Genomic DNA, 288,358 nt, shown 5'->3' with positions numbered 1-288,358 from the left:
GCCCCATTGTATAAACTCTCTGTTTTACTTAGTTTTTCCCTATTTAGTATACATATTTACGATATAAATGATTTACGACTTTTCAAAAAGTATATAACGATCTTCTGAACTTTTAAAATGCAAATAAATGAACAACATCTGACTTATCACAAAAACAAAATTCAATCAATGTGTTTCTTGACGATCCCTGCCTAGTGTTTGAAATTTATTTTAAAAATACCGATCACGCAAACTAAGCATTTGAAAATCACGTTGCACGTAAAATTAAATTAGCAGAACACGTTGAACGAGGCACTTGTCTTGCACGACTGAATGTCAAATAAAAAATTAAAAACACGTTGAACGTGAAATAAAAAACGGCTAGCACGTTGCAAAAAAATAAACCTTTACCTTATACGTTCGGAAGGTCAAGGTCACAGTTGGAATTTATTTGATATCATTGCTAACACTCCTACATGTAACTCGTTATAGTTTGACATATTTTGAATTAGCTTGTCATATACTTAAGCCTTCAAATAATTCAAGGCCGTTACTACCAACGAGGCAAGTGAGGCAATTCACTTAAATTTCGACACTGATTTTTTTTTGTAATCATACCTTTTTCATTATTCTCCCCGAATATAAATCAGCATCTCAACGGGTGATGTTTCTCCATTACATTAACCTAGTAACAGTAAGCATCATGTCTCTGGTTAAAAACAGGTTTTTGCAAAAAAAAAAGGAAAAGCGATACTGAAGGTGAGGAAGGGATATTTCACAATTTGAAAGATTAATCTTTCTTCTTTCCTTTGGTACCTCATTTATAAAATATAAAGAAGGATGAAATGAATTACATCAGTTTAAAGTTGACTTATTGGGAGTGAAAAAATCTTTGTATTGTGCTACCTTAATTTGAAAGAGGGCATGATCGGTTACTCTAATGCGATACATTTTCCTATTTTTCATGTGATGATTGTGAACAAAACGTTTCGGCCATTGAGGCAGCTCTGCCTCAGTTGGTTGATTTTTTCCCGTAACTTGTACAATAAGTTATGGTATGCATGTTGCATTTTTCTGAACGAAATTACTCAGTTTCTGTTTTTGATATAGAGATATTTTAAATCTAGGACATTTGAAGAATCAATTTTTAATGATTAAGTTTTTTTATTTAATTTTTGAAAATACTCCAGCCAGTGACACTTTATTATCAATTTGGTTTTTATTTTTGTTTCTTCTGAAAGCAATATTCATACTTTACAAGTATTAAAAAAAAACATTGATGTACAACATTTTTTTTTGTATTTAATGACCTCATGATAAAACTTACTTATAAATACAAAAATACCCAGATCAGTAGAGACAGGACATTAAACTGAAACACTCATGCCAGTTATGGTTATTCTGATAATAAAAATTGACTCAAGTGACAATTCTGATAGTATAATAGAAATTGGACCTAGTGAAAATTTGGATGACACCAAGTGAAACACCAATCACTTATCTTATGTGAAATTATAGAATATGGAAAATTTGGCTACAACATTGGAGAAGCTGTAGGATTTTAAAAAGGGTATTTGTCGAAAATTAAAACTGACGACACATCTGTATTTGCATCAATGGTTTCTGAGCTTCAATTTTCGCCATGGGAAGCAGTTAAAAAGCTTTGAAAAATATGGTGGTCAGGGTTCTCTTTCATGTAAATGAAAGGAGAGGGAGTAGCACTTATAATATAAATGCTAAAAGAAAAAGATGTTAGTAGATATAGGAAGATGTGGTGTGAGTGCCAATGAGACAACTCTCCATCCAAATAACAATTTAAAAAGTAAACCATTATAGGTTAAAGTACGGCCTTCAACCCAGAGCATTGGCTCACACCGAACAACAAGCTATAAAGGGCCCCAAAATTACTAGTGTAAAACCATTCAAACGGGAAAACCAACGGTCTAATCTATATAAACAAAACGAGAAACGAGAAACACGTATATATTATATTATAACAGAAAATTGAATGAATAAACGTGTACGGTATCTTGGTTAGCTAACTGTTGTTTTCCCTTAGCCTCTCGACACACGAACTACATGTGTGAGAGCTGGTGTTGGGATCGTTACATGATGTGGGGGAAACTAGCTGTGACAATGCCAATGATGGTACATGACATTGCTGCTGATATAGAGGCAGGCCGGGATAGACTGACACCTAGAGTATCAAGAAACTCGCTATTAATTTCATAGTGGCTTGATAAGTGTATATACTAAGTTCTGAATGTCCTAGCAACCTTTAACTGACTGTAACAAACAAAAGAATGTATGATTTATGAGTTATCGACAAAATGTATAATACACAAATAAAGTTGCTGACGTCGCTTGACCGTTGTCCGAACTTTTAAGATGCTCTTTATAACTTTACTAGACATATATATAATTTGGTAACTGCTGCAGTCTCATTGTCCAGACAAGTTCAATAGTTTATAAAAGTGCTTATTTGACATATTTGAAGTATCCAACGCTTGAAAAATGTATAGAACATTTAAACAATAATTTTATGTAAAATAGTTTACAAAGTAGAACCCGCATACATTAACTAATAAACCATATGAAATAAAATAAACTACATTTTTCTATTACAATAATTACATAAACAAACGACAACTACTGTACATCAGATTCCTGACTTAGGACAGGTGCAAACATTTGCAGCGGGATTAAACGTTTTAATGGATCCAAACCTTCTCCCTTTTTCTGAAACAATAGCATATTATAACATCACAACATAGAAACACATACGATAAAATATCAATTGAACTGAACTCAATCAAAAAACGTATGATTACACAATGAACGAATAAATTTGATCTGTATGATTCCCAAAGCCATAATTCAAACCCACACCACTTATAATTAGTAATGTAAAACAATTCAAAGGAGAAAACTAACTGTCTAATTTATCCACAAAATATCCTGACTTGGAAATAGGCACATACAGAATGTGACTGCGTCAATTTAAGTATGCTAGTTGGTGTCCAATCCTCCCCTTGTCAGGGACAGTGGTGTACAACATAAACAGTACGACATAAAGATTATTATGTGGTCATTGAATAAAAAAATCTATAGGGTGTACCAATGCTTTTTTATACATTGTAAGAAGATGTGGTAAGCTTGCAAATGAGACAATTATCCATTCAAATCACAATTTTCAATTATCTTCAATTTCTACGGAAGATTGGCTGTCAAAATGCTAACATTCAAATTTTCAATAACATGCAGTTAACAGCAAATAGATTCTCACAATAACAGATAACAAAATAGAAAATAGTCCTATAACAGCTAACAAAGAATTAGACAATAACAGCTAACAGTAAATATATTTTCAGAATAACAGATAACAAAGAATTAAAATGCCCCATAACAGCATAACAGTTAAACCCCTTGCCCCCCCCCCCCCCCCTCATTCATTACTGTCCTGATCGGATTATATTGTTCCGGAAGCTTGTAAAAATAGATTGCCAATACTGTAATCGTATAAGCGCAGTTTACACAGGACAGCAACATCGGAATGAGAAAAAAGGCCTGTTATTTGAAGAAGTCAACACTTAATGCGCACCCTTTTGGAGAAAATAAAATTAGATTATTCAGACCCCGTTACATATCTTTTCTTTCAATTCCGTATTTCAAAAAATATTTCTTATAATTGACAATCACACGATTCATTAAATAAAGTGGCCAATAATAAATGAATAATCGGAATTTGGATGAAGGTAAACCCAGAGAAGCGCTCCAAACGCAAAAACAATTTGAAGAGATATGTTTGCATGTTTGCCTATATTTATTGAAATGAAGAAACACACTGAAAACACTTATACGTTTTAATATCATTTTGGAATACTTTAATATGCCCTTGGGTGTACAGGAATGGGTGTGTTTTATTGTTGAGTTGGACATGATGTACAGTTGAGATTTCCCAACTATATTCCACTATGAGCTACTTATTCAAAAACAAATGTCATCAAATGCTTTGTAAAATAGAACACAATCATAAATGCTTATTGTACATTTTGGTCCCTCGACAAAATGCAGCGAGCGTACTGTTTTACCCGTATCCATTTGGCCTCCCGTTCTTCACGTCATCAGTGTATAGGATGTAGCAGGCTTAGGGTTTATACAACTTATTTCGAAGTGCTACATTTTCTTTATGTCAACTTTAATAAAAAATATATATACATTTGTACCAAATGCGCGCATATTCAATCAAAACTTTTTTAAATGAAAGTTTGCTAAATTTGGTATTTCGAAAATATATAAAGGCACACAGAGCATATAGTCCGATTTCCTCCTTCTACAGTGTACAATTTCAAGATGGACATTTTATAATGTACCGAGTGTTTTACTTATAGAGGATGTTTGTATGTTCTCAGATTTTTTTTATTGTATTATTTTACACGAATGACAGAATGTTGAACTTATATTAAATACAGTTTGCAAGGTTTGCCTGCAACTATGTAACTATGCACACTACCCAAACGTTTACATCATACAGAGAATATACTATTATATTAAAAACATGTATTATTTATCTTTCACTTTTACAACTGACGGAATGTTTTTATTAGTAACCTTTTTGATGGTTGCATTAGAAGTGCGTCTTTTAGACACAACAATTTCAAGATGTATTGTATACTGTCCTGAAAATGCTTGAAATATTTGCCACCGGACATTTGTAACCTCAAATCAATGAATTCAAATTGTATATACCCAACACTATAGGTTTAGGGTATAACATATATTAAAGGAAATAAAATGTCGTTTAAGTTCGTAACAGATTCCTACCGGTCGGTGAACCATTTTCACGAAATATGAAAATACATGTAAGTAACTAAAATAATAAAACAACGTCTATATAATGCGTAGTTTAGGTCCGATGAGGTCCGACAATTATCTGAGGTAGGTCTCCTTTAGCTCCTTTTATGACCCAGACAGAATGTCAACTTTACTCTCAATTGATTGAAGCTCTATTACACATACCAACGATATCAAGTTTTGTCTTGTAGATTACAAGGTGCGTGTTCATTGATTTTACACATGTACGAATAATAGATTAACTGATTACAGAAGTAAAATGCCGCTTATTAAACTAGAGGCTCTAAAGAGCCTGTGTCGCTCACCTTGGTCTATGTGCATATTAAACAAAGGACACAAATGGATTCATGACAAAATTGTATTTTGGTGATGGTGATGTGTTTGAAGTTCTTACTTTACTGAATGTTCTTGCTTCTTACAATTATATCTATAATGAACCTTGCCCATTAGTAACAGAGAAAAATATTTGGTAAAAATTTACATAAATTTACCGAAATTAATGAAAATTGTTAAAAATTGACTATAAAGGGCAATAACTCCTTAAGGGGTCAATTGACCATTTAGGTCTTGTTGACTTATTTGTAGATCTTACTTTGCTGAACATTATTGCTGTTTACAGTTTATCTCTATCTATAATAGTATTCAAGATAATAACCAAAAACGGCAAAATTTCTTTAAAAATTACCAATTGGAGGGCAGCAAGCCAACAACCGATTGTCCAATTCATCTGAAAATTTCAGGGCAGATAGATATTGACCTGATAAACATTTTTATCCAATGTCAAATTTCCTCAAAATGCTTTGGTTTTTGAGTTATAAGCCAAAAACTGCATTTTACCCCTATGTTCTATTTTTAGCCGTGGCGGCCATCTTGGTTGGTTGACCCGGTCACGCCACACATTTTTTAAACTAGATACCCCAAAGATGATTGTGGCCAAGTTAGGATTAATTTGGCTCAGTAGTTTCAGAGGAGAAGATTTTTGTAAAAGATTACTTAGATTTATGAAAAATGGTTAAAAATTGACTATAAAGGTCAATAACTCCTAAAGGGGTCAACTGACCATTTCGGTCATGTTGACTTATTTGTAAATCTAACTTTGCAGAACATTATTACTGTTTACAGTTTATCTCTATCTATAATAATATTCAAGATAATAACAAAAAACAGCAAAATTTCCTCAAAATTACCAATTCAGGGGCAGCAACCCAACAACAGGTTAACCGATTCATCTGAAAATTTCAGGGCAGATAGATGTTGACCTGATAAACATTTTTACCCCTTGTCAGATTTCCTCTAAATGCTTTGGTTTTTGAGTTATAAGCCAAAAACTGCATTTTACCCCTATGTTCTATTTTTAGCCGTGGCGGCCATCTTGGTTGGATGACCGGGTCACGCCACACATTTTTTAAACTAGATACCCCAATGATGATTGTGGCCAAGTTTGGTTTGATTTGGCCCAGTAGTTTCAGAGGAGAAGATTTTTGTAAAAGTTAACGACGACGGACGACGACGACGACGGACGACGGACGACGACGACGGACGCCGGACGCCAAGTGATGAGAAAAGCTCACTTGGCCCTTCGGGCCAGGTGAGCTAAAAATGAAACATGAAATTAGATAACCTTAATCTTCTAAACTTGACATAAAACCATTCACAATAAAACAATGACAAAATGTGTAGGTGAAATATAAGAAAAACACTGATTTTACGAAATTATGTTATAAATTTCCGAAAAGTCTCAAATTCCAATTTTGTCAATTTGTTCACTGTGACAAAAAAATAGCACTGTTTAGGGATATTTTGTATTTTATCGAATTAAACAACAATAATATTTTCTAGAAATAATTATTTGAAATAGAATGTGTTGCGTAGGATTCAAATGCTAAAATTCATCATTTTATTTCCGTTATTGTATTTGTCAGTTTTCCGTTCATTGAAGTATCACCTATTGAATTTGCGGAAATTATTGAAACAAACGACATTATATTTTACATTGAATATATGTATATTGAGGTAAGATAATAACCAACAAAAAAAAAACGCAAATACTTTCTATTTTTTTTTTGAAACGACCTGATGCATGTAAATAGATATTTTAAAGCGTTATTGTGAAATACTATTATGTTGAACTACAACTTATTATGTCTAAATACAATGATGCATTACTGTGACTATATTTCAGTATAATCATGTCTTGGGTTTTCACGATGTTGATGCCTTTAATTTCGTATCATATTGCTTGTAAGTATATTTTACTTATTTCGAATTTCATCTGATTCATAATCGGTATCTTTGTAATATATTCATAAGATTACAAATGATTTTTAAGATAAACACACTATCCCCAAGAAATCGCATTAAAATTATTTATTAATAAACACTTTAGAAAGTTAAAAACATATGTTCAGAAACTTGTCAACTGCATGTCATACTGTGTCAAACTATGATCATCATTGCATGTAGGTACATGTAGGTACCCTTTGACCTGGTTCTCTTGTTTATTGTCTGAGAAATTCTTCAATGATGTACATAATCTATATCAACACACACCGAAGGTAATTTTCTACCCATGTATGACGTAGCTACATGAATACGCTGGTATTTGTTCAGTTATGATATTTTCCTTAGAAAATAACAAGAGAACCAGACAAATGTACATTTATTCGGTGGTGATGATACTGTTTCCGACTAATTGATCCCTGTAGTTAAAACTAGTCAGAAACGTTTCATACAGTTTGCAATCTGTTGAATGTAAATTAACACAAACTATGAACAATGAACGGATGTTTGTGATAAGGAGTGATAAGAATATCAACCATTGGGAAAAAGATGTCCAATAATAGCGTCCAAATAGCAATAACATGAACAGTGCCAATTTACTGCACCAGATGTGCATTTTTACAATCAATGTATCTGCAGTGATGCTTGAGATATGCCAGTGGTAGTATCACTTGAGATATGCCAGTGGTAGTATCAGCATAAACCGTACCAAAATATTCTGCACACGATGTGCATTTCGACAATCAACGTCTCTTCAGTGATGCTCGAGGCCAAAGTATTTGAAAATGCAATGCAAATGAAAAACATTAAGAGTTACATGTATAAAATGTGCATTTCATTAATAAATATTAACCAAATATGACAAATGAGTACAGCCGAAACTGGACAAGGAATCAGAGCATAACATGAGGGAGAAATATTCCTTAATTTTAAATAATAATTTAAAAAAAAAAATACTTGGCCGGTGGTAAATTGCATGATAGTGGAATAGCACAGTATCAGTTGTTATGTCGTAAAACTCTAGCTTCTGTGCAAAGGGAGGTAAATCAAACTGATTATCTGTTGTAACATATGTTCTAGTATATACATAAATCTGCGTGCGAGTGATCTAGATCTTATTGGAATCGCCGGCATTAATGATCCCCCATTAATCGTTTTAAGCAACTCGTATACATCAATTTTGTAAGTTTTTCCTTTGCTGGTTATCATAGCATGCCACATTAATACAGATATGCATGACATATTTTTTTAAGAAATGTCAAAATGAGCTATAATGTAAACTTACATATAAAATGTTTATATTTACCAGTAAAAGTTCTAAATCAGAATTTTGGCAATTACATCAGAAAAAGACAATATAGCTACAGTGTTTCATATTGCCATACAAAAGCAGCAATAAATTAAGGTATCAATTTCATTTTGATAACAGAAAAATAAATGGAAGTAAGATTCCATTCCAAATCCATGATACATGTACATGATTCGTGAAAGTGTTACTGCATCTGGAAAATTTGAGATATTCCTTTTATATTTCTATTTCCTTTTCTATTATAACTAATTGCTATTTTAAGGTAAAAAAAAATGATACTTTGTTAATAGTACTTCTAAGTAAATCATATGTAAGCTTTTCATATCTTTTGAGCTAACGGTTACGCCTCTTACAAAATAGAAAATTAAAATAAAATCTAATACATTTATATATTGAACACGCGACCGAGACTAGCCACAGACGTTAAAATTTATACATAGGATGCATTTGTATGTGAAGATGGCAGATTTTAATTTTAGTTGAGAACGTTCATGGTAAACGAAAAATATCTATAATGGAAATATGCCATTGTTGCAAATTATATTCAATTACGATACTCACGCTAGGTATGGATTTTGCATATTAAATTATAATTTCCTCTAGAGCGTAAGATGATATGATTTCATATCAACATGCATGTTTAAGAATTTGAGTTGTAATTTAGTAACAGCGTTATTTTTAATGTTTATTAGTGACTGTATAACAATACACAAGCTAGTACAAAGGTTCTAGACCGATAAAGCATAGTATTAAAACAATGCCTTTGACGAATAACGGATGAATACACATTGTTTCTTAACAACTATTGTAACTTGTTAAGATACTATTTGTTTAACTGATTTTTAACTGTATACATAGAAATATGCATGCAACTAAACCATGTGTTTTCTGATAATTATTTATCGAGATAGTTGCATTGAAAGATCGAGACACGGAAATTAAATCAAAGTACTGAAGTACTGACTATCGGATGACCGCAAGTTCTTTCGGATGGTTACAAGCACTTGTCTCAGGGAATAAAATCACATCTCTATACCTGTAATTGAGGTTCATGTACAGATATAAAAAAAAATCAAATCTGAGACAAGTTTGTGCGTGGATGATAAATAAATGACAGGGATTTTTATCTCACCGTAAAAATATAATATTGTAGCGATACAAATCAGTATACGTATACTCTGGTTTATATCATATTAATATTTGTATATTTTCACTTGTTGTCGAGTATCGAGTTGCGAGTTGCATGTATCGAGTTGCGAGTTCACAAAAGTCGAGTTGCGTAATTGCGTAAAAATGTGAAAACGAAACTTTTTTAATTTTTTGGTGTAATTGTTTAACAATTTGGAACGATGATTGCTTATAGAATTGTATACAGTATAGTTGATTTTTTTTATTGTTTAGACTTAATATGAGTTTCTTGTAAAAATAAAATGGATTGCTTACATAATCACTACGTATAGTATTTTCTGAAGAAGCAGATAGCCTTTTGAGATACAGCGGATGGCTTGCAAATTAATCATTATTAAATTTTATAGCTAGCACCGTCATATTAAACGTAAAGGTATAGATACAATGTAGCAACCAAACTATAGACCATATATATATAAGAGACCCCTTCTGCAGATTTCGTTTAATGTGTGCTTTTGGGGGCAGTTGCAGAGCCTGGTATATTCGTTAGGGCCCGCAAAATTTATTCTTAGGTAGTGACACTCAAAATTGTGGTCGTTAAAACTATATATTTCTACATTGGCTAGAGATGAAGGATATAATGGTCGTACATACAATCAGTTTAAACCCGCCGAATAGTTTGTGTCTGACCTACATTGTTGTAAGTCAGGAACCTTTAGCCGTTGTTGCTCTTGTATATCTACAATCTAATTGAAATGTTGATCTCTGATTACGTTATACTGCATATCTAATTGAACATCTTTATATTTAGGAGCATAGAATGGCGTCCATATTCTTGATCTAATGAACATTGTGTTTCGGGGCCTGCTCGGGGCTACTTCTAGGTGTGTGATTTCTCGCTGTGTTGAAGATATTGTATATTTTGGTTGGGTTGCTGTCTCTTTGACTCATTCCCCGTTTTTGTGTCTCTTGACGGAGTCAAAAAGTTAGAGATAATTATGCTGTTTCCAGCATCCGAGCGGCGACGGCAGCGGCTGCGCCAACAATTAATGTATTAGTTTGTAATAAGGTCTAGTTTATGGAAACTACTAGTGGTAAGTCAATGATATTTGGTATGCAGTTGTATTAATATTGGCACATCTCATTCCCAAAGAGATTGTTTAGCATTGTTCCTACATGTATATTCATGGTTCATTGACTTTGGATATTTGCAAAACTAACATTTCAACTTTTTCATTATTGAAATTACAAAAAAGCGAGACATATCTCTGTGATAGAAGATTATTATTCTTAGTCTAAAAGTCTAGCTGTGCAACTATTGTAAAAAATACTTTTGCGCCATTTTACGGGTACGATTTCATTTGAAAGTTTAAGATATTTATTGCCATACGTGAATAAGATTTTTTTAAAGTGTTCCTCCTGGGTATTGGGTAACTAATAAAACTTACTGAGTCACTTAGGTTTAAAATTGTATAGTGCTCACATGTTTGAGATTGTCAATTATGAGCTAGTAAAACGGTTTCCGTTAGTTTTCTAAGAATTCAATTTGGATTGTTTTACATTTTATGTTTGAGCCGTTTATAGCAGACTATACCAAGAATTGATTTTGAAGGCCATACGGTTGTCTGTGGTGGCTTTAATGCACTTCATTTGACCTTGATAGTGCCTAATGGTCAATCTTAAAAAGTCCACTTCCAGATGTGGTTCTAAAAAGATCGATTTTTTTTTCAGGTGAATGTTATATTTAGATATGATTTGATTTAATTGCTGGTGTTTAAACGCCACGTTTAAGCACCGCATTCCGGCTTTTTCGTGCCAGTCAGTTTTTATTGGTGGAGGACGCCGGAGTGCCCGGAGAAAACAACCGACCTTCGATAGAAAAACTGGCAATCCTAGTCAATTAATATTGGAGTCGAGTGGACCATCCCGAGCGGGGTTCGAACTCACAACTTCAGTGTTGACTGGCTAGTGATTACAGTAGTAACTACTTAGACCACTCGTCCACCGAGACCACCTATTTTTAAATATGAAAATAAATCTGCGCATATTCAGCGTGTTTTAAAACGATGGATTGAATAAGAAAAGTAAAAATTCCGCTACGTTAATCGATAAGTTCTATTCCTTTGCTGCAAATCCTTATCTTCAAACGCAGCCGCATTGACCGTTCTTTATTTAGCGATAGTCTACATACAAGTCTGTGTGATGAATGAACCAAAAATATGATTAATAAATCAATACTAATTTCCAATGAGCAAACTATTGTCTCCATGATTTTGCCGTGTGTTACAGTCCGCGCGAGATGCAGAATTTACTTTACTATATTCTATTTTTAGAATTAATTGTTTACGAAATATAAGGTTGACAAGGTTACAATGTAATTTATGGTCAGATCGGGTTTTTCATATTGTATTGTAAACGCACTGGATTAAATAAGATCAATCTCATCTTTTAGGGATACATTATTTTGTTTTCTTTCAAATACTTCCAGAATTTAACTTATACTACACTCTTATAAATAAGTATCACACATAACTCTTTCAAATCCCGCAATTGCGGGAATAAATAAGTTCGGGTGCATGCATGCTTTGTTTATCAAATGTGAATCAAACCTGGAAATTCGGGGTCAAAAATATTTTTGTAACTTGCAACTCGACATTCTCAACTCGCAACTCGACTTTCTTAACTCGCAACTCGACTTTCTTAACTCGCAACTCGACTTTTATAACTGGCAACTCTACTTTTGTAACTCGTAACTCGACTTTCTTAACTCGCTACTTGCAACTCGACGATATGAAACCCTCGTAATGAGAGTATATTACAGTTATAAGCTAGGTTCACACTACCGATCAGATCAACTCGATCAAGCCCGATCAAGACAAATTACGTGATCGGGAGACTGGTCTGACTCAATCGACAAGGATGTTCGAGATAGTCTACCTTAAAATAGGTTCACACTGCTGATCAGATCAACTCGATCAAGCCCGATCAAGACAAATTACGTGATCGGGAGACTGGTCTGATTCAATCGACAAGGTTGTTTTCGGGATAGTCTACCTTTCTCGTCATCGATCTGACTTTCTACCCGAGAGTTTTTGACATGTCAAAAACAATCGAGTAAAGACTGACAAGCAAGCCACTCGAGAAGAGATCGAGAAGTCGTCGAGTAGCGGTCGAATTGGTCGAGAAAGGATCGTGTAGAGATCGTGTTCAGTCGGAATATAAAAAAAATACCGATCAGTACTCAAATCATATCGACCTTTGCTCGACTAAAGTCCGATCATTTCCAGATTAACTCGACCAATGTCCGATCTCTTCCAGATCACTACGACTTCTATTCTTATTTCATCCAAGACCAACTCGACCAATACTCGAGCAAAGGTCGAAATGATCGAGTACTGATTACTGATGAGTATTCATTGAAGAAATGAATTTAGCGATAAGGAATGTTATTTTGCACTCGATGGTGTCAGTGTATATATTTATCATGTTTATAGATTGGTTAAAAAAACCCAACACGAAAGTTACGTAATGGAAATATAGGCGACAGCAATACACTGGAATGCCATCTTGGTCATCCGCTCTAAAAATGATAAATAATCTTTGCTGCATATATAGAAAAAAATGTGATATATATATTGAACACAGTCATGACAAGGGTTACATCTCTTTGTTCTTACTGTGCTTAAATCTGGATAATGCACAGCTAAGGTCTGCATTAACTACAGTAACTTCAGATACATGTATACGACACAGTTTTTTTAAAATATCGTTAAAACAATTTTTGACGATGTTATGCAAAAACAAGATATGTTTTCCAATCAAAGGGTGAGCCATACAATATTCTATAAAATTTTGTGTACAATGTTAATCTGAAATCAGTGTTTCACAGTCAAACCAGATAAAATATTTATTTTTTTTGTAATTCTGCCAACAAAGATTTTTTAATGTGTTTTAGAAGACTTGCAAAAAAAATTATAATTTAATATTGAATGTAACGCGTCTTCTGATTGGCTGACGTTATTTTGTTATCAGCCCATGAACATAATTTAGTCATGTGACCGTGACCTCATCAACGTTTTTCATGGTTTTCTACAGTTTAAAATGGAATTTAGAATTAAATTATAAGCAATGGCTGTAAAAAAAAGTCTGTCTATTCGAAGTAACATAAAAAATGTGTTGTACACTGTTAAATAACTCGCTACGCGCGTTATTCAGTGTGCACCAAATTGTTTATGTTATTTCTTCATAGACAGAAAAATGTTACAGTCATTCCTTAAATAAAATCAGATTTTGATTAGCTTCATGCCCAATGGAATTTATAACGACTATTTAGATATCTGTATGCCTTTTAAGTGACTATTTTATAATCGAACTTAATGACACCAATATTTTAGTTAGACTAAGTACCAAAGCAGCGATGGGGGATAAGCTGTGGATCAATCAGATTTTGTTTAGATGAGACATGTCTTCAAAAATTAATACAGCAGAAAAAGGGGGGTGGGGTGGGGGTGGGGAGTTAAACATTTGTTCATGTTTACTTAATGTGTTTAATTTATACGGAAGCGTATTAGGGACATAGCAAAAAATAAAATTGGCAGTGAACTTTATTTTCAAAGTCGAAATTTTGACATTTCAAATCTCGAAATTTTGACTACAACTTGAAATTTTGACTTTTCAAATCCCAAAATTTTGACTTCAACTGAAATTTTGACTTTCTAAAATCTTGAAATTTCGACCTTTTTTAAAGTCGAAATTTTTACTTTTTTAAAACTCGAAATTTTGACTTCATAAAAAGTCAAAATTTCAACTTTAAACCCAAAATTTCGACTTTTTCTAAACTCGAAATTCCATCTTTAAAATCTCGAAATTTTTATTTCAAAGTTAACATTTTGACTTTTGAAATCTCGAAATTTTGACTTTTTCTAATTACTTTGAAAACTTTGATGTTAGTATTCAAACACAGTCATTATAATTTTAGAAGGAGTAGACATGGACGCAAATTATTAAAGCGTCATCCACACATGTTTGCAATTTATATTCAGAAATTGGTTTTGTTCTTAAATTAAGATCAGTTAGTATTTAATATTGAAGAGTTTCTTTCGGAAAGAACCTGCATTTTGAAAGAACAATTTTTTTCTCCATATTCCAGGCATGTTTTAGTTTCCACGTCACTGTCATAGGATCGACAATCTGATGATATTTAGCATCACAGTTTCAAAGGCCTGTTTAGATTCCCAATAGCAAGTCACTGACTTTGCCTTGTTTAAACAATGGTAAATCAAGTAGCAAAAAATGCCATGCATATTCAGAACAACCAATGAGCTGCTCAGTTTTCTAGTTTGGAAATTTTTAATTGTTGGTTCTTTTTTCTGGAACATTGATTAAACCGTACCAGTTGGCATTCTTATGACACAACTATTAACCCTAGTCTTTATATATTAGACTGTTGAATAAAAGTATGTCGTAATAAAGGTGTGTCGGAATAACGAGGTTGTCTTGATACACATATATCATGTATATGAAGTCCAGACTTGAAATATGTATTTGAACGAGAAACATATTTTATTTATTCTTCGGCAAAAAAAAGATTTTCTATCTAAAATAACCTCTTTAAAATGGATTAGTTTATTAAAATATGCTTATCAAATTTATGATGTATATGGCTCTCCGCTTGTTGATATAAATGACTGTGAATGTGATAGACGCAAACGTTTAAATACTGAGGAAAATCGAAATTTTGAGTTTTAAAAAAGTCGAAATCTCGACTTTAAAATAAGTCGAAATTTCGAGTTTAAAATAAGTCGAAATTTTGAGTTTAAAATACGTTGAAATTTCGAGTTAAAAATAAGTCGAAATTTCGAGTTTAAAACAAGTCGAAATTTTGAGTTTAAAATACCTTGAAATTTCGAGTTTGAAATAAGTCGAAATTTCGAGTTTAAAAAAGTCGAAATTTTGAGTTTAAAGTTGAAATTTTGACCTTTTATAAAGTCAAAATTTCAAGTTCAAGTCAAAATTTCGGGATTTGAAAAGGTCAAAATTTCAAGTTGTAGTCAAAATTTCGAGATTTGAAATGTCAAAATTTCGGCTTAGAAAAAAAAGTTCACTGCCAATTTTATTTTTTCTATGTCCCTAATACGCTTCCGTAAATTTACTATAAATAGGTACATTTCCATATGGGAAGGTTGACTTTTCATATTTATAACATATGGAAAGTCGACCGGTAAGAAATAAGTGCCTTTGTACATCTCTCATCGGTCTATCTTCCTTTAAGCATATTATGGAGAGAAAGAAAGACGATTAATCTATTATACACAATAACCATTTTAGTTATGATAGTTCATACTTTGATTTAAAAGTACACCAAGCAGAACTAAAACTGAAGGAGATGTAGGTTATACGCCAAAAAGACAGCAACCAAAACGACAAGGACAAAGTAAGGACATCTAGAAGGCAAACTATAGAATAGTTTTCAACAATAAAAAGGTGTCTACACAATATGTCAAGTTCTTGTTTGTCACTAATTTATATAAAAAATGTAGATTGATTTAACAGAAACGATAAAAAAATCTATCGTTAAATCAAATTTCTCCAAATAATGTATCATGAAAAAAACATGTATACAACCTATATTCTTTTAGTAAGCCTCGCCGTCGTTATTCGGTAAAGTTCGACACCGGACATGGCTCAAATGAAAGGTAATAAATTAGGAAAGGCCACACTGACATTAATTTTTGGGAGTTAGGCCCATTCGGAAATTGTTGGGGCTCAAAGATATTGTTAAGGGAAAAAATATGTTTAAACCCTGTACGGTAAAGTTTGACACCGGACATAGCTCAAATGAAAGGTTATAACTTAGGGAAGTAGTTGGGGTTCAAAGTTGCTGTTAAGAAAGAAAAAAAAACCATGTATACAACCTATATTCTTTCGGTAGGCCTCGCCATCGTGTTACGGTAAAGATCGACACCGGGCATGGCTCAAATGAAAGGTAATTATAACTTGGGGAAGGCCACTCTTCAATGATTTTTTTTGGAGTTAGTCCCATTCGGAAATTGTTTGGTTTCAAAGTTGCTGTTAAGGAAAAAAAACATGTATACAACCTATATTTGTTCGGTAAGCCTCGCCGGCGCTATACGGTAAAGATCGACACCGTATATACATGACTCAAATGAAAGGTAATAACTTGGGGAAGGCCACACTGAAATGGTTTTTTGGGGAGTTTGGCCCATTCGGAAATTGTTGGGGTTCAAAGTTAGTAGGTTTTTACTATACATTTTTTGGGAGCGGTGGGGGCTTCCCATAAATATTTCTATTGATATTTTTTTAATGTTTTTAGCGTTTAGGTTATATATCTATTGTTTAAAGAAATATTTTATATAAAATACATCTTTAATGGTGTTTTATTAATTAAAACTATATTTTACATAAAGACAATTATGCAACTTGCATAAGGGATTATATTCGAGGACAACGAGAATTTACGGCAGCTTGAAGGGGTCATAAAACGATTTCCTACGTATTTTTTCATTCCTCTGAACTCTCAACTTTTTAAAATTTGACTATTGAACCGATTGCCCACAGCTAGTTGGATGTAGAATATCGAACCGGAGGCTAAATGCACAGTATACTAGAAACTAGATATTTCTTTACACATTGACACCAATATGCCGGATTAAGAAATCAAGCTAGTGAATGCTTTCAGTTACTGACGTCATTTGTGTTGGTTTGTTTAACTTTCACTTCTAAGGCTGAACATTTGTGGTCATTTAGACGTTAAAAAATAATACATATCGTATTGGTAGCTATAGAATTGTACGGAAGCGTATTAGCGCCACACATTATATTTTTTATTTTTCTTCCTATGTTTGCGTTTAACGCAAACCTTTGCGAAATAACGCAAACCTTTGCGTTATAACGCAAACCTTTGCGTTATAACGCAAATAACTTGATTTCAATTATTCATAAAGTTTTGTATATATGTCCGTCTGTCATTCATTTCGGATGTGAATTACTAGTAGATAAAAAAAGAAACAGACATACAAGGCCAAATCATTATAATAAATATGCATAGGAATAATGGAATAATTGAAGTGCAATTATACATAAATTAAGACTGATTTGCAGGGGCGGATCCAGGATTTTCAGTTAGGGGGGGCGCAAAGTTTTGTGTTCGCCGAGCGGAGCGAGGCGAAAAATTTTTGGAGGTTTTTTTAGGTAAAACTATTGAAATAGTTTTCTAAAGGGGTGAAATGTAGATATTTCGAACTACAAACTATTGTGTGGTAAAATTAGCGAGAAATTAAAGTTTCAAGCTGAAACCGCATTAATCCACACCTGACAACAATCTACAGATAGACGGGCGGACAGACGGACGCAAAGTGAGACGAGACAGATCACAATTGCTCACCTGACCAATATATTTTCAAACGAAAATTTGTACTTTTACCAGCGATTTTTAATTGTCCTTTCATACTATCTGTTTTTTACTTTTTGATATTCGGAGGTCGTGCGACTGCCAGACTTCACTGTGTTCGCCACAAACAACTAAAATCAGAATGAGATGCATTTACGCAGTTATATTTATTTTCTTGGGATCCCAAGCATACAGTAATACAGTACAGAATTCGGCTAAATATTTAGGTTGCAAGTGAGATATAAATAATATAGAAACAGAGAAAAAAATTAATAAACTAACCTTTCGCTTGAAACAGTATTTCTATCTTTCATTACGGATAATATAAAAGAATCTCACTGTTTTCTTGACCGTGTCATGATGAAATTGTGAAAGTGAGTAAGGGATGTTTTGAAACTTCGATTATCAAACAAATTGATTATAAAAACCGCAAATACAATGTAACATTTGTTTTTACTTTAACTGCTCATAACCTATTATATTTGTCATCAAACGCAGCTCCGTGTTTGACACCTTCCTTTCAAGTTATGTATAGAACTTTAATAAAGCGTAGGTCAGTTGATTAGTAATCACGTTGATTCTGTTAAACTGACTGTTTTATATACTTTGAATGTTAAAAAAAAGATTGAATGGACTCTTCTGATACTTAAATATGTTGAAGTCAACCCATGCTTTGCAAATTTTAGGGGGGGCGCACGCCCGCCACGCCCCCGCCTAAATCCGCCCCTGATTTGTGCATCAGTAAAGTATATAATTTAACAAGAAAATAGATATAGTTTAGTATATAGTCATTATAAAATTGAAAGATCAACAATAATGTCATACAATTGTGAAACCTCCGAGTCAAATAGACAAAATGATCTTTCTGCTTTAAAATGAATTATCAATAAGGAAACATTTTTTTTAAATCTCAGAACATGATCAAGATTCTTTGATATAAAGTCATTGAATTTTTATTTCAATATAATGAAGTATTTTATTGTTGCTTGGGTAGCAATCTGAATAGAGAGACCATAATTTTATTAATAAAACATCTTCATTCTATACATTTATTGCCAAAGGGTAGCTTGTTTGAATCTAACCTACTTTACACAGTTCTCAAAGGAGAGCTTACTTTGGAAGTATATTTATATTCGGTTATAGCTATATTAGCAGGGTTGATTTTTTTCTTAGCTAATTTACTCAATTTTCTTTGTAATATATATACTAGTAGTAACATGGACATCGTTTTTGGGGACCCTTATAGTTTGTTGTTCAGTGTGAGCCAATGCTCCGTGTTGAAGACCGTAATTCGGCCAATGATGGTTTACTTTTACGAATAGTGACTTAGATACCTTTGATGTTTTAACCCTGTATGCGTAAATTGCCTTTTTAAAATTGTTTGTATGCACATTGAACGACAAATTCATGTGACGTACATAATTTTTCTGACGTCAGACACTCAAATCAATCCATGTGTTCGTAGATGGGTCATTTTCAAAAAATGTCGAACTTTGAAATTGAAAAAAATATTAAAAGTTACTTATTCAAACAACCATCTACATAAGCAAATCAAAACAAACATTACTTTAAGAACAACATATTAAAAGATGCAATCTTAATGATGTCATACAAGAATATGTTGAAACATTTTTTGATCGGTGGTATATTATTTTGTCTATCCTGTTACCATTTTCAAAAGAAATTTTGGGTTATTAAGAAAAGGTTTAGATAAAATGTTAAGCTAAAATTTGAGGCCAAAATCGGTCCTTACCGGACCTACTCCTTTTAAAATTGTTTGTATGCACATTGAACGACAAATTCATGTGACGTACATAATTTTTCTGACGTCAGACACTCAAATCAATCCATGTGTTCGTAGATAGTAGATGTTTTTGTGTCCTGTTAAGGTGGTACCTAATACTACAGGGAGATAACTCTGTAAAGTCAGCTAAACGTTTCAATTACGTTGAGTTGTAAAAGGAATATTAAGCTTCTCAATGATCAAAATTGGTGTTTGTCAAACTGCTATATAACCAGTGTAATTTTTCTGACAAAACGGTTGGTTCAAAATTTTAGAAATGTTTATGTTTTTGTTAAAGGGTCAAAGTAAATACTTAGACAAAATTTTATGAAAATTAATCGAGCCAAATTAATTTTAGTGAAAGTGTTGGATACCACCTTAAATTGTTCCTTTTAAAATTGTTATACGATGATGACTGATGTACCCATATTTTGACTATTTTATTAATTGTGACTGTTTATTTAACGCATCATGTAAATGTAGCGGAATTTGATGAGACTGTTATTAAAGTGAGAGGGTTAGCGCTATAGAACCAGGTTTAATTCACCATTTTCTACATTTGAAATGCCTGTACCAAGTCAGGAATATGACAGTTCTTGTCCATTCGTTTTTGATGCGTTTTGTTTTTTGATTTTGCCATGTGATTATGGACTTTCCAAATTGATTTTCCTCTGAGTTCAGTATATTTTTGTGATTTTACTTTTTAGATGGAGAGTTTTCTTATTGGCACTCATACCACATCTTCTTATATTATTCTGCTCATTATTAGTCATTGATATGATCTGATTATTCAAGCAGTTTACTTTGCAAGTACTACAAAGGTGGTAAATTTTAATATATACAGCCTCCTCCATTAATAACTACTGTTTCCTTTGAATCTTAAATAAGAAATAAGATAAAACAAAAGTTTGCGTTATATCGCAAAGGTTTGCGTTGTAACGCAAAGATTTGCGTTGTAACGCAATCATAAGAAGAAAAATTAAAAAAAATGTGTGGCGCTAATACGCTTCCGTAGAATTGTGGCTGCCAGCTTGAGTTTAGTTGTGACCACTCAATAACCCCATTAACCAGGACGGTTTAACATAAGAACACATTATAAAAACAAGTTAAAAAAAGGTTAACTCATCAGATATAAATACAAATAGAAAAAACATCTAACAAAAACACAAAGTGGCCGTAGACAGGTACTCTGAAACAAAAAGACACCATACGTACAGGCCTGAGAGTACTTCAAGTTACATGGATTTCAAAGCCGATAAACAACTACATGTAATGCAAAACAAACATGACTCTAAGACTAAAATAATATGCTATCAGTACACATCTTACAATAAATAAATTTAGTGTAAAAAAGTCATGAACAGTCAGAGAAAAAACAAGTCCTTGTGCATTCAATATATAAGTATCAACAGATTGTATAAGGTATAACAATGAAAGTACATCATTGTAATAATTATACAAATAAAACAATAGTCAATATAGTTATATTTGTTTGCCGTTAATTTTTTGAAAATAAATTAGGCCGTTAGAATTTCTCGTTTGAATTGTTATACATTGTCATCTCGGGGCCTTTTATAGCTCACTATAAAATGTGTGGGTTTTGCTCATTGTTGCAAGTCGTATGGTGACCTATAATTGTTAATATCTGTGTCATTTTGTCTCTTGTGGAGAGTAGTTTCATTAGCAATCATACCACATCTTCTTTCTTATAAATGTCCATGTAGAATACATTTCAAGTTTGAAAGAATATAGTTTATTTAAACCTTGATGCAGTGATCAAAAACAAAATTTGAACCAAAGTCACTTTTCTTTTTGGAAAAGTTGCGTCTAGCGATGCATAAAATAAAGATATATATATATTACAATTGCTAATGAGTTAACTAGTCACCAGAGAACAACAGAAACGGATGTTAACAGCTAAGGACTCTTAAATTGAGAAAATCTAACTTAGTCTACTTAGCATTCAATATAAAAAAGGGTCATTTGAAAACAAACTTTATTCTAATTAAAAAACTTACTAGCCATGATTAGTTGTGTGTGTTTTATGAAAATTGGTTCATTTATATGCATGATATGTGTCAGAGTTCAGTGTGGCGTCTATGCGCTGAACTAGAATGCCTTCTTTTAAAGGGGTTAACTGAAGACCGCCTCCAATTCGGGATTTTCTCGCTGCGTTGAATACCCATTGGTGGCTTTGTGGCAGTTTCCGGCTTATTTCTCGAGTTGTGGTCTCTTTGGAACGTTCACGGGTACTATCGCATTGACCTCATTTAACATTGAATGGCGATTTGGTCCAATGATAACCTAATTGGTTGAAACAGATACATACGCATTTATTGAGCAGTGTATAACCATACAGAATTAAAATAATATGAAAACATAAGAAATAGTTAGAAACTTAATGCTTAAGCTAGGTTCACACTGCCGATCAAATCAACTCGATATTCCCGATTGTTAAAATTTCCACGACCAAGCGTAACCAAATTCGTGATTGGGCCTGTTACGACTTCTACTCGACCGCTATCCGACTAAACACAACTTTAACTCAACCATTCCCCACTCCTTGATGACTCCATCACGACTTTAACCCGACCACTAATTGAATACTCAATCTTTAAGCTAGGTTCACACTGCCGATCAGATCAACTCGATAATCCCGATTGTCCAAATTTCCACGACCAAGCGAATCCAAATTCTTGATCGGGCATGTTTACGACTTCTACCCGTCTGATACCCGACTGCTATCCGACTGTACACGAACTTAACTCGACCATTCACGACTCCTTGAAGACTCCATCACGACTCCAACCCGACCACTAATTGAATACAAATTCGGCGAATCCGACCAATTCAATATATCTACACGATTTTTACTCGACTAGCTAGACCAAATCAACTATACTCTATCTCATCCTGATCTCGGCCAGACCAGATCGACTTGATCGTATAGGGGTCGTAGGGAAAGTCAGGCAATTTCAGTATAAAACGTGCGATTTTTTTTTTTATATAACCCGCTTCAGCGGAGGGGGCATTATGTGTTACCCGTGTCCGTCCGTAAGGACGTATACGAACGGTACAACAATTAGTTTCCGTTCACTAATTTAATTTTGCCTTAATCAAATTCTATGAAACGTTGAACGCTTGAACAATGCCTAATACCATAAAACACACCTCAAGGGCGAAATTGGGTGGCGTCGCTTGTATTCTTTTTGGGTAATGACTCTTTATAGCGTTATATGCAAGCTGGGGTATTACTTTCGTCCCTTATGGACACATTCTCCGTTAATTTGGTTAGATCAGCAGTTCACAGAATGTCTGAGAAAAATTATACATTTAAAGTATCTACATGAAAATAAAGCAGTTGGATTATTTGGTAAGGTGGTTAGAGCTCAGAAAGACAGGTTGATAGATGTGACTGAGTTTGAAGAGAGCATAGAGAACGAACAAAAAGGGGTAGACAGTAAAGGGTGCCGACTAATCTAGATGATACAGTGGCTAACACGGCGACAACTGTGTGGACAGTATAAACTAAAATCACATAAATACTGAACTTCGAGGAAACAGAAAAGTTCCTAATCAAATGTCAAAATCAAAAGTATGAGAGATTTGCAGAAGCTCAACAATAACGATCCCAATAGTTATAAAAACTTCCTGGAAGTAAAGTAGGACGCTGATTTGTTATGGGAGTTTTACTGCTCGTTTCTTGAGATTTGTCATTCGATAAGTACTGATGTTAGTTAGCAATATACATTGATTTTACCATCCCCTTTTGTTGCTTTCTTACAAATTAAGCCTACTGTTTGTGTTTGTATGTATGTAATCAGTAATTTCCATAGATCTGATACTAAGTACCCTGTATTTAAATGGTTCAATATATTTCTTTTTGGTGTATCCATGGCAAAAACCTGCTTGATTTTACTGATAATATTGCAAAAAGGGGGAAAAGATGACACATGTTTTCCCAAAATTTGGCCAAAAATAGAATTTCAATGTCCTGGAGTATACTTTTTCTGAAACTGTTCATATATCTTTCACGAATCCAAATACAAATCGTTTGTTTTTCGTCTCATTTTTTTTTTAAATTGCGTCAAAAAGCGTATGAAAAAAGTGTTTGTAAACATTCGACTCTACGTTGACATTTAGCGGTAAATTTCTCAGCGTCATTTTGGTCTCTTGTGGAGAGTGGTCTCATTTGCAATTATACCACATCTTCTAATTTTTATACTACAAACATGTATGGACATACATGTACGGAAATATGGACAGTCAAACAAAAATAACCTTTTAAACAGGTAAAATATAATATAGATCTTAAAAACTAAGTTTGAAAGCTAACTTGGTCATCAGCTGTCTAATAGTGAGTTTTAATGCACAATTACTTTCATATTTGAAAAATTCTCTAGGGCCAAAAATGCAGAATCTACTTTCATTCCTAAACTCATGAGATCATCCCAGGTTTTATTGGTTTTCCTGTTGCTAAGTTTTTAGTTTTCTATGTTGTGTATGTAGACTGCTGTTTGTTTTCTCGTCGGCTTTCGTTTTTCGGTTTGGCTGTGTCTGTTTGATTTCGACCTTTTAGTTTGATTGTTCCTTTAGTATCTCTCGTCTCTCTTTTATAATTTTACACCTCCTTGCAAAAGTACAGACGTGTACTGTACATGGAGTAATTTGTGTATAGTTAAAAAATGAATAGAGACAATATAGTTTTGCAGAAGACAAGTTACATTACTTAATCAAAGCTGCACACATATTTAGAGAATCGTGTATTGCCAAGTAGAGACAAAAGAGTGGTCGAATATGGTCGCGTAGAGATCGGGTATTGGTCAAGTTGGTCTGGGATGAAAATAATATAGAAGTCGCAGTAATTATGAAGCGATCGGACATTGGTCGAATTAATCTGGACCACATATCGAACAGGTTGGCGTTGATCGTGAAATGATCGGAAATAAGTCGAGCAAAGATGGAAATGATCGAGTACTGATCTGTAAACTATTTGTATTCCGACCAAACTCGATCTCTACACGATCCTTTACCGATCAATTAGACCACTTCTCGACAAATTATCGATCTCTTCTTGAGTGGATGGCTTCTTTATTCTTACTAGAATGTTTTTGACATTTCAAAAATTATCGGATAGAAAGTCAGATCGATGACGACCAAGGAGGACCAACCCGAACATTCTTGTAGATTGAGTCAGACCACTATCCCAATCGCTTGATAAGCTAGGTTCACACTGCCGATCAGATCAATTCGATGATCCCGATTGTCCAAATTTCCACAACCAAGCGTGACCAAATTCTTGATCGGTCCTGTTTACGAGTTCTACCGGACTGCTATCCGACTGTACATGTACACGAGCTTAGCCTGGCCATTCACGACTCCTTAACGACTTCATCACGACTGAAACTCGACCGCTAATGGAATGCATATTCGATAATTCCGACAAATTCACAATCTCTACACGATTGTTACTCGACTAGCTAGCCCAACTCAACTATACTCGATCTCAGCCTGATCTTTTGTTATCACCCGCTTTAGCGGAGGAGGTATTAAGTGTTACCATTGTACGTCCGTGAGTACGTATACATACGTACGTCTCAACAATTAGTTTCCGTTCTCTAATTTAAATTTTGCCTCATGCAAATTTTATGAAACGCAATACCATAAAACACAGACCAAGTGCGAATTTTGGGGGTGTAACTTTTACTTTTCTTAAGTAATGAGTCTTTATGACGGTATATGCAAAAAGTAAAATCACAAAAATACTGAACTTAGAGGAAGTTGGTAAATTATCGGTGTCCAGTGGACACGTTTCCCATATATTTGGTTTTATTCAGTAGGTCACAGAAGGTCTGAGTAAAATTTTATATTTAAAATATCTACATGGAAATAAATCATTTGGATTGTTTGGCAAGGGGGTTAGGGCTCAGATAGACAGGTTAATAACTGTGACGGATCTTGAAGAGAGCGTAGAAAACAATCTAAAAGGTATAGACAGCAAAGGGTGTCGAACAATCTAGATGATGCAGTGGCTGACAAGGCGACCACTGTGTGGGCAGTATAAACAGTAATCACAAAAAAAAGGAGAATTTAAAACGGAAAGTCCTTAAACAAATGGCAAAACCAACGTATGAGAGATTTGCAAGGGCTGAACAAAGAGGACCCTAAATGGTTATAAACACTAAGTCTTCCTGAAATTAGAATAGGACTCTGATATGTTATAGGAGTTTTACTGCTCTTTTCTTCTAAATGAGATTTGTCACTGGATAAGTACTGAAGTTAGATAGCAATATACATAAATATTACCATCACTTCTTTCTTGCTTTCTTGCAAAATAAGCGTACTGTTTGTTTCATATTTGTGCAGAAGTTGAATGGTTCACGATATTTCTTTTCGGTGTATACATGGCAACCATCTGCATTTTTAAATTATACTAGTATTGCAAAAAGGGAGCAAAGATGTCACATATTCTCCCCAAATTCGGCCAAATATAGAATTTCAATCCCCTTGCGGATACCTTTTCTGAAACTGTTTACATACATCTATCACGAATTCAAATAAAAGTCATATCTCTTTGAAATTCGCCTCATTTCTTTTTTGTTTAAATTGCGTCAAAAACCGTATGAAACCAGCATTTGTTAACATTCGACCGTACGGTGACATATAGTTCTTAATTACTGTGTAAGTTGGTCTCCTGTGAAGAATTGTCTCATTGGCAATTATACCACATCTTTTCATTTTTTAAATTACAAAAATTTCGGGACATACGGAAAATACGGACAGTCAAACAAAAATAAGTAAAAATGTAAAATATAATATTTATGTTCTAAAAAACTAACTGTGAAGGCTAAATTAGTCATCAGCTGTATAATAATGAATGTTAATGGTCAATAGCTTTCATATTTGAAAAATCCTTTGGGACCAAAATGCAGAATCTACTTCTCATCCGGAACACCTGAGATCATCCCAGGTTTTATTGGGTTTCGTGTTGCTAAGTTTTTAGTTTTTTATGTTGTGTTTAGTACACTGTTGTTTGTCTTCTCTTCAACTTTCAATGTTCGCTTTGGCTGGATCGGTTTGCTTTCTAACTTTGAGTTTGATGTTCTTTTCATACAATGCATCTGTTGTCTCTCTGTTAAAATTTTACAAATCCTTGCAAAAGAACAGACGCTTACTTGTACATGGAGGAATTTTCGTATAGTCTAAAAAAAATAGTGATAGTACAGTTTTTAAGAAGCAAAGTTATGAGACTTATAATTAGAGATGCTCACATATTTAGAAAACCGTATATGGCCGAATAGAGATCGAAGAGTGGTCGAATGTGGTCGCGTAGAGATCTGGTATAGGTAGAGTTGGTCTGGGATGAAAATAATATAGAAGTCGCAGTGATTATGAAGCGATCCGGCATTGGTCGAGTTAATTTGGACCACATATCGAACAGGTTGGCGTTGATCTGGAAATGATCGAATATAAGTCGAGCAAAGATCGTAATGATCGAGTACTGATCGATAAACTATTTGTATTCCGACCAAACTCGATCTCTACACGATCCTTTCTCGATCAATTCGACCGCTACTCGACAAATTCTCGATTTTTGCTCGAGTGACTGGATTCTCGATCCTTACTCGAATATTTTTGACATGTCAAAACTGTCCGGTAGAAAGACAGACCGATGACGACCAAGGTAGAGCACCCCGAACATTCTTGTCAATAGAGTCAGACTAGTCTCCCGATCGCTTAATTTGTCTTGATCGGGATTGATCGAGTTGGTCTGATCGGCAGTGTGAACCTAGCTTATTGGATTATGTTGACCATTTAACGATATCAATAGATGATCTTTATTCAACTAGCTAGACCATATCAACTATAATCAATCTCAGTTTGATCTTGGCCAGACCAGATCACCCTGATCGTATAACTAAAGGGTCGTAGGGATATTCGATAATTGGTCGCGTATGTACAATGTTCAGTATAAGATACTGAATTTGTTATGAACTGCCGAATCGGAGAGGGCATTACTTGTCCGTCCATATTATGACAGATACCTGTATATACAGGCAGGTTGCAGTCTGGTCTTGAAAAAAGTATTTAATATATCAGTTCGGTGAAACAGACATTCTGGTCAGACATGCTAACCCCCGCTCCATCATGTTCATTTAAAGCTAAATAATTCTGTTGGACATTTTCGTTTCTAATAGCAAGAAAGTGGACAAGATTATTGTTTTTGATCCAGCTACGGCCAGCATTTTTGATTAAGGCAAAAATCAGAGTCAGATTTTTTTTCTCTCAAATACCTCATACTGACTCCTTAAATCAAATGGTTCGTACCTTATACTTTATATGTAAATATTTCTAAAGCTTATACTGACTGGGGATCATTATTCAGCTATCATGTTCTTTTTTAAAATAGGCTGGGTGTTTGGGGTCAAACTAGTTTAGGAAGGTAAACACTATTGCTGTGGAACTTTTTTTCCATGAGAGTGTAATAGAGTATTACTTTATTTTTGGTGGAATTGTGAAATAGAAATCAATACGTTCTTGCTCAATCCTGTGTCGCTTTGAAGGTGGCTTGTGTACAACTTGGAGTTTAGTATGGCGTTAATTATCACTGAACTAGTATATATACATGTATTTGTATAGGAGTCACCTAAAGGACGCCTCCGGGTGTGGGAATTTCTCGCTGCATCGAAGACCTGTTGGTGACCTTTTGCTGTTGTCTTCTCTATGGTCGGGTTGTTGTCTCTTTGACACATTCTCCATTTCCATTCTCAATTTTAACTGAGATCAAAAGTATGACTATTTTAAAAATGCTTAAAAAAAAATCAATTATGAAAAAAGTTTTAATATTCTAGGTAATAAACTCCAACATTGATTTAGAGGTCTCAAATTAAATTAAATGGTCTCCAGTCAGCTATTAAAAATAATAAATGTAATAACTCATTTTTAAAACAACATGTTTGATAGCATGTACTTATCTTGACTTAATTATTGCACCTGGAAAAAAAACGACAGCGAGTAGTAACCATATTGATACATTAAAGAATTAAAATAATATAAAAAGAAAATATTAATAATAATAATAATAAAAAAAAAAATTTAAGCATTGATGTTTTGAGTGTTTGAATTTCATATATCTTTTAATGTACGTTTTCAATTATCTTTTCGTCCGTTCAGTATTTCAAGCATTTGCATAGTTATATATAATGTCATAATCAATGTTGAAAGTGTCGGACTAACGGGGTGTCGGACAAGTTGGGTGTCGGACTAATGGGGTGTCTGACTATTGGGGTGTCGGACCAATGGGGTTTCGAACTAACGGGGTGTCGGAATATCGGGGCGACCTCTTAAACAAAATTATCTTCTTTTTGTAAATAATGAACACTGTACTGAATGCAATGAAGCTAAATATTAAAGTTATTTACCTGCACATGATCTTGATGTAACTTAAATTATTTTATAATCATGTCAAATGAGACCCGAATGGACTGCAGGGTAGCGATTCCGGCGGTCTTCAGAAGAAGATTCCAAACATCGAGTTTTCAAAGTCCTTTAGCGTACTAATTGGTAACAACACTTGCACAGAACCCTATAGTGAACACCTATAACAAGTTTGATTCAATTCCGATAAGTGGTATTTACATTAAATAAGAAATGTTGTTTCCCATAGTGTTTAAACTTTGACCTCTGCAATGCTAAGGATGTCGTTATTACGACGCGAGGATGTCGCTATTACGACATAAGGATGGCGTTATTATGACATAGCGATGTCGTTATTTCGACATACTATGTCGTAATTACGACATACATTTTGGAGTAAGTTCGATAAGGGCCATATTTGGCCCCAATTATAAAGTTTATAGTTACAAGATAATAAATGTTTTAATTTGCCTTAAAGACATGTGTGAAAGTTAATTAGAACTTTTTTTTGTCAAAGTTTAATTCTAACACATTAATTTTCACATCTCAAAAAGGTCAAGATAAGGGATATGGGTGAAATTTGACAAAATCATCTGATTTTCAAACAAAGTAAGGACCCTGAAACATAGACCGCAGGCGTCGACAAACTTAATATTTAAATGAGACGTGAAATGTCTTCACAAACATTATTTTTAAAATTTTTTGTTGTCGACGTATGCGCTCTATGTTTCCTGTCCAATAATCTATGGAAACTTACCCATTTTCATTGATTTGTTGGTGATACAATATATGAGTACAACTTGTGACGTCATAATGAAACGCAGAAATGTAAAATTTTCAAAATAATGGCTTATTTCTTAACTAGTCACCGTATCAGCTATAATTAATTGTACGGAAGCGTATTAGGGACATAGAAAAAATAAAATTGGTAGTGAACTTTTTTTTCAAAGTCGAAATTTTGACATTTCAAATCTCAAAATTTCGACTTTAACTCGAAATTTTAACTTTTCTTATCTTAAAATTTTAACTTTCTAAAATCTTGAAATTTCAACCCTTTTTAAACTCAAAATTTCGATTTTTTTTAAACTCGAAATTTCGACTTTTTCTAAACTCGAAATTTCGACTTTTTCTAAACTCGAAATTTCGACTTTTTCTAAGCTCGAAATTTCGACTTCTTATAAACTCAAAATTTCGACTTTTTTAAAACTCGAAATTTCGACTTCTTCTAAACTCGAAATTTCGACTTCTTTTAAACTCAAAATTTCGACTTCTTTTGAACTCAAAATTTCGACTTTTTTTAAACTTAAAATTTCGACATTTCCTCAGTATTTATACGTTTGCGATTACCACATTCACAGTCATTTATATCAACGAGGCGGAGAGCCATTTACATCATAAACTTCATTATATAAAAAAGAAGATGTGGTATGATTGCCAATAAGACAACTATTGTAATACCTGTTTGAATACTAACATCAAAGTTTTAAAAGTAATTAGAAAAAGTAAAAATTTCGACATCTCAGCAGTCGAAATTTTAAGATCAAAGTCGCTATTTTGAATTAAACAAAAGTCGAAATTTTGAGTTTAAAATATGTCGAAATTTCTAGTTTTCAAAAAGTCCATATTTTGAGTTTAAAATAAGTTGAAATTTCGAGTTTAAAATAAGTCGAAATTTCGAGTTTTAAAAAAGTAGAAATTTTGAGTTGAAATTAAGTTGAAATTTCAAGTTTAAAATAAGTCGAAATTTCGAGTTTTAAAAAAGTAGAAATTTTGAGTTTAAAATAAGTTGAAATTTTGAGTTTAGAACAAGTCGAAATTTCAAGTTTTAAAAATGTCGAAATTTTAAGTTTAAAATAAGTTGAAATTTCGAGTTTTATATAAGTCGAAATTTCGAGTTTCAAAAAAGTCAAAATTTCGACTGTTTGAAAAGTCGAAATTTCAAGATTTTAGAAAGTCAAAATTTCAAATTTTAGTCAAAGTTTCGGGATTTGAAAAGTCAAAATTTCAAGTTAAAGTCAAAATTTCGAGGTTTGAAAAGTCAAAATTTCGACTTTGAAAAAAAATGTTCACTGCCAATTTTATTTTTTCTATGTCCCTAATACGCTTCCGTATAATTGTGATATTGGTCAATAAATCCGAATTTGAAATTTACGATAAAAGAAGGAGGCCATTTTAGGACCTTTTCGAACATACTCCTTTAGTTTTCGAATGACCATTGTCGACTGTTGTACATTGCTCTTGAATTTTACAGCCATTGAAATCGATTGAGCTTCTGGTAAAAAGTCAACTATCCTTACAATACCGAGTACTACACTTTTTATATGATTCTCAACGTTTAAACTGATGAATAACACAAAGTTGATCCTGTTCAGCTGTCCCAGGGTTTGTAACAAAAGTTTCACGTTTAAGCTTATTACCTAAAAAAAAACTGTAGCGTCGTTCAACATACAATCAATGTTCATACATGTAGCTCGGTTGTTTATGTGTATGCTTTAAATTTTAACTTGCGTTAAAAAAATAAAGAAGTGAGGCATGATTGCAAATGAGACAACTATCCAATAAAGTTTATATAAAACGAATGTAAGCCTTCATAGTTTTTAACAATGAGAAAACACCATACAGTTAAGTCGGCTACACAACCCGACATGAAAATATGAAACAATTCAATCGAGAAAAACTAACGGCCTATTGTATAACAATTACTTTACGAAGAACAAATATGGCAGACAGGAACCAACGGCATTCACTGAACTACAGGCTCCTGACTTGGGACAAGCAAACAAACATGTGGCGTGAAACGCTCAACACTTCCCCTAACATGGGACATCTGTGTAACAGCACACACTAAATATACCGGACGTCTGACGCGTCCAGACGCGTTCAAAATTTGTACACAGAATGTTCAATATCTTAACGTCATATGTTCATGTTTAGAGACGTGTTCAAAGATTTAAAGTTTGTGTTTAAAATATTAACATGTGTTTTCAGACACAGTAGACGCCGATGTTCAAATTCTGATCTAAAATAGAAGAAAATAGTTTGTCCGGTTTTTCCCCCTTCTAATTGGCAAATTTACAAAGAAATTCATTAAGAAATATGAATGTATATGCAGGATGATGATCTTGTTAATTTTTGACTAATATTTTAGTAATTATGGAATATTAAACTTCCAAGCTGGCATATATGTATACATTTGTAGTTTATGAACTTATTTTATTATTACTAGTTGTCGAGCCTGCAACTTTTGTTGCAGAAAGCTCGACATAGGGATAGTGATCTGGCGGCGACGGCTACGGCGGCCGCGTTCGCTAGCTTCTTAAAAGCTTCATATGTTAGAAGGTAGAAGACCTGGATGCTTCATACTTTGTATATAGATGCCTCATGTTACGAACTTTCCGTCAGTTACATGTCTAATGTCCTTGATCTCATTTTCATGGTTCAGTGACTACTTAAAAAAAAATTAAGATTTTTTGTAATGTTAAATTCTCTCTTATTATGTTAGATCTGTACATAAAGCAATTTTTTTGTTTTTCCCTCGCCGGGATTTGAACCCACGCTTTCTGAGACATCTCCATGCCTTATATATCATGTACTGTAGTACGCCGCTAGATTAAAACTGACGAGGAGAGGTAACACACGGCCACTGAAAGCTTTATTATTGTTGAGCCGAGGTGGTCGTGTGGTCTAGCGGGACGGCTGCAGTGTAGGCAATTTGGTGTCACGATATCACAGTAGCATGGGTTCGAATCCCGGCGAGGAAAGAACAAAATATTTGCGAAATCAAATTTACAGATCTAACAACACCAATAACATAAAAAGGAACTATAAATGTAATTATTTATAAATATTTCGGATAACAGATATCCTTCGTCAGTCAGATTCTGATGTTAAATGAATCATCTTTAAGTTTTCTTAGATTAATTGTTTACTAAATCTTGAAATTTATACAATAAAAAAGGGGAGATAAATCGAACATGTTTACGTAGATCCGTTTAATTTTGGCTGATCTACGTAAACACGTTTGATTTATCTCCCCTTATCATTATTGTAGCGTAATACACGTTAACTTACCAACGGCAGTGTCGTCAAGGACATTGTTGAAACGTCGCCTGAAGATTGTCAGAAGGCATGGAAGCGCTAATGACAATATTTTAACGAACTGTTATTATTGGATGTGAAATGTAGTTTGCAAATTTGCAAATTTTATTATATACATTCTGTACACCGTGTTTATTTACTTATGCTATATGTAGAACTCAAATCTATGGCGGGTTCCAAATCTATGGCAGATTCCTAATCTATGGCAAATGTGACGTTACAACTACCAAACAACTCAAATCTATGGCAGATTTTTGTTTTCTCCACATCTATGGCAGATATTTTTCATAACGTCACATTTGAATAACGCCATATAACATCGTCGTCGCCGCTAACGTTGGCGGAACCCTTTGATTTGAACACACAATTTCAAATGAAGGTATTACTTTCGACAACAATTTATTGATGGTTTCCAAAAAAACCATGGTGTCATCTTTTATCCGAAAGAGAGGCAAAATATGCTGTACCTGCCGAAGCTAGCGATGAATAATGACACTGTGGCAGTTTTCAGTACCGGATATTTTAGAAAAAGGAGTTATAATTAATAGTTTACGGCTGGAAAAATTTAAACAGTGAAAGATCAAATTACCAGATACTTTTTTGATTTAAATTGTCATGAAAAGATAAATAAAAAATAGTATTAACGATGAAATAACATTATGTGGAAATTTGAACTGTTCAATTTTCTTTTTCTTTTTTTATATATTTATAAAAACCTGCCTTCGTATTTTTTTCAAGGACTTACTAGTTGGTTTAATGAATGGGCTAAACTAAGTGGCCGGGGGGGGGGGGGGGGGCTCGGGGATTGGAACTACCTTTTTTTGGACGATCAATGCATTTGAATGGGGACATGTGGCTGAAACCCCTTCTTTGTCCTGGGTTGGGACCCCCCTTTTTTTAAATGACTGGATCCGCCCCTGTAAACAGGTACCATGCACAGATTTTTTATTTTTTTTTCTTTTTACGTGGCGCATCATTTCAATCTTTCAGGTTTGAATTCATCATTTTCGAAATTGTTTTGTTGACCATTATGGAAATCAATGTTTATTTCACAAATGTTGAAAGACATGATCCCGTTGTCGTATAGTTCCACTTTTTTAAGCAAGTAATTTGTCGTATATGTACTGCAGTGCTTTCCATTTGCACAACATTTGTAAAAGATTTGGAAACAACAGAAATCCGCCATAGATTAGGAAATAACAAAACTTGACATAAATAAGGAGATATCAAAACTTGCAATAGATTAGGGATGGCATGACGTCATATTTACCATCGATTAGGAATCTGCCATAAATTTGGAACCCACCATATATTTGAGTCCTACATATATAATATATATGTGTGTGCACAAATCAGACGTGACAGGGTATTTGTGGATCCTCATATCTAACAAAAATATAATGATGTGAAGTACATATCTGAGAGTACTCGAAGACACTGACAGCGAGTACAAATTTTAGCCAATAACAACGTATTTGAAGAACAGCGTATATAAGATTAAAACGTCAATCAGTACAAAGTCAACACCAAAAGGATTTAGTGTCATAAACAGTCGTTCAAAAACGTGACCTTGTCCATTATGAATAATTTTGAGAACAAGACAGTTTGCTGTGCTATTGAATTCATAGAAATATAAGCACTGGGACATTATAACCGTTCAAAAGACAATTTCACTTTTTTCTATTTTTAATTTTAGATTTTAGATCACAAACTATTACAAATAGTACAATTTATGTTTCAAAAGGAATGTCTACAATATTGAAATGTAAGGTTGATTTGAGTAGCAAATATACCTGGGATAGACCTGGTGGGACATCTGGAATATATGCTGACGGACTTGAAATTAATCCTATTCTGTTTAATAAAAAGAAGCTTGAAATTGTTGGAAACATAACAAACGGAGAATATAACTTGGCAATACACAATGTATCTGAAAACGAGGAAGGAATTTATAAATGTTACCAGATAAACAACCAGAGAATGACTGCTAAGGAGACTTATGTCACACTGACAATAATAGGTAAGTTAAAGTTATTGCCATTATTGCGCATGCGACTAAGTATACTAGTTTTATCCGTTTCGAATGAATGTATTGTGTATTATATTTATCTCATACACACTATTGAGGTATCATGTCCCTTGTAACATTAATTTGTAAGACTGCACTGAGAAAATAATTTGGATGACAAAACAACGTTGCGATCCAGATTAGTTTCTCAGTGCAGTTATAAATTGTTAATTTAGGTATCATTGTCATTTTGCTTAGTTTCTGCTTATACCTATTCTATCATTGGACTCGATTCTGTTTTAAAACGACTTTTAATTTACGTATTGCTGTGTGTTTTTTTTTTCTTCTTCTAAATTGACTAGCAATATAAAGGGGGATGAGATTTAAAAAAAACAAGTTTAACCCTGTCGCACTTTGTGACTGTCTTGAGTGAGGAACCTATGGCATTTAATTATATTGTACCAATGGCGACTGTTTTTTCTATCTTTAGTTGAGTTGTTTTCTCCTAACCTATTCCCCGTTTCCATTCTAAATTGCGTTAAATCTTTTAAATCGATTAAAATAGTTATGTGTTGTTGTATCATCTGCCAGTGTTATACAGTAGGGTAAAACATATAAATATATTTATAAATATGACGAAGGTTTTTGATTTACAGTGAAACCAAACAACGTAACAATCGATGGAATGATCAACGGTCAAGTATGTGGACAAGAACATGTTCTTTTACGGTTGAAATGCGATGTAATAAGCGGAAATCCCAAAGAAACAATTTCATGGTATAATATGTCTTCAAAAGTTGAAACAGGAGGACCAGAAAGTTTGATTGCAGCAATCACACCAACTAGATACGATCACATGAAGCAATATACATGCAGAGTTAACAGCACAGCATTGCAAGAACCGTTAGAGAAGACGGTTACGCTAGACATAAAATGTAAGAAAAACTAGATCGTAGCGACTTATATAAAGATAAGATTGAAGGAATTCGATCATAATCCGACACGTTGAATGCAATTTGAATATTGTGCAAATTATTATAATGGATGTGTCAGATGCATGGTGTCAAAAGATGACTGATATAGTGAACAACAAAATAAACCAAAAATATAGAAATATCCTAAATTACTAAATCAATCAGCTATTCCATATTGTTACAGATGCCGAGTACATTATTTGATATCTTTTACTCCTTTTGGTTTGCCACAAATCTCGTTTTAATAGAAAATCAAGATTGTGTGAATTTTTTTTTTAAAAGTAAACTGTAAACCGAGTTTAGAAAATCAAAAGTGAGGTCCTATCACCTTTTACATTACTATAATAAGTACGACGAAACACTACGAATCGTTATTAAACCGATCACCGTAGCATATTTAACAAAATCCTTACAAAAACGATAATTAGACGGGTAATTGAAATGTTAGAATCAATATATTTCGTAGGTAAGAACTGCCAATCCTTATACAGAAACGATTAAATCTAAATCGGTACAATTTTGCTGTAAAATTTGTTGTTTTTTTGTTTATATCTATGTCTGTGCTGTTCTCTTCTACTGTTCATGCTGATTGACTAATAGACAGAAATGCCATGTCTAAGGTCACGAAGAATCTTTCTATTGGAAGATCATTGATTCCAACAACAAATACACAGAAGATGATACAAAAAAATAAACAATGGTATTAGAAGAATTAAACTCAATTATGAGTGCAATCGATTGTCAGCCTAATTTTCGTTTTTTTCTTTATACAGATGCACCAATAATGGTCTTTATTAATAATAATCCAACGAGAACAAACGAAGGCGGAAATTTTACGACTGCATGCACATATGACAGTAATCCTGCAGCTAGTGTTGTTATACAAAAGGAAAACAATGTTATTAGAACATCATGTGAAAAATCCAAATGCTTACATACATTTTCAAATGTCAGTCGAAATGACAGTGGATTATATAAATGCATTGGAAATAATACACAAGGTAGCGACGAAGCCAATATCAGTGTTATTGTTCAGTGTGAGTACATGACATTTTTTGTATATATCAATATCTGGAAGTTGTGGGAAAATCAACAAATACCCCGAAAAACAAATAAATAACTTAACTAGAGTTAAACTGATTATGTCCAAAATGTTAAAAATGTATCATATGCACTGGTCTATGGAGTGTTCAAGAATCGAGAAAGCTATCAGCATAGTAAACAGCTTCAAAGCTACCAGAATAGTAAATAGTGTTAATTTCGTCCATGAAAATGTCACTATTTTCAATGCTCATGTTTTTTTCTTCTAGGAGAATGTCGTTATTTTTTTGCTAACGTTTCATGTTAGTTTGAAAAAAAGTTAAATACTGTCTCACATCGTTTAAAGAATAATCAGTTACATAAACGTTGTAACAATAGGACATCACATCACGTTACAACAATGGGGCTATATAGAAGGATAGACTGATAACTTGATAACAATAACATGAATAAATTCATATAAATTTAACATGCTTTGTATGTATTTTGTATTACAGACCCACCCGATATACACATTTCACAAAATGGTAATGAAAAAAATCTCACTTGTAAACCTAATGGTATTCCATCAAACTATACGTATAAGAAATGGCAACATCTTTCGGAGTATGGTAAATGGATTCGTTGGCTCCCTGCAAAACCAACAGTTGAAATGGAATCACAAGAGGAACATATTGATAACTATCAGATGAACGGGATATATATATGCAGTGCAGAAAATGGCATTCCAAATGCACATGGATCAGTAGTTCAGTCTGGACAATATTCCGTTTTGTTGAAAGGTAATTGCATTTAAAAGGCAAAGATGGCTTTTTCTAACTTCTTATTGGACATCGCTTGTTAAAAACTGAAAATGCTTATAGTGTGCATTTTCACATATATATCGTTTGCCTTTTAACATATATGTCACCAAGCTCATCTGTTCCATTTGTTTATCTGTACGAAAACGTTTGAAATTTATAATGTTGATGATACCTAACCATTATTTAATTTAAAAGAAAAAACTGTTTCTTTATGTTTCTGCGCAAAAATGAAAGCAACGATATTACCCCCCCCCCCCCCCCCCCAAAAAAAAAAAAAAAACCAACAACAAAAAACAAAGACAAAACTGAACTCTTTGACAAAGCAAGTTAAATTTGGCGTAGTCTATATACAAGCTGACAAAATCAAGCCCTATCAATCAACGAAGCAAATGCAAAATAAATGCTGTATTCCTGACTTTGTACAAGCAGTTTTTGAAAAAAGAGGTGAATTAAAGTTTGTTTTTAATAGCCATATAAACCTCCCACTTGAATGACGATTTGTATGGTAATGTTTGATAATGGGTAATGTGAGATATTTGATATTAATGTATAATACGTTCAATATTCAAATAATAGTTTAAAAATAGCAAGTGTTTAATATTGTACAATTTCCAAAACTAGTTACATGATATTTGTTTCGCCATGGAGTTAATGTGGATTTTAGATTAATCCGATTTTTCTTAACTAGTATTATAAAACTGAATTACTCGTCATACGTACATGCACTATCACAATGTGTGTTTATATCATGCATATGTGTCATTAGAACATATGTTAAAAACCTATATTTAAGTGTTATGTATGTATTTAATAACACTGCATGCCACAAGAAAATCTGAGTCATGAGACTCTGTTTAACCCTTACTCCTCAAACACAGTACTGTTGTTTTTTATTCTTATGTATTTTAATCTAATGGAATCACTAGAAAATTATCTTACCGTGTTCAAGTTAATTTCGCTTCATTAACAAAAAATTTACAACATTTTGTTTTCGATTCGCAGTCGATAAAACATGTTACTGAGAAATACATAATTACAAAAAAAATATTTGTTTACCATTAAGTAATATTATATATTATCAATAAATAGATGAATCAGTTTATACAAATTCTGAAAAAAACCCAACCCAGATCGAAACTTCCCTTATCGTATTACTTTATCATGTGTAGCTCAAGGAAACTCGTTCAGTGGTATATGTTTATTTTGTTAAAGACGGCATGCCGTATTTGAATGTTTTTGAAGAATGTTTGTATGTGTTGTTGCAATTATGGGGATATAGTTTTCCTTTTATTATGTGTATATTTTCCTAACATTTTTTATATACTTGGTAAATACTATTTATATTAAGTCCATAAACTACAGGCACATGAATGTCAAGAGACTGCATTTCCTACATATAGCATTATTTTTTCTATGATAATAAACTCAACATATAAACAAGAGTTAAATTTTGTACCACTTGTCACACGTTTCATCTACAACAGACGGATCATTAACTAACAAAAGTAAAAAAAAGCCTAGTAAAGTACCAAGCTGAAGGGTATTGTGAAACATTCATCCCTATAAAATTTACAGCCTTGGTATCTATTCCTCGAGAAGAAAATCCGTAGTTTTTCGAAAATACAGTCTTGTAAACAGTTATTTTGTAGTTATGACCATATAATTTACTATTCATGTCAACACAAACGTGCTGACTTCTAGTGTTACTATTTACAAGGAAGCTAGATGACTATGAAATTCAACCTACATTAAAAGATTTACGAACACGGTGACCATTACTATTTTGATGACCGCTTAGGAATATATGTTTAATGGGTGACCATGTATTTGTTTCATTTGTAACCACACAACTACTCTACATCAAATGATTAGACTTTTTACCGGTTCCACTATGTGTACGAGTGAGCTCACATTAGGAACATATGAGATCAACCTCAGTTTTTAGGACGGCCCGTGTACTAGGCGTTAAGTTTTATTGTGATAATTTGTGGAATTAGAATATACAAAAAAAAAAAAACTCAAAAAACATATAAAACATATCTTATTGAGAAAATACCGGTTTCAAGGATAAGTTTTTTTTTTTTATCATATATCGATTTCTGGGAACATAGGAAAGTAGACACAAGTGAACTGTACAGACTATTCTTGTTCACCTTGTTACGAAATTGTAACCTTAGTGTAATTAAACCCTTTTTAAATATTTTTAACTGGAATTAACGAACAATACGTTTTTATCAAATCAAGTTAATTTCGTAGAAGAACCGGATATTGGCACACTGTTACCTTCGAGAGCTGCAATTCAGGCATGAGCAGTTACAATTACTCCTATTTATATAAAAAAAAGTTAATATCGCTCATCATTAACAGTACATGTATTTCCTCACTAATTATTAACTGCGTTTAAATCGATACTTGTTTTTACGTAATGACGAGTTCTTCAAAACACTAGCTCTGAAATAACGAACATTCAATTATCACGCAAGCATATATCATATAATTTTGGAAAGAGACGTCTTATTTAAGAATGTGTTAATATGCTCAATAGTGTAACCTTTTTACATATAGATTAATATTTTCAAATTCCATGACTTCCAAAAAATCTTTCATTCTTTCATAAGACATATAGATGCGCAATATGAATTGAACTACATATGAATGGTAAGTTCACAATTGGTAAGACGAAAAAAATTCTTATGTGTTAAAGGCTTGTTCTCAACCTACTTGTACCTTGACAAACACACTTAATGTCATCAATCGCGCTCGTTATTGTAAGTGTTATGGAAGTTATGTTAATGTATACCGATTTGTTGTTTCATTCATTGTAAGGAGCGCTCAAATGATGTTTATATACAGAAAGAGACAAGTCAGATAGTTGGTTCCGAAAGGAAGGCGGATTGGCTTTAAGAAACTTGTACTTCAAATTTAGTATTACATATCAATTATACTCTGCTTGACGGGGAAAACTGTTCTGCCCCTTGTCTATCCTTCTGTGCAGTTATCATTTGTAATGGACCTACCAATAAATTCCTTGATATGACGACAAATTTCTCTTTTTTTTCAAGAGGTCTTTTTTTTACCGTCAGGTCATGTTGTGATATTATTTTCTCATATATTTAGCATGAGATGACAGGGTATTGTTTTATCTCAACAACCCGTGAGAGGATACAAAAACACACTGGTGCATAAGTTTAAACATATATGTTACGTTAAATTTGAAAGCATTCTCAAAGTTTTGTATATGGTTGAGAAGAGATTTAAAATCAGTGTCTGATTCAGGTTAAAATCATCACCTTTAAATAATCGTTTATATGTGCAAGTGTTTATTTTATTCCAAATGTGCGCGTACAAAAATATTATTTAAGAATTGAATGCTTCTGTTTGTAAATTTATTGGGGTGTAAAAGCGTTGACCGAAGTACATTTTATATGAAGCGCGGAAGCGCTTCATTCTAAAAATGTACGCACGGTCAACGCTTTAACAACCCTATACAATTACAAAAAGAAGCATTCAATACTTATAATTACATTTTTTTAGCTAGGATCATGAAAACACGATTTTTATCAAGTTTCATTTAATTTACCTGTGCACTTTATTGTGGGACCTCGTGTCGCCATGAATGATAAATGTTATTGTCTCATGCAATTGCTTACGGAATAACACGTGATGTGCAGTTAGCCAATAAGAATATCGTATTATAATGAAACATACATCTAATGTAATTATAATCAATTAATGCAATATTGATTTTTTACGAACATTTTAATTGTATTTTTCCAGACAAACCGAAATTTGTTTATACTACAGAGCATATACAGTATGGACGATTTGGTTTCCCGATCAATATCAGTGTCAGTGTGTACTGTTATCCAGAATCCATTAGTTGGAATATTTCAAGTGAAGACTATTGTTGCTATAATGACACAAATTTTGGACAAATTACAAACAGCAATGTTACCGTAAGAATATTTGACGAGGCAATTCAAAAGAAAGGGTTTAAGATGTCACTTACAAAATTAATGATAAAGGAAGAACACTTTGCAACATACACTTTTTGGATAAAAAATGAAATTGGTTATTCTAGTTTTAAAGTAAAGCTCATTTCAAGTGGTAAGTCTTTCAAAAACATTTCATATTAGTTTATAAAAAGAGTTAACAAATTCTATGTAACTGAAGTAGACATACTTCATGTATTTCAGGAACCAAACAAACTGAGAAAACCCCCAGAGATTTCATTTTTTTCTAGTTTTTTCGAATGTACACTTTTTGATGAAATCTTATAAAACATACATACTATATGAATATTACTGATATTGATCTGTTCCATCTACATTTTTAGATTAATCTAAGCAATAAGGAATCTGTGTTGCAATGTATTTTTATGAATACTTAACATTTCAAGGAGCCCTTTTCCCTTACATAAAGTATAATGGTGTTATATTTGAATGAAATTTCCATTAACCTCATTGAATATGTATTTTTATCAGTATAGATTAATACGACCTCATTTTGTATCAAAATATGAAACAGTATATGTTATTCGAAACAATTATTAATATCTGCATTTATTTATGTTTTTCTTTGTTTCACCTTTACGCTACTTAGTTTATTTATGTGTACAGTGCCGTTTCTTACAACAACATGAACAACACGACATCTCTGTACGAGCGATTGTTGACTATAACACCCAAAATATTTAATTATAAACAAGCATTACATGACCTTGATTTAGAACAATACCTAAAAAAACCTCTGACATGTGATTGTTCCAACTCGCCTTACAATTACAGCCCCTCTGGCCATGTTATTACTGGGGATCTAAACATAATTCAACATGAAAATCTCCGAAAGGTGATTTCTCGTGGTCCTAAGTTTAGAGAACCCCAACACATCAATTGGAACCATAACTTCAAAATAATTATGGATTCCATTGAGAACTACGCCAGAGCATGGGCTAAGCGAGAAGAAGTTCAACTGGACACTTTGTCAGAATGGGTAAAAACAATCAGGTCTCTGATAAAACGTCGCATTCATAAGTTGAAAAACTGTGTGAATGATCGACCTAAGTCCATTTTCAGTGACAAAGAGGCTGTGAAATGTCTATCATATCTTCAAGATAAGTATGTTGTTGTTCCTGCGGACAAAGCTTCAAATAATATTGTCTTTGTATGTAAATCGTATTACTACGAGTGTCTTATAATAGAATTAGGAATAAATGAACACTCAGGTAATCCCACATACAAAAACATATCATTTGACAAGGATGAGATTTTGGCGAATCATAAGTCCTTCATGGCTTCTATGAACATTGCATTGAACAACAAATCGGAGGACTTACCTTGTTTGTATTGGATACCTAAACTTCACAAAATTCCGTACAAACAACGGTACATTGCCGGCTCATCTGCTTGTTCTACTAAAGAATTGTCCATTAGACTGACTAAAATTCTGTCCGCAGTTAAAGAGGGTCTTCAGATATACTGTGAAACTGTTTACTCACGTAGTGGTATTAACCATATGTGGATTCTGAAAAACTCTAAAGAACTTCTTGATAATTTTAAATCTCGGTCTTTTTCTGAAATTAGTTCTATTAAAACTTTTGATTTTTCAACCTTGTATACAACCATTCCCCATGTGAAATTGAAAAACCGTCTAAAAGAAATAATCCACAATGCTTTTCATCATAAAAATGGTAGCATACGCTATAAATTTATCACTTTGGGATACCATAAGGCATATTTTGTTAATAAGGAACAACAGAGTAAAACATACTACACAGAGGAACAAGTGATCAGTATGCTGGAATTTCTTATTGACAACATATTTGTTGAATTTGGAGGTAGACTTTTTCAACAAATTGTCGGCATTCCTATGGGAACGAACTGTGCGCCTCTCCTTGCTGACCTCTTCTTATTTTCATATGAATCGGAGTTCCTTCAGACACTTGTCAAAAACAAGAAGATCAAAGAAGCCAGGTTGTTTAATTTCACTTTCAGATATATTGATGATGTTCTTTCCATTAATAATCCGAACTTTTCTGATTGGATTCCATTAATATACCCACCAGAACTAGAAATTAAAGAGACCACAGACACGGCTTCCTCCGCCTCATTTTTAGACTTATACCTCGAATTTGACATACACAGTCATCTCAGTACCAGAATCTATGACAAACGAGACGATTTTAATTTTGAAATTATCAATTTCCCCCACCTTAGTAGTAATATACCAACTTCACCTGCATATGGAATATACATTTCCCAACTTATTAGGTATTCAAGAGCTTGCAGCTCCTATTCAGACTTTGTAAAACGTCACCAGTGTCTGAGCAGAAAGTTGATGAACCAGGGGTATGTCAAAGAACGTCTTGTCCTTTTTCTAAAAAAGTTCATCGGAAGATACCCAGAACTTGTTGATAAATATTCCGTATCAACTTCACAAATAATACAAGATGGTCTTGAAGGGTAGATTTTGCGTACTGACGTTTGTTATCATCTTAATTACGTATTATAGAATTCTTTTATAAGTCTTTTTTAGATAATCATTTGAAGTGACTCAGTGGTTATGTAAAACCACATACTTTGAACGGCAAAATTATTTCATTGATTGATATTACTTTTACTTAAGGATCTTGAATACTATGAATGACAAAACTATTTTATTCAATAATACTACTTTTTCTGTTTAGTCTGTTTTTCATGATATACATTTGACGTGAAACTGTACTTATGTATCCCGTCATACTTTGAACCACACCATTATTTTATTTATTATTACTACCTTTACTGTTAAGTCTGGTTTTTGGTATATCTACTTTACGTGAGTCTGTATTTATGTATGCCGACATACGACAAAATTATTTTTATGTCTACCTGTGCGAATTTCAAACGCGCTATTTTACACCAGTAATGAAAACCTTCTATCATTTATGGGTAGACTTTACATAGATAAAATTCAGCGTATTTGACGTGAAACTGTACTTATGTATCCCGTCATACTTTAAAGCACACCATTATTTTATTTATTATTATTACTTTTACTGTTAAGTCTGTTTTTGTTATATAAACTTTACGTAAGTCTTCATTTATGTATGCCGTCATACGACAAAATTATTTTTATGTCTACCTGTGCGAATTTCAAACGCGCATTTTTAAACCAGTAATGAAACCTTCTATCATTATGGGTAGACTTTACATAGATAAATTCAGCCGTATAAGAAAAGCAAAATGAGAATGTTAAATTAATGTATGCCTTTTTGTGCTTCTTTGTTACATTTGTTGTTTATGTAGAGATATTAAGATGATAACACAATATTGACTGTTGTACCCCTATTTTTGACATTTTTACTCTTTGAGTATGTTTGTTTTGTTCATGCATCGTTGACAATTTAATGGAATTTGATGCGACTGTCATATAAGTGAGAGGTTTAGCTAGCTATAAAACCAGGTTCAATCCACCATTTTCTACATTAGAAAATGCCTGTACCAAGTCAGGAATATGACAGTTGTTACCCATTCGTTTGATGTGTTTGGACTTTTGATTTTGCCTTTTGATTTTTGATTTTCCTTTTTGAATTTTCCTCGGAGTTCGGTATTTTTGTGTTTTTACTTTTTTTGTATCTAAACATTTAAGACATAAATAAATATTATAGAACACACCCGTGATATCGCGAATCTGTGACTGAATTAAAGAATATAACTATGCGTAAGCCTTATTTTAGTATAAGTATTGTCATCTGATAAAGTCATGCCGATTATAAGATGCACAGTTTTCTCTGCTTTCAACATCTTTCTGTTTGATCCCGTCGACCTGGAACTTAACAATTATTGGTATTTTTTTTTGGAAAACAAAAGGGTGTGGAAAGGAGTATTTTTTAATCAACAGCATTGTCCTTTATGAATTATAAATAAAGTTGAATTCTTTGATTCTCTGTTTTATGTCATTCCGGCTAACAAATTGAAAACTGTACATGCTGTACCTATATACTCCTTCTTTTAAGTCGATATTTTTATTATTCGTAGTCATATTAATTACAATACTACAATCGGGAACAATGTGACAATGATTGAATTTAGTAGTGTCAACCCTGTGATTACGACCCGTGTATATAGCAAAATTCTAAATACAGCGTTTGGTGGTGCGCCTGTCAGATGTGGAACGTACAGATAAGGTAATAGGTAACAAGTGAATATACTATTGGTATCGGTATCGGATTTGACTCAAAACTTCTTAATTATTGGCAATATTAATTATGTGGAAAACAAAAGGATCTGGAGCGGTGTAATTTCTAATCAAAAGCATTATACTATATTAGTTATAAAGAAATTTTTATTCTTTGATTCATCGTTTTTATGTGATGACGGCTGACAAATTGGACCTCGTTATTTTAGTGTTATAGATATGTATGTTTTTTTTAGACAGGCCCGAAACACCAAATATAACAGAAATTATTTCAGGGATGAATAGTCTTAAGATAAAATTTGTTAGGAATTACAATGGTGGATTGGAACAACAGTTTTTGTTAGCATACAGAAAACTAACTGATAAAGAATGGAGAACAAGTGGCCCAATAAATGACACCTTTCAGCAGTATTGTGTTCATATGATAACAGATTTGGACGATAAAACGTATTATGAATTACTTCTGTATGCACGCAATGCAATAGGCAAGAGTAATTTCACAAGTGCCTGGATTGTCAGAACATTAGGTATGCACTTTAATTGTTTCTTATCTATTTAACCTATGTCGTTGAAGTGGTTATATTTTACTTTTCCATTATTTGGGTAAATCCCCCCCCCCCCCCCCCCCCCCGAAAAAAATGCATGATTCATAAACTGTATAATTAAACTAATGCATTCGTATGTACTATAATGGATGCCTTTAAGACCAGGTTTAGTAAAACTCCTTTCTTGGCCTGAAGTCTTATACTGAAAAATCAAATATCACACGATTTCGTAAGAGTTTTAACAAAGTCATATATTCAGGCAATCGTTTAAACAGTAATTTTATTTCAGTTATCCTGAAATCAAATGTATAAGTTGCATTTCTTTAAATATTGACAATGCATTTCCCATTTACGGCTAAAACTGTACCACTTATATTATGAAGTTTTGTAAAAAATCATATCCTATGATGGAAAGTTCATATGCACTACTATATGTTTCAAAGGTCAAAATATAGGGCTGTGTGGCATGTTTTCAACGTTTATATGCCCCGAACTTCTAAGGGTTTAAACTAACACTAAATGTCTAAACTACCCCTACCTCGACTGTAGATTTACCACAGATTTCATTATAAACAATATTCACATGTATATTTACTGGAAACATTCCCAAGTTTTGTCTCTATGAGATGCAACCTACAGATCAGAACTGGGAACCAGTATGTAAACAAAATTAATGATCTATGAATATTCTAAATCTCCCCAAAAGAGACGTGGTTTGAGAAACAGCTGCTATATTTACAAAGTGTAACCTATAGTGCGCTGAAGAAACACAATAACTACTAATAGATAATTGTGCGTAAAAAGAAATAATGATTCTAAATGTAGGTTTGTATTATTTTCAACCTGCATATACATTACATATATATTACCGATAATGTATCCGTAATAAAGGACTATATTACACCGTGGAAATCATGCTTATATGTTGCTTATGATACCGACAAAAACATTTTGTGAAGAACGATATAGGTTCAATTGACCATAATTCATTCACGACGATATTAACAAAGTCCTGGATAATTTTATGGATAGAATTTTTAACGACTTTATCTGATTGATACATGTATGACAACAACAATGTTTTGCATCAATATGCATGAATTGTGATTCAGTACATGTATCTGTTTATACATTAGAACCATTATGCATATAAAATCTACTAAAACAACATAATTTATCGGGGAATAAATGTATGTGTATCAAAATTTCATATAAATAATGAATGACAATGTTTCAACTTACCATTTCTTAATTATTGTAGATGCAGAAACCAATTTTAATGTCCTGCTATCTGTAATAGGGGCAGTACTTGGTTGTTGTGTAGTTATAGCTGTCAGTGCATTTTATGTCTTCTGGTGCCATAAGAAAGGTATGTCTTACTAGTATGTGTAAAAGACTAGTGTTATATACTAGTATAAAGTGTTGTTGAAACAGACATATAAGTTTGAATGAATGCAGCTGTCTTTTCCTTTTTACAGACATATCCAGTGTTTTTCTTTTGTCGTTGATAAATTTACCTGTTTAATATTATGTTATAGGATTTCATACCCACACAGAATCATTAAGGTATTTTTGTTATTACAACTCAGCATATAATGCAATATTATTTTTGTTTTGCTTGAATTCTTCTTATAATAAGAACTTAATCTCTTTTTGCATGAAGACAGTATAAAATGTGTCTAAAATACAACGCAACAGAAACGACAGGATAGTGGATCATATTGATGCATTAGACAAGTTTAAAACAAAAATTTGGATGTCTATATATTAATTACTAGATGATATCTGTATGTCGACACATCTCTAATACATTACTAGATGATATCTGTATGTCGGAACATCTCTAATACATTACTAGATGATATCTGTATGTCGACACGTCTCTAATACATCAACATTTCATTTTAATATACTCTTTTTCTATCAATATAAACTATTTTTTCCTTTCGACTTAATAGATATTATATATTTTATTCGTTCCACATTTTTTTATGTACCAATTGGTTTTGTTTTGCGCAGATCGACACTTGCCATATTAAATACTAGACACACTAGTTTAACGCGATATTTGTACACTAGGTACCAGGCCATTGTCATTGGACAAACAAATGCATGCTCATACATCTTGATGATGGTAAGGTGTTATTCATTCTCCATATATTCAAACATGTATACTCATTTCTTTGTGAAACCTTATTGTTCAACCTTGAATTTATTTCAGCTATAAGGGTTCCTAAAGAAGTGTTATAATAAAAGCTTTAAACTAAGCGTCATCTCCTGGTATACTTCTATCTTGATTTCAACATAATAAAATATCTGTTAAATGTATTGTTTATACAATTAGGTATGATATATTAGATAACTACTTTGTAATGTACTTTTATATCTGATATATGCAATAACTGATATGCAATGTATTGATATATAATATGTACAATACGTACAGGTGCATAGATGTGTCTGCATGCATATGGTGTGTAAATGCTATCAATTTCTCGAATTCAACTGATGTGAACTGAACGAAATCATCCTCGATTTTGATGAAATATATTAGTCTTACTATTTAGAAAGCCAGTCATGATTTGTCCATAGAATTAATTTACATATAAAACTGTGTTAAATAAATGTTAAACGTTTATTTTCTAACATGTTTAAATGATGTTTTGTTGCTATTCAAACCGAAAGTTCAGAAAATTGTCTTTAGTCCATTCTTTTCATTTCTCTTACTTAACAATTTTACTTATTTGCTCTCGAATGAGAGTTGTATCTGATATTTTTTATGAAGTTAATGTGTTTCTCGGCTTTTTTTTTTTTACATGTTAATTGAAATAGGACTTATTTATAAAGAGAATACGCACGTTGTGGTTTTCCTATTACAGTATACAATTAATATGGTTTGGTTCGTGGGAACTCAAATGTTTAGATACAATTATAATTTTCTTTTATCGTGTTTATAGAACAATAGTGCAAAGAAAAAACATAATGCCAATACTATAAATTCTATTGTTTAGGTTATCCGATTTGCACAAGCACAACGTTCAAGGTACGTACATTTTCAAATAGACCACAATAATTATAGTAATTGAAATTTTATGTCAGTAAATCAAACGCTTTCCGATTTACCTTACCCAAGCTAACAATTATTATTTATGACACTCAGTGATGATTATGGCCAAAATATGTGTTAACTATTCTGTATGAGAATGCTGTAAAAGTGAATATGTTGAAAACTGACTTCACTTATAAACAAACTTTGTTCTGGAATATTAGCCAAGCAAGAAGGAGTAATCTTCATGAATTTCAAAGGGTATTTTACAAATTGGGAATGAAAGTTAACAATTTATCACGACTTTCACTGTAGCAATTGCTAGTTATTATATTGTAAAGGAAAACATAAGGAATTGCCGGAATAAAGGCCAACGTTTTTTCCTGAAATAACTATTTATCAGGATATCATTTTCACAGAAAACACAATTATTAAGGAAAAAGATTTTGCTCATTTTATATATTATGAATAATAGGTTTAACGACTGGAATCATATAAGTCATTTGTCGGCAAAATGATCTTTAGAATGTCAAGAATCCGAAGAAATTTTCCGTACCAAGTCAGATGACGACAGCTGTTGTAATGTAGTACGTTTCTATGTATTTTGACGATTTTCTTTTGTTGCAGTTCAGAGTTTCCATTGCTTAGTTGCTTTCCTCTGATAGTTGATATGTTTTCTTCGGTTTAGTTGTCTACCTGGATTTAATTTTGCCAAATCAATCGATTGAACAGCGGTATATTACAGTTGTCCTTGTTTATGCTAGTAAACGAAAATAATACCGTTTCATCCAATGCATTCAAAGCAGTTTTCTTTTCTAGATGTGCCAATACACTAAATCAACAAATCAATGATTTATCAATTCCAAACTAATATGGGAGGTGCAAATACATTAACAAAATTGCTAATAAAAGGGATAGCAAATTCATCTTAGATAATTAGTTATCAAAGGTACCAGGATTATAGTTAAGTACGCCAGACGCGCGTTTCGTCTACATAAGACTCATCAGTGACGCTCATATCGAAATATTTATAAAGCCAAACAAGTACAAAGTTGAAGAGCATTGAGGATCCAAAATTACAATAAGTTGTGCCAAATACGGCTACGGTAATCTATGCCTGGGTAAGAAAATCCTTAGTTTTTCGAAACATTCAAAGTTTTGTAAACAGGAAATTTATAAAAATGACCACATTACTGATATTCATGTCAACACCGATTTGTGACTACTTTCAACACTACTGGGCTGGTGATACACTCGGGGTCGAAACGTCCACCAGCAGTGGCATCGACCCAGTGGTGTAAATAGTTATCAAAGGTAGCACGATTATAATTAAGTACGCCAGACGCGCGTTTCGTCTACATAAGACGCATCAGTGACAAAACGTCCACCAGCAGTGGCATCGTGTTAGAATAATAAAAAAAAAAGTAATTGTTTTGAATCATGCCGGTCCGAAGCACTGATTACTAAGCCGATACTATAAATAGCTCTGATATGATTTATTGTGTTCGTTTGTAGCTCTTGTGCGGATATAGTTTCCCTTATCTGGGGCCTTCATCAAAAACCTTGAGTAGCAGTATTAAATAACTACCTGTACACGTTATAATCTAATTGACAAAAAAACACAAACACATGGATTTAAGGGCATAACTAAAGGACTTGGACCCTCATTTAGTTTAAAACTCTTTAATTTATCTACAACAATTTTAATGAAAGAATATTTCACATCACGTCACTACTAAAGCACTGACTTCAAAGCTAATGCAATCCAATGCAAAAACAGCCAACAAGTAGTGTTATCGATACGATTCTTATTGACAATAACAATTGATAGATTATAGTGTCACGAGCATTTGTTTTAAATAGATCTTCACCAGGGAAAATTAGAAAAGCAAAAGATGTGTAAATACTTGCATAAATCACTGACTTTGGTTTGATTACATTATCTAGCATATTAATCTATTGCATTAAAAATTCATAATTTCAAATAAAATTTGTAGATTTAGCTAACTAAGTCCTTATATTTGTATAAAATAACATTCGTTTATAGTGGAACATTGTTTTAACAATGAATTAGCTGCAATAAAAATTTGCATGCTAGTCCCTCTCTGTGATCACAAATAGATTACTCTGGCTCATTTCCCAATCCATCTATCAAAAAAGGGAAGTAATTTGATGCAATTTTTATTCATACTCTATTTCAAAAATGATAAAAAGTTCTTTATATTGGTATGTAAAAATTTTAAACGTTTCAAATTTATGAAATTATATTCGTACATCAATTGTATTGATACATCAATAACAAAAACTGAAATATATTGCGTTGATTCATTTTGTAATTATTCAAAATTATATCAGAAACCTAAACATAATTATAAAAAAAATGAACCTGAAAAGGCGAGACAATTCTGGTATAACTCGAATTGGCACATAATACCACGGAATGTCACTCATCATACAAATGGCACATCCACATAATTAATTAACTGCGCAATCGCGCTCCACCTTCAATGATGATTCTGAATTATAAATATAACCAAAAGTTGTTAATCTATAGATAGTGAAGACTAATGAAAGCTAACCCACTGTAAAAATATTTTTTTGCACTTTTTTAAAACTTCCTCAGGAAAAATTCTCTAGCCACTTAACTTTCATAGCTCAAAATTAACGTTTTTACAGAATATTTGAATAAAGTAGTTACAGATTATTCGCTTCTCAAAGTGTAAGACGCAATAAAAATCGTATGCTTGCACAATCTTACCGAAATACGGATTTAATTAAGTCCTAAACATTTCGACATTTCTTGGTATATTTTTTATCGAAAACCGGTTTAAACAAATCACACGTACGTGTTTAGATCCGACTAAAAACCTATTTCCCGATATGTTCAGGTAAAATTGCTACATTATCGGTGTTTACAGTTTACAAATAGTATTATCCACCCAGTACTCGGCTATGGAATGAATTCATACATTTTGTAAGGATGAGGCACATGTATGGATAAATCTTATAAAGACACATCAGCTCGAAAATATGAAGGTCAATGATGTATGAATATTTTCAAACATTAGTACTTTGACATATAAAGGTTATTTTTTACACATTGGATGCAGAGTTGTCTCCGTAGCACCAATATCACATCGTCATATTTCTAAACTTGATAATAAGCGATCAACAAAGAAAAGTTGAACTCATAGTCGGTAAAGGTTAAATACAAATATCTCTTTCCATATTTGTATCTCCATATCCCGCGCTTTTTTACATAAATATTTTTTTGAAAAATGCATCGAATGTCAATCTCTCAATGCATGTTCACTCTCAAAGTTTAAGTCAGAAAAATTGGATCTGCTTGTTTGGACGAAGTACGGCCATTTTTACATCTTCTTAATTTTATATCTTAACGAGTTAAAACACTAACCATTGTGCAAGGTTGAACATTCAATTACATTATACATTTTTAACATGTTTATTGCTAGATGAAATGGCTGTGGAAAATTATATTTATCAGTCACAAGGAAACTTTCTTTCTAACCAAAGTGATCATCAAAGAGACTTACGTGAACGTTCACTTCTGCTGAATGATATCCGAGATATAAATACAGGTCAATGGAACACACATTCAGTATCTGATGCATTACATACAGGTACATACTAGTATATATAGTATCATTAATTTATCTAACATGCTAAAGGTTTAAGTTGAAAGGCTCAATGTTTAAGACAGGCTGTTTTTGTCATAGCTGTTTCGGAATAAGGGGCCAAAAAGAACCTAACACAATATATTTCACTGACACCAATTTTAGTATAGGCTTAGTTATCTTAATTTAATTTTAGCACAAGGTTCTATACTACACACGGATGTTGAAATTTATTTTTGGATTACTGTCGTAGATTTTAGTAATTAGGAGCCAAAGTTGATTTCTGGGGGTCATGGTATATACCCTTTTAATTATCAAGAATTGAAATGCAGCTGGTAAAAGCTAAGTGCATAACAAAATGAATTAAAAAGTAAAAACACAAAAATACTGAACTCCGAGGAAAATTCAAAAAGGAAAATCCAAAATCAAAAGGCAAAATCAAAAGTCCAAACACATCAAACGAATGGATAACAACTGTCTATTCCTGACTTGGTACAGGCATTTTCTAATGTAGAAAAAGGTGGATTGAACCTGGTTTTATAGCTAGCCAAACCTCTCACTTGTATGACAGTCGCATCAAATTCCATTACATTGTCAACGATGTATGAACAAAACAAACATACTCAAAGAGTAAAAATGTCAAAATAGGGGTACAACAGTCAATATTGTGTTATCATCTTAATATCACTATAAAAACAACAAATGTAACGAAGAATCACAAAAAGGCATACATCAAAATTAACACACTCATTTTGCTTTTCTTGTACCTTTTAATTTATGTATATAAAGTCTACCAGTAAAGGAAAGAAGGTTTTCATTGCTGTTGTAAAAATGCGCGTTTGAAATTCGTACAGGTAGACATAAAAAATAATTTTGTCGCTCAAAGTACGAAGGCATACATAATTGCATCACTATAAAAACAACAAATGTAACGAAGAAGCACAATAAGGCATACATCAAATTTAATATACTCATTTTGCTTTTCTTATACCACTTAATTTATCTATATAAAGTCTTCCCGTAAAGGATAGAAGGTTTTCATTGCTGGTGTAAAATTGCGCGTTTGAAATTCGCACAGGTAGACATAACAAACAACAGACTCAACAGTAAATGTAATAATAAATAAATAAATAATGTGTGGTTCAAAGTATGACGGGATACATACGTACAGCATCACGTCAAATGTATAACATAAAAAACAGACTTAACAGAAAAAGTATTATTACTGAATAAAATAATTTTGTCATTCATAGTATGTCAAGATCGATAAGTAAGAGTAATTTAAGTAAATGAAATAATTTTGTCGTTCAAAGTATGATGTTATTATATAACCACAGAGTCAATTCCAAAGAATATCTCAGAAACTGACTTAACAGTACAAGTAATATTAATAAAGACTAATAAAATAATACTATAACACGTTATTAAGATGATAACCAACGTCAGTACGCAAAATCTATACTTCAAGACCATCTTGTATTATTTGTGAAGTTGATACGGAATATTTATCAACGAGTTCTGGGTATCTTCCGATGAACTTTTTTAGAAAAAGGACGAGACGTTCTTTGACATACCCCTGGTTCATCAACTGTTTGCTCAGACACTGGTGACGTTTTACAAAGTCTGAATAGGAGCTGCAAGCTCTTGAATACATAAGCAGTTGGGAATGTATATTCCATATGCAGGTGAAGTTGGTATATTACTACTAAGGTGGGGGAAATTGATAATTTCAAAATTGAAGTCGTCTCGTTTGTCATAGATTCTGGTACTGAGATGACTGTGTATGTCAAATTCGAGGTATACGTCTAAAAATGAGGCGGAGGAAGCCGTGTCTGTGGTCTCTTTAATTTCTAGTTCTGGTGGGTATATTAATGGAACCCAATCAGAAAAGTTCGGATTGTTAATGGAAAGAACATCATCAATATATCTGAAAGTGAAATTAAATAACCTGGCTTCTTTGATCTTCTTGTTTTTAACAAGTGTCTGAAGGAACTCCGATTCATATGAAAATAAGAAGAGGTCGGCAAGGAGAGGCGCACAGTTCGTTCCCATAGGAATGCCGACAATTTGTTGAAAAAGTCTACCTGCAAACTTAACAAATATATTGTCAATAAGAAACTCTAGCATACTGATCACTTGTTCCTCTGTGTAGTATGTTTTACCCTTTTGTTTCTTTAATAACAAAATATGCCTTATGGTATCCCAACGTGATAAATTTATAGCGTATGCTACTATTTTTATGATGAAAAGCATTGTGGTTTATTTCTTTTAGACGGTTTTTCAATTTCACATGGGGAATGGTTGTTTACAAGGTTGAAAAATCAAAAGTTTTAATAGAACTAATTTCAGAAAAAGATCGAGATTTAAAATTATCCAGAAGTTCTTTAGAGTTTTTAAGAATCCACATATGATTAATACCATATGATTAATAATTGTTTGGTTCCCAAATAATTATTTTAGTGTAAGTGTATAGAATTATGCTCATTTTAAAAGGTTCCATACCACAATGAGAAGGATAAGATTTATTTTGGGGGTCATTGTCGTGACTGTTTAGTAATAAGGAGTGTAGTGGCAATAGGACATATACAGAAATACAGCTGTTCAAGTCTACCATTTAAAAACATATATAAGTTACTTCCGCCCACGCCGACTTCATTGGCGTGTCGACGTAGACAAACAAAAGTACATTAACATATGAACGTAGTTCGCGCTATATTCACGACATTCTCCGGGCGAGCAAAAGAAAATAAATACAATTAAAAAACAATTGTTCCGAGAACAATTGAAGGTCTCTCCACCAAAAATAATGTATTTAATATGAAAGTTGTAAAATTAAGTTTAAAATGTCTTTTCAATCGTCAAAAATAGCTTATTGTACGCTGATTCAAAAAATATAAAGTTTCCATGCAATATTTTTTAAATTAGGAAGATAATTTGTTACTTCCGGTTCGAAAAATGTTACTTCCGATAATATTTGAATATTTAATTGACACTGATTCCAAAAATATCTGGTTCTATATACTTTTATATTAATAAAGTACAAAAATAGCTACTTCCGGTTTACACAAGGTCACTTCTGGTTGTTTTTGTCAGGGTTAAATTGTTTGATACCTTTTGCCAAAAGTCTCATGGCTTAATCATGCATACATATGAGGTAAAAGCAAAGGTCAAAATCTAGAACATCAAATTAAGCAATGACTTTGAGATCAATTTCAAGGTCATAAACCAAGGACCTCTAATCAAAATATCATATGTCTTAATTATATTTGGTTAATGAGTTATATAACCATATGCGTATTTTTAAATACAAGAGGGGAGAAAACTCATATTTACGTTCACCGTACCTATGCAATCAAAATTTACGTGTTACAACATGTCGCAACTAACAATTTAGAAAAAAAATATTTGTCGATATCTTATACGGTTTCTAGAAATGAGTGGAAATGAGCCAAATTCAAGAAAATAGAATATGACATTGCCTTTTGCCTTGACCTAATTTTAATTTTTATGGACCAAGGACCTCAAATCAAAAGATCATATGTATTAATTATATTTGGTTAATGAGTTATATCACCATATGCGTATTTCTAAATACAAGAGGGGAGAAAACTCATATTTACGTTCAACGTACCTATGCAATCAAAATTTACGTGTTACAACATGTCGCAACTAACAATTTAGAAAACAAATATTTGTCGATATCTTCGGTTTCTGGAAATGAGTGGAAATGAGTCAAATTCCAAAAAATAGAATATGACCTTGGCTTTGGCCTTGACCTAATTTTAATTTTTATGGACCAAGGACTTCAAATCAAAAGATCCTAGGTCTCTATCACTTATGGTTTACAAGATAGAAATTAATATCACTTATATCAAATGCATAAAGGGAAATAACTCTCATATGGAGCGTTCATGTCGCTCGGTCTAAATAGGACAAATCATGCAAAGGGTATAACGAGCAATTTTGTAAAATAAATTTGTCGTAAACTTTTACGGTTGCGAAGGAGTTATGAACACAAGGAAAACAGTGTTTCGGGAGATAACTCATACAAAGAAAAGCATTCGGTTAGGCAGGGTAAATTTCAAAAGCGCATAAACTGTTCAATATCATATATCAAATATCTAAGCGACATATTGCGATACAAATATTTATCGCAAGAACAAAAGTAGGCGAAAGGTCTTTCCACAGAAAAGTAAATCGTTTAGTAATTAGCGATTGAAATGGGCTACTACATGCACTATGCAATCATTTTTTTTGTTTCCTGACGATAACTTTAGAAAAAGTCTATTTATTACTGTGCCAAAAGGTGTTATGCCAACATATAGAGGTTGAAAATGATTAAAAGGGTTATAACCGTAACGGTTGAGTACAATGGGACAAAGATATTATTTATGTAACACTTTGTATAAATTGCTAATTTCTTAACATATTTCTTTTGGGTTTAATTCAAAGTTTGACTTCTTGTGTTTGTTTTAATATGCTCTTCTAAATTGGTTTTTATTAGTTAGATTTTGGGTCTGTTTTTGAAGTGTTCTATACAAAGGTTTAAATGGTCCAACATTAGACTTTGTTTCATTTTTGTCGAGCCTTCGACTTTAGTCGAAAAAGCGAGACTAAGCGATCCTACATTCCGTCGTCGTCGTCGTCGGCGGCGTCCACAAATATTCACTCTGTGGTTAAAGTTTTTGAAAATTTAATAACTTTCTTAAAATATACTGGATTTCTACCAAACTTGGACAGAAGCTTGTTTATGATCATAAGATAGTATCCAGAAGTAAATTTTGTAAAAATAAAATTCACTTTTTCCTGTTTTTTATTTATAAATGGACTTAGTTTTTCTGCGGGAAAACATTACATTTACTCTGTGGTTAAAGTTTTTAAAATTTGAATAACTTTCTTAAACTGTACTGGATTTCTACCAAACCTAAACAGAAGCTTGTTTATGATCATAAAATACTATCTAGAAGTAAAGTTTGCAAAACTAAAATTCCATTTTTTTCTGTTTTTTACTTATAGATGGACTTAGTTTTTCTGCGGGGAAACATAACATTCACTCTGTGGTTAAAGTTTTTAAAATTTTAACAACTTTCTCCAACTATCCTGGATTTGTACCAAACTTGGACAGAAGCTTGTTTATGATCATAAGATAGTATCCAGAAGTAAATTTTGTAAAAAAATAAATCCATTTTTTCCGTATTTTACTTTTAAATTGACTTAGGTTTTCTGCCAGGAAACAACACATTCACTCAGTGGTTTTTTTAAAAAATTTGTACCAAACTTGGTCAGAAGCTTGTTCATGATCAAAAGCTAGTATCTAGAAAGGAAATTTTGTTAATATTTGGTACCTGTGTATCTGTATTTTACTTATAAATGGACTTAGTTTTTCTTCCAGTTAACTTTACATAGTCAGTCTGCAGTTAAAGTTTTTAAAATATTTATTCGATTCATAAACTACCCTGAAATTTTTACCAAACTTGGACAGAATCTTCTTACAATCAAAAGATAGTATCAAGAGGAATATTTTATTGATTGTTTTTGTTGTTCCTGGGAGTAACAGCAAAAGAAGGCGAGACACTGGGTTCCGCGGAACCCTTACAAATTTTTTTTTCTCCAAATTTTATTATTGATGTTCTTTGATACGCCCCATCTAACCATGCATTTATATTTTGGTTGTTGTGTCTGTTTAGAAATTGGTTTATATTAAAGTCATAAGTGTTCAAAATTAAACTGTGTGATTGAAAAAAATATGAATGGCTTGATTTCTTGGATATGCTTTATCTAAGCGTGAATTAACAAGTTAATTCGGATACTGTATTCAACATTTCAAGTTAATCTAATTTTAGGTCTAACATTAAAGTTTGATTGATTTCATAAATAAATACTGATTGGTATTATTTGATATACCAAATCTAACATGGTTTATGTTTTGGGTTTTGGGTTTGGTTTTTAAAGTTGATTTTGATCTGAAGCTTTGTTAGATTTTATATAAAAAAAAAAAAATACAAATGTTCTTCACTGTGTGCAATCTTATTTCAAAATGTTAAATTTGACTCTCGGCCAATTTTTCTAACTTAATAAACTGCACATTTTATAATGATATCAGACAAACTGTATTTAACGAGATATTAATGGTGCCTGACTATACGCAACTAGATGACCAGGGAAAATTAACATTTCTAATGGTGAACCATCCAAGGAAAATAGCTAAATACTTAGCAGCGTCACTTTTCAGTAGAAAACAAACAGTTTACTCTAGTTAAGTTGAACATTCTTAAACTTTTTTTCACAAACTTTAAATGAATAATATATGAACTTTTTACAATCGTTAATTCTTAATCTATAATTATCTGTATTTAAATATAAATTGGCAATTAACACGTGATATAAGAACATTTATACTGAATTAAAAGTAAAAGGTGACTTATTGGTCCACTGTGACGGGTGTATCATATATGTAATTATATTTTGTACAAATTTATATATTTATAATTTACACATGTCACTATAATAAACAATTTACTTACTTACTTACTTACTTATTAATCAAGATCAGAAGAATTTCAACTTAAAGTTTGATTTTAAATGTAAGCTGCAAGTAATGTTTGGGATTATGTGATCAGCCTCAATTAAGCATAATACATATGATTAGATTGTTTGCACAGTTTACAAGTAGGTTGTATTAGCGATCAAAAATTAATCTTTGATGGATATCTTCCAGATTTTCACCATCAACGATCAACTGGAATAGATTCAATAGAAGAAACACAGGTAGGTCCTAATTAAAAGCTCTGGGAATATCGTTAGTTACAGACAGTTGTATCATGGTTAATACTGCACAGCTAAAGGATTGATTGATGATTTTTGGTGTTTTAACGCCACTTTTAAGCAACGCTTTCGGGCTATTTCGTGGCGACCAGTTTAAATTGGTGCAGTAAGCCGAAATGCCCGGCAAATACCACCGACCTTCGTTAGGAAAACTGACAATCCTAGTCAATTAAGATTGGTGTCGAGTGAACCCGCATGCAACTACTTAGACGTAACCGAGGCCCCTTGGCAAAATGGAAAATATTTTACTTTACGAATCAGACCTTTTCGAAATACTTAAAGTGCATTTGCAATAAGTGAATAGGCAATGTAACATTGGTTTGTCTAAAACAAAAATTGCATCAAACATAAAGGGCTCTTGTCGAAAATATTACATGGTTAAATAAAACACGAATTTAGATAGTTTTGTACGACACAAATTGAAAACATCGTACCAAATACGAATAAGGTCATATTCGCTTAAGAGTTAAACCAGCTTAAAATTTCGAAAAGTTTAAAATGTTTAAAAGAAAAACAAACGCAAGGTTACGTAAAACATGTTAAAAAAGGAATGACCACTGTATGATGGTCTGACATATCTTTTCTGTAGATATCTGATTAAGTTTTTTCGGTAAAAAGTTTTGAATCACTCACATAAACAGCCTGTTTGGTATCGTGGCAGTGTATTCTGCGCAAATGTAGGAGGTAAATTAATTGTTGGTCCGAACCCCGGCCGTGTCCAATAAACTAATGTAAAATTTGTATTTGATGCTTCCCCATTAAGTATGCGGAACTTTGCACTGTGAGCTCGTTGAAAAAGCACGTTAAGATCTGGCACAGCTTGTCGGTCTATTACAAAACAGGGTAGATATTCAAATTTCATTTAGATGTTCTCATCCTGAATATGCATTCTTATAAGCAGCAACCAAGCGTCATATTCGCTTTCATGTATCTATAACACCATTTGGATGCATAGGATAGTAAGTGAGATTCAAACGAACTTATGTATTGCATTTACCTGTTTGTTGAAAACAGCTATCATTCGTACCGTCTAAGTTAATTTTTTCATGATGCTAAATAACGACTGCACAATCTACTTGTTTTGAGATATTGATATTCTAGACTCATAAAAATTGTTTTCACTGCTTATTTCACACTTCATTCGGACAAACAAAATTACAAACTTAAATATCATGTAATATTTCATGTATTTGTTAGTAATGTTGGTGTTTCACTTATTTTTTATAACATTTGTAAAAGCAGAGTATAGAATGTTATAATATTAATTTATGTTACTATACTACTTGAACGAACTTGTATCTCGTTACTTTACTGATGAAAACATTGTGATATTCACAGGTCATACATGACTTAAACTATGTAGAGATTGCGTTTGGTCCATCAGCTTCAAACAATACATCCTTTATTCATGGAATGAATGACAGGACAATATATTCAGAAATTGATACCAATGCATTTTATGAATCTTCACAAGAAACGCAAGACAATAGCAGTCGGGATAGCAGCGAAGATGATTTTATGTACGTTGAAGGGATAGTTCACTACACAAAACGTTCATAAGACTTTATTTGCAAAATTGCAATTACCAAACGAAACTACAGACGTATAAATATGATCATAACAGTATTATTATTTTTTTTATTATTTCACATGCTTCTTGAATAAACTTATTTGTCTGCGATACTATATATATATTATTTCGCCCAGCATTGGTCAAAACTGCAGATTTACACATTTCAATTTATATTCTTCGGGCAAAGCGTATTTGAGGTGATTTAAACTATTCTTTGGAAGTTTTAGTTGGTTTTTCATCTCATCAAGTATGAATGTGTTTATACCTCCTTGGATTCCAATGTGTATATGGTTTCAGGTGTAAATCCTTCGAAGCGCTAACGTGTTAATTTCTTTTTCATCTTTTGAAAAAGTACAATAAAAAGACGCAACAAGAGCATAAACAATCAAGCTTCGCCAATCAATAACATTCTATTTTAAAACGTCACTCATGCAAACCCTCCCCCACCCCCACCCCCAAAAAAAAGAAATTAACAAATAAATAAAATAATCATACCCTTCGACCACCTATAAAGGTATGTTTATTGTTGAAATAATCATCTGGGGCACTGATAAGGTACAGTCTATGTTTTAAAACTATTAATTACTCGAAACCTCTGCATGGGTATTTGTGGTGTTTAGAAGACCACGATCAAAAGAGGACGGGATAGGTGTTTCGACAACAAGACCATGCCCGTCCTGAGAAAAAAATTAACAATTAAAACCAACTAGCTGGTGATGGCGTCCGCATTTTATTTTTACTTCACCCCTTCAAACTATTGGTTTGATAGCTTCATAACTAGCAGCACTTCCCTTTTAAAAAAATGAAAGCACTGGTATATCGTATTGACTGTGACATATATATTGTATATGTAGGCGATACTTGAAAATTGCTACATAGGAATGAAAAGTTCACAACTGTGAAGTTGAATTATCTATTTTATACTTGATGTTGTGCTCAACCAACATTGACTGTCAATTTCTAGATGAAGGTCCCGATATAAGCCAACTGCATATGTTGTATTCTTTCTTAACTGTACTTCTATTTCAAAGTTCAACAGTTACCAAGCTGTGAATTGTGTAATACAAGGATACCATTTATATCACAGGAGTTCTAGTACGTGAATGGACGGAATTAAAAAAAATCATAGTGTATCGGAAATTCGCGATAATGATTGTTAACATTGTATGTATAGTTGCTGGGTCATGTAATTTCTACTTCGTAAGTAAGTAAACAAAGTAATTTCCATTGCATATAAAACAAAAGTGTTCTGTTCTTAATGGATTTATATAAATGAAGACGATTATTTATTTATTAAGTAGTTAACTGTCTAACAACTCGCAATTATTTAATATATTGTTTCTTGAAATTTTATTAAATGTTTAGACATGTTATAATCTTTGTATATACAAAACATCAATCTTGTAATATTTTTTTACATTCATAGTACGGTTGAGCATGTATTTTAAAACATCGTTTCTTATGTGTAAATCATGTACATATTATCAGTTTTGCCAGAATATTGTATAGTTATCGAACAAAATCACATAGAAAGTGATTTTTAAGAAACAATGTGATCATATTCCAATCATGACAGTTCATTGCAGATTTCGATTGTTTTATTACAATTCTATAAGATAGGATTAAGTTTGTATCAGGTTTTGGATATTTAAATATTTTAACCTCATACATTTTGAGAGATGCATGTTTTAGTTAAATGCCTGCGGAACATTAAGGCTGAGTTCACTTGAAACTCTTCAATTTACTTCAGAGTTGATAGATTATCACGTGAACGCACTAGAGTTGATATTCCGAACAACTCTAAGTATCTCTAGGGTAGACCCCTGACGAAGCATAAACAATGAAATATTCTCATTGGTTTGACGTCATTCAAGCGTTAGAGTTTCTTGAGTTTAGCCCTGGCTCGGTGAGGGTTGGAACCAAGGTTCGAGGAGTTAACTGGAGTGGTCCAAGTACAATCGTTTTGTTGAAACCCGACTGAGTAAAGTTAACTCCGAGAGTTTCAAGTGAACTCGGCCTAAAGTACCACTAGTGTACAAAGATGATTCGGTATAACAGCTACCTAGCATTCAATCGATCCAATGCTCATGAAATCCGTCTGTTTGCTAGTTTCCATAGTCTAATAGATATAGGCATAGATAAAATGCGAAGAAGATTTTCGTAACTTCATTTGTGATTACAATTAAGCCTTTTACAAAATGTTTTACAATAATTATGTCATATTTTAAAATTGAAATATTATTCAACTGCACTAAAGTACAAAATCTATATATAACATTGACACAGAAATCATTCTGTTGCTTGATTTACTACATTTATGAAACCTCGCGTGAGCTGTTGATGATTTGGTAATTAAAAGGAAATTTTGTCGTATTTGACTATTATTATAATAGAAAGAGGTAAACTGTAAACAGCAGAGATTTCGAAAACTACAAGTTATTCAGAAACAAGCTAACGCCCAAATAAATGAATGCAAGACTGACTATTTCTCAAAAGCTGTACAGACTTATTCAAAAACGAGTAAAATATAGAAACATCTAAATGCAGAATCAAAATGCCCAGTAACAAGTGTAACATTTCAAGGATCTGATGTCAATGAACCTACAGGTTTAAATGATGTTGGTCCTAAAATTCTAAAAATAAGTACTCTAATAATTTATGAATCCGTTGCGCATATTTTTAATTTAATCCTTTGTATAGGTATATTTCAATCTATTTTTAAGTGTGCAAGAGTATCACCTATCCATAAAAGTGACAACGTTAAAGATATGAACAACTGTAGGCCAATATCTGTACTCCCAATGTTATGAAAGACTTTTGAAAAAAATATTTACTCTCTAATTTACAAATATTTGATAGAATTTGATTTGATTTATAAGTACCAGTCTGGATTTAGACAAGGACATTCATGTCATTCAGCTCTAATGAAAATTGTTGAAGAATTGTTAATAAATATGGATCAGGAAACTACACTGGAGTTGTATTCTTGGATTTAAAAAAAGCGTTTGATATTGTTAATCACTCAATTTTATCATCAACATTACTTTTTTAAAATGGTTCAAATCATATTTATCAAACAGGTGTCTAAAATTAAAAATAAATATCAATATATCTTCAGGCAGAGACATGTATACTAAAGAGATTAGCGACTTGTGAATCTTGCTGACTTCACGCGTGTAAACTCATACCCAGCATCCTCTAATCATATGATAACGAAATTAGCGGTAGTCTTGACAATCGATAATAATCACTCGGAACACCCTGTTGTTTTTCTTTGTATTAAAGACCAGGACAAAGACTCTCAGAATTAAAATCTTGTATTGTAAACAAATTCCTGTCCATGCATGGTATGTTAATTTTGTAATACTTTCCTAAGAAAAACTTTAAGAATCATCAATTCCGCTAAGATTGAATAATTATTATGAAAACAAAATGGCAAAGTGGCTTGGTACTTAATTTAAATGGCTTCGTGGTGCATATATGTCTCTGCAATTGCAAAAAGATATTTCCTTCTTCAAACAATAAAAAAATATACATTTATAATGAATAACAACATGACAAGATATGTTGGGCTACTTTACAATGTGATAAAAAGTTTCAAGTTTTAACACAAGGGGTTCACACTACCTTGTTTATGATGTTAATAATTAATCTAGAAATACTTCATCAATTTGTTAACAACAGGTGACATTTCTGCATGTCCAAGTGGTTTAATTACATGAGTTACTAACTTATTAAGAGGAAGAATCATACAGCTACTGATAACATAACATGTTTGATCTTTACTTCATGTACCTTACAGGATGTTTACTTATTAATAGGTGTCAAATAATAAACAGTTTTATTACCATGATCAAGATTTTTAATTACCAACATTAAAACCTGAATCAATGGAGCTTAACAACAAGTACATTAGCATGTGTTAAGTAATTTAATTGTCATTGCTATAATTGTCAAGTAAAAGAACATTATGACTCTGATTATGTATATATTTTAAAATTTAAAACAGTATGTGAAAACAACAAATAAGAACAAAAAAAAAACCCATTTTTTCTTTAAATGTGCTACTTTCGGATCAGCATGTAAAAATGTATGCTTATACTGTGATCAACTCAAGATTATATACCATGAATAAAAAAGACTGTTAATAAACATATCTCTCTCGTTTGTCCTCAGAACCAAGCTTAAGCCTCTATATAGCTAAGAGCAAAGAGATTTTAAAACTATTTCTTAAAATATTTAACAGCTACATATGTGTGGATATAAATCCTCACTCAAAATTGTGCTAAATAGTGACCTCGAGAAGCCATTTTGAGACCATTCAAGTAGTTTTGTTATCCAACGATCATTTTATTCAGGATTATCCTAGTCAGTCCAACTATAATAGAAGAAACCGTTTTATAAACCTTATATGTCATTGTTTAAACAAGCACAATCTCGAAATATTGCTTAGTTTTGTTAATTTTTGTTCCAAAAGACGGGAGCCTTATCGAGTACTGAATCTAAAATTTGGGCTTCTTGAAACGGGATATAAATTCGCCTATAATTTTATTAACTATTACCAAAGAAAACTTAAAATAACTAATAAACTATGCCTCTATATAAATTTAAATTATTCTTAACTGAATTGTCTTGATATAGATTGTATTTTATTTTAATTTGGTTGTTTTCCGTACGTTAAAGCTGTTTGTAAATAATCAATATGGCGGAGAGTTTGACGAATTTTCTACTCTCGAGAAATCTCGTGCACACGCGTGAAGTTGACCGCTGGTTAATAGCCGTAACGATAAGTTGCCAATCTCTGTATTTATATGTCTCTAGATCTGCTTCAGGGAAAAACAAGTAACATTTGGTGTACCGTAGGGCAGTATTCTATGCCCTTTATTATTTCTTTTATATATTAATGATCTTCCAATTCAGCTAAATCATACAAAGCATGATTTGTATGCAGATGTCATGACACAACTCTTAAATTCTCTTCAAATTCCGTTGATGTTATATGTGATAAACTTAATGATGAAATAGCAACTTTAAAAATATGATGTGAAAATAATGATATAATTCTAAATATTAAAGATCCAAATCAATGTTAGTTGGTTCACATAGAAAGCTTCAGAGTATATAAGATACGTTAAAGATAGAGTATTCTATATATAGAGAATTCTTTTACAAAATGTAAACAGTGAAAAATTACTTGGCATCATAATCGATGATTGTCTTTCATGGAATCAACAAATAAACAAAGTATGTACTGTGATTAGTACTAAACTAGGTTTACTAAATCGATTGAGGCATTATATTCCACAAAAAGGTTTATGATTATTTTATAATGAATATGTACTTCCTCGTTTTGATTATTGTTGTACACTATGGACTGACACATGTAATCTTAATATAGAAAAAAATGTTAAAATTGCAAAAAAGATTAGCCAGAATCATTCTTAACAAATTATATGACACACCACCAAAAACTTTATTTAAGCAATTAGGATGGTTATTTTTTCAAACAATAATAACATATAACAAAGGAGTATTACTGTATAAGTGCGAAAATAGTCGTGCACCTGATTATCTTTGTGATTTATTTAATAATAACCAAAATGTTAATGCAAGATATTCTTTGCGTTCATCGGACAATAACTGTCTTTTCATACCACGTCTATGAAGAAAACATTTCAATTTTCCGGTACAGTTCTTTGGAACAGTGTTCAAATAAAAAAGATAGAAACGATAGAACAGTTCAAAAATATTTTTTTTTATAATTTCTTGTTTCTAAGCTGAAAATGTAATTATCGAATGAAATTTACCTATTATATAAAAATTGATAAATTTATCTTGTACGTCTGATTTAACAAAACATGTTCATGAACCTATTATGTAAGTTTTTCGCCTTTTGGTTTGCATAAAAGTATGTAATGTAAATGTAAATTATTGTATATTTTGAATTATTCAGAGGGCATCAGGGGAGATTATTATTGTACTAACTGATTTTACCCTCTTTAAATAAAGTATCTATTATTATTTTTATTATTACATGATTAAAATGGTCAGTTGACCACTTAAGGGGGTATGGGTGTCTTTCGCCATCTTGAATTGTAAAAGAACAGAGAATCTAAGGTCAAGATTTCCAGGAATGCAGATAACAAATGTTTTAAATTTTTTTTTGTAAGATTATAGTTTATAAATATTAATATGTGTACAAGTGTTGATTAGTTCTGCTGGAATTTTAATATTTTTAAATTGGCATTTTAAGGGGAGGTTTCTCTGTAATAGTGCATTTTCTGAGGGAATCTACATGGAATTTTGATATTTGGTATTTTAGCCGAAAAAAACGTACGGTGACCCTATCTTTTCTTCATCTAGTTTGAAAAATATGTCCTTTGACCCATCCAATCAACCAATGGGGGTTAATTGTTTATCAGGTCAAAATGTATCTGCCTTGAAATTTTCAGATAAATCGAACAAACCGTTGTTGGGTTGCTGCCCCTGCATTGGTAATTTTAAGAAAATTTTGCAGCTTTTGGTTATTATATTCAATATTAATAAAGATAGAGATAAACAATGAACATCAATAATGTACAGAAAAGTAAGAACTACAAAGAAGTCAACATGACCAAAATATCAATTGCCCTCTTAAGGAGTTAATGCCCTTTGTAGTAAATTTTTAACAATTTTCAAAATTTTTTAACTACTGGGCAAAAAGTTCATTAAAGATAAAGATAATTGAAACAACAAGAATGTTCAGTAAAGTAAGTTCTACAAATACATCACCATCACCAAAACACAATTTTTATACGCCCGTGTTTTAGACGGGACGTACAATGGTATACCGTTGTCCGTCCGTCCGTCCGTCCGTCCGTCGTCCACACTTCGGACAATAACTCAAAAACACTTTCACCTATTACCATGAAACTTAAGTTAATTGTTTATATCTATTGACGTAAGATCCCTTTCGTTTTTTTTAATTTCAGATTTTAAGTTTTGGATTTATGGGGCTTTATTCATAAAAAAGGGGGGATTTTCAACACTTCGGACAATTACTCAAAAAGGCTTTCACCAATGTCCATGAAACTTTGGTGAATTGTTTATATCTATTAATGTAAGCTCCTTTTCATTTTTTATAAATTTCAGATTTTAAGTTTTGGATTTATAGGGCTATATTCATAAAAAAGGGTGATTTTTAACACTTCGGACAATAACTCCAAAAGGCTATCACCAATGTTCATAAAACTTTGGTGAATTATTTATATCAATTGATGTAAGCTCCCTTTCCATGTTTGTAAAATGCAGATTTTACATTTCCGTGTTATGAATTTTGATGCTTAAAAAAGGGTGGATTAACTTAGTTAAATTTGAGGTAGCCTTAATAGTGCCAATTTTTTTGTGCATTTTTATTTATTATTTCTTTTTTGGAGGGGGGGGGGGGGTATTTGACAGGGCTCACACTATTTCTAGTTGATCATATAAATTCATTTAATGCATAAAAGACAAGTTAAAAGAGCAACGGGCATAGCATGCGCTTAAGCGCAACCCTTTATTTCATAATTCCATCGTTTTCACTTATTTTATATGCACATAGACCCAGGTGAGCGACGCATGCTCTTTAGAACCTTTAGTTACAGTATAACACTTGTCAAATGTCGTGTTTTAAAGCATTGAACATGCTTTGAAAAAAGTAGTTCTTTCGGATACTTACTTCACTGATATCAGTCTAACAAGACTGTCACAGCAACTGATATTAACGAGAATGGCAATGTCATCTGTCCCTTAGTTGAGGTGTTTAAATATAAAGATTATTATTGGTCGGGAAAATACAAAGCTAGATAACAACACCGAAGAAACTCTCATTATAAATAGAAGAGCGATAACTGAAGAAAGGTATCGTTTTGTTCTTGCTTTTTTAAAGTATCTTAGAGGAACAAAGGCTTCTAAGCAAATGAGTGATGTCCATTATAATTAAGTTTTCAAAGGGCTTAACTCGTCAAAAATAAAATCTTTGACCAGCATTTATTTTCGAAAATCTCAATTACATTACTGATATAAACATTAGATTCGCAAAATTCTGGCGATAAAAGTACAAATGATATTGCAAATATTTGTAAAATATGTTGTGATTATTGCATAACATGTAACCCGTAGAACTTTATTAAATATTTTCAGTAAAGAAAAGAAGATGTACCATGATTGGTATTAAAAAGAGTATAAATAACGTGAATGATATAGAGAATTTAAGAAATAACGCATTCAATAGTATGGTAATGTATACAATGCTATTACTTTTCAATTGATAATATAAAAAAAATACATATTTATAAGAAATTGCCCTTAAAAATGCAACAATACAATATGTATATAATAGTTAGAGCATAAGGCTTCATGATCATCAGTCCTAGTCAAGCTTGCTGTCCTTTTCCGACTCTGAAAATAAAAAAAGATATTTCAACTTATCAATTTATAATTTTTCAGACATATATGTACTAGTCTTCTGCAAGACTTAGTTTTGCTTTTTCGCAAAAGGATTATAGTTATTTTTTTTTGCTGCCAGTGGTGGACAATTTCGAATTTTCGTGCCTTTTCAGATTTTTTGTCTTGTTTTCTACTTTAGTCGAATAAGCGAGACTTCTACATTCCGTCGGCATCGTCGTCGTCGTCGGCGTCCACAAATATTCAATTTGTGGTTAAAGTTTTTGAAATTTTAATAATTTTCTTACACTATCATGGATTTGTACCTAACTTGGACAGAAGCTTGTGTATGTTTATAAGTTAGTATCCAGAAGTAAATTTTTTCCGTTTATTACTAATACATGGACTTAGTTTTTGTGGCAGGAAACATAACATTCACTCTGTGGTTAAAGATTTTTTTAATGTTTAATAACTTTCTTAAACAATCCTGGATTTGTACTAAACTTGGACAAAAGCTTGTTTTCAATCATAAGCTAGTATCTAGAAGTAAATTTTGTAAAAAATAAAATTCCATTTTTTCCGTTTTTTACTTATAAATGGATTTTGTTTTTCTGCCAGTTAACATTACATTCACTGTGTGTTTAAAGTTTTTAAAATTTAAATAACGTTCTTAAATAATCCTGTATTTTTACCTAAACTTGGACATAAGATAGTATCCAGAATTAAATTTTGCCAAACAAAACTCATTTTTTTTTCCATATTTTACTTCTAAATGGACTTAGTTTTTCTTCCAGTAAACAGTACATACAGTCTGCAGTTAAAGTTTTGAAACATTTATAAGATTAATAAAATATCCTTGATTTTTAGCAAACTTAGATAAAAGCTTCTTACAATCAATAGATAGTATCGGGAGGAATATTTTTGTTTTTCCTCAGTTTTGTTGAGTCAGCGGTTAACAGCAAAAGTAGGCGAGACACTGGTTTCCGCGAAACCCTTACGCATTTTTAATTTATCAAAGCCTTTGATTATAGACATACAGTTCTTAAAATATGGGAAACATATAATATAACAATAACAAGTCATTGATAATTATTTAATGCCACCAAAAATAATGAATTTTGAAGTTAAAGTTCTTGGACCAGGGACATTTTTGTATATTTTACACAAATGGTAACTTAATTGCTGAATCATTTATCGAAAACATTTTGGGAACATGATAATTTTCTTAATGTTGTTTCTTTTGTGAATAATCATGTAACTTTTTTATTCTTCAAACGAATATGTTCCATTGCTATATCCAATTTTAGATATTAAATGTATAAAATTCATACGAGCTACTGTTATGTCAAATACATTTTTTTTCATTTTATCACACCTCAGATCTACTTACTCATTCCGGAGCACCTGCAAACACCCTCATTTTAGGCGGGGTTCATTTTGCTGAGTCTTTTGATTTGTTATGTTGTGTTATGTGTACTATTATTCGTCGCTTTGTTTTTTAGTCATAGCGTTATCAGATTACTTAAGATTTTAGATGTTCATTTGTTCTCTTTTAATATACAATTTAATTATTGAGGCAATCTTTCATCAATGATATGCGAAATTAAATCTTTAATCTCTATTGGAAGTTTTCATGAACTAGACATACTGTAATCACATATACCTGTAAACTTAGTTTTTTCGTTCTGGTCACCTGACTCGTTCATTTTCTCCATTTCATATTTGTATCTTTTAATCCGTTTTTGCTCACACGTGTAATATAGAACTACAAGTAAAAAAAATGAATACAAATCAATATTACATCTATAAAGGAACGAATTCATTAATTGTTTAACAATGTTAATCGAACACTTATTACTTGGTACATATTTTTCTCATTACATTTTAATCCTATTTCATATAGTTTTATATAATTAACACTGAGTAAAAATTGATTACCTGTCAAAGTCAAGTGATTGATTGCAAAAACAATACTAAGATTGCAGTATTTGTACAAGTTACAGTATTGATTATACTAAACAGTACCACATGGTGTAAATGTCTTTCAAAGAAACACCAGACATGGTATGAATACAGAGTGGTCCTCTAAAAAAATGGAGTGTTCATGATTATCAACATGTGTCCTACTTGCAAGGATATGTGGCATCGAATAATTGTTATTATTATACCTTACAAGAAACCTTTTTACAGTTGACCAAATTTGCTAGGGCAAATTATCAAAATTACATTTAACTCCATAATGATGTCCTATTGTTTGGCGTTGTGAATAAAAAAAGATAAACGAAAGTTGTATTCATTTTAAAGTCGGTGACTTTATACACTTGAAATATTAATAAGTAGCACAACTTCAAACGTAAGAAGCCGAACTTTTTAAGTAAACGAAAGTTTATTGTTTAAAGATAGCCCTTTGTTAAACAAAGTGTTGTTTACAAAGAGACCTGTTTCTCGCTTTTTCAAATCATCTAGAAAATCATTTGTACACATGGGTTATTGTAAATACAATAAAATAAAACCACTTCTTACATAAGAAAAGTGTCAGTTAAAAATTGTCTGAACACGGAAACAACAAAAACACTTAAATTTTGTTTTGAAATTTATACACTTGTTAAATGATTTTATAGGATGCATGACGAATGTAACTAACAAAACCTCAATGATTAGAATGAACTATAAGAAGAAGCAGGATCGTGTTTTATTGAAAAGGTAGGTCTGCTAAACATGCATCGCCCGCCATGAAATCCAATGTAAAGATCTGTAATATGTCACCACCATTATTTCTATTTAATTGTATATCAGATAATAATCAATATACACACTTACTGAAATATTATGTTATAAAAAAGTGATAAAACTAGCAAAGGATTGAATACCCAGTCAACCACTTCTGCTGACATATATAGAATAACCATACATTGTCTCGATATATAAATGTTATTTGTACAAGGCTTGGAAAGCGCGGCTGCATTCATTATATACTGCAAGTCTTAAGACGGTTCTAAATTAAATATTAAAACTATAACGACGTGAAATCTCCACGAACCTGTACGTTTGATTGCCGTCATGAATAAAGATCCACGGAAACGCATTGTCATCGTCATACACAAGGCGATAAACGGTCAATGACTGTATATCACATTTGAAAATACGTTCAATGCATTTTGACTGCACAAAAAGCACAGCTGCATTATCAAATGATATGACATCCTGATTTGAATAGGGAATTGCATTTAGTAATCTGTATTGTAAATGATTTCAAATGTCTAATAAGTAAATGTTATATGAATATGTTTAACTGTTAACAAAACTTAAAATTTTTGAAATGCTAAGGCTTTTCTACCTCATGAATAGATTACCTTAGCTGTATTAGGCAAAACTTTCAGGAATATTTGGTCCTCAACGCTCTTCAACTTTGAACTTTGGCCTTTTACACATTTTTTTATTCGAGCGTCACTGGTGAGTCTTTGGTAAACGATACGCGCGTCTGGCGTATATATAAAATTTTAATCCTGGTATCTTTGATGCGTTTATGTACCAAAATATGCTACTAACTGATATCCTGAACGCAAAAGAAACCCTTTTTTTATTTTCGATTACATTAATTTTTCAAGGTTTTCCCCTTCGTGGGAAAAGATCTTACTGCTTTTCTAATGTTTATCAAGTTACCTAGGGAAACACCTTACTGTTTTTTTCTTTTTTTTTCATCCAGCATTTTTTGACATGCCCTCCTTCTGCTCCGGTTTGAGTTATCATTACAAAATTTTAACGTCGATAGACGTCATCATGGAATTTTACTTTTGTATGATTTCATCATCTCCTTTAGAAGTTATCTCCCTTTTATTGTTTTTTTTTCAACATGCCCCCCCTAGTTATTTTTTTTAAAGAAATCATGACATTATATATACCAAAAGGTAGATCTTATCATAATCTATTACCATATTAGGCTGCATAGGATTTCATCATCCCCTTTGAGAGTAATATCCCCTTGAAGCAATTTCTTTTATTGGCATTTTTCTCAAACAGTATTAGAGATAGAATTTAATTGAAAATGACAGCATGTACAAGAAACGATGACACTTTTTATTTACATAAACAATGATTTTGTTACCGACCCTTATAAGGAGTTATTTCCCTTGAAAAATAATAAATAATTTTTGAAAAATTCTATTTCGAGAACGGGAAGTCAAAGAGTCCTGAAACCTTCACCAATAATCTTTAATGCATGTGACCTTCAATAGCACCCAAGGTCAAAGGTCACTGAGTGCGCAAAAACAATTACGCTGCAATTTCCAGCTTACATATTTTAAGAAAACGATAATACTTTGCTCCATACATACAGCGTATAAAATGTTCCTCTCGCTTTTTAATTATTTTGATTTGGGTAAATTACATTTAAATGATGCTAATATCACGTTCAAATCTCCATTCGGCTGACTGCATTTATAAATGCATTCGTCTTATCATTGGTCTGACTGGTTCCATAGTACACGTTTCGCAGTAAAATATCACGATGATAATGATATGCATGTGAAATCCGTGCCACATGAAGGGTATTTAAGAGGTGTGCCATTTTTGTGTTATCATTATCTGAATGATGAAGTACTAATGTCACGACTGAATTCACGACAACAAAGTAATGCAATAGTACGTTTGACTGCTGGACAGCTGCCTCAAATCGTTGCAAATGCATTTAACTGTAATATACGCACAATCCAACGTCTACGCGAACAGTACAGATGACGGTCCACGTACAGGTCGCCTCAGAGTTACAACATTGCGCCAGGATCGCTTCATCTTATGACAACATCTGCAGAATTGGTTCCTCTGTGCAATTTGTGAGAATAATAAGGGATGACACAGTACGGCGTCGATTGAAATCTCGTAACCTCCGTTGTTGTCGTCCTGTCAAAGATCCTATTCTCACACCTCGTCATCGCCGTGAACGAGTACAGTGTGGCATCCATTGAAAAAGTTGGAAACATCAGCAGTAGAGGACGATTATCTTTTGAGATGAAAGACGTTACTGCATTTCAAATGCAGATGGCAGGACATAGAAGACAAGGCGAAAGATATGCAGATAAAGCGATCCATGCGGAGGTCCAATTATTATGGTATTGAGCGGAATCGACTTCAACAATGAATAAGGGTCTATTGTCTTCCAGAATCTTGAAGAAAGTAGAGACAATAACAATCAAAACCAAGTAGTAAACAAAGACTCACAAAACCAGTGGACATTTACATCAACAGTTATAAATAATGAGTAAGAAAAAAACACGAACTCAACTAAAAACCGGGTGTTAAATTAGGTGCTCCGGAAGGGTAAGCATTTCCTGCACCGTATACGGCACCAGTCGTGTTATGTCTTTGTTCAGTCCGGTAATGATGGAAGGTTATTATGACTGAGGAAGAATATCATAATTATGATTTCTGATACACTGTTGTCATAATGGCCAATCAGCTCCTGATGGCGACTGTAAAATATCTTAGTGATGCAACTTTTGAGAAAGCAATATCACTCGTGCACTAAAATAAACGGACTTTGAGCCAGCTCTAATATTAAACCTACCTTCAGTTGTCATTTCGAGAAAAAAGGACTAGATATGAAACATATTTATCTGTGTCGGTAGTATCTTTAATTTCAAGTTCACTTGGATATATCAAATTTAAGTGATCACTGAATCTGTTATTATTAAGAGACAGTACATCATCAATATACCGAAAGGTGAAACGAAAAGACTGGGCTAATTTCTTTTCTCCTTTTTGTACAAGCCCTTGGATACATTCTGCTGCATATGAATATAAAAACAAATCGGCAAGTAGAGGAGCGCAATTGGTACCCATTGAGATTCCAATAGTCTGTTGGAAGACCAAACCTCCAAATTCAACAAATATGTTGTGTATTAAAAAGTCCAGCATGGCAGTGATATCCTCGTCAGTATATTTTCTCCTTTACTCTATATGATGTTTCACCAAGTAAGCTGAATTCCAGTCCAAACTAGATAATTTAAACGTCTAGTGCTCTTTTTGTCTAAGAAACATAAGCTGACGTGTTCTTTCATTCGAGCTTTAAGTTTAGTATATGGAATAGTTGCATAAAGAGTTGTAGAGGAAATTGTGTTAATGCAGCCCTGTTTACCGATCAAGTTCTACGACACATGTTGTGCCACATCATCAAAACAACACTTTCCAGTATGACAATGCACGTGCGCATACTGCAAGAGCGACAGCGACAGCAAAACAATATTACAACTATGCCTTTTCGTCCGGACTTAAACCCTTTAGAGCATCTATGTGACGAGATTCAGAGAAAATGAATGCCGTCCATTCAAGACCGACAACTGTTATGGAACTTTGTGCTTCTTTTCTGTATGTTTGGGTTAGCATTCCTATGTACCTTATACAGTTTAAAGCAATACTATTGTTACAATCCCTACATGTCCTACACTATTTGTTTAAAAAGGTTTGAATCAATTCTTAAACATTTGATATTCAGGAAACACATACTTTGATGATACAACATTATCAACTACATTTTAGGTTTAACTCTAATTAGTTGGGTCATAGACAATATGTATTAGATAAATAATGTTTGAATTAAAATGCCAAAAAAATATAGAAAACTATAATTTTCTATCTTTTTCTGCATGTTTTTTGGTGATGGTTTGTAAGACATTGCGGCTCTTTTCACAACCAATATTATGTGGTCAGTACTTGCAAGTCACAGACATTACATCCCAGATTCGTATAAAAATAACAATTGAAAGATCAATGTATGTGTTATTTGTCAATTAATGTGTTCTTTGTTGTAGTAATAAACTAAATGCGTACAGAGTGTCGTCTGCTGTCTTAGATATAGACTGGTTCTCTATTTCTGAAGACCAGGCTATCTTAGATAGTTCAAATAAAAGAAAGCATATATTGAAGTAAATTTTGTATCAAGTCAATACATTCAGATGCAGGAATACATTATTCTGTTAATGGAATGATAACATACAACTGGAATCGGTTAGCGGATATAAATATATCTAATAATTCATTCAAAATTTTTTTTTCGAATCTATATCAATTTAGATTGAAAATTAAATGTTATTGTTTATATTTCATTGTTTACTAGTAAGTGCAATTTGAAATATGCAATTTACTATATATGTCCTGCACTGAAAATATGATAAAAAGCCAAAAAAGACATCGATTAATCTTATGTATATCCCCTTATCGAGTCCTTATTAAGACAAATTCTTAATTTTTAAATTATAAAAGTATCTTTTGCTCGTGTTTTTCTTCCTCCCATTGATTTATACCATACATGTATACTAGCATGTAGATTTTTTTTTAAGATCTCTACTAAATATAAGGATAAACATTTCATAAATACACCATAAACACGGGTGTAAATCGGTTTATCGAGAGAAATGATCGTGAAAGAATATCGAACGGCGGTCAAGTATTGAGCGACGATCGTGAAAGTTCTGGTAACGGATCGTGAAATACATTTATTGAAATTTCTAGCTCAGAATCTTTAAAAAAAATCGCTTAATTTTCAAAACGCGGAACAAATCCGAACAAAAAAATATCTCTGTCAAAATTGTTTTACTTCCTCAACATAACTGTGAAATAAGAAAGAGAAAATATGCAGTACTTTATGAAAAAACACAAAAGGCGCAATGCATGTCTATGAAATTAATTACAAATAACACGCTTTTTGTTACAATAATGGTCATATTTCAGTCCATCGTGATATATTTGAAATTTAATCTTTGGTGTAACTGATAGTTCAGTAAAATTAAGGTATGTTCTTCTCTTAAAAGCATTAATTTGTATATGAAAACCTTGAATTTGTTGAATATCCATCAAACTTGATCGTGAAAGATCAGGCAACGCATTATTTTGATCGTGAAAGATTTGCGTGACCAGACTTATAACTAGATATCAGAAATCAGTATTTCTTTTACCATTTGATAAACCTGCAACTGGTTAAGCATGTAACTATTTTGATAAGGATGAACATTAAAGCTATTTTTTTATTCAACACTTTACCTCGAAAGTTAAAAACAACAACAACTAAAACATCTCTAAATAAGTTTGAAAAATTCAGCTCTGAGAATCGGTCAAGTGCAATTCAGGCAGACCGACAATATTTAGCCAATAATATGGATATAAAACGTTTAAACCAAAATGATATCAATCAAACAAAAAAATAAGAGCAAAACGGCATCTTTCATGAGTAATTTGAGATTGAACGATAACCAACATTTTGTGCAACAGTACTTTCTTAAAGTTCTGTATATACAACGCAGATGTTGATTAATTTAACTATATACTACAGACTATAGAATACCAGAGCGCAAATGCTGTAATGATCTACTTATAATAGTTAATTGTATGGAACGTCTATAAGATCAAGGGTTTTACTAGTAGTGTCAAATGCGCTTAATGTATTTTTGTCCATCTGATGAGTTAAGCCTTTTCAATTGATTTTTATATTTCGTTCTTATACTGTTAGACCACTGTCTCAGGTTAGGGGAGGGTTGGGATCCGCTAACATGTCTAACCCCGCCACATTATTAAAGGATGTGCCTGTCCAAAGTCAGGAGCCTGTAATTCAGTGGTTGTTGTTGGTTTATATGTTACATATTTGTTTTTCGTTCATTTTTTTTTTATACAAATAAGGCCGTTAGTTTTCTCGTTTGAATTGTTTTACATTGTCATATCGGGGTCTTTTATAGCTGACTATGCGGTATGGGCTTTGCTCATTGTTGAAGGCTGTACGGTGACCTATAAATGTTAATGTTTGTGTCACTTTGGTCTTTTGTGGATAGTTGTCCCTTTGGCAATCATACCACCTCTTTTTTTTTAAATAATGATTGTCAATGGTTCATAAAAAGAGTTCAAGGTCAGATGAACCAAATATCCCGTAGACCAAATAAATGTGTTCAGATCCTTACAGTGCCTTAGAAACTGACAAATATAAAAGTTTTGCTTGGCCAATTAATTCGAAACATAAGGTCAAAAGTATATGAACCTTGACCGACAGCCAGACATAGATATCTTACTATCATTCAATATATCAAATACAATTGACGTCATCATGGTCATATACAAAACCTGCAAACAGACATGTACACCATACACGAAAATACCATGGCGCTATCGCATACAGGTATATATCCAAAGGCTAGAAAACATGGATCGAACATTGCCGAATGATGCATTATAATTATATAATTAGTTCTATGTTATTTGAAACCTTGCAGAAGTCGAAAATATACACCTCACAATCATAACAACAGACAGTTATCCTAAAGCTTAACGAATCCGCGATACGGACTTGACCACAAAAATGAATCTTCATCCAAGAAATAAGGCAAATTCGGGGTCAGGTGAATCCTGTCTGACAGATATGTAGTTTATAGGATCCAATATACAAAATGTGGGTATCCTCTAACTCGTGATAAGTGAGTACTTCACATGACAGTAAAAAGCTTTATCCTACATTTCATTTTCTGAAAATATTAATACTTTGAAAAGCTTAAACCTATTGAGGATGTTGACCTTTATAGCTTTTCTCAATACCAATAACAAATATTAACTATGATATAATTTAAAATAGTTTGGACGTCTTCGTAGCATCAGATCTTTCACGATCCTTTTCACGATCTTCAAAAATGCGGTACTTGATATTTCACGATCCAAAACAATCCATGTTTGTGTAAATAGTTCTTTATTTACCAAGTTTCAGATTATATTTATACTAAATAACTGTAAGAACCATTTGATTAATTCAAAAAGAATGCCCTTATTCGTATTAAAGTACTCGACATTTCTATGACATAAAAAATGTAAACAAACATGATTATTTTTCACAAATTCGACTAGAAAACCTACTTTAATACGAATAAGGTATCCTCTAACTCGTGATAAGTGAGTACTTCACATGACAGTAAAAAGCTTTATCCTACATTTCATTTTCTGAAAATATTAATACTTTGAAAAGCTTAAACCTATTGAGGATGTTGACCTTTATAGCTTTTCTCAATACCAATAACAAATATTAACTATGATATAATTTAAAATAGTTTGGACGTCTTCGTAGCATCAGATCTTTCACGATCCTTTTCACGATCTTCAAAAATGCGGTACTTGATATTTCACGATCCAAAACAATCCATGTTTGTGTAAATAGTTCTTTATTTACCAAGTTTCAGATTATATTTATACTAAATAACTGTAAGAACCATTTGATTAATTCAAAAAGAATGCCCTTATTCGTATTAAAGTAGGTTTTCTAGTCGAATTTGTGAAAAATAATCATGTTTGTTTACATTTTTTATGTCATAGAAATGTCGAGAAGCAATCTGCCTTTTGTTGTTTTGTAATAACTATGTACTTTTAAAACTGGATATTCTCACATACTGATCATAATGTTGAACCAATTTGACAGACAGTTTTATTTTGTCGTAAATTTGTCTGTGTAATTAATTAAATTAGAATATGTATTGACCTTTCAAAGGTCTTCTCGATTAAATGTCTTTCACGATCCGTTACCAGAACTTTCACGATAGTCGCTCAATACTTGACCACCGTTAGATATTCTTTCACGATCATTTCTCTCGATAAACCGAATGGCACCTGTGATAAAGATAATCTAATTAACTCAATTATACTGAAGGTTAAGTATGTTTCATTTTTGTTTCAATTACAATTCTGGTAATATGTTATGACAGATAAAACATTTATTTCATGAAATTCTGTAGAAATTGCTTCTCTTTAATCCTCAAAAGATAAATTTTAGAAAAATGTTGACAATATTAGCCAGTATGTAATGTCCGTAACTATCAACAATTCTTTTTGTCTAAAACTGGAATGGAACTCTACGGATTTTCATTTCATAAGTTTTTTTTTATCATGTCTTTACTTTGTTTGAATATGTTAGATTTGAAAGGATGAACTTGGTCCCATCCATGTCAGCATTTCATATATGTTGTTATACAATGTTATATGTGAAAAACATTTATTTCATTTATTAATTTACAATCACCGGTCATTCTGTTTTAAAAAAAAGTAAACAATGAAAAGAAAGTATTTAAATTTCATACAGCGTATGTTGCTCATAAAATATATTCAAATTGGTTAAACTATAAACATAAAATCAATTCAGTATCCGTAACTAAAAAAATGTACAGAGTATATTTTAGATACCATATTTTATGTAAGGAATACATTTTCTGCTGTGATTAATATTCTCATGAATAGATGGTTAAGTCTTATTGATTTTGATATGATTCCCATATAAAGTCTTTTAAGAGGTGTGCTTTTCCGACAATAATCCGTATTTACCTTTAAAGAAAGGGGGTATAATTGTACATTCCTGTGATGTTTTGGTTTGTACTTTTTTAATAAATTGAGTAAGAATTATTATTAGGTAAAACAAACTTGGGAAAGTTCATTTAAGACATACATGTCTAGCCCTTACTTTTACAAGTATTGCCCGTAACCAGCACTCACCTTACCCATAATGAATAGAAAATAACACACTTCTCATTGTTTTTCCACTAACCAAATGAGTTTACAAATTTCAAGCAATACTTATTCAAGATCACATCTTTTTTTCTATTGGGTTGACCCTTATTTGTTTTTACCTTAATTGCAACGTTACTGTTTCCTTTATTGTGTTTTACCCGTGAACAAATTTTTCTTCTTATTTTCAAGACAATAGAAAAAGGGAAAAATAAAATTGCTATATTTTTTTTAGGGTTCCTTTCGTTTGATTTGATTATATCTAGAATATATTTAAATTTTATGTTATAATAGCCAAATAAAATGTATTGTAAGACTATAATAATTTTAACCTATTTAGATATTTCAACAATAAACCGTTCTAATATCAGCAAAACCACGATATCACACTATTAATATCCAATATTCTCTGCGAAAAACATTTTCCCGGAATAAGTTCACGGTGGAATGAAATTAACAGATATTCATAAAACACTCAACAGGAACGGTCAAAACTGAATATTTTAAAGCCAATGATTTTTTAGAAACGAAACAGTTTAAGAGCTAAATGACCAAAGGTACTTACAGAATCACTATATGTATCTCAGGTTAACTTTGGTTGAGGGAGTTGAAACATCAGTTTCTTTAAAATTTATTAAACAAACGGACAATATAAGAAACTTTAATATAAATCATGTCATTTAAATATTAACTTGATATTGAAAAGTAGATGAGGTATTATTGCCCATGAGACCAAATCATATAGAATCATATTCAAAACAGTGTGGTCATGGCCATTGATTGACGACCTAAATTATCCCATTGACTGAGACAGATTAGGTGAACGTTTGTCGGTAACAATCACTGCTCACTATGTCAATGTATGTACTTGTTAAAGACACTGAATCTGTGGTGTCACCAAAGGTTCTCAACACCTTAATAAAGCAATTCGAAAAACGAATCCGGAATAATACGATGTGTTGATTTATAGTAATAATATAAATCAACACATAAAAGTTATTCCTGAATAATTTTTCGAATTATTTTAGTATTAAAGGCGTTTAGAACCTTTGGTGACCCCGCAGTTTAAATTCTATAATAAGTAAGAAGTGAGCAATGGTCGTTTCGGACAAACGTTCACCTAATCTGCCCCAGTCAATGGGATAATTTAGGTCGTCAATCAATGGCCAGGACCACACTGTTTTGAATATGATTCTATGTATATTTGTTTTGAAACTAAGATATTTCAAAGACGTAGCTAAATTTTGGTCTTAGACGTGAATGTTTTAGTTCAGAACTCGGGAAGCTTAAAGTCACATGTGATCCTGTCTCTGCAATTTTAATTCTCTGAAAAATTCAGTTTTTTAAAAACATAAAATTTACTCATAAATGTTCAAATTAAATTTGTACTGTTTTCTGCTATCTGTTGTAAAAAAATGGTCAGACAATACTAAACATAGCATAACACTGTCATATTGTCTCGCCGGAAAACAATCGTTTTGTTACTGAGACAGCGTAAGACAAACATCAAGCAATCAATCAATTGATCAATCACTTCCGTTTCCGACCGTCAAATACTTGTCGTAAATGTTGTAAGTTGAAATTGCTTTTATGTCATTCTTATAATTTGATGAAGGTATGATTCACTTAACATACTGAATATACAAGACTTGTTATCTTTATTTTATACTTACAATAACCACAAACAGGAACAATAAAAACTGTACAAACAATAGCAATAAAAACAATTGCTTTCATCAAACTAGATGGAAGGTTTTCTGAAAAAATTATTTATTCATTATACATTCTTTGTTAGAGACTGGTTATTTTTATCAAGACATGAGTCAAGTACTTTGACTATAGTTTCAACTGCTAGGAGTTTGGTTTAATAAAGATTGACACACTACTGTGGTTCTTAATCACATATGTTGAGCACGAATAAAATATACTATTAAATAAAAATTTATTAAAAACATTAGGAGGAGAGTAAAATGAATTGAGTAAAGATCAGTATGTTGTCTAGTTGATTAATAGAATATGCACTAAGAAAAATGCTTAACTTGATTAAACGATAATATATTATTTTAAACAGTTACAAACAATCATGTATACATGTTACTTTTTAAATTTGTTAACTGATTCCAAATATCCTATATCTCGATCATCATAAAATGGTACAACATTTGACAACAAAACTATATATATGTAGAAACCAAAAAGACCACCAACAGACCGTCAGAGTTGTTACGGGGAATCTTACCGTGTATATATCGTGAAATTCTCTCCATTAATCATCGCGATTAGGGTCCCAGTTCTTATTGAACTGAAACACCCCGCACAGCCAACAACTTACATAAGCGTTTTAATGCCGATCGGAAGAACACGAAGGCTGACTATTTTCAATACCTCAGCAAATTATGTTGATTTGAAAGTGATAAGCATTAAGACGTTATGGGCTCGTTTACGGTTTTTCCGGCGAAAAGAAAAATGAAATTGGAATATTTGGCCAGTAGATACCTTGAAGTTCATAACCTGAAAGAATCAAAGTATAGAAATGGCAAAGTTTTGAAATATTGTTGCTCCTCCCTTAAAACAATGATACGGCCCTGGCAAAAACGAGCACAGTTGATATATATGGTAATGTCTACTCTTTGTTGATAACATTGTATGCAAACGTCGAAAAATTACAGGGACTCTTTTGAAATCAGTTGTTGTAGTTTTGAATTTTTTGATTGTTTATTTAATAGGAGAGGTCAAAGATAAGCGAATATACAAAACGGGTGTTCGAACTCATTATACAAAAAACAAAGTCATGATGACATGGCACAAAAAAAAACCAAAGACACAAATAACAGCCTACATTCAAAACATAGAAAAATAAACGTAAATCAACACAGATGACAACAAACAAAATAATCGGGAGTTATACTAAAAGCTCAATAAGGAAAAACAGCTCTCGCTTCACATAGAGCACCAGAAGAATTTTTCGTGATATATCAACAATAATGAGGTCCAATTCTGTAGGTCACACATGAGGAAAAAACCAAGGAGTCATGATAGCTACAACTAAACAATAACCGTCGTCACCAGTGAATAAAAATATTTGGATAGCGCTTGGATCATTTAGCATAACATTGTGTTATATTTCACTGTAGAAATATTAATGTGCATAGATACAATGTAAGTTATGATTTCTAAACATGATAAAAAATGTCATGGTAGACTGATAAGCTAAAATGAAGTTTATTATTGCGACTTATACTTAAACTGATTGATTACAAGTACTGTTACTTATCGTTTACTTACAGTTTTGTCATCATGTTATACAGTACGGCTTCATGAAAACACACAATCAAATGCCATTTATTCCATACTGATAAAGCGACGGTTAATATTTTATAATACATATATGTTTAAACAAACAAGAAGCTCTAAAGAGCCTGTGTCGCTCACCTTGGTTCAAATGCATATTATACAAAGGACACATATGGATTCATGACAAAATTGTGTTTAGTGATGTTGGTGTGTTTGTAGATCTTATTTGACTGCAAAATATTGCTGCTTACAATTATCTCTATCTATAATGAACTTGGCCTAGTACATATGTAGCTATAGTTTCAGGGGAGAATATTTTGTTCCCCTGGTTTTATTAACAATTAACAACACAGGGAGGAACCTTAGCGTCATTATTGTAGCGCTAAGGGACATTGTTTACAACCAGGAATGAAATAAATATTTAAAGTTGAAAAAAAAAGGAAAATATTTTGTAGTTATTTAAATTGTTAAAAATTGATTATTAAGGGCATCAATAGTCATGTTGACTTATATTTAGATCTTATTTTGCTGTACATTATTGTTGTTTACAGTTTATCTCTATCCATAATATTATAGAAAATAATAACCAAAAACTGTGAACATTACCAATTCAGGGAAAGCAATCAAAACAACGGATGGCCTGATTTGTCTGAAAATTTCAGGGCAGATATATCTTGACCTTATGAATTTGTTTATCTGCGTCAGATTTGTTCTAAATGCTTTAACATTTGGTTTTAGAGATAAGAGCCTATAAACTGCAGTTGACCCCTATGTACTATGTTTAGCCATGTTAGCCTTCTTGGTAAGCGGACACCCTAAAGATGATTGTTGGTAAGTTTGGTTAAACTTGTCTTAGTAGTTTCAGAAGAAAACAATTGTAGTAAATTATTACAAAAAAAAAGAAAAAAACTGTTAAAAACTTAGTATAAAGGGCAATAATTCCTAACGGAAACAACTGACAATTTTGGTCATGTTGAGTTATTTGTAGGTCTTACTTTGCTGAATATTATTGATTTTCATAGTTCGTCTCTATATATTATAATATTCAGGATAATAACCAAAATCTGAAACTCAGGGGCAGCAACCCCTCAGCGTGTTGTCTGATTAGTCTGATTTTTTTGCCAGATTTGCTTTAAATGTTTTGGTTTCAGAAATATACATGAATTAAGCTAAAAACTGCATTTTGCCCATTTGTTCTTTTTTTTAGCCATGTCGGCAATCTTGGTTGGTCATCGGGGTCATCGGACACATTTTTAAAACTAGATACCCTAGTGATGATTGTGGCCAAGTTTGCTTCTATTTGGATGGTACTTTTAGAGAAGATTTTGGTAAAAGTGAAAAACGTAGAGTGACGGACGACCAGTGATAAGAAAAATTCACTTGGCCCTTTTGACACAGAAATTAACAACTATAGGCAACCGTACGGTCCTCAACAATGAGCAAAAATAAGTTGGTTTCAGTATACTAAATGTGGGAAAAAATGTTGTCACACACTATATATATCTAATAACCTTTCACATTAGAACCAATGGCTTAAGATGAGTTCCATCAACAATATTTGAATTCTGGTTAACCTAAGGATCATTTAATAATATAGGAAAACTTTTGGTTGATAATATTGTGTCGAAGAATATGGTAAAGAGTTGAAAATTCTAAACATTCAAAAGCATTATTTATTTAAAAAACCCAACAGATTTTTTTCTAGCTAAACATAATTTATTCCATTTTTTGGTATATCTTATTACAATATTAATGATACTATCTTTGATAGTAGTCATCTAGTTTTAAAAAAAAATGGCCGAAACAAATACAATTCGCTTTGAAAGTACTTTAACTTGTTTCTTGTTCTAGAAAAAGGTGAATTATTTACTCTTTAATTAATTTCTGAATGATTTATACGATTTGGTTTAGATTAAGAAGCCCGAAGTTCAAAAAAGAAAAATATAAATCTCCTGTAACTCATTTTCTGAGAAAATAAAACTTAATCTAATTTTTAGACCTGTTGGACCTTAATATATACCAATTTGAAAAATATATAAATACACTGTTATATTTGCATGGATATCAAAGAAACCAAATTATTCAATGCTGATGAAATTAAACTCCTTAGATCCAAAATCAATGGATTGAACTTTATAAGTTATGACTCTACTTTCTTTACCTTTGCCCGAACTGTAATCCCTACATGTCACATTACGTTGTATATTCAACATGTTTGTTCCAATCTGGCATTCAAGATTGAACCGAGCAAGACAGGCAGTGGAAACCATTTTATATTTTAATGAAATGGTGACAACATAGAACAATTCTTTCCTTTTTGATGTAATCGTCATAAACTCTGATAAATCTGAACCCTGAAATCATTAAGTTACATATATTTTTTTTGAGTGATTTTGATATTTTAAGTGTAAAATAAATTGAAAATATAATATAGTTTGTTATTTCAGGATGACGATTTTCGTTTCTTACCGCCAGTTGTTTTTCTAGTGCAATATATCACTGAGATACTTGGTAAATGATTTTTTTCTTCAAAACTCCCCTATGTGTAAACGAAATTTTTTCTATGATGGGGTATCTCCCGGAAAGTTGTAAGTATGTTTATCACTACTCCTTCAAATCCGTAGATAAGAGAATAGAGTTAAAATTTCTACCTCGTTGCACATATTTAATCTGTCATTTTTAAAACATTTTGAAATTATTGTAGAAAATTTTGACAGAAATTTCTGACATATTTTTATAATTCTAATTATTTTCAAATCTGTCTATGATATTAACTTTTGATATAAATTTGATAAAATACTGGCAAAAAATGTACAGTTGTGAGCGCTAACAATGCAAATTTCAATGTGATGAATATTTGTAATTGACATACATTGTAATCCTTAAAAAATCGGCACAAATTTTCTGCCGTTAAAATCATAAATTTCATAAAAAAATCTGGCAAAAATTGAACAAAAGAATGATAATAATAATTGTATATTTAATATTTCTAAGACCATTAACTAACAATTATTTAATGAATATTAAATGCTTACAAATGTTAATATGGTTCTAATTAATAAGATGCACATGTCCTTAACAAAAATATTCTCACCTCTATTTTCGCTATACAATTTGGCTTTGGATAAACTTCTTGTAGTTTTATCAGAACAGTCAATATATTTCCTCGTTCAGTTGTTACATTGACTTCATATGGCTCAGATGGATAACCTTTTAAACATACAATGAAATAATCATGAGACATACAATGAAATGATCACCCACAACACCTCATTTTTGTTTCGGAAACAATAACATAATAAACCTACACATGCTATGATTATAAAAAAAAGATTTCATTATTATACGTGGTTAATTAACATTAAAAAATATTATGATTTATTGTATTGGTATTTTCTCTGTTAGAATTATTTTTACCAGGGTAAGAAAAAAGTTTAATCATTAAAAAATAATTGAACTGTGTAGATTTTGTATTGTTGGTCAGCTTTCCTGTTATTCCTTTTTAGAGCGTATGTAATACACTCATCTTTTCAAATCCTTCTATCAAAATTTTAATTGCAGTATTGATAACATAACACATGAGGTGCATTACTTATATGTATTAATAGCAATGTAAAGACCAACGTCATTAAGCCAACAAAGCTTTTCCCCGCATTCTTTACTTATTTATATATCCTTTCTTGCTTGTCGATTCAGATTTTTACAGATTTTTTCTACCTTTTATCACCATTCTGAGCCAGCTGAATGTTTCGGTTATACATGTTTTGACCGTTTTAGAGTAAATAAAAGCAACATGCAATAACTTTTTACTATCGAGGAACATTTATGGATTTTTCGTCAGGAACTCTCTAGCTCAAAAAAAAACCCAAAAAAAAACGATTTGTAGATTTTGATTTATTTGTTATTTTGCTGTAACATATTTCTCTTTTACTTGCAGTTTGTATTTTTAGGCCGAAATAAGCAAAGAAGGCATTCAAGGATTAAAATGTTCACAGTATCGAATTGTTCGGAAACTGAATTCTTTGAAATGCTTTGTGAAACAGTAGGAAATTTTAATAAAAAGCACAAATGATAAGCACATTGGCATTTGTAAATGGCATTCTACAATTCGTGTTACAAGTATTGAGGTTCATAAGTTTATTGGACACGTTGTCGTTTATAGTTTGATGATTTATGTGTCTCGTTTCTTGAAGCTGATCACTGTAAGTTGCAGTTGAAAGTCCTCCTCAAATTTACGTACTATGTTTTAGGGAAAATGACCAAGAGAAAAACATATGGATCTTCAACAACCCGTAATGGATCGTTTGTACCTTGAATGCTTGGGCTGTTGTCTTCAAATCAAAACATTCCTTGAGTTTGGTTGTAATAATGATTAGGCAGAATTGATTTGTAGGTCACTTACTTTGAAAAATGTCTTCATACAAGGCAAGATCTTTTATATAGGTCTTAAATCCATAAGTACATTCATAGGGAATATTCACATCCTTAGGATTCAATGCATGTATCGTCAATTTTGACGAACGAGTTTCCGCATCGAAAACTTCAGTATATTTATCTGGGTTGACAGATACACCATCCATAACTAATAAACGCAAGGCATGTCCACCTAACCACCTCCGAGTGTACCTATCACAACATGACCTTTCCGGAAGTCTGCAATCTAACGTGATAGCCTCACCAAATATTGCTGGATTTGTGTGTAGTTTCCAGTAAATTTCTTCTAAAATGTATATATAAAAAAACACCTTTATAATGTTTATTTCATAATTGATACAGTAAAGTATGGCATACACATTTAATACAATATAATATGTTTCTAAAAATTTAAAGGGTGCATGGAACTTGAACAGCGACAAAACATACATTGGTTGAAGAAGAGAATATACAGAATTTAACCAAATTTGTTTATCTCACAGATATTAAAGAATTTTACTCAAATATAAAGTTAAATGAATATTTCATGAAGACTGATGAAATCCTGGACCTGAAATATGATGATTCAGCATATATTCATATGCATATTTGTTAGTTAATTTTTTTATTTGTTCTTCGTAGTCATTGAAACTCATAGATACTTCCGTACTATCATATGTGGGGTGTTTTTGTCCTGTCGATAACACAAAAACAAGCCGTAACACCTAAATCTGCTTTTTTGACACTGCGCAATAAAAAATACAAACTAGAAATATAAAAATATCTCAACAAAATTTACAATAGTTTTATTCTATCCTGAAGATGTACTAAATATTCCATATTGCTAAAAACAGCAGAACAATTAAGGAAATTTGAGGTCCCAGGGGGAAGACAGAGTAAATTGGCTACCCTGGGTCATAACACAAATAATCTAATTTGTAAATGTTATGGTCTTTATATAGAGACCAATAATTGTGCTTGGAAGTTATGCAAAAATCAGATGTTAAAAGTCATCTCTTTATCATTGTCAGTGAATTTATACATCAGACTGGTATCTGCTTACATACAACTATTGCAAATATGGCTTTGTTTCAAGACTTCTAGTTCATTTATTAGCTTAATTGTGTCAGAGATACGGTTGTGACAAGAATTCTAAATTGACCATTGGAGGCAGAAAATGTGAAATTTTATTGACAAATAGGCATACAGTAAGATGTGGACTTTAGACACGGGGCAGGATTGGATAATTCATTTAATCTTGAATATTGGAATGATTGACTGCTAAACATTACATTTACAGTATTCTAAAATGCTTTCAATATGTTATCAGAACAGTTTGAAACCGGTTCTAATCATTTTATTTCAGAAAACATGCAAATAGAATAAAGACTTGTTTTGAAATTCTCTAAAACAAATAAAACAGGGGAGGGGGTATAAAATGTACAGTAAAAGTAAACTCAGAGTATATTCAGTGATAAAATTAAGGCTATAATTCTGATAAGTGAGTATTTATGTGTGAAAAGGTGTTTTTAAAGAGTTTTATATTTGAATAAATGTTTGTATAGGTTGCACTTTGTAAATACAGCTGTTTGTCAAACCACGCCTCTTTTGGGGGGGATTAAGAATATTCATAGAACATTATTTTGTTTACATACTGGTTTCAAGTTCTGATATGTAGGTTGCATCTCATAGAGACACTTGGGAAAGTTACCAGAACATATACATGTGAACATTGTTTATATTGAAATATATGGTAACCCTACAGTTGAGGCGGGGATAGTTAAGAAAGTTAGAGTTAGTTTAAACTCTTTTAAGTTCGTGTCATATAAACGTTGAAAATATGCCGCACAGCCCTATAGTTTGACCAATGAAAAATATAGTAGGGCATAAGATTTTCCGTTCTAGGATATGATTTTTTTTTAAACTTCATAGTAAAAGTGGTATAGTTTTAGCCGTAAAAGGAGTTCCTAAGGGAAATGCATTGTCAATTTTTACAGAAATGCAACCTACAATGTCAAAATCATACTTATCGAAATTTTCATGATTTCCGAAATATATATTTTAAATATTCATTATGTTGAAGTTATAGATATATTTCATCTTTATTCCAAATAATGCCATAAGAGCCCTACCGCTATCTTTAAGCCATACAACATGTACAATGCTTCACAAGACGAATATTGACACAACCGCAAAGGTCTATTTTTGAACAGTATGGACAAGTATGGGGAAAAAACAAATAAGCTTGGTTCAGATCTGAATTAAAATATTTTGTGATAAATATTTTACACAACATACTTTTTAGGTTTCTGACACAGAATAATGTTTTTAAAATTGACATTGGACATTTACAGATATCTAAAATCTAAATACATCGTCGGAATCAGCATATCATATTGGAACCCAAAGAATTTAGTTTTTTATTTAAATCAAACAAAATCACATTTTGGATCATTGGACCTCTAAAGAAATCAATTTGAATAAGTGGACAGTTTGTTTTATCACATCAAGGACCATCAATATTTCACATTTTGTTTAAATGAAAGTTACCTAATATTTGTTGACGAAATGTAGACTTATTTAAAAAAAAAGGCCAAATATTTAAAATCTAAATACACTTTTAGATTGGGCATATCAAAGAACCATTCAATGTTGATGAAATCCAACTACGTTTAATTGTTTACCTAGATGTAGATCAATTTGATAACATGGGCTCCAGAATCTGCAAATCTAAATACAAGTCCAGATTTAGCATACAAACCTAACCCACTTAAAAATTTAAAAGGAAATAGGGGAATGTTTTTTCGGACTAAACTTTGCCCACCAATAAAACTTATAAAATGTTTGTTATATAGATTTCATTTTTTGTCAAATCAAACTTACTTTAACATGTTTAACTTTAGATTCCCTGGATCTAAAAGGAGACTAATTCGGAATCGGGACCCAAATTCCAAAATCGAAATAAAAACATGTCGAATATTTAAGTACCAAGGGATTGCAGACTTTTATAAAACCCCGTTTAAATTGGTCACGAAGTATGCACTGTATTCAACTAATATCATTTTTTTATCTTCTAATCTTTATATTATAATGGTCAGGGCCATAACCCCAAAATAAAATCCCACATTGTGTATATATATGTGTATGAAACATTGACAAACAATGTCATAAAGATAAAAAAGCTTATACTCATTAGACAATTTATTATCCATTAACAACACATTTAAACTGTTTGCTTCTTGTCCCTTTTAATCAAAAAAATCTTAAACTGTTACATGTGGTAGATCAATAACCCTCTAAAACAAAATCCTTATTTTTGTCGTCAAAAGCATTTTGGTACTATTTCAAATATATCAATACATTTATAATCAAATCACTGTTTGGAAAACAATATCTTTGGACGATGATTACAACAACGCCTTGCAGAAATATACAGCAGCAAATATTTCAAGTCGTATAAAACGTTTTTATTGGTAAAAAAACCTACACTTACATAACCATGATTACTGAAAGGTTTAGATTAATAAACTTGTTTGAATGGAACATACTGATGTCATAGCCTTTATGATATTGTCCCTCTACAAATACGCTCATTTTAAGCTGTAACACACACAAACACGTTTCTTATAACAGTTTCGTTTCTATAGCTTTACAACTTGACTAAGTGTAAATCTAAAGGGATCATGACATATGCAATCATAAACTTAACTTGCCTTACTGAGTGTATTTGTTACTGTATGGTGATATGGTTTATGGCATCAATCGCCAAAATCAAAAATTGGAGGAATAGCTTAAACACAATATGTACAATGGCGTAATTTTTTACATGCATTTGTCTAGGCGGTCTATTTCAGTTTGTTTTTGCCTAGGAAACACTAGAATACATAATGAAAAAAGTCTTACACAGAATACCGATACATGCATCAATTTTCTGTCGATGTCAATACAACTTGTTGTTGCATGATATACTGATAACACGTTTTACCAGAGCGCAGAAAGACTTCAAGAAAAGTTAACACAATACAACGCAATAGTCTGAAAATATAACGATATCTGAATATTAGTAGTTAGTAAAACAAAATATGGGTTTAAGTATAAAGTTTAATAAACGGCTTATATTAAAGATAAACAAATAAGTATCTAAAAATAAGATGGATTTACTCACCTAAGATAAACCTCACTTGAAATTTTATTTAGTTGTTCTACTGTGACGGTTTCTGTATTGCGGGTTAAAATTCAAGTGCAACACGCTTAAGCTTAAAATCGTTCAGTGCAATGTAAAACAAAAACCAAGAACATGTACATACCAATTTATCTACGGTTATAACTATTGATTCACTTAATCATCTTAATTTGGCATATGGATCTGAAAAATGAAGATTTGAAGGAAAACATATTATGGAAAATGACTTGCATTTCCAGTTATGTAAGATAACTGTAAGAGAAAATTTGTATTGTCAACTCTAAAGAAATCCGATCGAAAACATAATACAACAACATATGTTACTGAGCTGGGATAGCTTAATTGCAAAGAGAACATTTAATATATCGACAGACGTATTTTAGTGTGCATACCGTGATATAGTATGGTTAATTTTTTAATTGAAAAAAATAAATAAAAGAGGAGCGAAAGATACAAGAGGGACAGTCAAACTCATAAATCGAAAATAAACTGAGAACGCCGTGGCTTAAAGTGAAAAAGACAAACAGACAAATATTAATACAAATGACACATCATAGAAAACTAAACACTTAGCAACGAACCCAACCAAAAACTGGGGGGATCTCAGGTGCTCCGGAGGGGTAAGCAGATCCTGTTCACCATGTGGCACCCGTCGTACTGCTCATGTTATAACAAACCCGGTAAATAGTCTAATTTGGTAGGTCACATTCATGAAAGGGAAGAGGATTGCAGTTACGACGTAAGGAACATATACGATATCATCTGTGAAACGGTTTTTCCATAACGATCAACCAACCCGTGATGACGTCCGTAAAAATTACGACGGGAAGATTTTAACTTCACCATTTGGAACTCTTGGTTAAATAACTGCCTTGTGAGCAGCATCCATGTTTACGGGAAACTAGAGAATGTTTGGTTTTATAACTGTAGTGTTTATGGGAACGCTCCAGAACAGTAAAACTGGTAACCAGAGAATAAAGTTTGACTTGTTTGACAATATAGAAGAGAAAATTAGAAAGAAAACAGCTTCATGAGTTGTTTTGATATACTGATCTTAATAAGGGAGATAACTCTAACTCTTTTTTAAATTGTAAAAATGTTGGTCTCATCTGTTTATGTTATATCTCCATTCCATTGTATATGAGCAAAGTTGAAAGTGTTGATGATAAGGGAGATAATTCAATATATTTTTCAAGATAACAAACAGGTGTTTCCCCCTTCAATTCAAGTTACTTTTACCAGGCTACACCTCTGTGACTTCAATAAAGAAATAAAAAAATAACGAAGCAATCAATTCATTCTGTGCTTTAAATCACTTTTAGACTACAACATTATTATTAATTTTTTTAACTTTGAGTAAGATAATCTTCAGGCCTATGTTGATACATTTTTTTTTATTGTGTTCTTTTTTTTTTTTTTTATTAATTTTTAAAAACCGTTCATAATTTATGCCAATACTGTGAAACCAATCTGATGTGTTTTGTACATTATCACCAGTGTCATTTTATTGTATGTGTGTTGTGTGTATGTGATTACAATATGTACTTTATTACTGTTTTACAATTAACTTATTTGCTCTCGGGTTTATGTTCTATCTGTTATATATACATAACCTATGGGAATAGATAATAATATTAATATACTATCTATGAATGTAAGGGGTTTATTTTCTAATAAAAAGAAAAGATTGGATGTCTTTGATTGGGCAAAGGGCAAACATGCTTCAATTATATGTTTTCAAGAAACACATAGCAGTAAAGATGTTGAAAAAATATGGGAAGAAGAATGGTGCAATACTTGCATTTTTTGTCACCATAACAATAGAAGCGCTGGAGTTAGTATCATGTTTAAAAAGGGTTTAGATTTTACTATTCATGACACTAAATTTGACCAGAATGGTCGTTATATTGTTATTGATATCACTTTATTTGAACAGAGATTGACTTTAGTATGTTTATATGGATATAATACAGATGAACCACTATTGTTTGATGATATATTATATAAAATAGCATTGTATGCTAATACTAGTATTTTATTATGTGGTGATTGGAATGTTGTCCAGGACTGCAATCTAGATACATATAACATTTTACATAAAAGAAATCCCAAATCTCGTGAAAAGATTGAAGAAATTATTGAAAAATTAGAATTATTAGATCCTTGGCGAACATGTCACCCTACTGACAGAAAATTTACTTGGCGTCAACCGTCTCCTATTAAACAAAGTCGACTAGACTATTTCTTAGTCACTGAGGACATATATTCTCTTATGAAGAACACGAAGATTATACCCGGTTATAAGACAGATCATTCTGCCATTGTCTTTACTTTTTCTGCCAGTCTTGCTAAGCGGGGAAAGGGGTATTGGAAATTTAATTCACAACTTGTAAGAGATGTTGAGTATGTGAAAAAAATTAAGACATGTATAAAAGACACTATTTCTGAGTATTATCTTTCAGGTGACATTCAAAATTGTCTCGATGTTAAACTTACATGTAATGATCAATTATTTTTTGAAATCCTGAAGATGAAGATCAGGACTTTGTCCATTTCTTATAGTATTGGAAAAAATAGAGAGGATAGAGAACATACATCTAAGCTTGAAAAAGAGGTTGAACAATTAGAAAATATTATGTATATGTCACCGAATGTTAATGTTCAAGCTACTTTATATGGGAAGAAACTAGAACTAGAAAATAAAAGGGAACAAAAGATTGAAGGTTTACTCCTCAGATCAAGAGCAAACTGGCACGAAAATGGAGAAAATTGCTCCGAATACTTTTGCAAATTAGAGAAGAGTAATTTCATTAAAAAGACAATGGCTGAATTGATTGATGACCAAGGTAAACATATTTCTGAACAGTCAAGCATTCTTATTGAACAACAGAAATTTTATAAAACTCTGTATTCAAGCAGAAGATCTGACAGGGAAGACAACTCTTTTTATAACCATAATGTTAAACTCACACAGGAACAAAGTGATCTGTGTGAGGGTAACTTGACATTTGATGAATGTGCTTTGGCACTGAAACATATGACAAATGGTAAGAGTCCAGGTTCTGATGGATTTACAGTTGATTTTTATAAATTCTTTTGGAGAGATCTCGGTCCATTTGTATATCGATCTTTATATTTTGGGTATGAGCATAGAAATTTTTCTAGTTTTCAATATCAGAGTGTCATTACTTGCCTTCCAAAAGATGGAAAAGATAGGAGATATATGAGTAATTGGCGACCCATCAGTTTACTGAATACTGACATTAAAATAGCTTCAGCAGCTATAGCTAACAGACTCAAACCAGTATTGCCATTTATTATAAGTGACACTCAGAATGGGTTTATTAAAGATAGGTTCATTGGGGAAAACATTCGCTTATTATATGATCTTATGCACTATCTTGAAGAGCATAATATGACTGGTTTACTGTTACTTGTCGATTTTGAGAAAGCATTTGATTCTGTTGAGTGGGATTTTATAGTAAAAGCTCTAAAAAGCTTTAATTTCGGACCATCTATATGCAAATGGTTTGAGACTCTCTATTCAGAAGCTAAAAGCTGTGTAATAAATAATGGTAATTTGTCAAGTTTCTTCAATCTTGAGCGAGGCTGTAGACAAGGTGACCCCCTATCCCCATATTTATTTATTATAGGTGTTGAATTATTAGCGCTAAAACTAAAATCTACATCTGACATCCATGGTATTCCTATTCACAACAAAGAATTATTGTTGAGCCAGTATGCTGATGACACATTTCTTGTTTTAGATGGAAAAGAAAAATCTTTAGAGGAGACTTTAAAATGTTTTGATTCTTTTCACAGGGTTTCTGGGCTAAAAATGAATGCATCCAAGACCAAAGCTGTTTGGATTGGAACCAAAAAATATTCAGACCATATACTTTGTCCTAATTATAATCTTCAATGGACAAAGTCAAATTTCAAACTTTTAGGAATAGATTTTTCATTAGATTTACAAGCTATGTTAGATATAAATTTCACAAAGAAAATCAAGGAAATGTCATCAATACTTAAGGCTTGGGAACACAGAAAACTTACATTACTTGGTAAAATTACTGTTGTAAAGACTCTGGCATTACCAAAGATAGTTCATTTGCTAACAGCTTTACCAAATCTATCCCAGATTAAAATTAAAGAGTTTAATACTCTCTTTTATAACTTTATTTGGAATGGGAAATTAGAACGTATTAAACGCAATACACTAATTGGGGATTTTATGCAGGGAGGTTTGAACATGGTGCATTTGTCATCTTTTAGTACATATCTAAAAATAAGCTGGGTTAGAAGACTTCTTTTGAATTTAGAGGGGTCATGGCAGACTTTATTATTGTCTGAATTAACCAAATTTGGTGGTGACAGAGTCTTTTCTTTACAAAAAGAAAAACTACTAGAAGTTCATGGCTATGTTAAGAATCCTTTTTGGAAAGATGTTTTATTTTGTTTACATACTGCAAAGCCTGATACTAAGGCTTGTACAAATGATATATTATCGCTAGATATTTTAAATTTTGTGCCACTTTCAGATTACACTATTTATATGCAATGGAAGGACTTTGGTGTACAGTATATAAAAGACCTTGTAAATTGTCAAAACAAAGAATTCTTTACATTTGAAAAGATTAGACATAAGATTCTTACAAATAATTTTCTGAAATATTACAGTCTAATCTCCAATATTCCAAAATTTATTAAAGATCACATAAAAGAATATTGTGGTTCTCAACAGATTGAAAATGTCAAAATCTCTGATGCTTTTTGTACTCAGATTATTAATAATAAGAAACCAAAATTTGTGTATAAGAGTCTTATCGATCATATATTTCAACCTCCCCTTGAAAAATTTCAGAAATGGGAGCAGTTGTTAGACTCAGAAATTGAAAATTGGCAAACATACTTTATGCTACTAAGGAAGTCTTGCAAAGATACCTACTTAAAAAGCTTCCAATACAAAATACTGCACCAAATAATTCCTACAAACTCTTTTTTGTACAAGATAAAGAAGAAAGATTCTAGTTCATGTACTTTTTGTAAACTTGATGACGAAACTATTGTACATTTTTTCTATGATTGTCCAATAACATATCAATTTTGGTCATCATTATTACAACAAATAAGATTGTATAGCAGGGATTTTGCCATCAGTAAAAAGCAGATATTCCTTGGTTTCTATTCAGAAAGCTTATTCATGAATCTTTTATTTATAGTAGCAAAAAATTATATTTATAAATGTAAGTTTAAGGAACTTACTCCTAATATTTTTGGTTTTAAAAATAGAATAAAACAGTATCAGTCATATGAATATTATATTGCCAAAAAATAATGTTGATGTATATGAAAAATTTTGGACCCCATTACAATATATATTTCCACCATAGAGTATGATATTAATCTGTGAGCAAATTTTTTGATTAGATTTTGGTTATTCTTTGATGTAATTGTGAACAATAATTATGTACATAATTAAGTAATGTATGTGTGTATGTAAGTAAGAATTGAATGTGTGTATGAGAGACTGAGAGAAAGTGAAAGTGAATGCAAGTGGTTCTCATTTCTTTTTTCTATTGACCTCTTTACATTGTTATTTCCTGATATTTATTTATATATTCATAAAGGACTAGGGGCTATAAGGGCCATTTTCGTTTTTTTTTTGTGTTTTTTTTTTGCTTTTCTTTTTCTGAATTACTTTCAGTGTGTTTTAAAGCCTATCTTAGCTATTTTTTTTTTTTTTTTTTTTTTCTTGAGAGTTAAAATTTAATAAAATCATTTAAACATTTATTGCTTTTGAAAAGGGAGGGAAGGGAGGAGAAAGAGAAAAAAGAAATGAAACTACTATGGATTTAAAATCTTTGTTTGATTCCTTAAAATCTAAAACTAAATAATATGTGATTTATGAAGAACTGTTTATTTTTTGTTTGTTTTATAAGACATTTATATTGAACCATCTTTATATTTGTTAGCATCTAACTTACATGTATTTATACTGGTACATTATATATATATATTTGGTGAATATTTCTAACAACCACTAACTCCTTTATATATAAATATCATTACTAATGTTAACGAGGCCGGGATAAGGTACCGGTAATCGATGTTTTAAACTAACAAATGTAAAGATTTCAATAAAATATATATACCTTAAAAAAAAAAAAAAAAAAAAAAAAAAAAAAAAAAAAAATGTTACGGACGCCATCACAATTTAGTTGACTGTTATTGAATATTTGTTTCACAGATGACAGCAGAGATTTATTCAAACTATCTTGACTACATTGTACAATCCCGTCCCCTTTTCCCAGAATCTGACTTACCAAATAAGACTTACTACTGGGTTTGTGTTAACAGAAGTAATACGACGAGTGCAACATTTCGATCAGAATACGCTTCCATTCCGGAGCACCTGAAATCACCATTAGTTTAAGTAAGGATCGTGTTGTTCAGTCTTTATATTTCTATGTTATGTTTGTGTTCTATTGTTTTTTTGTGTTTTCTCTTGTTTTGCCATGACGTTGTCAATTTATTTTCGATTTAAGAGTTTACATGTCCCTTTGTTATCTTTAGTCTCTCTTTTAACAATGGTTGATCAGATATCAATTTAATTTATCTGTTTATTCCGAATTATATTTTTTGTATATAAGTTACAAATATGATATAAATAAATGGAATATGTGTCCATCGGAGACATATGATGCCCCAGCTTTCATTAAAAATTATACAGGCAGTTATCGTAATCAAGCCTTAGCCCAACCTCTTGTTGCATAAAGTTATTCCAACGTATCACGCTTTTCTTAAACGATCATAAGTTTGATGATGCTGTATAAAGAAAAAAAAAAATGCCATCCGTTACGACATTGTAAAATGTCGGATATGAGTTTCATTATTATTAGTTTTTAAGATCCAAAAGTCATTGAATGTAGACCGCAATGCATGACCTTAAACTGTACAAGTTACAAAACATCGAAATAAAACTACAATAAATGTCTTTGTTATACAAAAACATGTCTATGTTGCTACATTGTTTTAAACTAGAGGATATAAAGATCCTGAGTCGCTCATCTGTATTTTCCACAATGGCTACTTTTAAAGAAAGAAAAATATTTTAAAAGTGGAATAACCCTATTAAGTATTAAATACAAAATTGACGCCACCAAAGTTCAAACTTGATCTTTGTTTTGTGGTTATAATCATTGTACACAAGTTTGATAATATTTTATCACTAGAAACGAAACAATTATCACCGTTTTCATTTTTAAGGGGCATAACTCCAGAAAAGTAAAAGTGACGCCTCGAAGATCAATCAAGTTTGGTTTAGGCAAACTAAAGGATAATATTCTCTTTAGGCCAAACAATAAAACTCTATCTTAATATTTCCTAATGACCATGATTTGGCTCTTATATGGATCTGTTTCAAACATAACTACAAAATAAAAAAAGGAAAATTCAATTAAAGATTTATTTTGGATACTTTGGACCTTAATGGGTTCCAGTTTATAAAACGGACAAAAAATACACGCTGAGATTCTACATCACCTAAGATTTCATTTTTAATTAAATAAAACAAAAAAGTATTTTGGACCCTTTGGACATAAATGTTCAACAATTTGAAAACAGGCGGCGTCTAAATTCAAAAGTCTAAATACACAATTAGATTCTGTTTATCATGGAACACTAATAGTTTAAAAATCAAGTAATCAAACACAGTTTAATTTTGTATCCTATGGACCTTAATATGGATCATTTCCTAAACAGACCCTTAAATCCAAATTCAAAATAATTGATTATTAGTAGATTCAGCAAATCAAAGAATCACAAGAATGTAAGACTTTTTAATTAAACCCCATTAAAATTAAAATTTATACACAGTATTAGTGTATCCCCTATTAACCAAAGCAATTGGGTCTTAATCCCTTTTATCAATCCTAATTTTTTTATCAATAAATGCAACAGTGGTATACCGGTATTGAAAGGTCATAATTCGATTGAGAGAAAACAAATTCGGGTCAAAACAAAAAATCGAGAGAAACACATCAACTATAAGAGAGAGGGGAGGAACTACAATAACACTGACGTGCAACAAAAACAAACGCCAACATATATAGAAACGAACTATTTCATAACAAGTGCCATATTCCTGACTTGATACACGACATTTTAAGAAGAAATGCTGTGTTGAGCCAGGTTTAGTGGCATACAAAACCTCCCGCTGTATGACAATGTTAAATACAAGAATGTGTCCATAGTACACGGATGCCCAACTTGCACTAACATTTTTTATGTTCTGTGGACCGTGAAATAGGGGTAACACATCTAATTTGGCATTTAGATTAGAACGAAATCATAAAAACATATGTACTAATATTTGAGTTGATTGGACTTCAACTTCACAAAAAAACTACCTAGACCATAAACTTTAACATGAGACGTACAGACGGACGCATGACCGAACTTAAATTCTCATTTTTGATTTATAACAATATAAAACATTTATTCAAATAATAAAAAGTCTAAAATCAACAATATACCGGATATGGGCTCAAATTTGTTTTAGCTTCGTGTCGTGTATATTTTAGTCTAGATCATAGATGCCATATAATTAATTGCCGAGTTTGCCTCCATAAACCCCCGATAAATTTCATGTTATAAATTAAAAATATATGTTAATCTTCGCTTTAGTGCTGCATGAGAATGATTTCTTTGTGGATCGAATTAGTCAATAAAATAAACTACCTTTGTTTCACTTTAAATGTTGACAACTTTTCCATAAACTGATTGAACACGCACAATGCATGAGGTATTTATCTACTGCTTAGGGTTTAAATGGAAGTGCATTTCAATACGGATTCAATGAGGTCGAATTATTCACTTGTAATTTAGTAAATCATCATTAGTGATTTTTAGCTAATTTTGACAAAATTGAACCATACAGCTGGCTGATAAAACCGATATATTTTTTCAATTTTATAAATGATTAAATAAAAATATAAACCTATTTACATTTTGTATATACCTCGGAGCTACTGCCCCTTTAAATACTAATATTAAAAATATCAAACGAATAATCCCTCCTCTTTTATAGTCTGGGTCCTTATACTAAAATGTCTACATACCCATGCACTTAAGAATGGCTTCACATTCAGATAACCAAAGTATTATAAACAGCTGTTAACAAATGATATGATTTAAATAAAACAAGACAACTCGCATAACTGGAAAATCGCCCAATTTTTTACGAACCCACCCAAGTTTATGAACCAGAGTGCACACGCTGAAATGTGTGGCCTTCTTTACTTACAATTTATTTTAGTTTAATGGTCCTAAACATAAAGATTTACCACCCCGTAAACTGGAAATGCATGTACACCCTACACTCATTCCATACACCAAACATAATTGAAATATTTGGCCTATTGCACAAAATATCTAATTAAAAAAAGAAAACAGAAGATTGACCTATGAACCATGAAAGTGGGGTCATGGTCAGACGACAATTACTAGACAGATATACACCTTACAATCATTCCTTACACCAAATATAGTAACTTTTTCTTATAGTACTAGAAAATCAGACCAAACAACAAAAACATAACATTGTCCAATGAACTACAAAAGTGAGGCTACGGTCAAATGAAACATGGCAGACTGACATGTAACTGTTCCGGACCATATGAGTATTTGGACCATACGCGTATGGTCATGACCATATGGGTATATACTCATATGGTCCGACCATACGCGTATGGTCCGACCGTACGCGTATGGTCGGGGTAATTAACACTCCGTTACAGTTTACTTTTGATATTTCTAAACTCTTCATATGGTATGACCGTTCATCAAAAAGACGATATCATATAGGTAATTTTATTATTATATTATAATAAAAAGATAAGCTAAATAAAAATTAGAAGTTTCACCTAGATAATTTTATTTACTAGTCAAAACTATAATAAACACATTTTATACTTATGGTCATTACCGATGGCCAATACCGATTTGTTATTACGAGTGAATGGCAATATTTCTACTAAAAAAAAAATCCAAAAATTTCTTAATGGACTGAACAACATTACACAATTAAGACGTTACTGGAAAGTAATATAGTTTATTTAAGTTGTTTGTGAATATGATGTATTACACTAATGTTACGATATTTGAGATCTAGAGCTTCTTTTAAAGAAACACCGTGGACATATCGAAATGCCTAAGACCTCGGTTTCACTGTACGCAGAGCAATAAAAAGGCTAGCTTTTCACTCGCAAAAAAAAGATTTAAATGAAAAGGATCGTGCACAACTTGCAAATGCAAAAAAAAACTATGATACCGTACAGAAGTAAATGTCTTAATTCCAAGCATACATGTAAGAATGTAATTAACGATGAAAACTTACTATGGCATCAATATTTAATTTTTACGTAGTATTTGTATTATAAAAAATAATACATTGTCATGTGACCATAATTTTTTTTTAAGATAAAGTTTTAGTATTATTGATACGCGTATGGTCCAAATACTCATATGGTCCGGAACATAACCGTAATATATTTGCATACACCAATTATATGTGACCTATTGTATATACAGAATTGGATAAAACAGACCAAAATACAAAAACTTAACTTAAACCACTAAACCTTTAAAATGAGGTCAAGGTCACATACAACCTGCTCGTTTGAGATGTTCCCCTTACAATAATTCCATATACCAAATTTAGTAGTCTGATTGCTTACCGTATCTGAGATAGGAACTTCGGTGTCAAGTTAAACTTTATAACGGACATAAGGACATTGCAATGTACGCACATACCAAATACAATTATCATATTATTCATACGAAGAGATAAATTAAGAATACAAAAGAACCTTACTTCTTTCAAGAAGTCACTGAACCATGAAAATGAGACCAAGGACAATGGATATATGACAGTCGGAAACTTCAGTATGAAGAATCTAGGTATTCCACTGTCCAAAATATACAGCTTTGAAAAACCTAGCTATTGCCGCCGACGCCGCCGGGTCACTATTCCTATGTCAATCCTTCTGCAACAGATGTCGCAAACTCGGCAACAGACGACCCATTGTTTTAACCAACTCGCTCCACTAAGAAGAAGATGTAAAAATCCCGATAATGCAGGTCTGAAAACTCACCCTACTTATATAATGAAACCTAAACTTTTGTACATGTATGTCTAATTTGTCTATTCGTGTTCTTTTATGTAGTGTTGACATATCACCCAGTACTTGTTTTTGTGTAATCATCCCAGATCTTGTAAAAATTAACTTTAATTGTGCAAATCTAGAATTGAGATTAAGATAATGTAAACACCAATGATTCTTGACTGATATTGAGACACAGTGATTATATTTATATGAAAACAAATGTCACAAACAGTTACTATGGTCAATAACATTGTACTTCAAATAAATGCTGAGACTGAATTATTTCTGAATTCTTTTAACCAAAAGAGAAGAGTTAAAAGAACTAATATTAATAAGGTTGTTGGTGATTCATTCGAAATTGTTTATGTTTCTTTTTTATTTTGATGTCTTGTATAGCTTACTTACGTATCAGTATAGTTGTTTTCTTGAATGCCGCACCAACCAAAGTATCATTAAGCTTATATCATATAGTTAAACTGTGAATATATGTGTGTCTGAATATTTGTATTAGACTATGATATTATAATTCTTCATTTGTTCATACTTGCAATTCCTCTTGCCTGGGATTTTCTTGCGCATACGTTTTTTTTTTCTTTCTTTAACTTACTTGAAGATGAATATGGTGTGCTTTGTCTAACCAAATAAATTAAAACACTAGCCAAACAAAATCTGCACATGCTTCAACAGTTAAGTATATTCATGTTTGACCTACAAAATAAGAAAATAAATTTAAAAATGTATATCTTTTAAATGTCATCTAATTTTAAATACATAAAGGTCTACCAAATATGCCAACTTTTGATGAAATTGACTCGGCCTAAAATGACATCAAGTAAGCTATCTGATATGTTAACTTAAGTTCACTTGATAAAGGGATACCCGAAAGTATTATATAAAAGTACAGGTAAATAACTCATAAAATAGATAGAATGGTACGTCTTGCTAAAAAAAAACCTTACAAGAAATACTTCCATCAAAAACTACCATTGTAGGACCGTTGTAGGAAATACTTTTAAACTACAATTAAACTATCTGGGTGTATGACTATTTGTTTTAGATCCTATTTATTTAACTGTTCTATCGGTGACATCCAATTTGTCTGACAACCATTATTCCGACAACCCATTATTCCTACAGCCCAATATTCCGATAGCCCATTATTCCGACAGCTCATTAATCCGACAATGCATCTGTCTTAAATATATGGGTTAATTTTCTCTTAAAAGCAAACTCCGATCTCTATAATATCTGTGGTTGTCTGTCTTGATTCCGATTATTCTTCTCATGCGGTATATTTGTCTCAGTCTATTGCAATTGATACAGTCACATACTTATTGCAACTGATCAGACTTACTTTCGTCTTCATTCGTTTTACGGGACTGGGTAATTGTGATACTTATGTCAAAGTTAAATAACGCTACCCGCCCTCTTTGGTCGCAACACAGTTTTATTTGAATTAAGTTTGTCGCGGATATTAGCCATCTCCTTATTACTGTCAGTCAAAATGAGAAAAAAACAAAAAGACAAATAAAAAACTAGGTAGTAAAAAATAACATAACAAGTAGGGCGAAATTCAAATATGTGTCCCGAAAAGATAAGTCATTCCAGCTTTTACCAAGACATCCACCAGTGCGATTTTATGAGTATCATATGATTCAAATGTATCCATGAAATACGGAGAGATTATAACCAGGAAGATTTGGACAATTAGGACGTATAAATAAATCAAATTGAGACAATATATTTTAAGTGTTATACTGACAATTTATCAATCCGTTTATCACACCTTTTACATTTCTTTGTGTCAAATTAATTCTATTATTTAGTATATGTTTGTAGTAATTGAAATCACTTTGACGATGACAAGTTAAACCGTTGGACACTAATCCTTTTCTATGGATACTGTTTTTTTTTATATATGCGTGTGTATGATGTTGTGTGGTCAATTTAGGTCTTAGGTCTGGTATTGTCTGGACCTTGTTAATAAAGTTTTAAGTATTGGTATAACGTCTTTAAATAACTCTAACATGAAAAACTACCAATAACGATCGCTCAGACATATATAGTCTGAGAGATGACACTCAATATATTTGAATGGGTACCTATTTTATAAGCCGAGCTTATTTTAAAATATAGAAAAAAAAACAATTGTATGATGATTGAAGAGGGGCAAGCTGATGAATTACCACGAATTTATTTATGTTAAACAAATATCACAGACACAAACCCACGACAATTAACCATTAAACTATAAGCTACTGACTTTGGACAGGCATTTAGAATGTGGCAGGTGTTACATTTATTCGAAAAGGTCTTATAACTTATCAGATCAATGCGAAACACACAAACTTTTAAGTCTTACAACACAGGGTATATATACCTCTATCACAACAACAAAAAACACAACGTACAGATATGAGACTATTTGCAGTTATGGACAGCTTGTTCAAAGCCAATACCAACTAATAAAAATCATCCGTTCGTCCGTGATCCGTTCGTCCGTCCGTCCCATGAATATTTACGTTGCGTTTTTTCATGAACTACATTACAAGAATATCTGACATTTGATTTCAGGATTTATTGAAGTCATATTTATCTCGTCATGTGTTTTCAAATTCATCACTCAACAACTTCGTGTTAACCGAACACTTTTCAAATGATACCCAAGTTGAAAATTGTTGTCACATTTTTCTCAAAAACAACCACACAAGGATTTCTTAAACTTGGTTTCAAGGTTTATATAAGTCAGCTATACCGTTTGGTGCTTTTTTCAGATTCATAACTCGAACAAGTTCCTGTTAATAATGAAATAATTTTGCGGATGTATCATCAGTGAGCAGTAGTTTGCACTTTCACAATTGTTGTTCTATATTCATATGGTTTTATAGACCCTGTAGTTTTGAAAATGATATACTGATTCTGTATTATATACAGATTTCGAATTGAATATATAAAAAGTATTCTAACTACATTTAGTGGAGCGGCGTAGAGGACAATTTTAGAAATTTAAATTACCTAAAACCTCAGGGGATTTTGATAGTTATTGGAAAGCTGAAATCCTGTACTTTTTGAAAATATGTGTCGTAAATATCAAATCTGGTACAATAAAAACGAATATCAAGGTCAAAGGTCATCACTTAAAAAAATCCTACTTTCATCTAGAGAAACAATACCATTGATATTTTTTCAAAATTAATAATCTATTCAATAAACTATACGTGTAGTATTATGTAGAAAAACGTTAGTTCATACACAATCTTTTTCATATTTGCACATGACGTCAGAACAACGTTTTATTTAACTTTTTTGAACGTAGTCCATGGTATACAAATTGTTTATGCCTAATGGAAAACAGGAACATACTAACATTGATAATTGACATCGACAAATAGCATTTCTTGAATACTTTAATAGTTAAAAAGTTTTTCAAAGCGTATCTGAAATGCATAGTTAATAAATCAAACCAAATATGCAGCCATAAAAAAATCGTTTTAGTTTCAAGGATTCGTCGTGTCACTGAGTTTTCTTAAAATGAATTCAAACTATCTCAATATAAGAAACCTTTTAACATAATATAGTTATTGGAGTTTGATATATCACTCAATTAGTGCAAGCGTGTGGTAGAACACATTCCTAAAATTGAGACATGACCGTTATGGTATCTATGATGAGTTTATTTTCATACCAAATGAAACGTCGAAAACATTATAGCAAATTAGAATAAAGTTACCAAATATTACAAGAACTATTTTCATGATATTTCATTACAACTACCTACATTTTGACAAAAACATAAATCAGTACAAGGAAGACCCTGCTCCTTGCAAACGCGTGCTGCCTAGCATGTTTCCCCCCTTACATGAACTAATTAGATCTTGTAGAAAGTCCGATGCCATTTGTCCCTCAAAGAAAACTGGCTCTAACTTGTCATATTGCGCAGTTTTCCAACAAAGGCACATGGAGAGCCATTATTTCGGTTAGCTAGATTTGCCGACAACCAAATTTGCTTTGCTTTGCTTTGCGGTATGGCCATTTGGGCTTTGCTCATTGTTGAAGGCCGTAAGGTGACCAATAGTTGTTAATGTCTGTGTTATTTTGGTCTTTGGTCATTTTGGTCTTTTGTGGACAGTTGTCTCATTTGCAATCATACCACATCTTTTTTTTTTATATTATAAGACTTTTATCTTTATTTATAGCCAAGTGATGTCCCCGCAAATTTAAATCGTTGTGATAATTTGTATTTCGAGTCGTATAAAGCAGCTTCAAGCACTCTATCAGCAACTACAGCACATAATATCAACATCATGCGTTAAGGCTACAAGATTACCGAAACGGCTTGGTTTTGTCCTGAAGAGGTTGAATACCAACTTTTAACCGATTCCAAAAAAAAAAACTTGAAGTGGAAATCACAATAATACACTTTTATGTATTGTGGTAATTTTTTCAGGCACCAAATAATTAAATAAATCGGAATCTATATCTGGGGATTCCTTTTCAGCTGATACTGATTAAATTTTGCTTACTTGTGTAGCTTTTATAACATAACCTATGATACCTAAATACGGGTAATTCACTTGCTGTTTCATTGCAGAATTCGTTCAAATAACTGAACAAATCATCACGTCTCTTTGCTGCAGCAATAATCAGACTTTTTCTTCCAGATTCTGTTGATGTTATTAATATTTTATCAACAACAGAATCGCAGATAATGCATTTGTCAACACAAACTTTCCACTTTCCTTTTTGTTGGCATCTAGCGTGACCAGTTTTAACGAGATTGTAAAATCGTCCATGTGATTGAATAAAAAAACAAATCAGACACACCTGAAAACCAAACTAAAATGAAATTCACTTTCCCAGTTCAATTAAAAAAGAACGAGTATACAACAATACCAAACATCAGAAATTAATCACAAGGCTTTGGAAATTACAAAATGAACAAGAAATATGCTTGAAAATGACTACAAATGACCTTTGGTAAATCGCTGAATGTGGGACTATAACCAGAAACCACAACAATGTCGGTAAATCTGTGACAAATATTCGGACTTGAAATCTGGATAAAAAGCAGATATTTAGCCAAATATTTATATTATTAGGAATTAACTTCAAAAAGTAAATCGGGAGAATTGAAGAATTATACGGCGGCTTCACTGTTGTGCCTTTAAAATATACCTATACTTTACGTGCAAATAATGCTAGATGAAAAACGATGATTTTTACAGTTTTATTTTCAACCATTTTCAGATGCATTAAGCATTAAATTTGGGACTACTTGGAAATGCATTTACATTGTATGAAGTTCAGGAATAACTGTATTTACCAATTTCATTCAAAAATTATTTTTTAGAACGGGTTTGTTGTAAAATTTGACTACCGAATCAGCAGTGGGGTATTCGATGCAAGTTGGGTATCGTCAGTAAAGGCTATATTTAACGTCATTTTTACCACATTTTATATTGACGACAAATATTTTTCTAAAGCTGAATAATCAATAAACAATTGAAGACCTTAAAATTCCATGAGGTATTTAGGTAATTTAAAATCGTTCACTAAGCGACTTTTTCAACATTCGCCGCTCCACTAATTTAGGTAATATATACGGACTTATTTCCTAAAATATGTTATACCAATACGTAATAATACAGACCGACAGACACATTGTATTTTACCTTGATAGCCCGATATTTGATAAATGTCGGACTAATGGGTTGTTAGATTGATGGGCTGTCGGAGCAATGGGTTGTCGGAACATTAGGTTGTCGAACTATAGGTTTTTGTTCTAAGGGGTTGTCGGACCAATGGGCTGTTGGACTAATGAGCTGTCGGAATATTGGCGTGTAACTATCATGTGTTCTATCATGTTCTCTTCCTGTTAGCTGCAGTTTCTTTTGACATATGTTATTTTTAGTTACATTGGTGTCATCAGGGGTTTACAGAATTTTGCACCGTTGTTGAAAATTCATACACCCTGAGGCGCATCCCTGATTACAACAAGATACCGAATTTATTTCTAATGAACAATTCTTGTACTCAATTTAATTTTAAACTGGGATGTTAAATTGAAAACTGCTAATGAAAACTTTTCAGTGTAACAATTTTCCAACGTTGATATTGTTACGTATTGTCGAACACTGATTTTTTTGATTTTTTGGCAAATTCAGAAAAGTTGTGTTCATTTAAATTTTCGGAAGAAAAAAAAATATATAATTTTTTTCTTTTTTTTCAAATTTTGTCCTTAAATTTATTTATTTTTTTATTTCTTATATTTTTATATGTTTATTATTTCACATTTTTTTCTTCTTTATTTAGGTATTTTCTTTTCTTTTTGGCAAAATATCATTTATCCAAGGGTTAACAAGGGTGGGGGGTTATTTACATCGGGGTAATTCACCAATCAGATTGTAGTGTTTTTTTCTGCTTAAGAAATAATATTTGTTATTCAACTTACCAGAAGATGCAAATGCAATTGATACGTTTATTTGCCAGTTAATTGACAAAAATCTCAAAACACTAGCCACACGAAATCTCCACATGCTTCTACAGTTAAGAACATAGTCCTACAAATAGTCCAAAGTTAAAAATGTTATATGATATGTTGAAATAAGGTAATCTATTGTTAAATGAATAAGGCCAACCTACATGACCAACGCATATGTCGATTAGTAAGGACATTTACACGACATTAGAAGTCATTCTGGAGCTGACATGTCAGTTAACTGCTAGTAGTCTGTTGTAATTTATGTATTATTGTCATTCTTCTAACATCAGACTCGGACTTCTCTTGAAATGAATTTTAAATGTGCGTATTGTTATACACATTTACTTTTCTGCATTGACTAGATGTATAGGGGGAGGGTTGTGATCTCATAAACATGTTTAACCCAGCCACATTTTGCGCCTGTCCCAAGTCAGGAGTCTCTGGCCTTTGTTAGTCTTGTATTATTTTAATTTTAGTTTCTTGTGTACAATTTGGAAATTAGTATGGCGTTCATTATCACTGAACTACATGTAGTATATATTTGTTTAGGGGCCAGCTGAAGGACGCCTCCGGGTGCGGCAATTTCTCGCTACATTGAAGACCTGTTGGTGACATTCTACTGTTGTTTTTTCTATGGTCGGGTTGTTGTCTCTTTGACACATTCCCCATTTCCATTCTCAATTTTATTGAATGGACAAAGTCACAAAGATTTGAAAAGAAAAACGAGAAAATTTGTATGATCTGTTGCGTTGGCATTATTCAGCCATCAACCATTTTTTTCAAAGTCATAATTATTTAACACATTTAAAGTACCTTCCGTAATGCTCTCACAATAATAGAAAGTCATTCATCTCTGATATATCATAACGTTTGTACACTTGATACACGAACGTATTATATAGAGTACAGGAATAAATAATATGGCACGACTTGCTTAACACAAATAAAAACTGACACGAAAGAATTTCGTCCAACATTTGACTATGTGGGACATGTACTCTATCAAAAGACTACGCAGTGACGTTTCTTTTGTGTCCTTTGTATAGACAGACGCGAGAGTAACACTTAATGTCCCCATATCAAGATTAAAGTTTTGAGATTGACCTTTTGTTTATCTCAGTTCGTTTGTATGTGGAACGTATCAGAGTACAACTTATGATTAATTAAACAATACCAAAGCTTCATAGCAATACAGATAACAAAAGAATACCGTTATTCAATGGTAATATATCGATTGAGAGAAAAACAAATCCGGGTTACGAACTATAATCGCGGTATACACATTAATTATAAGAGAAACAAGATGAATAACGAAGTGCAACAAAATTAAACGCCAACACACGTGCACATACAACTACAAAATTTCTGACATTTTAAGAACGAATAGTGGATTGAACCTGGTTTAAAAGCATGCAATATTGGGTTTCAGCATGAAAAAGAATACTATAAACGAACTAAATTTTTAGAGCGATTTATTTTTCGCGGCGTTTGAGAGGAGAAATTAACGCCAATAGTTATCGTCGCAAAAATTTAAAACCATGACCAGTCCTTGTAAAATTCAGGAAATGTCTTAATAGCGAACTTAAATCGCCGCAAACAAAAGTAGATTTACAGTAATCAACATGCAAATTTGTTGCATATAATTTGGTTCGAACAAATATTTCCAGAAACTTGATTTACGTTTTGATGATAAAATGCGTTTGGTAAACATAGAGTAGAATTTCTTATTGAAAACAACTAAGCTTTTCTTCATGACCTCTTGTCTCATACGTCATGCTTAAAAAAATCATACTTGAACTTTTCGAATAGTAGATAAAAACTATTAACAATATCGTTTACCCCAAGTTCCGATAATAGCAGCATGTAGGATGCCACTTTAGATAAACGACAGCCACATTCATGGCAATCATACAACCAAGACGAATAAACTTAATCTTTTTTTGTTTTAATCAGTTTAGCCCCCGGCTAAAACAGCTTGATCTTGTTTTTTTTCTCGCAGTTGAACTGGACAAAACAGACTTTTCCCGAGCCAAAAACATGTTAGATAAGTTGAAAGTGGTTTATACAAAGCGGTATTTTCTAGCTGCACTAAATACCCAAATGTTGGCATTTTGATCCTCTTTTCTGTTCTTTGGTCAGATTGCTTTATATTTGACACCCCGTATCCATTTTCATTTCATAGGTTTTTATAATACATATGGATATTGACCAATCTCATGTACATGTATCAGCAATACACTATTTGATAGTGGATAATTGTCTTATTGAAAATAATATCGCATCGCCTTACTTTTAATTACTAAATTACATCTAGTGCAAAAGTATGAATCGTCTATAAATAAACTCATCATAGATACCAGGATTGAAATTTTATATGTGTATCAGATATCACGTTTTATATGTGAAGATAACTTCACACTTTTTCAATGGAAAATCTAACAAACAATGGTACATGTTATTGCCATAATTTAATACATGAACAGAACTACAGTGTTAAGTGAAAATATCTGACACTTCGTAAACATCTAAACTTTGCCTGTATTCTGCAACCTTTAATGAATAAAGTCCTAAACTATGGGAACATATTTTCATTTAAACATACTTAACATAAATAAAAATAAATAAATAAAAGTAAATAAACTTGAAATAATTATGTAGTGGCCAAAACAGTTTTTCAAATTTGGTATTCTTTTTTTTTTATAACATGTCCACACTTAAAATTGTGAAAAGTTGATTTCTGATGATCTTTTCAAAATGGAAGGAATCATTTTTTGCAGACGAAGAATGTTATGTTTACAAACAAATAAAATCACGTGACTTTATTTAAACAAATGTTTTTATTTTTTAATCATTTAGTAATCGAATCAAGCATTTTGAAATAATGAAAATGAAAATCTATTATTGAAATAAAATAATAGAATATTCAATCTTACCTTAGTGTATGAAACTATATACAACAGGAAGTATAAAACATGTTACTAAACTTAGCCGATTCGTCACATAACCCTACTCGACGAGATTTCATCGACAATTGAATAGATTACTTTTGAAATAGAACATTTTATGTTCTAAATTACATGGCCCCTTGAGTGCATACCACTCAAGTAATTGAAGTAATTACGTCAACAGTAAGACATTACAATATAACATAAATAATATGATAAACCGAAGTTAGAATCAGAGCCAAAACAAAAATAATTATGACCAAACTATGCTATTTAAAGTACTGAGACTCACGTTGTTATATATAACTCAAGGTCGATAATTTAACTATTTTTTTCTATTTTGGTGCTTTCGTGTACAGCTACAATGTATAATAAATATATAACTTGAATCTTTGTAATGTCATTCTTTGTATCAGGGTAGATACAGTATTAATTAATATCCGATTGAGCTGTATGAATTAGAAAATTAGTTCAATAATGTTATACGATGTTTCATTCATATTGGTTTCATTTGATATAATATATTATAAGGTAAACAGTAATAGAAAGTCACATGTAAAAAGGATCGCTAAATGGTTTTCTAGTTTTGGTTTTAATGGAAAGACTAATTTTAATTCAACGTTAATGCAAGTGGTGGCTGATTATGTACTATAGTTATAAGAATAAATAATGTTTGGAGAAAATACTGTTGGAATAGGTAAACGTACTCTATTTTTCCATAACCTTTTTTTTTTGGTACCGAAAAATATCGTATGATTGACATTTACGAATCGACTTAGGAGGTGTTTCAATAATGACATGTTTCAATCAACATGGTCAGTTTGAAAGAAAATCACAGGGCGATTCACAGTGGAGAAACTAGCGGTTAGCTGGGATATTGAAATTAAAGGGGAAAAAGCTTTTCAATTTACAGGAAACTAGTCTTTTAAAACACTCTACCACATTGCAGGAGATAAGATATGTTATATAAATTACTTTGTATAAACATTTTACCACAACTTCTTTTTTATATAATGATAATATAAGTATTAAAGAAAAAAAATATAATTAAAAACCAATTGTTCAGAGAACAATTGAAGGTCTTTCCACATCAATGTTCAAAAGTATTTAAAAGAAGCTAGTTCCTGTATACTCAAAGTTAAAAATAGGCATCCAATCATAATTTTCTTCATACTGACGCGATAAATAAGAGGTTTCCATTTACGGTTGAGTAAATTAAGAAAGATTATAAGCTACTTCCGGTGAAGTAAATGTCACTTCTGGTCTAAAATTATAGTTTATTTTACACTGATTCAAAAATGTATAGTTTTTATATACATTCGCCTGTAAACCAGGAGATAATTGACCACTTCCGAAAGTCACTTCTAGTCTTAAGTGATAGTTTACAAAAAATATAGATTCCGAGTAATTTTCATGAAAAAAGTGCAAAAAGGCTACTTCCGGTTTTCTCAAGGTCACTTCCAGTTGTTATTTTTTAAGGTCATATATCACCTCACCTTTTTTAAAAGGTCATATGACTTTTTAATGAGCCAAGTTTAAGTCATATTCAAATAACCTTATATAGAGACATTTAAGGGGCACTTACTTCTACAAGATGCCATAAATTGTATCAGACCAAATGTATCCTCATTACAATAAAGAAAACATTTTGCACTTGTTCTTTTATAAATATCTTTCAAAGTATCGGAGAAAATTCAAAAACAGGCAAAAGGCACAATTAAGAACTTGACCTTGACCTTTGATCGTGACCTCATTTTCTAAGTTAGGACCTAGGAGCCTCAAATCAAAAGATTCCAGAGTAATATGGTACAGGTTTATGAGTTTAAAAAACATATCGACAAATTCATTTGGTAAAGGTACAATATAAATAACTCCTATAAAATTTGATCGAATCGCTTCGATCCAACTTAGTCAAGGATTTCTGAGGATGTAACGAACAATTTGTGAAAATAACTTTGTCAACATCTTTTTTTGTTACGATGGAGATGCACTCATTTAATAAAAACAGTGAATAGGGAGATAACTCTCACAAAGAAAATTGTTCGTCTTAGCAGGGTGAAATTAAAAAGTGCATAAACTGTACGACACAATATAAGAAATATATAAGCGACATATTATAAAACAAAAATTTCAAAATGTTGCGAAAAAAAAAGAATAATCAGAAGAAATAGAATAGGTTTTTCCACAGGTATGTTTAGGTTGTCGTCACATCATCACACACTTGCTATCACGAGCTAGTTTTCTGTTTTAAAGTATAAAAATCTCGTCTGAAACCCATGTAGATGTGTTATTATGTTATAATCTTTCTCCTCTATCATGTATATTGCACATAGGTTAGGACTCAACCATTTAACTTCAGGAAGGTGGTATGGTCTTTTGTCTGAGCCAGACATTTTTTCAAACGTTTTTCGACCATAAAATTCACATTATTTATTTTACAAATATAATACTCTAAACAAATGTATACTTATATATATATACTATTTATTAAATTTGTGATCAGAATATTTATTTTAGGAAAAAAATCATAACCCCCCTATTTTTAAAGTAAAATGTGCATTCCTTTACTGGATGTATCTATAGAAGAAACATTTTGCCTTGTTGCAGACTCATTGATCTTATGAGCTTGACCTTTATGCATCTTGCCGATTAATCTTTTTTTTCTCCTGTTTGCATTCTTGCGATAACTTTTTTTACTTTACTCACACACAAAGTGCAAAATGATGAATTACACAGGTACCAGTACAGTACTATTTGACATGATTTTTAAAGAAGATGTCATAGCTACAGTTAATTTCGTAGACTTAGTCTCACTTTAGTACTTTGACTTTGGTCAGATTGCTTTATATTTGACACCCCGTATCCATTTTCATTTCATAGGTTTTTATAATACATATGGATATTGACCAATCCCATGTACATGTATCAGCAATACACTATTTGATAGTGGATAATTGTCTTATTGAAAATAATATCGCATCGCCTTACTTTTAATTACTAAATTACATCTAGTGCAAAAGTATGAATCGTCTATAAATAAACTCATCATAGATACCAGGATTGAAATTTTATATGTGTATCAGATATCACGTTTTATATGTGTAGATAACTTCACACTTTTTCAATGGAAAATCTAACAAACAATGGTACATGTTATTGCCATAATTTAATACATGAACAGAACTACAGTGTTAAGTGAAAATATCTGACACTTCGTAAACATCTAAACTTTGCCTGTATTCTGCAACCTTTAATGAATAAAGTCCTAAACTATGGGAACATATTTTCATTTAAACATACTTAACATAAATAAAAATAAATAAATAAAAGTAAATAAACTTGAAATAATTATGTAGTGGCCAAAACAGTTTTTCAAATTTGGTATTCTTTTTTTTTTATAACATGTCCACACTTAAAATTGTGAAAAGTTGATTTCTGATGATCTTTTCAAAATGGAAGGAATCATTTTTTGCAGACGAAGAATGTTATGTTTACAAACAAATAAAATCACGTGACTTTATTTAAACAAATGTTTTTATTTTTTAATCATTTAGTAATCGAATCAAGCATTTTGAAATAATGAAAATGAAAATCTATTATTGAAATAAAATAATAGAATATTCAATCTTACCTTAGTGTATGAAACTATATACAACAGGAAGTATAAAACATGTTACTAAACTTAGCCGATTCGTCACATAACCCTACTCGACGAGATTTCATCGACAATTGAATAGATTACTTTTGAAATAGAACATTTTATGTTCTAAATTACATGGCCCCTTGAGTGCATACCACTCAAGTAATTGAAGTAATTACGTCAACAGTAAGACATTACAATATAACATAAATAATATGATAAACCGAAGTTAGAATCAGAGCCAAAACAAAAATAATTATGACCAAACTATGCTATTTAAAGTACTGAGACTCACGTTGTTATATATAACTCAAGGTCGATAATTTAACTATTTATTTCTATTTTGATGCTTTCGTGTACAGCTACAATGTATAATAAATATATAACTTGAATCTTTGTAATGTCATTCTTTGTATCAGGGTAGATACAGTATTAATTAATATCCGATGGAGCTTTATGAATTAGAAAATTAGTTCAATAATGTTATACGATGTTTCATTCATATTGGTTTCATTTGATATAATATATTATTAGGTAAACAGTAATAGAAAGTCACATGTAAAAAGGATCGCTACATCATGGTGTTCTAGTTTTGGTTTTAATGGAAAGACTAATTTTAATTCAACGTTAATGCAAGTGGTGGCTGATTATGTACTATAGTTATAAGAATAAATAATGTTTGGTGAAAATACTGTTGGAATAGGTAAACGTACTCTATTTTTCCATAACCTTTTTTTTTTGGTACCGAAAAATATCGTATGATTGAAATTTACGAATCGACTTAGAAGGTGTTTCAATAATGACATGTTTCAATCAACATGGTCAGTTTGAAAGAAAATCACAGAGCGATTCACAGTGGAGAGACTAGCGGTTACCTGGGAAATTGAAATTAAAGGGGAAAAAGCTTTTCAATTTACAGGAAACTAGTCTTCTAAAACACTCTACCACATTGCAGGAGATAAGATATGTTATATAAATTACTTTGTATAAACATTTTACCACATCTTCTTTTTTATATACTGATAATATAAGTAATAAAGAAAAAAAATATAATTAAAAACCAATTGTTCAGAGAACAATTGAAGGTCTTTCCACATCAATGTTCAAAAGTATTTAAAAGAAGCTAGTTCCTGTATACTCAAAGTTAAAAATAGGCATCCAATCATAATTTTCTTCATACTGACTCGATAAATAAGAGGTTTCCATTTACGTTTGAGTAAATTAAGAAAGATTATAAGCTACTTCCGGTGAAGTAAATGCCACTTCTGGTCTAAAATTATAGTTAATTTTACACTGATTCAAAAATGTATAGTTTTTATATACATTCGACTGTAAACCAGGAGATAATTGACCACATCCGAAAGTCATTTCTAGTCTTAAGTGATAGTTTACATAAAATATAGATTCCGAGTAATTTTCATGAAAAAAGTGCAAAAAGGCTACTTCCGGTTTTCTCAAGGTCACTTCCAGTTGTTATTTTTTAAGGTCATATATCACCTCACCTTTTTTAAAAGGTCATATGACTTTTTAATGAGCCAAGTTTAAGTCATATTCAAATAACCTTATATAGAGACATTTAAGGGGCACTTACTTCTACAAGATGCCATTTGTATCAGACCAAATGTAACATATCCTCATTACAATAAAGAAAACATTTTGCACTTGTTCTTTTATATATATCTTTCAAAGTATCGGAGAAAATGCAAAAACAGGCAAAAGGCACAATTAAGAACTTGACCTTGACCTTTGACCTTGACCTCATTTTCTAAGTTAGGATCTAGGGGCCTCAAATCAAAAGATTCCAGAGTTATATGGTATAGGTTTATGAGTTTAAGAAACATATCGACAAATTCATTTGGTAAAGGTACAATATAGATAACTCCTATAAAATTTGATCGAATCGCTTCGATCCAACTTAGTCAAGGATTTCTGAGGATGTAACGAACAATTTGTGAAAAGAACTTTGTCAACATCTTTTTTGTTACGATGGAGATGCACTCATTTAATAAAAACAGTGAATAGGGAGATAACTCTCACAAAGAAAATTGTTCGTCTTAGCAGGGTGAAATTAAAAAGTGCATAAACTGTACGACACAATATAAGAAATATATAAGCGACATATTATAAAACAAAAATTTCAAAATGTTGCGAAAAAAAAAGAATAATCAGAAGAAATAGAATAGGTTTTTCCACAGGTATGTTTAGGTTGTCGTCACATCATCACACACTTGCTATCACGAGCTAGTTTTCTGTTTTAAAGTATAAAAATCTCGTCTGAAACCCATGTAGATGTGTTATTATGTTATAATCTTTCTCCTCTATCATGTATATTGCACATAGGTTAGGACTCAACCATTTAACTTCAGGAAGGTGGTATGGTCTTTTGTCTGAGCCAGACATTTTTTCAAACGTTTTTCGACCATAAAATTCACATTATTTATTTTACAAATATAATACTCTAAACAAATGTATACTTATATATATATACTATTTATTAAATTTGTGATCAGAATATTTATTTTAGGAAAAAAATCATAACCCCCCTATTTTTAAAGTAAAATGTGCATTCCTTTACTGGATGTATCTATAGAAGAAACATTTTGCCTTGTTGCAGACTCATTGATCTTATGAGCTTGACCTTTATGCATCTTGCCGATTAATCTTTTTTTTCTCCTGTTTGCATTCTTGCGATAACTTTTTTTACTTTACTCACACACAAAGTGCAAAATGATGAATTACACAGGTACCAGTACAGTACTATTTGACATGATTTTTAAAGAAGATGTCATAGCTACAGTTAATTTCGTAGACTTAGTCTCACTTTAGTACTTTGACTTTGGTCAGATTGCTTTATATTTGACACCCCGTATCCATTTTCATTTCATAGGTTTTTATAATACATATGGATATTGACCAATCCCATGTACATGTATCAGCAATACACTATTTGATAGTGGATAATTGTCTTATTGAAAATAATATCGCATCGCCTTACTTTTAATTACTAAATTACATCTAGTGCAAAAGTATGAATCGTCTATAAATAAACTCATCATAGATACCAGGATTGAAATTTTATATGTGTATCAGATATCACGTTTTATATGTGTAGATAACTTCACACTTTTTCAATGGAAAATCTAACAAACAATGGTACATGTTATTGCCATAATTTAATACATGAACAGAACTACAGTGTTAAGTGAAAATATCTGACACTTCGTAAACATCTAAACTTTGCCTGTATTCTGCAACCTTTAATGAATAAAGTCCTAAACTATGGGAACATATTTTCATTTAAACATACTTAACATAAATCAAAATAAATAAATAAAAGTAAATAAACTTGAAATAATTATGTAGTGGCCAAAACAGTTTTTCAAATTTGGTATTCTTTTTTTTTTATAACATGTCCACACTTAAAATTGTGAAAAGTTGATTTCTGATGATCTTTTCAAAATGGAAGGAATCATTTTTTGCAGACGAAGAATGTTATGTTTACAAACAAATAAAATCACGTGACTTTATTTAAACAAATGTTTTTATTTTTTAATCATTTAGTAATCGAATCAAGCATTTTGAAATAATGAAAATGAAAATCTATTATTGAAATAAAATAATAGAATATTCAATCTTACCTTAGTGTATGAAACTATATACAACAGGAAGTATAAAACATGTTACTAAACTTAGCCGATTCGTCACATAACCCTACTCGACGAGATTTCATCGACAATTGAATAGATTACTTTTGAAATAGAACATTTTATGTTCTAAATTACATGGCCCCTTGAGTGCATACCACTCAAGTAATTGAAGTAATTACGTCAACAGTAAGACATTACAATATAACATAAATAATATGATAAACCGAAGTTAGAATCAGAGCCAAAACAAAAATAATTATGACCAAACTATGCTATTTAAAGTACTGAGACTCACGTTGTTATATATAACTCAAGGTCGATAATTTAACTATTTATTTCTATTTTGATGCTTTCGTGTACAGCTACAATGTATAATAAATATATAACTTGAATCTTTGTAATGTCATTCTTTGTATCAGGGTAGATACAGTATTAATTAATATCCGATTGAGCTTTATGAATTAGAAAATTAGTTCAATAATGTTATACGATGTTTCATTCATATTGGTTTCATTTGATATAATATATTATTAGGTAAACAGTAATAGAAAGTCACATGTAAAAAGGATCGCTACATCATGGTGTTCTAGTTTTGGTTTTAATGGAAAGACTAATTTTAATTCAACGTTAATGCAAGTGGTGGCTGATTATGTACTATAGTTATAAGAATAAATAATGTTTGGTGAAAATACTGTTGGAATAGGTAAACGTACTCTATTTTTCCATAACCTTTTTTTTTTGGTACCGAAAAATATCGTATGATTGAAATTTACGAATCGACTTAGAAGGTGTTTCAATAATGACATGTTTCAATCAACATGGTCAGTTTGAAAGAAAATCACAGAGCGATTCACAGTGGAGAGACTAGCGGTTACCTGGGAAATTGAAATTAAAGGGGAAAAAGCTTTTCAATTTACAGGAAACTAGTCTTCTAAAACACTCTACCACATTGCAGGAGATAAGATATGTTATATAAATTACTTTGTATAAACATTTTACCACATCTTCTTTTTTATATACTGATAATATAAGTAATAAAGAAAAAAAATATAATTAAAAACCAATTGTTCAGAGAACAATTGAAGGTCTTTCCACATCAATGTTCAAAAGTATTTAAAAGAAGCTAGTTCCTGTATACTCAAAGTTAAAAATAGGCATCCAATCATAATTTTCTTCATACTGACTCGATAAATAAGAGGTTTCCATTTACGTTTGAGTAAATTAAGAAAGATTATAAGCTACTTCCGGTGAAGTAAATGTCACTTCTGGTCTAAAATTATAGTTAATTTTACACTGATTCAAAAATGTATAGTTTTTATATACATTCGACTGTAAACCAGGAGATAATTGACCACATCCGAAAGTCATTTCTAGTCTTAAGTGATAGTTTACATAAAATATAGATTCCGAGTAATTTTCATGAAAAAAGTGCAAAAAGGCTACTTCCGGTTTTCTCAAGGTCACTTCCAGTTGTTATTTTTTAAGGTCATATATCACCTCACCTTTTTTAAAAGGTCATATGACTTTTTAATGAGCCAAGTTTAAGTCATATTCAAATAACCTTATATAGAGACATTTAAGGGGCACTTACTTCTACAAGATGCCATTTGTATCAGACCAAATGTAACATATCCTCATTACAATAAAGAAAACATTTTGCACTTGTTCTTTTATATATATCTTTCAAAGTATCGGAGAAAATGCAAAAACAGGCAAAAGGCACAATTAAGAACTTGACCTTGACCTTTGACCTTGACCTCATTTTCTAAGTTAGGATCTAGGGGCCTCAAATCAAAAGATTCCAGAGTTATATGGTATAGGTTTATGAGTTTAAGAAACATATCGACAAATTCATTTGGTAAAGGTACAATATAGATAACTCCTATAAAATTTGATCGAATCGCTTCGATCCAACTTAGTCAAGGATTTCTGAGGATGTAACGAACAATTTGTGAAAAGAACTTTGTCAACATCTTTTTTGTTACGATGGAGATGCACTCATTTAATAAAAACAGTGAATAGGGAGATAACTCTCACAAAGAAAATTGTTCGTCTTAGCAGGGTGAAATTAAAAAGTGCATAAACTGTACGACACAATATAAGAAATATATAAGCGACATATAATGAAACAAAAGTTTCAAAATGTTGCGAAAAAAAAAAGAATAATCAGAAGAAATAGAATAGGTCTTTCCACAGGTATGTTTAGGTTGTCATCACATCATCACACACTTGCTATCACGAGCTAGTTTACTGTTTTAGAGTATAAAAATCTCGTCTGAAACCCATGTTGATGTGTTATTATGTTATAATCTTTCTCCTCTATCATGTATATTGCACATAGGTTAGGACTCAACCATTTAACTTCAAGAAGGTGGTATGGTTTTTTGTCTGAGCCAGAAATTTTTTCAAACGTTTTTCGACCCTAAAATTCACATTATTTATTTTACAAATATAACACTCTAAACAAATGTATACTTATATATATATACTATTTATTAAATTTGTGATCAGAATATTTATTTTAGGAAAAAAATCATAACCCTCCTTTTTTTTTTTAAAGTAAAATGTGCATTCCTTTACTGGATGTATCTATAGAAGAAACATTTTGCCTTTTTGCAGACTCATTGATCTTATGAGCTTGACTTTTATGCATCTTGCCGATTAATCTAGGTTTCACTTTTTTTTCTCCTGTTTGCATTCTTGCGATAACTTTTTTTTACTTTACTCACACAATAAGTGCAAAATGATGAATTACACAGGTACCAGTACAGTACTATTTGACATGATTTTTAAAGAAGATGTCATAGCTACAGTTAATTTCGTAGACTTAGTCTTACTTTAGTGCTTTGACTTATATAGCATATTTACACATTGGAAGCGCCAGAGTTATACATCTAAAACATAAGAGGACACATCGCCGCGTGATTGCTATTCAATTCGAACTTATTTGTACCCCTTATTACAATTATATGCTTCTACTGTGCTGAATCACCGTTTTATGGATTACTTCCTAAAGATCAAACAGATAAAGACCTGTTAGTTTTATAGATTTAATCAAAACGGGCAGACACGTAGACATTTTTTCAGAATACCTGCAGATAAAACTCTGAACAGCATGACCCACCATGGATTTTCTCTTTATATTATCACCTTTTTAATTGAAACATTTCCGTTCGTGTCAACCTCGCATCCAAGGTTATCAAATACCTGAGCGAATTTGTTTGTATCTGAGAGAAATAAGAATGGTAGTGTTGTCCTTGTGATTATTCGTTCAAGAATATTCACGGTTTCCTGAATGTTTGTCACCATTACGGCCAATGTTAAGCTACACTCATTATGAAAATTAGAAGATGTGGTATGGTTACCAATGAGACAACTCTACACAAGAGACTAAATCACATAGATATTAACAAATGTAAGTCAATGAACGGTCCTCAACAATGAGTTAAGTCCATAATGCATAGTCATTCAGATTGAAGTCTTATTTTGAAATGGACAGCTTTGAAAGACAGTTCATCAAGTTCTGAACAATTACTCGTAGTTGCTATAAGATTTATTTCACCTATACTTGAAACTCAATTCGTTTATCAGTTTCATATTACTTCCTTCGAGCATTTAAATCGGTACAAACAAGAGCTTTCTAATTGTGAACTTTCCATTTCTAAGGAGCAACATTCCAGCAGCACCTGCATACGGGGTATATATATCTCCCAATTGATACGATATTCCCGTGCTTGCATTCCCTATCATGATTTTCTTGATAGAGGGTTGCTGCTCACAAGGAAGCTATTAAACCAAGAGTTTTAAATGGTGAAGTTGAAATCATCCCTTCGTAAATTTTAGGGACGCCATAACGAGTTGGTTGACTGTTATGGAATAACCGTTTCACAAATGGTATCAGATAAGTTCCTTACGTCGTAACTACAATCCCCTTACCTTTCATGGATGTGACCTAAATAATTAGACTATTTACCGGATTTGATATCACATAACCAACAAGACGGGTGCCACATGTGGAGCAGAATCTGCTTACCCTTCCCGAGCACCTGTGATCACCCCTAGTTTTTGATGGGGTTCGTATTGTTTATTCTTTGGTTTTCTATGTTGTGTCATGTGTACTACTAGTATTATTTGTCTGTTTGTCTTTTTTCCTTTTTAGCAATGTCGTTGTCAGTTTGTCTTTTTCCTTTTTAGCCATGGCGTTGTCAGTTTGATTTAGATTTATGAATTTGACTCTCCCCTTGGTATCTTTCGTCCCTCTTTCTGAATAGTATTAATCATACAAGTTAAACAAGTTCATGTTTTCATGCCTTACTATGATTTTTTAAATAATCCACCCAAGCGTTCTGGATAGAACGATATGTATCATTAATAGTTCCATCAAATTTTAAACTTGGTTACTTCTTTGCGTACAAGTGTACATAAACGATTTTGATTATATACATGACTCTTCATACTTTGAAAACATTTATTATATCTGCTTTCTGCCTCTTGTACTAAATAACAAATTGTAATTTTTCAAAAGTTAAATATATATAAAAAAGAAGACGTGGTATGATTGCCAATGCGACAACTCTCCACAAGAGACTAAAATGACACAGCAATTAACTATAGGTGACCGTACGGCCTTCAACAATAAGCAAAGTCCATACCGCATAGTCAGCTATAAGAAGCCCCGAAATTACAATGTTAAACAATTCAAACGAGAAAAATAATATAGTCTATTTAAGATGCTTACATTCTATTATAATGGTCAAATGTCTATAATAATAGATAATTGGCAGGAATAACTGAATGTCTCGCTTGGTTTCACTAAAAAGTTGTTGCTGGAAATATCCATTCATGACTTCAATATTTAGTCAAGAGACAATTTTAGACTCACGTTGTGTCCAGACGGCATCGGTTAATACCTTAGATAAAACTTCAGAAACGAAGTCTGATTCGGTAATTTGCCATAGGGACTTGTTAGGAAGTACCTTATGCGTGGTTGATATGAAAATGTTTACCCGATGTGCCCTAGAGCTGAGCAACGAAGAACTCTTTTGGTGTCCTGACGTTTGATTTGATCACAGTCTCTGTCAATACTTGTGGATCAAGCTAAGTTTTTGGCCCTTTTAACAAAACTGTATTTGTAATAACCTCCAAAATCAAACCCAGCATTCATGTAAAGGTATTGGAACTCTTCATAGAGATCCATATATTTACACTAAATTTATTGTCAAGGAACCAGAAAATCCCAGCCTTGCTTTTGTTTTAGTATAGCACCTTATGATATTCATACTCAGGTTTGAGGTTGTTGTCTGGTAACAAAATGTCTTTTCTGTCTTAGGACAACGACCGCAACGATAACGTCAAACTATTATACGAATGCAAAAAGATGAGGTTGTATAAAACAGTCTCTTTGCGATTTCCCGAAGAGTCTCAATAAAAGTTTATTACAAATAAGGGCATACAAACAATGCTTACCCACTGAGTAAGCTAGAGTTAATCTCTCTGTAGTTGCTTTTAATGTCAGAATTTATAAATTTTATTTACTAAAATATCATGCATTCCATACCGTTGATTGAACATGTTTTATTGCTTTGTAATTTTAGTGGATTTTTTCACTTGTATCTGGCGTTCAACTAAGCAATTGACTCTAAATGCGACTAAGATTGTAATATTAATTTCTTTTTGTTTATCTTTATTTGAGTTTTCCTATGTACATTAGTCATGTTAGTAGTTTTGTTCTTTATACACAATTGCGTGTTATGAATGTCTTCTTGAGCTTTACCTAACATACAATTCTACAATTCAAATTAATTGTAAGGATTGCCACCGATAATACAACATAGCATCTAACCTGACTAAATATGCAACGTTGAAAATAATTTTGCAGACTTAAAACCTCCAATTCATTATGCGTGCAATTGCAAAAAGTGGAATAAGCAATACTTAAGTGATCATTACATTGAAAAAAAGAAGATGTGATATGATTTCCAATGAGACAACTCTCCACAAAAGACCAAAATTACACAGCAGTAAACAACTATAGATCAGCGTACGACCTTCAACAATTAGCAAAACCTATACCGCATTGTCAGCTATATCAGACCCCGAAATGATAATGTAAAACAATTAAAACGAAAAACTAACGGCTTTTTTTGTTAAAAAAATTAACATAAAAACAAATATGTAACACATACATGTACACCAACGACAACCACTGAATTACAGGCTCCTGACTTAGGACTGGCACACACATATATAATGTAATAGGGTTATCCAATCAAATAAAAAACATGCTAACAAATTCAAAGCCATATATTCTAAATATAATTAAGAATTCATTGATGTAAGCTTTACTTTATTGTTGTTTTAACATGGATAGGAATTGTACACGTGAACATTTTTGCCCGAGAACATTCTTTAACACCTTGATATAGGTATAGCTTGCATCAATTATTTCGATTCTGATTTGAAAAATTAAGGAAAATTTATGTCCCATTGGTACAAGGGTTGAGCTTTTATGTAGGCTCTTCCATGAACATCTTACTGTTGTTTGTAAACACGCAAACTACTGACAATGTAATTGTTCAGAGGGATGAGTTTTGAACAGCCAGCATAAACGGTAGTCGTATTTAGGACAAAAATATCAATTCCGAATTGCAACACACTATAAGTCATAATAAATGATTTAGGAACAACATGTGCATCATTTAAGAGTATTGAAGTGTTAATTAAATATATGAAATGCATGCCAAATTGATAAAACTTATTATTCTTTAGTATTCGACATATGCATAAGCAAACATCTTTTATTGGATTTAGAGCATGGGTTTATTTACAAAGCGTTTGGATACAGTTCCGACAATGTGTTATAATCTTAATCACTATAAAATAAATGTCAACAAAGATAATCATAATAATACTTAAAAAACAATTCTTCAGAGAACAATCGAAGTCTTTCCACCTTGATAATAATAAAAAAAAATAAAAAAAAAAATAAAAAAAATGTCACTCCGTGATGATGTAATGTGGTAAATCAAACTGATATGAAAAAAATAAGATTAATAGGTTTATACAGAAGACATAATTGTTTTTATAATGAACCAGAATTTTTTTTAGGTCAAAAGGTCAAAATCTAGAACGCCAAATTGACCTTTGACCTTGACCTTTATTTTGAGGTAAAGGTAAGTGATCTCAATTCAAAAGACCCCCGGTCAATCACTTGTATGGTTGAGGAGAAATACTGGTTTAAAATTCATAAGGGGAGAAAACTCCTATAAGGGTTAACCAAGGTTGAAGTTGCGCCTAATTGCAAACAGTTATTTGGCAAACACATCATATCATTTACTGTAACAATTTCTTTTGAATAACGATAACAAGCAACATTCAAAATTTATAACATGACCTTGACCTTTGACCTTGACCTCAATTTTCTTCAAATGGACCAAGGACTTCATATCAAAAGACTGTAGGCCTCTACGACTTACAGCGTATGAATTTATCCAACATTTCGTCAATCTTAAATTTTTAAAGGAAAATAACTCCAATAAGATGTCTGCCAATCACTCCAGTTTAATGAACCAAATCATTCTTAAGAGTAGACAAACAATTTGGTGAAAACAGTTTGCTAAAATGTTTTACGGTTTTAGAGATATGGCGATAATAAGAAAAAGGGGACGCGGGAAGATAACTCCTATAAGAATAAGTGTTCGGTCATACAGGGTGAGTTTTGAAACCCCCATTACTGAACAACATCATTAGCGAAAATTCCATTCTATATGTTGTCAGACAAAAAAGCATCTCAGGCGGAAGAAGAAAAAAAATAATCAGAAAAAAAAGGTCTTTCCACAAAAAGTTGAAAGACCTAATAAATCATGTAAATAGATATTTTCAAATCCAGTATTGTGATGGGGTTTCGCGCAACCTTGTGTCTCACCAGATATTGCTTCTGTCAGTGTACAAGTGTATTGATGACTAAAATGTAAGTCCGTTTATCAGTAAAATACCAAATACTTTTTCGTTATATATTTTTTCTTAGTTTTACAGATAATAAAATTGAGAATGGAAATTGGGAATGTGTCAAAGAGACAACAACCCGACCAAATAAAAAAACATCAACAGAAGGTCACCAACAGGTCTTCAATGTAGCGAGAAATTCCCGGGCGGGGTTAAACATGTTTGTGAGATCTCAACCCTCCCCCTATACCTCTAACCAATGTAGAAAAATAAACGCATAACAATACGCACATTAAAATTCAGTTCAAGAGAAGTCCGAGTCTGATGTCAGAAGATGTAACCAAAGAAAATAAACAAAATGACAATAATACATAAATAACAACAGACTACTAGCAGTTAACTGACATGCCAGCTCCAGACTTCAATTAAACTGACTGAAAGATTATGATTTCATCATATGAACCTCAGACACAATCCTTCCCGATAGGGGTTTAGTATCATACCATCATAACATATATGAGAAGAACATAACCCGTGTCATGTCAACGTTTCATAATAATCAATCAAGGTTTACAAAATGAGCAACTCTAAAAAGTTTAAGCCAGACAATCTCTATTCTATAACTGTTATCAAAACGAAGTTAATATCTGAAGAAAATTTTGCTTTTAACATAATTACTTCTCAACCATTTAACAGATTTTTAAAACTTTCATAAAGCTCTATCAAAGTTGGACAAAGCAATTGGCGTGTAACTTTTAATCCTGGATTTTATCCACTTCTAAACAGAAAAAAAAAGATATAAAAAAAGAATTCAATCTATCAGTAAAATATGGTGAAACAAATGATATTATCTAATGTTGCCGTGCATACTTCTTCTTTCATGATGTTCATCTTAAATAATTTAACTATTTTCCAATTTCTTCAAAATAGATATAGGTTATTCACGACTAAAAAACCTTTAAAATCAGGCAGAACCTGAGTGTTAAAAGTAAAAAAATCAATAATATATATTGTGATCAAACTTTTACTCTAGTTTCTATCGTAAAGTCAGAATAAAACAAAATTCTGCAAAATTTCATAAAATACGACGTAGGTTAGACAAAGTTCGGACTAAAATAACATTGACCACAGACTGAACTTAAATATTCGCGCTGATACTGACAATAGAATATTTTATTACAATGTCTCGCCTCGAAATAAACAATAACGAAAAACAAGAAAATACAATCTGAAAAAAAATAAATGATAACAGTTCAAACTTAATTTACCAATGTATGAACTAAAGCTATAAATTAGCTTAGTTTGAGTTCGTATGTTTGCAAAACAATGTCCTCTACTAAATCTTTTGGATGTTGCTTGCTCTCAACCTATTCATATCCATCCTACATGCACAAATGCATAATTCATTTTGTATACTTATTTAATTAGTGTTACACATTCATATTGTATTTACAGATTCAACAACATTCTTAATTTGTCATGAACATTTTAATATAATTATAAAATAATTAATAGCCACCGGAAACAAGCTATTGATTCATATCAATATCTTTTTCTAATAATACGAACATATTATATATGTATTACCCAATAAGTAGAATGCATTGCAATCAAATAAGGTTACTTCATAAGACTTTCTTAAATATAGCTGTATTTAACATTCATTTCTAGTCTGAAGAGAATTTACTTAATGATACATTCTGGTATCTGCACGGTAGATATTTTTAAATTTCAAATTCTTCCTTAGTACATGCTCTGGGTCCCAATTGTATTGATATATTCAATACAGTTCTTTCTATATCGTTAAAAGATCTAATACATGTAAGAAGACTTTATTGGTAAGTCAAATGTTCCTCTGTCTGGCACAGCCATGTATATATGTATTAAAACCCATCAATGAAACTAGGCTACACAATGTGTATGCCAGAGGCGTCTTTGGTCTACACAAGACATTTGGATAAAAACAAAGATTTCAAGCCAAAAGAAGAACGAACATAAACAGCATAGAATGCACAAGCTTTCGAAAGGGGTTAAAGATTTGTCTCATTGGCAATGATACCACAACTTCTTATTTCTATGTACATGGATGTATATTATACACTTGGTAACACATGCAAAAAACGAAGGCTTCGCATAGCTATTGACTAGACTAATTTTAAGTAATGCAAATAAATGATAGCTGTGACATACGTTGGATCGGATATAAGTTATCGAAGATAGATTTGGCTTTTATCATACTAATTTTGTCTTAATTTGTAGTATTCCTAAAATACATGTAGTTTCTATACGAAAAAAAACACTTTATCGTTATATCCTCCTCGCCCTATACAAATCGTCTCTGAATTGGAGTTGTAAAGCACGATATACTTATTACTTATTTGTTTACGTGTGGCAAAAAGTGGAAGCTTCCGACATGTCCGATAAACGTAAGTATTTTGCAGCAAATCAATTAGCTCAACTTAATATTCGGAGCAATATTCCAAATAATTTAAAAGATGTATACAAAACACATCATTTAAAATAAAACAGCATCAAGGCTATAATTACTACAATTACCACAAGAGCCAAGCATAGACTATGAAGGCAACACACCTGAGGTGGATTGTATTCTAGATAACAATAATCAGATACAAATAACATCAAACAAGTAAGGTCTGCTTATAATGATACCCAAAGTATCAAGACAACTGACGGATGTACGAGTTGAAATAACAGTCATATTTCTCAGGGTGTTGTACAATGATACTACTAGGATCAGCTAGGCGAAAACAAATGCAAACGATTAATGACTGAATACATGTACATATTAAAATCATACTTTTTTCTAAAAGTGAAGTTTGCTTTACAATAAAAAGCGATATACATTGCCCTGCTTTGCAGAATTTAAATAAGAACTGATTCGACGTATCACACACATTTGCTGACAACCTTTTGAAGCAGCTGAGATTTTATGCAATGTTTCACATGATTCGTGAAGCTCAAATTTTGGGTTCAATGTTGTAATTTGTAGAGTGGTGTTCTCCATGTTTTGCCATGTCACTACAATTATGTTTCTTTGGTATTGTGTACCTATTTTGTAAGCACATGTACGTATTATAAATGCCGAAGTTATCTCTTAATTGCACGATTTAACTCTGCATCCATACTTTACGTTCGTACAGTATAATATAAATGTTTCCCTGCAAAATAAAAGTAGCACGCTCTTAGAAAATGCAGCTGTGATAATAAAATAAATGGAAAAAACCTTTTTTGTGTGGTTTTGTATCACAAGACGTAAAAACAAAATGCTTTTCACAAAATGAACAAACGTAGTATAATGTTTAATTCATAGTTTCGAGATAAGTCGTTCCAATAATATATTTTATGGTTCAGGCTTATCTTTAATTTTCTAAATTTTCACCTTTTTTTTCAATATCGACATCATATCATTTGTTTTTATAATTTATCAATCGATATATAATCATTGGAAACTCATTGAAGTTTTGGATTACTTTCTCCATTATAGATATCAATTTAACATCACAGCTACAATTTTTATTTAGTTTCTGATCAAGTAAAATGTATCTCAACGTGTGTTTCTGTACAATTAGAAAATTCCAGAATCCTACATCCTCTCTCTATCTCTATCTCAAACTTTTGTTTTTGCGTTGTGCATCTTCATCTATTTTATAAAGTGTTCAAACTAAATATTGTCAATGCTTTATGTGTTCTGAATGATCATCAAAACTGTAATAACGTGATATAAGTATAAAAAGAAGTTGTGGTATTTTTCTTGGATTTAGTTTGATAACCAAATGATAAGCAATAATAATTGACTTCAAATTAGTTGGTTGATAGGCGTTATTAAAGATTATATCCAAATATTTATTTTCTAAAGTGACTATAGAAATACTTACAAGTGATTGAGGACTTTTTCCACACATAACATACAGCTATAACTAGTAATGCAACAAGAAGTGTGGCTGCTATGCACACTGTTATGCTTATTAGTAATCTAGTTTCCTCACCAATCTGTAGATCTGAAAATGAATACCAAGCATCATACATAAGTATGGGTGTGTTCAACAAAACTTGAAATGTTCTATAAATTTTAGTTGAGTTCATTAAAAATTAAAAAAAATATTTATCTAACATGTTAAGCTATAGAAACATAAACAAAGTATGTTAAATGAATCATAGGTGGTGCATTATTGTTTAAATAAAGATATAAAGCATAAGTCATACAAATTAACAACAAGAAAAAGTAGCAGAATCGTCATTCATCATAAAGATTTTTTTTTAAATCAGAACATAAATATGTGCTCTGGTTCTTTTGAGTACACATATAAAACCTTAAAACTCACCCTTGCAAACAAACGTGTGTTCTACTGTAAATGTAAGTGTCCTTTTTCCTACAAAACATTCAATTTGAATGGGATCCAAACAATTATGAAGAGGTTCAGCAGATTCAAGTCCATACGTCAAATTCCAAAGAACACGAAACTTTGACTCATTTGTAACTGTCAAACTTTTAGTAGCTCCCTAAAAGATATAATATGCGCATGAAACAAAACCTTTTTAGATCTACAACAATGCACTTTAACGTTCGACATACAATATTTTAATCCTTATGTTTATGACAATTTTATTTAATCCATTTTGATAAATAAATGACTTAATGATAAATATGTCTTTATGATAATTCAAATAAAAAAAACCTTAAAATACAAAACTCTCTCAGAAAAATCGAAAACGGATAATCATTCATCAAATGGCAAAACATGAAGCTCACATACATCCAAAAAATGGGAAGCACCTCTTATACTCCTGACTTGGTACAGTTTATTTTTCATCAGGAATTATTTGACAAAAGGATAATATACAATAAAAAAAAATGATATAAGTCTTAAGCATATAACATATTTGTATTATAGTAAAACATACCTATAAAATAAGTAATAAATGAAAATCAAACTGACAATATAATGACAAAACATTAAAAAATGATGAAAATTCATTTAATAATCATATGATAATGGACACAGAACACAACATATACAACACAAGACTGAGCAAACCCACCAATCACTCGATATATTCTTTGATGCTATAGAAGGGTAAGCAGGTCTCAGCAGTAAATCAAAACATCATAGATATATTAAACACAATCTCAATCTGCTGCAACCTGCCCAGAATACTTATTTCTTTTTTAGTCACTCTGAATACTTACATTAATAATAACCTTACAGACTGGTTTCGGGAAGACTTTCTGCAGTTCAAGGCTCAGTATAAATGTTCCATTTTGATGTTGATAGACGAGATCAGTTGCATTTCTGTCAGGCAAATCTGTAAAAATAAAATCACATAATTTTCATGTACAATTATTGTTATATATACAAAGAAAGATAAATACTGATTCTTCTAGGATACACGGGACTAAAATACGTAATAGCAGGAGCATGGTACAAAAGGAGGTTCTAATATAGAGTTATAAATGGGTAGGTTTTAACAGACATTTTACATACGCTCCTCCATAGCACAAATTGCTGTAACCAATCTGTTATCTTTTTTTCATTTTTCGCAATGTTTGTTACACATGTTAAATGCACTTGTAACTAGGACATTATTAGGAAAGCACATGTTTTCCACCGCTTTAGAAATCCGATTAAGAGGAAATCAATATTGCTACATCAATTTACATAATTACATAGCATACTTTATGTTTTAAGTCATCAATCAATGCACACGGACAACTGTTTGATTATGAATAAAATCAACAGTAGTAAATTGGGTGTTCAATAATCAGAATTCTATCGAGATTAAACAAATCCGTGCCACAAAGTAATATCGAGGGAAAACAAGGAATGATAGAACTACTGAAGTACAAAGTAACCCACAAAAGTCAGGCAATAACACATTATCTAATAATCTTACATCAATTTTAGAATATTTGAATTATTTGAATTCGAATATATACAGATAATAAAACAATACTTTCATGAAGGTCTTGCACGGTCTGTCATAATCATGATCAATATCGATTGCCAAAATTGAGGTAACTGGTGAAAAAACATTATTCAGTAATGTCATCATACATGCATATATTTTTTTAAAGTTGTATCAATTATAATATTAATTATGTTAAAAGGTCAGACAATAGAACTCTAGTATGGGCACAACAGATAAGTAGAACCAAATGTGCAATCTAAATCAATAACTTACAAACAAAATTCTTTTCATTTATGTCTAGAAATTTTTGATCTATGTCAAATCCAATTCGGCAAGCATAAGGACACTGTAAGTCACTTTCTGATACTTTTTCAACAGTGAGTTCATAAACAGTTGATGATTTTATTTCTTCCTTATATTTCTTTGAATCAATGGTTACGCCGTCATAGCATAACAGTTTATTGTCTTCACCACCTCTCCACTGCCTGCTTTGATGTGAATGATTATCTTTGAGGGATTTGCATTTTAATTTTAGTTCTTTCCCCATTTCTATCATGCCATCTGGTAGTTCTAACATAACTGTAAATACACACCAATTTAAATATAAACCTCAGATCGTGAATTGGTTGCATTTCTACTGCGTTATTTTGAGTGATATCTGTTTTATTTCGTGTCAATGTGTATATCAAACATTTTATAATACCATTGGTTAAGAATACTACTACATTGCATATTGAATATCAAATTGAAAGATATATTTTGTGTTTGCGTTACATATGTCATGTAACTGCTTTCATCTCTCCAACAAATAGCAACACGGTTTTATGTTTAAAGTTTGTTTTATCTTTAAAATCTTGAAAATACAAAAATAACAGATTAATACAATCACATATGTAGTAGTAACCATTTCGCTCTTTATACAAAATGTGACCTTCACCCAGTCTGTTTCATTTTGAATTATTTTTAAAAAGAAATAAGTTCTATAAAAAAAATCACGTTTTGCATGGTTTAGATATTCGAAACCCTATTCTTTGTTTGTTTTTGTGTGTTGAACATTACACATTTCAAGATCCATTTTCACATTCTATTCTTTTCATCTATACATATGAAAAACACAATGATGATGAAACTTTATTTCTTATCAGAGACATTGTGTCTGTTTAGTCATCAACATTTTTAAAACAAAAATATGAAATTAATCAAAATGTTGTTAGGAAAAATTGAAACATACAGTAACAATTTTAAATATCAACTGATAGTACCTACAATTAAAGATACAAGTACAACATAGGGTTAAATATTCAGTTGTAGAATTTTGTTATAAAATAAAACAATCCATTACCTTTTGTTGATGCCATGTGTATCCGGAAAATAAATATTGATATAATTGTTACAGTCAATTCCATATTGGTTCCAATATCAATGAGACCTGAAATGCAAAATTCAGCCAATATATGTATTGATTTGAAACATGAAACTAAAGGATACAAAAATGCATACACTCATTGGCAAGTTTTGTATTTTGAGTAGATATGTTAACGTTCAATAATAGCATGTCTGCTTAGTTATTAAATAAGTTAAATTTGTTTTAACAAAACCTTGAATTTTGAAAAGGTTTTGTTTCGAAATCAATAATTTGTTTTTTTCAATAAGAAAACACACTGATTCCTTTATTGTATTTCAAAGAACACAAAGGACGGCAATTCAAATACCAAGCTGTTAACTATAAATATGGTTCTTAGCACTTAATCTGATCGTCAAGAAATATTATATTGTGGCTTATTTAATTGGTTCATTTGATCTAGTTCCTTCAAACGAATTTGAAAGGTAGGCAGTACTCGATTTTGTGCTGAATCACTTAATAGTAATAAATACAACTCTTCTATCTGTCGTATGAATTAATTCCGGACAGAACATATTCATACCTTTTCAATAAATATTTTTGAATTGCGAAACACACATGTTCCCTCAAAAAAGTGGCTAGATATTAACAATGTCACATTATAAAATATCGTGACTCCTCATTAGAAACAGTTTCCACCATTCACACATTTCACACACTGCGTCTTATTATATTTTTAATCGTGTTTCATTACCAATTTTACAGAAATACATAATATCATATAAATATATTGTAGATTTTTTTCTTTTAGAAGACAAGCAGCTTTTTGACATGACACCGTCTTTAAAAAATAGTATTTATGTTCCACCGATTGTATTTTTATTTTCACCGAACACATATGTTGGCTATGGATGAATAATTCATATCAATAGTAAATAGATATCCTTTCTTCGTAATGTATGTCAATTGTTTTGTACTGATAAATGGATAAGTAACATTAACTTTCATTATAATCATAAAATTAACACCTTAAACTGTACAACTTTTATTTCTATATTTCATGAACACTTGACCAAGTAACACAATGACTAGGTTTCCACTTTTAACAGGTTTTTCAAAAGTCAAAAGTAAAAGTTGTTCGACTTTTTGTTTTAAATTTGTATATGCCTCAATTCTAAATGTATAGGGAAAAATGTAAACAATAACACTGTAAACAATAACCTGATAACGTCCCGTTCCTTTTATGTTATAATGCGAATTGTTGACTGCTTTGAAAATTTCATATGATTTTATTTCAATTTATCATGAAACATTATTTGAAACAAACCAAATTTCAAATGAAACAAGTTTAAGAAACAACATCAGCACCAACTAAGATCACGATACAAGCACATCCTGTCATGTTTTGAAACTTACGTGTTGGTATTATTTGCCGCATTCGATTACGATTTTGAAAAATTATAAAGACCCATGATTGTATGAAACTATCAAGATACACACATTAAATTATTTTTAGATATTGCGAATATGGAAGGTTTCAATGACACAAAAGAACAAATTTAGCCATTGCGTTTTAAGTAATGTTATATTTCTACTTGTGTTTATGTTTTTAAAGTCCACATGTAAGCCTTAATTGCTTTTAATCAAAATAATTGTTTTTACAATCGTATCATCTATCTTTCCGGCACAATTGTTTTTTTTAATTGAAGTTGTAAATTGTCTGTTTATTGTCCTGATTTTTTAAATTTTGGACTATGCACACATTTTACATATCATTATAACTACATTACTTTTTTTGCTTAATTATTTAAAGCTGCACAGTGACATGTTCCATATTGGTTCCATTATTATCAAGACCTGAAATGTAAATTTACAATATCATATAAGAAAATATCATCACTCCTCATAAGAAACAGTTTCCTCGATTCACACTTTTCATACACTGCGTCTTATCATATTTTAAATCGTGTTTCATTACAGATATTATACATAATATGATAAAAAATATATTGTAGAATTTTTCTTTTCAGAGACCCGGTGCTTTTTGACATTACACCGTTTTTAAAAATAGTATTTGTATTTCACCTATTGTAATTATAAACATATATTGACTATGAATGAATGAATCATATCACAACTAAATCGATATCCTTTCTTCGTTATGTATGTCAAGTGTTGTGTACTAATACATTGACTAGCTTTCCATTTATAACAGGTTTTTCGAAAGTCAAAGGTAAAAGTTGTTCGACTTTTTCGTTTTATTTATTTGCTCTCAATTCTAATCAATGTACACTTATAGGGAAAAATGTAAACAATAACACTGTAAACAATAATGTCCCGTTCCTTTTAAGGATGTACACCTCTGAGGAGCCAAAAATTTCTAGAATTAAACTTTTTTTCTTAGCCTCATTTTTGGGTTCATAAGACTGTAACAAAATAATTCGTGAAGAAAAAATCATATGGTTGTGCACTTCTTTTTTTGCTACGGCCCTTTGAAAATGTCCAATTTTGATGATTTTCCCATTTTTCATCGATTTTTACCTATTTCTGTGCTATTATCGTGAAAATCACACTTCCACAATTAAACTTTTTTTCATACTTCCTATAAAGATGAAGGTGACCAATCTGAATAAATTTTACTTAAAAAAACTACAGGTAGGTGTAAATATAAGAAAGTTTTATCATATTTTGACGCTTTTTTGTGTAAAATTTACCATGCTGTCAATTTTGTATTTTTGTGATTTTTCTCAGTTTTAAGAACAAAATGCATAATTTTTCAACTTTTTTGTTATAAATGATTAAAAAAAATACATATCTAAGAAATTTGAAAAGACCAAAATGATATGGAATGTACATGATTCTTGTAAACATGGTAAAATCATTTTTTTGTATCCCTTATCCATTTTCTCAAAATTTTGGCTAAAAATACTGACTTGATTGGTCGTAAAATTTGAAAACTGGAATACTCAAAAACCATTCACTGTAAATACACAATTTTTTTACAGAGTTATGTTTGATTATAACATTCTTAAAATTCATTGATATTTTCCACTTGTATCACATGTTTTGGAAATAATTCAAGAAGGAGATTTCAACGAGATTGAACAAGACTGAAAAGTCAGTAGAATACATCCTTAAGTTATTATTGGAATTGTTGACTGCTTTAACAATTTCAAATGATTTTATCTCAATTTGTCATTTCTTGAAACATTATTTGAAACAAGCCAAATGTCAATTGAAAATTATATTTAACATCCAGATACATGTTCACCCTTTCATCTTTTAAAACTTACTTGCTGGTATGATTTGCCGCATTCGTTTGCTTTTTTGAAATATTATAAAGACCAATATAAATACCTGTATGAAACTATCTAGATAAACAAATGAAATTATTAAATTGACTTTTTACCTTTATTTGTGACATTTTTACCTATTGTGTCTGTTTGTTTTGTTCACGCATCATTATCAATATTATTAAATTTGATGCGACTGTCGTTCAAATGAGAGGTTTAGTGCTATAAAACCAGGTTCAATCCACCATTTTGTACATTTAAAAATACATGTACCAAGTCAGGAATATGACAGTTGTTTGATGTGTTTTATCCTTTGATTTTGCCATTTGATTAAGGACTTTCCGTTTTGAGTTTTCCTTGGAGTTCAGGAGTTTTGTGATTTTATTTTTTATCTTTAAATATTTCGAATATGACAGGTTTCAATGACACAAAAACAAATTCTGCCACTGCGTTTTAGTTATGTCATCTTTCTTTTTTGGCACAATTATTTGTTAATAATGTTGACTTGTAAAGTAGTCCGTTTATTTTCCTGAATTGTTTTATATTTGGCTATGCACACATTTTACATATCATTATAACTACGTTACGTGTTTTTGTTAATTATTGAAACCTGCACAGCGACATGTTCCTGTAGTTTACAACTTCTGTCCTTGTACTTGGGTTGTGACATTTGCAATCATGCAATGTCTCTTTTTTCGGAATAGCACATACGTTAACCAATTTGATAATTAATATAAAGACGATTTTAAATGTAAGAGGGTCTGAATGGTGCATTATGTCTTTATTCTTGATCATTTGATAAGGCCATTTTCTCTATTCTTTATTTTCACATTATTCTATACTCCTTATATTTTGGTAGCCCTATTATTCTCTATTCTTTTGTGGCTTATTATCTCTATACGTTATATTTTTTACTATCTATTATATATTATTTAAACTCAATTCAGGCCCTCGGATGTAATCTTATTTTTCTTTTATAGTAACAAATAGACTTATCATAGATACCAGGACTAAATTTTACAAATACGCCAGACGCGTGTTTCGTCTACCAAAGACTCATCAGTGACGCTCGAATCTAAAAAAGTTATAAAAAGCCAAATGAAGTACGAAGTTGAAGAGCATTGAGATCCACAATTCCTAAAAGTGTTGCCTAATACAGCTAAGGTAATCTATGCCTGAGGTAGAAAATCCTTAGTATTTCAAAAAATTCTAAATTTTATAAACAAAAGACATTGATAGACTAATAAGAAACGTGCGGTACTCCATAACATACCAAGACACATTTACATTCAATATGTGAAACTGATTATATTAAACAGAAACACCGAATCATCTGCCCTCATACCCAATAACAATAGATACATTGTAGTATACGAAGACAACCACTTACAAGGTTCCTGATATATGTGAGGCAATTCTTTATGTGATTGGATACACCGTATTATTTTTAGTACTTGTTTTTGGAAACGTTAAACTTATTCCTGTTAATGCACAATCAGCAGACACTTACAAAACGTTCACTAGCAAAATGAAATATTTACAAAGATCAAATTAACATTAGAATAACCTAATCATTTTTGTAAAATGTGAAAATTTTGAAAATGTAAGTGTCTTAACTCATTCCACCTATCTTTCCACCCAATATCAAACTGCAGTTACAAGTGTCACATTATTTGTCCCCCCGTTTAGGCCAAATAACAGTTTGTGTGTTTCCTATTTCTATATCTACTCTACATTTTAAGGTTAGAAATAACAAACCTTTAAGTGTGTTAGTCAATTTTTAATAAGCACTGTTGAAGACAGAATTTCTCTCCCATAAAAATGTAAAAAATAATTGTTAAAATTAAAAAAAAATCCCCACTTAACTTCCCTATTTTTTTTCCAAAGATGTTATACATATAGGAAACACATATATTATTTTATTTTACCTTATACTCTATTTTGTCATAATCTTGAATTGAGACTTGAGAAGAAAAACTTTACAAATTTGCATTAACTTAAATAGAAAGAAAGTCAAATTTTAAAGCACAATAACAGAAAACAAATGTTGTAATCCGTTTGAAATTAGAATAAGATAAAGTAAAAAAACATGATCTATTTTTATCATACATGTTTATTTTCAGTTTCAACCATGGTTCTAAATTTAGATTTTACTTCACCCAAAAACTACAAACGGAATAGAGAACACCTGTTTATCAAAGTTTCTACACCTGCCAGGATAAAGGTTGAAACCGAGAGTTGAATGATTTGTTTCTTATTGGGAGTTATAAAGTGTTAGTTTCTGTGTAATGTTTTCTGGATTGAATCTGATTTTTCTCTCTTGTTTTTGTCTTTTATTCTCGACTTGTAAATGATGAACTAGTGGTTGATTATCAACTTGGTATCTTTTGATTTTATATATAATTAAAAATCATGTAATCTTTTTTTTGCATGGCAAAATAATATCCTAGCATAATTTCACCACACAGATACACATGTCATATATAAAATATGCATAACCTAAAATTTTACAATTTTATTATACTAAGTGTATTTCATTCTAAACTACATTTTTTTAAGTATCGTGGAGTCAAATCTGGCTTAATGCTAACGAACTTGGTAAGAAAAGAAGCAGATTTGTCCATGGTTTATTTATTTCTATAGGGTTATTATTTTATTGTTATGCTGTGTAATTTTTACACTTTATTATATTATTTGTAAATTTTTTTTATTTCTTTCTCTTTTCATTTGACACTTTGTAAATTTATTTTACCTGAAATTTCCCTATTTTGTCTCTATAATGATTCATTTATGGAAAATGTGTGACTATAAATGGATTAAAGTATAAAACGAATGACAATCTGCTCTTTGCAACAATGAAATCATTCTGATCAGGATCTTTTAAGTGTGTTTTTAGGCGCTACAATGAAAAAGACCACGAGTAAGAATTAACTTTTCTTAGGTGTTCCATAAACAGAAAACGTTCGTAAACAATCTTATGCACTTTAATCGTAAATAAAGGCGTGTAAATCTCTACACACGAACGTCAAATATAGGCCGCATTTGAGTTTTAGTAATCTTATGGTTCGCTTGCAGAAAGATTTAAATATTCAAAATATTTCAGAACAGTTTCCAAAACAAAACAAAAGTTTTTGCTTGTACACATGTAATAACAAGTCTGTTCCCAAAATTTTATTTAGAGTTAACCCTGTCGTAGAAAAAATGTAATTATAACAGAAAAGTGTAAGGTACTGTTATTCATTTAAAAAACATATTAATTTGCAGAAAATTTTGAATACATATGTTAAGTATATGTAGACATAACTTGCACCATGTACACATTTCTAGAATATACAATGCAACCATATCAAATGTTAAGTTTACTTACGTTTTCTGTTGAATAGTTTGTTAATATGTCTCCGACATTATAGTTCATGTTGGCGTTCTTATCGTCCAGACAGGAAAACACACTACTAGGTACTTAGATTCAAACTCAAATATTTAACCAATCGACAAGATGTTTTTTAATGCTATAGGATCCCGTAGACCGCCCTACGTCACGATTCATGAATTATGCATATTCTATTTATAGGCTATTTTTAAAAGATTCGGAAAATACTTAATCTAAAAATAGAATATTCTCAACATGTATACAACTATTAAAAAAACCGATTCAAAATCATTAACTTTCATGAAACACGGTGAATTTGCTTTATTTATTTTTTTATCGCATGAAAAAAAAGGAAAATGTACCGCATTACAGTAGCATATATCATTGTGCAAATATTATTAGTTACATAGTGTGCTCTCAAGAGTGTGCTAGTGACCTAATACGGTATATATGGAATTTACTGACCCCATATATACCGTATTACGTCACTAGCACACTATGTAACGAATTTATCTTACCGACTATCTTAACGTGTGAAATTAAGACTAGTGATTTTCAAAATGAGAAAGTCTTCAATACTGTTAGCACTAAGAAAATACTACCATTGATCCTACAAAAAAAAAGGCCAACAATAACGACTTGTAAGGTGTAAATGTGTTTTATGAATTTATTTCAATCTTAATCATCAATTGCTTCGTCTGTTGGAACTTTTAAGATTTTTTCTCAGTACCGATTTGTTTTTTATAAAGGGACATAACACCATTACTAACCGTGTATGAAATAACCCCGCCCCTTCTTACCTAATAAGGAATATAAAGGGACGTAACTCAACTACTAACCGTGTATGAGATAAGCCCCGCCTCCCTACTAACCTAATATCAAATATACACGGTTTGCACGCGGACGCTTTTAACCAATCACATTCCTGGAAATGTATAGGAGGTAAGATAAATAATTATATACAGATTCCTTTTAAAAATAAACATGATACATTTCATATAGATATGATCAACGGTAGTATTTAGTGCCTTAATTATGTTGTAAAGACCTGCAAATGTCACATGCACGTGGTCCCATGGCTTTAGATATACTATGGAGTTAATAATATTTTTATTATCCGTTTAAAAGAGTATTTTTATGTAGGCAAATTGAAAAAAGATGTAGCTTACACATGTTAAACATGTTACACGTACTAAGGCTTTACAGGAGTGTGAAGGGGTGTTTAAACTGGTCTGCGTTTAAAGAAACGAATCTGTAACTAATCTGACCCCCTGTTGTCTGACCATTTTACTATAGCTGGACGTTCTATAGGAACCATTGTTACTTGTTTACAATAAAGCTACTGTTAGGGCGTTCTACAGGATCCCCTGGTCGTTCTACATAATCCCCTGTTGTCTGAACCTTATATATCTACTACAGAACGTTCTATAGGATCCCTTATATTGTTTGTTTATCATGTATACACTAAAGGACGTTCTACAAGATCCCCTGGGCAGTCTACAGGATCCCTTGTTGTCTGAATATTATATATCTACTATAGTATAGAACGTTCTCTATAGGAACAAGTTTTTGGTCAGGATTCTTCTGAAAAAGCTCATACCAAATTTATGAAATATATTCTTGGTGTAAACAGAAAGTCAAGTAATATAGCTGTAATGTCAGAGATTGGTAGATTTCCTATGTATTTTACTATAATTTTATCAATGTTAAAATATTGTCATAGACTGGAACGTTTGAAAGAATGATTATTATTTGATGCATTTATATGTTGTAAACATACAGTTACATATTTCTAATGTAAATACATGGTATTTTATAGTATAGATTATATTCAGAGAGAGATTGAATTACCAAATTTTGACCAATCAATTGGTTCTTTATGTCAGTATGTTAAGAATAAACTATGTAAAAGTTCTTTCATATTTTGGAATAAACTGAAGTATCAAACAATTAACTCCGAAAAAGGGAAAACATTGTTTTAAAAAAGAAAAATATTTAGAATTACAGGACTTCAAAAAAAGACAGTCAATTTGTAAATTAAGAATAAGCGCTCATTTAAAAATTGAGACAAACAGATATTCAAAAAACATATAGAAAGATCTGAGCGTCTTTGTTCTAATTGCTCATTCGGTAAAGTTGAAGATGAGCTTCATGTTTTATTAGAATGCCCTCTTTATGATATTCAAAGGGACGATTTTTTCCAAGACGTTTCTAACAATTGTTATAATTTTATAGATTTGAATACATCTTCTAAATTTTTATGGCTCTTGACCCAAGAAAATGTTACTCTATGGAAAAACTGGACTGTTATATTGGTGACTGTTTTGAATTAAGGAGATCAGGTATGAACACTGACACTAAGTCAAGTAAACAATTTGAGAATAAATATATATATAATGTAATTTAATTATTCTTTTATTCACAATAAATATTTGGTTTTGGCTTGATTCTGACCAATGCTTATATTCCAAATATATATGTATATGCCTCTATAATTGTTGTTGTTACCAATTATGTAAATCAATTGTATCTGATTTTATGCCCTTTATGGGCCCTGTAATTTTTGGAAAAAATATATATAGGATCCCATATTGTTTGTTTATAATGTATATACTAAAGGGCGTGTTCTCCAGATTCCCTGTTGTCTGAACATTATATATAAACTATAGAACGTTCTATAGGATACCCTATTGTTTGTTTTTAATGTATCTACCAATCTAAGAGAACGTTCTATAGAATCCCCTGTTGTTTGTTTATCATGTGTATACTAGAGGACTCTCTACTGGATCCCTTGGTCGGTCTGTGGGATCCCCTGTTTTCTCAACATTATATAAAAACTATAGAACGTTCTATAGGATACCCTATTGTTTGTTTTTGATATATCTACTAGGCTAAGAGAACGTTCTACCGGATCCCCTGTTGTTTGTTTTTCAAGTGTATAATATAGGTCGTTCTACAGGATCCCTTGTTTTCTCAACATTATATATCTACTATATGATGTTCTATATGATCCCCTGTTGTTTGTTGTTCAGGTTTATACTATAGGGCGTTCTACAGTATCCCCATGGTGGTCTGCAGGATCCCCTGTTTTCTCAACATTATTTATCTACTATAAGACGTTCTATAGGATCCCCTGTTGTTTGTTTTTCAAGTGTATACTATAGGGCGTTCTACAGGATCCCATAGGCGGTCTACAGGATCCATTGTTTTCTCAACATTATATATCTACTATATGACTTTCTATATGATCCCCTGTTGTTTGTTTTTCAAGTGTATACTATAGGGCGTTCTACAGGATCCCCTGTTTTCTCAACATTATATATCTACTATATGACGTTCTATAGGGCCCCCGGTTGTTTGTTGATCATGTTTATACTATAGGGCGTTCTACAGTATCCCCTGGGCGGTCTTCAGGATCCCCTGTTTTCTCAACATTATATATCTATTATATGACGTTCTATAGGGCCCCCTGTTATTTGTTGTTCATGTTTATACTATAGGGCGTTCTACAGTATCCCTGGACAGTCGGCAGGATCCCCTGTTTTCTCAACATTATTTATCTACTATGAGACGTTCTATAGGATCCCCTGTTGTGTATTTTTCAAGTCTATACTATAGGGCGTTCTACATGATCCCATGGACGGTCTACAGGGTCTCCTGTTGTTTATGAAAATTATGCATTTAAAATTGTAGGACCTTCTTAAGGTTCCCCTGTTGTTTATTTATCATGTATATACTATAAGGCTTTCTATAGGATCACTTAGTTGGTCTGCAGGATCCCCTGTTTTCTCAACATTATATATCTACTATAAGACGTTCTATATGATCCCCTGTTGTTTGTTGTTCAGGTTTATACTATAGGGCGTTCTACAGTATCCCCCGTGGCGGTCTGCATGATCTCCTGTTTTCTCCACATTATTTATCTACTATAAAACGTTCTACAGGATTCCCTGTTGTTTGTTTTTCAAGTGTATACTATAGGGATTTCTACAGGATCCCCTAGGCGGTCTACAGGATCCCCTGTTTTCTCAACATTATATATCTACTATATGACGTTCTATAGGGCCCCCTGTTGTTTGTTGTTCATGTTTATACTATAGGGCGTTCTACAGTATCCCCTGTTGTGTATTTTTCAAGTCTATACTATAGGGCGTTCTACATGATCCCATGGACGGTCTACAGGGTCTCCTGATGTTTATGAAAATTATGCATTTAAGATAGGACCCCTGTTGTTTATTTATCATGTATATACTATAAGGCTTTCTATAGGATCACTTGGTTGGTCTGCAGGATCCCCTGTTTTCTCAACATTATATATCTACTATAAGACATTCTATATAATCCCCTGTTGTTTGTTGTTCAGGTTTATACTATAGAGCGTTCTACAGTATCCCCTGGGCGGTCTGCAGGATCTCCTGTTTTCTCAACATTATTTATCAACTATAAGACGTTCTATAGGATCCCCTGTTGTTTGTTTTTCAATCGTATACTATAGGGCGTTCTACAGGATCCCCTAGGCGGTCTACAAGATCCCCTGTTTTCTCAACATTATATATCTATTATATGACGTTCTATAGGGCCCCCTGTTATTTGTTGTTCATGTTTATACTATAGGGCGTTCTACAGTATCCCTGGACAGTCGGCAGGATCCCCTGTTTTCTCAACATTATTTATCTACTATGAGACGTTCTATAGGATCCCCTGTTGTGTATTTTTCAAGTCTATACTATAGGGCGTTCTACATGATCCCATGGACGGTCTACAGGGTCTCCTGTTGTTTATGAAAATTATGCATTTAAAATTGTAGGACCTTCTTAAGGTTCCCCTGTTGTTTATTTATCATGTATATACTATAAGGCTTTCTATAGGATCACTTGGTTGGTCTGCAGGATCCCCTGTTTTCTCAACATTATATATCTACTATAAGACGTTCTATATGATCCCCTGTTGTTTGTTGTTCAGGTTTATACTATAGGGCGTTCTACAGTATCCCCCGTGGCGGTCTGCATGATCTCCTGTTTTCTCCACATTATTTATCTACTATAAAACGTTCTACAGGATTCCCTGTTGTTTGTTTTTCAAGTGTATACTATAGGGATTTCTACAGGATCCCCTAGGCGGTCTACAGGATCCCCTGTTTTCTCAACATTATATATCTACTATATGACGTTCTATAGGGCCCCCTGTTGTTTGTTGTTCATGTTTATACTATAGGGCGTTCTACAGTATCCCCTGTTGTGTATTTTTCAAGTCTATACTATAGGGCGTTCTACATGATCCCATGGACGGTCTACAGGGTCTCCTGATGTTTATGAAAATTATGCATTTAAGATAGGACCCCTGTTGTTTATTTATCATGTATATACTATAAGGCTTTCTATAGTATCACTTGGTTGGTCTGCAGGATCCCCTGTTTTCTCAACATTATATATCTACTATAAGACATTCTATATAATCCCCTGTTGTTTGTTGTTCAGGTTTATACTATAGAGCGTTCTACAGTATCCCCTGGGCGGTCTGCAGGATCTCCTGTTTTCTCAACATTATTTATCAACTATAAGACGTTCTATAGGATCCCCTGTTGTTTGTTTTTCAATCGTATACTATAGGGCGTTCTACAGGATCCCCTAGGCGGTCTACAAGATCCCCTGTTTTCTCAACATTATATATCTATTATATGACGTTCTATAGGGCCCCCTGTTATTTGTTGTTCATGTTTATACTATAGGGCGTTCTACAGTATCCCCTGGGCAGTCTGCAGGATCCCCAGTTTTCTCAACATTATTTATCTACTATAAGACGTTCTATAGGATCCGCTGTTGTGTATTTTTCAAGTCTATACTATAGGGCGTTCTACATGATCCCCTGGACGGTCTACATGCAGGGTCCTCTGTTGTTTATGAAAATTATGCATTTAAGATAGGACCTTATAAAGGTTCCCCTGTTGTTTATTTTTCAATTATATACTATAGGGCATTCTACAGAATACCTGAGCGATCGATCTACAGGATACCCTGTTTATAAACATTATGCATTTAAGATAATACTTTCAATAGGTTCCCCTGTTGTTTGTTTATCATGTATGTACAATAAGGCTTTCTATAGGATCCCTTGGTTGGTCTAAAGGATCTTCTTTTTTCTCGACATTATTTATCTACTATAAGACGTTCTATAGGATCCCCTGTTGTTTGGTGTTCATGTTTGTTCTATATGGCGTTCTACAGTATCCCCTGGGCGGTCTACAGGATCCTCTTTTGTTAAAAAAATTACTAGTATGCATCTGAGATAGGAAATTCTATAGGTTCCCCTGTTATTTGTTTATCATTGTATACTATAGGGCTTTAAAGATGCCTTGGGCGGTCTACAGGATCCCCTGTTGTCTTAACATTATATATCTTCTATTATATAAAGTTGTGCTTTTTAATAAGGGGATGGTCCAAGATGGTCTCGATTACTATAAACGCTGGTCAACAGTATTTTTTTTTTTATGTTTTTTGAATATAATTCTAGTATTCCTGAGCATAGAACCATGATATTCAATATACAAAGTAGGTGTCAACAATTTGCATGATCCTCAGAACTACATGTACCTAGCAGTAGGCAGTTGTGTTTTTTTAGTATAAATTTTATTTCAAAATTGCTGACGGTAACCTAGCAATGGCAAGGTCGTCTGGTAACTTGACAACAGTATGACATCCGCCTTTGCTCGCAATGGCAATTCTATTTGTTTTCGTCTTCTTATGGATTTGTACAGACAGGAGAAAAGAAATTGACCCGTCTTTTAATATCCCTTTCCGATATATTGATGATGCACTGTCTTTTAAGGATAATAGATTCAATGAGTATATATGGCAAGCCGTTTACTATTTATTCTAACTTCAAGATAGCTCATACAATATATCGGATATTTCAAATGATATATAAAATCTCTCTCTCATATATAATATACAAGATACCTCAGATAATATATAAGATATTTTATATAATTTACTCTTTATAAGATATCTTATCAACTTTAAAAGATATAGCTTTTATACTTTATAAGATATCTTATTAATTCAATAAGATATATTATACACTTTAGAATATATATTATAAACGAAAAGAAAAAAAAAGAAACGAACAATACCAATATAATATGCCCCCTTTGAAAGGGATAACAAAGAACGTCCTATAGCAGATGCACGACTATTAAACAAGAGGGGATCCTAAGACCGACCCGGGGATCCCATAAACCGCTCAGGGTATCGTATAGAACACCCTGTTATAGATACATGAACAACGAACAGGGGATCCTATAGACCGCCCTGGGGATCCTATAAAACGCCCTATAGCAGATACACGAATATTGCACAACAGGTGATCCTATAGACCCAACAGGGGATCCCATAGAACGCTCCCTAGTAGATACATGATTACTTAACAACGGGATCCTATAGAACATCCTATAGCAGATACACAATTATTAAACCACAAGGAATCCTATAGACCGCCCAGGGGATCCTGTAGAACGCCCTCCAATAGAAACATTATGAACAAACAACAGAGCTCCTATAGACCGACCTAGAGATTCTATGGACCAACCCAGGGATCTTAAAGAACGCCCAATAGCACATGCACGATTATTAAACAATACCAACCAACAGGGGAACATATAGACGGCCCAGAGGATCTTAAAGAACGTCGTATACTAGAAACATAATGAACAAACAGCAGGTTATTCTAAAGACCGCCCCGGTGATCCTATAGAACGCCCTTCAGTATGCACACTGGGGTAAAGCTGATGACCGTAACTGCATTCACGGTCATCCCAAGATGTCGGATGAAAAATTAGGTCAGTTTCTGTATTGTCTGTTAAAGTGTTTCTATATCATTTTCTTTACAAATCATACATTGAAACGATGTAAATTTATAAAAGAATCACTCTGAAATCACTAATTACTTCTGAGAAATGTGCATGAAACGGGAAATTCGATTTGAAAAAATCGCCAAGATGACCGTAAATCACAATCTAGATGACCGTAATAGAATCAGCGATTCAAAACATATGTGACAGTGAAAAAAGCAGCTTCGTTTATTATTTTGGACTGTAATACAAAATTCTCAATTGTGATATTTTAGACTTTAATTCTCTGTGTTTTATAATTCATTTTATTTTATAATTTCGTTTCTATTTACATTTCGTATCCAGGACTTAAAATCAACATGCTTTTTAATTCTTAGTTTGGACATTGAGTGACATGTTTCAATCTGTTACCTAATTAGTGACATTTTACCTTATTCATAATGTATGTTCTTAATTGTCATAATCAGATTATCATTTAATATCTATTCTTCAAGTTCTAAAAATAGTTTAATCTTTGTCAGTGAACAATATCACTCAAATTAATTGTTATTTGTTATGTCTATTCTTGTCATTTCAATTGTGTATAAATACTTGCTTATAATTTCAATAAGCAAGATTTGGACTCAGGACTTTACACTGAACACAGTCCATCTGTAATAAAAGTATTAGTATTCCATGCTGAATTATTGGTTTATTCATCGCTAGTTCCAGAGTCTCCGTAGTTAGTTTTCACCTGAGTTTCAGTGTCAGAGTTCTCATTGCTATTCAAAGCAATCGTTCATTGTGTGATCAGGTGCATCACACAGTTCCAGTAACAAGAGGCCATTCAGTCAGGCTCTTGTTACACACCCGACAAGTCACCCAGTTTCCCCGGTGACAAATTGGTGGACGACGACGGCGTACTGACTTCTATGCTCAGCACACGATCCAGAGACCTTAAGCAGCCAAGCGAGTTCCCCAGACAAGTATAGCGTAGACAATATTCAGTGATGGAGTACAGCTTTCGACCACAATGGAGACCATGGAACATCCAGTCAGGTTACAGTCCAGCATGTGGGAGATGTGGTAAATTCCATAAACATTATATTTGTAATTCTGTCAATCAAAGATGCTATTCGTGTGGAAAATTCGGACACTATTCCACTAAGTGTTTTTCAAAAGCAGCAAAAGACCGACAAAGTACACCAGTTCAAGTGAAATCTAGAAAGCAAAAGGAGCGCGATTCAGCTAGGATACACAGCTTTATTCAACGTAAAAGCATTATCCGATCCTTACCGTTCTCTGGTATGAGGAATTCAGCTTTCGTTCATTATTTGGATATTTCAAATGTGCTCAAAACAGAATTAAAAAGTGTGAAGCAGAAAATTTTCAAGGAAAAGAATAAAAATCTAGAACAGCAAAAGTGCATCGAGGTACTAAAAATTCAATTAAATAATCAGCAAATCATCGAATCAGAGAGAGACCAGTTCAAGCAAGAACTTGAAAACCTTCGTCAACAGAAAGAAGAAAGTGCTTCGCGTATTAACGTCCAGGAATATGAACATCAAATTCAAGAATTAAAGGACCAAGTAATTGAAAAAGACAAGACCGTGAAAATGGTGCAAGATCTTTACTTTATGCGTTCAACCGAATTTACAGACGAAATACAAACATTGAAAAATGAAAAATCAGACCTTCATTCCAAACTTCAATCTCAAGATAATTCGGTTAAACAGCTGACAGAAGAACTTCAAAACCTCCGTCATGAAAACTACATGTTGTCTTCAAGTCAAAATCAACAGCAACCCAACTATAACAACAGACACTATAACAACCGCAGAGGCGGCCGATTTAGATAGTGCTAAGTCCGAGGACGGACTTAATTGGGAGGAGAGGCATATGTGACAGTGAAAAAAAGCAGCTTCGTTTATTATTTTGGACTTTAATACAAAATTCTCAATTGTGATATTTTAGACTTTAATTCTCTGTGTTTTATAATTCATTTTATTTTATAATTTCGTTTCTATTTACATTTCGTATCCAGGACTTAAAATCAACATGCTTTTTAATTCTTAGTTTGGACATTGAGTGACATGTTTCAATCTGTTACCTAATTAGTGACATTTTACCTTATTCATAATGTATTTTCTTAATTGTCATAATCAGATTATCATTTAATATCTATTCTTCAAGTTCTAAAAATAGTTTAATCTTTGTCAGTGAACAATATCACTCAAATTAATTGTTATTTGTTATGTCTATTCTTGTCATTTCAATTGTGTATAAATACTTGCTTATAATTTCAATAAGCAAGATTTGGACTCAGGACTTTACAGGTGAGCTCCAGCGGAGTAGATCCTTAAAATAGTATTGTACAAAAAGCGTATCACAAGGCGGAACGTTGTCAATTTGTATATATACAGAAATGTTATTCATACAGTCAGGATTCTACTTCTTCAAAATTATCTCCCCATTACGCCAGTTCATACTCACAGTCGTAGAAATGGAAGCCAATGTAGGGATGACGCTCTGCCAATTTTGCTCTTGAAAACTGATAAATTTATCCACATAGCACCATTACGATCGATCGTTATATGTCAGTTATATTTTAAAATACAAATGTATCTACTAGCTAATGAGCATTAGTTAATGATCTTGTCTGCATTGATTCAACTATAAAATATTGTCTGTTTGGATGTCAGATGGAATTTTTGAAAATTCTTAAGCATTTAAAAAAATTCTAATTAAATATTTCGTGGAAGGGCAGACTAAACATTTTCAGTGGTTGAAGATTATAAACACTTATCACACACACATTTTCATCAACCAAATTAAAAGACTGTCGTCAAGTACTTTTAGAAAAAATAGCTATTCGAACACACTTACTCTGTTTTTGTGATTCATTAGATAGGTATCTTAATTGACCCATATATTTCATCTTTTCGTACTGTCATTTTTTTACGTTATAAAGTCAACCTGTAGCTTTGATATATAATAATGATAGAATCTGAAGCGAGATGCTATATAAAATACTCTTGCTTTGTACGTTTTAAAGACAAAATATACACCCCAAACATGCCCTAACATAAAAAGGTGCACTCGATTTTTCTCTTTTCGATACAGTCGTTACCTGTTTTGGGGAATTTTTTCTTGGATAATGGAAGGGCAGACACGAAAATTTCTGAACTAAAAGATTGATATGTTCTCCGTCCGTGATAAAAAAAAATCGGAGGTTATGCATTTTCTACATCCAACTTATAGATACTATATATAAAAAAGAAGATGTGGTATTATTGCCAATGAGACAGCTATCCAGAAAAGACCAAAATGACACAAACATTAACAACTATAGGTAACCGTACGGCCTTCAACAATGAGCAAAGCCCATACCGCATAGTCAGCTATAAAAGGCCCCGATAAGAACCATGTCGTCGACTTGATATCTTATTGTTTTGCATTACTATGTAATAGATACATTGAAAACTTATGCAAATGGTGTTTTTAAAATAAGAAAATTGTCGTTTTATTTGTTTCTATTAACTTTGTAAAATTTTGTTACTATATCAAACATTACAGTTAACTTTTATCGCTTTCTCGATAAACACAGAGCTTCGATTCTTTTGTTCTATTTCAAAAGTGTTTCCGCCTGCATATATCAAGACAAATTAAGATTTTAATCTGCTTCCTCTGGACCCATACACATGGGCTCGATTACCAAATATTCGTATGAATTATTAATGTTTTTATTGCTCCATTTATTGGCATTGTGTTTTTCTGGTCTGTGCGTACGTTCGTCCGTTCGTCTGTTTGTTTGTCCGTTTGTCAGCTTCAAGTTAAATAAAATTGAAACTTAGTACACATTTTCCCTATGGAATGATCTTTTTAATTCTAATGCCAAATTACAGTTTTATCCCATTTTCATAGTCCACTAAACATAGAAAATGATAGTGTAGATGAGGCATCCGTGTACTAGGGACACATTCATGTTTCTTCAAATTTTCGTCGTATCGCTGTAAATTTGTGTTAAAATTTTAACGTCGATATGTTAGGCATATATGATAGACGCAGCCGAAGGGTGTACAGGATACTGAAGGGTGTTAAAATATCCATATCTACGGATATCAGCATTTTATCCGCATTCTTGGTCTAACGCTGGCGACTTTTAGAGAAATTCGATCACAATCTTTAACGTGAATTCACCGTTTGTTTTCTTTTTTTTTTTTTAAATATTCAATTGGAATTTGACATATTTTTAACGGAATGTAGGGTACTACCTTTAGTAGAACACTACAAATTACAAATATAAGACGTTTTTAATCTAAAGACAGAGAGACTAAAATTGGTCGAATTTGGCGCTCTATGTTGTGTGTGAAGTCAACGTGGGTTATTTGCAAATCTAGTTCAGAAGTCCTATTCATGATAAGACAAAATCGTAAGGGATTAAGTATCTAATTATACAGACATATATGCTAGTCTACATGATTCGATATTTTTATTACTATGGAAAAGAGAAAACGCGAGTGAAGTTCCCCGATAAAACGGGTGGCAACGTCCGGGGATATGGGTTAGCAACACCAATAGCAAGAGGGCGGTGAATTTTGTAACATAATGCGTTAACCAATCAAAATCCTAGAAATATAGTAAGCTGGAGATAACCCCTATTAAATTTAAAATACATGATTCTTAGAAAATGATAAGTTAACCTGAGAAAACAAAATGCTGGAAATATTATGCTTTCAAATATGTGTAGGCCCTATATAAAATACACACGTAACTGGAGGCTCTAACGAGTCTGTGTCGGTACCGTTATTTATGTGCAAAGACAATACAGGACATTCTACAACACTAAAGACAAGCATGTAATTCATAACAAAAATCTGTTTTCAAATTTTTGTTCTTTTATTGCTGATCATTTAGTCTGTTTAGCTTCTCTCGATCATCACTAGTTATTGGTCAACACACAAAATTAAAGAGGGTAACAAATATACCTACCAACTTCTATCAATAGATTACCTGCTGATATTTGTCATGTTTCTTTATGTTGATGTTTATTTGCATTGTCTAATCGTTGTTTTATAAGCGTCTTTTACCTCTCATTTAAAATTGATTAAAAGAATCTGACCAAATTTTAAATTGAAAACATGCGCCATGTTATTGAAAACAGGGGTCAACATATGATGAAAAATTACGGCACTTAACATCGAATATTATTAAGTTATCAACTATTCGCATCAGCAATCAACATATTAAGCAACACATGTTTAAGTTTTAAAGTCTTTAGTTTTAATATAATTTTTTAGGTGAAAATACGATTTTTGAAAAACAAAAGTCACAAAAACTAAATTCACATATTTGCCTGTAATCAATGTTGTTGAAAATAGAAAAATAAAGAAAATACCACTCTGTAACATGTGTAAAAATTAGACCAATTGGGCAATCATTTAACTTGGTATAGACTATTTATTTCATTACGTATAGGAAATACATAGACTAGTACCGTTTCTTTTGTTTACTAGTATATAATTACACCAACTAAAAAAAAAACTGCTTTCGACAAGAGGGACGAAAGATACCAAAGGGACAGTCAAACTCATAAATCTAATATAAACTGACAACGCCATGGCTAAAAATGAAAAACAGAAAAACAATAGTACACATGACACAACATAGAAAACTAAAGAATAAACAACACGAACCCCACCAAAAACTAGGGGTGATCTCAGGTGCTCCGGAAGAGTAAGCAGATCCTGCTCCACATGTGGCACCCGTCGTGTTGCTTATGTGATTACAAATCCGGTAAATAGTCTAATTCGGTGGTCACATTCATGAAAGGGAGGAATTATGGGCAATGGCAATTTGAAAATTTTTCGCATTCCTATCTCTTCTTATGCATGTAAAGGTGAATGGTAAATTGTTATTGAAATGTTAATAGAGAAGATACTTCCTTTAATGGTATGTTTTCAGATTGAATTGTATTTGCTGAGTTATCATCGGAAACATATGTCTACAACAAACCTTACGTTTATCTTAGCGGCATAGTGAATAGTATAGCTGCACATCACAAACTAGTATTTTTAGTCAGTGCATGTACTTTTAATATATTAGCAATAGGTCAGTCTTTCATAAAAGTTAATACGTTTAGTTTTTTTTTTGGGGGTGTCTTGAACTATTTCGGATTTTATACAGTATTTGTTTTTAAATTTTCGGCTTTCAATGTTTCAATGAAGGTGAATCCAGAAAATCACTTCGAACGCATGTAATTTTAGTGTTGTTATCATTTTTATTTGACGGATATGTAAACAATTGTTTGTTTTTCCAAAAGATCATTGTTGAATGGTTTACTTGTTGATACAGACAATGTCTATTTTAACAGTAGTAACATCTGTGATTAAATTTTTTGGCGGTTCTTTTATAACACAGAAAGAAATGTTAAATCTAAAAAAAGATGGGCCAACGATACCATAATGACATTTAAACTCTTAGATCGAAAAGAAACCGACAATGACATGGTTAAACAAGAAAATACAAACAGACACATAATGGTACACAAGACACATCATAGAAAACTATAGACTTAGCAACATGAAACTCAACAAAAACTGGGATGATCTGTGATGCGTCGGAAATGTAAGCAGATCCTGCTCCACGTGTGGCACCCTTCGTGTTGCTCATGTAATTATAAAGCCGGTATATAGTCTTATTCGGTATGTCATATTGATGAAAACAGAAGGGTATTATAGTTACAACATAAGGAACGTATCAGATATCATTAGTGCAACGGTTGTTCCATAACGGTCAACCAATTCGTAATAACGTCCATGAAATTACGAAGGGATGATTTTAAATTCTCCATTTGGAAAACTTTAATTGCTTCCTTTTTGAGCACCAACACTTTAACAAGAAAATAATGATAGGAAATTCAAACCCGTGAATATCGTGGCAATTGGGATTAGGCAGGGCCTGTTGGAATCTTGCTACATAGAAATGGAAAGATCACAATAGGGAAGCTGAAATCATTTATTTTAACGTAAAGTTTTGTTTTCAACTGATCCTCATTGTCAATTTCTAGATGTAAGTCAATATATAAGGTAGACTTAGCTGTATCTATTTTATTCTTTATATTTAGTTCGATGGAATAGTTTTAACAGCAGAAGTACACACTCGTCTATAAGTCTTTAAATATTTATTTTCGAAAACTTTTCCGTTATAAAACGAATTATTTTACGGAAACTATTTCATTATTTTGTCTTTCAAATTTTGGTATACAATTAGTAAACGTGTCCTATATAGCATTTACCTATTAGTGGGTACAAAAAGCGGATTGGTCAGACAAAAAAACTTTGCAATTGGTTATAAGCACGCGTCATTGAAGAATAATTAAAAAGACTAATCGACACAAATTCATAATAATGTGTCCGGGAAAGAGGACATGCCTTATGCCAACTGTTATCGTATGAAGTTGCATTTCGACTTTTCTTTTTTGCGTCTAGTAGCATTGTAACAATTGTATATTATAGCTGTGGTTACACCTAACCGGATAGTTCGAACAAATGCCTGAAAAAACATATTTTCCATTTACAAAATTTGTATCCACTGGGAGTCCGTTCGTTGTACTGACCTTATTAAACGGACGTGTAACGAATGGCTAACGGACACAAACAGGATATGTAACGTACAAGAAACAGAAACATACCAGAAAAAACGGGTGTCGAACGTACATCCAACGTCGAGTACCATTGAAAAGGACACCTGACGGAAGCGTACAGGATAACACGAATGAATAACATAAGTAGAAAACTAAAGGTGGCATATATACTAGTCAACAAAAGAAACGATACAAGACTTTTATTCAAATTAAAGATAAAGTTTTCCGTTCATTGGACCAATATTGAAGGAAGTAATACTTAATCATTATGGAAATATAAATCCGTTTAAAAAAATATTTTTTTTGCTTTTGTGACGTTTTTTCGCGATTTTTTTTTTTTTTACAAAATTTACATAAAACGACAATTTTAAAAACAGAAGTTCCAACTAATGATGCCAACCTCTCATTTAAAGGTAAAGACAGTGTTTGCCATCAATTTTTTTTATTAAATCATACAGTTTCTTCGTTTATTAGTTAAGCAAAGTTCGTCCCCACGAGAAATCGTTAAAATGTATACATTATCACCTGATTTACCATTGACAGTATGTGTAAAGTGATATTCAAAAAGTGGTAACAATCTTTAAACTATTCCGAAAGGTTCGAAATTTACTGTGTATTGTTTTCATATCTAAAGCATTGATTTGAGACGAAAATAAAAAAAAAATTTTTTTGCAATTTTTGAGATTTCAAAAGACACTTTTTTTCCCAAAAATTTAAAAAAAAACAATATTTCAACCCATTAGTTACAACATGAACATAACTTGATTAGCATATTGAATATTTTAAAACAAATTTGAAATTTTATTTAGTACTTAGAAAATTATGTGTCGACTTTTTATTCAACTTTCCGCAAAACTAATTTACACCCTATGATCGTTTACACGGAATTTAGATACTTTCCGAAAAGTTTGATTTTCATTATCACATGTGCATACATTGCAAATGAAAGCTTTTTAAAATAGTGTATATCATTTTGTTTTATATGTAACACTTTTTGATAAATTTTATTTCAAAGTCGTGTATCGTTTCTTTTGTTGACTAGTATATATTGCTTAAATCCTCCAGTCATCCGCTGTACCTGAAAAGGGCATGACTTCATTCACATATTCGTCGATGATGGCTTGGCTCATCTGAAATAATAAACATGCAAACAATTGATGAAATTAGACTTGTAAAACAGTTTTGCGTACTATTGTATCTATCAATGACGGGAGCGTGTCAGATGGACATGGTTTACAAGTAAGAGTCATCCGTTTATTATCATGTTTGCTTTTGACAAAGTAGGTTCAGAAGGACAAATACACAGAACAGTTATCCATTTTTTTTAAAGGCCAGGGACACCTTAGTTCCCTTTATTTTCGTGTTACGTTTGGTTTTGCACGAAAGGTGTGCAAATACAGCGCTGCTCCGATTCGAACCTTTTTGAACCAATGAAGTAGTTGATGCTTTTTAAATCTGTTGATTTTATAAACCTCTGGTATGAAAACGTATATGGTGTTATACAGAACTCCACTTAATGTACTATAGTTTGCTCAAGAAGTAAGATTTCTAAGTGTAATTGCTACAATGAATCCTGGTTCTAGCAAGTTTCTGCACAATGTGTTCTGTTTTGCTATACGAGGACCGACACACTGCAATATCGCTGGGTACTCCAAAGAAAGTGTACACAGGACTGTCGATAATCCTGCCATAGTTCGGTAATGACTAGACCAAAACTCTACGTCTTAAGCTTTTAAGACTAAGCCATGATCTTGTCCTCAATCTCATTTGTCTTCTAGATATTTATGTGGGTGTCTATTAAAGTATGAAAATGTGGTATGACTGTCATTTGGACGATTATCAATTGAAGTCCAAATATCGTCTATGTACGAACCTATAGATCAGCGTACATATGTATGAACTGAACTAGCGATTAAAACCCTAACTGTATAATCAGCTCTAAAACATGTAACAACATAACAAAACATTGCACGATCGATGAAAATACAAAGACCTTAATTTATAACAAATCAATCAGCGAATTACAAAAATGTCATTCATCAATCGAAAGTAAAATTATTGTAGTTGTCAACTCATCTAGTTCAATCTACATGATCTAATAACAATAGAAGAAGGTCTTTTGTCAGAGCAATGCTCGAATTCTAGAGAAATTAAATTCTATAAGTCCTTGTATGTTACACATCATTACTACAGATAAGCTGATGATCGCTGACACCTACAATTCGAAAGTTGGCATTCATTCTTTATTAAACCAAAGTTCATATAGTGTGATAAGAAAGATCAGATACAATTTTGTAGTGTTAACAACATAAAACGAGTTTCAATATAATATTGAATACAATATTGGTTTAAAAAAGCATACCGATTTTACTGTGAGCGTAAATTATATTAATACTACAAATTAAGACGGATTATACATATAAATTGGTTTAGGACAAGTATAATGTGGATATAACATGTTTTAAGGTAAAGTTTTTATCAAAATAAAAAATAAAAAAAATGGTACATGGTTTCATTATATTGTTCTTCATATCTATAAACAGTAACTGTTGGTAGTAAATTTTAATTTGATTTAACACAGGGCTATTTTAAACCCATGATCTTTATTTCAGTTAACGCAGTTGAACAATTCTCTTTTGAATTTAACGATGATATATTTATGTGTTCTGTCTTTTAATTTAAAGAATAATTGTCATAGTTAAGTAAGTTAATAATTTTGTAAAACTAAGTGAAAAAATAAACTTCAAATTGATGAACAGGTTGACCTATTATCTCTAAATCTAAATTTAAACATGTTGGCACTTTAAATCAACTTGTTCTGCATTTGGGAATTACAAAGAGTAATACAAAATAGTATTCATCATTTGTGTTACGGTGATCAAGTACCGATAAAGATGGTCTTTGTTTTACAAACCAAAATTCAAATTTTTTTTTTTTTCGGCAAAGACATGATTATATACATACATGTACACGAGAAAGAAAAACACCCCAAAAATAAACCCATTCTATATTCCAAAGGTATTGTACATGTTGTCCATGTTATATGATTATTCAAATGTTAACGCTAGCTTTAATTGTGTTTGTCACACGACGTCGTATGTTATTTTTTTTTTCAAAATCACTGGCAATACAATTGATTAAAATAGACAAATTACATAAAATTAAATAACTTTGAATTTACATCCGATATACGCACTGCATTTTTCTTGGTTTTATATATATATATAAGTGTGATATGTGCACATCGTTTTATTATGAGGATTTGCTTCTAAATTTGCAATATTTCTTGTTGGTAAACGGTACCATTCATCTTAATGTAGACGCGTGTTTATGTTATCATATTGTTATGATCGTAAATTTATGATCGAAAAGCTTTTAAATTGGTTTTAATAACTTTGATATGAAAAGTAATAATGGTCTTTCTATGGATTTATCTGCTTTCTCAAAGTCAATGGTAATGCAACATTGTGCTAATACTAATAATACAAAATCTCTGTGAGGCTTTTTTGTCACACTTAAATTATATGCCAATTATTAGCTTGATAAACAATTCTATCGGACATTTTAATCGGAACGCTTTTTTGTCACACTTAAAATTATATGTCAATTATTAGCTTAATACACTATTCTATCGGACATTTTAATCGGAACGCGCTATCGTTTATCCTGGCCGATCGGGACACTATTTACATACTACAGATTGATGTTCTACGGTTGTGTTTTTCCAATCAAAAGCGTTCATTTGGTTTAACATTCATTGTCAAAATGTTCATTCCATTCAATTATTTTGGGTTGATATGTCTGTTGACGATGCTCAGAAGATCTGCACATTTATTTAACGACGCAACACAAATATTTAGTCATGTTTCGCAATATCATGGTTTCTGTTTCTGTTTCGCTTTTTTTAAACTGTGAATAAACTTTATATTTCTTACACAAAAAAAAATTACAATACAAAATCGATAAAAAAAATATAAATAGTTTGACTCTGAACAAAGCTATGTACTCGGATTCATATAATAAGGTCGTCTTATAAATTTTATAGTTTAACATTTTTTTATCAAATAATTCTAACCGTTATGCAAAATCGTCGTACTTTTATTTCTGTGCAATGTTAATAATCATCTGTAATGTTCTCTTTTAAGTGAATGACTTTCCCGAAAATAGTTTGTCAAAAATAGATAAGCTATATAATACACACGCACTCTTCTAATGACCAGTGAGATAAAACGAGCTTAACAAAACACTATTTACACTTGCACAAAAAATATAAAATACAAAAAAAGCAACGTGAAAGACCAAAGTTAACAATATATATACATACTTAGTTATTACGTGTTAAAATAATGAAAACAAATCACATCTAAAAGGGAAAATTCATTTTACAAATATGAGTTCTGTGAAAATATCCCTGGAATGGTCGAATACGAACCCGCAATTTTCTATCCTCGAGTTGTTTGTCTAATAAGTTCTAACCATTTTACTCTTTATATCTATCATTTAAGTTTGATTTTATATCATATTAAATTTGTATACCAACTAATCAATGACAACTTTATAATTACACACATCATTCATGTTTGGCAATGTTGACAATATTACCAATATATCCTTAATTTGTACAACATCAAGATGTGTGCACAAATCCAAATCACGGAATTTTCCACCAAAGTGCATTTATAGTATTATCCTTGGTAAGTCCTTAATGTAGATTTAAGGGTTTACGGCATTAACTGCACCATCTCGTTTTCTCGCAAACATTTTCTTGAACACAGTACATGTAGTTCGAATTTAATATGTTCACAGATACGGAAAGCTTTTTTTTTAAAGATTGTCACGTACAACCTCTCTCGAAAGTTAAATTGTTCTCAAACTTTCAACTGTCTACTCACATAAAGTGACGTTTTTGCTCGTGTTAGCACACTTTGTATACAAACATGTTTGTAATTACTTAATAATATAAGAAAAGGTGCAAAGTCCATTACGAATGTGAAGTGCTTATAAAATTAACTTATTCATTAATGTTCTTAATGGTACACCATGATTTCACTTTGAAAATGAGATCAGGAACTTAAATATTGTGTCATTTGATATCTAAAGTTCTCTTATGAGTGTGATCAAGTTAAGTTCAATTCCACAATTATCTATGATTATTGTCAACAGTGTCATGAATGTCGCTTTCATATTGACGTCTAATCAACCAGCCAGTCGCCTATAGAAGTAATTTTTCACCTAAGACTACCTCAAAGCTTTTTTTCTTGGAAGTACCTGCGAATTATTCCTAATTGCCGCACAAACTTTTCTTCCAGAATTACGGGTACATCTATTCTCGATTACAATATTATTCAACCAGGTGTAATGAAACAATTTCTGCTTATGTGTTTTAGGTTCTTGTTCCATGAGTCCATTCTATTTTGTTTGCTTCTACATTAGCACGTGCGGTGTATCTAGTATTTAGAACGATATTTTCGTATGTATGCAGTTCAGATTTTTTTTATATATCTAAATTACTTTTGCAAATAGTATCTATCTATCAATTAAACTGATCACAAATACCAGGTTAAACATTTGTCTACACTAGACATGAGTTTCGTCCACAAAAGACGCATCCGCGATGATCATAGCAAACAAAGTAAAATTACCATATACAAGACGATCAGGTTGGTGGCACTGATATCTCAAAATTGAAAAATTTTCTTAAATACAGCTTAGGCAATAGTAATGTATTTCTAGGGGGCGGGATTCCTTTGCATTAGAAATGCGATGTATTTTAAAAAGTTAAAACATATATTGATGCCTCAGATCAATTCAAGAATGCAAAATTTACAGGAATTATATTTTTTTGTATATCATTACAAAAACAATGCATGGGACCAATTACGTTTTCACATTTTGGAAACACAATATTGAAAAATACAAAACACACAAATTGACAGTGTGACTTGTGAGATATGACGCGTCTTCTGTATTCTTTGATATAAAAATAGCTAAATATTATATTTATAAGAATTAAATAGTATTTATTTTAAAAATTAGAATATATATATAATGGTATAATTGTATGATTCAAATTAAAAATTAAAGAATGATGCTACGAAAATATTTTAAAAATTGTGTGACACAATTACAGAATTTATTAGTTTTTACCATGTATTAATTATTATTTCTAAATATAAAATGATTATAGCATAAAAAATAGTCTGAATGATTTTACCTTTTTTGTAACATCTTTAAACGGCAATATTTTACATCTTTTTGGAGTAAACATTTCAATTTTCATCACTGTTTCATTCCGTTGGTCAATCATCAGCAAAACGCAAATGATATAAGAGTAAAAACGTTTAAAACTGTTTGACTTATTGTTCCAAGATACTTTATTTATGCTAGACAGATCGATTCCATTAGTGTTGAAAAAAACAATTTTTACTTTGAAAAGACAAGTTTAGATATGAATTCCTTCATCTTTTTCACGGTCCGTATGTTTGAATTTAAGAATTAAAGTAATTCAATAAGAGTGTTTCGGTTATCAACCCTCTCTTATAGCTTTATTGACACCAAAACTCAATAAGTCTGGAGTAAAATACAACTATCCTCGAATCTATTACAAGGCCAATACAGCTACGGATAGTTCATACTTATACTATATTATCATATCAAACTTTCATTTTTAGGCTAGCAAAGCCTTACAGTTGACCTTGCCCCATAATTTATAGTCTTTTTTATTACTCTAATTTAAACTCATTCGAAATTACAAAGACTATTTGTTTAAACGGGCTCTAGCTACGAGATATATAAACAATCGTAAATGATTTTTTAGTTTAATCAGTGATGAAAATGAAATAATGAAATAATAATTCGCTTTCAATGTTAGACAGTATGGTTCCATAATAAGCTAAGTTACATTGATAATGAATAATTCATTTGCAAGTGAATAATCATACCTCATTAAATCCGTATTCACGTGAACTTCAATTTAATCCTTTAGGTAGAGATGGATAACGCACGAATTGTGCGTGTGTCGTTAATTTAATGAAAATAATGTCAACATTGAAAGTGAAACACAGGTAAATCATTTCATTTACTGATTCAATCTCCCTAAACAATATTATTTTACAAGTCAAAAGATGATTAAAACGTAGTTTTCATCTATAATATAAAATTAAACCGATCTAGAAAAATCCAATTGCACGAGTTCATTGTCTATCTATATCTATTTTTATGTTTATACTGTTTGACGGAGGTTTTAGGAGGTCATATTGATAGTTAACTTTTGTTTTGATTTGAATGGATGTTTTACATGGTTCATTTTGTTATGAATCAAATATGATAAATTGAGTCAAATCGGCGAACATGAATTTGACTGCTAGTGCCCCTAACACGTAAAAGTAAAGGTAAAGTGCAGCAATTCGTATATGTTGTTTTCGAATACTACGAAAACAACCAAGTATTTTTCGGCAATATGAATTTGTAAGAATATCCCGCAGTATGTACGTACATTTATTTCAATTCTTTACATTTTCTCGAAATTACAAGGTCGTCACTTTCCTGGCTTGTAAATAAAGTATTTTATGAAATCAAATTTTGTTAAATTTAACAAGACATCACTTTTTTGTCTAGAATACCAAAATCGCGTGACAAGCAAGCTCTGGTATTTAAATGTAGCGAACAATTAAAAAGTCTAGATTTTTTAAAAGTGAAATCGGTGTTTGACATTGGATAAGTTAAGCTGACTAAAATTTTAGAAATTTGCTTTCAAAATTGCAGAGGTAAAGCGATTTTTTTTTTAAGAAAACATTAGTGATAAAACCGATGGTCTTAACTGCCACATTATTTCACACCTTCTTTCCTCCATCTTTCATAAACGAAGCTTCCTCTTCTACTGAAAAAAAACCAGATGCAGGTAGTACTTCAATTTGAAAAACAATCACATTATAAGTCACATGTATAATAACAAAGGAAACTTTCTGTATGTACTGACGTTTAACATTTGTTTAATTGCTTGTTGAGTTTACCACTCAAATATTAACTATATGTATAAGATGATTAAAAAAAATAATTCATGGGGGCTTGAATATATCGTGATTTTACAACGGATTGGCCCTTAATGCAAAATATTTTACCCTAAGCGATATACTAAAGCTCCCAAGACATATTACGATTCTAATAGAACAAATACGGCAGTTCATTTGGATCCAGGCGCTCAAAGTGGAGGCAAATTGTTGCCTTTCCCATAAATAAACGCACTATTAAATGTGTGTAAAAGAACGGAGCAAAATGTATTAGTGACATGCTTAAACTAATTAATATAACGTATTTGGAGAATGTTTTGAATAATTTTAAATGATAATTTACTTATATGTCTTATATGTATAAACCATTGGCTTATGACACATTTTAGCATCGTTTGTTTACGTTTTCTTGTTGTGATGATTTTTGGTTTCACAAGCGTGCATTTTCCCGTAAACATGCTTATATTCTTACGTCATCGTTCTTTGACGTCGGGTAGCTAATTCACAACAAAGCATATATCGTGGGAGTACGATCGGAACAGACCAAACAATATATTCATATTTATTACATGGGTGTGTGTGCAAAGCGTTTAAAAGGATGTCGTGTTGGAATGTATGTTTTTTACAAATATATTAAAAGACACATTCTCTTGGGATTTCTTGATTCACTGATATATAAAGTTATTTGTTTTTCCAATTTCTTGAGTTACTTTGTTAATAGTGTAATGACTGAAGATTGACATATTGATAATCAGTTGATTACCAGGTGTTATCTTAACTTGTATTGCTGTTTGTCAATTCTTAATTTCCCGGCCAATTGATAAGTTTGTCAAAATATGGGATCAAGTGCATCCTTAATAAATAGCGCACTGATATGTGTGTTTTATTTCATAAGTATTTTTTTTGTTTTTTTTTTGTTTTTTACATATGTCAATTCAAGATAACAACCATACCTTCAAGCTCGTTATTTCTATTGTTATGTTTGTTGTTTCCATTTCGTCTTTTCCAGAGTACCAATGCTACTCCTAAGCCAACTATTATGCAAGCTACACATACACATACAACAGGGATTATAATAGTCGTTTTACTGTCGTGTGTAGTTTGTGACGCTTAAAATATGAATATATGATATATTAAACAGCTTAATTGACATATTATATAATTCAATATGGAAAGTTTATAAAAAAGGCATAGTTTTTTTTTATTGAACATTTCTTTCTATGTCAAAAGCATTTTTTAACATCTATTTTTATGACAGATATTTATTTGTTTATTGATGTTATATTTCGAAATTATGTTTGTGGTTGATCTATGAAATGATTATAAATTTTTAGGATAGTTAGGACATTCAATGACTCAATTGTTTTGTTTTGAATAAACATTCTTTAATCATAAAAATGGTTTTTAAACGTACATTTTCTTTTCTTAAATTCTAGTGTCATAAAGATCACATTTGGTTATTCATTATTACGAACAAGAAAATGTTCAATATACAAATTATTATTGTTAAATGTTGACCCTTCATACAAATCTACTTCTATTCAAAAATTATTTTATCGCTAATAGAGCGAATTAATTTTTTTACTAATTGTACACGTCTTTCTGTTTCTCCTTTTCTTTTAAATATTGAGTAATGATTGTTTTTCATTACAACACTACTTCAGTTTTAATTAATATAAGTTAAAGGTAAATGTGCCATTAATTTGTTTTTCAGTTGTCAGTGTATGTATCTTTTGTTTTAGCACACATAATTCGTAATTATATTAAACTGCTTGTGTGTACTGTCCTAAATCAATTCTAGTTTTTCGTTTTTATTCTCTGGTTAACATGTCGAAATGTACCGTTATATTATTTATATATATTTCTCTGTCTTGTGAATTTTTACATTTATTTGTACTGTATTCCTGTCATGCAATGTTGTCATTTAAGTGGTATATTTAACATTGCTATTAAGCGAGAAGGTCTAGCTAGCCATCAAACCAGGTTCAACCCCCTATTTTTTCTTTAAATGGTTTGTACCAATTCAGGAATAGGGCAGTTGTTATCTTATAGTTCGTTTCTGTGTATGTTGCATTTTCGTTAGTATTTTTCTTGTTGCACTTCAGTGATATAATGTTTCGTTGCTTTCCTCTTATAGTTGACGTATTTCACTCGGATTTAGTTTGTAGCCCGGATTTGTTTCCTCTTAATCGATTTATAACTTTTGAACAGAGGTATTCTACTGAAGCTTTTTTTTTAGCTATAACTCTTCTTCATTTGTATGTTCCATTCTCCTTTGTGTATTTTAACAAGTATGCTATGTTTTAATTTATACTATAAAGTTAAAATTGATTTGAAGTACTTATATATGGATAATTGTCATTAAAAGATAAAATATTTACAAACATAACATACGGTTGCAGAGATTGATGTTTTCCGAGGGAATCAAATGCTTCGTCTTTCCTACTTGACATTCAATTTCTAATTTCTCGCCACATGGCGAAATTGCATCACTTGATTCCAAACTGTAGGTCACATTAAATAACACGTGTGACTTATTTTCAGCCAACACAGGTATAACTCTTTTTGCTCCCTGAAATGTGATAAAAGCATAAGAAGAGACCCATAGATAGATACAAAGTTCGACAATATAGATACAACTGCAACCAGTGTGTTATGATAGTTCTCCAGTCAGAACAGTTTAAATTGTCTATTTTAAGAGCGAGGCCTGCCGATATTTTAAAATATTAAAACTCAACTGTTGACAGTGGAGACATATTGTAATACACAAGTTATAGTGGTGGAATCTGTTTTTCTAATGATTCTTATCTTTCTTTTTCAGATTTGAAGAAAGTTTTGTTCTTTATACGTGACATCATCAGACATGGTCGCTTATTTTTCAGGACGTCACAATAGATAATTCAGAAGTGATCAAGAATAATGTAACGTCATAATTAGATTTGGAAAAATCATTTGCCGAGGACAGATTTTTTACAAGTGAGAAGAAATATATTTTCTCACACCGCTCATGAAATGTGAAACAGCACAAAATTGGAGAACTTTAATCCATGTAACAAACATCACAAAAATAAGCTTTTGTTACATCTTTTGACATCGGACTCGGACTTCTCTTGAGCTGAATTTAAATGTGCTATTTGTTATGCGTTAACTTTTCTACATTGGCTGGAGGTATAGGGGGAGGGTTGAGATTTCATATACATTTTTAACCCCGCCGCAATTGTGTGCCTGTCCCAAGTCAGGAGCCTATGGCCTTTGTTAGTCTTGTATGATTTTTAATTTTAGTTTCTTGTGTATAATTCGGAGTTTAGTATGACGTCCATTAGCACTGTACTACACTACAAACTGCTCAGAGTCTTTATTGACCAGTTTTTGTGCTCGACCAGTAAAATCGAGCACACATTTTACTCGACTAGTCTCGACATTGTCTCGACTGGACTTAACTGTACTTAAGTGTACTCGACTAGGTCTCAACTTTACTTAATTAGTCTGAAATGGTCTTGACCAAGGCTCGACCTGTCTCGACCTGTCTTGACTAGTCTCGACTCAGTCTGAACCAGTCTCGACCTGTCTCGACTAGTCTTGACCTTCAAATTTAGTTTTGACTGGTATAAAGAAGCCCATCTAACTAAATTAAATATTGATCTTACAAAATTCAAGCTTATTAGGTAGTTTGATTACTGGCTGTGAAATAAAAAAAAAAAAATTTACAATAGGTAAAAATAAAAATTATTCTATAAATTCAGATAGGCATCTTTAAATTTTCAAATAACTTTTTCAAATCAACTTGGATTTTCATCAAACTATGCACCTATCTAAGATATATATCAAGCTTACTGAATCCCATTTCATTTACTTTTTTGTTGTATAGCTATGAAATTTAAGAATTAAAGTCATCTCGGTAAAAAAAAGCTAGGATTTGCAATTTGGACAAAATAGAGATAGGCATCTTTAATTTTTTTAATAAGTTTTTCAAAATCACTTGGATTTTCAACAAACTATGCAGCTATCTTAGATATATATCAAGCTTACTGAATCCCATTTCATTTACTTTTTTGTTGTATTGCTGTAAAATTTAAGAATTAAAGTCATCTCGGTAAAAAAAGCTAGGATTTGCAATTTGGACAAAATGGAGATAGGCATCTTTATTTTTTTTAATAACTTTTTCAAATCAACTTGGATTGTCATCAAACTATGCAGCTATCATAGATTTATATTAATCTTACTGAATTCCATTTCATTTACTTTTTTGTTGTACTGTTGTAAAATTTAAGAATTAAAGTAATGTTGGTAAAAAAAGCTAGAATTTGCAATTCGGACAAAATAGATAGTACACTTTAATTTTTTTAATAACTTTTTCAAATCAACTTGGATTTTGATCAAACAAGACAGCTATCTTAGATACATATCAAGCTTCTTGAATCCCAGGTTATTTAGATTTTAGTTGTATTGCTGTAAAATTTAAGAATCAACGTATTCTAGGTATAAAAGCTAGGATTTGCAGTTTTGACAAAATAGAGATAGTACACTTTAGTTTTTTCATAACTTTTTGAAATCAACTTAGATTTTCATCAAACTCTATAACTATCTTTGCAATATTCTTGCTAAATATCTTACTAAACCATAAGTTGTTATTTAGCTTGGTGTATTTCTGTCAAATTTAAGAATTTAATTAATCTACATGTAGGTCAAAAAGCTTTGATAATAGAAATATATCTTTCTTTAAATAAAAATATTAAATTTTTGTCTTAACAAAAAAAAGGTGTCTTTTATAAGATTTCATATCTCTTTCAAATCAGCATAAACAAAAATAAACCCCTTTTTTGTAGTAAAACAAAAAATTAATATCATGAACTTTCATAACAATCCTTGAAAACCTTTTAAAAAAAGAAATGTGTTCCAAAGTTACAGTAAAAATTTATTTTAATCAAATCTTAAAATATTTTTTGGTCAAATTTAATGACATGGCACTATACATGGTTTAATTACATCAGTACACCTGAGTTTTACAGGTAAAAAGAAAGCCCTACTTTTCTTAAACTCGTGTATTACTTAGCAAGAGAATTAAAAAAGCCTTGCGATTTAGATTAAACAGGATGTTGCAACTTTGAATAAATGTTATTTAGAATTTAAAACTCTCTGGGAGATGTGATCTTTTTAATTAGTTTGCCCCAAGCAAAAGGTATTGCCTTATAAATCACCACAAATCAGAAGAACTATTTGAATAATTTCTTTAATTTTTTTTTGCTTTTTGATATATTTATAGGATATATATATCAAAAGGAATAAAACATTAAAGGAATTATATAACTAATTTATATATACTTTTTCCAAAATTATGAGGAAAGATATGTATCTAATATTGTAGCTTTTTGACCTACGTGTAGACTAATTAAATTCTTAAATTTGACAGAAATACACCAAACTAAATAACAACCTATGTTTCAGTAAGACTGATACATCACCAAGGTAGCTATATAGTTTGAATAAAATCCAAGTTGATTTGAAAAAGTTATTAACAAGTTTAAAGTGTACTATCTCTATTTTGTCAAAACTGCAAATCCTAGCTTTTTTTACCCAGATTAAATTAATTCTTAAATTTGACAGCAATACACCAAACTAAATAACAACCTGGGATTCAGTAAGATTAATTCATCAACAGGGTAGCTATATAGTTTGAATAAATCCAAGTTGACTTGAAAAAAATATTAAAAAAATTAAAGTGTCCTATATATCTTTATTTTGTTTGAACTGCAAATTCTAGCTTTCTTGACCTAGATTAATTAAATTCTTAAATTTGACAGCAATTCAACAAAAAACAAAATAACCTGGGATTCAGTAAGCTTGATATATATCTAAGAGAGCTGCATAGTTTGATGAAAATCCAAGTTGATTTGAAAAAGTTATTAGAAAAATTAAAGTGTACTATCTCTATTTTGTCCGAATTGCAAATCCTAGCTTTTTTTACCAACATTTCTTTAATTCTTAAATTTTACAGCAATACAATAAAAAAGTAAAAGAAATAGGATTCAGTAAGCTTGATATATATCTAAGATAGCTGCATAGTTTGATGACAATCCAAGTTGATTTGAAAAAGTTATTAAAAAAATTAAAGATGCCTATCTCTATTTTGTCTGAATTGCAAATCCTAGCTTTTTTTACCGAGATGACTTTAATTCTTAAATTTTACAGCAATACAATAAAAAAGTAAATGAAATGGGATTCAATAAGCTTGATATATATCTAAGATAGCTGCATAGTTTGATGAAAATCCAAGTGATTTTGAAAAAGTTCTTAGAAAATTTAAAGTGTACTATCTCTATTTTGTCCGAAATTGCAAATCCTAGCTTTTTTTACCAACATTTCTTTAATTCTTAAATTTTACAGCAATACAATAAAAAAGTAAATGAAATGGGATTCAGTAAGCTTGATATATATCTAAGATAGCTGCATAGTTTGATGACAATCCAAGTTGATTTGAAAAAGTAATTAAAAAAATTAAAGATGCCTATCTCTATTTTGTCCAAATTGCAAATCCTAGCTTTTTTTACCGAGATGACTTTAATTCTTAAATTTTACAGCAATACAACAAAAAAGTAAATGAAATGGGATTCAGTAAGCTTGATATATATCTAAGATAGCTGCATAGTTTGATGAAAATCCAAGTGATTTTAAAAAAAGTTATTAAAAAATTTAAAGATGCCTATCTCTATTTTGTCCAAATTGCAAATCCTAGCTTTTTTTACCGAGATGACTTTAATTCTTAAATTTCATAGCTATACAACAAAAAAGTAAATGAAATGGGATTCAGTAAGCTTGATATATATCTTGAATAGGTGCATAGTTTGATGAAAATCCAAGTTGATTTGAAAAAGTTATTAGAAAATTTAAAGATGCCTATCTGAATTTATATAATATTTTTTTTTTTACCTATTGTAAAAAAATTTTTTTTTTAATTCACAGCCAGTAATCAAACTACCAAATGAGCGTGAATTTTGTAAGATCAATATTTAATTTAGTTAGATGGGCTTCTTTATACCAGTCAAAACTAAATTTGAAGGTCAAGACTAGTCGAGACAGGTTGAGACTGGTTCAGACTGAGTCGAGACTAGTCGAGACAGGTCGAGACTGGTTCAGACTGAGTCGAGACTAGTCAAGACAGGTCGAGACTGGTTCAGACTGAGTCGAGACTAGTCAAGACAGGTCGAGACAGGTCGAGCCTTGGTCAAGACCATTTCAGACTAATTAAGTAAAGTCGAGACCTAGTCGAGTACACTTAAGTACAGTTAAGTCCAGTCGAGACAATGTCGAGACTAGTCGAGTAAAATGTGTGCTCGATTTTACTGGTCGAGCACAAAAACTGGTCAATTCAGACTCTGAACAGTTTGTAGTGCTAGTATACATATTTTTTAGGGGCCAGCTGAAGGACTCCTACGGTTGCGGGAATTCTCGCTACATTGAAGACCCGTTGGTGGCCTTCGGCTGTTGTCTGCTCTATGGTCGGGTTGTTGTCACTTTGACACATTCACCAATTCCTTTCTCAATTTTTTTTCCTAATAATTATGTTTTTTCCGTTGTGTCGAATGATTTTATTTCTTTATCTTGTTGTATATGAATTTTGTTGTATATGTATTTTGTTGAAAAGCGAATATACAATGTGTGTAGTAAATATAAAACACTGCATACAAGGTTTGTGTTGTCAAATAATCAACAAACATGACCATAAAGTCATGTTTCAAGAATAAACAGAAAAGTTTATCGTAATGTTCATCTTTGTCTTGTAGAAAGACACCCATTATTTGTTCGTTGTGCAATTTGTATCATTGTTTTTTTTAATCATGATCAATGGTCTCATACACTGTGTATTTTGTAAAACTTTATATCTGACGTTAATGAAACGCTGAAATGATAATAAAAGAAGAAACATGGAAACGTGTTTCTCCTCTTATATTTAATGCGTTTCCCTCAGTTTTAGTTTGTTACCCCGATCTTGTTTTTTGTCCATGGATTTATGAGTTTTGAACAGTGGTATACTACTGTTGCCTTTATTTCTCGTGTAAAGCAAGCATAAATAATAAAAGTGTATGAACTAAGTTCACATAAATGTTAGAAAAAAAACAATCGGAAAACCTGAAGTTTCAATTGAGTGAGCTCAGATGGAACTTATGGTAAAGCTATCCTTCTAATCATGTAATCATTCTACTGCAAATTTATCGACGTAAAACATGTTCAAAATGGCTTGTACTTTCAATTTGACATGATTTGCAAAATTAAGTGTTGTTGTATGCACAGTAAGCATGCAAAAGTGTTTATATTTCTTCATAAAATACAATCTTACATTTTTTTTTTATTTGTAACTAAATATATCAGACATATTGACGCTAACTGAGTTAAAAAGAATAACGAGTACTAAAGGCAACAGTAGTATGAAAAACTGTCATAAAATCAATTTAAGCACCAACACCATAAAACCCGTTTTCGTCTATTCCGCATATTTTCGAAAAGCAACATAATAATACACTAAAAAACATATTTCGTATGTTGCAAATGCTAGGTACAGCGTTAATATATGTAAATTTTAAGCATCGATGGAACAATGCAACGTCTGTTATAACAATTCTTATATAGCAATATTATCTATTCATATCAAAGACTGTTGTCCTTGCTTATTTTGTTTAGAAAATCATCGTTTTGTGATATCCTCTTCAATATGTATTCATTTCATATAAATGCTTTAAACGAAACATTTTTCGTTAGAACATTTAGTTTTAAAGACAGATATTGAATATTGACATTATCTTTTTTGAAGCCAAGAACATTAATCTTTTTCATCAATAAGCAGTTTGAAAGAAGAAGAAAAATAATGACATTCATTGTCTGTACTTAAGTATAGTTGATAATTAAAGACTGTGGCTTGCATGTGCGTATGCAATTTTGAATCTTGACTGATATACATGATTTACAATATCCGTCGTATTGATTGAAACACAAAGAGAAAATATCAATATGAGGGAAATCAGTTCATCCTCGGTAAGGCTGTAAATTACAATTTAATTTGTAGCTTCAGGTACAAATTAAAATTGAAATTTACTATACATATTTCTTCAAGAGACATGACAAGCCATTTTAAGTGCACAATAGAAGATTTCATGTTCTAAAGGGAAGTCAATAATCAAAGTATGCTAAATGCTTCTTCATTATCAATTTCAATTAGCAGTATTTACAATGTTACTTTCAAAACGGAAAAAAAGTTTCCAGGTGCCTGCTCCTCATCTTTTTGGCTATGTTGTATGCTAGCACTGTCATTTATAGACTTGCTATATGAAATATCCATGTTAATGGTAGCGGTGTTGATGGTGGTATTGCCGATGGTGGTTGTATGAAACACAGGTCCTTAAAAAGATTGTTTGAATGTTTATGCACCGTAATCCTTTTTTACGTTTCTTGTTATTATTTATCGAACTTCAATAGGAAGGTGTCTACTACAAAATAAATGACGAGATTTGTATTTTACTGGTACCATTACATCTATTTGGATCTACATCAAAATCATATGTATCTTAAATCTTTTTCTGTGTTGGTGATAAAAAGTCTGAAATATAATTAATTAGTTAGTTTTTAAGTATCAAATACTAGTACTTAAGGTGGTACCCAACACTTTCACTAAAATTAATTTGGCTCGTTTAATTTTCATAAAATTTTGCCAAAGTATTCACTTCGACCTTTTAACAAAAATATTAAAATATAAAAAAAAATTGATCCTACCGTTTTGTCAGAAAAATTACACTGGTTATATAGCAATCTGATAAACACAAATTTTGATCATTGAGAAGCTTAATATTCCTTTTACAACACAACGTAATTAAAACGTTTAGCTGATTTTATAGAGTTATCTCCCTGTAGTGTTAAGTACCACCTTAAAATGATAAAAGTGTATATCGACTTAATTTCCGATAAGATGAAACGTTTTATATGAGATTATAACAATGAATGGCATCATTTAAATTGCAAGAGAATACTGGTTCAACATTGAACCAAGTCGCAACTGTTTCTCTATTTTTGTTTATTTTTTGAAGGGGATAATAGATGAATAGATCAGAAGTTCATTCAAGTTGATAATAGTTGGAATGGCATAATAATTTTACAAGTCGTCCATGTTTACTTTTAATTGTAGTATATGAGTCAATATGTCAATCATTTATTCATTAAATAAAACATGTTCCTTTTGATAGTTGATAATATATTTCCATAGAAAACTTGTGTGCGACATTTTTTCAAATTTTTACTTACATGGATATAGATAAGATACTATATATAATTCAAATAATTGTAGAAAATGTATATAGAATATAATTGTATATTTTTTTCCTTTTAAAAAGTAAATATAATTAAAAAAATATCAAATTTTAACCACAACTTTTAGATGTAAAGCCAAAATCATATTCGCCACCAGTGATGATTAATAATTTAACTTTGAAGTATGGAAATATCTCAGACAAAACGTATATACTGATTTTCGCTTGGGCTTGTCTCAAATACAATAAATATAGAATAATACATGGCAAAATCCGTATCGCATGCTATATCACCACGAGAAACCAATATCAGTCCCGAGGGTCGCAGGTCCCGAGAGCCGCAGGTCCCGAGGGCTGATATTGGTCGAGTGGTGATACAGCATGCGATACGGATTTTGCCATGTAGTATTCTGTTTATCATTTATTTTAATAGCATCGGATTCATTGGATATCCTTTTTTTTTAAATCGTCCGAAAGTATAAGCAAGAAAAACACACTGCGATTTTACTGAAATTTTCCAGTTGACCTTTTTTTATATATATATTATTTGATTAATATCCACTTCGTAATGTCCCCTATAACATAATAACATTCTCAATATACTTTAAGACCATGTATATAAATGCATTCACGATACTGTCCCTATATTATTTCAACTAAAATCAATATTTAAAAAAAATTACCAAGTAACAACATGAAAAATAAATACAATGTACCTTAAGATGTAGAAATGTTTAAAGTTTTATTGTTTATTAGGCGATGATTTGTCATGGTCATTTTAATGTTCTGACGAGGTGAACACAAAGAGAAATACACTACAAACTGCTCAGAGTCTGAATTGACCAGTTTTTGTGCTCGACCAGTAAAATCGAGCATATATTTTACTCGACTAGTCTCGACATTGTCTCGACTGGACTTAAGGTGGCTCACCCCAATAGTGACCCCCGGTAGATTTTTTTTATTTTCACTTATTCTGTAGATTTTTTTATGCTGAATCCAAAAATGCAAAGAAAAAAGGGGGTCACCAGGCTCGTTTTCCCCTCAAATTGAAGCGAAATGTGCGATTTTGACCCTTTTTCCAAACATGTCCACCCTTACAACAATAACGGTTACATCAAATTCAAAGAGTTTTAAAACCAAGTCAGTATAATTTTTATGTGAAAAAACATAAGAATTTGAAATGTAAACCTTTCCCGTTGTTGTTTTTGACTTAAAAATCTTTTTATTTTCAGATTTATGTCTAAATTTTGCATTTTCTAATTTCAGTTTAAGGCAAAAAATATTGATTGAATCGATTTTTCGTAAAATTTTCCCGGTAGATTTTTTTTAAAAACAGATATGTCAAAGCTATGAACTTTTCGAGCATTTTAAGGTAAAATAAAATGGGGGTCACCAGGCTTTTAAAAAAGTTACGAGCTTTTGTTTAACCCCTCTACCCCATAAGGTCTGATTTCAATGCAGTCCATTAATTACTCAATTGTGAATTCTTTATTGGTGGCTTTAATAAAATAATGTTTGAAATTATATCAATAAACGATGGCTGAATATAAATGTGGTTATCGTATGACTGTTTGTTATCAAGAAGCGAAATTTTGATAATTTAGGTGAAATACGGTAATTTTGTCTGGCGCGAGTTGCTTCCCTCTAAGTTGGCGCCATTATCGGACCAGAGGAATTCCAAGGTCGCCTTGCCGAGCAGCATACTACATTGATGAATACGACCATTTACATGCATAACAGACATTGTGGCGAATATGTAACGATGAAGGTAGAGTTATTACATAAGAAAACATATATTTTGATATTTTAGACAGCCAAATATTACCAGTATCACGAAAAATACAAATTTGGGGGCTGTCTCAAAATACTCGCTACTGTTGAAATGCACTGCGACTGAGACCTTGTACGAGCTCAATTTCTGTTCCATGTTTAATCGTTATAGCTGGTATCTTCTTTATGTGTTTCTCTTAGTATTTTCAGCCTTTACTGGCAAGTTGTTAACATGTCTGGCCCGTTTTGAAAGATATCCGTGTGCAAACAGACGAAGAGGAGGGGATGACATCTAGCTACTATGAAGCCACAACTGTCATTTTTACGCTACTGTTAGTGTCAATGAATAAGTCTTTTTTGATCATCATTTGGTAGGCCTAAATCTAATTTCGTAGCCAAGTTACATAGAGTTAGGGTCATATGTATGTAGGGTACCCCATAGCTTCCCTAGGGCAGTTTTTACTCCCTTGCCCCAACTATATTTCCCTTCCTTTTTACCCTAAAATTTTCTCCTCTTACTTCATTACTTCCATCTCCTTGTTCCAAGACAAAATAAAAATGACAACATGTATTTCCAAGATAACCCTTTTCTCTGATCCCTCATTCCCCTGTCTCCTTTACCCTGTCCACCCCCTCAAATAATCAATTAAGGTTCTCAAGGGGTTTGATTGACTTGTTTTTTGTTGTTGTTGAGAATATGACATAATTGGCCTAATTTGTAAATGATAACCCTTACAGTAGGAGACAATACATCTTTTAAACATATACAGAGTGTCGCCATAAGTATTTGTCACTTAAGATTTTTAGCTGTATATATATATTGTATTAAAAACTACATTAAAAACAAAATATTTTGGGGTCATTTTGGATTGATTTTAAGCAACCTGGTACCAAGGATTTGTATAGTTAACTTTACAAATCTTTGCTGGTACCAATAGAAGCAGTATTGTCACAGGTTTGTATATTGTGGTTTTATTCTTTTTTAGTCTCATTTTCATTATTTTCTGTTAAGATATTCGCTATATATAATCAATCAAATTAAATTGTTAAAAAATATTTTATGCATTCACAAGGAAAAACAAAAACACTTAAAACGAACCTATTATCAAATAAACACATATTAATATAGACCATTCTACTTCTTTTAAGGTCTCGTAGATATAAATTAAATCCAACCATACATTTTTAAATGCCCTCAAAATATTTTTTTGAAGTTATGTGTTTTTATATGAAATATTTACATGATATACATTTTTGTACATGTAGCCAAAAAAAGCAGGTGACAAATACTTTGGCCAGGTTCTGTATTTTGAGTTGAAAATAATTGTTGCTTTGTGAATAGTAATTTTTAATAAATACAAAACTTGTGTATACTATATTCCAAATAGGGTACAAAAAGCCATAATTTATTCATGAGGACTGAGCTGCATTTTCAAAATTGAAGGCAGTTTGCCTTTACCAATGTTATTAAACTAAATAAAATTCATAATTAATGCCTATATATTATTCTTGCTATCAACAAACACACATGAAAGTTGAATTTTTGGTGGGGTTGCTTTTACTTTTCTAGAGTTATGCCCCTTTACAAATTTTTAAATAGCTAAATTTTTGTTCCTTTCTTTAACACAAGTTTGCTTTATCCAAATATTGTGATACTTAAATGCAATGCTTACTACAACACGCCTCAGATTAAGTAAAAATTTGGGTGGTGTCACTCTTTTCATTCTTTATATGCAAGCGGCTGCTCATCTGTGTCCTATGGACACATTCCCCATTATGAACATGTCTACATCTATATGCTTTTGAATGTCAATAATTGTTGATTTTCTGACAGAATTACTCTGATATTTAATTTCAGGCTGCAGTACATTTGCATATGTACATGCAAATGGAAGGAGTGATCTTGGAATGTTCAACTTTACTTGGAAACTATTTGCACAGTACTGACAGAATTTTATGAGAAGCCAGTATCATCTAGTCTTGCAACCGGAAACTATGTGTAAAGTGCTGAAACTTAAGAACAACATTCTACATGTATATGCAATATGTGTTGCCACAATCCACTTGAGGAGCAGAGATCAACTATAAATTGGAACTACATATATGCCTTAGTGCTGTCAAAATCCTTTAAAAATGCAATCAAAAGGACCTGCTTCACCTACCTGTCCCAATGATGAATAAAGATCATATATATATATTGAGTCTTATAAAAAAAAAGGAGAATAAAAATTATGAAAATATAGAGCTGATCAGCTAATGATTGTACATGTACATGATGTATAAATGGCAACAATACTTACATGTATACTAGAACATTCAAATTAACAATATTAATACATGTTTTATAAATTTGATCTCGGAGACATTTGAGGAATAAAATCAATAACGTTTCAAAAATTTGATTTGTTGAGCCTTTTTTAGGCCTGTTTTCAGGAGGTAATATGGTATACCATTGACTGTCAGTCGTCAACATGGTCGACATATATACTCATTTAATAAATACTAAAAGGTACATGTAGTAGATAAACTATTTGTGTGCAATAGTTTACAATTCTGTCAATTACAATGTATCATTGACCACATATTCATTTGTATGGTTCATTGATCAACAGTAAGTCCTCTTTTTTCATATGCTATATTGTGTAATCAATAGGTCATCTTCATGTATATTTCATAATTTGGTGGAGGTTAAGCAACCAACAATCAATCATGTATATTTGGTGTATTAAATGTATTTTAACAAATTAAAATATCAAATAAGAGGATGTGATATGATTGTAAATGAGACACAAGAGACCAAACAACACAGAATTAACTATACATGTTGGTCACCATACAGACTTCAACAATGAGTAAAACCTATTCTGCATAGTTGTTTTTAAAGGCCTCGAAATGACAAATGAACAATTTAAGACAATTCAAATGAGAAAAATAATGGGTGAATTATGTACAAAATAATGAATAGAAAACAAAAATGTCTGTCTTGCAGGGTTTATCTGAACTTAACCTCATTTTCATGGATTTGTCTATTTCTTAATTCTAAATATGTTTCAAAATATTTGGTTGATGGGATGATTGTTAGAGAGTCTGACATAGGGTGCAGGCTCATTGGTTGATGATATTGCGAATAACTGTAGCCGGTCCCACTTTGGCAGTCAGTCCCCACATTTGTCACTGGAGGAATAGAATGAGAAAACAAATGGTATAAGAAAAAAAAATGAATCATAATAACCTGTCAATATGCACATCTACATAGTATGCCTTTATTATCTAAAAAGGTTTCAAAAATTGTAATGTGCGTTTTGAGAGATGATGAGAAACTGTTACAGTGCTATATTGCAGTAAATAAGTTCAAAGGGGCATAACTCCTAGAAAAAATAAATGAATCGTAATTTCCTGTCGACATGCACTTCTACATAGTACGTCCTTATTATCTAAAAATGTTTCATGAAATTCTGTTTGAGAGTTGTGATGACAAGAAACAAGACTGACAGACGAGTCAAAAACATTATACCCCTTGCAACTTTGTTTTGTTGTGTACAAAAATAGGAAGATGGGGTATCATTGTTTATGAGGCAACTCTAAACGGGAGACCAATTTACATACAATTACCAATAAAACCATATACCACATAGTCAAACAAATAAAAGTCCCAGAAATTTTGTTTTTGTATTTATTGCACATAATGAATATTTAATTTGTTCATATTGAATGGTCACTGGCAAATATTTCAACATAATACGGATGAGAACATATAGAAAAGTATCAATTATGTAAGATGAGCTAGATATATGGACTGCAATATTGTTGTTGTTGTGCTGATAAGAATGAGTGAACAATTATGCTTGGTGCATGTATAGGCAAAATTCCCCCTTTCGACCTTACGAGGCTTCGTATGTATACATCCAGCTGTTCGAGCACCCTGTATAATCAAGGAATCATCTGTCAGACTAGTCATATTTCTATGTTAAACATAAGATTTGAACGTAAGCAGATGTAGTATGATTGCCAATAAAACAACTATCCCCCAAAGTTCAAATTTGAAATTCAATATTGTAAATAAAAAAAACATCATCTCCTTTTATCATCACGCATAGATTAGTTGTACATTTCTTTGCTACGGTAAGATCAAAGACCATTAAATCCGTGTTCACAAACAAAATTGTAATTCACATTTTTTTGCCGCAATGCCATCACCCCACTATAATTATTTTCATCATCAAGAATTTTTCTTATTATCTTACCTTTTAAAAAAGCATGTCAAAAATTAAGATAGAAGTTAAAATTTGCCCGGCTAATATAGCGTTCCTGCGTACTGGGCGGAGTTTAAAAATTACCATCCAAACTTTTCCTGAACCTAGTAGTAGTATAGATTTTTATATATATAAAGTCTTTAGTAGTGTTTGTGACTACCCGACACGCTTTGGATGTTCCTAGAAAAATCCCGACATAGTAACTAAAAAAATTACGGTCCTCCGCAAAGCATGCAGTATTGAGGAACTATATCATAGGTCGGTATACTAGGCCAGTCCCGGTTACTTTTGACAGTGGTGGATCCAGGGGAGGGTTCCGTGGTGTAGACCCCCCATATTTGGACGATCAATGCTTTTGAATGGGAAAATATAGATGGAACACCCCCCTTTTTGTCCTGGATTGGGAACCCCCTTTTAAAATGGTTGGATCCGCCCCGATTAATCAATTTTCATCTTTATGAAAAGACAATTATTGAAGTGTCCTTTTATTTCTGCAGGAAAACCAATAATCATTTTTGTGAAATAAGTTGCTGGATCCATTAGTCTATTATAATAATAACACTTGCTCTGATTCACTTAATGATGTTTCTTTTTTTTTTAATTTGAACTCGATTGACATATTGACAGATACAACAGAAAATTGCAAATCATCAAAATAACAATAAGCAAAATAAGTAATAGACAAAAATCATAAAATACAAAACATTGGCCCCGAGGTCTTACATTATAGGACTTAGTCTAGTGTTCAGGAAATCATGGAATTGTGATACGAGAAAGTTTATCAGATGATGTTCGTGCTCATTTATTGATAAGGTAAACAAATCTTTAAATGAAAATGTTCAAATTTGTTTTGGGGGGAAATAAAAAATATTTAACTATAATTAACAAAATTTTGCAGTGTAAAAATATATCGCATAATCGGGAATAATTAAACCCATAAAAATAACTGGAAATAAAGATATTAAAGAGATTTATGACAGAAACACACTGTTATAAAACGCCAAACGGATAGCTTGATAAGTACCCATCCCGATGCCTTTAAAGCATACTATACGGGTTTTACTTGTTTTTGAAAGCTGTACGATGACATGCAACATGCAATTGTTTACATCGCTATCATTAATTTTGTTTACAGTTAATCATTGCATCATGGGCAAAACTTTTTCAAAAATAAATCTCCAAGACATCATTTAATATTCAACCGATATTTAATTCAACATATGATACGAACGGACCGTGTAAGATGAGAATGTGTTTTTGGACGAAGCGGCACCGTCGACGCAGTCATACACGTGACTTTTTCAGTATTTATATATTCTTTTTTTTTAATGTTAATATGCTTAAATCACGTATATTTCTCTCCTTTTAGACTTTTATGCAAAAAATGAAGAAAGCACTTTGAATTTCTGACCGTTCGTATTTCCTGTTTTGAAGAACGTTTTGCATCACTTGTTTACATCGTCAAGGGTGCTTTCATACACGCCCGCGTTCCAAGGTCGTCAACGCTATTTTTGAGAAGACCCCTGAAAGCGACCGTTTCCAAGGCACTCGTCGTAAGAAACATGCGTTAAAATATGCGCATTGTTAAAGGGCCGAGCCACCTTAACTGCACTTAAGTGTACTCGACTAGGTCTCGACTAGGTCTCGACTTTACTTAATAAGTCTGAAATGGTCTTGACCAAGGCTCGACCTGTCTCGACTCAGTCTGAACCAGTCTCGACCTGTCTCGACCAGTCTCGACTCAGTCTGAACCAGTCTCGACCTGTCTCGACTAGTCTTGACCTTCAAATTTAGTTTTGACTAGTATAAAATCAACTTGGATTGCCATCAAACTATGCAGCTATCTTAGATATATATCAAGCTTATTGAATCCCATTTCATTTACTTTTTTGTTGTATTGCTGTAAAATTTAGGAATTAAAGTCATCTCAGTAAAAAATGCTAGGATTTGCAATTTCCGACAAAATAGAGATAGTACACTTTAATTTTTTTTATAACTTTTTCATATCAACTTGGAATTTCATCAACCTAGGCAGCTATCTTAGATATATATCAAGCTTACTGAATCCCATTTCATTTACTTTTTTGTTGTATTGCTATAAAATTAAAGAATTAAAGTCATCTTGGTAAAAAAAGATAGGATTTGCAATTTGGACAAAATAGAGATAGTACACTTTAATTTTTTTTTAAACTTTTTCAAATCAACTTAGATTGTCATCAAACTATGCAGCTATCTTAGATATATATCGAGCTTATTGAATCCCATTTCATTTACTTTTTTGTTGTATTGCTGTAAAATTTAAGAATTAAAGTCATCTTGGTAAAAAAAAGCTAGGATTTGCAATTCGGACAAAATAGAGCTTGACAATTTAAATTTTTTAATAACTTTTTCTAATCAACTTGAATTGTCATCAAACTATGCAGCTATCTTAGATATATATCAAGCTTACTGAATCCCATTTCATTTACTTTTTTGTTGTATTGCTGTAAAATTTAAGAATTAAAGTCATCTCAGTAAAAAATGCTAGGATTTACAATTCAGACAAAATAGAGATAGTACACTTTAATTTTTTTAATAACTTTTTCAAATCAACTTGGATTTTCATCAATCTATGCAGCTATCTTAGATATATATCAAGCTTACTGAATCCCATTTCATTTACTTTTTTGTTGTATTGCTGTAAAATTAAAGAATTAAAGTCATCTCGGTAAAAAAAGGTAGGATTTGCAATTTGGAGAAAATAGAGCTAGTACAATTTAAATTTTTTTAATGACTTTTTCAAATCAACTTGGATTGTCATCAAACTATGCAGCTATCTTAGATATATATCAAGCTTATTGAATCCCATTTCATTTACTTTTTTGTTGTATTGCTGTAAATTTTAAGAATTAAAGTCATCTCAGTAAAAAATGCTAGGATTTGCAATTCAGACAAAATAGAGATAGTACACTTTAATTTTTTTAATAACTTTTTCAAATCAACTTGGATTGTCATCAAACTATGCAGCTATCTTAGATATATATCAAGATTATTGAATCCCATTTCATTTACTTTTTTGTTGTATTGCTGTAAAATTTAAGAATTAAAGTCATCTCAGTAAAAAATGCTAGGATTTGCAATTCAGACAAAATGGAGATAGTACACTTTAATTTTTTTAATAACTTTTTCAAATCAACTTGGATTTTCATCAAACTATGCAGCTATCTTAGATATATATCAAGCTTACTAAATCCCATTTCATTTACTTTTTTTTGTATTGCTGTAAAATTTAAGAATTAAAGTAATGTTGGTTCAAAAAGCTAGGATTTGCAATTCGGACAAAATAGAGCTAGTACACTTTAATTTTTTTAATTACGTTTTCAAATCAACTTGGATTGTCATCAAACTATGCAGCTATCTTAGATATATATCAAGCTTACTTAATCCCATTTCATTTACTTTTTTGTTGTTTTGCTGTAAAATTTAAGAATTAAAGTCATCTAGGTAAAAAATGCTAGGATTTGCAGTTTTGACAAAATAGAGATAGTACACTTTAATTTTTTCATAACTTTTTGAAATCAACTTAGATTTTCATCAAACTCTATAAGATCTTTGCAATATTCTAGCTAAATATCTTACTAAAACATAAGTTGTTATTTAGTCCGGTGTATTTCTGTCAAATTTAAGAATTTAATTAATCTACATGTAGGTCAAAAAGCTTTGATATTAGAAATATATCTTTCCTTAAATATAAATGATATTAAATTTTTGTTTTAACAAAAAAAAGGTGTCTTGTTTAAGATTTCATAACTTTTTCAAATCGGCTTTAACAAAATAAACACCCTTTTTTTGTAAAACAAAAAATTAACATCATGAACTTTCATTACAATCCTTGATACCCTTTTAAAAAAAAGAAATGTGTTCCAAAAATACAGTAAACTTTTTGTCAAATTTAATGACATGGCACTATACATGGTTTAATTACATCAGTACACCTGAGTTTTACAGGTAAAAAGAAAGCCCTACTTTTCTTCAACTCGTGTATTACTTATCTAGATAATTAAAAAAGCCTTGCGATTTAGATTTAACAGGATGTTGCAACTTTGAATAAATGTTATTTTGAATTTAAAACTCTCTGGTAGATGTGATCTTTTTAATAAGTTTGCCCCAAGCAGAAGGTATTGCTTTATAAATCACCACAAATCAGAAGAACTTTTTAATAATTTCTTTAATCGTTCTTTGCTTTTTGATATATTTATATGATATATATATCAAAAGGAATAACACATTAAAGGAATTATATAACTAATTTATATATACTTTTTCCAAAATTATGAGGAAAGATATATTTCTAATATTGTAGCTTTTTGACATACACCCGAAATTGCAAATCCTAGCTTTTTTTTAACAAAATTACTTTAATTCTTAAATTTTACAGCAATACAACAAAAAAGTAAATGAAATGGGATTTAGTAAGCTTGATATATATCTAAGATAGCTGCATAGTTTGATGACAATCCAAGTTGATTTGAAAAAGTTATTAAAAAAATTAAAGTGTACTATCTCTATTTTGTCCGAATTGCAAATCGTAGCATTTTTTACCGAGATGACTTTTATACCTAAATTTTACAGCAATACAACAAAAAAGTAAATGAAATTGGATTCAGTTAGTTTGATATATATCTAAGATACCTGCATAGTTTGATGACAATCCAAGTTGATTTGAAAAAGTTATTAAAAAAATTAAAGTGTACTATCTCTATTTTGTCCAAATTGCAAATCCTAGCTTTTTTTACCGAGATGACTTTAATTCTTTAATTTTACAGCAAAACAACAAAAAAGTAAATGAAATGGGATTCAGTAAGCCTGATATATATCTAAGATAGCTGCCTAGTTTGATGAAATTCCAAGTTGATTTGAAAAAGTTATAAAAAAAATTAAAGTGTACTGTCTCTATTTTGTCCGAAATTGCAAATCCTAGCATTTTTTACCAACATTACCTTAATTCTTGAATTTTATAGCAATACAACAAAAAAGTGAATGAAATGGGATTCAGTAAGCTTGATATATATTTAAGTTAGCTGCGTAGTTTGATGACAATCCAAGTTAAAAAATTAAAGATGCCTATCTGAATTTATATAATAATTTTAATTTTTACCTATTGTAAAATTATTTTTTTTAATTTCACAGCCAGTAATCAAACTACATAATTAGCTTGGATTTTGTAAGATCAATTCTTAATTTAGTTAGATGGGCTTCTTTATACTAGTCAAAACTAAATTTGAAGGTCAAGACTAGTCGAGACAGGTCGAGACTGGTTCAGACTGAGTCGAGACTAGTCGAGACAGGTCGAGACTAGTCGAGACAGGTTGAGACTGGTTCAGACTGAGTCGAGACTGGTCGAGACAGGTCGAGACTGGTTCAGACTGAGTCGAGACAGGTCGAGCCTTGGTCAAGACCATTTCAGACTTATTAAGTAAAGTCGAGACCTAGTCGAGTACACTTAAGTACAGTTAAGTCCAGTCGAGACAATGTCGAGACTAGTCGAGTAAAATGTGTGCTCGATTTTACTCGTCGAGCACAAAAACTGGTCACTTCAGACTCTGAGGAGTTTGTAGTGATAGTTCTTGGAAAGTTTGCTATGTATTCTATACAATTCAAAATCGTAAAAAATAATAACCCATGGCCATCAGATAACAAAACAAAACTCACGAAATTATGACCGAATAAACAATAACCCTTTAGACATTTCTACATCGTATTGTTTCTATTTTATAAAAATCACTTGTAAAGTCACTAGGTAATAGTTTTTGAAAATATCGATTTAAGTTGCAGTGCCAGAAAATACAACAACTGGGCGTCACAGGTCAAACGTTGAAGTCATTCGATTTATGACGTCACGCCAGATATGCGATGCGGATTTTGCTATGCGATACGGGGTATGCGATACGTGTTTAGCCATGCGATACGGGGTATGCGATACAGGGTAGGCGATACAGACTGGAAAAAAGAACCTGTATATAGTAGATCTTGAGGAGATTTACTTTCTTAAATGATTAAATATGGTAACTCCTTCAGGTTGCAATATTGGCCTATATTTGACTACAATGTAATTATAAAAAAAAAAAAATCAATTAAGATTATTGATAGCATTAGATAGTTTGAATTTACAACATATTGTACAATATTCAGTATACTTTAGAACTCATTTAAAGTATGATTTAATGCGCGAGTCTTTATAAAAAATGCTATGCGTTTGAATTATTAATCACATATAGTATAATAACATTAAATCTTATTATATATTTGTTGTCTTTCTTTATAAAAGGAAGATATAAAATAATACCTGTAAATTGAGATCTTCAAAGTCATCTGCTGCATCAATCATTGTCAATCGTTCAATGCAGCTCGGTATATAATTGATAAAGAAGAGAGTTGATTGCATATTACAATGTACACAAACGTTGATTATTGACTTATTTTCTTTTTCGGAATTTTGGTATTTGTCTTTCTGTGATAATGTTGATGATTACAAAATTTCATGACTTTACGTGACAAATGAAACAATTTCTGTTCTCCACGCAAGTAGAACGTGTTTCTTATATAAAGAAAAAGAGTAAAATTACAAAAGTACTGATTTCAGAGGAAAATTCAAAACGGAAAACCCTTACTGGAATGGCAAAATTAATAACTCTAACAGAGCAAATGAGTAGGAATCAAGTTTTATATTCCTGACTTGTGTAAAAAAATGATGAATTAAACATGATTTTATAGCTGGCTAAGCCTCTCACGTGTATGACAGTCGCATTAAATTCCATAATAGTTACATCACTGTACGGAGAGATCAAACAGACATAATGGGAAAGATATAAAAAGAATAAGGGTACATCAGTCAACATAATGTCATAATATATAAACCAACAACGTCAAGAACGTCAACAAAGAAAATCAAAAAACATATTGACAAAACAGATAGATAAAAACGAAAGACTAGACTATGTATAGAAGTTACCACAGCTCAATAACGCAATGACTGGTGGTATAACGAGCCACGTCAAATGAATATTACCAAAAATAGAACTTACAGAAAACGTAATAATTTACAAAGACGAAATACTATACATTTATCTTGCTAGTACACAGTATCATCTTTTCAAACCAAATCAGGCTGTGTAACCCCTTCTCATAATAAACTGCTGTCATTGTTAATCTTATCAACGGAAAACATAATCATGTGTTACATCAGTATACAAATTGCGTATTACTTACGTTGATTTTGAGCTCGCAAACTGGTTTCGGAAATACTTTATTAAGAATAAATGTCAGTCTATATTTTCCATTCTGCATTTGATAGTCGACATTGGAAAACTCAGGCAAATCTATGTAAAGGTAAAAGGGAATGTTTTATTCCGTTTGTTTTCAATAATTGTAAATATTATAAAGTACAAGTAAGGAAAATATATTATTGTTAGGATTATATATTCATATGTGTTTATTTCTACAAATTATTTCAGATTTGTTTTAAAACACCCACTTTTGATATCTAGACCAGTTTATTTATAGTATGAAAATCCTCGCCGCAGATTATTGTGTTTTGTCGATCTGTTTCCTTTTTCAAGTAAAATACTTTGCTTAAACACTTAATATGAACTTAGGACAAATTGCTGTATTTGGAAATCAACGATTGTTTTTTTTTTAACTTAACCGTAGTTGTGAACACATTCATGTCCATACGTATTTAGTTCAGCGCTGAAATATTTACTTATTTTGGTATTTGACCTATAATTCAGTTATCTTCATGACTTTTTTTAAATACATACAACGTAAACAAAGAATCTTTGAATAACTTACGCACGAAATTTGTTTCATCTACTTCTAAAAACTGTTGATCTATGTCAAATCCCACCCGACAAGCATATGGACACCGTAAATCACTTTCACAAGTGTTTTCTACAATCAATTCATAGTTTGTTTGATTTATTATTTTTTCTTTGTATTTGTTTGGATTAACAGTAGTTCCATCGTAGCACAATAGTTTGTTATCGGCTCCACCTCGCCACTGTCTGCTTTTGGTTGCTTGAACAACATACGAAGTTTCGCAATCTAGCTTAAATGGTTTACCAAGTTCAAATTTTGTAGGAAACTTTAATTTAACTGAAAAAAATAGAAACAACAATATACAAGAATAAACTCATTAAAGATAATGTATGTTATATAAAAATTATGTGATATTTATGATATATAACACTTACGCATATACAGTTTTGAGAATACAAACATTAACACGATAAATGTATTGCTCTCTTATCCTTTCAAAAAGCAGCTGAACTGATAGAGATATATGGATTCGTTTGATGATCAAATCAATTTAAACGACTGCGACTTAAACGCGATATGAGGGTAGATATCAATTGGATATTAACGACATTTTTTAAATATGAAAATAGTCTACTGAATATTTTACAAAGATAAATACAAATCATACCTTCGGTAAATGACAGTTTTACCAAGAAAAGTAAAATAAATACTCCTTCTCTGTATATTTCCATATTTCAATTCCTAGAAAAGAGAAACTATAATACGTATTTATGATTGTATAGGTTTTGATGTAACAAAAATAAAAAGGATTATAAATACCTCTGCAGATTAAATTCGTTGGAGACGACTTATTAAAGACGTGCTGTTGGTATTAACAAAAAATCAACTATAGTAAACTCTACCAGAGCATACGTTGTCATGAATAAATTGAAATAAATCATAACCTCGGTCAATACGTTCCTATATTACAAGTCAAATTTTCAAAATCTATGTTGCTAAAAGTTTATTTTATCATGTTCATGAATATCAGAAGATGTGGTGTAAGTGCCCCAATGAGACAAATATCAATCCAACTCACAAAGTGTTAAAGTAAACCATTATAGGTCAAACAAAGTACGGTCTTCAACACAGAGCCTTGACTCACACCGATCACAAAATTATAACGGCACCCATAATGAATAGTGTGAACTATTTAACAGGAAAACCAACCGTCCAATCTATATAAAAACGACAATCACGTATTAACCACATTAACAAACGAAGACTACTGCAATTCAGGTTCCCGGCTTAGTTTAGTTATAAAAACCTACACAGAAATCAGTATAGTTACGATTCATTTGACAGTTAGTAGACTCTGTAAAAATTACAATGAAAACTATACTACATGTGGACCATACAGGAGAATTCTGCATAAATGAAGATGGTGGCTTTATCTGAAATAGTGTATTTTTGTTTGGGGGAGGGAGAGTGGTTGTGAGTTGGGTGTTTGGTTTTACAATGCATAATTATAAGAGAAGAATGAAAAGGATTCGATAGCATGTTAATTTAACCATGAATACTGATCCAATGTTTATGAGTATGAACTGCTGTATACTGCTGTTCTGAAGAACGACTTTCATGGTGTATCTAGAATGTGTAGTGTGATGTGAGAAATATTCAAACAGAGCACTACAACGTTTTAATAAGACATACCATAATGAGACTACAACATGTACAAATCAGAGAAAAACTTGAATTGATGGCATTCATTTTTATCTTTGGTTGCACACATTTTGGTATTTTTATAAATACTTTCTCATCCACTGCGAAAAATTCATCAGTCTTCAAATATTTCGATTGCAGTCATTATATATTAGTACTTTTCTAAAAAAAAATTTATTATCTAAAAAAAAAAATTTAATTCTTGAATTGTGTGTTTTTCTTGCAGTTCTGTGCAAACATATCAGATGAGTGATACAGAGATTTTTTTCAGATGTTTTTGTCTTAATAGTGTAAACGTTATGTTTGTCTGATAACTGTCCTAACGGCAACACAAATATTTAGCAGTCTTAAATATATTTGAAAATGTTGATATAGTTATACTAGACAATGTGCAAATGCCCCGCTGGCAAAAAGGACACACGTTTTCAAAAGACACCCCGAGGAAAATATTAGAATATACCCATTGATAGCCATAAAATGTATCGAAGAAACATATATATATATAAATATATGCATGTGAAACAAATGTTTTTTTGTCTTGATATTTGCTAGATCAATAGCTGAGCTTCTTAGTGCCTTAAGTTTTCCAACCATCAACGCAAATTAAATATTATGTGGCTTATTGTGACTCACCTATCATGATGCCAAGTATAACAAGGAACATTATGGGCTTGTTTATCGAGGAAACAAAGGGTTAATGATAAAATAAAGATAAAAAAAAAAAAAAAAAATCAATCCAAAGAAGAAATCTTTCTTGAAAATTAATTTGTGTTTGTCAGAGTATTCTATTTCTGTAATTGAGTGAACTGCTCGATAGAGTTCATCAAATGGGATCTTAACATTTCGCATTTGAATAACAATGATTCTTTTAGTAAATAAGCTGAAAGTTTACATGTTACGTATTGATGACAAACACATAGGTCATTGACATCTAAACAGGTAGAAAGATTAAAAAGTTATAATTTTTGATTCATTTTTAAAACCTTAAACAAATGCTAAAAAACTGATAAAGCTTTAATTGTATTTCCTGAAACAGCAACATTAAATAATTATATGAACATGGATCACGTTGTTAGAGGAAAACAACAGAATATTATAATAATGAAGTGTCATGCGAAGGATTGAATCGATTTCAAAAACCAATTATTATGTTTTACAGTATAGCTTTTATTCTAAAAAGTGGACTGATTTAGTAGATATACCCTTCAAATTTATATGTAAGAATTCGTATATTTTCTTAAACGCCAGTCCGTTATGAAAGAAAAAGATATATTTTGTTGTCTTAAAATTATGCATTTATATCAAAACGCATTTAAATTCGAAACGAAATCGAAACGAAATCCAAAAAAAAGATAGTTTGAACATACAAACGTATTGTTCAATTTTATTTCACATATGTATAATATATGTAAAACGTCTCTGTTCAAAATCAATAACGTAGTTTTTGAAACGGCTTAAAGTCTTGCAAAAGAAGAAAACACATATCAATATCAATGAGAGCAAAAATGATGCTGCGGAAAAATCTTTATATTATATAACAGATGGCATGATTGTTGGTTGGCAAATATATAATGCATGTTCAGGACTAGAACACATTATCAATAAATAGAGAAGGTAATTCCTGTAACAAGGGAAATCCGATATGAAGTCATTGAAGGTTGTGAACATTTTGACCCCTACTAGAAAATAAGGGAATATTGGATAAAGACAGCAAATTGTCTTGCAACAGGTAACCTTTTTGCTCCTCGGAGGGTTTTCAACCATTCAGAGCTTAGTTATCTCTCTGCATGAGGTACACAAATTAACATTCCAAATCTAAACGGACATATTTTGTGTACTTGTAGACGTCTGGTACGGCACAACGGAAGCCCCGTTTGGAAAGGTTTTCATTGTAAGTCGGAAGAAGACTACTATGTCCGATATATGTATCCCCAGTTACCAATTGTCGTATGGTTCAGGGATAATCACTAAAAGAACAACATTACAAACACAACATTAGGTTTGTATTTGAGCATTACGTCATGTCAAAAATAACCCCTTCCCTTTTTCCTTTCATGAAAGCTACAGATATATGTACAAAACTTAAATAAACAGGCAATGCATGACTAGATTGCTTTATTTACATAGTAAATTATTTTGCGTATTATCCAACAGTGCAACTTTTAATTTCAAATTTAAATTATTTCCGTTTATCATGATTATATACATGTTGGTAAACCCCATTACAACTCCCAGGAAAGGAGACAGACAATTATCAATACCCGTTGAAGTTGTCGATGATGTAAAACTATAACGAGTTTTAATAATTGAAGGGGGAAATATAAATTGGATAGTTATATAATGTATGCGTTTTACTATTTTTTTTAATACATTTGTTGTAATTTGATATGATCTTGTAAAAGACCAAGGGAATTATTCACATAATACGCCATCCCCTCAGATGGTTCTTTTTGTAAAATAGTGAAATTATATTTTTGCCAAATTTTGTTTCTCAGACATTTATGCTTGATAACATTTAATTATAAACTACAAATGGTCTCATATATACATCGTATAGCCAAAAAACAAAACAAAATGACCAAAGCTAAATTTGAAATATGGTATCAATATAAAAACGAATATGTGGTATAAGTGCCAAAGAGAAAGCTTTTAATCTAAGTCACAATGTATCAAAAGTAAACAATTTTAGGTCAAACTACAGCCTTCAACCCGACTATAAAGTAGATAATCGCTTTGATGACAGAAAAACTAATTATAAAAATCAATTTCAACATGCAGAAGATGACAAAAATTAATCATTCCGACTTTATTCTTGTTACGCAATATATGACCACAAATCACTTCAAATTGACACGACTGTTGTTGCAATTTTCGAAGCTGCAATAATAAGCTGGAGAGGTCGCTTATCGTTAAGAAAACAATAATGTATACTTAATAGGACAAACAATGTCATAATCAACACACTTGGTTAGTTTAAAATAAAATTGAGAATGGAAATGGGGAATGTGTCAAAGAGACAACAACTCGACCAAATAAAAAAACAACAGCAGAAGGTCACCAACAGGTCTTCAATGTAGCGAGGAATTCCCGCATCCGGAGGCGTCCTACAGCTGGCCCCTAAACAAATATATACTAGTTCAGTGATAATGAACGCCATACTAATTTCCAAATTGTACAGCATATTTATTTAAAGTGGTTTGGGAAACAAGTTATTACAATAATAATACATGTTAGATTGTAAAACATTGCCCTTATATATTGTCATATTTTAACTACTGGAAGAGAAAAGCATTATCATAATTACAATTACATTCATTTCGTTTCATATTATATCAACATAACTTACTTTACTGTGAGTACTACTGATTTGTCTAGCTTTATTTTGTATGACAAGGATGCATAAATATACGAGAAGGGTATTAGTTTGCTGTTGAAAATACCCTAAACTAATCTATTGTTTTAATCTTATCTGAAATATATATAATTAGAATACACCTAATCCAAACATTGAATTTTATTGCATTGATGTGTCATTGTGCTTTGTATATATTTTTTTTTTGCCTTTTTGCTTTTCAACAGGACAAACAAACATTAAGGTTAAAAATACCAAAGGAATATTCACACCCATTAGTCAATAATAAACTAAAGAAAACCAAAAAACTGACAACAGTATGGAAAACACAACATAGAAAAATAACGAAATATTCATTGATAAAATTTGGTATATAAAATGTCATGATAAGGAAGATGCAATTGGTATCGTTGTTACGGATTTAACTCTATTCAAACATATCAAAAACCCTCGACCCACTTATTAAAACTTAAAACGTTGTGTTAAACTTAAGGAACTTCAATTTATTTTTTTCAGATTTTTTCCATCAATTTATTAATTTTGTCGTCAGTTATGGTGTGTAAGTGTATTTAAAACATGTTGACAACAGTTTAAATAAACATGTGTTCGTTTTGATTTTAAACAATATTCAAGGATAGCTTTTGGTCAAATTTTCCAACAACCACCGGTATCTATACTTTATAATACGTTTGAACAATTCAACATGGTGTGTATAATTAGATATACTTGATATACTCGATTATGTTAATAGAACAAAAGCACTTAATTGCATCAATTGATTTTTACGTATTACTGATCTCTCCATTCATGAATTCGAATTAATTAAAATTGACGAGGAAGTCCATTTGAGCAATCGCAATCATTGATAGACGCTAGATTTCTTTTTAGTTCTAACCTCTCATATGATATGTCAGGAAATACCAAGATATCTGAGGGAAATCGATAAGGACAGTTCTCATAGTTCTTCTATTGATCAGTTTTAATTAAAAAAAGAAGCGATTGAGTAATCTTGTTTAAATAGGCGTGAACTATTTACCATGTAAATTCACATCCAGTTTAAAATTTATCAATCGAGAAAAGAACAAATAAGGTTTAATTTCAGGTCAAGTGACTCTACCTGTATCTTAAGATGTAATAGCGTGAACACATGTTGGTGATTTCTAAAACCGACACATCGTATCAGTCAACCAAATATAGATGGAAACAAAATATTCGTTATTCCTCACAACTGTGTTGAAGCACAATTTTCTTTAGAATCATCCATATTAACCATAAATACAGTTATGATGATAAACTAGAGGCTCTAAAGAGCCTGTGTCGCTCACCTTGGTCTATGTGAATATCAAACAAAGGAAGCAGATTGAAAATTGACTACAAAGGTCAATAACTCCTACAGGGGTCAATTGACCATTTCGTTCATGTTGACTTATTTGTAGATCTTACTTTGCTGAAAATTATTGCTGTTTATAGTTTACCTATATCTATAATAATATTCAATATAATAACCAAAAACAGCAAAATGTCCTTAAAATTACCAATTCAGGGGCCGCAACCCAAAAACAGGTTGTCCAATTCATCTGAAAATTTCAGGGCAGATAGATCTTGACCTGATTAACAATTTTACTTCATGTCAGATTTTCTCTAAATTATTTGGTTTTTGAGTTATAAGCCAAAAACTGCATTTTACCCCTATGTTCTATTTTTAGCCGTGGCGGCCATCTTGGTTTGATGGCCAGGTCACCGGACACATTTTTTAAACAAGAAACCCCAAAGATGATTGTGGCCAAGTTTGGATCAATTTGGCACAGCAGTTTCAGAGAAGAAGATTTTAGTAAAAGATATATAAAATTTACGAAAAATGGTTAAAAATTGACTTTAAAGGGCAATATCTCCTAAAGAGGTCAACTGACCATTTTGGTCATGTTGACTTATTTGTAAATCTGACCTTGCTGAACATTATTGCTGTTTACAGTTTACCTATATCTATAATAATATTCAATATAATAACCAAAAACAGCTAAATTTCCTTAAAATTACCAATTCAGGGGCCGCAACCCCAAAACAGGTTGTCCAATACATCTGAAAATTTCAGGGCAGATAGATCTTCACCTGATTAACAATTTTACCCAATGTCAGATTTGCTCTTAATGCTTTGGTTTTTGAGTTATAAGCCAAAAACTGCATTTTACCCCTATGTTCTATTTATAGCCATGGCGGTCATCTTGGTTAGTTGGCGGGGTCACCGGACACAATTTTTAAACTAGATACATGTACCCCAATGATGATTGTGGCCAAGTTTCAAATAATTTGGCCCAGCAGTTTCAGAGGAGAAGATTTTTCTAAAAGATTACTAAGATTTACGAAAAATGGTTAAAAATTGACTATAAAGGGCAATAACTCCTAAAGTGGTCAACTGATCATTTTGGTCATGTTGACTTATTTGTAGATCTTACTTTGCTGAACATTATTGCTTTTTACAGTTTATCTCTATCTAAAATAATATTCAAGATAATAACCAAAAACAACAAAATTTCCTTAAAATTACCAATTCAGGGGCAGCAACCTAACAACGGAATGTCAGATTCATCTGAAAATTTCAGAGCAGGTAGATCTTAACCTGATTAACAATATTACCCCATGTCAGATTGCCCAAAATGCTTTGGTTTTTGAGTTATAAGCCAAAAACTGCATTTTACCCCTATGTTCTATTTATAGCCATGGCGGCCATCTTGGTTAGTTGGCGGGGTCACCGGACACAATTTTTAAACTAGATACCCCAATGATGATTGTGGCCAAGTTTGGTTAAATTTGGCCTAGTAGTTTCAGAGGAGAAGATTTTTGTAAAAGTTAACGCCGGACGCAGGACGCCGACGACGGACGACGACGACGCCGGACGCCGGACGCCAAGTGATGAGAAAAGCCAGGCCAGGTGAGCTAAAAAAACGGACTGTTTTCTATAATGGATAGGTAAACGCAAAAAAAAATTACGTTTTTTCTATATCTTAGATTGGTTTTGAGCCTCTCTGTCCTCTCTTATTGTTATTTATTTGTAATTACCTGTAATTGAATTTTTTAAATATTTCTATTATCTTATTTATTTCATTTAATCATTTTGAGGAATATGAGTATTGCTACATGTATGTATTTGTTTGGTATGTTTGAGCTTTTGCTTTTTCCGTTTAGTTAAGGACTTTCCATTTTGAATTTGTTCTCGGCATTCAGTATTTTTTGTGACTTTACTTCTTTCGTATAGTTCTAAATAGAGGTTAAAACTGATCCGAACTTCATATACTTTATTTGATAAGCTAGGATCCATATCAGAAACATGAAGTTATTATAAACGCACTTAAAGTGTGAAGTCGCACATGCATGTCTGAAACCTGTCTGCCATTAATCTTCTATTATGTAAACATATGCTATGCAGAAAACAAAAAAAATCACAAAAAAACTGAACTCACAGGAAAATCAAATCGGAAAGTCAATAATCACATGGCAAAATCAAATGAAAAACACACCAAATACGAATGGAAAAGAACTGTCATATTCCTAACCTGGTACAGACTTTTCAAATGTAGGAAATGATGGATTAAACCACGTTTTATAGCGCTAAACCTCTCACTTTATACGACAGTCTCATCAAATTCACATTTGAAAGATTTTTTTTGCGCTAAGAAACAATACAATGATATGAACATTTTGTTAAAAGTACACTAGTTTATCTATTGATTTATCTTTATCATATCTACAAGACAATTTGAAATGTGTATGATTTAATGTGTCAGTTTAACCCTGATTTTCACTCAGAGCGATATTGTACAGTTCATTTTCCTTATATATAACATTTAATAAAAAAATATATCAAATATAAAAAAAGGATATTGAGGTATGATTGCCAATAAGACAATTCTTAACAATAGACCAAAATGACACAGAAATTAACAACTATAGGTTACCGATTTTTTCAATAATGTGAATAGCCATATCATGTAAGATCTATAACCTAGTATTGTTATTATTTACTAATTTATACCATTTGTTGTTTATGCAACTATAGTCATAAAACAATAAGGAAATAATATATATTTCACTATAATGCATCAGCATTACACTAAAATATGGTCGTTACTATTGATTAATGCTACAAATCTCGTTGTGTGTGTTCAAATTTATTTGCTTAAATGTGAAGGTGTATACAAAGTATCAATAACATGTGGTACATTATTCAGTTCCCTCATTTCATATTCCTTTGTATAATAGCTTGGCTCATTTACAAAATCAAATCAAGAAAATCTCGATAAATGCATTATATATGTACATAAATAATACAAAAATATTTGATCGTATTCGCTTACTATTACTAACAACATAACAAAAAATCACTCATTTTAAGGCAAAAAGTGCACACAAAAAAGCAAAACTACAAATATACAAACTGCTCAACTTTCAAAATACTAAAATATGTAGAAGTTTTAAGATAACTATACCTGTATACCGAGCTGTATATAACTGCCGCCATGTTGTTACAGTATTATGTGTTGTCTTGGTGATGTTTTTGAATATATAAGTATGACATTGTTAGACAATGTTTTAAAAAGCCATAGCTTTTTTTTCAGCACTTTTGTTGTATTTCAACAACTTGTTTTAAAATCCGAAAGTACTATATTTATCACAAAACATACAACCGTTCGATACAATGAACGTTTTACTGTGTTTTATGTGTACCTTTAACAAGTTGAATGCTATTTATAACACATGTAAACAAGTTAAACACATGATTATAAATAGATGTGGTTTTACCTAAGTATTTTCATTCAAATTTGGTTTAAAGTTTCGGTCTGGTTTTTTTTATGATGCTCATTTTAAGAAAAATATGTTTATTACAAACAGAAAAACTGAGAAGTCTTTTGTTAATGTGTGGATTTAAACGAATGTATTTCGTTGACGTACACATGAAATACACCGGTTTAAGCACTAGAAAATTGTGATTCTCGGTAAAAGTGTTTTTCTTGAATCGAGCAATATACTGAGTTCAGTATATTCATGTTACCTGAAAAGTCTGCTTTTTAACTGTTTATTAGTATTTGTGTCGTTGTGTTCGGGATTGTTATTATATATTAATAAGCATCGTTTATAATTATTTATACTACAATATTATAAGTATACAATTCATCTGCTTAGCAGTAATTGGATTTTCAGGAAAAACGTTTCTTTCGTTTTCTATTTCAGTTGTGATACTAGTATCCATTCCATGAAAATTCTACTTAATCTAAAAATATGTGCTTTAAGAAAAGATTTCCAAGAAGGCGAAGATTTCTTTTCCTGATCAATTACTGGAACAGCACTTAATTTTCTAGTAAGTGATCGGAAGATGCAAACGATAACCGAGACCAGATAAGTATTTAAAAAACATTGCATTGCTAAGACAGGATAAAAATGAAAATTCTTCTTACAAATTGCTAGGGAAAAATTGGACAACTAGAATTAAAATTTGTCTCATAGATCTCGCCCCGTATTTCTTTAATTTGTATTTACATTTTGTCATAATCAAATGTATTCGTTAATTGTTTAAATATGTTCAAGTGTTTCTGTTAATATGTCTTTTGATTAATTTAAGTCATTCCAATTATTATTTATAGTGTGTCTTTCTATGGTGTGATGTGACACTATTATTTCGGATAAGGATGAAGATTTGTTACTATTTAATCGTTTAAACCCGCTGCATTTGTTTGCACCTGTTCTAAGTCAGAAATGATGGATGTTCACTAGTTATCGTTTGTTTATGAGGTTCACAAATGTTTCTCGTTTCTCGTTTTTTATATAAATCGGACCTATTGTTTTCCCGTTGGAATGGTTCTACACTAGTATTTACAGGGCCCTTATAGCTTGCTGTTTGTTGTGAGCCATTGCTTCGCGTTGGAGACCGTACTTTTATTTATAAAGGTTGACATTTACAAATTGTTATAGAAAAGAGATTTGTCTCATAAGCACTCATACCACATCTTCTAATATATATATAAACTTAAATTTTGAGTACAAAGTATCACCGATCGTGTGTAAAATGATGAATATTCATATATGCGTTTCATTTAAAAATCATGGGCACTTTTTTATCTTCGATATTTGACACGTCTCGTTCGTCTCATCGAGTTCTTTTAAAATGAACAAACAAAAAAGAAAAACAATAATATAAAACAGAAGATGTTTTACGATTGCAAAGGAGACAACGATCCACAAAAAACCAAAATGACATAGACAATAACAACTATAGGTAACCGTACGGCCTTCAACAATGAGCAAAGCCCATACCGCATCGGCAGCTATAGAAGGCCCCGATGAACAAAAAACAAACATGTAGCACATAAATAAACGAAAACCACTGAATTACAGGCTCCTGACTTGCACATACATAAATAATGTGGCGGGGTTAAACATGTTAGCGGGATCCCAACCCCCTTATTATGGGACAGTGGAATACCAGTACAACATAAGAACGAATTATAAAAAATCAGTTGAAAAAGGCTTAACTCACCAGATGGACAAAATACAAGCTCTTAGACTGAGAATGCATCTCATTTATCTCCTTATATGTCTTGTTCATTGTTAAATGATTCTTTATAAAATTTCTTTACAGTACCAGTGTTTTATGGACTTAAACAATGTATGGATCAAATACAGCACTCTAGTCTAATGTGTTTATAATTGCAGTGTGTTACTTATAAACGCTTCATACGTTTCATACGTTATCCATATGTAGTAGCCCAAAATGCCAAAAACGCTTGCTCGAAACTGAAATTCATTTATAAATACAAGATAGGGATATTGATATAATATGGCTACATATCGTCTGAACTTGTGTTTTTTTAAAGTCATTATGAGGGGTAATGATCTGTTTAAAAAACGCATTTTTTTGGTGTACATTTTTAAATAAATCAATTATTTGAATTAACCATATAATTATTTGTACAGATAAATGAAATTTCAATTGGTAGTAATAATTTTTATACAACAATTATGTTCAAAACCAAACTTTATTATTACTTAGATGCTACTCCAACCAAAGTTCAAACTCGTAAACAATTTTGAAATAATGTGTGTTTAACAGATGTACAGCAATTACAATTATCACTGATGAAAATTTGATAAGTTGGGACAATGGAGGAATTACAAAAATCGTGTACAAACAGTTATTGGACCGTTCAAATAATTGTTTTATTTAACAATCGTGCGCATTGCAAGCATGTGTTCTATTGCGCAAGTTAGTACAATTCTTCTATAGTATTTAAGCAAAGCACAAGCAGAACATGTAACCTTCAACTTACAGAAATTTGATCCACGAAAACAAATGAGACATTTAAGTTCACGAAAAGCAAACATAGGGTAAAGTAAATATAAGAGATTTCCAATAAAATGACTTTACTCGACATAACCGACCTAACTCAACGTATTTCGTCCTACTGCATTGAAGCATGACGGAGGGGAGCATACACTGTATGCATGTTTTGCTCTTTTTACACGCATTGTTGCTGGAATATGCCTTCAGTAAAAATCCACCCCAACTATTTTTTTTTACTCTTTAAATATTTGTTCATTAAACTTTGAATGATTTTATTGACATAAATACTATAATGGAACAAGTTAATTAGCAACTTGTAATCAAACACACCCATCATTTCTTGTCATTTCACTTGACCCGTATTTAAGTTCTTCTCACATTATGAATTTTAAATATTACCAAGACGACATTTAGCATACAAATATTAAAATAACGAATTCTGAAGCGAGAAGGTTGCCTTTTTATTGTTTTAAAAAGTTTTAACGTTTAAAGTAAATTCCAACACACCCGAATGTAAAAGTCGTACTCGACTTTTAAAACAAAGTAATATTTTTCTATAATTTAATTGAAGATAATTTGATGTGGGTAGACATTCATATCAATGATAATCATATATTTTTCAAAAGTACTTTCTCGTCTTTACCTATACCAAATTATGGGGCGAGGTTTTTGTTTAAGTATACCTTAACTTGCATCCGAGGACACAGGGGTAGAGGGCGCACCCCACCCCCCTTTCAATCGCTAGATAAGTTTTAAAATCTGTTTTCCACAATATCATTTTAAGCGTATAATTGTCCAAATTTTTTTTTGCATCGCTTCGCTCGTCAGTATAATTTCAATTATCGAAAACAACACCTTCTTTCAAATATCTTGGATCCGGCCATAATCACGAACTGTATTGCACGAAAAGAATCCTTAAATGATTGTCGTTTGACTTTGATAAATACTTTTTAAAAACAACAATGTCTAAACGATGGGCATCTCGCATGTGATTTAAAAGTTTAAGACTACAAACTGAACTAGATTTTTTCCCGTGATTTAGTACATGTACCTCACTGAATACAGAAAGGTGATACTGACGTGTAATCTTATCGACACATGGGCACTACATAAAATCTGCTATACAATTATGACCACTAATGGTCCTACAGATACTCTGTACTTTTGACATGACAAAAGGTCTCGCTTTTCTAGACTGTCTATAATTTTTTTATTCTTAATTTGTGATATATACAAAAATCAAGGTGTAGTATGATTTTCAATGAGACAACTCTTTACAAGAGAACAAATGACACAGAAATTGTAACAACTATAGTCCCAACGAAGGGGTTTCAACAATGAGCAAAGCCCATACAGCATAGTCAGCTATAAGAGGCTCCAAAATGACAAATGTAAAACAACAAAAACTAACAGCCACATTAATGTTAAAAAAAATCAACGAAAACACAACAACAAAACGATAAGCACTGAATTAAAAGCTTCTGACTTGGGACAGTCACATCCGTACTAGGACAATGGTGTAACAGTACGAAATCATTATTATAAACGAGATCATTATTCTTCATTTATTAGTTGTTGTTGTTTTAAAGATAGTGCTCAGCAGCTATGATTACTATCATTTCAGTACATGGAGCTTATTTGGAAATACTAGAAATGGCTAGCTGTTTTTATGCTTCGTTTCAGTCTCACGAATCAATCCCTTTCTATCTGTTTTAATTGTGATCATGATCATTTGATAAACATAATTCTATGATCTCCATTGGCTATAACTTGGATATAACATGTTTGAAATAAAGACACTTATAATAAGTATGTACTGTAATCTACATATATTCCGTCTTTACATTGCAGCGTTTAAAATATTGATGTTCCCTATGTGATTAATTAAAGTTGTGAAAATATTGTCAAGAAGATAAGAATTTAAAAAAGTATCTTCCATAAATGAGTAAAGAATATAACTTTTTTGTAATAATCGTAATGTACTGGTAATCTATTTTCGCTCTCATTGTATAAACTGATGTCACTTACATCTATATTGGCTGGTTCTAATCTTTATCATAACCTCATTAGTGTTTGTTTATTTGTGTCCGTTAAACGTAAAAACATTGATAAACATGCACCCGACATTTAGGTGATTTTTATTGGAAAAAATATAATCTTACATCGTGATATACGTCCTGGTATTTTGTATATGAAACACTTCCTTTTACAGTGCAAATATGATAATAAAATAAAATTAATTGATACCAGGTGCAGTGACCCGGTAAAAAAAGTGTTTTGTCGAGTGATCTGCTTGTTTGATTTTAACAAATACATTTGTGTATGTTAACGTTTTTAGCGAGTCAAAAATACTTCAAATAAATATATAGATATAAGAAGAAGTGGTATGAGCGCCAATGAAACAACTCTTCATCAAAGTCACAATTTTTAAAAGTAAACCATTATAGGTCAAGGTACGGTCGTCAACACAAAGCCTTAGCTCACACCAAACTGCAAGTTATAAAGGGTCCCAAACAAAAACCAGACGTGTAAACCATTCAAACGGTAAAACCAACGGTCTAATCTATATAATAAAACGAGAAACACTTATGAACAACATCAACAAACGACCAATACAGGACATCAGATTACTAAATTTCATCCTTTTCTGATACAATAGTGTAACATCACATCATAGAAAGATACATTATAAAATGTCAATTTAAATGCCTTAACTCAATCAGAAGACATACTAACACAAGTGAACATAAATTAAACGAATAAATTTAATCTATGATGTAATGTTACTACAAAAACAATAGAATAAGGGATGAATAATTAAAGTAACAATATCATACCGCTGTGAAATGTGAAATAAATTCAGAAACACAAAAATCGCTCTGAAAAAAAAATCGCCATTTACCATAATTATATTTTCATTACCTTACCATAATATTATTATTGTAAGGTAATGAAAATAATTGTGTTGTTAGGTAAACAGGATAATGGAGAAAGGAAACATTTTTACGAAACAAATAATTTTGGTGTTCAAAGTACGAAGGTGTGAAAAATTATGGTATAACAAATATTGATCAAAGCCAGTATATAGATTAAATATTAACCTAAATAAGTAAATATCAAATATAAAAAAATAGTATCGACAGGTCAAATTAGCAAGAACGTACGATTTGAGAGTACTCGCTTCACTGACAGCTTGCTTAAAGCCAAAACGATAAATAATACAAAATTCATGTACTTAAGACTAAAATCAACTAAAACGCATCCCAGGGATTTAGTTTTTTACCTCTAATGACAGTCAAAGACGTGACGTGTGCAATGCAAAAAATAAATATATTAATTCATTATAATAATATAGAAAACGGAGTACTGTAATTAAAGTTAAGTTTGATGAAAACTGTACTCACTGTTATGTGTTCAATACATATGTATATACCGACTGGTTATTAGATATAGGAAGATGTGGCGTGAGTGCCAATAAGACAACTCTATGTTTAGAAATATTTAACATGGGACTGTTACATTGTTGGTATCTCATAGTGCATGACATGTAGCTTTACCATTAAATTAATTAACGGTTGTTGTATATCTATTTCCTATAGAATATACTAGTAAAACTATGTTAATTATTTGTTATTTAATCTTTGAAGGAACAATGTACAATTAAATAGAGCAAACACATAATATCCAACTAAAATTAAAACAGGTTGCTATAAGTTCCAAGTATAAACTTCAAATATATATTTCAAAAAATGATTCAATTAAAATTGTATAAATGAAAAGTATTTAAATACCAAGCACTTGTTATGGATTAATGGACATAAAGTTATATGATTATGAATGATACTATCTTTACGAACAGAATCTGCACTACCGTACATTAAACCATCTAAATTAAACGGTTACAGGAGACATGAGGATATGTCGCTTGGTGTTAGCACAATAATTCAGAAGCAATAGATTCTATTCTGTCAATCTTCAGTGTGACCGAATTGAAAATCGGAGCTTAACATGACACATTTCAGGCGACAAAGAAATCAACAAAAATTCATTGCGGTCCATTAATAGAACGGAATTCACACAGTTACATGTATGTCTGTCATGAAATTGATGCGCCGTAGAGCTTTAAGTATATGAAGGGAGTTCAAGTGCAACCATTGTTTCAAAATAATGTATTCGGAATGGGCGTGACCTAATTCAATCGATAGACGTTGCAAAAGTGTTATCACACATGTTGGCTTAATCTGCCAATGTGGAGAGGAGGGAAGTGGGTCGTAACCCTTGGCTAGAGAAGATGGACAAAGATGAAAGCTTCAAATCAAATATTTTGAAAGGACGTAAATAATGAAACAACCAAAGAGATGTGTAAATAGTACAAGCATTTGTATTAGAAAAAACAAACTTTATACCGTTATTAATGTATCTTACAACGGATATCGGACTTATCAATCTGCCTTTGGACATTGCCGGGACTCAAATTTTCCTGTCAACATTTTTTTTTAGAGATAAGATCAATGTATTCATAGTTAAACCTCTTTTCAAAATTCAAGCAAAGTACTTCATTCGATCCGTTGATGGATAAAGTCTAAAGATTGATTGTGTCAGTTTTTTTATATCGTTTCCGTTTTTTATTTACCTTAAGAAAGTTCTGAAAATGTGACGATATGTTGAAATGAAGTAAGTTATGTTTGTATCTTATAAATACTACAGTTTTAAGAAATACGTATTATTTATGTTTGGTTCTTTCTTTTGTTTCTTCAAATTTAAACATTATGATATTTTTATAAATGGATGTGTACTATCAGTATTAAATGTATTAAATTTGTTTTGTTGCAATAAAACGGCTCTTGTAAGCCGATTTTTTTTCATGTTTAATATATACAAATCCAGACAATATGCACTACATGTACCTTAAAAATTAGTCATGTGATCCTTTGAAAACTGTTTATATGTACCTAAAGTTTCAAAAAAGGATAAGGTATGATCATATATATTGACGAGCCATAAATGGCTCTACACTTTCTAGCTAGTTTTTCCCTCAGATGTGCTCAAATAGTACACATTACTTTTGACATATTCATATATATTTTCTGTTGAATCTTGTTTATTCAACAACGCAACGGGTTATCTAGACATATTTTCCTCAAGTCTTTTGTAATTTGTAGGTAGATCGATAATTACACATAATAACAGGCGTAACAGACATCCATTGATGATGTGCATCTATAAACTTTTAGCCATATGTTTTTAAAAAAATTGAAACTTTCTAGTAATCAATTATTATTAAATTAAATTGAAATGAGGTTTATATATATATATATGTGATAATTATTACCTGTGATAGAGAAAAAAGGATGAAACAAAACAATCCACAACAAGGCAAATTCTTAAAATTCTTTTATGTTTGTATGTTTAGTACATTCAATCACACATGACTACACATGTATGTAATGTCATACTTGAACGAGTTTATCTTAAGTATACTCATCTTTAGGGTCCGGAGGGAAAATATAATACAATGCATAAATATATAGAGAGAGACTGTTTAAAAAAAATGAATATGATATTTCTAAAAATGTTTTAAAATGGTTTCACACTCATATATATAACATTGTATCGTCAATTACCAGACCGTGACGATAAATAACTAACAAATGGAGATACAATTATGTCTCTTCTATTAAATTTGAAATAGTAATGTGTATATTTTTATCGATACTAACGGACTAGAATTTCCATATTTCAATTGAAAAGAAATGTCGACGGAACAAGGTGTATCATCCCCAGGAAGGGTGACGGGAGGCGGGCCTTCCTATATTTTTAGTGGTACAAGTGTGTGGCAAAATAGGGTCGCTTTTTCACGCCCTGCTGATTAGAATAGGATCGTTTATTCAATTGTTTAATATACAGTCTTGAATCTGGGTCTAAAACAGCATCTATTTTATACAGTCTAGCTGTAGAACAGGCTAGTTGCTGGTGTATATTTTAACAACTGCCATCTTTGACAGTTTAACTATATGTCAAACTATCGTATTTCTTTTTTGTTTTAACTTGTACCAGGGATATTTTATTAAAACATTAGTATAGACTGTCCCTACTTGGACTGGTCGGGCCCATCTGCCATCCCGATTCAGATTGTTCCAATTGGAACTACTCGACCTTTCTGCTTGCACGACGAATAAGTTATTGTACTGAGTATGGAGAATTGTCTAGTAGTTACGATTGAGCGTCTGTCTATTCCTATGTTTTAACTGGATTGCTATATATAGTTTTAATCACTCACCACTTAATCGTTTGTCTAACTCTTCCATAACTCTATATATTGGTGTTTGAGTCAAGGGATTTGGTGCAATCTAACCAAAATAAGAATTCTAATTTTACTTTTTTGAAATCTGATTCAGGTTATACAAGTTTTGGTTTCAAAAAGACTAGATTGGGATTAGTGTATCAGTGATTTCACAGTGATGACTGTCGTGCCGTCACAAAAAATTCACGTGTCTATCAGGATGGCAACAAATTATTAACATGTCGAAACTCCTTAAAAGAGAGTTACAATCAGTTTTTCCGATCAACGCTATATATTTGAATCTTGTTCAGCATTTGAATAAAAGCAAAATATCAATGACTTACATAGATACAGTTTCTCGCTGGACTTTTATATACTTTTTATCTACGGTTCGGGTGAGTCTCGTCTATTCTTCACAAACCGCATCAGTGATGCTCGTATCAAAATTAGTGTATGGTCAAAGACAACGTGTCTAGAACAGGGTAAACACTTTTTGAGTGTCTAGAACCGGGTATACATTTTTGTCTAGAAAAGAGTATGTTTTTCAATATTTCTGGTTAGAACAGGGTATGATTTGACAAGTGCTGTAGGCACAGTTATATCTGAATTGATAGTCATTAACCTCCTTGTTTGTGGTATTATCACCATTAAACTACATTGATGTGTATGTACTATACAACTGTGCTTTCAGAAAACCTGTTGAACAATTGGAATAAAAAGAATCTCAATTAAAAAGTGTTGCTATAAGTTCCTTTTTTATTCTACGTTTGTATTTTTTCTTTCTTTTAAGAATCGTTTTTTAATTTCAAATTTTTGTAATTACGATCTACTTACAACATCATACACAATGTTTTTAATCAGATACAAAAACGTAAAATTTTGTGACAACTATCTGACTGAAAGTTCAAATGTATCGATTCCGTTATTATCCTTTTCCCTCATTGTTGATTTAAAAACTAAAATTTAAACAGTAACTGTATTTTCTAGTAATGCAATACAGCTCTGCTATTTGTTTTAGCAAAAGAAAAAACTCTTTTTCATATTCAACTGGACGCCTATTCATAATATTGAATGAAGACAGCAACGGTATATTATTACCTTTGAAACAGATTTCGAATGAATATGAAACACGAAATGTAAGTCAGATTTTTAAATTAAGAATTGCTGTAAGTAACACTGTTTTATGGTCCTTGATGGTGAATTTCTAACGATTTTATACTGAACGGCTTTAGAAACGCAACACTGGTTTTGTTGATTTTTTTTACCAAATCTTGTTTGATTCTCTTATAACTTCTGTCCATGCTTATCATACTTCTTTCTCCTTACAAAAAATCAAAATCTGACTTTCCTGTGGTTATTGAACATACCGAATTTTTAAGTCGCACGAATTTCTTAAAGCGAAATTTTGGACCCATGAAAGATTGTTTCAGTTTTTTTTGCTTTGTCAAACAGTTCTTTAAATCCTTTGTCTCACTTAATTCAGTTTAAAAATGTTGCATCCCCATTTTGCCAAGACTGAGAAATAAAAAACTGAATTATCCCTTAGGAAAACTGCAAACATGAAAACATAAACGTGCTGCAACCATACTTTATGACTTCAGAAACTCGTCTTACTGTCCTTCCGATAACGAAACAAGTAGACCAGATTTGTTTCTAGCCATAAATGAACAGATCAGCGTGTAGTGACAATGAAACGTCAACAGAATTTGAATACGCAACGTCATTTGCAAGACACGTTTACAGCCGCAACGTCAACTGCTTATCAAATTGCCGAGTGTCATTGAGTACAGATTCATGCCTTAAATGTTTCCCATAAACTGAATTACCAAAGAATCGACTGAGGGAAAGCCTTTAAAGCCCTCAAGTTCCAACCGCATAATTGCCAAAAGCAATTAATGGGTTTAACAAATGCAAAATCAGAAGTTGTAAAACAGAACCTAAAACATGTCAGACAGTATTTGTTGACCTTTCTAACAATCATTTTGGGGTTTGTAACAGGCAGTCATCGCTATTGACGGTGACACATTCATTCAAAAACAACACAAAAATAATCTAGTGTTGCGTTTCTAAAGCCGGTCAGTATAGATAATAAGAGATAATGTTACCTGTCTTTTTTAACAATTGCGGACTGATGGAGAAGATATACGTTCAAATTCATGGAGACATGTTTATAAAAAAATTGTTCATAAGGTCATCCAAAGTGTGACATTTATCAAATCAACATGTCATTATGTATGTTTCTTCACATAATACAAACCATATGTCTTTTGTAATTAGTTACTAACGAATAGCATTGTTTTGTTTATTTTATAAATTTATCTCTTTAATATCTTGCATTAATATCAATTGATGTAGTTTTAAACTTTCTGTTTGGTTTTATTCAGCTGAAAACTATTCATGCATTTAACAATTACTTCACTGACATTACTGTCATGCGTTTTCTAAGAATTAAAGGTCACGAGAATCCTCAGTCTGTTTATTCTTTGAAATTATAAAGACACTTTTCAATTCCGTATAGCATTGTTGACCTTAGATGGATTTAGCATTGTGTTATGTCCTTTTTGATAATATATTTTCCACATATGAAAGCTAATTGGTATTTCTATTTTTTGTTCCGTAATTATATCAACAATTTCATATTTGCATTGACATTTCAGTCTTATTTGTATTTTTGTGTATGTGAATTGGTTGTTTTGAACGGTTTCAAGATTTCATATTTGTGACGACATCTGACAAAATGGGCCTAGATGCGTTAAAACGTAATTTTGGCTATGACGTTGCGAAATTACCGTCGACGAGCACCTGCGAATTAATTTATTGCTGAGAAAAAACAATGTAGCTTTACTTATGATATCGTGATAGATGATTACCACGTGTGCGATTATCGTTATTATCTATTTAAAAATAAAAGTCCGCAATATCTATTTTTAACCTGATTCAGTATTTTAGCCTTATCCCAAATAATTACTTCCCTTTTCCGAAATCGAAAGTGTACGTGAAATGTCATCGTCATGAGTCAAGCTAGATTTGTATCGTTTTGCTCAAGTTTTCCATCGGAAATAACAGACAAACAAGACGATGAGTTTATTGAAGAGCTACATATTGTCGACGAATTGTATTTTGCCCAAATAGAAAGTTTCCAAAGTGAAAATCTGAGTAATGATGACGGAGTCGGTGTATGTTATGTTAAGTGTTAACTAGTTACATGTATCGTCAAGACCAATCTCTGCCTCGGGTATTTTTCTTCTTCTTCATGATTCAAATAACGTATTTTGTATTGTCACATACTAGTATAAAAGTAAAGAAAAAAAGAACAAAAAAGAAAAAAAGAAAAAAAAGGAGTTCCATAAGGTAAGAGCTAATAGAGAATAATATATCATAAAACGCTTTCAAACTAAAGGAAAACTCAATTAAACTGTCTTGCATATTGAACGACAGATCGTATACCTCTCTTTTATCAAAGGATAATAAATGCAAACAACCAAAATTAAAACACTTACAAATGTAACATACATGTAATAAGAACATAATGTCTCTATAACTACTTAAAATCAGGAAACATACAACATTAAGATAAAAAAGGGGGGGGGTATAAATTAAATTCCGTAAATCTTTTTAATAATGTGTGTCAAAATGTATTGTAAAAAGGCAATATTAGTATACCGCTGATCAATGGTCATAAATCGATTTAACTAAAACAAATCCGGACAACAAACCAAATACTAATGGGAATACATCAATTATAAGAGAAACAACGGAACAACAGAAACACTGAACTTCTACTAAAACAAATGTCAAAATACATACAAACGAGTTATTAAATAGTATTTTTATCAAGATATAGGTCGTGCAAAATTATTTAGATTTTGTATAGAATATACCTGTAAAACCGACTTTTATTGATAAAAAGAAAACTACACCATATAAGTTTGATAAACCATGAAAATATATCTCTATTGACATGCTTTCGGTTAAGAAAATGAACAAAATGGGGTCACCGGACTCGTTTTCTCGCTATATAATAAAATAGTTAAATTCACACAACACATTATATAATGAAACTTACTTTATCTGAGTTTTCTCCTAATACTGACAAAGTCGAAAAAAGGAATATTTTGTATGTTCTTAATAAGAATAAAAACTATTTAATATCAATTACTTTATGAGATTTGGACCGATTGGTATCTTTAATTCAAAATTTAAGATGGACGAAGACATCTAAGCTACCTGAAGACGATTTGCAGTTTTGAATTTTGCTAAACTTATAAAAGTTAATGATTTGACATTTTTAAGGTTGATGGTGATTAATGTTTTTGTCCATTTAGAGAAACTATAAATATATCGTATTTTTAATGCTGTAAAGTGATATTATGTTTTTGTATATAATCACGCCATCAGTATAATATATTCGACCTTGGTAAATAGTTGGCAGATGTGTTGTATGAAATGACGCATTTGATAAATATTTCGATCAGAATTTAGAACATTAGCATAGCTGATATATTTTCACATTTAACTTAAAATAGAAATCCCGTGTTCTCTTAAATTACATCTTTGTTAAATGAAACAGTTAGCCTAAATAACCTTCTCATATTCAGACTGGTAATGGGTAAAAATAAATCACACTTATTTGTAATTCATGCCTTGTAAATGCATTATCCCCAACAAAAAAAGAATAAACGATCTCAGTCTTTAAATTTAATGATTCCAGTATGTACACAAAGAGATGTGGTACGATTCTAGGTGAGACAACTATCAAAGTGGGTTTAGTCTCTCCTATGGCGGTCTTCATAGTCACTAAGAAGGGAATCATTTTTACATAGTTGTATATTTTTGCACAAGGTGTAAAGGAATATTTATTGTTAGATGAAGGCAACAGTAGTATTAATTGATTGAGAGAAAACAAATTTGGATGACAATCTAAAATTGAAGGAAACACATCAACTACAAGAGAAAAAAGAAAGGAACAACAGAAACACTGAAATGCAACAAAAAAAAAGTGCAAACGACAGGACATTTAAAGAAAAACATGGTGGGTTGAATCAGGATTAATGACTAGCTAAATAAATTGCGTATATAGCAATATTAAAAAGACATCGCTAAAATGACACCATTACATGACAAAAACACAGCACAAACAAACATGACAAACACAAGAAACTCATTTCTGTGAAACGAACAAATTAGTAACATAAAAGTCGCTACTTCATGTAACCACAGAATAATAGCAGTAAGGTCCCTTTTCGATATATACATTGTATCGTTGTTGTTTTCTTTTTGATGATTTGAGCATTCCGTTTAAAGATAAAGACAAATTTTTGGTTTATTTATTTATTTATTTTTGTTTTGTTTTCTTTGTTTTGTATTTTGATTTGGAAGGGTAATACAATGCTGATACAGAGCATGAATTGAAAATACGTGTGATTTTGTTATACCATGACCATTCTTAATCTGATAATTTTTTAATAAAGAAGTGCGTCATTTAACATTTTTTGTAATTTACATTTATCAAGGTCGAAAATATGATACTGATGTCGTGATTTTAACAATTCATTTATAGTTCTCTTTAAATGAACAAAAAAACATGAATCACCTCTAAACTTAAAAATGTCAAATTATTAACTTTCATAGGTTCAACAAAGTACCCGTCTTAAAATCCTCTTAATGTTGTTTTTATAATTATTCAAAGAGACAGTCAGTTCTTATCATATTAAATTTGAAATTGCGATGATGGGTTAGTTGCAATTATTATTCATTGTTTTTTTTTACATAATGATCCATATGGGTGTTATCCATGTTATCCAAAGTATTGTACAATAAACATGATATACAAACAACGCAAGCAAGCTAACCAAAGATTTGTTCTACATGCAGTAGGCAATACGCTGTAACATGTGTGAGTGAATAACATAAATAAGGCTGTTAGTTTTCTCGATGAATTGTTTTACATTGTCATTTCGGGTTCTTTTACAGCTGACTATGTGGTATGGGCTTTGATCATTGTTGACGACCGTAGACGGTACAGTGACCTATAGTTGTTGATTTCTGTGTCATATTGGTCTCTTTTGAGGAGCTGTCTCATTGGTTATCAAACCACATCTTCCTATTTGGTGATCAATGTTTATTTGTAAAAGATTTAATGATTGGAGGGTTTCAGAAAAGATATACAAAAATATAGGTACAGGGACAGGACAATTGTTTTTCTAGCCCGGCTCCTACTTTTCTCCCGAAATTCCCATTTCTTTTAATTTTTTCTAATAGTTTTAATAACACATGAATAATACTAGCGCTTATAGGATATGTATAAAATGAACATTCATTACTATAAATAAAGTGTAGTTTTTACTTTCAATTATCAGTTTACTAATCGATTCACGGCGGTCATTGAGATATTATACCGACCCTCTCTATTTAATTAACTATGTGACCGCCGTGTTTAGTAAACTTGAAAATGATATAAGATAGAAAATACACTTTATTCGAAGTATATTTATGGTCAAGGTATACAGAAAACACAAACCTGAAGTATAACCTGACTTAACATTTTGCCCTATGGCGGACACCTTAGCCGAACACCTTTTTTTCTCGTTTTTTCTCCCAAAATAACTCAATCTGAATATTCATATTCATGAATGACAAATGCAACTATGCACTGTACCTATAAGACACAGAGGCATGATGATTAATTTGTTGTGGAAAAAAGAGAAGCGACACACAAAATGAGGTCTTCTCGTTTAACTAGTATAGATACATGTATGCATGTCAACATTTCTAGTATATCCATTGCAGGAAAAAAAGGTCATGTCACACCCAATTTGTATTTCTTGTCTCTTCTAAATACATTTAAATCAAACTACATGCACACTACATGTTGATTGTGTAATAGCAAAAATGTTGTTATATCTTGATCTTGATTGCAGAAAGTATGAACAAATCCAGCAGAAATGGTCATAATATTTCCCAGTTAGTTAAAGATATGGAGAAACCGGTCATATTTTCTGATTGGAAGAAATACCTTCAGTAGTATTTTAAAACACTTAAGCAGTTTAGCACTTATTACCACTTCATAACTGATTCAACCAAACCAGGATATGTTGTTTTAAAGAGTAATGTGACTATGTACCTATAACCATCAATTTGTTAAAAAAGAACACTAGAATTTCAAATTTACTATGCCAAACAGTTTAACATCAAAAGGATTAGATGCAGCCAGACAGTGGTATTAGTACGAACAAATCAGGGAATATTGTTATAGCGAGGCACATATAGATGTCATTTGGCCAAAGCCAACAATTGCCAAAAGTGAGGTTGCCTTGACCAGTGATGTGGATACCAATAAACACAAATGTCCATCAAGGAAGCAGAATCTACTTAATTGAAATGCACACAAATAGATTTTTGTCTTTTTTTCTAATTTTATAACAATATCAAAATTATGAATATCGTCAACAATATACAGATAAGAGCTGTGGTATGATTGTCAACTACCCATCAACGGTCAAATGTTGCGGATTTCAGCAAGTTCAAATGCTGTGGATTTTTAAGCATTGGCAATTGTACAGTCTTCAACAATACCAGAACCCCATACTGCATAGTTGGCTAAAAGGACCCACTATCAAAAATATCAATCAATTCAATCGAGAAAACTAAAGACATAATTTGAAAAAAAACAATTTATAAAAATGAAATATGACATACATGTACCAACGTCAACCACTGCACTACTAGCTCTAGCCTTGGGACGGTAACACACAACATTTTCATAATTTAATAACAGATGTGGGGTAATTATATGAAATAGTACAATGTCATAGAAACAACACACAAAACAGTATGACTTTTGTGAAATATAAGACAAAAGCTGAAAAAAATCCATAGAAACCACATATTCACTTAGCATGGCAATTTTGAGGTTGGACTCATTTAGTACATTCAAAGTGCCAAAGAAAATAAAGAGTCAGATTTTTTTTTTTTTTTTTAAATTTATGTACCCAAATGCATTCATTATTATAATGTTCTGTATTTTCGAAACCAGTTGAGATATCATCATACAATTGTGTTTCATGGTAAGCACATTAGTAGCATTGAAGAAATGCAAAAAACTGAAAATATGTATAAATCTCATCTGGACCCATTTTCTCAGTCACGGTAACTTTAAAGATATCGGTTATGCAATTTTTGTTAGCTTAAGTCAAATAATACTTTTAAAAAGTCTATTGTTCTTTATTATTTCATGTATATTACAAAACATTGCTTTCTTTCTAGTTTGGTTTTTTTAAAAATGTGTTTTTCGTAAATTTTATCAGCTTTCAAGTCTTAATAATTCTCTGCAGTCTATGTTTTATAAAAAAAACTTTTTCAAAGATTATATATATCATATGTAAATCACTTCCTTTCCTCTATACTCTGTTCTTAGATGATACAAACCGTGTATCTTATAGTGTATGTTTTGCTATTCAATATATGATCTTTTCAGACAGAAGGTTATAACTAAATAAGGTAGCTTTGGTGTCTTCCTCCAGATCGGCTTTCGAAAAGCAAATTTGTAGTGTAGAATGTAATTTTTGTGTTTGACTTTTAATGTTCATGTAAACAATTGTGTGTTTTATCATATATACAGCTAAATTTTACACACAACAAAACAGATATGTTAAATTCGTATTTTATTCAACTTTGCCACATTGGTGTTGATAGCTCAGATATAAGAGGAAATAACTTATATAAAGCAATTTTCATATAATATAATAATTAATTGTGTAGCAAGAGACCTAGGCCGGTGACCCCTTTTTTCTCTTTTATTTTTTCTGACAGCATTCTATTAGTGCTTTCTCCTCATATTTCATCGAAACAGTTTTTAATGATGCAGTTTTCCTTTTATCAAATAAAATTGTTTGCATTACCTGTGAAAACAGTCCGGTAATACAAACATTTCTTTTTTTTATCTAACAAATAATGCAGCCATCTATTTCATGATTATTGGTATTTTGTGTTTAATGAGGAATATCGTGCGTGATTTTTCTAACAGTTTATGACATTTAAGTTTTCCACTCTTTATTATATCGACCACTAATATTTACTAAGACTTTTATGTATTTATTTGTCCAGCTCACATTTTTATATTTTCTTTTACGAGACAAACATGGTTTAGATTTGATCAACTTTTAGTCTGACTTTATTAAGAGCTTTCGACATATTTTGTTGTGGTTTACGTTTTCCGCTCGTTGACTTACTTTGAATCCAGTTTTGTCATTAAGTTTAATCTTTAAAGCCTTTGGTGTCTTGGTCTTGTTTGTTTTACAGTTTCCAGTGTAAACATTAATTACGAAAATTATCGTACCTTACCCAATTTCATTAAATCGTTTTAAGGTTATGAAATCAACTCATTGTTTAAATAAGCCTTTTTCGCTTTAAAATTTGTTAAACGTCATCTGCTCTGGAATCTATGCTTTCATAGCATCAATTGTAATGTAATGTTATGCTAATTGGTGATATTATCGAATTAAAATGAAATTTACAAACAATGTGGCATTAAAATTATTATTCTCAGCTTTAATATTTAATGGCATTAACTTGCTCTACTTTAACAATTTTTTTTTTTAAATTTACAGTATATTTGATAATAAATGAAGTACTCCTTTCGAGTGTGAGGTCTCAAAGCTATTTCGTGACCACAACAAGGAGGTATTTTTCATACTGTATCCACACATGGGGTAATATGTGCAATTGGTTTTCCATAGGCAGTAATGGTAACGAATTCCTATGTAGCTCATGCGATCTCGTAAACTTGAATGTGTATGATGTATCGATCGTTTCGAAGCTGATAACTTTTCACATTTGTGGTTAAATGTTTTGTCTACGAAAATGACGAAGTGAAATTCATTTGTTCGTAAATTACCGTAGCCCGAAATCCTTTCATGATACTTTTTTTTTCATATTTGTCATACAATAAGTTCTTTGAAAGTAACTACTTTGAATACATTTGATATCTCCATAGTTTTAACGCATTTATGTAATGTTCATCTACTTTCAAAAATCATCACAAATGGTTAAGCTCAATCACTATTTAAAAATAGACACATTTCCAATATCAATACACAGAGATTGTTAGTTTACACACATCTTTTGATTTTTTCAATTTGAGGCGCATAAAAATATTAACAACTAATATACTATAGCGTGTTCTACCACACTTCAAATTGTAAATAGCTCTATGTATCAATCTATGTAAAAAGTGTAGGAATTAAAGAATGTAAAATATGTGTATCTAAATTATTGTTAGTGCATGTAAAAATACATTCTATACATAGTTTTGGAATGTACTATTAATAAATAAATCGATCGTTTACGGAAATTCCCTTTAAGTGTGGGCAAACACAGTGTTGACAGGAAAGTATGTTTATTTTAACGATACACACAGAGTATACATTTCATAACTTAGCAAATCGACACCTATTGTTTTATTAGAATCGTAAATTAAATATTAATTTTCCTTCTGGTACGTTGAACAATACATTGACATGCATTTGTGATCACGTGTTTGAAATTTTACGTTCTATAGACTTGAGTGAGAAATCAAGGTACTTGAATAGTGTAATTCATTTTAAAAGTCATACACGGCTCATAAGTAGTATTTTGTCTGTGTATGCTTAATACATTTTCTATTCTGCACTTAAGAAATGGTGTTATCTTTTTTTCCCTTTGTTTGAGATAAAAAGAAGTTTATTAAAATTATTCACAAATCTTAAAATCAGAGCACAATAATTTTTTCAATAATTCATTGGTATGATTAATACGATTTTTTTCTGAACTTAGCTTTTATTATTTTAATTAGGTACAGCCTCTTAACCCAGCAAGTTAAGTTTTCAATACATTTGATTCTTTAATTTCATGTATGAACATTCATCAGTTTTCTACTTTTTGATAAAAACATAAATGTCACCATTATTTCACGACATGTACATCATTGTTGAAATATATCCATAATAAATGCTCTTTGACAGGTGAAATGTGCAGTCTTTCATATGGCTCCCTGGCTATAGAAAGACAGATGAATCGATTGCTACAGTCCAATGTTTTTGCTAAGCTGATTGTTTTGGGTTTAACGTTTGGAAAAAAATCTTTGTGTTGTATGAATGCTGGATTGTCGTCGAAAATTCTATTACCAATTAAAAATATGTTTATGCCGCCCACGAAAAGGTCTCATCTTTATTGTTGTCTACGGCCATCTTATGTGTGCTGTTTACATCTGACATTTGAATTGTTTATGACATTTGCCAACTAAATGTTGGTGACTATGTTGCACTCATCTTTTCAATTGATATATAAATAAAGGATAACACATATCCATGTAAATTTGCCTCATATATTCACATTCATGTAAGTCTAGAAACTGTCTAAAATGTTCGGTTGAGAACAAACAGTTTCGGCACTTAGTCTAGTAAAGATTTCGTCTTCCTACTTGTGAAATCGTTTTTTTTTTAGCAATATTCCACCGAGGTCTATATACTGAGAGTTCATTAATTTTCGTGGGTAACAATTTCAAGGATTGAGGAACATTTTAATTTTCATGGACATTTAAATTTCGTGGTTTTACTAAGGTCTGCTTACAGGCATTGGTCGAATTTAAGCTTTTACGTGTACTGGTCAGTCGGACCAGTGGACTGTTAAACTACTGGTCCGGCTCCAAATCTACTGGTCCTGCATTTATGACATTAATTTGACTAACACGAACATGAATGATAGATTTTTACTTTTATTTCCATGTTTTATTTTACATATGTTAGACAAAAAATGAGAGAGTCTTGATCTTGATTTTGACAAAAGCGTTGATATTCTCAATGATTTTCTTCATCAAAATAAGGATCAAGGACAGAAAAATGTCAACTTTTGTCTTCAACATCATCACAATCATCATAACAACCATAGGGTGCCTGACTGGGCGATCTGGACACTTTATTGACAGTGGTCATGTTTTCTTTTATTAACTTAAATCAGTAACTTTAAGTCTTTGTTGTTGTTGATTTTTTTCTTTTTCTGATTTATATATTTCATGTGCTATAATAGAGGAATTAAAGTTATATATATATATATATATCTTCAGTGTGAAACATTATGAATATTAGATTTGAGATTAGAGTTGGATGCAGTTCAGATTGACTATATAATTTAACCATTCGCATTTTTTTTACAAGATTTTTTTATATTTACATTTCCTTTTGTCAATAAACTTTGTTCCGGTCTTCCTTAAAATTTGAATGTCAATTATTTTATTTTTTGTCTTGTGGATTAACTCTTTCCAAATTGCTACAGAAATAGTACTTGATTTCGCAGGTAAATTGTTTGGTAAACAACCCGAGATTGCGATGCAATCAGTGATTTTTATAGACAAATTTCTACTGGTCCGCCGGACCATCAGTTAACAAAATCTACTGGTCTGACGCAAATTCTTCTGGTCTCTGACCACCGGACCAGCGCTGCGTTCGACCCCTGCTTACAATCTTTAGAAATTTCACCGGACTTCGCTGGACAATTAAATTGTGGTTCACCTTTAACCATGAAACCAACAAAATGTTCGTGTTTCACCCATGTTAGTAAATCCATAGTATGGAGTAAAAAGTTATGAGTCGATAAAATATTCCAGAGATTTTATTCCCTGACATGTTTTTGATAGAGAGCTGCTGACAAGGACTTCAAATTGATGAAGTGGATACATATTCCATTAACACAATGATACATACACATCTAACGAGAGGAAGATTGGTACTCTAAAATTGTCTAACTACAATTTCGTCACATCTAACTCTACCGTGACCGATTACTTACTTACTTACTTAGTCCTTGTTATGCCTTTTGACACATAGGGCAAGGACAAGTTGCCGCCACTCCTCTCTGTTTTCTGCTTTTTTCTCAATAGTTCCCCAGGTGTAACCTCTCTCTGTCATCTCTGTATCTATTGTTCTACGCCATTTTGTTTTTGGTCATCCTTTCTTCCTTTTTCTCTCTGGTGTCCATCTTAATGCAACTTTGGTCATACCACCTTGTGGTTTTTGTAGGACATGACAAAGCCATCTCCATCTTTAGCAGAGTGGTTTCAATATCTTGGCTTTATGTTTTCTTATGAAGATCTTCATTAGTTATTTTGTTTGGCCAGTATATCTTCATGATTATACGTAGGCAGGTGTTATGAAAGCTGGATAACCTGTTAATGTCTTTTTTGGTCATTCTCCAGCATTCAGCTCCATAAAGTAAAACTGATGTTTCACAGCTGTTATAGATTTTCAGTTTGGTCTTTTTTCTGATTGATGGTGTTTTCCAAATGTTTCTTAGTCTGTGAAAGGCTGATCTTGCCTTGCCAATTCTAGTTTTGATGTCTTGATCAGCTCCACCTTCTGATGTTACAACACTACCTAGGTAAGTGAAGGACTCTACCAATTCAAGTTGTTCTCAATTTACTTTGATGTCTTAATCTGGTGTATTAAGCATGTTTACTGTCATTATTTGTGTTTTCTTAGAGTTGATTTTCAAACCAATCATTCTGGCATTCTGTTCTAATCTCTCCGTTTTTTCTTTCATTTGATTTTCAGTATGGGATACTAATGCTAGATCATCTGCATAGTCTATATACTCTAGGTTTGAAGTGAGTGTCCACCTTATTCCGTTGTTGTTATTTGACCTATTGCATGAGACTTATCATCGATAAAGTCTTTATTTGGAGCAAGAACTACTTATCCTTTCAGAGATCACCCCTGATTGCAACAACGTTCGTTTAGTTAAAACTTGAGGTGTCATGATATAAACTGTACCAGGTGTAATACCATCAAATCATAGTACGTTACATTGGGTTGCATACCAAAGAGTGTCGAAATTTTTTTTCTCTTGAATATGCCAGTACTAGTTCTAAATTATTCCTATTTTTCATTGTAGTACATGTAACTAATTCTGAGTCATACACATAGATCTTGGGTGTGTCAAGTCACCATTCTTTTTTAATTTGAAACTTCCACGAAATTTTTCAGAAATTTTAGGTTAAGCTGGGGTCACACAGTCACGATTTATACTACCGTCCTTGGCACGACCATTCACGATTAAAATTTGTCAAAAGTATATTCAAGATCCTGTGAATCGTAGATTGAAATTCAAACTTTAATTAAAATTAATCCCGTTCTCAATCCACTTCTAATCCAATTTGTATCTTTCTCCTGGTAAAATTCGACCGAGTCTGTCACGACTGCGTCCCGATTCTACCTAATGTAATCCGACAGAGATCAGACAGTGACCAAACAGTGAACCGACGCTGACGGAAGTTATCCGTTCGAAATTTGTCGGCATACTCGGGATGATCGGGTACTGTCGGCACGTAATCCTATCACGGTCCGCTCTATCGCATTGCAAACGGCTTTGTCTGGTCTCAGTCGTAATGTATTCTGTAATTGTCGGGACTCTGACGTGGGTATCATTGACGAATTTCGAATTAATAACGGGACTGTTCCGGAACGGTTTCGGCAACAACGGTTCGCAATAGACAAGTTTCGGATGCAATCTGAACTCAATCGGCAGAAAAACAAAATCGGCTGAGTTTCCCCGAATGTTACGGGACGTAACTAACTGTTGGGGTTCTTCGCCGAACTATTCGGACCCTTCCCGACCAGAAGGAATCTATTACGAACTTAAACGTCTGCGTTCAGACAATGATAGGACATTCCAGATAATTAAGGATAGTATTCCAACTTTTTGACATTTCGTGTCGTATCGCTGTCTGATCTCAAACGGGAGCAATAATCGGCAATGTGTGAACCCCGCATTACATGGTTATCTAAGTTTGTAAACAGGAAAGACAGGAATGAACATATGATGGTTATTATCTTAAACGTATGACACTTTATTAGCAGTACTGAACAGGATAAAACTTAACTAATGCCAAGTAGTTTTTTTTTTCCTCATTGGAGTATTTGTCTTTCTCTGCTATATTTGCTTACATCAGTTTTTTTTTAATATACGGCCAAATAAAGTTTGAAGTTGAAGATTATTGAGGACCAACATTTCCTAAATGTTTTGCCAAATACAGCATAAGTCATTTATTTCTGAGGTAGAAAATGTTTCTTATTTAAAAAAATTAAAGTTCTGTAAACAGTAAATTTATAATTATAACCATATCATATCAATGATAATTCATCTCAACACAGAAGTGCTGAATCCTGGTCTGGTGATACCCTCGGGGAATAAAAAACCACCATCAGTGGCATCGGCCCATTGGTTGTAAGTAAACTTATCAAAGATACCAGTATTGTAACTCGACTTTTTTCATTTTTTCACGTTGTTGGAAGGAGTAAAACAAAACAAAACATGTTAACAGTAGCAGTTTTTTTTCCTATAAAAGGATACATGTCTTTAAAATGTAAACATGATGATAATATCATAATATCATAATAATCTACATATGCAATACAAATATCAATATTCAATTGGGAACACATATAAAGACAATTTTGGTTTGTTACGATAGTGACGTGTATAACATGAAATGTGATGTATTATAATATTTGTAGCGTTTCAATGATTGAGGATCACTTGTGCATTACTATGTTTGAGTTGGGTTTTTTTTCAAACGAAAAATCGTATACACTTAACATTGGATGTGCAATCTTCTTTGTATACAGTTTTCACCTAACCTTTTCAATATTTTCCGCGTTTAGACATGAAGTGGAAATCGTGCTGAAATATTATGATAGATAATTAAATTTAAAACCATTAGTGTTATTTCCGCCAATTCAATATAAAATTAATATGTCCCTATCATTTGATCAATATTCGAAGTTTGCGGAAATTATTTCAACACAATATGTTTTTGTCATAATTCATATGAAGGTAGGACTTTGCATCTGTTTTTTTGGGGGGAAACTATTAAATCATTGTGTAGTGTATGTTTCAATTGAATCTGCACCAACAACTTTATAAAATAATATTATATGGTACAACCGTGTGTATTCGTTCACTTTGTATTTTTTTTGGTTATGAATAAGGCTGGTTTATTTCGTACCATACAGCTTGTGTTTGACTTGCATAACTGATACAATTGGATATAATTATGTGTATCAATCAAAGATATCGATTGTTTAATAATTGCATTTTAAACTGTGGACAACAATTAATTACATAAAGGAAATTGTATAAGATTAGTATATATTTAAAAACTAGTTGTCTAATGATATGTTTGCAGTTTACCTTAAAAGCTGTGTCTGTCGTTAATTATTTTGCTCATTTGAGAAACGGTGTTGTATTACATATTGTAACTGATATACAATGTTTTCATGGCATCGTACTAACCTCTGGATCCTTTCCTTTTTATACATGATTTTAAAGTATTTTGTAATTTTCTGTTGTATAGTCCATGTAGTCCTCTATTCAAGGGATGTATGATCTGTGTTGTCAATTCCTAATTTGACTACTATTATTGATGTCTGAATGTGTATAATGATACAGAAAAGCCGTTTTTGTATGAAATAAGCGGACCCCCCCCCCCTTTTCCCTCAAACAAAAAGATACCCTCGCCAAAAAAAGACAAAGCACACAACTTATACCAATTAAGCATACGAGGATATTCCTATTTTTGTTATCATTTACCTATATTGTACAATAACCTTCCATTCATTTATGTCATGTTATATCCTCCTACTTTTAAACTCAATATACCCGATTCTATGATGGTTCGGACCATTCTCGTGTCAAATAATATAACTTCCACCTAAAACTGTCCGAAATATATTCATCGTTCTCATCCCTATTTGTATTAAATTTTCTAATACACTATGGTAGTTTAGAAACGATTTTCGGATATTGATGGAAATTAAAGTATTATAAAAGACTTTAATGCTAAATATGCACCTGGACACTGTTCATGTTTGCAAACAAAATTAACTCATATATACAATGGAGTTGTTCAATTCAAAATATCATGACATGAGAAAGTTTTGTTTATTTAGCGCTGGAGCTAAGATGTATGTTTATATATTTATTTAGGAATTAAGTCACAAAACAATGCCAACGAATATGTCAATAAGATAAGTACGCATAACCAATACTGTCCCTATCAAGCATAAAACGGTTTACGAAAAAACTTGAATGTGTCTTATTGTGATTCACAATATGAACAATAGTACAAAATTGTTCTAATTCTCATGATTCCCGTTATAATTGATAACTTCACGTTTAAACAACAACTCAACTAAGTATGTGAGCATATTTTTTATAAAAAATCATGGATGAGTTGCCTTCATAATGATTCGTTTCACTTCAAATAAAAAGAAAATATCAAAATTGCGTAACTCCCGTAAAATTGTCTTATCATATTATGGGTAAGATATGATCGCAAAAATTCAATCGGTATCTACTCATAGTTCAATGGAGTGACGAATTCATGTATAGTACTATCACCGTGTCCCGTAAAAGTTGCACAGCGAGGACATAACATAACCATGATGGCTGCATTCAACAGTAGAAGTGCAATGAAATTGCATGCAATATACATGCAGCGGTGTGTTTGAACTTACAAACATACATTTTGTAAAAAAACAAGTGTTTTAGGAAGATCGAGGTTCTAATGAAATAAACTAGAATGTTTATCCATCACCATGATCTAGCATAACGCAGCATTATTCATACTTGACAAAAGTATCAAGCATCTCAAATATTGTCACATCTGCTGCATTACCACACATCTTCTCAAAAACACGAAAGCTCCCGAATGAAACAAAACATGTATAATTCCTCAATTTGCGGGAAAAACTAGATCACCCTAGAGTAACGGTGAAATAAACTGTACGTCAACGGGCAATTTAGAACATTTTTCAAATGAAAGTATTATATTAATAAAACAATGAATTATTTTGGTGACATTGTTTGTAGGAATAAACAAGACAAACAAAATGCAAAACGTTATAGACCATATATAATCGTATTGATTGAGTTAAATTGTATTCGCAAGTTCCATAATATACCCTTAAATTAACGTTATATTTGAACATTTTTTTTTCCTCAGGAGGAACATACGATTTTAGTAAAATGAATAACAAAAGCCGTAAGAGCTATATTTAATCTGTGCGGAGCACTTACATATTATATTAATTCTTTTTTAAGCTTAACACTCTTTGATTTCAGCAGTTTTTTCAATAAAAATAGAGGCAAAAGATACCAAAGGAATGTTAAACTCATAATTCGAAAATGAACTGAAATTAAAAAAGTATCCCACCCAAAAAAAAACTTGAAGTGATATCAGCATGATCAGGTGCTCTTGAATGATGAGCAGATCTAATTAAATTTTTTTTAAACTTAAAACGCATACATACAGTGGAGATCACTTCTAGTCTCTCATCAAATCTGTCAGAATTTATCAGGAGAACTGTTCTAGGACAGTATGTAGAACTGTCATTCTCACACCTTTTAAACAGTTCTAGCAATAACAGTTCTAACATAGAACTGATTAAGACAGTTCAACCTAGAAAAGATCCCTACGACTAGAACAATGCTACGACTACAAAAGTTATACGACTAGAACAGTGCTACGGCTACAAAAGAGGAACGAAGGATACCAGAGGGACAGTCAAACTCATAAATCGAAAATAAACTGACAACGCCATGACTAAAAATGAAAAAGACAAACAGACAAACAATAGTACACATGACACAACATAGAAAACTGAAGAATAAGCAAACGAGCCCCTACAAAAAGTTGGGGTGACAGTCCTACGACTAGAACAGTGCTACTGCTACAACAGTTCTAGGACAAGAACACTTCTATCCATAGGACACGTTTAAGAACTCTGTTTCTTAAATATAAATAATATGTCAAAAGAATATAATATATATTAAAAAACTCTTATCAAAGCACTGTTTTAATTCTGACAGGTTTTGTCAGTTCTATGATTAGAACAGTTTTAGACAGTTCTTTTGACAGTTCTACGGTTAGAACTGATTTTGTCGGCTCTGCTGATAGTTCTACGGTTAGAACTGATTTGTTCTGCTGACATTTCTTCTACAAGAACTGATTTGTACAGTTCTACCTAGAACATTTCTAGACAGTTACATACCCTAGAACTGATCCTGACTGTTCTACATAGAACTGATTTGATAAGAAAGGATAGAACTGTTCTAGGTAGAACTGTTCTATGACATATAAGAACAGATCTATGACAGATTATCCTGACAGTTCTGATCAGAGGTTAGAAGTGATATCCACTGTACCATTTCAACTTGTCATGCTTTGTAAGGATGTAGCATCCCAGTTCGTCCGATTTACAGCAATATTGAATTGGCAAACCACTGGACGTTGTTAAGCAACCAACATCCAATCAATATATTTGGAAAACGGGAGACAATTTGCGTTGCAAGTGTGTAATAACCGAATCAAATTAGTAATCGCAAATATACATATCAGTAAGGTTTAGATACTTCGCTTGTCGCAAATTATGTCCTTTTTGACGGGTAATTTTCAGAATAGTAAGTAGCATTCACCCATCTACACAAGTAATGTGAAAGAACCGAAAGGGAAATTCAAACTCATATATCGGAAATAAACTGACAACGCCATGGCTTAAAATACAACAGTCAAACAACAGTACACAAAACACAACTTAGAAAACTAAAAATTGAGCACCTAGAATCCACCAACAACTAGCGGTGATCTCAGGTGCTCCTAAACGATACGCTGATCCTGCGGCATCCGGCATGCCGATCATGTTAGTTAAGGTCCGTAATAAGTCTAATTCTGTAGGTCACATTTGGTTAAAAGAAGATTGAATTGTAGATATGATAATTGAAACATAGACGCTATCATCTGTGAAATGGATATAACATAACGATAAACTAATTTGTGATGGAGTCCGTAAAATTTATGGAGGGAAGATTTCAACTGCACCATTTGGAACTGTTGGTTTAATAGATTCCTTGTGAGCAACAACCCTCTATCAAGGAATTATTGTTATGAAACACAATCCCTTAAATATCGTATCAACTGGAAAACATATACTCCGTTTGCAGGCGCTGCTGGAATGTTGCTTCAAAGAAACGGAAAATTCGCAATGGGGCAGCTGAAATCATTTCTTTTGTATACTGTTTTGATGGAGACTGAACAGTACTTGATAAGTTGCTGTAATGAGCGAATATGCTTTTTGTACTACAGGAAAATATCTTACGGATAAACCAATCTCGAAACAAACATCAACAGTTTTGTGTTCGATCATTGTAGTTGCTGATATAAATATCGTCTTTCACAATGAAATTCACTAATCTTTGAACATAAACGGTAAAATTAAGAGAACACATTTCATAAAGTTGTGCTATTGTATGCATGTTTTTCTTTCAATAGTAATGTTTTTTTTTTATTGTGTATACTTCTTAATTTTATCCACTCATATCAAAATATAAACTAACTTTTCAGTGAGAAAAACGATGTCTTTGCGTTTACTTTGCAATATTTCAAGCTTTCTTGAAATCTTTATTTTATGTAAGTAGAGATATAAGTTGAAATATAAATTAATTGAGTTTGTTCAATGCTGAGTTTTAAACCAAACCTTTGATTGGTTTTTATTATACTTAACATTTTTGAATGTTAGAACTCTATAATGTCAATGATGTTAGCATTCTTTTTAAAATATATCAATTTTAAATGACAGCAACACATATAATTAACTAGTTCATCTAGTTTAAAACGTCATACAGTCAATCTTTTGCAACGTTTACATTCATGTATTACACTTTGTATTACACTTTGTCGATGAAAAAGCGAATGTTGCCTTTCGTTTGAAAAAAGTAAAACAACAAAAATACCGAACTTCAATGAATATTCAAAAGGAAAGTACTTATCAAAAAGCAAAATCAAACGCTCAAACACGTCAAAAAAATTGAACACACCTGTCATATTCCTGATTCGGTTCAGTCAATCTCATATGAAGTACAAACAAATGGATAAAGTCTGGTTTTATGTCGAAATTAGGGTTCAGCAGTCCATATTGTGTTTTAACCGTTATCAATATATTTAAACAAACAAAACAACTTTATCAACAAAGAAAACAAAATGGCATAAAAACACTTTATGAACAAGTCCACCAGCAATAACAAAGTTACCAAAAATTACAATAGCACAATGACACGCCTAACGGATATTACAAAAATGAACTAGATCATAAAAGTTAATAATGTACAAACGTTAATAAAAAGACGATTATAACAACCTATAAGTACGTTTCCTTTGTGAATGATTTCTAAATGTTAAAACATGGTGCATATTGTGCTAGTGCATTATTCCATGTATAAGACGATGTTGGTTTTTTTATGGCTTGCTGGTTGTTTTTATTTTTATTTTAGGTGCAACTCATAGCATCGACACGCACAACATTTTTATTTCAAATGGCGATTCCGTAATTTTGAAATGTGACGTTTTACCTAACAGTAAATCAACATGGGACAAAGAAAATCCACGTGCTAATAAAACGTATAAAGAAGTTATTCCGCAGGCCGATGGCAAATATATCAATCCTAAAATCCCTAATAAGAATAGACTAGAAATTGTAGGGAATATAAGTAAAGGTGATTATAATCTTCAAATACAGAACGTGTCATCAAGCGATGAAGGAACTTACAAATGTTCGCAAAAGGTAAATGGAACCATAGTGCGGGAGCACCACGTGACATTACAGATTGAAGGTAAGCATGTCAAATGCTTTATATCTTAAAAGGTTATTTGTAACCAGATAAATGAATCATATACCACGCGATTGTCAGCATTTAAAGCATGTGTGTACTTCTATATAACAATCCCGATGCTTTAGTTTTAGCAAAGTAATATACATTTATAAAATACATTTTGAAGTTTATTGTATTGCAATATTTCTAATTCACAATATTCTGTTCATTCGTCGTTTAAGAGCTTGAAACATTGCATTGACACTATTACATTAGTAACTCAACAGAAACGTTATGGACGATCATCGAAGTACAAATATTCAGATGATAAAAATACTTATTGCCAGTTTTTGTTTTGCAGTAAAACCAAAGAATGTTGAAGTTCTTCATTCGGAAAACGGGTTCATAGATGTAGAAGAGGGCAAGTTTTTAAATCTAACATGCAGTGTACAAAGCGGAATTCCACCGGAAACAATTACCTGGTTTAATAGGTCCTCACCAGTGAAAAGTGGCGGGCCAGGAAATCTAACAATTAGTTTTATAACCCAAAAAAATCATCATAACAACCAGTTTTCGTGTAAAGTTGAAGCAGATTCCCTGTTGATTCCGATTTATAAAAATATCACGATTGATATAAAATGTGAGTATAATATCATTGAATTATCGTGGAGGAATTAAAATTTCTGGATACAAAATAAGCTTTCGTTTCGACATGTGTCACCTTTTCGTAGGAATTAAACAATGACATCTAATATAAATACTTTTAAGTACACATGAATAATCATATACCCATCTCTTCGGTTTAATTACGGGATGTCTATCTGTTTGTAGAAGCAAACAGTCACTGACATAATTAATTATGAGGCTTAAATAATAACCCTTTTTTCAATAACATATACGCGTAAAGTTGCCTTGTCCTGACTAGCATCATGCCCCTTTCAAATCCTAGCTAGAACACACTCTGTAAATTCATATATATATTAAAACAGATATTTATTATAAAGACACTGACACACACCAATATTTAAACTTCCATTCCTGCCATCCAGCGCATACAAAAAGAAACATACCCTACTGTCTAGCCAGGAAAATATGCAGTTTTGAGAATGAAGTATTAAGGGATAAACGATTGCAAGAACTCGATATATTTCTTGTTGCACAACAATATCCTTTAAACCTAATCAAAAGAGGTATTGAAATGGCTAAGCAAATCTCTAATGAACAACTACGGGCAAAAATTGAAAAATCCACCGAAAATGATAAGTTACCCTTTGTTGTCACAAACAATCCTCATAACCAGAATATCATTTCTGTAGCGAGGAGAAATTTAGCAATTCTTGGTCAAGATTCAAAATTAAGTACCCTTTCTAACCAAGAAACGCTGGTACAAGGCAAACGGCAACCTAAGAACTTAAAAAGTTTATTGACCCGTGCCAAGTTCGACCCAACCGAAAGGAAAAAGCAATTCTAGGTGTCGAAATACAAAGATTCTCGTTGTTGTACATTTGCATACATATATATCGGAAGCGAACTTAAGAAAATTTGATTTACTGCATTGAATGCTGCGACTACAATAAACTTACATTGGACTAACCGGTAATAGTAAAGTAGAACACGCGTTCATCGACAACACATTCAACAGCAGCAATAAAGAAATATCCCTCTTAGTGAACATTTAGATCGTTGTGGTAGAAGGCTTTTAAAATTTGCCCGTTCTATAAAATTAATGTAGAATGTGACATTAGAAGATCCACAAAGGAACAATATGTTAGAACCAAATTCAAGCCAAAACTAAATGCGAATTAGGCTTTCAATAGCGTTACAATTGGCTTTCCATATTTTACTTTAGAACGCTTATCTCTCTTTTGTAATTGATTTATGACATTATGTACTTAATTACCGTCTCATAGTTACAATTATTCGCCTTTCACCTGCAGATTGGTGTGAAACATGAAAGTACTTGTGAATATTAAATAATATATACATTATCCGGAAATATTGGACTTTTTTATTTATATATACATATATGTATATATGTATGTGTGTAATAAAAACTGCAAGTTACTCCTTGTCTATTTTATTTCTTATGATTAAAAAATATCAGGGGTTAGAAAATGTCTGAAGTGTTAGAAAAAAAACCTAATAATGCCTAAGTAGATCTGATTCTTTACCTTCTCCCCTACAAGGGCTAAGGCGTAAGATTTGTTATAAAGAGCCTTGTGAATCAACCTCATATTGTTAGAGCAGGTCGAATTATTCACATCCTCCCCGAGCGGGATAGCAAGGTAGACTAAGGAGTTGTTGTTTGATTTTCAATAAATATAAAATATATAGGTTCCCGTGGGGCTTTTTTAAAAACAATGACCAAAACCTATTCCAAATTGTCAGCTATTAAAGATTCCGACCAATCACAACAATTTTAGATGCTAAAGGGCTCAAAATGAATTACTTTGAGTTAGTTTGGATGCTATATTTAATTGCTATAAATTAATCTAAAGTTGACTTCTTTATGTTTTCTCAAAATTTCTGTGTATAGGGTTAACATTCTGCAATACATGCGCAAACAAATTCAAACAGTTGTTTTCTGTCCAATAAAAAAGATATGAAACGATGTTTTATTTACAGATAAGCCATATGTGAAGTTCATAGATTCAAATCCTATCATAGTGACGGAAAATAATAATCTGACACTATTATGCTCTTCTGATGGAAATCCTATGGTCAATGAAATGCAAATTTTAAATCAAGTAAACAACCAAGTCTTAACTCGTTGTCTTCAGTCAACATGTAGTTTCACTATTTCAAAAATCAAACGAAAGGACGCTGGAATATACATATGCAATGCCGAAAATACTTTTGGAATAACGGAAACAGTCGTCAAAGTCAATATAACGTGTAAGTAAATTTAATGAGATATTTATATTAGACAGGGTCATAAAGTAGCTTACAGCTTCCTCAAGTGTTGTATATCTGATAAGATATAAGTCATATGAGGCAAGTGAATTTAGTGAGATAGGACCACTATATGTATTTTTATTTCTTCAGTTTACTCCATAAGGCTTTGCATTGTCGCAACACACCATCTATGGACCCTAGCTGCATGTTTTGTTTTGTGAATTTACCTACTTTGGCCGTTATTTCAAGAAAACTAGTGCTATTCCCGTAAGGAATGTGTTATGAATAAACCTAGGATGGGTTAATATCACCATAACCTAACTATTTACTATTTCCAGCTTATCGTTACATTGTTAAACGGAAACCGTTTTCTCAATGTTGTGATTTTACCTTTTTTCTTTTAAATTCAAAGCAGTACAAAGTAAATACTTTTGTCCTGATTTCTGTGGTTTAGTATTTTTCACAGAATTATTCTTATTCTGCTTTCTTGTAAAGTGTACTTAACTTGGATATGATTTTTTCCACATTTGATTACCCTCAATCTTTATATCAGTTTGTATCTTGTAACTTGTGTGTCACTTTAAGAAAAAACAATCTTCTTATTAAAATGTTAGAAATAATTTGCTAGTTTTACAACATTTTTTTTTTACAATACCAAAATGAAGACTGCTGATCTTCATTAATTAGTTTTACTTCAACTTCATAATTTTGTCTGATACATTTTTTACTTAACATATAAAAAAGAAGATGTGGTATGATTGCCAATGAGACAACTGTCCACAAAAGACCAAAATGACACAGACATTAACAGCTATAGGTCATCGTACGGCCTTCAACAATGAGCAAAGCCCATACCGCATAGTCATCTATAAAAGGCCCCGATAAGACAATGTAAAACAATTCAAACGAGAAAACTAACGGCCTTATTTATAAATAAAAAAAAGACGAAAAAAAAATATGTAACACATAAACAAACGACACCACTGAATTACAGGCTCCTGACTTGGAACAGGCACATACATAAAAAATGTGGCGGGGTTAAACATGCATTCCAAAATCGATACTTTCTTCTTTTACAAAAGTAAATAGTCATATGGATTTTGTTTTATCCTTACACTAGTTAAGTGAGATCTTTTTACATTTATTTAATTATTTTTACCTTATCATTAAGACAAACCCGTTTCTCATCGATCAACATCACCAATGGAGAGTTGTAATTAAAGGGAGTTGTGGTAATTTGTAAAGAGATAGCTGGCTGTATAACAAATGTTGTAATACTGCAACTAGTTGTGTTTATTTCCCATGAAATAATGTATTGCTGCATGTAAATTGATAGGTGTTATCAACTTTAACAATTAAACTAGTATACAGGCGGGTTTAAAAATATTTTTGATTTGAGCGTCACTGATGAGTCTTTTAACGTTAGTCGTTTGTGTTTTCTCTTATTTTTGAGATATTGAGATAAGACGTGGCACGGTACTTGTCTATCCCAAATTCATGTATTTGGTTTTCATGTTATATTTGTTATTCTCGTGATGTTTTGTCTGATGATTGGTCAGTTTCTGTGTGTGTTGCGTTTCGGTGTTGTGTCGTTGTTCTCCTCTTATATTTAATGCGTTTCGCTCGGTTTTGGTTTGTTACCCCGATTTTGTTTTTTGTCCATGGATTTATGAGTTTTGAACAGCGGTATACTACTGTTGCCTTTATTTATGTAGACGAAACACCGTCTGGCGTACTAAATTATAATCCTGGTACCTTTGATAACTATTTACATCTTTGTGTGAAGTTACTTTTGAGGAACCAGACATTATTGTTTAAAACAGTCTCTGTTTCGTATAATGGTCAATCATTGTCATAGTCTGTGATGGATAGTTGCTTTATTGCCAATGTTACTACACTTTCAATTTTTATTTAGAAATGGTATTGCCAAAATGAAAAATTGAATAGTTTTTAAAGCATGCAGATTTACGTATAAGAGACCAAAATGACACAGACATTAACAACTATAGGTCACCGTACGGCCTTCATCAATGAGCAAAGCCCATACCGCATAGTCAGCTATAAAAGGCCCCGATAAGACAATGTAAAACAATTCAAACGAGAAAACTAACGGCCTTATTTATAAATAAAAAAAAGACGAAAAAAAAATATGTAACACATAAACAAACGACAACCACTGAATCACAGGCTCCTGACTTGGAACAGGCACATACATAAAAAATGTGGCGGAGTTAAACATGCATTCCAAAATCGATACTTTCTTCTTTTACAAAAGTAAATAGTCATATGGATTTTGTTTTATCCTTACACTAGTTAAGTGAGATCTTTTTACATTTATTTAATGATTTTACATTATCATTAAGACAAACCCGTTTCTCATCGATCAACATCACCAATGGAGAGTTGTAATTAAAGGGAGTTGTGGTAATTTGTAAAGAGATAGCTGGCTGTATAAAAATTGTTGTAATACTGCAACTAGTTGTGTTTATTTTCTAAATATAGTAACATAGCTATATTTTTTATAATGTTAATTTCACCACGCAACTCTTTCTCCACAATCAGGGGTTCATTACGGGATAGAAATAAGTTTCTTAACCGACTGAATTGATTTCCTGATGAACAAATGGATATGTCAAGTATTACATGTTAATACCACTTGTTTTGGCCTATAAATGTTTTTTTATGAAATGCAAGACTTACTTTGAAGACATACATAGTGAATAGGTACTAAAATGTACGCAGGATATGTGTTATGCGAACTATGTATCTATTATTATTATCTTTTACATTTTGTATTTGTTTTGATTATTAATAGTTACAATTTGTATTTTACATGTTATATGCCTTAATATTAAATATTTCAAAACAAACGTAAATAAATTTATAAACTGTATTGCGCTTTCGTATGAGTTTCAATTGACTATTGTCCAGATATTCAGTGTGTGACTACATACAATTTAGAACGGAACATACAATTCTAAAGCACAAAGCACAGTTATAATTATAATGGTGTTCCATGTAATTTTATTACTCCCCATGAAATAATGTATTGCTGCATGTAAATTGATAGGTTATATCAACTTTAACAATTAAACTAGTATACAGGCTTACATCTTTGTGTGAAGTTACTTTTGAGGAACCAGACATCATTGTTTAAAACAGTCTCAGTTTCGTATAATGGTCAATCATTTTCATGGTCTGTGATGGATAGTTGCTTTATTGCCAATAATGTTACTAACATTTATCAATTTTTATTTAGAAAAGTCATTGCCAAAATGAAAAATTGTATAGTTTTTAAAGCATGCAGATTTACGTATATCATGCATTTTATTCAGGTTTAAACCCATTATCAGTGTTTAAATTTTAAATTTCTTATAGAACGAAATATCTGTTGAATTTTCTAGACCCACCTTCAGTAACTGTTACACAACATATAGGACGGCTAGCGTTGCAGTGCAATCCAGATGGCAATCCGCCTACATACACCTTTCATTTGTGGAAACATCGGTCGAAATTTGGAGAAACCATTAGAAAGCTCAATTATAGTAGACATCTTAATTTTCCGACCAGTGAAAGAAACTATCACAAAAATGGAGTCTACATCTGCAGTGTTGAAAATGGCATTGAAGATATCAACGGATTGTCAGTTCAGTCAGGACAAACAATTGTGCAACTTACAGGTAAGTAATTCAGATAGAAATACCTATTTTGTTCTTATATGACTCATTTGACCTTCATAAACACATATATAGGTCATTAAAAAAACAACCTTCAAAAGTATGTTACATTGTATTTGGTTTGTTTAAGTCAAAAACCATGAACATTTATCAAAATGTGTTAAAACACTTGCATATGTTAGATATGCATTTTTTGTGATACATTATATACAGTTTCGATATGAAATGTTATAAAAACATCCCTAATGTTTTCTTAAACCCTTTGATATAGCCAGAGTCAACTGTTATTTTTTTACTATTAATCCTTTCAGACCTGTAATAGGACTATTATTCATATCATCTGTTATTAGGATTTATCACTTTTTATTGCATTTTGATACATACAAACATTTTGTAATGATTTGGGAGGTGTATGTTGGTTTTTAAGTCAATGGTATAACCAAAAGACAAATCGGTTGGACAAGAGTTGTCTCTCTCAAGATTTCAACATTTGCAATAGTTTCTCCACTAGCAATGTTACCTGTAAGCATGTTATGCAAACTAAAACAAACATTTATGTTGAAAATTTTGTGAAAAAATCTTAAAAGTAAGTAAAAGCTATATCATAAATGAAAATAGTGTCTATGGTGTACACTTATAAAAATATTTTTTTGAAAACATTTCCCGAACTTTGAATTATGAAATATATTGGTTAAAGAAACATGCACCAGTAACAGCATATATAATAGGGGAATGGAGCACTTATTTCGTAACCAAATCTTTAAATACACCTTAAATAATTGGTGTTACCATTTTGATAAAATAACACCATTGAACAGTTTAGTAACACCACTGCATATATCATGACAATCAGCATTGTCTTGTGTTACTTTCATGTTTAACAAGCGAAACATCATATTATTTATGAAACACAATACCTATTTAACAATGTTTGAACACTATCATGTAATACATGTACACAGTTTTCACAAACTGATATATGCTGGTAACACCAATGACACTATTTAGTAACACGATTGACATTTTTAGTAATGAATTTTATGTTATATAATTTGAAATTTTTTAGCCTAAGAAGTATTTGTTCATCTTTTTCTTTTGCTCGGTGTTCTTGGTTTGTGTTCTATACTTAATAAAAGTAACATTTAAAATGAAAGGTCAGTGGTGTTACTATATAAAAATGAGACATTTCTTTTATTTTTATTCATAAATGAAAGTGTTTTTAGGTCGTATACGAAGGAGTTGTATATTATTATCTTTTAATCTTATACATTTTACATATATTCAGTTTAAGTGTATTTTTTAGTCTTTACAATGGCCATAATTAGGACAGCCAACATTTTTACGACAATGTATTCTGAATAAGTCGTAATTTAAACATAAACAACAAATTGAAACAGTTGTATTTTTTAAATTGGTAACACCATTGCCACGATTTTATCAAAGGATGACCTAAAATTGTAAAATTATAAGGAACTCATCCTTTTCCCATTGCATATTTTTGAATATCGTTGCTACCATACTATATATAGAATAGAGGGACACATTTAAATGTTTTAAACAATGACATCATTTTTCAAAATATTACCTCGTCGAAATTTGCACTTTTTTTATAATGACCAACATGCATGTGTATTTTATGTTTAAATGACAATTTAACTTTAACTCATGTTATGTCATTGGTTTTCCGACTGTATGTACTCAACGATGTTAAAACTTGTGTCAGTTGTTTTTCATTGAATCTGTGTAAAAATCAACAGGTTTCAATAAAGCCTGAATCAGAGTCAAATAGTTATATGAACGCAAGGAATTGTGGACATACTAAACATGTGCACTTGAATATTAAAATGCTCTGGACATAATCTATTACAACGTACTCCATCAACAAGCAACCGCTCAGACAGATTTTACATGCAGTAAAGGAAGTGGCCTTTAACAATCAATCAGTGGACAAATTCTAAAAATATCATGTCAGTATTTTTTTAGCTTGTTGTGTAAGATTATAAGTTTATACATGTACTATAGTTTATAAAACAGGGACCAAGGCATGTATGATCGATGGATTGTTGGTTGCTTTATCCCAAACAAATAGTTCATGTATGTTTAGGATCAACAATTCATATGTAGAAGGTTGATTTTACTTTGTTGAATGTCATTAAACTTCTTACTTTGACTGATCCCACATTTCGGTGCTAGGATATATCATATTTAAAAAAATTGACATTTGATACAGGAATATATGGGAAAACAAAACATAATCAGATCATTATAGATAGAAAGTTGCCTTCTTACCGTCGACTTGAACGATATGAATGTATTCTTATCAAATTATAAAACAAAACGTCAATGACATGATATCTATCAGTTTATCGATTGACTGACAGCTGTGTGTGTCAAAAAAATTACAAAACTATTTGCACGATCTTGATGATAAAGCTTAGTTCTTTTTCTAGATATTGAATTGCACCTACGCTTTTAGTTTCATTTTAATTTACAGTTACTGATTTGACTTGTTTTGTTATATTTTTTAAATGTAAGTATACTGTAAACCCAGGAAAATTCGAATTGAAATTAAACAAAAACGAAGCAGATTCGATAGTTCTTACACTATTTAAAATCCAAATGAGATATGTCATTTCTGTAAGAATTTTAGCCAATTTTAACTTAATAATCGCGGATTAGTCTGATATAATTAACAAAGTTCCCAAGGTGTAGACTGATCATAACCTTATAAGCTATCGTATCAGATTTTTGATTTGTCAGATGAGATAAAAAAAAAAGACCTGATAGAACGAAAAAGTTAAATTACGGAACATTTTTTTTGTTCAAAAATTTAGTTTAAAAATTATAACATCATGAACATTAACCATTTAAATCTTAAATATGAAATACCTTTTTAAATAACAATTGTAACTCAATAACGGATACAGATAACTCATCTGGATTGGAAATACAGACACGATTACTAAAACATTTCTTTTTCTTATTGTTAATATATTATAGGGAATTTAAAACTGCATTATGTTTCTGATCTTAGCACTTCATATTACATAAGTAAAAACACTTATTTTCGTCAAACATATGATACACTGTCACGATACAATTTTAAAAAAAGTGGTCTGGTGAGATAAATATTATTTATATAATTGTATCGTAAAAGGACATAAATTAGCTGTCAAATTCACGATCTCTGATTTGATCGAACAACTAATACATGTACTTTATTTATAAAATACTAACACGTATATTTGTATATATTACAACAATTCCAAAGAGTAATAAAACCATCCATGAGCTCCCTATAATATATCAGTATTAAGTGTTTTGTTTCAGTCTACGAAATGGTTACTCCTAGTTCTTTGTTGTTTATGTCTTCATCATTCTATTCAGTAGATTATGTGTATTGCTGTTTATTTAAACTGTAAAATTTCAGAAAAAAATAAATGTACTACTAGTTGCAGCTTTCGTTTTCAGTTATATGTTTGATCTAACTATTTCATATTTACACAGTTTATTATATATTTCAGACAAACCCATCTTTGTATCCCAGAATTCAAAAACTCAATATGGACGATTTGGACACTATGTTGACATTACTGTATATGTGTACAGTTTTCCAGAACTAACAAGTGTAAATGTTGTAAGAAATGACACATGCTTTGTTAACAAAAATAATCTTGTTTATATTGAAAATTCAACCTTAATTGATACATTATTCAACACGGAATTTCGAATAATTGGAACAACAATTAGGCTTCATCGATATAATCTTACAAAAGATGACTTCACTTTTTATCAATTTAACGTTACGAACAAAATTGGTCACGCAATACATGCAGTTGAACTTACTGCAGCTGGTAAGTATAAATATACACCTGTATTCTTTTACAATTATAGAAAAAAATTTCAATGTTAACAAACAACTTATGTTATAAGTATGATCTTTTTAAATGTCTGAACCATTAGTGCAATTAGTATTGATTTCTAAAACATCTTGGCTTTAGGAAAGATTTTGACTTCCTGTTCTGTTTATCACATTGTTGCATGTACTTCACTGTAGAGTGCAACCCTATTTGGTAAAGTATAAGACTGCATAACTTAATGTAAGCAAGCTAAGTTTGGTTGAAGACCTTGCATTGAGTTCGATCATTCTTTCATATGGTATTAAATTAGTTCTATAAACTAGTTTAATTTTATCCATTGGGGATGGTTTTATTTGGTTATCTATATAAAACAGTTTTTTGGGGTTTTTTTTTTTGTTTTATTTTTGTTGTTTTATTTTGTTGTTGTTGTTGTTTTATTTTGTTGTTGTTGTTGTTTTTCAAGATTTCTATGTTTTTCGCAATGTATCTAAAACGGTCCTTTTCAAGTGCAATGATCGAGATTTGAAAGGGTCCTAGTTTCAGTTTAACCTCAATCGGATATCTCTATTAGTTGATAGTTACTAAATACACTTGACATACTTGCCACTGGACGTGATTATACAAATCAATGAGATCAATATAATTGTTCACATTATGTTTTGGTTTTCTGTTTTAGTTTTTTTTCCAAGTCGCAAAGATACACACACATTGTACTTACTGTTCACGAAACAATTTGTGCCAAATTAACAATTTATTAAAGGTGTTAAGATATGTTAAAGCGAGTTGATTCGACGAAAATTAAAAAAAAATATAAATGTGTGATTTTAGATTATTCGTCAGTTATATCTGTTTAAGTTCAAAGTGATGTATATATGTATCGGACAAAGCGGCGTAACTCTATAATTTTTAAAACTACATGTTTCATTACAGGTCCTTATAGAAACAAAGGGAAATTAAAAAGAAGAAAAAAAGATGCCTTTATCATATGCTAAATAAAAGGAAATGAATGATCCATACGTATTTAAGAGGCAGAATGCTAATTACTACATGTACCACTATTTTGTTTAATCTTAAATTGTTCTACATGTACCTTTAAAATGAGATTGGAATGTTTATATACAAGATCAATAATAATTATTGAATGTTTTTTGTTTGCGCTAGTATGATTGTGTGTATGTGTTGTTAATGTTGTAGTCGTTGTTTTCCTTTTTTTCAGATAAACCAGAAAAACCAAATATTAAGGAAGTCATTCCTGGCATAGAAAATCTCAAGGTTAGCTGGACAAGTACATTTAACGGTGGCAAGGAACAACAGTTTATATTGGAGTATAAAACAGTGGAAGATTCCAAATGGAATAAAGTTTCCCCAATAAATGAAACTTTTGATAACTGCTGTCATCACGTTATAGAAAACCTTGTTGCAAGTACAGATTACATGGTACGCATTCATGCGACGAACGAGCTAGGAGATAGCAAATTTACAGATATAAAAAGAGTAAAAACGGTAGCAGGTATTTAAAAGCTATTTCTAAATTGAAAGTTTAATGTTTAACAGTTAAATTTTCTAAGACGACTAAATTTGAATATTGGCATGCTAAGTGCACAGAGTCAATACAGTTTGTAGCATAATGAACGTTAATATTCATATTAAAAGAGCACTATATGTTAGTAATTTTGAATATTTAGAACATTAAAAGACATAGCGTGCAGCTCTATTATGCAACTTACAGAGTACCTCTATCAATAAAAACAATAACAAAATTTTGTCAATTGGTTAAATTTGATAAATGTTTCATCATACTTATAATTTGAGAATAGGAATTTTGATATAGTGGGGTAAAAAAACAACATGTTAACAAACTATAAAATCGGGTTATTGTCTCTTTTACACATTCACCATTTCCATTTTCAATTTTATTTATAAAACAAACTGTTGGAAAGGGATTGACAAAGTAACAGATACACAGATAGGACATTGAATGGTATACATACATCCCTACAGAAAATTGTATACTAACTAAGTTGAATTTATTTATAGTAAACACAGACCAAAGTGGTATTACTTCAACGATTATCGGGTTGATACTTGGGATTGTCGTCGTAGTTACAGTCTTGACACTGTCTTTATTCTTATATCTGAAAAGAGGTAAATTGATCAAGTTAAAGATATGAATCAGAAAACCTTTAGTAGAAGGAGAAAAACAAAAGTAGAATTTTAATGTGAAATTTTTAAATAAGTTATATTGCTCATGCTCAATGGGTAAAATTTATGAAGCTTTAGCTAGTTCATTGTGTGCTTGCAATGGTGATAATGATGTCGAAATTAGATTTATATAGGTGATCATATTCTGGTGTCATTGATTACTATCGCAATAATTTTTGAATATGAAGAATTCAAAAAGAATGACATCAGAAGTTACAGAAACATTATAAAACCCTACTTTATAAAGAAAAATCTTCTATGAATTAATATGAAACTTGAATAAATCAAATGTGTATAATCTATAGACACTGAAACGTCCCGATGCTTCTGGCTGTTCCCGCAGTAATAAGAAACGTCGAATTTTACTAAATATCAAATTAGTGTGACGGTTTCTATTTTGTTTATATATTATATCAGCTAAAACATTTTAATCATTTACGTATTGAGCTTTAGGAATTCTAACCTTTATATATGCATGTTGGTCATGTTTGTCGTGGTGACACATTTAAACTTAAAAATAGTTTTATAGAATGAAGCGTGATTTTTTCTTTCTTCTCTTTTTTCTTGATGTACATCATGAGTGTTTAAATATATATATATATAACTGTATAATGTATCCATATGCGTGTCAAAGGTTCTTAAGCAACATCAATCATATAATTTTTTTTTATTTCAGGTTATTTTATCAAGACAAAGTTTCCAAGGTACTTTTCAATCTATTTTATTTTTATTTTTCGCATTCTTCATGTTCTATGATTAAGTAAGTTTTAGCAAGTCCTTCGTAAATAAATGAGAGATCGGCTGTTAAAAACTTCTTACCAATATAAATGAAGGTAAGGTGTGGTTAAAATATTAACGAGGACATCAACTGTTAGGGTGTTCTAGTCATAGATTCAAACAACATAATTTTAAAATGAATGGACGAACGAGGGGTTTCATTTGTTAAGAATTGTTTGTCATGTGGCATAGTTACATGACTGTATATTTACTTAAAAAATAGGGTTTGTGTGCACGAACTGTATCTGACTCTGTAAAATTTTAATCTACTTAATATTCAATGGGCAGCATTACATTTTATGACAGAAAAATCTGAATAAAATCGCCAGAGTTTGCAAAATATTGAATACATTCAGCTCCTATCAACAAACTTTTAATAAATCAGTTTTGAAAATTGGTAGAAATCAAACTAACGGTTCTTCCACATACAGGATAGTCCTTACACTACATTGAATGTGAATAAATTATTGAGACGATCTATCTCATGCAAATTTGATTAGCATTCTCTTATTACACTTTATTTCTACCATTTTAAAATGATTCGTGAACGTTTTACTATCTTTCATTGTTGCAAGACAGGATCATTTGTAAAACTAACATTAACAGAATTATATGATAATATGTGTTATTTTAAAAAATGTTAAGCATTGAAAACAATAATGGTAAAGTACTGACCATTTAACTATTACGTTTTGTAGTCAGTCTAGCATTCAGGATGACGAACTTCAAGGTACATATTACTAAGTTATATAGTGTGTTCTCAAATGCTAATTATTAATTAAATATTTATCTATTACTTACCTGACTAGTTAACTTATGCCAGAGAATTTCCTAAATAAGTATGTTTTTTTTTATGTTTTTGTTAATTTCATTTGCACATGCAGGTTATATATGTGTTTTTTTTTTTAATTTATGTGAAAGTATTCATATCCGTTCCATTCCTGGAGAATATATGATTTTAAATAGTGACGGAAGAGGCGGAAGATGCCAATGTATGTATGCATGTACGTACATAAATCAATCCGTTTACGGAGCATCCCTCGAGAGCTGCGATGTGGAATCGGTGTACACTCCCTATCGGGATTAATGGAGATTTATCACTAACGTATTTACAATGTTCAATATGTACTAGGAGAATCCCCACCCCAACAGCAGGGAGTGTTAGGACACCTGGAAGAATCTCTAATTATGATGGAGGAAGCCGAAGTACTCGGAGAGAACAACCGGGCTGCTCGGCGGAAATAGACAAAAGAAGAGATATCAGCTGATTGATCTCCAGGTCAAAGTTGGGTGCAACATTGATTCACCGAGGCCCCAAAAGTACCCCTTCTAGTTTAAACTCTGGTCTGGGTACCAGCGATATATGTGAGAGGTTGAAAATCACCCTTTTGATGTACTGATATTTTAGCACCCCTAGTGAAATCGAACTCGGGGATCTTCATCACTGTAGCCATCGATCTTAACCACTAGACCACGAGTTTGCAGTTGATGAAAAACTGACGCTATGCATAAAGAAACGAATATGAGGAAAAAACAAACAAACAACCTTCAAGACACAACACATTAAACCATTATTAAAAGTCTAAGTAACGTGAGCTTATCCGAACACCGGTAGTGATATAAGGCGCTCCGGGAGAGTACTCATACCATGGTCCATATATGTGACATCAATCAAGTTGTCGATTTTGAACACATTGGGTGATAAGTCTTATTTTTTGAACGAGTGTTGTCATATTCTGTTTATATTCTCGTGCAAATTTGAGAGACCATATAATAAAGAATAAATGACTTTTGTTTACTGATATGAAAATTATTTGGAAAGCATTATTCTAGACTCGGGCGATTTGTTATATACCAAATTTTACTTCAAATTCACGTCAAAGAAGTTACTTGTCGATCTGTTATTTACCCAAATGCAAAAAACATTTGCAATCTGCTATGAATAAAACGGTATTTAAATGAATTTTTTTTATATTTTTTATAAATTTGCTTTGTGATAAGATTTCTAACGTTCTCAATAAAATTAACGGTACCAATTTTCTTGCACCAGATGCGCATTTCGACAATACATGTCTCTTCAGTGATCCTCGTGGCCAAAATATTTGAAATCCAAAGCTAATATAAAAGATGAAGAGCTATAATCCAAAAGGTCCAAAAAGTAATGCCAAATTCGTGAAAGGAATCAGAGCTTTGCATGAGGGAGATACATTCCTTAATTTATAATAATTTCTAATATTTTGAAACAGCAAATTTTAATAACACAAAAAAATCCGTATTTTCATGCCAGTACTGACGTACTGGCTACTGGGCTGGTGATACCCTCGGGGACTAATAGTCCACCAGGAGAGGCATCGACCCAGTGGTAGTAATAAAATTAACGGTACCAATTTTCTTGCACCAGATGCGCATTTCGACAATACATGTCTCTTCAGTGATGCTCGTGGCCAAAATATTTGAAATCCAATGCTTAAATAAAAGATGAAGAGCTATAATCCAAAAGGTCCAAAAAGTATAGCCAAATCCGTGAAAGGAATCAGAGCTTTGCATGAGGGAGATACATTCCTTAATTTATAATAATTTCTAATATTTTGAAACAGCAAATTTTAATAACACAAAACAATCCGTATTTTCATGCCAGTACTGAAGTACTGGCTGCTGGGCTGGTGATACCCTCGGGGACTAATAGTCCACCAGCAGAGGCATCGACCCAGTGGTAGTAAAAAAATTAACGGTACCAATTTTCTTGCACCAGATGCGCATTGCGACAATATATGTCTCTTCAGTGATGCTCGTGGCCAAAATATTTGAAATCCAAAGCTTAAATAAAAGATGAAGAGCTATAATCCAAAAGGTCCAAAAAGTATAGCCAAATCCTCAACTTGTTTACACAATTGGGGTAAACTATGGAAAAATGAAGAACATGAGCGATCTAAAGAAAAAAACAGTCATATTCAAATGTGGATAAATATATGTTTTTTCCTTTCATTAGATGAAATGGCTGTTGAAAATTACATTTACCAGTCGCAAGGAAATACATTAGAAAACCGCAATCAACAAGTTCAATCTGACAAACAAAGAAGTGCCAATCGACAAAAAACTCCACTGCTTCAGGGCAGTATTGAATCTCCGTATCAAAATCATTTTACAGCTAATTCATTAAAAAATGAAGGTGAGTTATAAAGTTTTCAGTGAAAGTCGTAAGGATTTTAAAAATAATGTCATGTTCCAACTGCCAAGACATTAACCGGTTATATTCCAACACTGTTTTTCGTTTTGTCAATAATCTTATAAAGTTGTTGTTTTCATGAATTATAATGTTAATTTTAAGAAAACATTTGCAATGAGGTTTGTTTTATAGCATTTTCACTGTCTTTTTTTTATTCATGCTTGAGACATCTTCCATCTACAAAAAGAATTATAATACTTCCCTTTAACAGCATATGCCTAAAGTAAATTTTAAGAGGTACGACGAAATATTTCTCATTTCTCTTATTAACAAGTTGATATGTCGTAATGCCAATGTGGGCTTAACTGATACTATGTGTTATTTACAATTTGTACATATTTTCATTGATCTTACTGCCTGATATTTATTAAAATGATGGAAACGGGAACTCGGAAGTATAAGGCAATGAAGTCACGTATCAGTGCAGCAACGTCTTTTGTTATGTCAACCCGCGTTAGTTTATCAATGAAATGCACGCGTCTTCATTCATACAACCGAACAACTATCACTACGTTTCGTATGCCTAAAATTGGTTTCAGTTCTTTATTAATTTTATTCCGTATTCATATAAAAAAAAAAACATTTTGCTTATACAAACTGACGATCAAGAGAATAATGGCATATTGACTTCATCAGTGGGTTCGCTGGATATTCTTGCTGATAAAGTCAGTATACAAAAATGCCATAATTTTATATAGAGTGTAACACCAAGGTCAAAATATTTCACTGGTTCTAAAGTATTTGTGTTCTCAGAATTTTGACGTCTTAAACTAAAACAAATACTAGTATGTTGCTTAAATCCGTTGCACTTTTGTTTCAAAGTAAGCGAAAAGTAAGCTATACGTTATGTCCTTTTGTTGATCAGATGGAGATGGGGAATGTGTCAAATGGGACAACAACCCGACAAAAGATATGAAAACAGCCGCCAAAAGCCACCACTGGGTCTTCAACACAGCGTGAAAATCACGTATATATGAAAGGAACTAACAACCTCGTGTGCTTCTATCTTGGTACATTTTTTTTAATTCAATCAAATCCGAAAAAATAGATTTCTAGAATGTGATTAAGTAAAATGTTATATTCATAAAACGTAAATTATTATTATGATACTTTCATACATCCCCTCTCACGGTAAAGGTTTATGTTTGGATTTTTTCAGCTAGTCTAGCAGTTGAGAATAACCTTTATCATTCTCAAACTAGTGGCAATTTGTTGCGAAGAATGCATCATTGTGATAAATCTAGTGTTAACTTTTGCAGAAATGCAAGTAGAGATAACATGTTACAAAATATGCCTTCACATTCTAACGGTAAATGGCTTATTCTCACTTAGTGACTTAAACATTAAGGGTTGTGATTATTTATATTATTCATAGTTACACAACAAAATATCTTATCAACATACGTTGAGAATTTCGGTAACATACAAAAAAGAGACTAACAAATAAATAAGATTATTCATTTAGACATATCTAACTTTAAAAGGAACTCAAATTGGTGATGCTTAAATGAAAAAGATCAAAATTGCGGCAAAAGAGGGTCGAAAGATACCAGAGGGACATTTAAACTCAAAGATCGAAAATCAACTGACAACGCCATGGTTAAAAAAGAAAAAAGACAAACAGACAAATAATAGTATACAATACACAACAAAGAAAACTTAATACTGCGCAACACGAACCCCACAAAAAAAGGGGGTGGATCTCAGATGCTCCGAAAGGGTAAGCAGATTCTTCTCCACATGTGGCACCCGTTGTGTTGCTTATGTTATTTCAAACCCGATTAATATTCTCATTCGGTAGGTCATGTTCATAAAAAGGGAACGGGATTGTAGTTACGACATAAAGAACATATCCGATAGCATCTGTGAAATGGATATTCCTTAACGGTCAACCAACTCGTGATGGCGTCCATAAAATTTACGAAGGGATGATTTCAACTTCACTATTTGGAACTATTGGTTAATAGTTTCCTTGTGAGCATGATTGATAGGAAATACAACCAATGTAATATCGTATTAATTGTTAGATATATACTCCGAGTCAAAATATACCAAAAAGCCATTCAATCTTCTGAGTCGAAAATAAAGGGAAACGCCATAGAAAAGAGAGAAGGAGACCAAAAGAAACACTACTAGAAAAAAGAAAAGAAACACTACAGAAAACATAATATAACAAAGGAAACTAACTAGCCAACACGAAGTCCACTAATAACTGTAGTTTGATGGTAAAAAGTAAAATTACAAAAATACCGAACTCCGAGAAAAATTCAAAAACAAAAAGTCCGTAATCAAATGGCAAAATCAAAGGTAGATTAAACTTGGTTTTGTAGCTGCCAAACAATTAAAAGTAAAATTGAGAATGGAAATGGGAACACTTATAACAGATTTTAAATGTATGTTTTAACGTTGTTTTCTATCAGTCTCTTGTCTTTAGAATGGAGATAATAGTATTGTATTTTAAGCTTCGATGGCGTCGCCAGTAATATTATTTTGCGACCGTCGAATCACCAATTGATGCCGTCGGAGCAATACAGTTATCTCCTAATCATATAGTCTTAAACAGTCGATAGTTGTCTCTGAGTAACTAGGTACAAGTAAATAATTTACTTGAAGTTCTCATAATGATGTGTGAGCCTCCTCATGTTTTATAGTGTGATTTCTTGGCCTATTGTATAGTGATTACCATACCAAATACAAGTATTTCATGCGTATTTGATTATTTTATAAGCTAGGACTGTATATTTTGATTATTTGATTACCTTGTTAACTGATTAATGATTATGTGATTATATTGGCAAAACATTCTTGATTATGTGATTACTTGGACGCCTCATATGTTAACATTTTTGGTATGGCAAAGAGAGAATAACTCATCTTTGAATATCAGATCGCCCTTTTTGTTTTATATACTTGTTTACATTTGACATATACATTTACGTGATATATAACAAAGGTTATGTTTGATCAAATAGCTTTAATTCATCTAAATCAAAGTGCAATTTTATATTATATTACAGGACATGGTATTTCTCGGAATGTTACCGTTGTTAAAAGATAAAAATTGTAATTGTAGTCATTAAGATAAAGATTCTGATTGTTTTTAAATTTTATCATCTAATTCGTTTGTTGTTTTTGATTTTGGCCACTCTTTAGTCATAAATAAATAACCTTTGTTCTGAAACATGATGACATACTTGTTATGTTTGTCTTGAAAATTCAAACAAGAATATACAAAATTCAGAGCTACATATTCTAGCAATCAAAAACCTATGCTATCATGGAAGAATATATTTAATAATAACATGTTGTTTTCAATTATAGCATGTACATATCTGATCAAATGTTTTAAGATTAATTGTATTTAACTGAATTATCAAATTATTTTTCGAAACCAAATAATTTCCTTTTCTTTAATTCATATGAGCGAAATCGAAAATTTTACAATATGTCAAAGGTGCAGTTTAACCATCCTACCAGAAAAAGATAACTTTAAAATAGCTTTGAATATACATCACTATGATGATGATGATGATGATGATGATGATGATGATGATGATGATGATGATGATGATGATGATGATGATGATGATGATGATGATGATGATGATGATGATGATGATGATGATGATGATGATGATGATGATGATGATGATGATGATGATGATGATGATGATGATGATGATGATGATGATGATGATGATGATGATGATGATGATGATGATGATGATGATGATGATGATGATGATGATGATGATGATGATGATGATGATGATGATCTACGCAAACAGCGTGCTAATCAATTTATATATTACACGTTTATTGACAATTTGATTTTGTGAAAGGCCAGGTAATCACGAATTTTAAATTATTTTTTGTATATCAATAAACAGATGAGTGTGGTTTAATTCCAGAAAGGACCTTCAAAATAGCACATGAGCAGGTATGAATTATTTGATCAAAAACGTGTTGTGAAAAAAAACAAAAGATTACTGGACGTTGGGCTTTCACAATTTGCCTTTATCAATTATGCCTATTACTTTAAAGGTATCGTCAAGCTAATAGTTTCAAATAAACTCTTAGTTGTCTTTCCACATTTTAACTGTGTCATTGATAGAAAAACAAACGTACAAAGTTACTAGTATTGTTTTCGAACATCTAAACTTAGAATATTTGATACCAAGTTTGTCAATTTGTAATACGAACCAATAATGATTTTCTAAAATAGATAAGAAAAACAACCTAAGCAAACATGGATTTTATATCATTCTATTACCTTTTCTATGATACAATTTTCTAGTAAACGTTATTTTCATTATTTGAGTGAAATCAATAAGTGAAGGCAATATGAATGTCTTGAAAAACCTTACATACAAGGGTATTGGACATACTAAAGCATATTTATGTTATACATGTTTGTTGGTTCATTCATTTGAATTGCTGCAGGTGTTTTTTTTTATCGAGGCCTTTGAGAGGATTATAAGGCATATGTTTTGTTCAATGTTGAAAGCATTACGGTAGTGTGACCATTACTTTTATTGGTTGCATACAAACACCCAATTTGGATTCTGTTGGATAGTCGCTTAAGGCAATAATTGCAAAAGCCACATTATAAAATGTCATTTATTTGTTCACTAGTACAATGGAGCTTTACATTACGTAGAGGTAGTTGTTGATCCATTGGATCCGACCAAGGAGGTACGTATTCATGGAACTAATGACAGGACCATTTATGCCGACATTGAAACAGGAGTAGTTGGTGTACCACTAAACGAAATTGATAGAGACGATGACGATACAGACGAAGATGATGATGATGACTTTATGTATATTGATGGGATAATTGACTATACAAAAAAGTCTTGAAAAGTCTTATCTCCTCTACATATCCAGGTCGAAATTAGTCAAACACTGTTGGTTAGTTTTGTGAATGCTTGAGAGGAAAATAATGATATTGTTTAAAAATTTGAGTTCTTTGAATAAAAGATTGAAATGTGGTTACATTGAATTATTTACGAAGACAATTCTTTACATCAACATAAGCATATCAAACCAATTCAAAAACAGTACAACCTAAAAGTCAAGGTGTATTACGATGATAAGTCATGCCTAGCGCGTATTTAATCCATGCATGTTATTTATTTGATAAAGAAGCTTTAAAAGTCTTTTCAATTTCAACATTCTCTTTGCTTCAACTAATAAGCATTGAATGGTTTAGCATACCCCAAATTCCGTTGGAATCTTTAATCATGCAGCCAAAATAGCAATCCCAATAGTATTTGACACTATTATAATCCATGTACTATAAGCGACTACAATTTTAAATTGCCTTTTTTAGTTCTTATCCGATTTAAACCTTAATCAATATCCGTAACATACACCATTGCATGAATAATGTTTAAATACACAATGCTTTTTCTATATCTACAACATTAGGCAACGGAGAAAAAAATGTCTCATTGTTAGGATTTGTAACTTGCCAAATTCCCTCAAAAAGGTAAACAAAATAAAAATACAGAAACCAAGGAATAATCAAATCGAAGTCCCTTCTTGCATGCAAAAATAAACAAATGGAAAACAACTGGGATATTCCTGACTCAGTACTGATGTAGAATAAAAGAGAGGTGAACGACATCCATGGGATATGTCAACTAATAAGTCGAAAACAATCCGACCACGACATTGCAAGAAACGAAAAAGGACGAAAAGACCAACACTCGTTTATATAACATAACATATGAATCTTGATTTTAAGCAACCACAAACCTTACCATAACCTGGTATGATCTTATTTAGGTGCTGGGACCGAATTAATTATTTCTCAGCTCAATAATCGTCTTACGATAAGGCAACAATTTCCGTAAGATGATGGTTGACGAATGCATTTATAATGACTTATTTATAGGTCTATAATGTTGATGATCATTTTAGCTTATCACTTAAATTTTTAATAAATTCGCTAAAACAATCAGCTTTTATGGTCATTTGGTGCTAAACATTTCTGTAGTTTACATACATATTTATTTTTAAATAAAATAGCAAAGATGTGTAAAATCATTAATGGAGAACAACAATTCCAATACAAAACTGTTTGTTTTCTGTTTTCAATACTTTGGCAATAAACTGTTTCTGTTTTCCAAAACAGCTCGAACTGGTCAAAATCAAGGTCAATCAGAACGGTTGTACACTAGAACAGATTTTTAACGTTTTCGCATGGAGCTGAGCTTGAGGAGCCTGTAATTCAGAGGTTGTCGTTTGTTGGTGTTTTACATATTTGTTTTTCGTTAATTTTTTTGTACAGAGATTAGCCCGTTAGTGTTCTCGTTTGAATTGTTTTACATTGTCATGTTGGGGCCTTTTATAGCTGACTATGCGGTATGGGCCTTGCCAATTGTTGACTGCCATACGGTGACCCATAGTTGTTAATTTCTGTGTCATTTGGTATCTTGATGAGAGATGTCTCATGTCATTGGCAATCATATATATACCTCCTCTTGTTTTTTTTATATTTAAAGTGTTACCATATAAGGGACGGCATCAAAAGTTCAATTGACATAGTCTTTTCGACGACAATTCCTAGACAAGACCTCTCTCTGATGTCTTATTCAGACTTTCACAAATACAATGTTATTAAAATAAAGTTATCTTTTAATTCTCACACAAATAGTACAAAAAATACAGTGCATTGCTCTACAAACTGTCTCAAATAAAGCATAAAGAAATAGAAAAATAATACACTCCTGAAAACAACTTCTGTATATATGTATTTAACCAAAATGATAAAAGATGTTCACAATTAATAAATAATAACTGTAGCAAAGTTACTTTTATAAGTTTGTATAAGCAAATGTAAATGACCAAATACAAATACAGAGTTTTTGGCAAACCATGTTTGCTAAATTCTCCTGACTTCTTGACAGAATATCAAGAATCAACCGATGGTGAAAAGGGTGCATCTTATTGGTGTCAGCAGTATTAAACTTATCACTTAAAACTTATATGATTAAATCAAATGCAGGATATTGCAAATTGTTCGGAACCAATGATATTTTAGGATTCAGTACTTGAGAGTATGAATATAAAACATTGAATCGTGCGGATTTTTTTTAATGTTTACTATTATTTCAAAACAAAGAATTTTTAAAATTAGGTACAACTCCCCGGGGCACATTGGACTTGGTTATCATGACAATTCAAATATTAAGTATTTAAGTCTCATCTCTAATTGGTATATAACAATGCATAATACGATTTAGCATTAAGTGTAAAACATAGTTATACAATAGAAAGCCATTCTAAACAGAGTTATAAGGACTTAAACAGAAGAACAATAAAAAATGGACTAACATAAAACATAGTATTCATTGATTTGAACAAGAAAGCAAAAATGATATTGGGTATCCACCTATGACACAAAACTACAACACGCACAGCAAAACAAAACACAAACACAATAGCCAAGAAACAGCATTTTATTACTGTTTTACATCTGAAAGTCACACTGATCCCATCAACAATGAGTAAAAACAAAAAAATCACTTCAATGAAGTTTAAAAACATCCCTTAGTTCTAGATTGCGTGGAATAAATGGGATTAACTACGATACGTTTATCACAATGGAAGTATGTCTTCGTTCGTTTAAGATGAAGTAGGAATAATTCTAAATCATAATCATATCTGTTAAAATATCAAACTAATTTATGTTTATTATGAAAAGTATAAAATCACTATTTAAGTTTAATGAAACTTAAGTTTGAAAAACAAGCAGAATATGTGTTATATACATCTTACTATAATACAAGGGAAGTAAAGGAAAATTATCAAAATCTTAAATAATTAACTACTGTTGAAACACTGTCTTCCCATTCTACTACTCTAATTCTTTTTCTATGCCACCTCACGTAAAACAAATTACATTCACACAGTTCGAAGGAAAACTCGTTATTGAAAGAATGCAATGAAAAAATAATATGGTAAATCAATATTGAAAAAAACAATTGAATATCCGAATCAATTATACATTATTTTTTGTTGGGTTTTGATGTTGTGTTTGTTGTTGTCCTCGGATTTTGTCAAATGTCTTAACGTTTGTAGTTGTAAATCGTATTTTTTTCTGTTGTATTATTGTGTTGTGTTGGGGATAACTACTCATCCTGTTCATTTGGTAGATTTAGTTTTGGACCAAATTGGGTTAAATCTGTTTTCTGTTATATCTACTTAACGTGACTCTACATTTATGTATGCTGTCATACTTTGAACGACAAAATTATTTTTATGTCTACCTGTGCGAATTTCAAACGCGCAATTTTACACTAGTACTGAAAACCTTCTATCCTTTATGGGTAGACTTTACATAGATAAATTAAGTCGTATAAGAAAAACAAAATGAGTATGTTAAATTTGATGTATGCCTTTTTGTGCTTCTTCGTTACATTTGTTGTTTTTATAGTGATATTAAGATGATAACACAATATTGACTGCTGTACCCCTATTTTTGACATTTTTACTCTTTGAGTATGTTTGTTTTGTTCATGCATCGTTGACAATGTAATGGAATTTGATACGACTGTCATACAAGTGAGAGGTTTAGCTAGCTATAAAACCAGGTTCAATCCACAATTTTCTACATTAGAGAATGCCTGTACCAAGTCAGGAATATGACAGTTGTTATCCATTTGTTTGATGTGTTTGGACTTTTGATTTTGCCTTTTGATTTTTGATTTTCCTTTTGGAATTTTCCTCGGAGTTCAGTATTTTTGTGTTTTTACTTTTTTCTGTGTGTGTTAGGTTTCGGTGTTGTGTCTCTGTTGTGTCGTAGTTCTCTTATATTTGATACGTATCCCTCAGTTATAGTGTGTAACCCGGATTTTTTTTTTCTCTATCGATTTATGAATTTTGAACAGCGGTATACTACTGTTGCCTTTATATATAAAGATCATGTAAACGTCTGATCAACAAAAGGAAACGCTTGGAAAATACATAAAAAAAACTTATTAACGTCAATATCTCAGCCGACTTGTTATCAATGTCACATTTCTGTAATCTTCGAACATAAATCTAATAGGAATTGACGGTTTTAATTGTCGATCAACACTTTTTGAAATAAATAGTTTTGTTGATTATTCATTTTGGGTTTGTACTAAGTGTAAAAAAAGTGCAGATAACTTAGTTCAGTGCGTACGCATAAATTGATTTATAAACGTTCTTAACGTTATAATTACAAGAACATCGATTTTCAATTGACTCAAAATGTTTTATTTCATGAACACGGTTAGATTGCATGGGATTCATTTGCAGAATAATTTTGACTGTCATCAAAGTCTCCACTAACAGAAACTAAAATTACAAATTTCCGTATCCTTTCTTTAAGAAGAAACTTCAATATTATAAAAAAAAAAACACATTTGTGTTGATTGCATATATTTTCGTTTCAAAACCATTATATGTTCTACATTTTTAACTCCATATATAGTTCTTTTTGACTTCAAACTGCATTGCAAAAAATGATGGACATTTTAACTGAATAGACGTATTAATATGAACAACCGAGGTGCTATCAATATATTTTTTAAATGCTACAAACCTATTCCACATTTTCAAACGGAACCAAAGACAAAATGAATTTTATATATATTTATTCCATAGATGTGAAGAAAAAAATTAGGTTGTTCATTTTTTATTGTGAAATAGATATGTGGATTAAATGTTCGCTATTACATTCTATTGCATGTTATTTCATCTCACACAAAAATACCATAATACTGTGACTCTTCAAATTGAACTTCAAGTTGTCTGCAAATTGGAAGTGAGGTGGCAAAAAGATATAAAAGTGGCGAAAAAAAACCAACACACATTGATTACGCCACATCGGTGGCAAATAATAATATTCACTCAAGGTAACCCATGTATCTCTGAAATTCAACATTAGCCTGACTCTTTATTCACAAATTTTCAATCCATCACTCATCCAATACAATTTTAGAACTTGCAGTCTTATGTTATCAAGTACCAGAACGCTGATCAAATTCGTCTTTTCTGCTTATAGTTTCTTTTTTTTTCACTTTGAGAGCATAATAGCTCATATTCTGTAAGGGTAACTTCTTCTGATGAATCTTCTTGTTAATGGAATGACCGAAAATATTTAGGTAGTTGCTCCCTTTTGACTGTACCTGCACAATAAATCTTATTATATAGTAAGCAATTCAGGCAAAACAGTACTTTTTGGCAGATATCAAGGTACATGTATACAAATTCAAAAGCTTCTTGCACCCTTTAATTTCCAATCATTTAATATTTGACTACACAAAATTGTTTTATTGCCACTCATCTGTTTAAACCGACTTTTTGATTGAAAATTCAAGTCTGAAACATGAAACGTTCAAGTCCTTTTAAGAGAATGCTGATGTTTCTCCTTTTCACCTTTTTTTTGCTGTAAACATGATAAATAGTATTTGTGAAATATATTGCTTGCAGTCAACCCATTATTTTGTCCAGTACGTATACCATGTATACCATGCAGGGTTTCCGCTGGCGGTCGTTCGCAATTTGCGAAAAATTATTAATTGTTGCGATTGAAATTCGTCATTGGCGAAAGAATTTGGCGAAAGAAAAATATATAACGATTTATTTTCCTCCATCTTGTTTATTTACTTTTTTCGGGTTTCTCGGACTTTACGTGATCAGACAATACTCGGAATTCACCTTGAACTCGTTAAGATTTTGACAAAAAATCAATAATTAGCTGATTGCATTTTCAAGCTATCGACAACAAAGGACTAATCAATAAAGGTGTTTATTGTATTCTTTGACAAAATGATATGGTTAAATGGCGTCTGTCACTTATCACATAAAGGATTTATTAACTACTTTGCGACGCACGTTTTTAAAGCAAACTTTTGACATCTCCTCTCCTTCTTTAAACGATAGTCAAAAAAAGAAAACTGTTGTTATGACGAAAAATGTTCAGAAGCAAGAAAAATCTGATTTAAAACTTTATCCTTTGACTTTGATATAGATAATTGATTTCAGAGGGTCGTTTCAGTGACACACGTGTTTCAAGCATAGTTTTACTTCACAACATTTTCATTTACGAAGGTCTAGAAAAGAAAACTGTCGCTATGAAGAAATCAATTCAAAAGGTTGAAAACAACCCCTCGAATGAGAACCCTTCAATGTCACACCTCAAATGAGGGATCAATTTTAAGTGATACAAACTTTTGTTTTGTTGTAAAAACAACTTCTTAGTACAATATTTTTTTGTGAAGAAACTTTCCCAAAGAATTTTACATCTTTCTAGTATTATATGGTCAAAACATGTCCAAGAATTTTGTTATATTCTGTGACTTTCATCTTCTTTATTATTTAAGTAAGTGGCCCCCTTCTTATACAAAAATTGCTCCAAATAAAATCAATTTTCCCTCTTTTAAGTTAAAAATAAAGTTCTTCTTTCTAAAAGTAAATGTTAAGTGTTTATTCATTACAATAAGATTGAGAATGCAAATGGGGAATGTGTCAAAGAGACAACAACCCGACCAAATAAAAAAAACAACAGCAGAAGGTCACCAACAGGTCTTCAATGTAGCGAGAAATTCACGCACCCGGAGGCGTCCTTCAGCTGGCCCCTAAACAAATATATACTAGTTCAGTGATAATGAACGCCATACTAATTTCCAAATTGTACACAAGAAACTAAAATTTAAATAATACAAGACTAACAAAGGCCAGAGGCTCCTGACTTGGGACAGGCGCAAAAATGCGGCGGGGTTAAACATGTTTGTGAGATCTCAAGCCTCCCCCTATACCTCTAACCAATGTAGAAAAGTAAACGCATAACAATGCGCACATTAAAATTCAGTTCAAGAGAAGTCCGAGTCTGATGTCAGAAGATGTAACCAAAGAAAATTAACAAAATGTCAATAATACATAAATAACAACAGACTACTAGCAGTTAACTGACATGCCAGCTCCAGACTTCAATTAAACTGACTGAAAGATTATGATTTCATCATATGAACATCAGGCACAATCCTTCCCGTTAGGGGTTTAGTATCATACCATCATAACATATATGAGAAGAACATAACCCGTGTCATGCCAACAACTGTTTTTAGAAGACATGTGTTTAGTTCCGACGCAAAGACCTTACCAAAGACTCAATATTAACGCCAAAATATGCAATCTTTAATGACTTGACAACAGTATCGTAATTATATCCCTTCTTAATAAGTCTATTCAAAGATTTTGTAAGTTTCTGAGGTGAATACTGACACCTTTGTGCTTTATAAAGAATATTTCCATAAAAAATTGGATGTGAAATACCTGAACGTATAAGAAGTCTGCATGTTGAGCTATATTTACGAATGATGTCTTTATACCGATGATAACATTTAGTAAATGTTTTGACTAGTTTGTGATATCGAAAACCCTGGTGTAATAATTTTTCAGTAATACATAAATTTATCTCGTTAAAATCTAAAACCTTGTTACATACACGAGCGAATCGTACAAGTTGAGATATATAACCACCGTAAGATGGTGACAAGGGAACGTCACCATCTAAAAACGGATAATTAACGATAGGAACTGAAAAATCATCCCTTTTATCATAAATTTTAGTATTCAGCTTTCCGTTAGTGATATAGATATCAAGATCGAGGAAAGGGCAGTGGTCATTGTTAGTATTAGCTTTATTTAAAGTAAGTTCAGCAGGATAAATTTCATTAATATACATACTGAAGTCGTCATTATTGAGAGACAAAATATCATCCAAATATCTAAAAGTATTATTAAATTTGTTTATCAGATGTTGTTTTGATGGGTCTTTGCTTATTTTTGTCATAAATTGTAACTCATAACAATACAAAAAGAGGTCCGCAATAAGTGGTGCACAGTTAGTCCCCATTGGAATTCCGATAATCTGACGATATACGGAATCCCCAAAGCGAACAAAACTGTTATCTAGTAAAAATTCAAGGGCATATATAGTATCAAAGCATGTCCAATTAACATAGTTTTTTCGTTTATTGCTACTAAAAAATGACCTAAAAGAGTTTGAACATATATATTCACATTCTGATTTTTTGAATGCCCATTTAATTAGGTGTGTGAATTTTTTCTTAATGAGAATGTGAGGCAATGTGGTAAACAGGGTAGAACAATCAAAACTTTGAACAGATTCAAAATCACCAATATAAGCATGCAATTTATCAAGTACTTCCAACGAGTTCTTGACACTTCAAAATTAATTTATTCCACTATTTACGAAGGCCTTATTTGAACAATTAATTATAAGGTTTTTAATTGTACTAAGTGTGATTGTAAGAAGAATATACAATTTAGTAGTTGAACAATGGCTTGAAGACGACATAAATCTATATTTGGAAGGGGTTTTGTGTAGCTTCGGAAGCCAATACATAGTTGAATACTCTAAGATAAGTTTGAGACAACAATGGGGCAAAAAGATAATAAAGTGGCGAAAAATAAATTGATTTGGCGAAAGAGGTGGCGAAAAAAATAATTGACCCGGGGGAAACCCTGATACCATGTATACCTCATAAATTTCTTTTAGTATGATGGTTTTTTTTCTTCAGAAATTCAATAAAAACAGATCGTTATGTCGTAATGTTGTTATTTTTCATAATATGATTCTATATACAATATTAGGTCAATAGTTATCAAAGGTACCAGGATTATAATTTTGTACGCCAGACGCGCGTTTCGTCTACATAAGACTCATCAGTCATGCAATATCAAAATATTAATAAAGCCAAACAAGTACAAAGTTGAAGAGCATTGAGGATCCAAAATTCCAAAAAGTTGTGCCAAATACGGGTAAGGTAATCTATGCCTGGGATAAGAAAATCCTTAGTTTTTCGAAAAATTCAAAGTTTGGTAAACAGGAAATTTATAAAAATGACCACATTATTGATATTCATGTCAACACCGAAGTGTTGACTACTGGACTGGTGATACCCTCGGGGACGAAACGTCCACCAGCAGTGGCATCGATCCAGTGGTGTAAATAGTTATCAAAGGTACCAGGATTATAATTTTGTACTCCAGACGCGCGTTACGTCTACATAAGACTCATCAGTGACGCTCATATCAAAATATTAATAAAGCCAAACAAGTACAAAGTTAAAAAGCATTGAGGTTCCAAAATTCCAAAAAGTTGTGCCAAATACGGCTAAGGTAATCTATGCCTGGGATAAAAAAAAATCCGTAGTTTTTCGAAAAATTCAAAGTTTGGTAAACAGGAAATTTATAAAAATGACCACATTATTGATATTCATGTCAACACCGAAGTGTTGACTACTGGGCTGGTGATACCATCGGGGATGAAACGTCCACCAGCAGTGGCATCGACCCAGTGGTGTAAATAGTTATCAAAGGTACCAGGATTATAATTTTGTACGCCAGACGCGCGTTTCGTCTACATAAGACTCATCAGTGACGCTCAATATTAGAAAAATATATACCTTTTTGAAGGCTGTATTCTGAAATTGACCTAATATTTTTTTTATATTGCAAATTAAATTAATACATTCATAGATATTTTAATTGTAACTAAATTTTTCCATCCCTTAATGCACCCCTATCTGTGGAAAAAATGTGTTCTACATTAAATGATTTGGTTATGCATTAGAATAGGAATAATGATTCTGTAGTTCTGATTAACAATTAAACGAAATATGTCTACAGTATGACTGATTTCAATCATTTGGTAATTTTTTATAAGATTTATAAAGCAACATAAGTAATTATTTACAAACACATTTAAATTGGTGTATGTCCATACCCATATTTGTATTTATATAGTACCCACATTTGTAAAATTATATTTTACAAAACAGAAATAAAGATAAAGAAATATAATGTAAATTGGTCATGATTTGTAAAACTCAGAATTGTTAAGTCGTACTGAGAAAAGAAAGAAATGTTGAGAACGTTTCGAGATGTATTAAGACAGTTTTCAAATGTCAAGAATTAGTGAAGCAAACTTAACATAGATCATAAATTGTCAAGAATAAGTAAGACACAAGTAATACATTAACTGAATGTCTAGTAACAGTTCATGCAAATGGAGACAACAAATTGGTATTTTCAGACTTCGCTACATTGTAGTGATTATGTACATGTATTGAGAACAAAAGAGGGAACATATCTGGGTTAGTTAGATAGAACTAGGAAGGAAGCTTCTTCGGGACGAAAAATTAACAGCTAAACTTTTTTTTCTTCTTTTTCTTACTTTTATTATGTTTATTAAAAGAGTGCATGTATCAACAGTGCTGATAGATTTTCACCTTTGTCAATGTAATCTATTCTTATATTATTGGACACGCTCTTTTTCATCAACAGACATAAGTATATAAACTCTATTCCTGTTATCAATATAATTCAGTTACCAGATTAATACCCACCTGATATTTCCATGTTCCTTTTTCTTGCAATTTCTGTGTTTAGCTGAAAATAAATGGACAATATAAGATGGTGCAAGTGTGTGTAATGTTAAAACGCGGGACTGGCTATGTGTATATGATGTACGTTAAGCATCTTAACGTTTTGCATGTAAAGAAATAAATGAACGTTCAATCTCCTGAAAACTGAGTAGGTTGAATGCATCAAACTAAAATGAAATTTATCTTTTTTAAATGTTGTCCAACGTTTGTTGTTAAAACAATATACCACGACTAGTATGGTGTGGCATATATTATATCTTACACAACATTCACAAAAGATGATGTCTGTAGCAGTGCATTTTTTACACCATATAGGTATGCTATTATAGTTTTAAAATTGGCAGATCTATCAACCTAACGTGAGATGAGGTCAAGGTGATGAGGCTGAAATACAGTGGTTCTCAGTGGTTCATGTATGTTGTATCCTTCGTAAAAATAATGTGTTGTAATAAATTAGGCTTTCTATAGTATTCTCCTTGGTGTTTATTTTTCTAACTGTTCATTGCGGTGGTCTATTATTTCTTATTACCGCTTCATTTATAACTCGTTAACAATTTTCGGTCAACATACCGCCTTCAACAATAAGCATAATCCATACCGCATAATCAATTATCAAGAGCCCAGAAATGACAAATATAAAATATTTGAAACGAGAAAACTAACAGCCTGATTTTTGTCAAAATACAATGAAAGAAATTCGAAAATGATCAACAGCAACAATCGGCAAACACTAAATTACAGGTCCTAACGTAGGACAGACACACACACAAATTGACGGGGTAAACATACAAGCTGGCAACCAACCCTTCCCCTATATGTATAAAAAAAATCCTTGCTTAAAATAGGGCTGCACTTTTTTTTATGGTTATGGCCTAAAAGAAGTACTTTTTTAGTAGCATTATACCAAATTTTCCTGCATAAGGGACAAATATTTCCAAACTTATTCGGTATTGAGGAGCTTGCAGCTCCTACTCAGACTTTGAAAAAACGTCTGCAGTGTCTGAATAGGAAGTTGATGAACCAGGGTCTGTCAAAGAACCGCTTGTCCTTTTTTGGAGTTGATTGGAAGGTACCAAGACCTTGTTAATAAATATTCCGTATCAACTTCACAAATATTACACAATGGTCTTGCAGTATATATTATTGGTACTGGCGTTGTTAATCGTCTTCATAATGTGTTGTATTATTCTGTCATTTGTCTTAATGAATTATTGTTTTACTGGTTAGTCTGTTTTCAGTGATATTCATTAGACGTGACTCTGCTTATTAATCCGTCATTGTTTTATTGATCTATGATAATTTTCGTATTCCTGACTTTCATTTTTGCCAATGCGCTTTGTCTATATACCTTTTTGTGCTTCTTTGTTGCATATTTGCTTGTTTTTAAAGTGATTAAGATTATAACACAAGGTTGACTGCTGTACCCCTATCTTTGACATTTTTGCATATAATGTCTTTTTGGATGTGTTTACACATCGTTGCCAATATAATGTAATGGGATTTACCTGTCACACAAGTGAGAGGTTTAGCGCTATAAACCACCGTTTTCTTTTTAAAAAAATGGCTGTACCAAGTCCGGAATATTTCAGTTGTTATCCATTTTTTCGATGTGTTTGAGCCTCCGATTTTGCCATTTGGTTAGGGAATTTACTTTTTGAATTTTCGGAGTTCAGTATTTTTTAGATTTACTTTTTACAAGCAATTATTTACACATATGAGTCAACATAAAACTTAGATGATAATGTTTAATAAAGTGTCATTTGAAAAAAAATAACAAAAGGAGGCGTGCTTTGATTGACAGTGAGACATCTCTTCACAAGAGACCACATTACACAGTAATCAACAACTATATGTCGCCTTACAACCTTCAATGATGAGCAAAATCTATACCGGATAGTCAGCTTTTAAAGGCCCCACAGATTTATATACAAAATAATGAACGAAGAACAAATATGGTACAAATCAAGAAATGACAATTGCTGAACTACAGGCTCCTGACTTGGGACAGACACATACAGATACAGAATGTGACGGGGTTAAACTATTAAGATGATGCCAAACACTCCCAAAAAACTTGGGACAGAGGTGTAACAGCACAATATAACAAACTATGCAAAGCAATAAACGAAAAACAGTAGGAGAAACAGAAAAAAACCCACGATTTCTCAATTATAGGCACATATATAGTATGGTGGGATTAAACTATCTAAAAGGCGTAAACCCTCCCATAACATTGTGTCTTTTTCAAATACCAAAGAGTTGTTGTTGTCAAGAAATCTTTTATACTTACAGAAACACATGTTTGCAATATCATCAAAAGTAAAACAGCTGCTGTAACTAATACTATTGAAAGTATGATTTTTAAAATCGTCAGGTTTACATCTACAAAAAATATATGTGTATATGTGCATTTTTAGAATTAGAAACGTGTGTGATAAATCATTACCGAAGTACTTACTACTGAGCTTATTTAGAGTTATCGGCCCAGTTCTGTAAAAGAATGAAAACAACATGTTATAAATTCCGTGCGTTTGAAGTGCTTTTTTTCTTGATTTTTTACAACGTAAGATGTTTTTCAGAGATGCAGTTGGCGTTAAACTACTTTGTAGTAAAACTCCAACGACAAATCCTTTATGCTTACTAACCTATTTGGTTCAGATTACATGTTCATTAAGGTTCATGTTGCTCTGGTTTTTTTTCATTTCTATTCTTTGATTTGGGGGATTTTCCTTAGTTTCTTAAGTCTTTATATTTGTTGTTTTCATGCTTCGTGTCTTATGAGAAATAAAACCTGATTCGATAAAACAGATTTATGACTTTATTTTACAATTTTTGGGTACACAATCAAACTTTTTCCATAATGTTGGCTTACCATTTGCTATAATTTCACTACTGCATGTCATATTCTTATGAATTTCAAACAATTTAGTACCAATCTGACAGTTGATTTTCAACAAATGTTGACACCTTGGTTCCGTCAACGTATATCTTATTTTTATATTTGCAGTATAAACAAGACCTTTACGGACTGATTAAATCTTTATGGATTTTGAAATATCCACCTCCTACAAAAACAAATCATAGTATGTGTTACATGTATCTTTAACGTTATAAAGCTATGAAGTTAAATAAAACTGACTCCTATATATGGTTATATAATATTGCCATTTATATAAGATAAACAAAATAAAACTTTGATGAGATAGTTGTTCTAACTCAAATTCATAGCACACAAATTACTTAAAATAATGTACTGCAAAAAATACATATACGGAAGTTTTTGTAACGAAGGAGTCAATTCACTTTCGTCACTGTACTATTCTATTGCCATATATTTTCATGCAGCAATTGACCGAAATAATGCCAAAATAAATATTTTTAAAATTATATTATGCCCACAAACTGTATCTGAACATTTCTCTGGTTCCTGCATGGTAACCTGCCATTACCATTTGAATGAAATAAAAGTTTTGATAGACATCTTTTTTAAGTATTTTATGCTTACAATTTCCCGCCAACTTATTATTTCGTAATGTTAATCATTTTTAGCATGTTGTTAGAAATCATATTCTAACACTTTCTGTTTTAAAGCGTTGGTAATTTTATAAATCATGTTTCGTAACTTTTTAAAATTTACTTTGATCCAGGAATATCTTTTCTTTCGGACTTATCATTGTATGCGTTCATTTTAAGATGTTACTGCGTTAAAGAATATCCCTATTTAATGGTGTTCTAGAATTGTACTACCATGAAACTAATACATAAAAATGTAGAAAGTGGTATTATGTTATGGTCATTTAAAAAATAGAACGCAGCTGGCTTTGTGAGGACAAAACTAGAGGCTTCAAGGAGCCTGTGTCGCTCACATGATGTTTTTGATATAATTGATGCATGAAATAATGCAACTGTTATACATTTCGGAGAAAAAAATCAAAAACTGCATTTTTCCACTATGTTCTATTTTTAGTCATATTGGTTGGCAGGCAGGGTCATTGAACACATTTTTTTAAAACTAATTGCCCTTAGGATTATTTGTGTTTAAGTTTTTTTTAATTTGTCTCTGTTGTTTCAGGAGAACTCTTTTGTAAAAGATTATAAAAATTAACGAAAAACTCCATATGAGGTCAATTGACCATTTCGATCACGTCGACTTATTTGTAGATCTTACTTTGCTGAACATTATTGCTGTTTACAGTTTTTCTTTATCTATAATAAAATTCAAAATAATAACCAAAGCAAAATTTTTTCCTTAAACTTACTAATTCAGGGGCAGCAACCTAACAACAGTTTGTCTGATTCGTCTGAAAATTTTAGGACAAATATATCTTAGCCTGATGAACATTTGTATCTGTTTCAAATTTTCTTTAAATGCTTTAGTCTTAGAGATATAAGCCAAAAACTGCATTTTATCCCTATGTTCTATTTTCGCTTTGTCGGTCATGTTGGTTGGCTAGTGGGTTCATCGGACACATTTTTTAAACTAGATACCATAATAATGATTTTTAACCAAGTATGGCTTAATTTGTCTCAGTAGTTTTAGAGGAAAAGATTTGTTATCAGATTACAAAAATTTACAAAAAATTGGTAAAAATTTACTATAATAAAGAACAATTACTCATTAAGGGGTCAATTGACAATTTTGATCATGTAACTTATTTGTAGATCTTACTTTGCTGAACATTATTGCTGTTTACAGTTGATCTCTATCTATAATAATATTCAAGATAATAACCAAAAAATGCAAAATTTCGTTAAAATAGCCAATTCAGGGGAAGCAACCAAACAACGGGTTTTCCGATTCGTCTGAAAATTTCAGGACTTATAGATCTTCACCTGATATTAATGTTACTCCAGTCATATGTGCTCTAAATGCTTTGGTATCAGAGATATAAGCCAAATGTACATTTTACCCGTATGTTCTATTTTTAGCAATGGCGGCCATCTTGGTTGATTGGTCGGGTCATCGAACACATTTTTTTAAATAAAATACCCCAATGATAAATGTGGCCAAGTTTGGATAAGTTTGGCTTAGTGGTTTCAGAGGCCAAGGTTCTTTTAAAAGTTAACAGACGACGACGGACGACGACGACGCAAAGTGATGAGATAGGCTCACTTGGCCATTTTTGGCCCCAACATATAGCAGTAGTTTACAAAATTGTTAAAATGTTAAACGTTATTTATTGGAGAGTAGAATGCTTCTGCTACATAAATTTGGGCTGTTTTTTACAATACAAAGCACATCTATCGGATAGTAGCATCATTAAGTCACAATTTTAGCATCTAAGCACCTTACCGGACCTACTCCTTTAAGGTTATGTTCCGGACCATATTAGTATTTGGACCATACGCGTATGGTCATGACCGTATGGATATATACTCATATGGTCGGGGTAATTAATAAGTTTACAGTTAATACTTAACTCTTCATAAGGTATGACCCTTATACTTGTCAATTCATTAAAAATACGATATCAAAGTTCATAAAACAATATATAAATAGTTATCAAAGGTACCAGGATTATTTGGTTATAAAAAGACTACATAGAAAAGCATTTTCACGCATTTGATTTTACTCACTAGTCACAACTATAGTAAACACACTTTTTGTACCTGTTTATGTAGCCTTTGAATTATAAATTTTATTGCATAAAGCTAGGTTCACACTGCCGATCAGATAAACTCGATTATCCCGATTGTCCAAATTTCCATGACCAAGCTCAACCAAATTCTTGATCGGGCCTGTTTACGACTTGTCCCCGACCGCCATCCGACTGTTCACGATCTTAACTCGACCATTCACGACTCCTTAATATACCATCACGACTCCATTCCGACAAAAAAATTAATACTTATTCGATAATTCCGATCAATTCACTATCTTTATACGATCTTTACTCGACTAGCTAGATAAAATCAATTATTAAAGATCTCAGTCTGATCTCGACCAGTCCATATCGACCTGATCGAATCTAAGTCGTAGGGATAATCGGGAATTGGTCGGGTATGCACAGTTTTAGTATAAAAACGTCCGAAATGTTTATTCCCCGCAGCTTCGAGGTGGGCATTAATTAAGTGTTACCCTTGTCCGTCTGTACGTACGTTTCTACAACATTAGTTTCCGTTCTCTAATTTTATTTTGCCTAAACAGTTCAAATAGATGTTCTTGAGTAATGACCTTTTATAATGTTATAAATGCTAGCTGGGGCATTATCAGTGCCCCATGGAAATGACACCACACAATAAGATTTGTCACTGGATTAGTAGTTATGTTAGATAGGAATATACATAAACTTTACCATCCCCTTTTCGTTGCTTTCTTGCAAATAAAGCGTACCGTTTGTGTCATACAGTGGAGATCACTTCTAACCTCTAATTATAATTGTCAGAATAATCTGTCATAGAAATCTTCTAACCTGTCCTAGAACAGTTCTACCTAGACAGTTCTACCATAGAACTGTTCTAAGTAGAACTGTCAGAATCAGTTCTAGGTAGAACTGTCAGGACCAGTTCTATGGTAGACCTGTCTTAAACTGTTCTAGGTAGAACTGTCAGCAGAACTGACTTGATAATTCAGGACTGTAGAACACTTCTAAATGACATCACTGCAGTAAGGGCATCTTAGAGTTTAGAAAAACATCAGTTCCAATTACTTTACTGTATATCAGATGTTCTATATATCTTTATGATCAAACGTTAGATGTACAATTATCGAAGCGGATAGAGAGGTTATCCAACTCATCGGAGAAATATTTTTATATGATTGCACATAAAAACCATGGTTTACGTTGCTTCATTCCCCGTTTTTAACAGTCTCTTTCTAAATATAACTCTGTATTTAATTCATGGAATTTTAGTCGTAATTTACCTTGTTTGCCTTGGATTTACATTCATGATTTCATATTCTGTTTTGACAAATGTTTAAACAAAAACTGTACGGTGGATGAATTATGGGATATTAATGAAATACGTTTTGGTTAAGGGTACATTTGCACCATCTCGTCAATTTAGACAGACTTATCTATAACGATTATAAATGATATCTAGGGGTCTGGGACGTCCGAAAAATATACTCGATCTCAACATGAATGAAATATTTGCCCCTGAACGTTAGGCTACAAACAAAATCATTCATTCTTCAAAATATATTAACAGTATACTATTCCAAGAAGAGAAGTTCTCATACATGCACTTTTTAAAGTATATGCATCAGTCATGTGAGTGTTTGATTATGCCGTCAAATAGTTTTGTTTAAAAAAAACCCATCAAGAACCATTGACTTTAGCATGTATTGTGACGGTTCTTTTTATGGATACAGAGAGGAAATAATGGCACTCTAAAATTGATGTAGACAAATTTTTGTAGTCATGGTAGTCATTGTGTTCGAAAGTTGGTGTCATCTTTACCATACGATCCGTCCTGACATAGAAATGTTACTGGTTTACAATAAGGCCATATATATTTAAATGATAAAGTGTAAATATGTTCAGTTTTGGTTGACGTGGCAAAACATTTTTGTTAAAACGACTCAGTCTGATATATCGAAACTACTGGAATTTGTTTACGGATTCAATATTTTGAATAAAAAGAGGACATACTGGTACATGTACAGTACGGGTAGGATGTCTTAATCCGTCTAGATGTCAGACTGGTCGGACAGTGGTCCCAGTGTAATAAACACCTGCTGTGCAATATCCAAGTGGAAGGTCGTAAATCAAGCTTGATTAGAATTAAATTTTACCTGTACAGATATATTAGTATTTATGGGGGATAGATAAATGTAAAATATTGTTTTGTATTCAAAGAGCAAGAATAAAAATTAATAAAAGAATTAAAATTAAAATTAAATATCATGAATCTGGGATTATTTTTTTTAATGACTTGAAAATGAAATACAGACGATTTTTAACAATATCTATTGTGTTGCCAATTATTGCAATAGTTTTGTGCCAATAACCCTTTATGTTTTTGTATTTGTAAACCATAAATACTTCATCTTATTCAAAATAATAAGCTTAGAAAAACCAAGACTGTTTTCAATCGAAGTTTAAATCAAATGGTTGAGACATCAATCCCGTAAATTATACGAGTTTTCGTTGCTGGTTATATAATATTTCCCCCTTTTAAAAAACGTCCTGTTCCTTTATATGTTATAATTAGAAATACAATTTTAAGTATAAGGCCAACATATCGTATAGAAAATATGTAAAGGCATTGTGAATAAACTTATTTTCCTTTTGATACAACTTTTCCCCTCGGAGCCTCTACGTCTATTCACACCTGTCATTCATTTCTCGCAAGTAAAACATTTTAGTCAGCCAGATCACTCGTGTTTTCTATTTTGACAGATTTCCCTTTAATCTATTTGAAACAATTTGTTTCTTTTAATACAATATTTATAACGCCGTGATCATATTTAAATTCCTACTTTTCATTTTAAAAAATGTGTTGACACTCAGATATTGCCTTTTTATTTTCATGTCAAACATTTTCATAAAAATCGCCGGTGTTTTTATGTATAATTTATTTTTTACGAATTGTATAAATCCATACACGAAAATCAAAGTTTAACACTAGTCATGATCAGCTGTCTTTACTTTTTCGTCGTACTTCTAGTCATTCTAAAGCTCGTGCAGTCAGTGAGAAATCGATGTTTATTATTTTCGAACTTTAAAATAGATTATTTAGATGGGAATCCTGGAAATGAATTTATTTGATACACGTATAATCAAAACAAGATTTAGTCTTCTTTAACTATTATTTGTTTTAATTTTTACTGATCAATGCATGTATAGTAAATCTTGTTTTGATTATACATGCATGTAAATCGATTAAATTTCTATTTTGGTAAGTGAATGTTAATGGATCTCGATCAAGAGCCTCAGACCTAACGCACAATACTGTCAATCATTCCAGATCAAATTTAATCACGAATGGATTTTCCCACGGTCGTTCAGTAAGGTCACCTGTGTTTACTGTTACGACATTTCCCGCCATATAAAAATCTCGTGCAGTGGACAAAATCGATCTCAAAGAATATCTTTATTATTAGCATGTAATATTATTGTGAGTGAAGGTAGTTTAAGTTCAACCACGTGCACACGCTGTTGATCAATAATATGTGTATCAAGGAATTGGTTTTTCACGGCAAATGTTTTTAGAGATTGCTGTAAAAAAATATAACATACGAGTTTCCAAGTTTACATGGATTTTGCATAAATTTATATTATGCAATTAAGTTTGGGATATCGGGATGGCCCCTCTCGGGATCTAGGAATTCTTTTTTCGCGATGTCGGGATTTAAATTTATTTAAAGTCGGTAACTTAGGACTTCATGTTTTTAAGCCCGGGATTTCGTGATCCAGACCCTCCTACCCCCACCCCCACCCCAATGCAGCTCCATTATATTAATTAAGCATAATGAACAAACATGGAAATATTAAAATAAATTTATGCCCGGGAAGAATCAATTTCTTCTTCTAGTGTTATTATTTGCGTTCTATTTTAGCTATACATCTCCAACTTTCGGACAATATTTGTTTACAGTAAAAAGTCAAAAGTAAAAACTACAAAGAGTCATTAAGCTACTAATAATATACAAGTATTGCTCACTGTAATTATTTTTATCTCGGAACTGACCCAACAGACTAAATATTAAAATACAAATTATAGAAATATTTTGCATGTGACCGCGTCAAACTAAAACGTATGCAGCAGCACTTGAGACAGCATTCAATGCATTTACGTGGAAATTAAATCAGTAAAACAAAAATAACCTTAAGCTTCCAGAAATAGAATACATGTAAAAATATATATGTTTAGAAATTGTATGCAAACAAATAAGAAAAAGATACAAAAAAAGTTTTGGTTGATGCAGACAAATAATTTTGTTATATGAGTCAGTCTGAAATATCAAACCAACTGAAATTAGTTTAAGATTTAAAATTTAAAATAAAAATAGTACATGCAGACACTATTAACTGATGCGAGCATATTTTTGTAGATATGGTTTTCAAATATTGATGTCATGTGTATTATACAATCGATCCTGATATAAACATATAAGTGATTTACTATGCGGCTATACAGATTTACATAATAAAGTGCAAATATGGTCAGTTTTGGTTGATGCGGACAAATAATTTTGTTATACCAGTCAGTCTGAGGTATGAAAACTACTGATATTTGTTTATAATGCAATATTTTGAATAAAGAGAGGACATGCTGGCACTCTAAATCGATGCAAACAAAATTTTGTAGTCACTGTGTATTTGTATTATACAATCCATCCTTACATAAAGATATGACGGATTTACTATGCGACTATAAGATTACCATAAAACAAAGCAAATATGGTCAGTTTTGGTTGCTGCGGTCAAATATGGTCAGTTCTGGTTGATGCTGTCAAATATGGTCAGTTTTGGTTGATGCCGACAAATAATTTTGTCAGTCTGAGGTATGAAAACTACTGATATTTGTTTTTGATGCAATATTCTGAATAAAAAGAGGAAATGCTGGCACTCTCAATCAATGGTCATTGATTTCCAATATTGTGGTTACTTTTATACTGAAGTCCCTCTTGACCTAAAATTATAACTGCATTATTGTGCAGCTATGTATATGTACATACAAAAAAAGCAAATATGGTCAGTTTTATTTGGTGCGGTTTAAAGATTTTATTATGGAAGTCAGTCTGAAAAATAATTTTGTCAGCCTGAGGTATGAAAACTACTGATATTTGTTTACGATTCAATATTTTGAATAAAAAGAGGACATGCTGGCACTATAATTTGATGCCAACAAAATTTTATGGTAATTTTTTTCCAATGTTGCTGTAAATTGTATATTACAGTCCCTCTTGACCTAAAATTATAACTGAATTACTGTGCAGATATATAGATTTGCAGGGGGAAAAGCAAATTAGGTTGATGCGGTAAAGACTTTTGTTCAACAGGTCCTTCTGAGGTATGAAAACTTCTCGGAAACAGATATCATATTGGTTTAGGATTCAATATTTTGAATGAAAAAAAGAGGACATGCTGGTACTATAAATTAATGCAAACAAAATTTTGTAGTAATTGTTTTTCTATATAATTGCGATCATTTGTACAATCCATCCTGGTCTAAAAATATAACTGTATTACTGCAGTTTGCGGCTACATGTATATAGATTAACATGATGAAGTGCAAATATGGTCAGTTCAACTTAACTTTAATTTAAAAACAAAACTTTTATTTATAATGGATTGAGAAACAAGTTATTACATTTGGTTAATGAGGTCAAATAATTTTGTTATAGTAGTCATCCTGACTCCAGGAATGACAAATGTGAAACAATTCAAACGAGAAAACTAACAGCCTTATTTATGAATAAAATTTGAACAAAAAACACATCAACAATTGAAAACCCCTGAGTTAAAGGCTCCTGACTTGAAACAGGCACATACATGCATAAAAGAGGGACGTAAGATACTAGAGGGACAGTCAAACTTATTAATCGAAAATAAAATGACAACGCCATGGCAAAAAAGGAAAAGGGCAAACAGACAAACAATAGCAAACACGACACAACACAGAAAACTAAAGAATAAACAACACGAAACCCGCCAAAAACCATAATACGACTGGGTTAAACATGTTGTCTTGATTAAAAATCTGAAATAAGACTGGCAAAAAACAAAACTCTATATAAATCGCTATTATGCCGAAGCCTTAGATTTAAGACAAAGAGTTCTTAAAACTTATGAATCAATTCTAGCCGTAGAACTGTCAAAAACTGTTCTAGGGTAGAACTATCAGGATCAGTTCTAGGTAGAACTGACCAAATCAGTTCTAGGTAAAGAAAAAGAACTGTTCTAGCTAGAACTGTCTAAAGGTGTCAGACTGACAGTTCTACATACTATCCTAGAACAGTTCTCTGACAGATTCTGACAGATTTAATGAGAGGTTAGAAGTGATCTCCACTGTATATGTGCATAAGTATGTAATCAGTAATGTTCATAGATTTGATATCCAATAGAAGAGTGGTCAAAGATATTCATTTTCGTTTTGCTGAATGGCAACAACCTGCATGATTTTGCTAAAGAAATCTTGCAAAAAAAGGGGAAAAAAGAGATCACATATTTCCCAAATATCTTACTATAGTAGAATTTCCATCCCCCGGAGTGATACCTTTTTTGAAACTGTTTACAACTCTACACATATCTATCAAGAGATCAAGAGTAGATTTCTTTCTGATCAAAGTTTTGTGAACGTTGTTTGTCGGTTGTTATAGTTTGTTAAACGATACAGAAGTAGAAACAAATGCATCGTTTAATCATAGTTTGCTGATTATGTTTGAACTGTCAAAAACACAATCATTTTGATGTTATTTAAACTTCTTACGCGGGAAAAATAGCCTCCGTAGAAGATGTTATAAACACAGAGGACATCGCTCCTCTATGCATATTTACTTTTTTTGGCAGTTCTTCATCTTAATCCGATGACTGTATGAAGATAGTGATGATAAAGCCTTTTTTTTTTAAAAAAAGAGGTATATTCTTGCTTGTCATAACTCAAAATATTGTCTAAAAAAACGAAAAATACGGACAGACTAACCTGAAGAAACAGATATAATGTTCTTATAAACCAACTTTGAATGATAACTTAGTAATCAGCAGTTTAATAATAAATGTGATTGCACAATTACTTTCATATTTACAAAATCCGCCGGTGCCAAAATTGCAGGATGGTTTTCCCTTCTGGAACACCTGAGATCATTGTGGGGTTACGTGTTGCTAAGTTTTTAATTTCCTATGGTATGTGGACTGCTGTCTGTCTTCTCGTCGTTTTTCGTTCTTTTCTATGAATGTTTCGGTTTGTTTTCGACCTTTGAGTTTGATTGTTCCTTTGGTGTCTTATGGCTCTCTTTTAAAATGTGACCTCTCCTTGCAAAAGTAAAGACACGTACTGTACATGGAGGAAATATTGTAGAGTTAAAAATAATGTTCCCAATATATTTTTGCGGAAGCAGAATTATGTGAGTTAATCAGATCTACACACACTTTTTAAAGTATCGTGTATCAGTTATGTGTTCTCGTGTATGGCCGAGTAAAATCGAAGAGTGGTCGAATGTGGTCGCGAAGCTGTCGATATTGATCGAGTTGGTCTGGGATAAAATGAATATAGAAGTCGTAGTGATCTAGAAGCGATCGGGCATGGTCGAGTTAATCTGGAAATGATCGGACATTATAGTCGAGCAAAGGTTGAAATGATCGAGAACTGACCGGTAAATTTTTTGTAATCCGACCAAACTCGATCTCTACACGATCCTTTCCCGATCAATTCGACCGCTACTCGATGAATTCTCGATCTCTTCTCGAGTGACTTGCTTCTCGATCCTTTCTCGAATGTTTTTGACATGTCAAAAACTTTCGGGTAGAAAGTCAGATTGATGAAGAGCAAAATATTTTATACATATATGGTCCAAATTCTGATATGGTCCGGCCCGTTAATAAACGAACGAGTATAGACTCATATGGTCCGACTATACGCGTACGGTCGGACCATATGAGTATACGCATACGGACATGACCATACGGAACAGTTATATACATGAATAAAAAACCTATGTATTGCTCCCTTTGTCTCAGTATCACTCTTTAATGTATATGCTGCCAAGAACATAATTACTTTCTATGACTCTACCTGCATGCTCACTAATACATGTTGAACATATGCATTTATTCGAAATGTATCCATTATTAAAACCAATCAATAAAGGCTTTTCGAAATAACGCCAATGTTTTTATCCTTGTGACTTACTCTTCCGGATGTTAGTACATCAGTTGAAGCGTTGCACTTTGGTTCAGGTAAAACTGGCTGCAAAACTAAACACACTTGAAATACGTTTCCTCTGTTTTTTGTAATGTTGACTTCAGTTGGTTCGACTGGATAATCTATCAATAATATATAAACACAAACAAATAAATATTATAACTAAATAGTATACAAATACAACTTATAAAGATATTAAGAAGATATGGTACATGTATGAGTAGAAATGAAACAACTTTCTATCCAAGTCCCAATTTGTAAAAGTAAACCATTATAGGTCAAAATACGGTCTTCAATACGGAGCCTTGTCTTACACCGAAAGCAAGCTATAAAGGGCTTGAAAATGACATGACTGTGTAAAATCATTCATACGGGAAAACAAAGGGTCTAATATATAAAATAAACAAAAAACAAGAATCTTATGAACACCATCAAAAAACGACAACTACGGAACCATAGATTCCTGACTTAGGACAGGTTCACCTAAATGCAGCGGATGTAAACGTTTCAATCGGTTCCAACATTCATCCTTATGTAAACAATAGTGTAACATCACAGAAAGACACACTACAGTAAACAGGGAAATTTTCGATGCAGTTTTATTTCCGCTATTTTCGCGGTAACAGTTGAAACGCGAAAATAAAACGAACGCAAATATTTCAAAGAAATTCGAAACGAATATGAAGTCCATACATGAACGTATGTCTATACCAAAACTTTACTTTATGATTATCCTAATAAATCCAAGATGACATTACGGATATTGCTAAATAAACAAACATAATTACAGTTATAAACATGACACCTGCCTATCAGTTTTAAAATGATTATCCATTGCACAGTTGAGATCACTTCTAACCTCTCCTTAGAACTGTCAGAATAATCTGTCATAGAACTGTTCTAACCTGTCCTAGAACAGTTCTAGCTAAAACAGTTCTACCCTAGAACTGTTCTAAGTAGAACTGTCAGAATCAGTTCTATGTAGAACTGACTAAATCAGTTCTAGGTAGAACTGTCAGGATCGGTTCTAGATAGAACTGTCAAGATTAGTTCTAGGGTAGAACTGTCTAAAACTGTTCTAGGTAGAACTGTCCAAATCAGTTCTAACCGTAGAACTGTCAGCAGAACTGACTAAATCAGTCAGGACTGTAGAACAGTTCTAAATGACGTCAATACAGAAAGGGCACTTTAGAATTTAGAAGGAAAAAATCAGTTCCAATTACTTTACTATATATAATAGCAGTTTTTTCTCTATTTTTTACTGATCAAAAGTTACATGTACAAATATCGAAGTGGATAGAAGGTTATCCAACTCATCGGAGAAATATTTTTATAACACTGCATATGAAACATCATTGTTTACGTGTCTTCGTTCCCCGTTTTTAACAGTCTCTTCCTAAATATAACTCTGCATTTAATTCATGGAATTTTAATCGTAATTTACCTTGTTTGCCTTGGATTTACATTCAATGATTTAAGATTCTGTTTTGACAAATGTTCAAACGAAAATTGTACAGTGGATGAATTATGGGATATTAATGAAAAAAGTGTTGTTAAACGTAAAAAAAAATATGTACATTTGCATTATCTCGTAGCCAAACTTATCCATAACGATTATAAATAATATCTGGAAGTCTGGAACGTCAGAAAAATATACTCGATCTAAATATGAATAAAACATTTGCCACTGGACGTTAGGCTACAAACAAAACCAATCATTTTCCTTCTTCAAATTATTCCAAGAAGAGAACTTCTAATACATGTACTTTTCTTTCTAAAATAAATTATATGAATCAGTCATGTGAGTGTTGGATGATGCCGTTAAATAGTTTTGTTTAAAAAAAAAACATCATGAACTACTGACCATGCTGACTTAAAAAGTCACTTTTTGTGACGAATTATTATTTAATAATCTGTTAATTTTGGATGTAACAGGTTTTCTGATTGGCTGACGTTATTTTGTTATCAGCCCATAGAAAAAAGTTAGTCATGTGACCGTAACGTCATCAACGTTTTTTCATGGTTTGCCAAGGTTTAAAATGGAATTTAGAATTAAATTATAAGAAATGACTAATATTTTTTTCTGTCTATTCGAAATAACATAAAAAAAAATGTGGTGCATGCACACTGTTAAAAAAAATCGATGTTGACAAAATTTGGTGTCATCTTTATCATGCAATATCAGTCCTGACATAGAAATATTATTGGTTTACAATGAGGCCCTATATATTTACATGATAAAGTATATATGTTCAGTTTTGGTTGATGCGGTCAAATAATGTTGTTATTAAAACAACTCAGTCTGATATATCGAAACTACTGAAATTTGTTAACAATTCAATATTTTGAATATAAAAAGGACATGCTGTCATTTGAATTATACAATCCATCGTGATTGGTTGTTGTCTGCTCTATGGTCGGGTTGTTGTCGGTTTGACACATTCGCCATTTCCTTTCTCAATTTTATAAGTGATTTACTATGCAACTATATAATGATATAATTATCTATACATTAAAATTTACATAATAAAGTGTAAATATGGTCAGTTTTAGTTGATGCAGACAAATAATTTTGTTATACCAGTCAGTCTTAACTATGAAAACTACTGATATTTGTTGATGATGCAATATTTTAATTAAAAAGAGGACACGCTGACTCTCTAAATTGATACAAAAGAAATTAGGTAGCATTGTGTTCCAATATTTCTATCATTTTTATTATACAATCCATCCTTACATAACAATATTACAGATTTACTATGCGACTATAAGAGTTACATAAAAAAGAGCAAATATGGTCAGTTTTGGCTGATGCAGTCATATATGGTCAGTTTTGGTTGATGCTGTCAGATTATTTTGTTACATGAGTCAGTCTGAGGTATGAAAACTACTGATGTTTGTTTCTGATGCGATATTTAGAAAAAAAGTAGGAAATGTTGGCACTCCCAATCGATGCGAATTTTTCTTTGTGGTCGTTAATTTCCAATATTGCAGTTATTTATATACTACAGTGACTATCCCTCTTGACCTAAAATTATAACTGAAATACTCTGCAGCTATATAGACTTGCATAAAAAAAAAGCAAATATGGTCAGTTTTGGTTGATGCGGTCAGTTTATTACACGACTCAGTCTGAAGTATGAAAACTACTGATATTTGTTTACGATTCAATAATTTGAATAAAAAGAGGATATGCTGGCACTATAAATTCATGCAACAAAATTTTGAGGTCATTGTTTTCCAATACTGCTGTAACTTGTATATTACAGTCCCTCTTGACCTAAAATTATAACTGAATTACTGTGCAGCTATATAGATTTGCAGAAAGAAAGAGCAAATAAGGTCAGTTTAGATTGATGCGGTCAAAAGATTTTATTACACGACTCGGTCTGTTGGCATGACACGGGTTATGTTCTTCTAATATATGTTATGATGGTATGATACTAAACCCCTAACGGGAAAGATTGTGCCTGATGTACATATGATGAAATCATAATCTTTCAGTCAGTTTAATTGAAGTCTGGAGCTGGCATGTCAGTTAACTGCTAGTAATCTGTTGTTATTTATGTATTATTGTCAATTTGTTTATTTTCTTTGGTTACATCTTCTGACATCAGACTCGGACTTCTCTTGAACTGAATTTTAATGTATGTATTGTTATTCGTTTACTTTTCTACATTGGCTAGAGGTATAGGGGAGGGTTGAGATCTCACAAACATGTTTAACCCCGCCGCATTTTTGCGCCTGTCCCAAGTCAGGAGCCTCTGGCCTTTGTTAGTCTTGTATTATTTTAATTTTAGTTTCTTGTGTACAATTTGGAAATTAGTATGGCGTTCATTATCACTGAACTAGTATATATTTGTTTAGGGGCCAGCTGAAGGACGCTTTCGGGTGCAGGAATTTCTCGCTACATTGAAGACCTGTTGGTGACCTTCTACTGTTGTTTTTTTCTATGGTCGGGTTGTTGTGTCTTTGACACATTCCCCATTTCTATTCTCAATTTTATGAAGTATGAAAACTACTGATATTTGTTTACGATTCAATACTTTGAATAAAAAGAGGACATGCTGGCACTTTAAATTCATGCGAACAAAGTGTTGAGGTCATTGTTTTCCAATATTGCTGTAACTTGTATATTACAGTCCCTCTTGACCCAAAATTATAACTGAATTACTGTGCAGCTATATAGATTTGCAGGAAGAAAGAGTAAATAAGGTAGGTTTAAATTGATGCGGTCAAAAGATTTTGTATAACAGGTCCGTCCGAGGTATGAAAACAACTCGTAAACGGATATCACATTTGTTTACGATTCAATATTTTAAATAAAAAGAGGACATGGTAGTACTATAAATTGAGTGCAAATACAATTTTGAAATCATTAATGTTTTCCAACATAATTGGCATCCTTGCCTAAAATTAAACTGGATTCCTGCAATGTATTTGAATGAGGACATATAGTTGGACCCCCCTTTTCCTGGGGCAGGAACACCCCCCCCCCCCCCCCCCCCCGATATTAATGGCCTAATTTATGTTAAAAAAAAATGAAAGAAAATCAAATAATTTATGTAACACATCAACAAAAGAAAATCACTGAATAACAGGCTCCTGACTTGGAACAGTCACATACATGCAGAATATGGCGGGGTAAAACATATGTTCTCTTGCCGACGAAAAATTTGAAATAAAACCGGCAAAATAGAAAAACTCTTTAAATTATAATATCAATCGCTATTTTGCCGAAGCTTTTATATTTAGACAAAGAGTTCTTAAAAATTATAAATCAATTCTAACCGTAGAATTTATAAAAAAAATTTAGCCGTAGGATTTATAAATCAATTCTAGCCGTAGAATTTATAAATCAATTCTAGCCGTAGAATTTATAAATCAATTCTAGCCGTAGAATTTATAAATCAATTCTAGCCGTAGAATATGTAATCAATTCTAACTGCAGAACTGTTCTAGAAGTAGAACTGACCAAAGATTTGGTCAGTTCTAGGTAGAACTGTCTAAAACTGTTCTAGGGTAGAACTGTCAGGACCAGTTCTAGGTAGAACTGTCCAAATCAGTTATAGGTAGAACTAACCAAATCAGTTCTAGGTAGAACTGTCCAAATCAATTCTAGGTAGAACTGACCAAATCAGTTCTAGCTAGAACAGTTCTAACCTAGAACTGACCAAAAGGTGTCAGGCTGACAGTTCTACGTACTGTCCTAGAACAGTTCTCCATACAGATTCTGACAGATTTAATGAGAGTTTAGAACTGATCTCCACTGTATCTGATGCATTGATCAATCAGATTAAAATATTAACTACTGATCAGTTGTTTTGTCATTCTTTTATTCACTTTTAATTGGATCATTCCTCTTTGTTTATGTGATTGTGTTTTTACAAGCAAACATGAATAAAATAAATATATAAATATCACAAAGCTGAGAGGGTGATAGAGCAGATTGTTACCCAGAGAAAACATTGTTAACCGCGGCGAAGCCACAATGTGAACCTTTTTGGCGAATAAACGCAGCGAACGAGATTATAGCTCTACGTTGTAACGACCGGCTAATATTTCATGATATCTTACGAAGAAAACACGATTATCTGTTTATACTTCTATTATAACTCCATCTGTTAGCTTAACCACTTTACGAAAGCAAGGTTGATCATTATGGCGTGGCTTATACTTTCTCGGTCTCTTTCGTTTTTGATATTTCAAAATGATAAACGAATGGACGCAAATATACACAGACCATTCTCTCCATACACTGCGACGTCGCTGATAATGTCTGCTCTCGTTTCAAAGTCGTGATAAGAAAATTATGGAGCGATTAAGCAGGGTCATATAGGTGATGAGAAGGACAATAATGTATTATATAAATGCATGAATGACGGGAAATATATAAAACGTTTCACAGAAACCATGACACTTACTTTCAAAATTGTAGTCTGTCATATTGAGCAATTTGACATCCTTTGAAAACCCGTAAGTACATTGATACGGTATATTTACATCCTTTGAATCTAGACTATGTATTGTTAATTTGGATGAACGGGATTCCTTTGTAAATTCTTCTGAGTATTTGTCTGGTTTTGATGATATACCATCCATTATCAGCAAATTCAGATTTCCCCCACCTAGCCATCTCCTGGTGTATCTGTCACAGCATGTACTTGATGGAAGTATACACTCTAACACTACATCACTACCAAATACTGCTGGAATTGTTTGAAGCTTCCATCCAATTCCTTCCGCTGGATAATTAAAATTCAAATTTAGGATATAATTCAACATGACCAGCATGCTGGGGAAGAATTAATCAAAGTACTGAAGTAATGAACATCGGCTGACCACAAGTTCTTGTGTATGGTCCGACAAGCACTTGTCTTAGAGAAAAACCACATCTCTATTCCTGAAAGTGAGGTAATAGTACAGATATAAAAAAATCCGGGAAGTCAAGTTCGTGCGTGGATGATAAATTAATGACAGAGAATTCATCCTCATCGCAATGACTAATATTATAGTGTAGTGATACAAATCAGTATACTCTGGTTTATTGTAATATATTATAATTAATACTTGTATATTAAAAAGTTACATGTATTTATAATTTTCATGCATTTGTATATCATTCTATTCTACTATATTGATAAGTTCAGTGCAAGTGCATGGTGGACACGTCTCTCTTCTGTAATAATTCGATTTTTCTCATAGAATGGGTTTGAGTAGGCGTTTGTATTTTCCCGCAAAAAATGTTTAATCACCCACGCAGAGTTATCGTTCCTTAAGATTGAAAAGTTCTTGCGATATTCTTCTGCATGCGTGTGCATAAATATTAATGATTTTTCACTTATATTTACATGTATATACATATTACAAATTATTTGAATATTATTAATTAATTTATCTTCTTTAAAAAGTATTTGAGGAGTATTCATTGAAAAAATGATTTATAACAAGCAAAAAGGAATGTTACATTGTCGTTTGCATTTAATGATTTGATGATGTCTACGTATTCATCATGTTTATAGATCGATTAAACACCAAAACGAATATTACGTTATGGAAATCTAGGCGAAAGCAACACTCCGGAATGCCCTCAAGCTCATCCGCTGTAAAAAGTAGAAAAATGTTTTGTTCAATTAAAACAAATAATTATACGTTTAAAGTTATGAGCATGGCATCATAAAATGTTTCATTTTTGATTAAATTATTATGTTTTGTATTTCGTTATATTCCATGCAAGATTTATAGAACCTAACTGATCCCTTCAGGTTTACATCATTTATGAAACGTTGCAGATTATGCTCAAACCAGAATTTATATAAATTAAAAGCTAAATGTGTAATCAGTTCTTGACTCGTCAAATATTTTGGAACACGTTTTGTTTTCACGCAACAAAGAGTATAATGGAATTAATTCATAGTAGTTTGTATTTACTCTCATTATATTGAGCAGAGAGCATACACCCATTGGTTAATATTCATTCAGATTTAAAACGCTTTAAAATCACACAGTCAAATATCTAGAAAGCGTATACAACCGTAATGTACCTGAAGCAGCAACATTCAGTAAATAAAAATACTGTGCCATAAATCTAACAAGAAGTTTTCTGTAAATCCACATCTGCATTAATATGTTCATTGCTGGACAAATTGTTATGATCTGTAAACGAAAATAATTAAATAAATAAAATTGCATCGTAAAAATTACTTTCAAGGGATACTAAGAATTTTCCAAAGATATAGGCTGGTACATAAGATCATGACATTCACCAACCTCCTCTGTAAAAATGATACACATTATGTTCCCTTATTATACTATACAGTTTTGGGTTTGCACATTGGTGAAGGCTTTTAGGCTTATGGTATTCATTATCAAATTACATTTTGATTTCATTTATTATCATACTACGTCGTCTTCTCTTCAGAAAATCATGGAATTACATGCAACACAGGGACTAGAAAGCCCGACTTAGTTTATGCACACAAGTTGGTAGGATGTATAAGACTTGTAACTTTTACATGTTCTGGTTTTATACATTTCTTTCAAAAACGTTGTTCTCAATCGTTTGTTATGGAAGTTTAAATCAAAGAATATTTGCATTGGAATCGAAATTACTACAATAGCTTGATGAGTGTCGCTAATACAGAATTGTCAGTCCACGGCGCACAGTTGTACCAAAGATAATTAGGTTAAATCGTCTATAGATATAGGAAGATATGACATGAGTGCCAATGAGACAACTCTCTATCCAAATAACAATTTATAAAAGTAAACCGTTATAGGTCAAGGTATGGTCTTCAACACGGAGTCTAGCTTCAGAGTTTTATTATTTTAATTTTACCAGGAAAGTAAGATTTCGACAATTTTTATATATATATATTTATTGAATATAGTGATTTTTTATTTTTATTGTAATGGTGAATTTTTTGTGACTTGTATATTTTTTACGGAATATATTTGAATTTTTTATAGAATTTTAAGCTTTTTTGTGTCTCATAAGTCGTTTTTATGGCTGGATATTGATTGTTTAATGTGTATATATTTATATAATGTTGCTTATATTTATGCCAATCAATATGTGACCCTTTCATAAACTATTTACTTACTTACTTACTTTTACTGAAAACAAAGTAGGACTGGTGTTTATTATAATGGTTTTACCACAGTGTAGATACTATTCTGTACGCTATCCGGAAGTCTCGATTTTCGAAGCGAGGATTTCCAACTGGCTAACAGAACGGTTTTGCTTACGGTGCTTTTTCTCATCATTTTATAACGGGGCTTTCTTGTGTGTGCATATGTTTTGGAACTACATGTTATTATTTCGGGAACGATAACTCCATCTTGCCCGTTAATATAGGGAAATTGCTATAATTGTATATATGCCACCATAAAGTCACTGTTAAAATTGAACTAAGTCTCCTTAATGTTCACATGCTTAATCTTATAAAAGTACATGTATATATATAATATATTTGAAGGTTCACAATTATAACTTCCAATACAAAACTTTACTAAATTCCAGCTCTATAAAACAACATGTTACTTCAAGCTACTACTCCAATATATCTGACCAATACATAAAGTTTCTCACAAGATCAAGCTATAAACATGTTCTTAATTTATGTAAGGCATTGATTAATGGTCTTAGATTATTTGGATAAACTTGTAAATGCTATTGCAGTTCAACTGTGCAACTAATGTATTGTATAAAGTGTCACATTAAACAAGATGAAAGATCATTAAACTGATTAAGAACTGACCATCAAATCTTAGATGTAATTGAATACGCCACATCATTCCCCGCTAAACAAAATTCGTTTTCACTCGAATTAAAAAAAATCATACCAAAAATATTACACAAAGTACAAAGATAAGGGGAGGAAATGTGAACATTAAATTTTTTTTTTCTTTTAACTAAAACTACTGAAAAATCTAAACTAATAATAATAAAAAGAAATAATGATAATTGCTATACCATGTAATTTATCAATTTACGTCGTGAATAGTTGTGGAAAACTTGCAAAAAGATTACTCTTAAAATCTAAATTTAACAATTATCCTTTCAACTTCAAACTCTTGATATTTATAACTACAAAAGAGGCACTAAACAAAAATCATAAAAATATAATATAATACAAGTTTGACAATTATTAATCTATTCAAATACATTATGGTAAGGTCTAATCGCGAATTTTGACCATTAATCCAAGCGTAAACAAAATGATAAAATAATTAAAAGCATCTATTATAATCAACTAATCATTATCAGTGGGCACCAAATTAAGAAAATCAGCACTAATTAGCTGCATTTTTCACATCTATGTGACCGTATCACCATAGACCAACACTGTCACTCAACTTCATTGGCACTCCCATGTACATCTTACTAGTAAAAGCAACCCTTCTCGGTTACTTTCGACTTCACTCAACACGCCCACTCTCGTAATAACAAGAGATTAAAAACTAGCTTAATCAAACATGTGTAATACAAAATAAAATGCAAAAAAAAATATACAATAAAATACTAAACCTAGGCATACTACATTCTGAATGGATAAAAACATTTATGAAAACTTAGTTATTTACAAACATGAAAATATTGTCCACATGACTTCTTCGGTTTGAACGTACGGAGCCACTTCTTCGAATCTTTCATCAGGAACTTGTCATTTATAACGATTCTTTGCCGGTTTCGGATCGACGGATACGCCAGTCAACTCTGTTAGTTACATTCCCACAAAACACAAAAACCTTCAGGAAATGTTCCAGGAACGTTTCTGTTCCGTTGTGAGAACGTTGTGATTTAACATTGTTGGAACGTAAAAGTGTGGACTACCAGTTACGTTGTAAGAACGTTATAATATAACGTTATGGAAAACCAACCTGGAACCTAAATGTAACCTTGTGTAACCAAACTGGAACCTTTATAGAACCTTGTGTAACCAAAATAGAACCTTGTTAGAACCTTGTATAACCAACCTGGAACCTTTATAGAACCTTGTGTAACCAATCTGGAACCTAAATATAATCATGTGTTACCAATGTGGATCCCAAATTAAGCCTAGTCCCAAATTTGTATGTTGGCACAACAATGGCCCAACGTATCTACATTCATTGGCCCAACGTTGTTTTTCTCTCCATCTTCCTGAACATGCATGAACATTTTGCCAATGGACGTTTTAGCAAATAAAAATCAATAAGGAATTGTACCCATATTTGAATGAATTAAATCAACACATCCATGTTACCTATTTTTCTTAAATAATTAATACAAAAATATGAATACCCATACATAATTTATTTCATTTTACAAGGAGCAAATTCTTAAAACTTTTATGTTATGTAAATACACATTGCAACATCAGATCTAGAATGAAAAAGTACATTCATGATGTTTCATTTCTGTAAATGTAATTCACTTCATCAGGTTCATACAGTTATTTCCCTAGTTCTGTAATTCACTTCTGACATTAGGTTTATTATAAACTTTATACAGTTATTTCCTAGTTCTATAGTTTCACTTCACCATGTTCATACAATTACTTCCTAGTTCTGTAATTCACTTCTG

The 288,358-nt window shown here is 31.7% G+C and overlaps 4 protein-coding genes across 7 annotated transcripts in view; 1 reads left to right on the top strand and 3 right to left on the bottom strand.

The window, feature by feature from the left end:
- Positions 1-105,558: 105,558 nt before the first annotated feature.
- Positions 105,559-143,604, bottom strand: LOC134701222 (uncharacterized). Its single transcript, XM_063562354.1, has 8 exons — positions 143,449-143,604; positions 138,579-138,645; positions 136,789-136,811; positions 135,720-136,025; positions 134,728-134,843; positions 133,862-134,039; positions 133,415-133,537; positions 105,559-105,569 (listed from the first exon to the last, which is right to left on the bottom strand). The coding sequence occupies exons 3-8, from the start codon at positions 136,802-136,804 to the stop codon at positions 105,559-105,561; spliced, it is 750 nt and encodes a 249-aa protein (XP_063418424.1). The 5' UTR covers positions 136,805-136,811; positions 138,579-138,645; positions 143,449-143,604.
- A 15,628-nt stretch (positions 143,605-159,232) lies between these two features.
- On the bottom strand, positions 159,233-208,856 carry LOC134701277 (uncharacterized). 4 transcript variants are annotated; one of them, XM_063562404.1, is made up of 8 exons: positions 208,761-208,856; positions 191,710-191,783; positions 191,076-191,378; positions 190,494-190,603; positions 169,325-169,502; positions 167,884-168,039; positions 166,760-166,800; positions 159,233-160,051 (listed from the first exon to the last, which is right to left on the bottom strand). In XM_063562404.1, the coding sequence occupies exons 2-8, from the start codon at positions 191,771-191,773 to the stop codon at positions 159,974-159,976; spliced, it is 930 nt and encodes a 309-aa protein (XP_063418474.1). In that variant the 5' UTR covers positions 191,774-191,783; positions 208,761-208,856; the 3' UTR covers positions 159,233-159,973. The 4 variants fall into 4 exon arrangements, with proteins under 4 accessions (XP_063418474.1, XP_063418475.1, XP_063418473.1 ...); XM_063562405.1 differs by lacking the exon at positions 208,761-208,856 and adding an exon at positions 205,457-205,544; XM_063562403.1 differs by lacking the exon at positions 208,761-208,856 and adding an exon at positions 200,580-200,821.
- Positions 208,857-225,533: 16,677 nt separating this feature from the next.
- On the top strand, positions 225,534-252,955 carry LOC134701309 (neural cell adhesion molecule 2-like). Its single transcript, XM_063562444.1, has 15 exons — positions 225,534-225,575; positions 230,143-230,208; positions 231,069-231,407; positions 231,748-232,026; positions 234,012-234,281; positions 237,686-237,961; positions 241,483-241,812; positions 243,035-243,328; positions 243,856-243,963; positions 244,697-244,724; positions 245,496-245,527; positions 247,787-247,966; positions 249,183-249,332; positions 251,935-251,963; positions 252,659-252,955. The coding sequence occupies exons 2-15, from the start codon at positions 230,154-230,156 to the stop codon at positions 252,884-252,886; spliced, it is 2,598 nt and encodes an 865-aa protein (XP_063418514.1). The 5' UTR covers positions 225,534-225,575; positions 230,143-230,153; the 3' UTR covers positions 252,887-252,955.
- Positions 252,956-281,668: 28,713 nt separating this feature from the next.
- The window catches only part of LOC134701221 (uncharacterized), a 12,294-nt gene continuing 5,604 nt past the window's right edge, over positions 281,669-288,358 (bottom strand). The window contains exons 2-4 of the mRNA XM_063562353.1: positions 284,835-284,946; positions 283,215-283,535; positions 281,669-281,700 (exon numbers count right to left, since the gene is read on the bottom strand). Of these exons, the coding sequence (XP_063418423.1) occupies positions 281,669-281,700; positions 283,215-283,535; positions 284,835-284,925 (444 nt within the window). The 5' untranslated portion in view covers positions 284,926-284,946. The remainder of the gene's footprint in view (positions 281,701-283,214; positions 283,536-284,834; positions 284,947-288,358) is intronic.

Source organism: Mytilus trossulus, unplaced genomic scaffold (assembly GCF_036588685.1).
Source record: "Mytilus trossulus isolate FHL-02 unplaced genomic scaffold, PNRI_Mtr1.1.1.hap1 h1tg000234l__unscaffolded, whole genome shotgun sequence".
In the NCBI taxonomy this organism is placed as follows: domain Eukaryota; kingdom Metazoa; phylum Mollusca; class Bivalvia; order Mytilida; family Mytilidae; genus Mytilus; species Mytilus trossulus.
Note: the sequence above shows the minus strand (reverse complement) of the source record. Positions and strands in the feature narration are given on the sequence as shown.

Bases quoted from the DNA above. Each gene is read 5' to 3' on its own strand.
- LOC134701222 (XM_063562354.1), bottom strand. The intron at 134,844-135,719 runs GTAAGTTATTGA...TTATTTTTACAG, and splicing joins AAATGAAAAGAATTTTGTTT to ATTTGCCTGACAGAAATGCA. The intron at 134,040-134,727 runs GTAAGTATTCAG...TATATCTTTTAG, and splicing joins TCTGTAAGGTTATTATTAAT to GGAGCTACTAAAAGTTTGAC.
- LOC134701277 (XM_063562404.1), bottom strand. From the start codon at position 191,773: ATGGAAATATACAGAGAAGGAGTATTTATTTTACTTTTCTTGGTAAAA. The intron at 191,379-191,709 runs GTATGATTTGTA...TATTTTTTTCAG, and splicing joins AAAACTGTCATTTACCGAAG to TTAAATTAAAGTTTCCTACA. The intron at 190,604-191,075 runs GTAAGTTATTCA...ACCTTTACATAG, and splicing joins AGATGAAACAAATTTCGTGC to ATTTGCCTGAGTTTTCCAAT.
- LOC134701309 (XM_063562444.1), top strand. From the start codon at position 230,154: ATGTCTTTGCGTTTACTTTGCAATATTTCAAGCTTTCTTGAAATCTTT. The intron at 230,209-231,068 runs GTAAGTAGAGAT...TTTTTATTTTAG, and splicing joins TCTTGAAATCTTTATTTTAT to GTGCAACTCATAGCATCGAC. The intron at 251,964-252,658 runs GTATGAATTATT...TTTGTTCACTAG, and splicing joins TCAAAATAGCACATGAGCAG to TACAATGGAGCTTTACATTA.